Source organism: Malus domestica, chromosome 05 (genome assembly GCF_042453785.1).
Source record: "Malus domestica chromosome 05, GDT2T_hap1".
NCBI lineage: Eukaryota > Viridiplantae > Streptophyta > Magnoliopsida > Rosales > Rosaceae > Malus > Malus domestica.
In genome coordinates this window covers 45,221,956-45,491,102 of record NC_091665.1, presented here as the reverse complement: position 1 = coordinate 45,491,102, position 269,147 = coordinate 45,221,956, and the positions used below count along the sequence as shown (strand labels likewise).

Here is a 269,147-nt window from a genome sequence, read left to right as displayed (position 1 = left end):
GGGCAGTTTGGTCCACTTATTTTTGTCAAAGGGAGTGGCACCAAAAATTTTGTCCCGTGACCAAAGCCACTGTTCATCTCACCGTTGACTTTACATATAATAGATATACTCTAAATAAAGAGTAGTACACTACGTACATCATTATTATTTTATGCATCTTTCTCGTGCGAAAAAAAATTATACATGAATTAGCATCGTTACTATAACTTCTTTAGATTAAAGTCAAGGTTTTGAAAACCCTATTTACAAACTACAATTCAAATTTCAAAAAATATAACAATAAGCTGATTACACGATACAACCAAGTCTAATTACAAACAAACATTTGAAAAACAAATAACCTAATAGAAATGCTATCAGATAAAGTCTGTTGGCTAAGTAAACATGACATTGATTGTTTGCCCTCCCCATCCCATACCCTTCTCATCCCCTCCTATTTCTGTGATTACGGTTAAACCACGTCAACGTTTTATATTGATTTTTTATAAAAATAATAAGATAAAAAGTAATTGGAATATAAAATGTTGACGTAGCTTAACCATGACCATAAAAATAAGAGGGAATGAGAAAAGTATGAGATGGGAGAGGGCAGACAATTCAGACCCAAGTAAACAAACTCAAGAGTTTGTATTCGAAAAGGAAACACGACTCAGTCTTGCGTAAACATAGTCCTCCAGATCCTGGCGCAATGTGGAAACACAGACAATCTTGTACGTGCAAGAAATATTTTCAATGCATGGGAGCTGTAGAACTTCACCCCTAAGGGCCAAGAGCATTGAACAAGTAGCATGAACCTGTTATTTTGCTAACTTTAAAGCCAATCAAGTTGCAGAAAGCAAAATGCACATAGAAAGCCGCCGCAGAAAATCTTCCAGTTAGGAAGAGCCTGTTTAAATACAATCGCACTAGCTTCGTCGTGGCCAGTAGTGTATTTGAATGGGTGCAAGCCTATCTTGCGGTTGCGATTAGGAGTCTCAAACTTAGCAAGAAGAAGAAGTTGAGGTACGTGGACAGGGGCAGCACAAAAGGCAGCAGATTTAAGGCAACGTGAAATATGCAGCTGCGCAAAGAATGGGGAGTCAATGAAATTTAAGGCGGTCTTGGGAACATGCCGGAACTGACAGAGTGAGTCGACTGCCGACTGCAGCTCATAAGGATGTCGACGAGGATATTCATGGGAGGTCCATCAATGTTTTTGGCTTTGTGTTTCTCTTATTAAAACACTTCTTCTTCGTCCGCGGCACCACCGGAAACATTGCTTTGCAGCAAGAATATTATTGATCTTTTTTCAAGAGTACTAAAAAATGAATTTGTGGTAAGTGCTTAATGTAATATAATTGGATTAAAAAAAATAAACGAATACTTTGTTATATAAAAAACAATGAAATTTGATTTTGATAATTAAATAGGTAAAAGTTTTTGGATTGAATTGAAATTTTGCAAGTCTCGATTCATGGATCATCCTTGATAATTAAATAGGCAAATGATTTGGGTTCGGATCGTTGAAATTCGTTGTGCAATGCGTGCCACATATAATCCCTATTTTTTTTTGGGTTGGGCTTTTTATCGTTAGGGGTTAGGGTTGGGCTTTTTATTGTTAGGGCTAGGTTTAGGGCTATGCTAGGGTTGGGTTTTTTTTTTGTTAGGGTTAGGTCCATCAACAGTCTCTACAGTTGCAAGGGCTGGCACACTGCACAATTTCAAACAAACACAAAAACACAAGTGCTTATTTGTTTCCTAGAACAATTAAATTACAACCACCATAAATTTGAGCAATCAATTTGCAAGAAGATTAAATATCAAATTGAGCATCTAGATCCTACTATATATAATAATACGTGATGTACATTCCGTATTTCGAACACACTAATAAATCTCTTTAGAATGAGAGCATAAACCAACGATTCAATGATAGTTTTGGAGATTCTTCTTCCATGTTTGCATGTCCTATTTTTGTTGGCGGTGTGGTGACATGTAGGAATGAATGATAAAATGATGCATTTGCCCTTTAATTTGACGGTATGTTCTTTATTCTTTAATTGATTGCCCTTTAATTTTACACTTTTTAGATTTTGAGTGATTTTCACATTTGACTACGAGTTTTTAATTTTTTTTTTTCAATTTGAATTTATTACTATGAGTTTATAATTTCACATTACACCTCGAGGTCTTAAAACTGTCAATCTAGGTGTTTTCTCTAACAAATTTTTTGAATTTTTATTAAATTGATGACGTAGTGAGCGTGTAACTCATAATTAGGTTGCCATGTAAGTCATATTTGTACCAAATTGACTAAAAAAACTCATCAATTTAAAGAAGAATTAAACGTTCAAATGAACAAAAAAAATATAAATTTGATGCAACTACAACATTTTCAGTGCAATGTAAAAAAATTAAACTCTTCTATTTTTATTTTGGAACAAATAATATTATCTAAATTAAAGAGAGGGAGTAGGCTTAGCCTCAAAATGGAATAGCAATAATGTGATTCAATTTCGCATTTGACGAAAATCGAACCTAAAACCTCTTACTTACAAATAAAGAAGAATATCATTAAACCATAGTACTAAGTGATAACTTCCTTGTGTAGCTATACAATTATCAATTCATTTGAACAACGACTTCCAAGCCATTTTCCCCCCTTTAACCATTTACCCTTTGCCCTTTTTGAGAGATTAACCGATTCAAAACTACGGTTTAAAAAACGTAATGCTCGCAGCTCGAACGCTCAAGGAAAAAAAAAAAAAAAGATTCTTTCTCCACTAACAAAATATGTGCAGAAAGGATTCGAGGTGTGGCCACATTGTGACAACAAGCTCCAAAAAGTGGCTCATTGCTAACCACAACTTTTTACGTCCGTCCATCTTCATCATCTTTAAAGGTGCACACATGTGGTCCATTTGACCTTGACAATACTCCACCCACTAGGCCTAGCAAATAGATCGTGTTTGTCGTATTTGTATTTACTTATTTTCTTAACATATTGTATTATGTCAAAATCGTTATCTTAATGAATTTTTAACAAGTGAATCTATAACGACCCAATTTGTTAAAGAATCATGCCGTTCTATAATGACGTGACATGTCATGCAAGAAAATGTTGTATATAATGTATAGGTTTGACAAACGATATCGTATCAAGTTCTTAATAAGTCATCAGTTAAAAATCAATTCGTTAACAAATTCTGATCAGGTAACCCAATAATGACCTGATTCATTAATAAATTGACCTAAAATCGATTCGCATTGAAATAATAAATCGTGTAAGGAATTCTCAGGCTTATCTATTAACCAAACTGGGCAATTAGCCGTTTTGTTCTAAATATGTATACTGGCCATAAACATGGCCAGAAACAAAAACGTGCACCGGATTTTTTTCATGAGTTACTGATGATCCTGATCACGTGGACCGTCTCAGGGGCTCCACGTAGCATCTGAAATGTCCGTTGAAGACACGCAGAGAGAAAAGCGTTCAAATTCCGGACGAAACGACCGGGCCTTCCATTTTTCCGCAGCACTAAGTGAACAGGGCACATTAATTCCATTTGTAACAGTCACCTCTGATTGGTCCACGTGTTAATTTGCAAGAAAAATATTATATATGATGTGCTCGTGCTCACGGAAGCGTCCAGATACACTAGCTCACTGATCACAGCACTCGAAAATGGCCGAAGCTGAGGGAAAATCCGTCGCTCCAAACGCCGAGATTTTGGAATGGCCGAAGAAGGACAAGCGCCGATTCCTCCACGCCGTGTACCGCGTCGGCGATCTCGATCGCACCATCAAGTTCGTTACTTTTTGACATCGCCGGTCATGATAGATGATCGATTCAATTTCCACGATTTCAATTTTTTCAATTTTACTTGGTATCGATTTCAAATTTGACCTTTTGTTTTTCGGAAAATAATTGCAGGTTTTATACGGAGGCTTTGGGGATGAAGCTGTTGAGGAAGAGGGACATTCCGGAGGAGAAATACTCGAATGCGTTTCTGGGATTTGGGCCCGAAGATTCTCACTTCGTGGTTGAATTGACGTACAACTACGGAGTTTCTTCTTATGACATCGGCACTGGTTTCGGCCATTTCGCCATCGCTACTCCCGATGTAAGTGTTCGAATGGCAAAATTTAAGAAACTTATCTACTTGTATCCGTAATCCGGAATTACACTGTAGCGGTATCTCAAGCCAATCGCGCATACACCGTGCAATTTGAAAATTTGGGAATTCAGCTTCTTGTTTCTGAATGTGATGATCGTGTGGAATTTGGGATTTTGTAGGTTAAAAAACTGGTGGAAGATGTTCATGCCAAGGGTGGAAATGTGACGAGGGAGCCGGGCCCTGTGAAAGGCGGGACGAGCGTCATAGCCTTTGTGAAGGATCCTGATGGTTACACGTTTGAGATTATTCAGCGGCCCTCCACCCCTGAGCCACTTTGCCAAGTCATGCTCCGCGTTGGTGATCTCGAACGCTCTATCAAGTTCTATGAGAAGGTACAGCATAGGGATTCAAAAATTATCAGGCTTTGATATGATTCAGCTTGGAATTTCAGCACATTGGATAAATACTAAGATCCTGTTGAATTTTGAACTGGTCTTCTTGAATTATATAAGATGGTTTGGATCTTAGTACTTGTTTTCTTCAGATACATGATCATGGTTTCTTAATCTTGTCCGATGTCTTGGCTTTCCTTCTGTGCAGGCATTGGGGTTGAAGCTGTTGAGGACGATTGAGAGGCCCGAATACAAGGTAGTTAATCCTCTCTTCACCAAGCATTATTATTATCTTAGTAGTATGTTTATGAGCGAGTCCTTGACCCCATCATCTTTATATACGAGGGCTTATTGAATCTTCCCGTTTTTCGTGTTGCATCCATTTTACAGTACACCATAGCCATTTTGGGATATGCAGAAGAAGACCAGACAACAATCTTGGAGTTGACCTATAACTATGGTGTGACCGAATACACTAAAGGAAATGCGTATGCACAGGTTGACATGTTTTGCCACTTATTTCATTTTTTTTTTTTTTAAGTCAATCAATTTCTGCTATCCTGATGCATTTCTATCTTATATGTTACTAGATTGCTATCGGTACTGATGATGTCTACAAAAGTGCCGAGGCTGTCAACTTGGTTACACAAGAGCTTGGAGGAAAGATAACCAGACAGCCAGGACCAATTCCTGGACTCAACACCAAGATCACCTCTTTTCTCGATCCCGATGGCTGGAAAACTGTGAGTTTTCACCTGTTTACTTGTTGCCTAACTTTCTATTTAGGTGTTTGATCTTTTATCTATTTCATCATTGTTCTGTCGTTCCACACGCCATTAGTCCGCCTGTGTGCTTAGATCGTATCTAATACATCTAACATTTTAGAGACGATGCATCATTAGCGGTTGTGCTGATTACTACGGTGCTTGACGATGTGCTTGTAGGTCCTGGTTGACAACGAGGATTTCCTGAAGGAACTGCAGCAGTAAGCAAGAGTAGTTGCAATGAAGGGAGAGTAGTAAAGATGTGGATGGAGAGACCATATCTTATGAATAAGATAATCCAGTTTCGGTATTAGTACGGTTGCGTATGCGTGCTCGTCGGTTGTAAGAAGCACTTGTGTGTTACTTTGCTTGTAATGTTTAATGCAACTTGCGACTATAAGTCTATTTGTCTAGTTCAGTATGGTTGTCCGACTCTTATATTATGATTGTTACTTGAGCTTCACCATCTCGTCATCAATTCCGATATTTCTAGTCTTGCCGGATTTACAGAGCTTCAGAGTTTCATATTTTCTGAACGGATTTTCTACCCCGTAAACCCGAGAACGAGATTGCGGGTCGAACAACCAAGAGCCAAGCGTGCAGTGATGATGGACAGAGCAGAAAGCATCACAAACTGTCTTTAATCTTATCACACAAATATCAGTATTTTCATAAATCCTGCGGTGTTGTTTACAGATTGTACTTTGGGTGTTTGTTGTATCCAGATATCACGACAGTCCAGAAACAGTACAAACCCCCGTTCGGAGGAAATAAAGAATGATACATGGTCGAAAAGGAAAGAAAAATGTTGATGCTTTGCGAGGAATTGTGTCCTCATTGAAGTTTGATCTGTGCTTGCGGCTTCAGCGCCCACAATTTCAGATATATACAGCATTTGAAGCTTGATCTGTGTTTGCATGTCTGGAATTGAGCCCAGGAAACGACTGCCGTCTACGGAATCGTGTCCTTCTGGTAGCAACCAAGGACACGAAGAAACCTTGCAAACTCCTGCAAAACAAAGCAATACGCCCTTAAACCACCAATGCTTAGTGCCGAGGGGTCGAGAGGTTTGAGAGCAAGGCATTGTAGCTTCAAGCTTCAGTGTGTCACCGTGCGGCAAAACAAATAAAAGTTTTCGGAAGTTGCGAAATAAAGAACACGTATCTAAGTTATACGAGACTGACCTTCAGATGTTCCAACGCATATTGGGCACGGGGATCCGCCATAGAAGCTTCAAAGTCGATGTAAAAGAGGTAGTCGAAATACCTGCGAAAACAGATTGATCAATCAATTCTGTAGAACGGAATTTTTGTGGCAACCTTACCCGTATTAAGAGTCATATCATGACTATGAATCTACCGTTCTTTATTGTTGCGCGGAATCAGTATATACCGGCTCAGGTTTAGCGCGGATATGTTAAACTTATCATGTTCTACATTTGGTGCAAAAGAGTACCACTCACCTGGCACTCCCTTCATTCGAATCATCCACAATCCTTAGTGGACGTTGCTTCTGTGGGCGGCTCTCTATCTGGAAATTGCTCCAAAAGGAGAAGATTTGTCAAAGCTATAGGCATGGTGGTGAGCATGAAAGAAAACAAAAAATGAGTAACTAAGGTTACCTTTGTCAAGTTAATGCCCCTAAGAGCAAATACTGCTAAGGCTTTAAATAGTACACCAGGACCTTCTTCAAGAGTGAATACAATGCTCGTCTATGAAGAAAATTTATAAATAAATATTCAGAAGATCAAATGAAAACAAAGACACGTAAAAGCAAAAAACAAAACAAATCAAAGTAGAGATCTATACCTTATATGGCCGGTCAGTCCCAGGAATCATCGGTTCTCTTCCAAGTATCAAAAAGCGAGTGATATTATCGTCATCATCCTGGCCAGGGCAAAGTGGTAGGAAATTAAATCAAGCGGTGTCATTAGTAATCCACAGCAGCCATCGTCTTAATGAAAGAAAAGAGGTGCTTAGTGAGGTTAAAACAATCCGAACTATCCATCCACAACATCTGAGAGGGTGATGCATCTTTGCAGTATGAGTTAGCATATTGTAAAAGAAATGCAAATACTCGAAACAAGAAAATTTGACATGTGGAACTCTGCGTAATGCCTGGAAAAAATAGCTTGCAGACACCCTACCAACTAACTGTCATGCTGAGAAGAAACTTTTCAGTATGCCTACCATTGGTTGGATATTCTTTTATTAAGCTTCCAACCAATTGTGTTATTACACTTGGTGTACCGGGCTGTCTTCCCGGCACACTGAAAAATCTCTCCATGATCAGACGATAGTGAAGTTACAACTTCTGCTTTCTTAAGAAAGGAGGTCAATTCTCAATCCGTCCAGATGTTTACCATATCAATACCAAAGTAATGTTCAAACAAGCCAGCTTAATTTATACATTAAATCCAAAAAAGGAGTCTAAAAGTATAGCCTTACTTGAATTTTTTCTGCAAGAATGTCAAGCCCATAAATATTTGCAGCTCGAGCACTTGCAACAGCACCAGTATCTCGTAGGCCAGTTGAGGCCACCATCTGTATAAAATGTCCCAACCCTTAGCATATAAACACCCTCAATTCCTATCACAATCACAGAATACAGAAGACATTGATAACCTGTGCAGCCAGAGCACTGTCATCGGTATTGATTGTGATGACACCCAAACTGCTTAGCGTCATCTCACATTGAGCAAAAGCCTGCAAGCGAAATGTCCACAAAAAAACCGTTTGAAGACCTAGGTCTTTCATTTTCAAAGATTAGTTTCAATATGCATGCATGTGCAAATTTTCTGCAGTCAAACCAAATAGAAGATAGCTAAAAAGTGCTAGATCAAGACCTATGACCCATTTTGCTACAAGTTCCAGTGCCAAGAAAATAATCACAATCTGCTAGTACCGTGTGGTGGTTGTGGAGACGCTTCTAGTAGACATTATAAGACAAGCCAATTACGGAGGAGCTCCACGAAAGAGCATTTCAAAACTTGTTAGCTATTATATATAGATTTTCCTTTTCGGCTGTGCTACAAAGCAATTAAGAACGTAAGACTACCCAACTGGGAAACATTCTTATTGTTGCAAATGGGCATTTGATGACACAATGATATGAGCGTTCATGCCACATGTACTGGACAGGTCAGATAATATATCCATCAGCTGTCCGCTTATGCAAATAGAAAAAAAAAATACATGAAAGACCAACCTGATAATGGCTTAAAACACGTTTTAGTTCCTCTTTTCTTGCACCAGGCAATCCCAGGAGACAATGGTTCACTTGCAATTGTACCTCTCCAACTATGTGCAGTCTATGGTGAAGTAGTAAGTCATAATTACGGTGGATGCTTCCGCCTACAGAATTCTCAATGGGAAGAACTGCTTTATCCACCAACCAAAGTTCAACTGCCTGTTAAAGGAAAAGTTAACTTAATCAAGGTACACAAACAGGTATACATAATTTTTTTTTAAAATGAAAAATAACAAAAAATATTATTCAACCTTGAATGCAGCTTCAAACTGGTCACATGGGACGGTCTCACACTTCGGATAAGCTTTTACTGCAGCGGCCTCACTATATGCCCCTGGTAACCCCTAAAATGGGAAATATAACATACATAAGAGCTAAAACAAAAAAGAAAAAAATATATCTATGAACACCAAAAGAATGTAAGTAATTAATAAGAAGATTTACCTGATAAGCAACTCTCACTTTTGAACCATCAGGAGGAGAAAGGTAATTTGCTGTCAATGGTTCTACAATTAATTCACATTCAAGCTATGAGAAGTGAGTGACAAGAAACAATTGTAAGATAAATTGAAACGAAAAGACCACTACAATGAAGAATTATAGTAGCACACTGGACAACGAGAAATACAAAAATCACTGAAAAAGTCAAATGAACAATTCCGGAGACAACTCAATCCCATAAACTACAACTAAGCTATTCTTTTCAGTATTTGGACACATTTACAAAATCTGTTTGTTCCATTGCATTTTGAAATCAACCTGTTGGATTGCTCCAAAATATTTCAAGAGATTATATATTTAAGTGGGATTGTCAGGGCTTTGATCTCATTTTAGAACCCAGCTGACCATGGGTTCATATTTGTAATCCAAGGATGAAATTTTGTATATGACCCAATACATCCAGGATATTTCCGCTTTTTAAGCCACCAATATAAGGGGGCAGACAGAAATAACCTATATTACAGCAACGTGCCGTTTAGATATTGATGGACTTTAGCATTAGAGTGAATTGGCAAGATATCTTCAAAAGTTCTTTTGCAGTGGATATACAACCGAATCTCATTGCTAAATCTATTGGTTTCCAGAAAAGAGATACATCAAGAAATAGACAGTACTCAAATTTGTCATCTTTGAAAAGTTTTTCAAAGTTTCCATCAATAACGGTATTTCCATAAATTTGAATACCGTTATTTCCACCAACATTGAGCATCTGAAAGAGTAAGGTGCTTACTAGTGCTCACTGCCAAGCCATAATGGAAATCCTCCTACCTAGTCCTCACTGTCATGTCATAAATTTGATGTAATTTTTTGCCTCCATTTCATTTGATCCTACCCTAATCTAAATGTTTAGGCCGAATCAGTTAAATACACCGATGCTAAAGCTGTCAAACAAAATCTTCTTCATGATGAAAACCCAAGTACCAATAGCCATCACAGAAAATAAAGCTAGTAAATTTAACTTTGTTCTGCATTGTAAAGGAGCTAAACTATTCTGCATTGCCCAACAACTAATCAAAGTATAACGTTGTTCTTCAATTACTAAATTTATATCCTCCAATCCAACATACAAGTACCCGACTGACAATTAAAAGTACAGAAATTAAGCAAAACACAAAATTAAGAGCTTTTGAAGCAAACTCACTAGGAAGAAGGTTCAAATCCTTGTGAAACTCCCGGGACTTATTGTCCTCAATCCGTTCCATTGCACCTGAAGACTCGGCGGCGCAGGTAAGGCTCGGCTTCTCATCTTCCACCGGAGTGATAGCTCTCTGGGCGGAAGCAACAGCCAAACAAGAACACTCCCATTTGCGGAAATTCGAATTCAAAGCCAACTCAGAGTGGTTCAAGCTCAAATCTGAGACACCCTGATGAGAATAAGGGGTTTTAGCACAAACCCAGATGGATGCAGCCTTCGCAGCCATCAATGAATCAATCAGCTGAACTTTGCACTGAACCCAGAAATGCCAATAGCAAAAAGACCAAGTCTTTAAGGCAAATCCGGGCTCACGAGAGAGGAGGAGGTTGGTGAGGGGGTTGTTGGATGAAACACCGTATGCACATTGTCAAGGTCGATGAAAATGGTGGCTGGTGATGGACCCCACAAAATTGTGATAGAGTGAGAAACATGTAAGAAAAGAGAAATCATTTGGGGATTGAAAAATTTAGAACTTCGAGGGTTTTAGAGAGAGAAAAGGAGAGAGAGACCGACAGGGCGACGAAATTAGAGAGGAAAGGAGTTTACAGGGGTAGGTGAGCAAGAATGTTGTTAGACACGCTGCCTCTCGCAGCCTCCGGTAAAACAAAAACAAAGAAAAAAATGGAAGCTAAGAAAGTTTTCAGCATATATATTATCCAATGCTTTTTTTTATTTTTTAGTACAGCGATATATTTTATATAGAAATGAGAGAGTTTTGCTAAACTATGTAATGGACATCCCATTTTGGTATTGAATTTGTTATAGATTCGAATATAAGATCTCTCACTTATAAATAAAAAGAAATATCATCATATTGTAGTATTGAAATACAATTATTTATGAAAATGATCTGCCTTTGAGAGAGAGCTATCACTATTCACTGTGTTTGTTGTGATTTGTATCCAATCGTATAGATGTTTGGATGTACGAGTAGAACCTAACATTTCTTCTGTTGAAAGGGTAATACTTTTCAAATTTGTTTCAATTTTCTATTTTTTACGTGTTTGCTTTGATGGACTGAATAGTGGACTTCATCGAATTCTTTTAAGTTTTCCACGTTTACATTTATACAGTGTTTAAAATATTGATATAAGTGAAAATAAAGATATGCAAATATATAAAATATCAACGAATATATCGATATCGGTTATCTTCAATAAAAATTATGAAAATTAAGAATTGAGTGAGTGTATTATTATCAACTCGTTTAAATTTAGTTGAAATTAGAGAAAATGTTCTAAAAAAAATTATTCAAAAGTTCCCAACAAATTTTATGCACTGAATTGGTAAATATTATCGATATTCATTGATTTTCTTATATCTTGCTGATATAGGGTGAAGTTTGCATTTCACCTATTTACATATCGATTCTTGATTTTGTTTTCATTTTATATTTCAACAAAAATATCAACAACTTTGTGAAAATTTTAAACATTGCATTCATATGAGAGTTTAATATTTAACTTTCTTTGCGTTTAATAACACATAAATTGTCACTCAGTACTACGGTCTGATGGTATTCTTCTTCACTCGTAAACGAGAAGTGTTAGATTCAAATATCGTGGATGGCGAATTTGATACCAAATTAGGTTGTCTATTATGTAGTTTAGCCGAATTTTCCCTCCTCTTAATGTAAATTATATCGTCGTACACATCAAAGAAAATTACACATATAAATTGGATAGGTTGTGAGTTTCACTTAACAATTCATAATCCATTACTTTGAAAATCACGAATCAAATCAACTAGAAGGACCAGTTGATCAGATTCTCTTTTACTTACATTGTTTACAAGTTCCCTTCTTCTTTACTTCTTTCGCTTTTGTTAAACTAGTCACGAGTTATTCTACCATAATATAATTGTCTTAGTCTCTCATTTGACTACTTTACAAAATACTAATAGAAGTCATTATCTGCCATGTAACAGGTCAATACCTACCAATGGGGCCTTGCGTCCAGAATTGGACGTTGCTCCTAAATTTTTAAATTCAAAATGAAGGCTGTAATACGACGGTTTAATGATATTATTATGTACTTGTAAATGAGAGATATTAGGTTTGATTATCGTCAAAGACGAATTTGAGCCAGGTCATTGCTAGCTTATTGTGAGGCTGAGCTCATCTTCTCACCCCTTAGTGTAGATAATATCGTTTGTTAAAAAAAATTCTACGGTCAAATTTTTGGGGTCTTGAAGGTGCGTGGAAACATATAAGAACTTTTGAATAAAAATGGAAAAGAGATGTAACTACAGTTTCTTTAGAAATGGCAAGATCTTTAGTGCAAGAAGGAGCTGGTGAGCTTCCCGGCCTCTAAAAATATGGATTGTTATGGCGAAGTCATTAACTGATCACCTTTTAACAAAACAAAAAATATACAACAATAGTAATTTGTTGTTTTTTTTATCTATATGATAATTATTGTTTGATAAGAGAAACGTAAATACTAATGAAGGTTGAAGTATTGTACATTTTTTTGAAGTGTTCTACCATTTGAAGCTACTAAATGAGAATCAATGATCGGAAAGAGAGAACGTATGAGCTATGAGAGTTAAGACTTAAAACGTTTATATTTGACGTATGAGTAGGTATTTTACAATTAATGCTACTAAATGCATTTTGAAGTCCAAAAGAGAGAACATATGAAATTCGACAGTTAAATTTTTATATTTACAGATGACGTTTTATCGCATTGGCAAAATTTAACACATATACAAGTATCTACCATTGAAGTTACTAAATGAGAATTAACGTACTATGAAAGTTAAACCGTCCAAGGAGAGTTAAACTTGTATCATAATTATACAACCAGCGTTCTACCATTACAGACATAATTAACCTATCAAATTTGGGCTGTAGATGTCCAGTGGACCCGGTCCTGGTGATCCACTAATATAACCTGCTGTATGGCCCATTGCATCACCATATTGCAGCCCACTAAAACCTAAGATGGTTTCCTTCACTTCCAAAAAGCCCATGAAGGAGTTCAAACCTTATTAGAAGAAGCCCCAATCAATTATGAAAGATGCTACATGATGTGTAGATTGCAATTGATCATTCTTTGACAATTGTTAACATGAAATGAGTTGGACAAAAATCTAATAAAAAAAAGTAGTTGGTTTCTTACGTGTCAGAAATCATTTTTATCTTTACAGATAACTCACAGTGGAACAAGTGTATAAATTTATTTTCCTTTTATGTTTTAAAATAAAGTACTTTGATGAAGTGATCGGATCTAAATTGAAAGTAAAAAGAGTGAATGAGCCAAACAACGCTCAGTCTCATGATTATTCTTTTACACAAAGTATTATTATAAGCTAAACTAAGCTAAATTACTTGATGATAAATTCAAATTTATGTACATAAGAAGACGACGTAGCATCATACGCCGGAGAGTTTACGAGAGACAAAGATTGAAATGTACTTGCAACAAATCGGTCGTCCAAAATAAAAAGAAGTAGTTTGAGATGATCGGTCATAGCAAAATCAGGGAGGGTACTTTTACTTTATCAGGAATGAATGTATTGTATGGATATTGCATTGGTTAGAGTGAAATGAAATCCGGTTGGAATTGGATTTGGTCGAGCTCAAGGCAAACATGCTCCCTGTTTATCTCCAGTGACATGTCAAATTAGACGCTGACTAATCGGTCTTCCCCCACCAGCAAAACAATCAAGGTCCCACCAATATTGAACCCAAATTCTCTTTGGATTTCAAAAACTGAGCTTAAAGATTAAACGATTCGAACCGTTTAAATTTGATCTCATTATTAAAAATTGGAGATTCATTCTAAAAGTTATAATAATTGTAACCGTTGAAATAAATTTCAACGACCCGAATCATTTGACCCTTAAGCTTAGTTTTTGAAAATCCGGAGAGGATCTAGGTTCACTAATATCATTCTCTAATTCCTCCACTTTTTTATTTTCAATTATGTTTTTCTTTTTTTTGTCTAAACATATTTATCACTATTTTTTGAAGAATTTTAAAATATAATATATGAGAGTAAACTTATCTCTACTCATTAATAAAATCATCTTTATCAATCAAAAGATGATGAAAAGACAAATTAGTATTGAAACCTCACCTACGTGTTATTTATAAAAAAATTAAAAAATAAAAAATAAAAACCCAAAAACAAAAACATCCCACTCTCAAACGTTCTCTCTCTCTCTCTCTCCTTCTCATTTTCTAAAAATATGTGTTTATACACACAAAATGTGTAGGCAAATGTTAGTAAAAATTAAATAAACAAATTTTAATAGTTTGTATGATTATTATTATTATTATTATTTTAGATGGAAAAATCAAACGAAAAAAAAAAAGGAAAACGACAGAAATTCAAAGGACGACGAGTAAAAAACAAACAAAAGAAACGGAAGCACAGAAGAAAAAGTAGTCGGATGGAAAGAAAACGTCCCGACGACTTGACTGACACAACCCTTAGAAATCCACCCAAAGTCGTGCCGATTAATTCACATTTACGATATTACCCTCGCATCACTCCCTCTTGTTCTCCCATAACATTCTCTCCTCCTTTACTCAGCTAAAACGTCCACACTGAACACGCCCAACTCCCCCTGCGCAGGTAAACCATGGCCAAATCGTCGGCGAGCTCGACGACATCGTTCCCGCCGCTCAAGCCCGACGACTACTCCCACAGCCCCGTGCACTACGCCGTCGTTTTGTCAGATCACACCACACTCTCCCGAATCGTCGCCACACTCCCCCGACTTGCCGATCCGACTCAGATCCACACGGAGTCCGACTCCCTCTCCCAGGAACGAACCGCGGACCGGATCTCGTCCGTGCTCGACCGCCGCGACGTTCCCTACAGAGAAACCCCTCTCCACCTCGCCGTCCGACTAAACAACGCTGTCTCCGCCAAAATTTTAGCCTCCGCCGGCGCCGACGTGTCACTCCAGAACTCCGCAGGCTGGAATCCCTTACAGGAAGCATTGTGTCGCCGGAGCTCCGACGTCGCTTTAATCCTTCTCCGGCTCCACCACCGTTCCGCTTGGGCTAAGTGGCGCCGCCGCCTGCCACGTGCAATCGCCGTGCTCCGGAGAATGCGGGATTTTTACATGGAGATCTCGTTCCACTTCGAGAGCTCCGTCATTCCCTTCGTCGGAAAGATCGCTCCCTCCGACACGTACAAGATCTGGAAGCGCGACGGCAATTTGCGCGCAGACACGTCGCTGGCCGGATTCGACGGATTGAAGATCCAGCGCGCCGATCAGAGCTTCCTATTCCTCGGGGACGGCGATCAGAGCCACGACGTTCCCCCGGGATCGCTGCTCGTCTTGAACCGCGACGAACGGAAAATCTTCGACGCGTTCGAGAACGCCGGGTCGCCGATGAGCGAGTCGGACATCGCCGGGTTCTGCGCCCAGACGAGCGTGTACCGCCCGGGCATGGACGTCACCAGGGCGGAGCTGGTCGGGAGGACCAATTGGAGGAGGCAGGAGAAGACGGAGAGCGTCGGAGAGTGGAAAGCTCGAGTGTACGAAATTCACAACGTTGTGTTCAGCTTCCGCTCGAGAAAAGTCACCAATGGCGATGCTGACGTGGCGGGGAGCGAGCAGGTGCTTCCTCTTGAGCTCGACGAGGACGACGACGGGTTTTTGGTGGCGGAGAATCCGAGTTTCGGAATTCCCGACGGCCGGAGGCACAGTAGCTTCGTGAGGGAGGAGAGGGAGTTCGTGTCATTGGGGAGAAAAAGCGTCGACGTTTCGTCAATTTCCGGGCCGCCGTCGAGGAGGTGTAAAACGGCCACTATTGTGGCGGCACCAGTGCAGACGAAAGAGAAAGAGTTCGTGAGGAGCTTGAGGCCGTGCGTTTGGCTGACGGAGCAGTTTCCGTTGAAGACGGAGGAGCTGCTGCCGTTACTGGACATCCTGGCGAACAAGGTGAAGGCCGTTAGGAGGATGAGGGAGTTGCTCACCACCAAGTTCCCGCCAGGGACTTTTCCGGTTAAGGTAAGGGCATTTTGGATATTTCAGTCAGTTGGGGTCCCAATTGGGATTGGGTGGGCCCGCAAGGGTATGCGGGGTCGTCGAGTTTTTTTTTTTGTCTGTTTTATTTGCTTTGGTGTTCCCTTGTGGCAAGTGAAACTGTGCGTTTTAGTGGATCCCAAGCGAATCATACCATTAGATGATATCGTACGTTTAGAAGCTTTTTGTGGGGCCTCCGTGGTCCTGATTCGACGTGGGACGCTTAGGTTTGTCGCGTTCCTAAGTTGACTGTCGAAAAATCTTGGGTGCAACGGTCCGACCACCTCATTTGTGATTGCTCTAGTGCCTTTCGTGCGAGAGCTATAGCACATATCACGTGGACTCTTCACACTTAAGTGAAATCGGCATTTGAGGATCCTTGTGTTTACAGTTAAGTATAGTTACTTACACTCGAGTTACCGAAGCGGACTAAATCAGCTGTTAGATAGTGTGTTCGACTTGTTACACTCGAGTTACTATCTCAAGAAAAATAGAGCTTCATCGACCTTAGATTTTGCCACGTCATTGACGGTTGAATGTGGATTTCATTTAAAATTCTTGTGGTAATTGTGATTTTATGTACGACTAGCTTAGTTTAGCTTGCGGTGTTGTTTTGTGATGGACAGGTGGCAATACCGGTGGTCCCCACGGTGAGAGTGGTGATAACATTCACAAAGTTCGTTGAGCTTCCGCCAACTGAGCAATTCTTCACTCCAATGTCAAGCCCCAGACAGTTTCTTCATGAAGGGCGAGGCCAACAAGAGGAGGAACACAAATCCAAGCCACAAAAACCATCCTCCTTTTCGTCGTCGTCGTCGTGGCTGAGGCGGAGCAGCAGCCAGTCGGGGTCTTCCGTGAGCAAGCAGAACCAACACCAACACTGTGCTCCCCCGGCAGTGTCTGCAGCGCAAGACTCTTCTGACCCTTTCGCCATTCCTAGCGGTTATACGTGGACGAGCATCGATGACAAGTCTCGCAAAATGAAGAAATCCAAGTCCAGCAGGAGATCAATATCCAAGTAATTAACTTGTGTAATCTTTTGACATATTAATAGATTGATTGTACATATATTACCATATCAGTTCTTCGGTCATTTGTGTCCAATTACAACGCTTTCTCCTGCAACCTCGATTGCTTACTTCTTTCCAATCGAAGAACTCCGCGCTACTTGGCCAATCAAGAAAGTCCTCGGGGTACATTCGTCCATGGAAATCGAGAACGTCTGCTTTGTTCCCACGATCAAGTACTCCCTTGACTGGTTTTTTAGGGCAGGTTTATGTGTTTGGAGATTGGAGTGGTAGTGTTTTGTTGGAGTGTAAAAACCGTTTTCTAACAACGAATGATTGCGTGGTAGAAAGTTGTAAGTACTCATGAGTCATTGAACTTTTACGCAAAAAAGCACCCACTAGAACTAGATGCATATTCAAGAACTACTAACATGTGCTTTTTAAAGAAGCACTTGGATTTTCAATAAAATTGTCTCCAGTGTTTATAAAGGCCATTGATCTCCAGATCAGGAAAGGCTAATAATGTTTAACCAAAGTGAGATCTTTTGATCAAATGATGTTTTGAACTTGGAGCTCTAAGGGTTTACGCTTTGAACCATGCTTCATTGCTGAAACAAGAGCAACTAGTGCTGCTGAAAAAACAATCTTAAATGAATACGTACCTGAATAATTGAAATTGAAAACAATAATCAGACACTTCTTCATTTGTGATTGGATTTCAGCAATACTTGATGCTCTTCTTTCAGCAGCGAAGCATGATTCTTACGCTTTAAAGTCTACTTAAGATATTTTGAGCTTATCCATCCATAGACTTCTTTCTTTTCTCCATTGTAGGTGATGTGAAGAAATCCGTCATCATCCTAATTTTCTTCATCGACAGCAGACAATATAGCAACAATGGAAGAATTATTATAAAGTTTTATTTTATTTTATTGCTACAACGGAACAAAAAGGATTAATTGTTATTTTATTTAATTTATGCTATTAATTATGTTTAGGAATCGATGGGATAGACACAAGTTGAGTTTGTTAGAGCGAATTGACTTGGATAACAATTTCAATTTTTTGTTCGAGTTGAAAGTAGAAAGTGGATGACTCGGTGAGTTATCGTATTCATATTCAAGGTAATTTCCTTCAACAAACACAATCACACAATCCCCTCTTATGTGAACAATCACGATTAAGCTTTGTCAACGTCTTCTGTTGACTTATTTATAGAGAAAGAAAGATAAAAAAGAAAAATAAGAAAGGAGAAAAGAAGATTTGGAGGAGATAGAATACTGCTGCTGGTGCGGTGAATATAGAGTTGGGAGAGATTGTTTAGAGTTGTCCCACATCGGTGAGGGACAAAGTTTGCTATATGCTTATATGATCTTGGGCTACTCCTCGTATTGCCAATTGGTTTTATGGTGGATCCTCAATTTTATCATGGTATCAGAACAAGGTTGTCTTCGTGTGAAGCCGAATGGCCACATGTGCTCCACGTCACCCAGTTGTTGTCCACGTGTAGGCTTGAAAATCTGTCACACGTACGGGGATGTGTTGAGAGTTATCCCACATCGGTGAGGAACAAGGTTTGCTATGTGCTTATATGATATTAGACTACTTCTTATATTGACAATTGATTTTATGGTGAAACGTCAATTTCAGCTGAGATACCTTGGTTGCTAAGGAAAAGATGCTCTGATGATGATGATGATTAGAGATTGCACAAGGAAAGAAAGAGAAAATGCCAAACGATGCTTTGCTTGCTTCTCTGGATGTCATGGGTTGGCAAACTCCTTTTTCTTTTTTCTTTTTTACTTTATAAATTTGAAGAAAAAAGTAAAATAGTGACATCAAATTTATAAAAAAGAGGTGAAGGTGATGGACAGAGAGAGACAGCCCATCCTTCATCCCATGTGCTCTCTCCATATATACAACTTACAACTACGCCTCACTTGTTTTCTTTCGGTTAACTCCACCATCTTTCTAAATCTACACGCTAGCTAACCTCTCTCTCTCCTCTCCAGGTACTCTCTCTCTCATGTTCTTGGTATCTCATATTCCATGCTGTTCAGATCTCCATCTGCTACCGATTATCAAAGAAAATATGAAGAAATCTCTGCAAATTTTGAGTGCGGTACCATTGTTGAATTGATACTTTGTCAAATTATTTTGCCATGTTTTATGGAAACAGGTGGTAGTTGGATACTTCTGAGGGAAGTGATGGCTGCCGAAGCACCGGGGTGGGCCGATCAGTGGGGCGCCGGAGGCATTGGAGCACTGGAAGATGCAGAGAGCGCCAAAACGGGAGAAAACGACAGCAGCAACAAGAAGGCAGAGACCAAGTCTGGCTTAGGCAAGGCCAAGGTGGCTGCAATGGCTGGCGCTGAGAAGATCAAGAGCGGCACATCCAACGGCATCAAATGGATCAAAAATCAGTGCCAGAAGAAAAAAACAACCAAACCAGATAACTAGAAATGTTCCATATCCAGAAAGTTCAATTGTTTGTTGTCTAAGTGTTGATTTGTGATTATTTTTGCCTGTTTGGTGTGTAAGAATGTTGAAATACCAATCGTAATTTGTTTCTTGGAACAATCAATATTATCTACAGGTGAGGAGGGAGTGAGGAGGGAGGGGGTTGGGATTAGCTTTATAATGAGTTACTAATAATGTTATTCAAATTCGTTTTTAACGATAATCTAATCTAAGATTTTTCATTTACAAGTGAAAAAGAATAGTAATAATGTTATTCAAATTCGTTTTTAATGATAATCTAACCTAAGATCTTTCATTTACAAGTGAAAAAGAATATCATCACCGTAGTGAGTGGAAAAATACCAATCTCATTAAACCTTGGGAATTAATCTTACCACAACTTTTCCTCTCCCACGCTCGCTTCTACTTATTGTACCGTTGGATCGATGGAGAAGCAAGGGAAATAAATAGGTGTACGGAAATTATTCCTTGAACTTTAGATGTGTTAAGTATAGAACTAGAATATGAAGAGGAGCCTTGGAGCAACAGAAATGTTGCACTTTTGTGACATAAATGTCACAAGTTCAAATCATTGAAAACAACCACTACATACGATTGAAGTTCCCCCAAACCTCGCAACGTGGAGAGCCTTGCTGGCTTTGAGTCGCATTTTACGTATAGAACTAGAATCTGCACATCCATATCCAACTGTAACAAAATATCAACTGCCATGGCCAAAGAGCAGATCTACTTCATGCACAACTCATAAAAATTAAAACCCAATTCTGATATACGATATACGATCGTGAGATAAAACAGATAGCTGGAGTTAAAACCATTCATTAACATCCTTTGAAATTCTAATGCCAAGAATTTACATTTGCTCGGTTCTATTTACAACCATTCTTGCTCTTCAAAGGAACCGAACACATTCTCTCCGCTGAAGGTCAAGTAAAGAAATCCATCCTCGTCCTTGTTCTCGTCATAAATTGTAGACATCAGAGCAGCTGTAACAAAGGAAAAAATATTAGTACCTCAACTTTGGAAGAATATATATATATATATATATATAATGCCTAAAGCATAAATGAATTCCAACTGACCATTAGGAGGGAGTGTGTTATTGACAAAGATAAATATAGCCTTTTCTGCACCGAGCTTGATCCTCTTCCGAACAACATAAACAAATTGCCCAACATTGAGATCAGCAGGGACAAGGTATCTGTGGAGAGAAACATAACAGCACAACCATGTGAGAACCCCTTGATTTTAGCAAAGTACGAATGAACTTGGAGTTTGCCATTGTAATATGATCAAGACCATTCTTAACCACTCCTAGGATATCACTTTAGATACGGAATCGTTCTTCCCCACAAATGTTTTAATAAAGTTCAAATTTTAAATGATATAGACATGACTAGAACCCCCTCTGTGCATATAAATCGCATGTGCAAGTCAAAATGCACAACCTACACTATAAACTATTTACTATACAGAGAATATATCAGATGTATAAACAAACATAGCACAATCCTCTTGCATAGTAGTAATACATATGAACAAGAACTAAAGCGGAAGGGAATTAGCTACTAACTTCTTCTTGTCAATGTCAGGAATGTCACTCCTTGCAGCCTTCTCCACAATCACCTGCATGGAAGCTCAAATTAGCAAAGAGCGTAACCCTGAAAACATAGGAAGTACACGTATTTGATTCAGTAAAACTCTTACCGGAATTCTGTCAGGATACTTCTCCCTGATACGACTAGCTTCTGCTTGCCTCCTTTCTGAAATTAGTTAATCCAAGACCATCACCAAAACAATGTGAATGAAAAGTTTGACAAAAACTAATTCCATAGACAGCCCTTTACGGATAATTCCGAAAGAATAAAAGACAGCCTTTCACAAAGATTATGCTCCCATGACGATAATAATGATGGACATTCCACGAAACAAAATTCAACCTTTAGCCAACAAAAGGTCTACGATTTAGAATACCACTACTCAGTTCCATCAAACAAACAAGTCGGATAGAAAACTGAGACTGATTTAAAATACCAAACAGATGCTACTGACAAGATTGTACACAAAGGTTGATAATCTACAACCCCACAAATTAATTCTATCAAAAACAAATTCGATAGAAAAACTCATGTCAAAGAAAGGCCAATGATTTATAATCCCACGACTTAATTCCATTGAACAAACAAGTTTGATATCAGAACAAGTTCGATCAAAAAACTCATACTAAAATTTAAACAATACCAAGCAGAAGCAATCGATAAAAACCCAAACTTTTGTTTTATAAAATTGAAAAGACATAAACTTTTATCTGCAAATCATCCTTCAATCCAAAAGGGCCACAATCCATAATTCAGGTGTTCAAGAACAAGACATCAAAAACTACAATCAACCAATTAAAAGAAACCAAAACAGGCATATGGGCATTCCAGAAACCATACAAATAACCCAACAAAATTAAAATTAAAAGCATACCCAGAGTATGTTCAAGCTTGAACGAGCTTTTGGCCATGGCGGAATTCTCACTGCGATTGATCTCTGCAAATTTCAAACAACAAGACATAACAAAATTGAAAATTCCCTCCTACCCAAAAATGGTATAACAAGATTAAACACAAATACAGCAAGAAAACGTTGCGGGATCAAACTTACCAGACAAGGAAAGGAAACGATTGGGGTTTTCTGGGGATTGGAGAATTGATTGGAGGACTGCGAAAAGAACAGAAGAGTCAAAATCAATCAGAGACGGACGGAGAGAATTATTGAAGGCAATATATACACAAACACAAACACATACAAGTAGTATTATATAAATTAGAGAGACTTGAATTGTTAGGGTTCCTTTCCGATTCCAACACGAAATCTGTTGACTTGCAATCTTTATCTATCTCTCCCTTCGATTCGCGGTGTTTCAAGACTCTCTCCTCTCTCCTCTCCTAGGTCACGTCACCAATTTGTTGTTACGAACGACGTCGTTGCGTTTTATTTTTTATTTTTGAATTTTTAAATATTTTATTTTTATTAAAATAGTTCTGATATCTACCAAATATTTTGGAATTAGATGTGTCATGGACAAATGCATCAAAGGGAGAGAATGCTAGGAAGATTAAAAAAAAATTTTAGTACATTGATATTTTTACACTAAAAGGAGATGGAGTTCGGCTAATTCACACAATGAACAACCAAATTTGGTATCGAAGTTGTCATCCACGAGATTCGAACCTAAGACTTATCACTTCCAAATGAAGAGGAATACCACTAGATTGTAGTACTGAGTATTAAATGATGTGTCACCAATAAGAAATAAACATGTTAATCGACACTTAATCAATAATTCAATCATCTACAACCACATCATGTGGTTTAAAATATTTGGTCTCACCCACCAAAGCGGGTTTTGGATTTTTATCGAAACGTCATTTATTGTAAAGGAAAACTAACGAAAAGTTCAAAAAAAGCTTTAGTTTTAATGAAAAATGGTAAATAAAGGTGTAAATTTCTTAAGATTCATGCAAGACATTTCATTCGCCGGAAATCCATCTTGGATGAAGGAAATCATTTATCGTCCCTGTTAGACCTTATGTGTCCCATTAAGGCTTGGAGTCTTCCTTTTTACTGTTTTAACAGTACTACTAAACAGTCATCAATGAGAGTGAAGGCAACAAATATTATAATATTGCTTTGAAAGCAAAATGCAGCAAATGCTGTAGGTTTTAAAGGTTACTACTTGTTAAGAGGCATAGTGTCCATGGCAGAGAACTTACAATCTAGGTCCCCGCCATCAAAAGAATGGGGTGTTAAATATCTATCTCATCATCTCTTTAGTCTTTCCAGCTGCCGTTGGGGTTAATTTCACGAGCACTAATGCTTATGGCACCCCCAACAACAGTGGAATCATTCTATATTTTGGTATTACATACATCTATCACCAACAACGAGCCGGAAAGAAGAACAAACCACGTCTGCATGCCTTCTTCAGGCTATCCGCACATCACTCATGAGATTGGATGAACATCAGCCAGTTACTGAGAAAATCTTGCACTCCAAACAGCATTCTTGTCTTCACCACAGTGCTCGTGAATGCCCATCATCCTCTCAATAGACTTACAAATCCCGCTGCATCGCCAGTCAAATGAAGCAGCGCAGGTGTTGCCTGCCATTTTCTTCCACATACAATCTGCAGGACATATTACACCATCAACTCTACATAGAATGCGCGCAAGCAGCATTTTATCTGTTTTTCTACTGCTAGATTTCATGTTATGTAATTACATCTCATATGAGGAAAACAACTCATTCAGGGTATAACTACTAGGCAGAGAATCGATAGAATTTTCATATTACCTGGCGTGGTACCACAGCAGAGTCTTCTATCGTCCACCTGTTCTACGTCTAAACCAATAAACCAAGATCCCAACGAAACATCTTCATTGGCATATTTGTGCAGCACATCCCTTCAACAAGAGGAAAAAAAGAAGAAAGAAATAAGAATCAAACTAAAAGGTTAAAAGGCAATTTGAGAAGCAACGCTTTCCAAGCAGAGTTTTATTTAGCACCGTAAATAGAGACAAGGTGAGAACTTACTGGTTTATTGATATGTAAGTTGCCAAATCTTTTGAGATAGCATATAACTGTCCCGTAGCATGCCGAAAATACTTGTTTCCTATCTCACCAAATTTCCAAAACTCTGGCTCATGGTATTTCACTCCCCTATTACACAATAAAAATACCATGAAAACCATGTTCATGAACACCTGAGAGCATACATTCAGCTAAAAATAACAGACCACTCGCTTACTTTCGAGCAAGGACTGGACCTGACTTCATGCAGCCAATGTAGACTCGGGGTTTCAGACGGTGTCTAGATAAAATCATTCCAAGCGTTGCTGTGGTAAATGAAAGGCAAATCAACTCAACAAGATAGAAAAGGGGTTAAATCGAAATGCTGAGAAAAATAATGTTCAACAGAGCCTGAGCAACTTTGGGAAAATGAACAGATGTGGAAAAGAATCTTAAATTTATGTTACCTAAATTTACATGGACGTCATCATCAACTTTGATATAAAATTCAGCATCCCACAAGGCAACAGCTGTCGAAAAATATGTCTTTGTTTTGGCTGATAATTCCAGGTATCCTTCAACATGGTCCTGCAAATACAGTATGAATTAGAAATTGTGTAAAATGGAGTGTTACAAGGAATAATATATTTCTGATTAAAATGGACAAGAAAATCACCAGCCTCAGGAAGTCTCCATGGACGCGCTCCTCTGCTTCAACTGCTTTATCAAGAATACCACCAGCTGTCGAACTAGTAAAAATAGGAAAATCAATAAATATTCATAATTTACCAGTTCATATTCAATAGCCTGGATGTATCATTAGGAACGAGAAAAAAAAAAAGACATTGTATCTGTCTCAGTGCCGAAATGACTAGATATGTACATAACCATTAACCAGATTAACTATGAATTTAGGTTTTGACAACGCATGAAGGAAGGCATGGTAAACCTCACCTGTGACCTATAACAAACCGTATAATTATGCCCTTCTCTTCTTCGAGCTTCTTTCTATCCTCACCTGGTAAAGATTTTTACAACGAGAAACCATTAATCATAGCTAGAATAAGAAACTCAAATATCACATTAACATCGCAACTAAATTAAACCTAAATGTATAATGCACCTTGAGGCATCCAAGTTGCACGTACTGAATCTCTTCTTTTTCGGCTATTAAAAGCTGTATTGATCCCTATAAACATGAAGTACTTTTTTTTGGAAGATGATTGAACAGTCTTCAAGTTTCCTGACGTAGGATATCCATTATGTACAGATTCATGAGTTGCCCTAGCAGCGGCTAATTTCATCTCCAAATCTGAAATCGTTTTATTTAGCTGCCTGCATGCATGAATAGAAATACGCTTCATGTTTTAGTACTTCAAGACACAACAACATTTCTTGTAAGATAAAGCATCAGCAGAGCTTACTGAATCACTTGATTAGTAGCTTCCGCTGAATTGTCACTGGTCGCGTGCTTTAAAACCTTCAAAGATAGGCAAAAAGTTGAGGAAAAATTACAACAAAAGAAGCATCATTGACAAAGTTACAGCTTTATATGAAGGAAATAAGTGAAAATTACATATTACATAGACCTCTCCCAAAAGTTTTGTGAAACTACAGAATCCTCCCTCATATTTTGAGACATTACTCTGCCCTCCAGTATCACAGTGAAACTTAATTGATCAGCTAAGAAATGATGTAAAAGAATACTTCAAAGCCGATAAGTCCTTGAAGAAACAAAATCCCTTCTAACTATTTCTCATGAAACGTGTCCCGTGGTGAGACTACAAATACTTCCATTTGAAACAACAGACCAGAGTTCGTTTTCCCCTTATCGAAGAAATCTACCCTCAGTAAAAGATTTGAAGTATATCCACATGGTACGACTAATATTTGTAAGAAATTTCATAAGCTACAAAATCTCATTATTCTTTTAAGTTCGTTTGATCCGTGACCAAATTCGGGCTATAAAAAGATAGCCACATTCTCAAGAACTATTTGCCATGCAAATTCAGACTAGAAAACATCTGAAAAATACACTTACAAGCTTATGATCAAAAGCATCAGATTCGGAGAATATCTTTTCAGCTCCAATTCTCGATGGCCTTGACTCGGGCATCATCCATAACCTGTTAAAAATTTCTTGATCATTATGACATGGATATCTTAAACCACTTGTGCCAAGTTTTCTCGACATGTAACCTTAAGCAAATCAAACAATGCAATTGTAGAGAACATCAACAAATAGAAAAGCACACGCATTTGTCTTTGCTCATCTTTCGCATTGATGACACGAAACTTATTAGAAACAAACTACACATGTGCCTCAAAGAACAAAATTTTAACAAAACCAGATAAAGAAACCCAAATTTCTAAAGATATAATCAGTGAGCCCCAATTCCAAACATAGAATAATCACCCAATTAACATAAACTGGCCATCATTAACCAGTTAAACACACAGAATTTAAAATAGTTTCCTCAGATTCTTCCACAAAAGCCAACTAATCATGGGGTTTCAAGCATTTCGTCAAAAATGCATAATGTACTCATAACAAGCATAGGAATTAGTTAAAAACTGCTAATTCATAGCAAACAATAAAAACCCATCTGAGAAATTTACCTGTTGGTAAATAAAACTCCAGCACAGAAGCTGCAGAAGCAAAGCAAAAGAGCCCAGTTCCTTGATATCACATTCCTCACTATTACCTCTCCTCCCCATCCTCTGCTCTTCACAGACATTTCCTTCCGGCGATGCTAAAAACACACACACACACACAAAATCAAAAAATTGAAAAACAAACAACAAATTTCAGGGAAATTCGAAAATAATCCAAACCCAGAAAAAAAATTGAAAAAAGGAAAGTTCTTTGGAAATTTGGAAGGTGAAAGCCACCTGCTTGGACAGTGGACACACTCTCTCTTTTCCTCTGTAAGAGACGAGATGTGCAGTGAGAAAGACCCACTAACTGCCCTCTTTAATATGCTAAATTACTGAAACGTCCTCATTTATTCTCCATGTAAATAAACTGCAAACAGCTTCATGTTGTTTGACCAAAAAGTCTTTAGACTTTATTTTCAATGGAACGTCAAACCCAGAGAATAAGAAAAATGGTAATTTATTTAATAAACATGGTTGTTTATGTAACATATTTAAATTACGTTAATTATGGTTTAATTATTCATGAATCAGCCAAATGTATGTGTGCAAATTCATGTTGTCGGTTTCAGTTCATTCAGTTTCCGTTTTGTGTCATCAGATTCAAGACTGTTTCATATTTGAGTAACTTAATAACTCACGAATGAGGATCCTAGCTTGATTCTCTTTGTAAGGATCCTAGAAATCCTCAAATTTTATCCGTTCATCGTACATCGTGCGATCAGAAATCATTTTAAATATTTTTATTTAAAATTAAACATGAGCAGTACCTGACGAAAACTGGTCATACGATGTACGATAAACGTACACGATTTGAAGATTCTTGGGATCCTCATCCAGAGAGGATCCTCATTCATAACCCACATGTATGTGTTTGAGTAACTTAAGGTAACTTAGTATGTGTACCGATAGGATTTGGATTTCCTGCTCCTATTTTTAGTATTCATTTCCCACTTTTTATTTTAGTTAGTTCTTAGGAATTCAGATTCTCTTTAGATCTCGCAATCTGAAGTCAATGAATCAAGAAATTTGGACTGTTCAAGAGAGGGAGAGAGAAATCCATACCCTATGAATGGGCTAATCGGGGCCAAAGGATATGAAATGAGGGTCTGAATCTCAGGATCTATCAGCTATCCGACACAGAGACCTTGATTCCTTAATTCCTCAAATTTAAAGAGAGATTAACAATACGATCTACTAAAATTGCAATCTTTGGCTGCTTAACCCAACTTGCACCTCCAATATCATTACATAAAAAAATAGTCAACTAGCTTCCATAATATAGTGCGTTTGCTTCGTAAGCAAAAGGTCACTAGTTCAATCCTCACTCGGAGCTAGTTTCATAATTGTTCTCTATTAATTTTTAAGAGATCATGACACATTGGTGCATATTGAGGACTTGGGATCCAATCGATGCTCCTCCCTTGATCAAAAAGGCAACCCAACTCGAAAAGTTTGCAAGATTTTTGTGGGAATTTGAGTGGTTAGAAAACCTGCATGCACGAATGAAAGGTGGAAACTCAATGGTGCCATTGTTGCATTTGTATTCTAGTAGAGGAATAGCCAATCATTTGTTGGAGCTGGCTGCATATACCCAGGGATCTCTTAATCAAATTATGGTATCTTTACCACCTCAAATGGGATTCCCATAAACTTTTTATCACTTCACTGTTTAACGTAACTGTAGTGCTAACAATTTAAAATATTGCGCAAAAAACATGAAATGAAAGAGAGTTCATAAAAAATCCGACTTTGAGAGAATCATCTTAGCAGATATCATCTTTTAGAGATACCAAAATACTAGAATCAGTCCGACAGGGTGGAGCAAGGTGAATCGATTCTTGATTTTTTTTTTTTACATACTTTGGTGGCCCTGATTCGAATAAACACATCGGAATGATTTTATTTTGGGGTTTTTGAACATTAGTCCTTGCAAAAGATTAAAATTTAAAAAATAGCCTGATGCTAGATTAAATATTCAATTTAATCCCTTGAGTGTACTTTTATCAAAATTTACATTCAATTTTTCTTATTTAATGTGTATTTTTATTTAATCTCTCCATATTAAAATTTAATTTTATTAATATGCACATATTTAATTTGTTTTAATTAGAAATGAACGTAAATGAGAAAATATTAAAAAAATTGTGATACAAAAATATATAGATACATAAGTGTACAAAAATGATTGTGCCAAAATATATAAAATTGACTTTTTTGTACCAAAATATTTGTACCTACATGATTGTACCGAAATATATTATAATGAACCTAAATGTATGTACTGGAATGTATTATATTGAATTAATGTACCTAAAAGTCAATACCGAAATGTATGTACCAAAATGTACGAACCTAAATGTCAATACCGAAAATGTATGTACCTAAATAAAAAAATGTCAATACAAGTGTACCTAAATGTCAATACCGAAATGTATGTACCAAAATGTACGAACCTAAATGTAAATACCAAAAATGTATGTACCTAAATATCAATACCAAAATGTATGTACCTAAATGTATTTACCGAAATAATAATTGAATTAATGTACCTAAAAGTCAATACTCAAATGTGTGTATCAAAGTGTACGTAATGAAATGCATTATATTGATCGAAATGCATTATATTGAATCAATGTAACTACATGTTTGTACCAATAGATATACCAAAATATTCAAAGGTATTAATGTACCTAAATGAAGAACATACAAAATTGTTATCGGAATATATATTATAAAAAATTTAGTTGCCTAAATGTAGACATTAAAATATATTATGGTGAATGAAATAAAAATTAAATGTAAATGTAATTAATACATTAAAATAAAAATAAAAAGATAAAATAAAACATCAAAATACAACTAATAAATGATATGATTAAATGTGCTAGGGACTAAAATTGGATTTTAATCTTACATATGGTTATAATCTAAAACTCATCTTTTTTAGGGATTAAAATGAAGTTTTCTATTTTATTTTTAATACGCATGCAAAAGATAATACGAAAATTTGGAACATATTCTACTAAATCAATTTTAGTGTCATTTTCGTCGCACCATAGAAAAAAGGGCTGAAATTTCTTGCTAAAAACTCAATTGAAGTTAACATCGAAGAGTTTATCGGTTTCTGCTGATTTCTAACCAAATTAATGAACAATCGCATTGCTCCTAATTATTGTGAAGCTATACTTAAGAATTTTATTCAATTTTTTTACCATTTTAAAGAAGGATAACTCGTGATTTTGGCCCACAGCTATCATTCATTATTTTTCTTTTATAAAAATAAAAAAAAGTTTAAAGAATTACTCAAGGAGGTCAATAAATGCCGGTCGTACCCAGTGCACAAGGCTCCCGCTTTACGCAGGGTCTGGAAGAGGTGAATGTCGGCTAGCCTTACCCCCATTTATGGAAAGGCTGCTCCCAAAAGGAGGTCAATAAATGCAAATTTAAAATTTAAGAAGCATAAAAAATTTCTAATTCCTTGTTTACTTGACTAGTAGTGACCACCATACAAAATCTCAGAGCTGCCAAATGGTTCTTAATTCCATTTTTTCACTTGAAGCACCTCTGATTTTCTCTTAGCCACCTAGTTCCACTTCCATACAAAAAAAATGAACACTTGAAATATAGAACGACTTACCTAAGCCGGTTAACTAACATCGTGACGTTCTAAACATTGACACTATATTAATTGGACGGAAACATCACCTAGCAATGCACTTGTTCCAAATAATTACTCTAAAAAACCAGTTTTAGTCAAAATGGCATTCCTTACTTTGCTGAGGTCTCTTCCTTTGAGTGTTCTTCCAATCCCTTCGCACACAGAGAATGATGAAATCTGGCTTCTTGCAAGCTTTCTGGCAACCCATTCATGTGGAGGAACCAAGCCATCATCATCGCCACCATCATCATTATCACCACCATCACCATTACCATCACCATTGACACCATACACATCACCATCACCATCACCATTGACACCATACACATCACCATCATCATGGTGATGAACCGAAGAACCGATCTTCGCACTCTTGCCATAAATTTTTGACCAATCAGGGATTGCCACAGGAGCAGATTTTTGGACTTCATGGACAGCTGGAGGATTACTATTGGCGCTTGGGATTGTTCTTAGAGCAGTAGGGAGGCGCCATGCAGATGCAGAGGAGGACGAAGGCGAAGAAGAAAAAGAAGCAGCAGCAGCAACAGGTGAGTTCTTATTATGAGACTTCACAAAACTCCACACATCTTCTTCTTCAAAATCTTCATTACTTCTTCCCCCACCAAAACCACTGGGTTTGCTCATCATACCACTCCAATCTGTCATTGGTGGGTTGCTCTGAAAAAGATCCAAAAGTTGAAGTTAAGTGCTTTTAGAAACAACCCACCAAAGAAAGAGAGAGAGATTGAGAGAGAAATGACTGAGAGCTAAAATGAACCCCTACTTTCTGTATAAGTAAGCGCAGAATTATTTACAGTTGGTTGGCACTTGGCATTGGTAAGAGATAAAGCCTTTATTTTTATTTATTTCTTGGGATGCAAAAATCAGAAAGGTGCAAGAGAGAATAATATCAGGAATCTACGTATCAATACCAGAAATTAAAATAAGGATAATACATGTCCATCATCCTTGTAGAAATTTCATAATTATATATGTTCAATTTGTTAATTTTTATTTGAGGATAATGATTACAAAAAGTCAAAATATATAAGAGAAATAGACGTTTTATTATGAATTCTTTTGATTTATTTAATACATGTTGATGATTGAACAATTTTTAGATTTAAATTATTTTTTACTCAGATAATTTCAAGTAAAAATTAAGAAATTAAACGATTTTCTATTTTAAAAAGAAAATGCATACATTATAAAATATCAAATAGAGATAGCACCAAAAACCTAACGAGGACAAAGTAGAAGCAGTGATTGTGAAAACCCTTTTCCCCTGATGGCCTTTTTCTAACAAACCTCCAAAAGTTTACCAAAAAAACAAAAAAAAAACAAACCTCCAAAAGAAAGATTACATATTTCAAGGACCCTGGCACCCTGGCACACAGAGGAAGAAGAAAAAGACAACAAAAACAATATAATATACTAACAATATTAATAAAGAATGGCAAGGTAGTTGCTAGCTAGCTATCATTGATCAGATACTGCTACTGTGATTTCAGAAACGAAAGGAAAAATAAACAAAAAGAAAATGATGAGAATCTCAGTTCTTTTATAACTTACCTGAAAATGGTCAGTGTGGAGGTTGGTTTATCAGAAAACACCAGAAGCCCACAGAAAGGAGTGGCCAGAAGTAGATAAAAGATGGAACTTTGGGTGGATTGCAAAACGGGGGAGGTGTGTTTAGCAAACCCAGAAACCAGATCATGATAATATCAGAAGCATTTTTTACATCTATGCGAAAAAAGAGTCAGTGCTGCATGCTGAAGAGACTTTACCTCTCACACACATATATTAAATATATACAAATACATAAAATAAAATAAAAAAGTTGGATTATTAAATATGTATTTATGGTGATGGAAGGGATGAAGAAGAAGGATTGGGAACTGAATCCTTTCTAAGTTCAGGATGGGGATCCTCGTGAGTAATCTATTCGGACCGTTCAAATTTGATCAAACGGCTGTAATTATTATAATTTTATAAGGACATCTTGTTTGAAACTGTTGGATTAAAATTCAACGGTCCAGATAGACTGCTCATGAGAGGATCCAGTCACGAAGGATTGGTCTGCACCAGAAAACTTGTCATTGATTTCCTTAAAAGCCTTATCCTCTCAACTCACTCACTCACTCACTCACTCACTACAACTCAGCACATCATCCGGCGTTACAACAAAGGAAAAAGGCTGGCTCATTAGTGGCTGCGAGGGAAAGTGTGAAGCAACTTTTTTAAGGAGGTTGTCTAGTAGTTGGTGCTTTTTTAATTAACAAGTTGTTATTGATTAGGGTTAATTCCAGGACGAAATTATTTGTAAAATACTTCTTATAACAGTATAACATTCATTTTTGTATTTTAGTTTAGCCACGCTGATCCTACTTGAGAGCTGAGAGATGTTCAAGTAAAACAACCGTATAGAAAAAAATACTAAAAAATAAGAAAAATTTGGATAATATTGTTAGAATACGTTATTCGTAAGACATCTATAAGAATTGAATGATGATTATATATACTTAATGGAAAATGCCCTTATCACGTAGCCCTAACAAGAAAAATCATCTCGTAACAAGCACTAAAGCACTTGGTTGACTGTGACTTCTACTTTTCTAAGTCTCTCACTCTTCTTACTTACTTCCTTCGATGCTTCCCGGGTTTTGGGGATTATTTCAAATGCAAACAGCTAGAGAGAGAGAGAGAGAGAGAGGGAGCAAATAAAGGCACTGTAGGTGCTGCCAAGGTGAAGGGTCTTCTCAAACTCAGTAAGATCTGTTAGACAATGACCCAAGAGGAGGCCATCTGTGGCTGTGCGTTAATTAACGTTCTCATGCTTCGGTGTTTGCAGTCACATCCTTCATCCGCATGTTCACATCTGACTTTGCTCTTTTACCCTCGGTTATACTCACTTAACTAGCTAGGAGTGGTAATCTTTGGTTGCTGATGAGGAGACAACACAAACCAACAAACACAAGTTGTTTCTCTTCATGCTTTGTAGTTTTGCCAAGCTACCCCAAGTTTAAACTTGTGTGTAAAATCCAAGAAGTAACAACTTATTTTTATAAGAAAAGTTTCATGTAACAGACTTTATCTTTGCTCACACTTTGAGTTCATCTTTGCATGTAAATTCTTCTCCTTTTTGAATTTTCAAAACTCTTGTTATTTTTCATCATGTTCACAAGTTATTGCGATCTCATGTCTTCTTGGCTAATCCAAATCATTAGTTTGCTTGCAAGTTTACCAAAGAATGAATCTTTGTTTGTTTTGCCGGATTTGGATTCCATCCAGATCCAAATTGTAAGGATCATAGGGATCCTCACATCCTAACCATTTATCGTACATTATGCGGCTATAAATTATTTTGAATTTTTTATTTAAAATTAAACACAAATAGTACCTAACGAATACTGACTACACGATATATGATAAACGATCACAATGTAAGGATCATTAAGACCCCCACAAAGAGGATCCAGAGAGGATCCTCATCCTGTTTTGTCGCCCTACAAATACGAAAAGAACTTGTAAGAAATAAATATGTAAGTTGTTATTATAGCATTCCGATTTAATATTCTAACATCTTACCTAATGGTGACAGTATGCATGCAAGTCTCTCTCTTCATATACAGAATCCTTGGTTCCCATGGATACCAGCAACCATTGGATAATTTGATAATAATGAACTCAATCTGCATGTTGACGCACGTCAAAAATATGCTACAGTACTAATCAAACTCATAGCGTATATATAATATGCCTAATTCAGTAGAGAAGATTTTTTGCAGTATTGGGAACCTGATAATACGCATAACTGAATTGGTTCACTCCTGGTTCTTGTAGAAGTAGAAGCAGTTCTAGGGAATGTAACCTTATCCTCTCCTCAAACTGAAGCCTTCTAGCCTTCTAGGGGAGAGTGAATGAGAAAGTCTGCCCCGCCTTGAGTGATATGACTCACCATGTTAGTAGAAAACTGCTCGCAACATTTGTATGCGGTATGTTGTACGAGCAATGTTAAGGAATTTTTTTTAAAGATTGAACTCTTTATGGATTTTATGTAAATTTATATCTTTGGTACAATATTTTGTAGCGTTGGTATTGAAATCTACGCTGAAGCTTCTTGAGAATGATGAACTTGTTTTTGTTCAAAATTATTATTTTTAATTCCATCGTAAGATATTGGAAGTATTTAACGGTAATCAAAATGATGGAGGATGAACATGACCATTTATTTTGAGCTATGAACAATCATAAAAGTATAATTAATTAATTATGAGACGTGTCGGTTGATGAAATTATTAAATTTTCATTGGGTGATACTTGATAGTCGTCCTAATTAGTTATTCTTTAATTTAAAGTTCAAGTCTTTCTTGATTCTTTTGTACGATTATAAAGCTATTATTCCATGTTCCCAAATGATCATACATAATATATCAAAATAAGGATTAAAATATCATTAAGCTTCTTGATCTGCTGAATTGCCTAGAATAGATGAAAGTCTAATGTGTCATTAAGTTTATGTACCTAATTAACTATCTTTGATCACATGATGAATAAGTGTATAAATTCAATGACACAACAAAATCTCTCGTATAGTAAATCACGTACAACGTATGACGATATAACTAGTGGTGCACGAGCTAAAGTCATATTTTGCTTTGCCTACTAGGATTTCAATTTCAAGAGTAGAATCATATACATGGAATCCAAGTAAGAAGCATTTAGTGGAGAAAATCGACTTATCAGAGCTTTCTCTAATGATTGAAGAAAGAACTCAACTTCTACCATCCAAAGGGGATCTGCTTGATTTGAAAGTACTTATAGAATAAGCAGACTCAGATTCTTGACCTGTTTATTCTCCATCTCTGTTCCTTTTGAGGAAGAAAAATGTGAAAGTGGGTAATAAAGCAACCACTGAATATTGCATGCGTTCTAAATTCTGTCTCAATATTAGTCCATCACCAGTCCTTGTATATACGGTCAAGTCGTAAGACTTATCATTCTCACAAGGTTGGTCGCTTCAATGCTTGAAAGTCATGAAAGCAAATTTGTTGATCAATAAGAAAAAGTTTAATTGCTTTCCCAACTTGGGGCTTTTTTTTATGCACTATGAAGCAGGCCTGTCAAACAGATCATGTTTGTCGTGTTCGTATTATATCCGTTATCTTAATGTGTCATATCGTGTCGTATCTTGTCATATCCGTTCGCTTAACAGGTTTTTAACAAATGATCTGACAATGACCCGATTCGTTAACGAGTCATGTCGTTTTGTGTAGAATTAATTGGTCATTCAAGAATTGGCTTAATGTCTAGATCTGACAAACGATATCTTATTGGGTTCTTAACCAGTGATCCGATAATGATCCAACTCGTTAACGGGCGATCCGATAACGCCCAACTCATTAACAAGTTGACCTGGAACCTGTTATTTTCGTATCAAATTAAAGGGTCAAGCAAAAAATTGCCTGATCTACTATGAAGTATGAATATTAGTAAGTGCCACTCGTAATTTCTGTGAATTTTTTTTTTAAAACAAACTATATTATCTACACTAAGACCATCTCCAACCGAAGGGTTCATAGGGCCAAAAATAGCCCTAAAATCGTCTCCAATCGAGGGTCAGGCCAAATGTCTCGTGGGCCCCATTGGACAAAAAATGGCCAAACGGCCAATCGGCCGGCCCCGGGTTAGGCTCAAAAATTTGAATCTCAACGGCTAGTTGATGTCAGCTAGTGGTTTTTTTTTTTTTTTTTTTTTTGCCAAAAATTTAAAAAAAAAATAATCAAGACCCAAAAAGGTGATTGGTTCTATGTGAGGATGTTGCCCTTGTAAGCATGTTTGATTGCTCAAACCTCTTCCACAGCCGATGTGGGACAAATATAATGGATGCCACACATGCAAGCTTTTGCTTGCTCAATTCTCTCTCGATGTGAGACAAATATAATGGGTGCCCCAAATATAAGCTTCCCATTAGAGATGGTAAATATGAATTTAATTTAAGTTGTTGTAGTTTTTAAATTTAAATAATATGTTTGGCCCTATGACTCTCGGTTAGAGATGGTTTTTTGTGACAGAGCTAAAGCGAACCCTATGACCCTTTGGCATTCGGTTGGAGATGATAAGAAATATGGTCATGCACTGTTTATTAAAATATTAATTTCTTGGAGGACCAGATGACTAAAATGAGCCATCTGGCCAACCTTCAGTTGGAGATAGCCTAAGGGGGAGGAGGTGAGCTAAGCCTCCCAATGGGCTAGCAACAATGTGGTTTAAATTCACCTTTGCGTGAGAATGGAACTCAAGATCTCTCACTTACAAATGAAGAGGAATACCATTAGACCGTAGTACTAAATGACTTGCCATTAACGAGATTTGAACCTAAGGTCCTAGTCATATCTCGTTACTAATCAAGTATTTTTTTTTACTTTGGTACGTGTAATACCGATGTGAATAAAGTAAAAATCTTGAAAATTTCTTTATAAATTAGTTATATTAAAGAGGCTCGATTGATGCATCTCCTAAAAGTGTTCGAAATTCCACTTTGCTACTGGAATCATCTTTTTCCTCTCTTTTAATCTCTGAATCATATTTTATTGTCTGCGTTTACCTCACGTGGTTAGGTCCATCAAATTTGGAAATGGATCCTCGCTGAATTCCTTTCCACCTAATCCACTTAGTCCGGGATACGGTCACATTGAAAAATCTCTCCAAAGTGAGACGGAGACATGAAATCATAATTTAGGAAGAAAATTGGGTCGAAATGACTTCCAGAAGGCATAAGTGAGATTCGCGAAAACTAACGATCACATTTTTGTTGTTTTGGCCTTGATAGAATCTACATGAAGTAACTCAAACTTGTACAAAAGGTAATACCAAAATGCTATAATCCTATCGACACTATGGAACACAAAAATGGATTGACCATTTTTAGTCCCTTGCATTATTTATGCAGTTACTTAAAGCTATCGAATGAGAAAATTATCGGAGATCTAGCGCTGAATCTGTACACATCCATCTATGAGTTATCTGATGTCTTATATTCACCCCTTCCGTGCTGCGTGGTAAAGCTCCATATAGTCGAGAGCTGGCTTGTTCCAAGACCAATCTTGCTGCATCACCGTCTTGCACAGCGAGTTATACCAATCCCGACCATCATACCAAGCGGAGATTGCCCTGAAAAATGCCATTCATGAGTGGTCCAACGAGAAACAAACTGAACAAACTATATAGAGTATCAAGCTTGTCTTTGGAAAGGCTCTTAAAAGGAACACGATTTCGAAAAAAACTATAGTTCTCCAATCATCTATGAAAGAAAATGTACGCACCTATTAAGAGCATAATCAACACCAGCAGCATCAGCTCCATCAAAGCTGAAACCATTTGGCTCGACACCCTGGGCGTTTGCTCTCTCTTTATCATGGTCAACATCAAATACCGTATCATAAAGTCCTATAAAAGATACATTAAGAAATGGACAGTCAATCTTCAACCGAAGTATGTTAAGGTACTTTTGTTTACCAGAAAAAAAAAATGTCTAAGGTAGTTTGTAGAATCAGTGTAAACATGTCAAATTGCTTAGTAGTCATTGGTCAAGACAAAATATTAACACACTCCTCATCCAAAACTGCCTCATCCGAAACTGATAAGGTAGGTACACACCTCCGGTTTTTCGAACAACAGGTATTGAACCATATCTCATTGCTATGAGTTGGGTGAGACCGCACGGCTCAAAAATTGAAGGAACTAAGATGAAATCAGCACCAGCGTATATCTGTGGGAAAATCCGATAGTCTGTTATTATCACAGTGCAGATGTAAGAGGTCAATATACATAAAATAATAAAACAAAATATAAATTTCACAAGAACAGACCAAATGCGACAGTGGCTCATCGTAAGTCAAACAGAGGCGAGCACGATCAGCATGAGAAGAATGTAACTGATTTGCCAAATTTACAAAATCATTTTGGATACGAGGATCTGGAGCTGAACCAAGCAATACAACCTGCACTCAGTAGTTCCAATTTAATTCAGAATTGGCTTTGGTATAATAAGAAAGGATGGGGGATATGTAAGCTAATGTTTGGAGAAGACATCCATCAAGAACAGTGGTTATGTTAATAATTGAGCCGCGAAAGGGGGGGAGATAGATTAAAATAACCTGCCCATTGCGTTCCAAGGTACGCCAAATGGCATGCTTGATGAGATGGATTCCTTTCTGGTGAGTTAAGCGAGTAATAATACCTACTACAGGGAGATCAGCTTTTTTCAGACCAAGCCTTTGTTGCAAGGCTTCCTTGGCAGCTTGTTTGCCTTCAACAACATTTTCAGAAGTATATGATATCTGGAATGATATGCATTGTAAGTGTTAGACACAGTTGTATTGAGAGCAGGTAAGAGAATTTGGCAAACAGTTTAATACTTTTCAAGAAACATATATGAAAAGAAAAACTCAACAGAAGTTTAGAATGACTAAAGCGAGGAGCACAAAGAAATATTATTTACTTACAGGAATGAACTTATCATTGTATGGATCCCATATATCTTGGTCAATTCCATTTATTATACCATGAAACTTGTAAAGATGCGGAGCAACTGCAGGATTTCCAGATACCTCCTTAGCATAAGTGTTGGATACCTGAAGATAGAGATGGGTGAGACAGTTGGTAAGATAGAGTTGGAAATTAGAGTTGAAAGGTCTGCTACTAGTATTCACAAGGGCAAAGTATGCTTTAGGACATCGAAAACTGAAAACTTTAGTTAGTTTCAGGAATTTGTAAGTACTTACAGTCGTGGACTTGTCTGAATATGCCACAGCTTTACCAATGAAGGGCGCTCCAAACTCAAGGTTATGAATTGTGAAAACAACCCGAGCTTTACTAAGACCATAATGCATGTAATGATCTTTAAATAACCACGCAACAGGTGCACTTGACCAATCATGGCAATGAATGATATCCTGTCATCATAAAGCACCAATTTCAAATAAATATCCTTAAAATCTGTTAATGAAAATTCAAAACTTTCTGTCTGAAAAGAAAATCAAAATCTTCTGCATATACAAGTGTTTAGAGAAGATGGATAAAAATTGATTTAGCCCAACACACGCACTGATACAAACAAAATCATATACATAGCTCTATTTTTTTTGTAATTGACCTTACTCAACTTGTTTCCAGTAGGCAGTTTTCACTTATCCATATGCGTAAAAATAAACATGCATGTGTAAGAGTAAGCAGTAACATCTCTGCCACACTTCTATGAATTAATTCATTTGTACTAGGTGGCATATAACCTGCATAATCATTTTTGCTATGCTTTCTCCTTTCTTCTACCAAATATGGACTAGTAATTTGAAGACATCTGATGTGCCACTTTTTTCTGTGAAATTAATAAATTCTAAAATAAGCAATTGGATCATGAGTTGTGTACTCACAGGATGAAATCCACTTTGGAGTAGAAATTCTAGCGCAGCATGGCAAAAGAAACCAAATCTCTCTGCATCATTTTTACAACCATATATGCAACCTGCATGAAAGAATCTGCAAAGAGAAAAGAAATAGAAAGATTTGCTGTAAATAACAAATTGCTGCATCGGGCACAATGGCATTCTGTTTACAAATCACAGGAGAATCACTTGCCAGATATAAAAAGTGTAATGGATATCAACCATTAAAAAAGAAAACAAAAAGTAGTAAACTTGATAAGTACATTAGAAAAACGTGATTTTGAAGGACGTGAAAGAGGAAACTACCCATTTTGAGGCTCCAAAAAGTAGACTGAAACACCTTCCACTTTCCCAAACCAAACTTTTATTTCAGTTCCTCCCCAAGAGAAGCCTCTTTTATACTGAAACTCCTTCACCTGTATCGGAACACAGACATTTAGCAATTTAGAAACCAAATTATTATGAAGCTAATGTTGAATTAGAACTAAATGCCCTAAACAATAGAATGTTAAAAAGGTAAGAGAAGAAATCTGTGTTTTTTTAAAATAAAATAAAAATCCATTAATCAAGAACATGTACTCACAAAAACCTGAGAGGACTAAATTGTCTCCAAAATAGGCAGGCAAATGCCACATATAACACCTAGAATGAGCATTCTTTTTAACTAAATAACAAATAAATAAAGAAGGAACAAAATACCAATTCTTCATGGCGTAAAGAAAAGGACGGTAAAAGAGCATGTGAGATATATGGAATAAGGCAACAGCAGAAAAACTTACATTGCTAAGGTTCAAACAGTCATACTTTGGAAGAATGATGTCAACGTGGTGATTTAAGTCTTGTACAGCTCGTGAGAGACTCGTAACCACATCACCAAGACCTCCAACCTAGAATAGATGTTATGAATAATGTAGCAAAAAAAAGGAATAAACAATATCAGAAGGGTCTACATGTGCAAGCAAGTAAATACTGACAATGTGTATGTTCACAAGCTTGCCTTTGCAATGGGGGCCATTTCAACAGAAATATGCACAATGTTCATTGGTGACTCCTTAAGCAATCCTCCAAACACTGGAATGTGGTAATCCATGCCATTTTTGTTGTCAAAAAGTCCACCATCTTCCGTCTCAGAGAAAACAAAGTCCATCATGTATGCATCCAGCGGAACTGAAACTGTTGAGACACACAAATGTCAACCAGAAAATTTAACCCCTTATATCGTTCTTATAAAAGGTTTTATATGAACTCAAACTCACCAGTGGTTTTGACATGAGAACCATTCTCTGTAGGTAACATCTTCTGTGGTTGCAATGGACCCTTACGGTGGGTCCAACGGTTAAATGATCCTCTCAACCAAACCTCAGGCTTTCCATTCAGAACTGTGTTGGCAGGATTGTAGAAAACTGTCACCTTGTTACCAGCTTGAACATCAAGAGGCTCAGTGTATACTATATGCTTCTGAGACAGCAAAAACCTTTTGAAAGTTCTTTCCTTCATTTCTGCTTTCATACGAGCTGTTCTTTCAGCCTGCAACAAGAGTAGGAAATGGTACTGGGATCAATAAGGTCATAAGATAACCGTGAGAAGTTGAATCCCAAATTTGCCAACATAAAGATAAATGAACATATGTAGAGATAGGAAATCTCAAGTACCCATTGACACCATTTTAAGGATAATCCAGAAAATCCACACTTTGCATAAACTATAAGCACTAAAAGGACCAACCAGTCAAAACCCTAAGAAGGTCACGTCAAGCGCCTCAATCTAATTGTTTACTTTTCAGTAAGACTGACCTTGGCACGTATTGCCTCCTCCCTTAATCTCCTCTCCTCCTGGAGCTTCTTATATATCTGGTGTTCTTCCTCAACCCAATATAGTTCCTCAGGAATGGATTTTGGAACTATAGCATGGAAATCATGACGGTGATTGTTATCATATAAAACGGCATTCTGGGGTGGTCCATCAGCAAAAACCCAATCCAAGACAATAGCTTGTTCAGGTACAACAACTACAAGAAATAAAGTTGACAACAAGGATGATTTTACAACATGCTATACCATCAACAAACAGAGAATTATTTTTCTCAGATAGGTAAGGGAATGAAAACAAACGATAAGGAATAGCCATCTCCCGCAAATTGTAATATTTAATGTATGTTAAAGGAAGAAAGGACAAGAATACAAAAATGCACATACCATTGGCATACCACCAGTCACCATCCTTTCTCTCAGAGCTAACAAGCCTTTCAACAATTGACAATCCATCCTTCCAACCATTATGCCCCCCATGAATCCATAGTTCCTTAGCATTAGCAAGAGGACCTGAGCCTCGGTTATAGTATAACTTCACCAAGTCCTCACCTTTAAACTCTTTAGGCTCTATGTACCAAACGTCTTCTACAGACCTTACAGCCTTTTTTATCAACTCTTGCACCATTTGTCGTCTCTTTATGATCTCTGCCTTTGCCTGTGCTCTGTCAGCTTCACTTGCTGCCTTCTCCGCTTCAATTCGCCTCTGCTCTTCTGCCTGCCTTTCCCTCTCAGCTTGCTCCTTCGCAAGTTTCTCTTGTTCTTTACGCTTCTCCTCAAGCAAGAAATCTTCAAATGCAAAGAGGTCCATTCCACCTTCCACAGTTATGCAGAAATCTTTAGCATCATTATTGTCATAAACATTTTGCCCATTAAAGAACACAAAGTCTATTTTATATGACTCTTTAGGAACATGAAACTGGCAAGACCACCAATCCCCTTTGAGTTGTGTTTTGTTCAACCTGAAGGTAAAAGATTTCCAACGCCAGTCATTAAAGGCTCCCATTATTTGAACATCCGGCTCATTGCTTAGGGTTGATATACTTCTATTAAGGAACACTTCTATGTCTTGATCAGGTTTCACCACCTGAGGATAGAAAAATATTTTGTTCCCTCTTGAGAAGTTTTCCTCAGCAAGCCTCGCAATTTCCTCTTTACGCAATTTTTCTTCCCTCTCCAACTTTAACTTTAAAGGATCTTCATTCGTTAACTTTTTATCAGTATCAATGCCTTTATCAGTATCTGAGATGTCATCAAGGGCCTTACCTACACACCCATTTTCTATCCCTCGAATACCCCTATCAATTGCTGTCTGCTTGCCAACTGAAGGTGATTCCTCGACTTTACTACTAGTTTCATCAATTCTTTTTTCGTCAACTTTGCTCTCTTCTGAAGGTTCAACTGCCCATTCTCTTCTGGTGTCAACCCTCGATTGATGTGTTTTCTTATTTTTCCCAGCAAGCTCACTGGATGCCAAAGATGTCATACCCTTTTCGTCCCCAGTATTCCTTTGATTCGTCTTCTGGACGCTAGTTCCTGCCGGGGTTTCTGGCACTAATCCCTTTGAAGCGGGAGACACTTTTCTTTGTCTCCTCCTTGAAAACTCTACCAAGTTACAAAGTCAGATTAAGTTAACAATAACGACAAAAACTAAGGTCAAGTAATCAACTGCAAACTAGAAGAGAACAGCACGGCTAACTCACCGGCGGAACTGGCAGTAATTTGGTATGAAACCCCACTTGTCAGGTTTCCTTTGAACCATGAAGAATACTGAAATCAAATGCATTATTAAGAAAAGTTTAGATTGAGATACAACACTAATTCAAAAGTTAAATCCACCATAGTTCAGTAATTGCATTCAGAAAAACTGACTGGAAAAGCAAAACCATCACTACCCAAAAAGTAAAAGTTCTTGTACTTCAAGCCTATCTACAGTAAAATTAAACAAATAGTGAGTACCCACCAAGAAAAAGAATATGAACTTCATCGAAAAAGCTTCCACTTTTACACAATCTCCAATCAAAATCAACACCCTACCAAAAGTATTGGTGAACCAATAATCAAATGCTCAACAAAATTGTACCACAAAGATCAATGAATCCCACAATCCATCCCTCCCGAAAACACAGATTCTTACATGGGTGTGATCAAACTCAATACCAATTCACCAAAAAAAAAAAAACCAATGAGAGAAATATCAGAACAACAAAAAGAAAAATCACACATACACACATATGTATATAAATTTATATAAAAAATGACTAACCCTTCGATGGGGAAAGAACCCAGTAAAAGGTTGGAGATTTAAGATGGTCCTTCTCGGTTGGAAAAGTCCTCTGCAACTGAGCGGCCTCTGTGCTTGTACAGAAACCTCCATGGCAGAAGAATGTTTTTTCTGCTGCTTCCTTTTTGCTCCTCCGAACGCACAAATAATAATCCCTGCTGATCAACCCATCTCGAAGACTGAGCTTATCAGTTAATTAATTAATTAATTAATTAAATATCAAAGATCTTGATTTATATTAGTTAATTAAATTAATATCGGTTTAAGTTTATCATTAAAAAAACATTGGTGTTAATATGCTGTGCTTTTAGCTGATTCGAGCCACGTGTGTATTGCCAGTTTGTATTAATTAATTAATTAATAGGGGTGTTAAATCTGGACCGTTGGTTTGTGTTGGTTTTGGAGTTTCGGGTGTGAGATGGCAGCAGTTTGGGTAAGGCTTTAGAGAGGCTGTTAGCGTGTGAGTGGCTACCCCAACAGTATTGATGGAGTCCAATAGGGAGTTGCCACATCAGATGCCAACATGTCACGTGACGACAAAATGTTTAAGGAGGGTTTAGTATATGAGTATTCCTTAATAATTGTATTTATTCAACCTTAATTGCTTTTAAGGTTACGTGGAGAAGACCACTTAAGATGCTAAAACAATAGGATAAAGGAAAAAATGTGTGTGCTAAAATCAGTTGTTCAGGTACGATCAAGCAATTTTTTTATGATTAACGTACGTGAAATTTATATTTCGGTATTGATGTTAGCATAATGATTACATATGATAGTGATCCTAGGCGACTGCGTAAACTAGGAATAAACCTACCAAACATGAGAATAGAACATGATAGGATAACCACATGTACGTCCCTCGTGTGTAGCAAGAGAGACAAAGAAAGATGGCGCTTCGTTCCAGACAAAAGAGTTTCTCTTGACGTACAATAATGTGTTTTTGCAAACGCACATCAAATTAAATTTACATAAAAACAGATCAAATTCAAGTCAGAATAAATTATTTTATACATGCATTCATCAACAAAAGTGTGCAACAACAAGATGAGATTAGAGATAATAAATATTACCTTAATTAATCAGGGAGAAAATGAAATCTCTGATGAACTGGTTTTCAAGAGAAAAGAGAGCCAAAGAAAGATGGAGGGGAAGAAGGAATGGCTAAATAGGGAGTGAAACCGTACAATGGGGAAGGGACAAGTGCTTTTTCTTTGGTTGATCTTCAATTCAAAGATTACAACAAGTGGCTTTTTCCAATTGGGCTTTTCCAAAAGCTGTAATTAATCAGGTCTAAATCTCAAGTGGGACATAGTTTGCCTAATTGACTGAACCGTAAGACATATTTTGCATAAGGGTAAACTGTCGGTTTACCTCTGAACTTTCACCTCACTTTCGATTTCCCCCCTGAGCTTTTCTATTGGAAAATTAAGGACTCAAACTAATTTTTTTAGCCAATTTGCCCCCTACCGTTAGTTTTTCATATATTCCATCCATATTTCCGTTAAGTGAGACCATGTGCATAACATGTGAGGATAGTTAAGTCATTTCAATTTAAAAATGATTAAAAACTGAAAATAAATAATAATAATAATAATTTTTCCTCTATTTTTTCCCGCTAATTCCTATCCTCAATTTTAATTTTCCCTCTCATTCCTATGCATGAGAAATAACATATGGTGTTATTGTCTTCATAAGTAGCTAAGTTAATCTTTTTTTTTAAGCATGTACTACCATTTTTATTTTCTCTAACAAATTAATAATTTAACAAATGCTCATGGTGTTATTGTCTCCAAAGTAGTGCATTAATATAAGAAACATGTCCATAAAAAAGACTAGGGTTTCTTATATTAATGCACTGCTTTGGAGACAATAGCACCATTAGCATTTGTCAAATTATTAATTTGTTAGAGAAAATAAAAATGGCAGACAATAACACCATATGTCATTTCTCATGCATAGGAATGAGAGGGAAAAATAAAATCGAGGATAGGAATTAGCGGGAAAAAATAGAGGGAAAGTTTTGCTTTTTTTATTATTTTCAGTTTTTTAATCATTTTTAAGAGTGAAATAACTTAACTACCCTCACATGTTATGCACATGGTCTCACTTAACGGAAATATGGATGGAATATATGAAAAACTAACGGTAGGGGGCAAATTGGCTAAAAAAAATAGTTTGAGTCCTTAATTTTCCAATGGAAAAGTTCAGGGGGGAAATCGAAAGTGAGGTGAAAGTTCAGGGGGTAAACCGACAGTTTACTCTTTGCATAATTATTGGCTCATGTCACAAAACTTGACTTTTAACTTCATCAATCGATTTTATGAAGTTTTGGAAGGTAAAATAAATAGTGAACTAGTATATAAAGGCCATCATAAAGTCTGTTTCGTCCCATCATAAGCTTATCAAGATTCCTCAAAGAGATTCTAGAGATGTTATGACGTCCAAAGATCGTTTATAGGTAGTACTACTAATTTACTATATTCTTATTGATTTTATGTTTTTTAGCTTAAAAATTCAATAAAAATTTCGTTTGTGATGCAGTAAGTGGTAGAACTGCTTCTTTTTTTTTTTTTTTTTTTGTAAAGGTAGAACAACTTTTTGAAAAACTTAATTACATACATACAAAATTGTATAAGACCTTCAATTTGAGTTCGAACTCTCACATATGCATTTTTTGAAGCCACTAACTTTACTTTGATGTACCGTTTAACCCGAAAAAATACCAACCATTGTCATTGTGTAAGAATGTGGGATTCAATAGTTTATATGATTCATTGCACCTAGATTATGATTAATGACTAATTCGAAGCTCATTTTCCTTAATCGCTAAAAGACCGTTGCTTCATTTTACCATAAGAACAAAATAAGACCGTTGCTTCCCTCCACAAAACTCTTTAAAGGAACTGCCGCCAGGTGCAGAAACAACACACAAATCCTCCTCCACATCAAACTCTCAGTCAATCCCAAATCTCTCATATTTCTCTGAGTCTCAAACCATGAAGCAAAAGCTTGAAGGAACAACGACGACAACGACAACGACAGAGAGACGCGAAGGCTTTCAGAAGTACCTAAAACCAGGAACACTTGCCAAAGTTAGAGACTCCAAAGTCAGCCTCACATCTCAAAGACATCTTTGTGACAACCTCAAAACTGAGAGCTCTCTCTCTTACCAACTTCTTCTATCTTCGAGTTCTGTGGCCGCCTCCTCTTTCGGGTCATCTTTGCAGAATCGAACCTATGTCTAAACCAAAGTGATCATGGGGTTCCTCATTTTTCTCTCCCAACAGTAACCGTCCTTGGTGTTTGCAGCAAAAGAAATTCATCGCAGTGAAACCAGTTTTCTCGAATATTAACGAGCGCTTGTAGTCAGAGTATTATATCATGTCCGATAAGCTATCTTGGCCTCTAAAAAAAGTAACCTTTTGTTTTTGTTTTCTTCATGGTTGTAGTAGACAGAGTTCGGGATTATTTTCAAGATCGTTTATAAGTTTGATTGGAAACCAAAAGACATGGTTACCAGAGCTGGCCCCAATTTGGAAGGCCCCCGATCATGATTTTATTTTGCCTATATAGATAGTATATATATTTATTTTTGCAATGATATACCAAATTATTCTCGCGGTGTTGTTGTCTTCCGAGTCTTATTCATGGATAATGAACTGGGTTCATCTATACCTAGCAGCTTTCTTTGTGTGTTTTATTTTCATTTCTTTTGTGTTTTAAAAGCATGGGTTGTGTTTTATTTTATTGTTATTTAAAGCATGGCGTTTCTTTTGTGTTTTATTTCAATTTTTTTGGTATTTAAAGGCATGAGTTGTGTTTGATTTTAATTTTCTTTTGTTATTTAAAGTATGGTGTTTCGAACCCAAAAATATAGGAATGTAAATAGATACCTAGCCACCAGATTCTTATCTTAATTATATACAATCATAATTGAAATGTAAAAGAAAATAACAACCAAAATGTTAGACCTTCTAAGGGGTTTTTTTTTTTTGTGTATGTAAAAATAAGGAATTTTGAACCTGAAAACATAGGGATGCAAATGGATACCTAACCACAACACCAGTCTTTTTTTTTTACCTCAATTTATACATAATAATAAAAATAAAAATGTAAAAAATAAAACCATATCAACCAAAATTCTATACTTTTTAAAGGCCTTCCTTGGAGTCTCGCACATGACCTCCAAAATCTCAAGACGGCCCTGATGGTTACGATTAGGAAAGGTTCAAGGTCCGATTCACTCCAATATAACCAGAAAAAAGAACGATGCAATGGGTATGAAATCTCGATTTTTTCTAAAGCACTGGTTTTGGTTGATTTGAAAGAAAACCAAAAACAGAAGGGTATCCGCATCAAGCACCAAACAGCTAGCAAATCACAAATATATAATACAAGAACACTCGACGAAATATGAATAACGAGAATTCAGATCCTTAATTACATGATTAGCAGTGTTATTAACTATGATGGAGGAAAAATGACATACAATATATAGATATGTGTGGAATGCTCTCTTTTGTTCCAAAATAAATTGCCCTCTCATTTGTGCACACAAAGTTTATATGCAGCTGAGAATTACAACGGAAGTGTCGAATCTGCAAATTTATAACAGCGCAAGTCAATGTGCAGGAGAAAACAGCCCAACTCAATGTGGAGGAGAAACCAAGTCCCATGTTGTTCTTTTAATCGTCTAGACTAAAGCGTTGGCACCCGAAACAATCTCTAAAATCTCTCCGGTGATTTTTGCCTGGCGCTGCCGGTTGTAGGTCTGCGACAAGGTCTTCTTCAACTCCACCGCGTTATCAGTTGCATTGCTCATAGCAGTCATCCTAGCAGCAAGCTCACTGGCTAGAGACTCCTGCAATGCCCTCAAAAGCTGACTGTTGAGGTATAACGGCAGCAAAGCGTCGAGAATCTGAACCGGATCCTGCTCAAACTGCAAAACCGGCGTGAAATCCACGGTCTGTGTCTTGATGATATCTCTCTCCACTGTCAATTTCCCTTCTTTTGTTGTCAGCCTGAAGAACTCATCATCCGCGGCGTCCACACAAACGCCATTGATGTCACAAATCTCTCCTTTCGGCGAGAGTGGAAGCAGGGTGTGAATCACAGGGTCGGATTTAACCAACGACACAAATTTCGTGTACAAAAGCTCGACTTTGTCGACCTCTTCACTTACGAAAAGGGAGAAAACATCGTCCGCGATGGCCTGTGCTTCTTTGGCAGTTGGGAGGTTGGTTCCCTCGAGGAACTTATCAACCGGAATGTATGGCCGGCGGAGGAAATACGAGTTACCCTTTTTACCGACACTGATGATCGTGAATTCGAGACCAAGAGCCTTCAATTCGGCAATTCTTCTCTCGGCTTTTTTGATGATCATATTGTTGAAACCTCCGCAAAGACCGCGATCCCCGGTTATGACAACGAGAGCAACTTTCTTGACAGGCCTAACTTTGGTCAGAGGAGCATCAATATCTTCCACTTGGAGCTGCTCATTGATGTTGTAAAGAACTTCGACTAGGGTTTCCGAAAAGGGTCTGCCATTAACGACAGCCTCTTGAGCTCGGCGGACTTTGGCGGCTGCCACAAGCTTCATAGCCTCAGTGATCTTCTGCGTGTTCTTCACTGATGAAATACGCTCACGAAGCTCGCGAAGACCGCATTGAACCGGTGTCACGGAGGATGATCGCGAGGCGGGGAGAGAGTTTTGGGAAGGAAGCTGAAGAGGGGCGATGAAGGAGCGGCAGGAGAGGGCGGAGGTGTCAGAAAGTGAGGGCGTTGAGGACGCCCACATTGTCAAATTTGAGCAAGACATGGTGGTTCTAGGTTCTAACGGAGTTTTTGGAGCTCGGAAATGGAGGAACAGGGAAGAAGAAAGAGGTTCTGAAATGTGAGGCTTGGTTTGTGAAGAAGTCTTATCTTCCTGGGTGTAGGACTTCTGGTGAATGGAGGCAAAGAGTGGGGGAATGAGTGGAGGGTGAGGGGAGGGTTTGGATCAGGTTTTGGGATAAGGATTTTGACCGTTGGTGATCAATTGGGGCAGGCATTTGATTCTCATTTTATCATTAGTTCGTAGGTGGGTCCTATCCTACATGGCATGATCTGGGTGGGTGCTCGATCAATAGATTTCACACACTTGAGAAACTCCTATTATATCTTGCCATCTTGGTAATCGAAGAGTATATGCGGCTAAGTGGGCGATGATGCTACTGTGACGGTATCTTAAATCAATCATATATTATCAAGCGTTCAAAATTTTCTTAAGTGGTACTGTGTGATTACCTTGAAAAACCGCCGCAATGTCATCACTATAAAAGACAAAATATCAATCAACCCAATGATACGAGTGTCTAGTTTGTGCATACAACAAAATTTGGTGTATCAGAAAGATAACTACATACCTTGATATGAACAAATGTTGGACACCACTTGGCTTAAACGGTTTGGAGTCCAAGAAGTAAGAGATCATTTATACACTAATCAAACTAGAAACTAGGGTTAGTAAGGGTGCAGAGTCATTTGAAAATCTTTTATGTTAGCCATCACTGCCGGAGTTTTCTACAGTCATTCCTATGTTCAAACATGTACTCGATCCCGATACACGCTTCCTGGGTTTGCTCACCGTCGGATTTGATGGAGGACCCAGGCTCAGTTGGTGCGTCATGTCCACCGCTTGTTTCTGCGTTGCACCTCCCCTTGTGCTCAGTTTTGCCTTCTTACAAGACCGAGCAGGCCAAGATGACTGCAAGTCTTTGGCAGCAAAACTGCTGTCCATTGTACTTTCGTCATACTTGGACATAATGCGCAAAGGGTGATCTGGCGCGCACGAATCCAAACTTAACCATGAAGAATTACTGGCATCGTCCAAGTAAGGAATTCTGTGAATATTGTCCTGAGGACGATAAGTGGCTTTTGGCTCACACTCCTTGCCATCAAGATCTGCTGTTGCAGGTCTTTTCATTGCAAACGATGGAACATCCTATAAACAAGAAAATGGAAAGTCAGAAAAAGGAACAAATGAGGACTCCCTCACCGAACAAGAATGGCGGGTACCGGTAACAATAAGAGATGGAGGCCACTAGTAAATTACTAGCAATGGTAGCATTAGTAACTTAGGCAAGAAGTAAAAATATTTGGTTTTCCAAAGTCAATAGAATCTTAAAACTGACTGGGAAAAAAAGACAGAAAAGTCACCTTATTCTGCATCTCAAATATTTCTTCACACGCCGATCCCCCCTCTCCTTCAGAATCAGTCATCTCCTCACACTCAAACTCAACATTTTCTTCATTTTCTTCATCAGAGTCGCTCAACTCTTCCTGTTCCATCTGAATATCAGGTTGGGACTGGTCACCTGTATCATCTACTTTGTACCTGCTAATATTATTACTTGGTACAACAAGCTCGCTACCACGAGCTGAAGAACTTTCAGCCTGCCGAAGCAATGAACCATTAGGACATTGAGTTGTCTTTTCTGGAGCCATTATTCTTGATTTAACTGAATTATTAACAGTGACATCTCTCCTTTTTGAAGCTTTTTCCTTTTTAGATGTAGAACTTAGGTGGATCTCCAAGTCCAGTTCATTAGCTCTCTCATTAGTGCCCATAGCCTGTGGATCAGCATTGACCGACAACTGAGTTGAACCAGTATCACAAGGATATTGGTCTTGAGAACGGTTTCCCCCTGAACCAGCAGAAAGGGGTGCAGTTGAGCATGTTGTTACTTTGGCACTACTTACATAATCAGTTCTTTGCATCAGTGGATGGAAATCAATGGCACGAGATGTTGAGTTGGGTGACTTCAGTGATTTGTCAAAACCATCAACATGGCTTCCTTGTTGAGGATTATGAAAAAAGGCTTAAATGTAGCTGAGGCTGATTTGCTGAAAGAAAACTGAAAGGACTAGAATTGCTGTTGCTGCAGTTCAACGGGAAATAGGACAGACGTCCATCTTCTGGGGCCTGGAACAGCAGAGGATGCATCTGAAGATCAGAATCAACATCTCTTCCTTCCTTTACACATTTATCCTTGATAATTCTAGAATCTTCTGGATGCAACGTCAAAACACTGTCTTTCAGAGAACTACTTTTATTCTGTGTAGCTGTTATGGCATCAGAGGTCCCGAACCTTCCAACTTTAGATTGAGAAAAGGGATTGTGAGTTGCAGCAGCACCACTACCACCTCCAGAAGCAGAAACTGTGGAAGATGCCCCACGTAAAGAGCCTCTGAAGGCAGATTGTGAGACTACACGAACAGATGGTGGAAGATTCACAGGAGGCAATTCCGGAGTTAGCTTAACCAGTTGTGCGCCATTAGTTCTACGAGCTCGATACGGCCGATGATAGAGTTGAGAAACCGAATGATTCGCTTGTGTGGTACTGGATGCAAAATGTCTAACACCAGTGATTTGAGATTGACCATGTGGACACTGTGACACGGTCTGGGCTCGAAGAACTTCCTTACGCCCAAAAACATCTACCCATTCATGGTTAGCACCTCTGGATAGGGTACCACTATTAGGGCTTCTTTCTACACAGGAAATACCCGGTCTCCAGTCTGCTAAAAAGGCCTCATGAACATAAGTTTCACCTGCATTATTCTCGGTCAAACCATCTGCGTTGTTCTCTCCACCAGACTTTTCAGCTTGGCAGTCCTGCATCAGTACCAAACTTTAAAATAAAATCACCATCCATTTAATGGGCTTTCAATCATCTATAATCCACACTCAGCTAAACTATAGGTGTGTGCAAAGAAAAGTTCCAAATGAATCTTTTTCTACATTTCTGAAAAATAAGTAAAATTGGACTTGGCGCACATTTACCACACATCTATGCTAAATTGACAAACTTAAAAAATGTACGATGCACTTTATTGTAACTTTTAGAAACAAATCGTACCAAACGTTCTAATTCTTACATTTTGTAATTACTTTTTATCTTAAAGTTCAAAAAATTCTACATACCCTACAATTCCTAAGCCTCAATACATTCATCAATATTTAGGAAGCAAAGGATATACTTAGCAATAAGTCTAGCCACACCCTTTTCTCTAATATGAGCAGTTCGACAGCCAACACAATGTTTTATTCTTATATCCATCATAAAAGAATAACTCAAAACTACAAAATCAAAGCAAATAGAATTGCCAACACAATGTTCTAAGTTCAAGGGAAATCATACCTCTTTCTCGGGTGAATTTTGCCAACTAGACAAATCTGCATTTTTGTCCTTCTTTTTTATTCATATAATCGCCTCTTCTCCTTTTTCGATTCATCAACCTTATATGACTTCTGAGTCCCAATAGCAATACGCCATTGCCGAGGCAACAAGGATGGATATCTATGTGGGACAATGACTTTCCATATGGCAATCATATTTGTAGCAATGGTCATTCCAACATAACTCGTTTTGACAAAAAATTTTACATAGTTGACAAAAAGGATCATAATTACACACTTTGATGAGTTGAGGGACTCTAATTATATAAATGATTATTCCAACATAACATATTTTGACAAAATTTTGAAGAAATTGATGAAAAGGATTATAGCTGCACATTTTGATAAGTTGAGGGACCAATGGTAACAGATTTTTAGTTGAGGGATCATTGTTCAAATTTGATTAAAGTTCAGAGTTCATTGCTACAATTGACTCTAAAATAAAAGGGGCTTTAGGGTTGGGTGGGGATAGATAGCCTTTAGGGAACTAAGATTGTACTTTGAACTTCTTTTCCTCTTGTTCGCAAGCTCTGCAGCCGTCTCAGATTTCTCACTTATGCCCTTTCTCTTCGTAGTAAAATCCTCAGACCAGCCCCCAAAAAGGCAAACCCAAACTTGAACTCTCTGATTTCTTCCCTCACACCTCCCTTTCTCTTCGTAGTAAAATCCACAGACCAACCCCCAAAAAGGCAAACCCAAACTTGAACTCTCTGATTTCTTCGCTCATACCTTCCTTAGGTTTTATAAGGTGTTCCATTTATCAAATCCCTTAACTTTCATCCCCAACATCGTCATAAAATGGTTGACGAATATCCTTCATCTTGGATCGATTGGATTTGAAATTATATTGATTTATTTAATCAATTTCGGCTAGGTACAAATATACTCTTTTCTTCTCTTCTCTTTCTGTTTTATGAGTTGCTTTAATTTCTTTTTTTTCGAATTATAAATAATTAATTGTGTTCGTGTTCGTGCAGATGATTGCAATCTGATGTGGTTAAACCATGTAGTTTCATTTTTTTTTTTTTTGCATAAAAAAGATGAAACCTCAGCTCCATTTTCATCCATCCATCATCCAACATTCATTATGGGCAGTCCAAAACAGGCTATAGTAAAGCCCAATTGAAATAAAGCCATGTTGGCCTTCTACATCCCCTAGCTGCACGCACCAACTCTCTCCCCAGTAAAGGGAAGGACCTCTCTCCAGAAAAAAAAAACGAGATACAAAAGAGAAAGAAGAAGAAAATGAAGAGAAATCTTGGATATGGATTTTTGACGTTGAAGCAGAGGATGTGTGCTGCTTGTGCTGGGCATTTTGCATCCAGGGTCCCAACCCTAACCCTACCGCAGCTCCCAACCATACCCCAGCAACCAGGTATCAATTTTAACTTTCCTATGAACCCTAATCATTTCTGTGAAACTTTTATATTCTGAAGATTTTATATTTTTTTTTTATGTGTATTCTCTCTTCCTGCAGTTCGATGTATCACCAGTTTTTCCTGCATATTTTCGTATTCCATTGAAGCACATGTGCACACAACCTTGAGTCACACAGTCTTCAATGGAAGACTTCATGGCAAGTCAATGTCCATCTTTAAACTCTGTAACATAAAAGATATTATGCAATGGAAGTCTGACTCTGTCCACTTTATATCTGATAATTTTCTTAGCATACATTTTTCTGTTCAGAGCAGTGGGCATGAGTCTTTATTTTTTACTGAGAGGGTAGAGTGTTCTCTCAAAGACTATTTAGGTCGTTTTCCAAACAAATTCGAATTACAGAATCCAACTGTAATTATACCAGAGATACGCCATATAGTGAAGGGTGTTCTGGAGATCTTTTCGAAATACAGTTCTGATAAAAAAGATTTTAGACATATCCACTTTGAAAATTTATATTGGACTGGTAGGAAGGTTGTCGGTGTTATGTTTAGGAAGGACTCAAGTGCCAAGGACTCGAGTGATTTGGATGCTTTAAAAGCGACATTAACTGAAATGTTCGTTGGAACTCTCCCAGTTTGTCTTGAGGAACTCCTGACACAAATTGATCAAAAATCATTGTGAGTATGCATATAATTCTTATGTGATTTATGTATTTTTTTTTTTTTGTTGTTTTTGTAGGCTTTGACTACAAGCAAAATTAATATATTTAGTTTCTTTTTTTTTAGGTCGTTGAAATACCTGCTGGATAATCATTACTCTCAAATGGGATCTGAAGAAAGGATAAGCTACCGGACTTATGTTGTTCGCAACATATTGGAAGGCCCGGTAAGGTTGGCAAATAAAACCAAATTAGAGAACTATTGGAATAATGATCCAATTTGTCAGCGTGTCCAAGCTGTCCCATGGAAAACCTCATTAGGTGGAACGTATGGGGGTGGGAGTAATACTAGCCGCTGGAATAGGCAGCAGGAGGACCCAATACAATATCTTATAATGGCAAGGAATCTTGGGGAGCAAAATTCTCATTATTTGACTGCAAGTCAAATTGATAATGATGTGATTGTGCATTATTCTGGCCATGCGGATGCAATTCTTGTGTGCATCTATGCTTTGCATCCACATTTGAACTTTGTCAAGTTGTGGAAGTGCCTAAAGTGATGGAGGTAGCTGAATCTTTACCTGGGTCAAATTTTGGGGAGCAAAGTTTGATGATTTTGATGATTAGCAACGAGGAGAGATTTTGAGTTGAAGATGATCTGGCCAAGTTTGGGTGACTGAGTAGAATAGTAGAATAGATTTTTTATTATGTTTAACTTAATGAGTAGAACCGATTTTGTTATTATGATAGTTCGAAAGTCTCTGTTATTTTCAAACTCAACAGCTTATATATTATGGTTTAAAACGATTGGATGCTTTTTCACATTGTCACCTAAGTTGCGCATAGTCTCATTCTTAGTGTGGATACATATTGGAGGAAAAACAAAGATCTTGAGCGATGTACCGTAGGATTGGATGCACAGACTTTTACCTTTATCAATTAAGTAAAGGAGGCATATGTTTGATTGAATAGCAAGTAGGATTTAGTTCCCAAAGATCCATCGGTACTCAAATAACTAGTAGTTGCACAAGTGTGAAAAACCGAGAGTAAACTTGCAAAACAAGAAAAACAAACTACAATCGTAACTTTAGTGTTAAAAATAAAATATGATTTAAATTTAGAACGCGTGACAATTTTGTACTCTTTTTGTCATTAAGTAAGATGAGTAGGGTATTTTAAGAATTTTAAAAAGTAAAATAAATATATTATAAATAAACCATTTGTTGGTTGTTAATTTGTATATATTTCCCTTCTTTGTTAATTGATATGTCTTAGTTTCATTAATAAATATGTGTAGAAATTAAAGTATGGAATAATATTATAGACGAAAATCATTGTCTTACACCGATACCAAATATTTCAATGTTAATTTTGTCCAATATTTTTGTTTTGTTTTTATGTTGGGACTGCAATGATGGAAGCATGAATCCATCAATGAGCAAGATTGTTATCTGGTGTCGTAAAAGAAAATTTTGCCTCAATAATTTCTCTTAACCCTAGATGAGCATATACTTTTGGCTTTAGGATAGGACTATATGTTAGTTATCATGAATGTTCCATGCATATATATGTATCGATCGAGTGGCAAACGGATCTCAGGGCCATCATTGTTTTGGTCACCACTTACCCACGTCTGCATACGGATTTGACAAATATATATTGACATAGACCACCAGCTCAAAAAAGGATAGGGCTAGGTTGGGGGTTAAGATCATCTCCAAACAAAGATTGGCCAGATGGCTCGTTTTAGTCATCTGATTCTTCAAGAAATTAATATTTTAATGAACAATACATTACCATATTTCCTATCATCTCCAACCAAGGGGCCAGAGGGCCATAGGCCAAACATAGTCCTGTAAAAAAAGGGATCTCCAACAAAGGGACAAAGGATCATAGGTCAAACATAATTATTATTTAAATTTAAAAACTACAACAACTTAAACAAACTATAAAACAACTACAACAAATTTTGTAAAAACAAAAAAAAAAAAAAAGTGGCCCGGCCCGGGCCGGCAGGTTGGCACTTTGACCCTTTTTTATACACTGGGGCCCACGAGCCATTTGGCCTGGTTTCGTTTTCGGGCTATTTTTGGCCATTTGGCCCTATGGACCCTTCGGTTGGAGATGACCTAACTCTCTTTAGATGGTGGCCTAACAGGCTATTGAAGCTAAATACCATTATACAGTAATACTAAGTGGTTAAATGGTAGACTTTGAATTTGCATTACGTGAACTTGTGCATAGAAGATTGGTGAAGTTTTGCAATTGCTTGGCTGACTGTAAAAGGGAGTAAGATTCTCTCTCCTCCTATTATTATCTCCTTCCATCCCCTCCACTCACACTCTTCTTTTTGTCTTATTATCTATATAAAATTTTCAAAACAAGATGTAGACGTGACGTAATCATAACCGTTTAAATATGAGAGGATGGAAGGGGAGAGATTAGGAGGGGAGAGATTCATACTCCTTCATGGCTCACGTCAAATTTCTTCTTGTACAAATATTAAGCAGCTGATTTCCCTCCAAATTACAAATTTACCGTTAGCTTAGGCTTAAATGGCTTTCTTTAGTTTTTGGTTTTTATTATTTCAGATCGTCAATATCTTTGTTTACACACAGTCCTAAATTTTGATTGTATTCATTTTCAAACTGCTGTTTTTTTTACCCTTACATGTAATATTATATATGCAGTTTTAAATTATCATTATTATTATTATTTGAATTTTGATAGATGGACAACTGCCAGCAGTTGGAATTAACTTGATTGGTGAACAATTCAGCAGCCACTCCTGCTTACATCCAATCCTGTGTGGACACGTGTTCAAATTTTGATTAAAAAAATCAAAACTTGAACACGTGTCCACCCGGAATTGGGCGTAAGCAGGGGTGGCTGCTGAATTTTCAGATTAGAACACGTATTGATCTATCTGTTTATTCTCAACTCAAATTAGAACACGTATTAACTCTCATGGCTTGCATCAAATTTCGTCTTGTACAAACATTAAGCAGCTGATTTCCTTCCAAATTCCAAATTTATCGTTAGCTTAGCTTAATTGGCATTCTAAAGCTTTTGGTTTTTATTCTTTTAGATCGTCAATATCCTTGACGATCAAAATAACTGGATTCTCTCTGATCAACCCCATGTTCCTGGCAGGTTCTCACCCGGACCCGGCTTCTCTGCCCTCCCACTTTCCATACACTTCCATCCTCTCTTATTGTGTGCGGTTACGGTTAAGCCACGTCAACATTTTATATTGATTTTTTTATAGAGATAATAAGATAAAAACAATATTAATATAAAATATTGACGTGGTTTAACCGTGATCGCACAAAATAGGAGGGGATAAGAGTTTATAGAGATGTTTTCAGACCAAGCCTCTGTTGGAAGGCTTGCTTGGCAGCTTGTTTGCCTTCAAAAACATTTTCAGAAGTATATGATATCTGGAACGATATAACATCATATGAGTCCGACACAGCTGTATTGAGAGTAGTTAAGAGAATTTGGCAAACAGCTTAATACTTTTCAAGAAACATATATGAAAAAAAAAACTCAATAGAAGTTTAGAATGACTAAAGCGAGGAGCACAGAGAAATATTGTTTACTTACAGGAATGAACTTATCATTGTATGGATCTCATATATCATGGTCAATTCCATTTATTAAACCATGAAACTTGTAAAGATGTGGAGCGACTGCAGGATTTCCAGTTACCTCCTTAGCGTTAGTGTTGGATACCTGAAGATAGAGATATGGGTGAAACAGTTGATAAGATACAGTTGGTAATTACAGTTGAAAAGTCTGCTACTAGTATTCACAAAGCAAATTATGCTTTAGGAGATCGAAAACTGAAAACTTTAGTTCAGTCTCAGGAATTTGTGTACTTGTTTGAATACGCCACAGCTTTACCAATGAAGTGCGCTCCAAACTCAAGGTTGTGAATTGTGAAAAAACCCCAGCTTTACTAAGACCATAACCAGGCAACAGAGACATGGCAATGAATGACATCCTGTCATCATAAAGCACCAATTTCAAATAGATATCCTAAAAATCCGATTAATGAATTTCAAAAAACTTCAGTCTGAAACGAACAATCAAAATCTTCTGCACATACAAGTGTTTAGAGAAGACAGAGAAAAGCTGATTTGGCCCAACAAACGCACCGATGCATACGAAATAATATGCATAGCTCTATTTTTTGTGCAATTGACCTTACTCAACTTGCTTCCCGTAGGTAGTTTTCACTTACCCATGTCCGTAAAAATACACATGCATGTGTAAGAGTAGGCAGCAACATCACTGCCATACTTTTATGACTTAATTCATTTGTAGTACAAGGTGGCATATAAACTGCGTATTCATTTTTGCTATGCTTCCTCCTTTCTTCCACCGAATAAGGAGGACCACTAATTTGAAGACATCTGATGTTGTGCCACTTTTTCCTGTGAAATTAATAAATTCTAAAATAAGCAATTGTATCACGAGTACTCACAGGATGAAATCCACTTTGGAGTAGTACTTGTAGCGCAGCATGGCAAAAGAAACCAAATCTCTCTGCATCATTTTTACAGCCATATATGCAACCTGCATAAAAGAATCTGCAAAGAGAAAAAGAAATAGAAAACATTTGTTGTAAACAACAAATTGCTGCATCTGGCACAATGGCATTCTTGTTTACAAATTACAGTAGAATCAATTGCCAGATATAAAAAGTGTAAATATATATCAACCATTAAAAAGAAAACAAAAGGTAGTAAACCTGATAAGTACATTAGAAACACGTGATTTTGAAGGACGTGAAAGAGGAAATTACCCGTTTTGAGGCTCCAAAAGTAGATCGAAACACCTTCCACTTTCCCAAACCAAACTTTTATTTCCGTTCCTCCCCAAGAGAAGCTTCTGTTACAGTGAAACTCCTTCGCATATATCAGAAGAACACAGACATTTAGCAATTTAGAACCAAATTATTATGAAGCTCATGTTGAATAAGAACAACTAAATGCATGAATCATGGACAACAGAATGGAAAAAAAAAAAAAAAAACAAGAAAGAGAAAAAATCTGTGTTTTTAAAAAACATCCAGTAATCATCTCCAAAATAGGCAGGCAAATGCCAGATATAAGACCTAGAATGAGCACTCTTGCACCATTTGTCGTCTCTTTAAGATATCTGCCTCTGCATGTGCTCTGTCAGCTTCACTTGCTGCCTTCTCCGCTTCAATTCGCCTCTGCTCTTCTGCTTGCCCTTCTCTCTCAGCTTGCTCCTTCACAATTGTCTCTTGTTCTTTACGCTTCTGCTCAAGCAAGAAATCTTCAAATGCAAAGAGGTCCATTCCACCTTCCACTGTTATGCAGAAATCCTATCTACAGTAAGATTAGGGAGTACCCACTAAGAATAAGAACATGAGTTTCACCCAAAAAGCTTCCACTTTTACAAAATCTCCAACCAATGCCCCACCAAAAGTGGGTAAAGGGGTGGGGTAGTATAGGTCCTAGGTTCGATGCACGGGGTGGGCGTAGAAAAAATTTAAAAAAAAATACCCAATGAGAGAAATATTAGAACAATAAGTAGAAAATTCACACATACAGACGCATATATGTATACAAATTTATATAAGAAATGTCTAACCCTTCCATGGGGTGAGAACCAGTGGAAGGTTGGAGCTTTAAGATGCTTCTTCCCGGTTGGAAAAGTCCTCTGCAACTGAGCGGCCTCCGTGCATGAATAGAAACCTCCGTGGCAGAAGAATGTTTGTTCTGCTGCTTCCTTCTTGCTCCTTCGAGCACACGCACAAAAATTATAATCCCCACTGATCAGCAACCCATCTCGAAGACTGAGCCTATCCGTTAATTAATTAATTAAATATCAAAGATCTTGATTGATATGTTTCATAAAATAACAAGGAAAATTTTGTGGTGTATCTAGGACATGGCACCAACATTATTATTATTATTCCATTTAAAGAGCTTAGAGCATTTAGTTTTATTTTATTAATAGACCAAGATACAAGGCATATTAGCGATATAATCCGTTCTTATTATAACATGTGAAATATGACTTGTGTCGAAGTAATCATTAAAAAATGTTCGTGTTATTATGATGTGCTTTTAGCTGAATTCAATCACGTGTGTAATGCTAGTGTTGATTAATTAATTAGTACGGGTGTCAAATCTGGACTGTTGATTTGTGTTGGTTTTGGAGTTTTTCGGGTGTCAAATCTGGACTGTTGATTACACACCGATGTAAAACGAGTTTCTCAAACAACAACAAATTATTCTATTCTGAATCATGTCCAAGTCAACCACAAACACCGTTTGTCTGTTGCTAAAATTAGTAAAAATGTTATGGAATTGGAATTCTTATCAGCAGCTAGTGGTTTTGGAAGATGATTGCAAAAATGTTATGGAAATAATTTAGAAAAGAAACTTGGAAGGTATGTGGAAAATCATTCCAATCGTGGAAGAAACAAGGAGACATGCTTGCTCGTTCTCTTCTCGTCATTGGAAATGGATTCCTAGGTCAGCAAACAAAGCAGCTCAAGCAGCGACATTGCTGGCGATACAGAGGGTCGTGCTCTTCGAAATGGGACTGTGTGCCCCCTCCCTCTCTAGTCAATATCCTAAAGGCTTCTTAGGCCCAAGGTATCCCAAAGGGAATAGCCCCTTCATCTTGGTTGTTGGTAGATTTTTTGGTATCCATTTTGGCTAGATAGCTAGTTCTTACTTATTGGAACATGTCTCTTCTTGCTCCATGTAAGAGCTATCCTTATCTTCTCCTTTTCTAAGGAGTCTTCTGCAATAGCGTTCAAAGATTCATACAGCCGACCCCACTTACTGAAAAAAAACTTTGTTGTTGTTGTAGATAGTCCTAGTACATCCCTTTTTATGTTGTTCCATCGTATGTGTGTATATTATTTTCATTTTAATTAAATGAGTCTTGTAGTCCATCGTAGTACATAACATGAAACGAGTACTAATATGCATGCGAAGTTGAAATAGGAATACTTATTAAACATAGGAAACACAAAACTGCAAACATAAACATAAACATATGTATGACAAATATCCAACAATAGTCCATCGTAGTACGACGATTATCTGAATATGAGCACAACATAAGACCAAATTTAAACAAGCATAATAGTCACTGTCATGAACCACAACGCGACCAGCATAAATATAATGAGTATCAAATTTTAAGCGCATCCTATCCGGTCCAATCCAAGGCCAACTTAATCCTCAGACATTTGACTTCGTAGCCAACTAACCTTACGTGTCCCCACCTTCAGTAGCGTTGCTCTCTTCCCAGGGTTAGCTTTTAATACCCCTTTTGCATACCACCACAGATCGCCATGTTCATAACAATAGGGGTTAGCTGATACAGCCCTCATCGCTTCATCAAGGGAAGGTGCACTGCCACTACTATATACTGCTTCAACAGGGCCATCACTCTGTTCTGATGATGTCGATGCATCACCCACTCTCCCCCCTCCTAAAGCAACTACTTTGTCATTTTCGTTTGCATCAGTATTAGCTTGCACGACAAGTTGCTGATAAGTGCTCTTCCTTTTTCCCTTCCCTTTCCCAGATGAGCCCATAGGGTGGATGACGTGCCTTCCAGTGATGAAAAAAAAAAAAAAAAAAAAATCAACAAAGGCAGATCGCATTCAGAGGAAACTTCACTTGAACCATTAAAAAAAAAAAACAAAAACCTCAGCCGGCAGCCACCAGTATCGGACTGCACTCGCAATTATGCAGCAGAAGCATGCAACTGTGAAGTTATTTAGAAAATAACTACCTGTAGAGTTTTTCAAAAGTATCTAGCACGAGGTTGGGAATCTCAGATTCATCTGACGGCCTATTTAGATATAATGAGTATCAAATTTTAAGCGCATCCTATCCGGTCCAATCCAAGGCCAACTTAATCCTCGGACATGTGACTTCGTAGCCAACTAACCTCACGTGTCCCCACCTTCAGTAGCGTTGCTCTCTTCTGAGGGTTAGCTTTCAATAACCCTTTTGCATACCACCACAGATCGCTATGTTCATAACAATAGGGGTTAGCTGATACAGCCCTCATCGCTTTATCAAGTGAAGGTGCACTGCCACTACTATATACTGCTTCAACACGGCCATCTCTGTTCTGATGATGTCGATGCATCACCCGCTCTCCCCCCTCCTAAAGCAACTACTTTGTCATTTTCGTTTGCATCAGTCTTAGCTTGCACGACAAGTTGTTGATAAGTACTCTTCCTTTTGCCCTTCCCTTTCCCAGATGAGCCCATAGGGTGAGGTTTTTCAACCTGGATGACGTACCTTCCAGTGAAAAAAAAAAATCAACATAGGGAGATCACATTCAGAGGGAACTTCACTTGAACCATAAAAAAAAGAAAAGGAAAAACAAAAACCTCAGCCGGCAGCCACCAATATCAGACTGCACTCGCAATTATGCAGCAGAAGCATGCAACGGTGAAGTTATTTAGAAAAGAACTACCTGTAGAGTTTTTCACAAGTATCTAGCACGAGGCTGGGAATCTCAGATTCATCTGACCGCCTATTTAGATAGGGACTGGGAAAAATCTCATCCACCTTTTTCCCATTTTGATAGAAATGGAATGTTGGCTGCAGCAGAATGGACACATAAACACCAAAGTATTTATTAAGAAAAACAAGATGAACAATCATATTAACGAAGTAAGCATGCACATTTTTTTTAAGAAAAATAAAAAGGAGGGGGATACAATCATTTACCAGAGAGCTAACACCCATCAGTCCTGCCAGTGGGTGCCAGTTCTGCAAATAGAGTTATAAAATGTTACGACTACAACATAGAAATTCATTAATCTTAAGATCCATAACTAGAATTTGAAAAAAGACAACACTTTGTTTTCTTCTTAACCTTAAAATGGGAATATGACTTAACTAGTTATCAAAGGATCCAAGGCAACAGAAGGCCGGATTACAACACCATACCTGTATATCAGACACAAACTTATACACTGTTACATGTGGGAATTGTTCCCTCATCTTTCGAGTGGTTGGAGATCCAAAAAGAAAGCCTGAAAAAGAAGAGTCCATATATAAGTTGCAAAGGAGCAGTTTAGAACAAATAAATTGATTCATAAAATTGTTCATTAGAACTTACAACTTTGAGCATCGTGCCTAACAAAGTAGAAAACTGCTGGCAGTTGTTCATCTATCAAAATTCAAAAATTAATAATAATGATTATTTAAAACTGCATGTATAATATTACATGTAAGGGGAAAAAATACAGCAGTTTGAAAATGAATACAAGCAAAAGTTAGGACTGTGTAAACCGGAATCGGTTGAGTGAACTGTGGAGCTGGAATCTGCGTATTGCCAGTGAATTTTTAGTTTGACCTAACCAGTAGTTTTGGTGGATATTCTTCCTTTTGCTACGCAGCCGAAGCAAAAAAAGGCCTAATAAATAAGATGACGATGCAGTGGAAAAATGAGGAATACCTTTAACTTTTCGAATTGCTCTCCGATATTCGTCCTCTTCCCGCAAGATGACCATGGCCGCGGGACTTGGAAATTTAATTTCTATAAAAATAGCACAGCAGTCTCAGTGGCAACAACAACATCATCGGAAGAGAAAGAGAAAGGGGTTACCTCGGGGAGCTGGAAACGGGGACGGGGACTGGAACTGGGCCTGGGCCGGGGCCGGGGCTGAGGACAGCCGTCGTCGGTGTTGCAGAAAATGCAGGGAATCGAGAAAGACGGGTGATTTGGGAGTGGAAATAATATGAATCGAGGGGGATAGAGGCGGTGCGGTTGAGATCCAATTTAGGGCTTTTAGGGTTTGGATACAATTTGGAAAAAACTTGGGATTGTCAAGACGACCGAGACCTTGGGTTTGGAAGGAGCCATTGCCTATGCCGTTTCCACTTCCAAGCAAAGTCTGTCGCATCCAAAGGCCACTGACACTATTCCTCGCCATGTTTCTCTCTCGATCTCGATTCCTGCTGTTTTTTTTTTTCAAGGAACTTTAATAAAAAGTATTCGGTACTGTTTACTTTAACGAAAAATCACATTTTTACACTAAAAAATCAATCTTGGTATTATTCACTTTACCTTTTATTTTGTCCTTATCATTAAAACTAAAAATTTTTAAGTTCTTTTCATTAGTTTTCCATTTTTTTTTTCTTGAACTCGCCTTCTAGTAGTCTCTCAATCTCCAATTTTGGGGTGTTTTTCTTCCATACAACCCCTCAGTATCATCCGCAATAAATGTGCCCCTCTAAATTAAATTATAATCAAGCAACGTGGCATTTTTTTCTTCTAATAAATCCAAGGGACATAAACGTGCCCCTCCAAATTGAATCACGTATAATGGTATGTGCATTAAATTTGTAAACAAAATTTACAAACTAAATAATGTATCATCAATAGGAATGAGCACGTTAATTAGTGCTTAAGTAATAATTCAATTATCAATTTTCATATCATTTATTTTTTAAAATTTTATCTATAAAATTAGTCACCTTAATATTACCCAATATAATTCTATTTCTACTTTTAATTCCTTTTCTAGTTGTAATTTTAATAGCTTTTCTAGTTTTAATAGCTTTTCCTTTTCTACTTGTAATTTTAATAGCTTTTCCCTTTCGAGTTGTAATCTTATTTCTACTTGTAATAGCAAAATCTGTTCCTATGTCATAAAATTGGGATTTACGTCATTTTGATTCCCTCCAAAAAAGCAAGTTTTTCTTACCTTCCTGTATGAGTAGTGAAGAATTATAGTGAGTTGTAAATTTGTAAACAAAATTTACAAACTAAATGATGTATCATCAATAGGAATAAGCACGTTAATTAGTGCTTAAGTAATGATTCAATTATCAATTTTCATATCATTTATTTTGTAAAATTTTATCTATAAAATTAGTCACCTTAATATTACCCAATATAATTCTATTTCTACTTTTAATTCCTTTTCTAGTTGTGATTTTAATAGCTTTTCTAGTTTTAATAGTTTTTCCTTTTCTACTTGTAATTTTAATAGCTTTTCCCTTTCGAGTTGTAATTCTATTTCTACTTGTAATAGAACTAGAAACTAGGGTTAGTAAGGGTGCAGAGTCATTTGAAAATCTTTTATGTTAGCCATCACTGCCGGAGTTTTCTACAGTCAATCCTATGTTCAAACATGTACTCGATCCCGATACACGCTTCCTGGGTTTGCTCACCGTCGGATTTGATGGAGGACCCAGGCTCAGTTGGTGCGTCATGTCCACCGCTTGTTTCTGCGTTGCACCTCCCCTTGTGCTCAGTTTTGCCTTCTTACAAGAGCGAACAGGCCAAGACGACTGCGAGTCATTGGCAGCAAAACTGCTGTCCATTGTACCTTCATCATACTTGGACATAATGTGCGAAGGGTGATCTGGCGCGCATGAATCCAAACTTACCCATGAAGAATTACTGGCATCGTCCAAGTAAGGAATTCTGTGAATATTGTCCTGAGGACGATAAGTGGGTTTTGGCTCACACTCCTTGCCATCAAGATCTGCTGTTGCAGGTCTTTTCATTGCAAACGATGGAACATCCTATAAACAAGAAAATGGAAAGTCAGAAAAAGGAACAAATGAGGACTCCCTTACCGAACAAGATTGGCGGGTACCCGTAACAATAAGAGATGGAGGCCCACGAGCAAAATTACTAGAATGGTAGCATTAATAACTTAGGCCATAAGTAAAAATACGTGGTTCCCTTAAGCCAATAGAATCTTAAAACTGAATGGGAAAAAAAGACGAGAAAAGTCACCTTATTCTGCATCTCGGCAATTTCTTCACACGCCGAACCCCCCTCTCCTTCAGAATCAGTCATCTCCTCACACTCAAACTCAACATTTTCTTCATTTTCTTCATCAGAGTCGATCAACTCTTCCTGTTCCATCTGAATAGCAGGTTGGGACTGGTCACCTGTATCATCTACACTGTACCTGCTAATATTATTACTTGGTACAACAAGCTCGCTACCACTTGCTGAAGAACTTTCAGCCTGCCGAAGCAATGAACTATTAGGACATTGAGTTGTCTTTTCTGGCTCCGTTATTCTTGATTTAACTGAATTATCAACGGTGACATCTCTCCTTTTTGAAGCTTTTTCCTTTTTAGATGTAGAACTTAGGTGGATCTCCAAGTCCAGTTCATTAGCTCTCTCATTAGTGCCCATAGCCTGTGGATCAGCATTGACCGACAAATGAGTCCGACCAGTATCAGAAGGATATTGGTCTTGAGAACGGTTTCCCCCTGAACCAGCAGAAAGGGGTACAGTTGAGCATGTTCTTACTGTGGCACTACTTACATAATCAGTTCTTTGCATCAGTGGATGGAAATCAATGACACTGGCACGAGATGTTGAGTTGGGTGCCTTCAGTGATTTGTCAAAACCATCAACATGGTTTCCTTGTTGAGGATTATGAAAAAGGCTTAAATGTAGCTGAGGCTGATTTGCTGAAAGAAAACTGAAAGGACTAGAATTGCTGTTGCTGCAGTTCAACGGGAAATAGGACAGACGTCCATCTTCCGGGGCCTGGAACAGCAGAGGATGTATCTGAAGATCAGAATCAACATCTCTTCCTTCCTCTATACATTTATCCTTCATGATTCTAGAATCTTCTGGATGCAACGTCGAAACAGTGTCTTTCACAGAACTACTTTTATTCTGTGTAGCTGTTATGGCATCAGAGGTCCCGAACCTTCCAACTTTAGAAAGTTGAGAAAATGGATTGTGTGTTGCAGCAGCACCACTACCACCTCCAGAAGCAGAAACTGTGGAAGATGCCCCATGTAAAGGGCCTCTGAAGGCAGATTGTGAGACTACACGAACAGATGGTGGAAGATTCACAGGAGGCAATTCCGGTGCTAGCTTAACTAGTTGTGTGCCATTAGTTCTACGAGCTCGATACGGCCGATAATAGAGTTGAGAAACAGAATGATTCGCTTGTGTGGTATTGGATGCAAAATGTCTAACACCAGTTGTTTGAGATTGACCATGCGGACACTGTGACGCGGTCTGGGTTTGAAGAGCTTCATTACGCCCAAAAACATCTACCCATTCATTGATAGCACGTCGGGATAGGGTACCACTATTAGGGTTTCTTTCTACACAGGAAATACCTGGTCTCCAATCTGCTAAAAAGGCCTCATGAACATAAGTTTCACCTGCATTATTGTCGGTCAAACCATCTGCACTGTTCTCTCCACCAGACTTTTCAGCTTGACAGTCCTGCATCGGTACCAAACTTTAAATAAAATCACCATCCATTTAATGGGCTTTCAATCATCTATAATCCAAGCTCAGCTAAACTATAGGTGTGTGCAGAAAAGTTCCAAATGAATCTTTTATACATTTCTGAAAAATGAGTAAAATTGGACTTGGCGCACATTTACCATGCATCTATGCGAAACTGACAAACTTAAAGACTCTATGATGCACTTTATTGTAACTTTAAGAAGCAAATTGTACCAAACGTTCTAATTCTTACATTTTGTAATTACTTTTTATTCTGAAAGTTCAAAAATGTCAAAATACCCTACAATTCCTAAGCCTCAATACATTCATCAATATTTAAGAAGCAAAGGATATACTTAGCAATAACTCTAGCCATGCCCTTTTCTCTAATATGAGCAGTTCGACAGCCAACACAATGTTTCATTCTTATATCCATCATAAAAGAATTACTCAAAACTCCAAAATCAATGCAAAAAGAATTGCCAACACAATGTTCTAAGTTCAAAGGAAATCATACCTCTTTCTTGGATGAATTTTGCCAACTTGACAAATCTGCATTTTTGTCCTTCCTTCTTTTTGATTCATATAATCGCCGCTTCTCCTTTTTCGATTCATCAACCTTATATGACTTCTGAGTCCCAATAGCAATACGCCACTGCCGAGGCAACAAGGATGGATCTCTATGTGGGACAATGACTTTCCATATGGACAACCAATCATATTTATAAGCCTTAAGTCCCTGAGTATGGAGTCACATTAAACCATATAGCTAAACGAGAATCTGATAGATAAAACTGAATGCCAATTGGAACCGTATTTGAAACAAGTCAACATATGTATTTAGTATATACATATACATACACTGCACACATGAGAGTAATGCTCTCAAAGCTTTTATACACACATATATGTACGAATCAAGCATTACCTCCTGAATATATGCTATCTCCTCTGCAGTCAAAGGTGAGTTTTTCATCCTCCGCACTGCCTGCATGAAGAAATAGACAACTACATGAATTACTGACAAAAGACAGGGTCACAAGTATACAACAGCATTATGATCTAAAAGTCAACAATTAAACCCCCAAACCATAACTTCTTTTCAACCATTAAAACATGATTAGATGTTTGATCGAGCATTTGACTTGTCATGCCTACCAATTAATTGAATTCTAATAAATGACTATAGTCACAGGAAATCATTTTCTACTAATTTATCTTGTCATCTCATTCCACCAACAATACACATGTACCAAAGTAATACTAATAAATAAAAAAATTCAGCCATTAGTTTCTCCATACCTTTATGGGATTTTCTGGTGCTTTTGATGAGCAGCGATTTTTCTGCCTAACATACTCCATCATCCCCAATGCCAATAATCTGTATTGCAGTTCCAATATAAAACATATGAACCAATAAACAATAATAAACGAATACTATCGACTCATATCAATCACAATCTCCAAATTCTGACAACAAAAACAAATCAGGATAAGGCACCAACTCAATAATAAAGGAGAATGAGTGAAACTCACTCGTCTTCTGCATCAGTGGAAAGAATCCGGTTTGCAACTGCTCCTGTGGGTGGTTTATAGGGAAATAATGCTGGATTGAACAAAGGAAAAAACCTCTGGGCTAAGTTTGATATGTCCTTTGGAACTAGAGCAAGTGATTGCTTCTTGGTACTTTCAACAATGGTAGCAGCCAGTGACTTTTTGGGTGGTCGTTGACTAGATGAAGATGAAGCCACATTGGAAGATGAGGAACCAGTTTCACTTACAAATTCGCAAGTGGCCTGAGAACCTAATGGAAAGTTTGGAAAGGGAAACAAAGGCTCTTTTTCAAGGCGAGTATCGGAACTAGTTTCCACGTAACACCGTCGATTTTTCTGAACAGCTGTGAAAATAATCGCAACTCATTGGCAGATAAATAAAGAGAAAAATTATTGACACAAATATGAAAGCAAAAGCATGAAAAAAAAACTTGAGACTTTCTTCATGGTATACCTGTATTGACTTCATCCATGTAACGGCCAACTAAACTAAGTGGAGCTACATCCAAGACAGATAGCACAGGACCACTTATAGAAGGCACCCAGAAAGAACCCCCAACATTCTGGGAAATGCCCACCTGCCCATTAGGAACACATTCACATCTACCATTGGAAGGAGAAGTATTTGAGGAAACTGCCATCTGATTAGTTGAAGAACACTCTTTACGTGCATCGAATGTGAGGGATGATGCCAAGGTGCTTTGTGTCCTATAGGAATTAGGGAATTCAGTTGGTACTGATTGGAAAAAGCAAACAGTAGGATAAGGTACATTTTTCCATGTCAGTACTTCGTCGCGCTTCTGGAGCATCTCAGAGATCAATTTCTGAACCTGGGAGGCAATATGTTGCCGAGAGTAATCAAGGGCACACAGAGAAAATACTTGAATAAGTAGCTGCACATGTTCATGGATCAAGCAGTGCAACTGGCCTATCTGGTGGGCAGTGAAACCATTTATAGAACGCTCTTCTACTGTGGAAGACAAACAGCTTGAAGCTGTTCCGAGCATTAAATTTCTGCTGGCATGATTAGAGAAACAAGACAGTGGTCCCTTTTGGCATAACTGGTAGAAGGGGGCGCAACGGCCATTTTGTCTGTCCTAAATTCTTCTTCTTGCATTGGGCAGGTGCTTTTTGACACTCATTCTGCCTAGTCTTTGGTCGTCTTCCAGCTCCCCCATTCTCATCTATACTTTTGTTGTCCCTAGAATTTTCATCCCCGTCACTCTCAAGTAACTCTTCAAGTTCTATCTCAAAGTCTGCATCATTATCCTCATCTTCATCATCAGCATTTTCATTTTCTTTAGTTGACTGGTCATCACCTTCACCCTGTAAAACAGCAGTGAGGAATTTCCTGTATTCTTCTTCGTCATCAACATTTTGGAGGTCGTCCTCATCATCTGTTTCTTGAAGAAAATTCTCGAGTTCATCAAGTGTGAAACTTGCTAATGAGTAGCGGGCCCTGGTGCGTTTACAAATAGCATCCTCATCCTCATCATCTAAATCCATAGTGGGCTTTGGAATGTCTTCTGTGTTAGTCAACTCTCCTACTATAGCAACATTAACATCAGTTTCACTGCTTGAGACATGATCCTCTTCTTGAACAGCTTCACTGTTAGCATTTCCGGAAACTGTTTTTTCAAACTCATTTGCAGATGTGCCGTCAGGAGAAACATTAGTTTGCATCAAGGTTTCTTCCTCCCCATGCTCAGAATCCCCAACAGAACACTTTTGCACCTCACAAGCCACTCTCAAAGAATTAATCCTGGCAGGTTCAATAGTGGTTCTGCTGCTGTCAACAACTCCACCGTCTAAACCTTCTACATCAGAGCTCAGGCTTGAAGAAGCTTCGGGCGAAAGAGTTCCTTTTAAAAAAGGATTGAAATCAATATCTTCTTCTTCATCCTCATCTTCACCCTCATCCTCCTCAAGTCTCAATACACTCTCATGCCGCTTACTCAAGCTATCGGTAGCAGGAGAAGGCTTTTCACCAGGAGATGAAGACATTTTGGACAACTAATACCCAATGCAGCTGACCCTTCAAGTTCTATTCAAATCTAGAAGTCGTAACAGGCCTGCAAATCTCCGTGACGACAATCAAACACCTTTGCCACCATATAACCATGCCAGATAGCGGAAACTGTTCGAATTTCACACCGACCAAAAATACGAATATTAGAAATTAAATTGAAAAATCACAATGTTACATTCATTGACTCTCCAAACAGATCACTCAGCTCAATGCTACAGTCACTCATACGAATTCTTCAACATTAAAAAAAAAAAACTCAAAATTCAAAGAAAACAAGCAAACTCAAATACGATACCATGTGGACGCAAAGCAAAGCGCTCACCTTTGAAGGGAAGAAGAAACAAACAGATGGGAAGTGTTGCGGCGCCAATAATTCGATTCTGAATGCGAGAGCTACGAAGATTGTAATTGGGAAGGAGAAGAAGAAGGCGCCAGAGCCCAATGCAGCTTCGAATTTTTGGATCAAAATCTGAAATCGACTGCACTTTATTCAATTTCATTTCACTCCCTCTAAAAAACCCTAAGCCCCAAATGCCGAAAACGACGATTGATTTACCGTTTGGGCGCCAAGGAAGGTACGACGTCAATTGCCGTTTCGTGGTGCCCGCCAGAACCTGAAACGGCCAGTGCGGTGTGTTGCGCCCGGCCCCCATGGAACGTACTAAACGCGGCGTTTCGGCGCTATGCGGATTTTCCAATTTTGGGTCTGGGGAGATTGGCAAATTAGGCGGGCACTGTAGTTGTGCTGTCGAAAATACCCTTTTTTTTTACTTATCAAATTCATTAATCAATCCTAATTACACCGAAGAATATTACGGTTTATCTAATACAACACCAAATTGGACAATTTTAGACGTTCAATAATTTGTTCTTTTGAGACGAGACATAACGGTTTTATTATAAATTAAAATTGTTAAAGAAGATATTTGAGATAACATTCAAGATATTTTTTATCCAAAAAAACTTTAATATAAAGTAAAATACTAACTTGGCCAAACGAACTAACACCTAAGGTGGATTTGAGGACGAGACAAGTCCAATGATAAGTAAAGGAACACATAAGTCTTGAAATCATCTTCACAAAAACTCAAGATGATTGACATAGTATTTCAAAGCAAGAGAAACTTCATTCTTAATGAAAACATCTATGCACACAGCCTTGAATATAATGATCACGAGGACATTCTTTGACAACAAATAACGCCAACTCTGACGAGTACATATAACTTTCAAATATAAGTCATTGTAATAAAATGTGGTTGATATATTCATTACTTAGTTCACTCACGAATAATGAATAATATCTTCTTAAAAAATAAAATAGAGAATAAATAACATATTTAATACTAATAAATATGATATTTAGTGCTTGGAGTGGGAGGGTTAAAATGGGAACAACATGAAAGTTTGGGATGACGGTCTCTCAATTAAATGCCTCCTTAAACATGTCATCTTGCAATTGGAGGCTAGAGATGAACTAATTCGTGTTTCCAATTTAACCTCGAAACAAATGATATAAATGCAGGTAGAGGTAGTAAATCGACCTATTAAGTTGTTAATGAGTGCCCATTAACCACTACAATCAATTTCACATCTATATTATTGTGATATCAAATTAAACGGATCTTAATTAGTACACATTAACAACTCAATGAGTTGATTTGCCACCTCTAGATGCAGGCATGATAGGCTCAAACGTGTAATAGGAGATATGATGTATTATAATTTATAAGAGCAACTCAAAGATAATCGAAAGTACAATTTTTATGGGTAGATTTTTAACAAATGCCGTAGCGACACGTATCATGATTCTATAAGAATTTTGTGGATAGATTTTCGATATGATTTTTAACCAATCATATCAACTCGTATGCCACTATCTGTTTAGAATCGTTGCTGATTGTCACTTATCCAATTTTCTATATCTGCATTGTTAGAGAGGTTGAACGCAGAAACTTTTTTACCTCGAAGTGCTCCGTCGAAACACTATATGACTCTTAGTAAAATGCCGACATCTTACGATAAAATAAGTGGCGTTTACCATTCGATTCACTTACATTGGCCAAGAAGACTGGAAGGCAGTGAGAAACCATAATCAATTAGAAAACATCGATTAAGCTCAAAAATGGATATCAACAACAGATTAATCAATTGAAAATCAAACAAATTGATTAACACCCAGCAAGCATAACAACAAAGAATCACAGTTGTTCTGAGAAAATATGAATCAGAAACAATAACTAATCACAAAAACTGATCAAACCAAAACATGGGCTATTCAGTGAACTAAGAAATGATCCAACAAAATGACCGAATGCAGCAAAATCATAGGTGAGCTAGACCAAGAGAAAACGTAAAATCGGGTTGGTTTGATTCAGAAAGAGATTAACAGAATTCATACCTTGCCGTTGCACAAGTTGAAGGGGTAGGGTCCTCTTAGAACGAGACAGATATTATTTTTAGTTATATATTATTTTAAATTTTAGTTTCCCTTGTCAATCTTTGGTTCATATTTTCTGTTTTTATTTATATATTATTTTTAGTTATATAATTGCAATTTTGAAAAGAGGATGATGGATATTTTTGTCGAATGAGAGAGAGAGGGGGGTGGGGGATAAACGGAGAGGTCAATCAGTGATTTTGTATTTGTTGTTGTCAAAATTATTTGATTTATGCATCGTTCGTGCTCTTATATTCATGAGAACACATACATACCGTCTAGAACGACGAGAAAGAGAGCAAAGTGTAACAAGGACTCAAATGTTCACATTAGGACATTAACATAAGATTTCCACTTAGTCCGTCAAAAGTACTTTTGTAACTTTCTAATATTAAAAAATAAAATATGATTAAATTTGGAATGCGTGACAATTTTGTACTCTTTCTGTCATTAAGAAAGATGAGTAGGGTATATTATAAATAAAGGAAAACTAATGAAAAGGGCTTGAAAACTTTGAGTTTTAATGATAAGGACAAAATAAAGGGTAAAGTGAATAGTACCAGGATTGACTTTTTAGTGTAAAAATGTGGTTTTTCGTTAAAGTGAACAGTACCGGGTGCTTTTCGTTAAAGTTCCCTATAAATAAACCATTTGTTGGTTGTTAATTTGTATATATTTCCCTTCTTTTAATTTGTATATATTTCCCTTCTTTGTTAATTGATATTTCTTGGTTTCATTAAAGTATGGAACAATATTATAGATGAAAATCATGGTCTTACAAAGATACCGAATATTTCAATGTTAATTTTGTCTAATTTTGTCTTTTTATCTTTTTATATTGAGACCCCAGTGTTGGAAGCATGAATTCATCAATGAGCGAGATTGTTATCATGTGTCGTAAAAGGAAGTTTTGCCTCAATAATTTATATTAACCCTTGATTAGCGGATACTTTTAGCTTTAGGATAGGACCATATGTTAGTTATCACGAATGTTCCATACATACATACATATGTATCGTTCGAGTAGCAAACGGATCTCAGGGCATCATTGTTTTGGTCACCACTTACCCATGTCCGCATACGGATTGACACAGACCACCAGCTCAAAAGAGGATAGGGCTAGGGTTAGGGGTTTTTTTTTTTTTTTACAATAAACGATAGCATAGTATTTCATTAATCAACACCAAACAATTACAAAGTGTCATTGGGTACATAATTCCAGTGACCAATAAATTGATCTGTAATGAATTTGCACAAAAACAAACAAATAACATTAAACCCCTAGTAGACACCCACAAGCTCAACCACACAGTCGCCAAGCGCACAAATCTACCAGTACATATCTGTCACAATAAACGATAGATGCACCAGAGAGATATCAGCAGACACAACGGTTATCGTTGAATAGCGAGGCTACAAAAAGTCATTGCGAAAGTGCGAGATCACTTAAAAGTCACCGTTAGCAGACGAGACTCACAATACACAACGCACAAAGGCAAAGACCAAATTAGCCAAAAATCAGCGTCACCGCGGTGCACAAGGGCGAGAGGAACTAAACTACACCTAGAAGGATCCAATGTACAACTAAAAAACAGGGGGAACGAGGCACCCAGGCCTAGGCCTCCTCCAAAATATGGACAGTGGGACGCCGGCGTCCACGCTTAAGTCGAGCCGAGCCGTACCGAGACAAACACACCAAGCTTGTAACGCCCCTGCCCCGATATATTTGTATATTTCGGGAAAATAAGTATGGTAGGCCCAACCTAAAAACATAGCTAATTTATTTTCTTCTCTTGGATCAATTTCCATCTATATACTAATTCTCGAATATTTAAACACATTTATTTTAGGGAACTTTAACGAAAAGCACCCGGTACTGTTCACTTTAACGAAAAACCACATTTTTACACTAAAAAGTCAATCCTGGTACTATTCACTTTACCCTTTATTTTGTCTTTATCATTAAAACTCAAAGTTTTCAAGTCATTTTCATTAGTTTTCCTTTTATTTTATGGCTGCATCTAACGTCTCGTTAGACTGCCTACGTACCCTCAACAGGGATCAAGCCTTTCATAGTTCAAAACTTCAAAATTTTAACCAAACCCGAAAATATTCCTTTAATCCAACATATACCAAAAACGTAGTAATGTTCAAACCACATCAATTAAATCAAAAAAACATAATTAGAATAACAAAATTCGCATAAAACACACTTGTAGGCTCCCTGGCTGTGAGCCACCGCACCCATCGCCGCGGGTGGCGGTCGGCTGCCCCGGTTCGCCGAAAAATTTAATTATTTTTAAAAATTCTCAAAAATTACAGAAATGAAGATCTCAATGAGTAGAGAAACTTTCATACCTGCAACCAAGGCCAATTTGCCCTGGAAAGGCTCCAATTTCGTCAAAACCCGTCGGGACCCTAAGATTTGGGTGTCCTCAATTCGACTCCATAGCAACTCCGACGCCCCAACCAATGAATGGGCTTTGTTCCAGCTCTTAAGGGGAGTCTAATGGTGGTTGTAATTGAACCAAAACATTTCAGATTTTGATGGATTTCGAACAAGGAAAGTCGCGGCACCGAGTGTTCTTTCTTTAAATTTCAAGACCAAATTTTATGATTTTTGGGATGCAATAGGAAGAGGGAAGATCGTTGAGGGGTTTCCAAAGGGTGGTTTGATGCATTTCACCGGAAAAAGGGGTGAAAATCCACCGGAAAAGTGTATGATGCCGACCAGGTCGGGTCACCAAGACCCGGGTCCCGATCCCCCGTGTCTCTCTTCTCTCATTTCTCCTCATTTCTCTCCTCCCTCATTGGTCACCTCTCATCCCTTTTTTTTCTGATTGGTTCCTCTCTCCCTCATTTCTCTCCTTTATTTCCCCTCTACACCGCCCATCATTTATGTCTTTAAATCTCGGCCACACACGTGGCCTTCCAGATTTTTCTTCAAAAATCTGGAATTATCTTGAACTTAACCATTTTACTAAAATGCCCCTAACTTTAAACGTTAATAACTTCTTCGTTCTAACTCCGTTTCACGAACGGTTTGCGCCTACGCGTTCGTGAGGTCGAGCTCTATTCAAAAATATAATTTTTGACCTTAAAAGGTCTACGTATTTTAAATAATTAAGGTCCAAACTTTAAACCTCGTAACTAGTTTAATTTAAAACTAAACTTACACGAATTATTATAATTTCTTGAAAAATCATATAAAAGTTCAATAATATTCTCGATTTAATTCTTCATAATCATAAATCGATTTATTTTCGATTTTCTCCACATTTTCATATATTTAAAATTTTCAGGGTATTACAAAGCTCCCATACCAAGCCGATCCTCCAGAGCTGAGAGCACCGAAGCCGTCGAGGAGGGAGCCACCACCATGAAACCGAGTTGACGAGGGGGTCCAAGCCACCTGCAGCATATATCTAAACCCCACACAAGGAAAACAAGCGCCAAATCGAAGAGAATCTTGAAAGGGCATGGCCCAGGTCATGGTATAGGGCATAGATCCATGGAAATCTGCACCCAAAATGGTGGGAGAGAAGCAAGGAAGGGGAGAGGAGAAAGGGAAAGGTCGGGAATGATGGGTCGGCGAGGAGGTGGGAAGAAAAACGAGAATGGCGAGGGGTGGATGATGGCTGAGATGGGGAATAGGGGAAGGAGAAAGGGATGATGAGCTAGGAAAGGGAGATGAGAGGTTGCCACCGGCCCCCAGCCATAGCCAGAGGCCGGCGGCGAACGGGTTGACGTCTAGGGTTTGCTGGGAGAGAGATAGCTTTTTAGGAGAGAGACTTCAAAATAAATAGGCTATTGAAAATAAATATCATTATACTGTAGTACTAAGTAGCTAAATGGTAGATTTTGAATTTGCATTACGTGAACTTGTGCATAGATTGGAAGATTGGTGAAGTTTTGCAATTGTTTGGCTGACTGTAAAAGTCCCAAGACTATCTCCAACCTTTGGGGATAAAGTTTAAAATTTAAGCCAAAATATTTTAAATCATAACTCAGAAATTATTTTTCTCCTCCAACTCTTATGGCTTAAAATTTTAGACCAAAATTATTAAATAATAATTTTAACCTAAATTTTTTTTGGGTAACTTTTTTGAAAATAAAATTTATGTAGATTATCTTAATTTGTTTTCAATGAACATTTTAATTTAAAAAAAATATTTAAATTTTGATATGTGACATCCTGTACCGAGATTTATTGTATTTTATTCTCAGTAATAATGAAATTATCAAAATACTCCTGTGATGCCACGTAAGTCTTCTACGTGAACCTCAATTTTCCTTTCACTTTTTCAGTTTTATTTTATTATTTTCGAATGGTACTTATTTTTATAAATACGTGACAGCAGACGAAACTCATTTCCGATTTGTAACGAACTATGCATGTTTCAAAATTGAGGGCAAAAATGATAACTTTGCACCTTGAAAATTGGTGACAGCTGACTCAATTCAACTTTTGCCGTCTGATGGTCTTCGTGCAGACCAATTCCATGCATGTGTCTAGAAATTTTGAACATAAGATGGACTGTGGGCATATAGTCATTAAAATAATATTATTTGTGATTTGAAAAAGAGAGTTTTAACAAAACACTCATGATACTGTTCACTTTTAACGAAAAACCACATTTTTACTTTTAACCATCATTATTTACTATACCTTTAAAAAGAATTTTTTGTTAAAAATGAAGTTTTTATGAAATTTTCGTTAGTTTTCCTTTTAAAAAACCCCACATATTCATCTAACCTAACAGATTCATCATTTCAATCTGGTGCCGTCATTACCACTACTCTCTTCCTCTCACACGACGTCTCTCTGTAGAAAAATGGGGGGGGGGGGGGGGGTGAGGGAGGGGACCTGCCAAGAACAGGGGGTTGATCAGAGAGAATTGAGGAAGGAAATCAACAAATGATGAGGGCGAAATTAATGGTCGATTTGTAAACTTAAGGATAATTACGAAATTAATGGCCAATTTGTAAGGGGTGTGCTATCCACACACCCATTTTCACTTCTCACACACCCTTGTTAATTTCTATCCGTTAGATCTTCTTCATTTCATCTGATCCGACGGCCGAAAATTAAAAGGGTGTGTGAGAAGTAAAAATGGGTGTGTGGATATCACACCCCATTTGTAAAATTAAGGGTAAACACGAAATTAATGGATAGATTTGTCAACTTCAAATTAAAATTAAGGGCACGTACGGAGAGGGAAAGAAAAGAGAGAGAGTGTGTGTGTGTGTGTGTGTTTTGTTGGGGGAAGAGACGGAGTGCTTCTAGGGTGCGTTTGGTACGTGGGACAGGACGGGACGGAACGGGACAAGGCGTTCCGTCCCGCGTTTGGTGCGCCAAAAATGGATGGAACGGGCTGTTCCACGGGACAGATTTTGGGTGTTTTTGCGTCCCACCTCCACCCCCTGGAACGGGTTTGTTCCACGTCTGTGGAACACAATGTTTTACCATTTTAAGACAAATATACCCCATGCCTTTTTAAAAAATTACACCTTCGTTCTGTTCCGTCCCGTCCCGTCCCGTCCCGTTCCGTCCCGTCTGCGTACCAAACGCACCCTACCATTTGATACGTGGGACGCGACATAACGGAGTGCTTCTGCCTTATCTTCTGGAACGACTCATTCCACATCCGTAGAACATAAAATTATAACATCTTCATCTCCTTCTTCTTTCTCCTTGTTTCTATTCGATGATATCTTTACTCCTTTTCTGTTTCGTTTCGTCTGCATACCGAACGATATCCTAGAGAATGAGGGTGAGATAGCTGATGAGTGTCAGCTGAGGGGAGGAGTGAAAATAAACGGGCAAGAGTAGTGGTCACGTGGGACCCAAAACCAAATGATTTAAAATGTTAAGTAATTGGTATTGCTCTGGCAATAGTAGGATGTGACGTAGTTGAGAAAACCCAAATGATTTATTTTATTTTATTCTTTTCTAACAATATTATTTTATTCTAAAAAGAAATGAGTGACTTTTGTGAACTTTGAAGTATAGGTGGAGATGACGATCTCTCAATTAAATGCCTTTTTAAACGTGTTAATTTGTGTTCCCATATTGCCCTCGGAATAACGGGTAAATAGAAGGTTAAACGTGTAATTGGGTGATGTGCTGTCTTCCACTAAAGCTATATACAAAGGGCCTAGGGTTGGGTGGGGATATATAGCCTTCTGAAACTCAGATTATACAAAGGTGCTCTTGTTTGCAAGCTCTGCAGCCGTTCTTTCGCTTATGCCCTCTCTTCGTAGTTTGAAACTCTCTGATTTCTTCCCTTGCGAACCGTTTCTTTCGCTTATGCCCTCTCCTCCTAGTTAAATCCAGACCAACCCCCAAAAAGCCAAACCCAAACTTGGAACTCTCTGATTTCTTCCCTGAAACCTTCCTAATGTTTTATAAGGTGTTCCACTTATCAAATCCCTCAACTTTCATCCCCAACATCATCATAATGGTTGACGAATATCCTTCACCTTGGATCGATTGGATTCGAAATTATATTGATTTATTAAATCAATTTCGGCTAGGTACAAATATACTCTTTTCTTCTCTTGTCTTTCTGTTTTATGAGTTACTTTAATTTCTTTTTTTCGAATTATAAATAATTAATTATGTTCGTGTTCGTGCAGATGATTGCAATCTGATGCGGTTAAACCATTTAGGTTTCAATTTCTTTTTCTGGCATAAAAAAAAGATGAAACCTCAGCTCCATTTTCGTTCGGATCCATCATGGCAGTTCAAAACAGGCTATGTTGGAAATGGATTCTTGATGTTGAAGCAGAGGATGCTTGTTGCTGTTGCTTGTCCTGGCCATTTTGCATCCGGAGTCCCAACCCCAACCCTACCGCAACTCCCAGCCCTACCCCAAGGTATCAATTTTAACTTTTCTATGAACCCTAATCAATCATTTATGTGAAACTTTTATATTTTGAAAATTTTATATTTTTTATGTACATTCCCCCTGCAGTTCGGTGTATTACCAATTTTGCCTCCACCGAGCGATTTTTCTTCTCCTATTCCATTGAACAAGCACTCAACCTCGAGTCACACCGTCTTCAATGGAATGACTTCATGGCAAACCAATGTCAATCTTTAACGTCTCTAACATATTAGATGTTATCCACTGGAAGTCTGATTCTGTACATTTTCTATCTGAGAATTGTCTTAGAATCCAATTTCCTGTTCACAGTAGGGAGCATGGGTCAACTTTATTTTTTAGGGCAGAGTGTACTCTCAAATAGTATTTAGGTCGTTTTCCAATCAAATTCGAATTGCAGAATCCAACTGCAATTATACCAGAGATTCGCCATGTTTTGAAGGGGGTTCTGAATATTTTTTTGAAATACCATTCTGATAACAAATTTAGACAAATCCGCCTAGAAAATTTGTATTGGACTGGTAGGAAGATGGTTGGTGTTATGTTTAGGAAGGAGCCAAGTGCCAAGGAGAGTGATTTGGATGCTCTAAAAGCAACAGTAATTAAAATGTTCGATGGAACTCTCCCCACTTGTCTTAAGGAAGTGCTGACTCAAATTGATGAGAATTCATTGTGAGTATACATATAATTCTTATGTGATTTATCTATTTTTGTAGGCTTTGATTGATTTAGTTTCTCGTTTTTTTAGGCCGTCCCAATACCGGTGATCTCAAGAAAGTATAAGCTACCGGACCTATGTTGTTCTCAACATATTGGAAGGCTCAGTAACGTCGGTAAATATAGGCAAATTGGATAACTATTGGAAGAATAATCCAATTTGTCAGCTTGTTCAACCTGTCGCATGGAAAAACTTGTTAGGTGGAACCTATGGGAGTAATGCTAACGGTTGGAATAGGCAGTTGGAGTATCCTATCCAGTATCTTATAATGGCAGTATCTTATAATGGCGAGGAATATTGGGGAGCACAATTTTCATCAATATTACTTGCAGACAAATGATGCTCCCCAATATTCCTCGCCATTATAAGATACGGGATATGATCCTCCGACTGCCTGTTCCAACAGTTAGCATTACTCTCATAGGTTCCACCTAACAAGTTTTTCCATGCGACAGGTTGAACAAGCTGACATATTGGATCATTCTTCCAATAGTTATCCAATTTGCCTATATTTACCGACGTTACTGAGCATTCCAATATGTTGCGAACAACATAGGTCCGGTAGCTTATCCTTTCTTGAGATCTCAGGTATTGCAACGGCCTAAAAAAACGAGAAACTAAATTAGTCAAAGCCTACATAAGAATTATACGTATACTCACAATGAATTCTCATCAATTTGAGTCAACAGTTCCTTAAGACAAGTGGGGAGAGTTCCATCGAACATTTTAGTTACCGTCACTTTTAGAGCATCCAAATCACTCTCCTTGGCTCCTTCCTAAACATAATACCAACCACCTTCCTACCCGTCCAATACAAATTTTCTAGGTGGATTTGTCTAAATTTGTTATCAGAATGGTATTTCAAAAACATATCTAGAACCCTCTTCAAAACATGGCGAATCTCTGGTATAATTGCAGTTGGATTCTGCAATTCGAATATGATTATAAAACGACCTAAATACTATTTGAGAGTACACTCAACTTGACAAAATTCAACTGCGGATGCAATTCTTGTGTACATCCTCAGTTGAATTTTGTCAAGTTGAAGGGCTTAAAGTGATGGAGGTAGCTGATTTGCCACGAGGAGAGAGATTTCGAGTTGGAAGATGGTCGACCAAGCTTGGATGATTGACTAGAATAGATTTGGATGGCTGAGTAGATAGATTTATTATGTCTGATTTATGGAACAGATTTTGTTATTATGGTAGTTTGAATAGATTTGTTATATGTCTGGTTTATGGAATAGAACAGATTTTGTTATTATGGTGGTTTGAAAGTCTGATTTTCAATTCAAGCACAACAATTTATATATTATGATTTAAAACGATTGGATGCTTTTTTAATTTGTCACTTAAGTTGCGCATGGTTTCATTCTTAGTGTGGATACATATATTGGAGAAAAAAACAAAGATCTTGAGCGATGTACTGTACGATTGAATAGCAAGTAGGATTTAGTTCCCAAAGATCCATTGGTACTCAAATAACTAGTAGTTGCACAAGTGTGAAAAACCGAGAGTAAACTTGAAAAACAAACTACAATCGTATGGCATTCGAAAACTGATCATGCAAGAGCTGAACATTATTTTACGAATTCAAGACGATGTGAGCGATGCGCCTATGCCATTGTACAGGTCTTTAGCTTCCCATTCATCTGAAGATCACAATCAACATCTATTCCTTCTCCTGCACATTTATCCTTGATAATTCTAGAATCTTCTGGACCTTCCAACTTTAGAAAGTTGAGAAAATAGATCGTGTGTTGCAGCAAGCACCACTACCACCTCCGGAAGTTGAAACTGTGGATGATGTTGATGTCCCACGTAAAAAGCCTCTGGAGGCAGATTGTGAGACTACACCAACAACTGGTGGAAGTTTCATAGCAGGCAATTCCGGCGCTAGCTTAACTAGTGCACCATTAGTTCTACGGGCTCGATACGGCCGATAACAGAGTTAAGCTAGCGCACCATTAGTTATACGGGCTCGATACGGCTGATAACAGAGTTGAGAAACAGAATGATTCGCTTGTGTGGTACTGGATGCAAAATGTCTAACACCAGGTGCTTTAAGATTGACCATCGAGTAGCATCCTTAACCCCAAAAACATGTACCCATTCATGGATAGCACCACACAGGAAATACCCCGTATCCAATCTGCTAAAAAGGCCAGGCCTCATGAACATAAGTTCCACCTGCATTATTGTCGGTCAAACCACCTGCGCTCTTCTCTCGACCAGACTTTTCAGCTTGGCAGTCCTGCATCAAATACCGAACTTAAAATAAAAATCCCCATCTTTAATAATTTTGTAGTCCAGGCTCAGCTAAACCGACAAACTTAAAAGACTATGATCCACTTTGATGTAACTTTTAGAAACAAATCTTCCGAACCTCCTATTTCTTTTACAATCACAGCCCGAACCCAAAACCTTGTGTTTCTTACACTGCAATTACTTTTTATTCCAAAAGCTCAGAAAATTCCTAAGCCTCAATACATTCATCAATATTTAGGAAGCAAAGGATATAAGTAGCAATGATTTAAGTCTAGAACGGAATCTGACTTGAAGTCTAGCCACACCCTTTTCTCTAATATGAGCAGTTCGGCAGCCAACACAATGTTTTACCTGGTACATAGTCTAGAAAAAATTACCTGGTGCTTAGTTTTGCAAGGAAGAAAACGTTGTTGAATTGCCTTCGAATCTGTATTATATTCCATCATCTCCGATGCTAATAATCTGTGTTGCAGTTCCAATATAAAACACTTGAACCCAAAAACTATAATAAACGAATAATATAGATTGATATTAATCACAATTTCCAAAGTCTGACTACAAAAACAAATCAGGATAAGCCACCAACTCAAGAATGAAGGAGAAAGCGTGCAACTCACTCGTCTTCTGCATCAGTGAAAAGAATCTGGTTCGCGACTGGTCCTGTGGGTGGTCTATAAGGAAATAATGCTGGATTGAACAAATGAAAAAACCTCTGTGCTAGCTTTGATACATCCTTTGGAACTAGAGCAAGTGATTGCTTCGTGGTACTTTCAACAACAGTAGCAGCCAGTGAATTTTTGGGTGGTTGTTGACGAGATGAAGATGGAGCCACATTTTCAAGCTGAGGAACCAGTTCCACTTGCAAATTTGCAAGTAGCCCAACAACCTAATGTTTCTTATTTGTAATGGAATCCTTGCTTTTCTTGCAAAAACTTCGATTATTTCTTGCAGTTGCAGTTACACTGGTAATGATGAATCCGAAGAGCTTATGTCCGACCTTGGTGGAAAGTCTCATCATCATCTGTTAATTCTACCTTATCTGAGAATGGGTCGTCTCTTGGCCAGGATGACATCACTTGTGTGGCTGATGGAGGAGAAGAAGAACCAACGTCGACTTCAACTGCAAGATCTAGAAAAACAACAAAATGGTTCTCTATTATATACAGAGAACCATGAAGAAATGCAGCAAGGAGAAGAAGAATGGAGGACATCAGGATTGAAGCCAAGCTGCCCAACCCCAACCCATTATTGCCGCTTAATTAAGGGGATCTTATATATTTGTCCAAAAGCTTAAGCTGGATACATGTGAGGCATTTTTTGTCTAGTTTGTAAATTGATTGTATAGCTTGAAGTCTGGCGACGAGAGGTTCAAAACCAGAAACGCTTCTTTTGGAACGTAATCCTGCAGAAGAAACCAACAATATCAATCAGCTTACAGGACTCACGCATCCGACCCAGGTTTCAAACAATTTCTAAACACTCGTACTTAAAACCATAGGTCAAGACTCTGGCAACCCACAAATGAGAAAATACGAGTGCATTCTGTTTGCATCTGTTATGCCATTAAAGAGATTTAGAACTGACGGCACTAATTTAGAAAATATATAAGAAAACGGCAACACAACATATTGAAATCCACATAAAAATGTGCAATTTCGAAAATCACACACACACACACACATAATGCAAAAAGTGCTAAATTACATCCACTGAAACTCATGCTCTGTCACACTGAAACTAGATCGCCTGTATCGGAACACAGACATTTAGCAATTTAGAAACCAAATTATTATGAAGCTCATGTTGAATAAGAACAACTAAATGCATGAATCAGAAAGAATATAATGTAAAAAACAAGAAAGAGAAAAAAATCTGTGTTTCAAAAAAAAACATCCAATAATCATCTCCAAAATAGGCAGGCAAATGCCAGATATAAGACCTAGAATGAGCACACTTTTTTACTAAAATTACAGAATATAAAAAAAGAAGGAACAAAAGACCAATTCTCAATGGCATAATGAAAAAGAGGGTAAAAGAGCATATAAGATATATGGAATAAAGCAACAGCAGAAAAACTTATACTGCTAAGGTTCAAACAGTCATACTTTGGAAGAATGATGTCGACGTGGTGATTTAAGTCTTGCACGTCACGTGAGAGACTCGTAAGCACATCACCAAGACCGCCAACCTAGAATAAATGTTATGAATAATGGAGGGGGAAAAAGGAATGAACAATACCAGTAGGGTCTATACGTGCAAGCAAGTACACACTGACAATGTGTATGCTCACAAGCTTGCCCTTGCAATGGGGGCCATTTCAACAGAAATATGCACCATGTTGATTGGTGACTCCTCCAAGACAACAGCTTGATCAGGTACAATAACTACAAGAAATAAAGTTGACAATAAGGATGATTTTACAACATGCTATGCCGGCAACAAACAGAAAATTATCTCATAATTCTCAGATTGGTAAAGGAATGAAAACAAACGATAAGGAATAGCCATCTCCCGCAAATTGTAACATTTTATGCATGTTCGAGGAAGACAGGACAGGAATACAAAAATGCACATACGTACCATTGGCATACCACCAGTCACCATCCTTTCTCTCAGAGCTACGGAGCCTTTCTACAATTGACAATCCATCATTCCAACCAATACGCCGCCCATGAATCCATAGTTCCTTAGCATTAGCAAGAGGACCTGAGCTTTGGTTATAGCATAACTTCACCAAGTCCTCGCCTTTAAACTCTCCAGACTCTATGTGCCAAACGTCTTGAACAGATCTTGCAGCCTTTTTTTATCAACTCTTGCACCATTTGTCGTCTCTTTAAGATCTCTGCCTTTGCATGTGCTCTGTCAGCGTCACTTGCTGCCTTCACCGCTTCAATTCGCCTCTGCTCTTCTGCTTGCCTTTCTCTCTCAGCTTGCTCCTTCACAAGTGTCTCTTGTTCTTTACGCTTCTGCTCAAGCAAGAAATCTTCAAATGCAAAGAGGTCCATATAGAAACAGAAAACGTCCTCTGTAAGTTTTCAATTGTATTAACAGAATAATCATTTACACAAGAGTAGATATATACATATAGCCTCTGGTTTTTTGCCAGGAGATGAAGACATTTTGGACAAACAATACCCAATGCAGCTGACCCTTCAAGTTCCTGACAATCTCCGTGACGACAATCAAACACCTTTGCCACCACCATGCCAGATAGCGGAAAGTGTTCGAATTTCACACTGACCAAAAACACGAGTATTAGAAATTAAATTAAAAAAATCACAATTTTACATTCATTGACTCTCCAAACAGATCACTCAGCTCAATGCTACAGTCACTCATATGAATTCTTCAACATTTAGAAGAAGAAAAAACTCAAAATTCAAAGAAAACAAGCAAACTCAAATATGTGGATGCAAAGCAAAGTGCTCACCTTTGAAAGGAAGAAGAAACAATCAGATGGAAGTTTTTGCGGCGCCAATAATTCGATTTCTGAATGCGAAAGCTACGACGACTGTAATTGGGAAGGAGAAGAAGAAGGCGCCAGAGCCCAATGCAGCTTCGAATTTTGGGATCAAAATCTGAAATCGTCTGCAAGTTATTCAATTTCATTTCACTCCCTCTAAAAAACCCCAAGCCCCAAATTGCCGAAAACGACGATTGATTTACCGTTTGGGCGCCAAGGAAGGTACGACGTCAATCGCCGTTTCGTTCGTGCCCGCCAGAACCTGAAACGCCCAGTGAAGTGCGCTGCGCTCGGTCCCCCTGGAACGTACTAAACGCGGCGTTTCGGAGGTTTGCTGATATTCCTATTTTGGGTCTGTGGAGAATAGCAAATTAGGCTGGTACTGTAGCGGTGCTGTCGAAAATACCCTCTTTTTTTTTATTTATAACTTATTTCTACTATCTCTAGTAATTAATAAAACATTTATTATTAACCAAAATTCTATGAAACTATCAGTTTAACCCTCTAATTAAAACATAACATGAATAAGAAATATATGGTAGAAATGTAATTTTACATAACTAAAATTTGCTCTTTTTTTTCTTTTCAAAACCTCTTCTACATGTAATTCTAACATATATCTAATTATTTAAAAAAAAAAACTTGTGCCCATGCTAGTCAATTTATTAATCAATCCTAATTACACTGAAGAATATTACGGTTTATCTAATATAACACCAAATTTGACAAACTTTCACGTCCAATAATTGGTTCTTTTGAGATGAAACATAGGGGTTTTATTATAAATTTAAGAACTGTTAAAGAAGACATTCGAGAGGTCCTTTATCCAAAGAAACTTTAATATAAAATAAAATACTAACTTAACCAAATTAACTGACACCTTACGGTGGATTTGAGGACAAGACACGTCCGATGATAAGTAAAGGAACACATTCAAATCTTGAAATCATCCCCACAAAACTCAAGAGGATTGACATGGTACGCCAAAGCCAAAGAAATTTCATTCTTGATGAAAACATCTAAGCACATAGCTTTGAATATAATGATTACAAAGACATTCTTTGACAACAAGCAATACTAATTCTAACGAGTACATATTTTAAATATAAGTCATTTTAATAAAATGTAGTTGACGTGAGTTATGGATAACAATAAATTCATTACTTAGTTCGCTCACGAATAAAGAATAATATATTTTTTTTAAAAGAAAATAGAGAATGAATAACAGATTTAATACTAATAAATACGATATTTAGTGCTTGGAGTGGGAGGGTAAAAATGGAAACAAAATGAAAGTTTGGGATGATTGTCTCTCAATCAAATGCCTCATTAGATGTGTCATCTGCAATTGGAGGCCAGACACGAACTAATTCGTGTTTCCAATTTAACCTCGAAACAAATGATACGGAAGCAGATGTGGCAAATCGACTTATTAGATTGTTAATGTGTACATATTAAGATTCATTTAGTTTGATTTCACCTTACATTATTACCATCATTACCAATCTCACCTTTATATTATGGTGATTTAAAATTAAACGGATCTTAACAGGTACTCATTCACAACCCAATAGGTTGATTTGTCATCTCTAGATCCAGGCATGATAGGGTTAAACATGTAATGAGAGATATGTTGTATTATAAGAGTAACTCAAAGATAATTTTATTTTGAAGTCCTAAAAAGATTTTTAATCAATCTCATCACATCTCGTGTAAATATTCGAAAGTACAATTTTTGTGAATAAAATGTCAATTCTGGTACTGTTCACTTTAACAAAAAATCACATTTTTACATTAAAAAGTCAATCCTGGTAATCACATTTTTACATTAAAAAGTCAATCATGGTACTATTTACTTTACCCTTTATTTTGTCCTTATCGTTAAAACTTAAAATTTTCAAGCCATTTTCATTAGTTTTCCTTAAAATAAAAGGAGAGAGGCTCAGTAAAGTTCATTGAGCTGAGAGGCTCTTTAAACGATTCTATGGTACTGTTTACTTTAAAGAAAAAATATATTTTTACATGAAAAAGTCAATCATGATACTATTCATTTTACCATTTATTTTATCATTATCGTTAAAACTTAAAGCTTTCAAATATTTTTCATTATTTTTTCTTTAAATAAAATGAGAGATGGACAAACGGTATTAACTAAAATATGCGACACTTGTTGTGATGTAGGGCAATTTACATGTGATGCTTTTGACCATTTTCAGCCTTGTATTCACTGCTCTAATTAACTACCAGACTCGAACTTTAATGCTCTCATTTTGTGCTCAAATTTGTCACTTTGTAATCAGAAATTTTACAATGCACCGACAGAACTGGATGCAATGTTTTAGTGTATTTTTTTAACAAACAATAGTATGGAAACTAAGCTGATAGGAAAGTGAACAAGTCTTACAATAAGTTTGCTATAATAATATGGTTAACCTTCGCCCTTTAACGAGAATCAAATTTAAGACTTCTCGCTTACAAATGAAAAAAAATATCATTAGGCCGTATGATTAAATAACCATAGTAGGTGTTTCAAGTTATGGATAATGTTTGTGTTCCTCTTGAAGGGAACTTACTTGTTCTCTCATCTATAATTAATGCATTATTGCATGTTAGACATGTTTATTATCTTTATTATAATTTAAAAATCATATCCGCAAAAGCTATCATTCTACCAACTATAATATTAACAACATAGTTATTAATTATAAAACTAAAGATAGGTTGAAAAAAAAAGAAATTATAAAATTTGACATCCAATAATATGTTCTTTTGACATGAAACATAACGGTTTTATTATAAATTTAAGAATAGTTAAAGATGACATTTGAGATAACATTCGAAAGGTCTTTTATCCAAAGAAACTTTAAGGGACTTTAATATAAGATAAAATACTAACTTGACCAAACTAACTGACACCCTACGGTAGATTTGAGGGCGAGACAAGTCCGATGATAAGTAAAGGAATACATTCAAATCTTGAAATCATCCCCACAAAAACTCAAGAGGATTGCCATTGTCCTTAAGATGTGAAAAAAATAAACAAAAGACAAATAAAACAATCCAAAGAGAAATAATACATAACCCTTAACTAACTCTAAAAAAAAAAACGACAAAACAAAAAGAAGTGAAAACTAAATAAAAATATAATAAAACATGAACTAAACAAACTATATATGAAAAACTAAAAAAACAAAAAAGAGAACTTTAACGAAAAGCTCCCAGTATTGTTCACTTTAACGAAAAACCATATTTTTACACGAAAAAGTCAATCCTGCTATTATTCACTTCATCATTTATTTTGTCCTTATTATTAAAACTCAAAGTTTTCAAACTTTTTTCATTAGTTTTCTTAAAAAAAATATATAACTAGAGGAAATGAACACACCGGGGCTTATTTTGGAAATATCATGTGCGTGACAAGGCTTGGACCTTGGAAAAATCACATGCTGAAATGATGAGAAACCTTTTGGGCTGAACCCAATCCCCAAAATTTAGGTCCAATAGCATACCAAAATCAATGGGCTGGATTGTAGTGCAAGGCCTCTGGCAAGATTTTTATTTTAATATTGTTGCTGCTGGTTCCCATTTCGCAACCCTAATTCGTCCTCTTTCCTCCTCGAGCTCAGAGCCGAACGACTCCTTATTTCTCCATTTCAAATTAGCCTCTTCCCATATATAGTGACTAACACATGCTGCGCGACCGCTCATTTCATTTCTGATTGTTTTTAGAAACCCTAGCGTCTCTGTTCTGATCTGAGGACTTCTCCTTCAAGCCTCCAGCCACTTCTGTTTAGAACATGAGAGATGTCTCTCATCTCTCGGCGCCTTCTCTCTCTTTAATATCAGAAATTGCGCTCATTTCTCCAACCTCAAGCAGCGCTCATTCATACAAACCATCCATTTCACAGCAGCTCCGTCTAAGCCCTGCATCCTTTTCGCAGCCAAGAACCCAGCAACATACACACCTCCGTGAGTACCCAGCGGGCCAGTCGTGATGGGGAAAGCATGAAAAATTGGGATGCTGAAGGTAAAACCCTCCTAAAATCTTGTTATTTTCGTTTCAGAGTTAGTTGTTTTAGTGAAATGTAGCCAGATCTAACACATGCGTATGGTTATCTGACAAACAGCAAGAAAAACTACCACGAGCCGCCAGCTCCGAGAGCACAGAGGTCATCCAGCGCCCCCAAACTTGCAATCTTAGCCGATCTACACCTCAGGTACATAAAAATGGACCCCGCTTTCATTTAATCTTCTAATGTAGAACACGATCGGTACTATTTGACAATGCATGTATTGGACACCCCACGGATTTAAACTAAATTTAAGGCTGACGGTTTGTGTTGTAGGGGAAAAAATTCCATATTTGTGGTCTGCACAGAACAAAGGAGAAGATATCTTCTCGGAGATCACAGATCCGAGCAAACACAAGGTATAAAACCCTTATTTTGACAAGTTATGGTACTTATCTGCAAAACATAGTTGACTTTATCTTCTGTCTTCGCAGATCTCAGCATTTCTTTTTTTGTCATTTTGTGCAGGACATTCGGGTTCAGTGTATAGCCGAGAGAAGGAACGCCCTAAGCTGCTGGTCCAGAGGTCCCAAACGTACAAAAATACGCTTCAAAGTTTCGGCATCTGCAAATCAGGAAGGTAAAGCTCTTTCTTCAGCTTTTGCTTGGCTCAACATTTACAGATTCGAATACATTTCATTTATCATGTATTATCGATATGCTGTGATGGCAACCTCAAACTGATTTTATAAGAACTGGGAGATGTCGGACTAAGCATACTTGCTCCCAGAAAAAAAAGAAAAGAATTAATCCCCTGGATCAGAACTGAGAATATACATGTGGACCATGGGAACTGGAACCGTTTTGATGACATATGAAGAACCTATCCTAGACTTAAATGATGATATAATTTTCAACTCTAAATGCATGGATAAAGTTTGATTTTTTTTTTTCTGAGTTAAGCATTTTGCTACAGGAATGCATCAAATTAATATTTAAATAACTTCTTCGATAAAATTATTTTGGCTTCTTATTTTCTTTTTGGGGTTTCTTTGTTGCATAATTTTGTTTGTTAATCTTTGAATACGGTGAAGTTTTGTTTCCTTATTCTGTTCAAATTATTCAGCAAGTATTCAGACGGTCTAAAAAAAGAGAAACTAAATATATTAATTTTGCTTGCAATAAAAGCCTATAAAAATAACCAAAAATACATAAATCACATAAGAATTATATTCATACACACAATGATTACAGTTCAAGTTGTTTTAGGAGTTCCCTAATACAAATTAGGAGAGTTCCATCAAACATTTTAGTAAACGTGTTAATTTGTGTTCCGAAATTGCCCTCAGAATAACAGGAAAATGGAAGCTTAAACGTGTAATTGGGTGATGTGCATAAAAAGGAGAAAATATTTGGTTGCTAAACGTTTAAGCAGGAACCCATGCTTACACCCAATCCTGGGTGAACACGAGTTCAATTTTTGATTAAAAAAAATCAAAAATTGGACACGTGTCCACCCTAGAATTGAGTGTAAGCAAGAGCTCGTGCTGAAACTTCAGCACCCAAGCAGCTTTCGGTTGGGTGGGGATAGATAGCCTTCAGATTGTCCTTTGAACTTGTTTTCCTTTTGTTCGTGAGCGTTGCAGTCGTCTCAGATATTATGTTTTATAAGGTGTTTCATATATCAAATCCCTCAACTTCCATCCCAACATCATCATAATGATTGCAATCTGTTGCGGTTAAAACATGTAGGTTTCAAATTTTTTTTTTTGGCATATAAAAAAAGATGAAACCTTAGCTCCATTTTCATCTGGTTCCATCATCCGACATTAGTTATGGGCAGTCTTAAAACAGGCTATAATAAAGGCCAATTGAAATAAAGCCCAGTTGACCTTCTATATCCCCTAGCTGTACGCACCAACACTCTCTTCCCAGTAAAGGTAAGCACCTCTCTCCAGAAAAAATAAAAGAAGAGAGAAGGAAATGAAGATAAATGTTGGATATGGATTCTTGATGTTGAAGCACAGGATGTGTGCTACTGCTTGTGCTGGACATTTTGCATCCAAAGTCCCAACCCTAACCCTACTCCAGCAAAAAGGTATCAATTTTAACTTTCCTATAAACCTTAATCATTTCTGTGAAATTTTTATATTCTGAAGATTTTATATTTTTTTTATGTGTATTCTCTCTCCTTGCAGTTCGATGTATAATCAGCTTTATCTCCTAAGCTTATTTCTTATCCCATTGAAGCACATGTGGGATAAGAAATTAGCTTAGGATGTAAAATTGATGATACATCGAAGGGGAGAATACACATAAAAAAATATAAAATATTCAGAATATAAAAATTTCACAGAAATGATTAATGTTCATAGGAAAGTTAAAATTGATACCTGGTTGCTGTGGTAAGGTTAGGGTTGGGACTCTGGATGCAAAATGCTCAGCACAAGCAGTAGCACGCATCCTCTGCTTCAACATCAAGAATCCATATCCAACATTTCTCTTCATTTTCTTCTCTTGTCTTTTATTTTTTCTGCATAGGTCATTTGCTTAAATGGGGAGAAAGGGTTGGTGCGTGCAGTTAGGGATATAGAAGGTCATATGGGCTCTATTTCAATTGGGCTTTACTATAGCCTGTTTTGGACTGCCTATAATGAAAGTTGGATGATGGATCCATATGAAAATGGAGCTGATGTATCATCTTTTTTTATGCCAGAAAAAGAAATTGAAACCTACATAGTTTAATCGCATCAGATTGCAATTATCTACACGAACATAATTATTTGAAATTAAAGTAACTCGTAGAAAATAACATAATTATACCTAGCTGAAATTGATTTAATATATCAATATAATTTCAAATCCAAGGTGAAGGATATTTGTCAACCATTATGATGATGTTGGGATGGAAGTTGAGGGATTTGATAAATGAAACACCTTATAAAACATAATATCTGAGACGGTTGCAGAGCGCGCGAACAAGGTTTTGTGTGCACATGTGGAGATAAAACTGGTAATCCATCGAATTGCATGGAGAGAATATATAATCTTGAGAATATAAAAGTTTCATAGAAATGATTAGGGGTCATAATGATTGGATGTTCACACTTTGTCACTTGAGTTGCACATAGTTTCATTTTTAGCGTGGATGCATATTTTGGAGGAAAGACAAAGATCTTGAGCAATGTACTTTATACGATTGAATGCACAAAATTTTACCATTATCAATTAAGTAAATGATTGACTAGCACAAACAGCAGCACGCATCCTTTGCTACAACATTAAGAATCTAAATCCAATATCTCTATTCATTTTCTGGAGAGATGTCATTTCCTTTACCGGGAGGGAGTTTGTGAATGTAGGTAGGGGAGGTAGAGGTCAATTAGATTTATTTCAGTTGGGTAGCCTGCTTTGGACGTAATGAATATTGGATGATTGAAGGATAAAAATTGATTTGAGATTTCAACTATTTTTTATGCAAGAAAAAAATTTAAACCTACATGGTTTAACTATATCAGATTACAAAAATCTGCATGAACATGAACACAATTCGGATGATTGCAATCTGATGTGGTTAAACCAAGTAGGTTTCAATTTCTTTTTCTGCCATAAAAAAAGAAGTTGAAACTTCATTTCCATTTTCATCCATTCATCATTCAACATTCATTATGAGCAGTTCAAAACAGGCTACCCAGTTCAAAACAGGCTACCCAATTGAAATAAAGCTCAGTTGACCTTCTACCTCCCCTAGCTACACACACAAACTCTCTCCCTAGTAAAGGAGAAAAAGAGAAGGAATAAAATGAAGAGAAATATTGAATTTAGATTCTTGATGTTGTAGCAGATGATGTGTGCTAGTCCTCGTAGGCATTTTGCATTCAAAACCCCAAACCTACCCTAGCTCAGCAACAAGGTATTACTTTTAAGTTTCCTAGTGGACCTTATATTTTTTATCTGTATTATGTGAAACTTTTATATTCTGTAGATTTTATATTTTTTTATGAATAGCCTCTCTACATGCAGTTTGATGTATCACCAGTAAGCTATTTTACTATTCCATTGAAGCACGTGCACACAATGAGTTACACATCAATGGAAGACTTCAGGGCAAGCCAATGTCCATTTTTAGTAAACAATTTTCTATTCAGAATAGTGAGCCAGGCGCTTTATTTTTTACTGAAAATGTGGAGTGTTCGCTTAAAGATTATTTTAGGTCGATTTAATAAAAAAACTGAATTTAGGAATCCAAATACCCCATATTGTGAAGGGGGTTCTGGAGTGCTTCAGAAAATACAGATATGGTAGAGAAGGTTTTAGAAGTTTTCACTTTAAACATTTATATTGTACTGGTAGGAAGGTTGTTAATGTAATGTTTATGATACAATTGTTGATGGTGCCACAACTGCTCATAAGCAAACTTTAAATGAAATGTTTGATGGAACTCTCCCAATTTGTCTTAGGGAACTCTTGAAACAACTTGAACTGTTTTGTACGCTTTAACTGCACATGAAATTAATATATTTAGTTTCTGTTTTTTAGACCGTTTGAATACTTGCTAGATAATCATCACTCAAATGAGATATGAATCAATGATAAATTATAGGACTTATGTTGTTTGCAACATACTGGAAGACTCAGTAAGTTTGACAAATAAAACCAACTTGTCAAGAGTGTCCTAGCCATGGAAGACATTATTAGGTGGAACGTAAGGGAGTGGGAGAAAAATTACTGAGCCTTCCGGTATATTGCGAACAACATAAGTCCTATAACTTATCCTTGATTCAGATCTCATTTGAGAGTGATGATTATCCAGCAAGTATTCCAACGGTGAAGGAGAGAAACTAAATATATTAATTTTGCTTGCAGTCAAAACCTACAAAAAAAAAACATAAGAATTATATGCAGTCATAATGATTTCAGTTCAAGTTTTTAAGGATTTTACTGAGACATCAGTTCAAGTTGTTAAGGATTTTTCTGCAGTTCAAATCTGTTCAAAAATTGACCTAAAAAATCTTTGAGTGAAACACTTCAACCTCTCAGTAAACAATAAAACAGCCTGGTCACTCTTTTGATTAGAAAATTGTATGTTAAAAAAATTATCAGACATGAACTGGAGAGTCAAACTTCCACTTCTCAATCTCTTCTAGAGAGTTTAAAATTGGAATTGTAGACAGCAAGACTGCTGTGTCATCTCCACAAACAAGAAGCAATCTTCTGCCAATTGTTTGATGGACATCAACTATCATTTTGTCAGAGAAGATGTAAAGAAAGGGCTGCTGGTGATTGAACATGTTGATACCAATTCCAAGATTGCAGACCCTTTTACAAAGCCATTACTAGTTGCGGATGGGAGTTCTAGAATCATTCGATTCAGCATAGTTGTGATGACAAATATCCAACAATAGACCATCGTAGTATGACGATTATCTGAATATGAGCACAACATAAGACCAAATTTAAACAAGCATAATAGTCACTGTCATGAACCACAACGCGAACAGCATAAATATAATGAGTATCAAATTTTAAGCGCATCCTATCCGGTCCAATCCAAGGCCAACTTAATCCTCAGACATGTGACTTCGTAGCCAACTAACCTCACGTGTCCCCACCTTCAGTAGCGTTGCTCTCTTCTGAGGGTTAGCTTTCAATACCCCTTTTGCATACCACCACAGATCGCTATGTTCATAACAATAGGGGTTAGCTGATACAGCCCTCATCGCTTTATCAAGTGAAGGTGCACTGCCACTACTATATACTGCTTCAACACGGCCATCACTCTGTTCTGATGATGTCGATGCATCACCCGCTCTCCCCCCTCCTAAAGCAACTACTTTGTCATTTTCGTTTGCATCAGTCTTAGCTTGCACGACAAGTTGTTGATAAGTACTCTTCCTTTTGCCCTTCCCTTTCCCAGATGAGCCCGTAGGGTGAGGTTTTTCAACCTGGATGACGTACCTTCCAGTGAAAAAAAAAAAAATCAACATAGGGAGATCACATTCAGAGGGAACTTCACTTGAACCATAAAAAAAAGAAAAGGAAAAACAAAAACCTCAGCCGGCAGCCACCAATTTCAGACTGCACTCGCAATTATGCAGCAGAAGCATGCAACGGTGAAGTTATTTAGAAAATAACTACCTGTAGAGTTTTTCACAAGTATCCATACTAGGTTGGGAATCTCATCTGGCGTCCTATGTAGATAGCGGCTGGGAAAAATCTCACCCACCTTTTTCCCATTTTGATAGAAATGGAATGTTGGCTGCAGCAGAATGGACAAATAAACACCAAAGCATTTATTAAGAAAAACAAGATGAACAATCATATTAATGAAGTAAGCATGCACATTTTTTTTTTTAAAAATAAAAAGGAGGGGGATACAATCATTTACCAGAGAGCTAACACCCATCAGTCCTGCCAGTGGGTGCCAGTTCTGCAAATAGAGTTATAAAATGTTACGACTACAACATAGAAATTCATTAATCTTAAGATCCATAACTAGAATTTGAAAAAAGACAACACTTTGTTTTCTTCTTAACCTTAAAATGGGAATATGACTTAACTAGTTATCAAAGGATCCAAGGCAACAGAAGGCCGGATTACAACACCATACCTGTATATCAGACACAAACTTATACACTGTTACATGTGGGAATTGTTCCCTCATCTTTCGAGTGGTTGGAGATCCAAAAAGAAAGCCTGAAAAAGAAGAGTCCATATATAAGTTGCAAAGGAGCAGTTTAGAACAAATAAATTGATTCATAAAATTGTTCATTAGAACTTACAACTTTGAGCATCGTGCCTAACAAAGTAGAAAACTGCTGGCAGTTGTTCATCTATCAAAATTCAAAAATTAATAATAATGATTATTTAAAACTGCATGTATAATATTACATGTAAGGGGAAAAAATACAGCAGTTTGGAAATGAATACAAGCAAAGTTTAGGACTATGTGTGAACCGGAACCGGTTGAGTGAACTGTGGAGCTGGAATCTGCGTATTGCCAGTGAATTTTTAGTTTGACCTAACCAGTAGTTGTGGTGGATATTCTTCCTTTTGCTACGAAGCCGAAGCTAAAAAATGCCTAATAAATAAGATGACGATGCAGTGGAAAAATGAGGAATACCTTTAACTTTTCGAATTGCTCTCCGATATTCGTCCTCTTCCCGCAAGATGACCATGGCCGCGGGACTTGGAAATTTAATTTCTACTAGCCTCTCTGCACGCACTAACGTGCGTGCGAGAGGCATTTTTGCATCACGGGCGCTACGCGCCCCTAAATGTGTATTGTGTTAGTTTTTTTCCATTGTAATTGTTAATGTATATGCTTTAGAAAGTATAGTACCAAGTATGGAGGTGAAGGGTGAAATCTAGAAGATGGCTGCACATGATTGGAAGCAATAAATTTGAAGCTGTTTACGTAAAAATTTTATCACTTACCAAGTTTAACTGTTATTTTAATATTTTAATCTAGAAGATGGCTGCACATAATTGTAATTGTTTTTATATTTTTCCCTTGACTATTATAGTTGAATTGTTATTCCAAGTTTACATAAAAAATTTATCACTTACCGTTGCAGACATATTTCTTTCCTTTTTTTTTTTTTTTTTTGTTTTTTTTTGTTGGGGTACTTGTTAAAATGTTGGTCACTGTGGTAAATATATGCAATCCGAATGTTGAAATTGTTATAGACATAACAGAATTATTAAGTGGATGTTTCCATTGGTAGTACGAAAGGCAATGACAATGTAAGATAACCATTCGTTCAATCTTAATAGATGTGTCTTAATAATTTGTACAAAAATATTCATACAACGTATGAATTTACAAATATATAATTAATAGAGACAAAAAAAATAAGAAATCATAGTTACCCACCGATGTTGGTCCTATGTCATCTTGGTTTACTTCCGTTTGATTTTGTACTATATTTACTGAGTTCAATCGTGTTTGATAATTGGCAAGTCGTCGCAGTGAAATTCGAGCCCGCTGTGATGAATTCATAGATTGTCGTCTTTGCCTTTGTTGATTGCTCCTACGATACCTTTGGTTTGACTGTTGAGAATTGTGAACATTTGTTTGTCCGAAGTGAACTTCTTCATTGCCGACCTACATTGAGAAATTGCCAAAAAGAATGAATTTTATTTTATTTTTGAAAAAGAAAAAATAAATCATCTCTACATAAGAAGAATAATGCAGAAAAGGTAAGAACCTCTGACATATTGGTTCTATCATTTCCCTCCATACTTGATATGTTGAAGTCCTTTGGGAATCTTAAAAGTGAATACGTCTCCTGTCACACAAAAACTCCCTAGACTAAGAAGCAGTTCCACAGGGAAGCAGTTTAACAGTAGTCGCTGCAATACCTAAGCCAATGAAAAATACAGAAATTGCAGACTAAATGAAAAAAATTTACGTTCAGAATATAAGTAACTTAAAAACTGCACATAAACAGAATTTTATATTACAATTGAACCAACCTTTGCTAATGCTGACCCGTCAGCGGATCGAACTGCCCCTACATTAAAGCAGGAAAAAGTTCAATTTACATGGCTAAATAAACTTGAGGGTTGCATAAATCAAGTTATTATTAAATAAGGAATATAGAATGAATGATATTGACTCTAATGTACATATGAATTGTGAGAGGAAAACTTACCAATTATTCACGAAATTAATCCGGAAGAAAGAAGCAATCTTCCGATAAAACCCAAATTCCAAATTCAAAAGTAGACGGCTCCGAGAAAGGCAAGCGTGTGATACGGTTGTCCCACTTTAACTGGAAGAGAAAATACCTGGAAGGCAATGGAAAAGCAGAAGTAGGATTGCAGTGTCTTGCCAAAACTGGAAGAATTTCACAGCAGTTCTTTCTAGTAGTCCAATACATTCATAAAACAACATGAAACACATTTAACGTTGAGATCATACAAAACTGAAACCTCAGAATTTGCGCAAAAGAATTATTACTTTCTTACAGAAAAGCCTGAAAAGAATAACTCTAAATTACTTACCTCTATTACCAAAATGTTACAATAGCAGAGAAAAAGGCCCCAAAAAATGAAGAACCACAACTCCTGGAATAAAAAAGAAAACCACCCTTAACTTTACTTTCTTTCATAAAAAAACCTTACCTTAATTTTCCCACATAAGCATTGGTTCGTTGGGATATGTCATCAGCATCAAGTGATATTATAATCTATTTATATACTCGGTGTGAGAGCCATGCCTATATCTCCGTGCAACTAAAAGAAACTTTCGCTTATTGGTGAATGCTGGACGAAGAGAGGAAAAAAATCGCATGAGAATAAGAAACCATTCAACAATAAGCATCATGCAAGCTGTCAAGAACCACTAATAAAAGTATCAAATAACACAAAAGATCAACTGCATTGTATACAATAGGAGAATGAGAATTAAGAAGGCAGCAAGGAACAAAGAAAATGAAAAGAGTGAAAAATAAAAACTGGATTGATGGTGTAAAACGGAAGTATCTGAGCTAGTTGGAGACTTCCATACCTCAAATCGAAGGCGGCGTGCTGTCTAGTAGTCCAAACCTTGATCCTTGATAAATTGAACTTCCTTCTTTCATCTAACAATCGAAAAATAGATAAATAAGGCAGTATGTCATCGCAATACAACACCCCTATACGTACACACACATACCAAAACAGCCTACTTTCAGATTTGCATCATATCCTTGTTTCTAGCTCTCTGGGGAATTTTCACAAACACCTAGTAGTCCAATACAATCGTTCATTCTATCATGTTTCCTGCGAAAGATGGTAGCACCTAAACCAAATGCAGCTATATAATACCATGGCTTGAAAAATAAGGAAACATAGAAAATTTCAGAAGGTACTTAAGATTATGAAGTCACACCAAAGAGATATTTTTAGATACAAATCCCCCACATCTATTAAGAAAGCAACCATAATTTGGGAAAGGAAAACACGCAGCTATCCTAATTTTTCAAAAATAAAAGGATTAATAGGAAGATCAACCTGGAAAACACATAACCCAATGTAATTAGACAGACCCTTTTGCAAAAATCAAATCTTGGAACATCCAAAAGGTTCAAAAAACAAAACCCAATTGCAAAATTCAAATTCGCAGCAATCACAGCAAAACGACGGCGTTTGGTTGCCGGCCGAATGCCTACCTGGGATAAGGTGATGTCTCGGGTATTGTAATTGGAGTGATCGCTCCGGCGGTGGCGGCGACCTCGCAGTCGTAGTGCTCTCGGTATCTCTGTCTCTCTCTGGTTCGTACTAATTTGTGGATGGTCTCTTTACAGCAACCTTAATTCACTGGATTACTGATTAAACACACAAATAGATTACAACAACCTTAATTCACTCGACTTACACATTCAAACTATCGATTAGTCTCTGGGGAATTTTCACAAACACCTAATATGCAAGATTCCAGACACCAAATTAATCTTAAAAAGTAAAAATTACCAGGAAAAATGAGAAAGATGGATAAAAGCTATAGAGAAAAAAAAAACCTGGATTTGGAAGAGAGTTACAATGCTGGCAGCGTTATGCGGGAAACGTCTCTGAAAAATCCTCCTCTGTGGAAACACCAAAGGCTGCTAGTGTTGGGTGGGGTGCTGGTGTTGATCATTCAGGCATGTCATCTGCACGCGGGAATGCTCTTGGATGGCAATGGTTTAAGGATCCCAGATTGGATTGCCTTGGTTTCAGAGGGATCTTCCCATCGGATACAATACGCCAGTTTTTAACCCTTTGCTGCTTTTGAGCTTTGTATGTGGTTTCTGCTTCACAAACGGCGAAAGGCAGAGAGAGAAAACAGAAAGAAAAGAGTTGTCCGTGGAATCGTGGGAGGTTACAGAGTCTGTGTGAGGAAGAAGTTTCATCAGAAAATGGGGAATAGAGGAGAGACGTGGGTGGGTGGGTTGGTTTCCGCTGGTAATCAGTGAGTTTGAAATTCTCTAATTATTCTCCAGCCTTTCCCCACGTTTGAAATTCTTCCTTTTTTTTTGTCAATTTTTTTTCTGTTTTATTTACACAAATGCCCATGAAACATTTAGTTTCATAATTTACTTCAGTTTTAATTTTTTTTGTTTCAAGGGCTTTTGTGTCCAGTTTTTTTTGGTGAAGCCTTAAGACATCAAAACAGACTTCTGGCATTCTATTAGTAGAGATAAAAATAGCACAGCAGTCTCAGAGGCAAACAACAGAATCATCGGAAGAGAAAGAGAAAGGGGTTACCTCGGGGAGATAGAAACGGGGACGGGGACTGGAACTGGGCCGGGGCGGGGGCTGAGGACAGCCGTCGTCGGTGTTGCAGAAAATGCAGGGAGTCGAGAAAGACGGGTGATTTGGGAGTGGAAGTAATATGAATAGATGGGGATAAAGACGGTGCGGTTGAGATCCAATTTAGGGTTTTTAGGGTTTGGATACAGTTTAGAAAAAACTTGGGATTGTCGAGACGACCGAGACCTTGGATTTGGAAGGAGCCATTGCCTAGGCCGTTTCCACTTCCAAGCAAAGCCTGACGCATCAAAAGGCCACTGATACTATTCCTCGCCATGTTTCTCCGATCTGGATTCCTTCTGTTTTTTTCTTTTCTTTCCACCGGCCCTTCTTGAACTCGCCTTCTAGTAGTCTCTCAATCTCCAATTTTGGGGTGTTTTTCTTCCATACTAGCCCTCAGTATCATCCGCAATAAATGTGCCCCTTTAAAAGTGAAAAACAGGACCAGGAGATAGAAAACACCCAAAAGAAAGAACAAACCAAAACCAACAGAAGCCAAGAGAGAGGAGGAGAATGGCGAAGAGAAATCTGGGGTTTTTGATGCGGCAGTTGCTGGTCAGTAGCAACAACCCTGGTGCCGGTGTTGGTTTTCCCTTCCACCACCGTAGGCATTTTGTTTCCAGTTCTACCCAAACCCTAACCCTAACCCTACCCTGCTCATCGATTATTCCATCTTATTCTCTTCATACTCTCCAACACCGAAGATTCCTCTGTTCCTGGACGGATTCGGACGGCGATTGGGGTCCGTTGCCCGATGTTTTGCATCCAGCACCACCTCCTCCTCTACCTCCATTTAGGTATTGGTATTGGCCACCTGGTACACTACCTCCACCTCCATATCCACGAAACGCTGACCTATGTAGTTCCCCTATTGGTTATCACAAGGCACTAAAAGAAATTCAAGGTATTAATTTTTGAGTTTCATTCTGCACCATACCTTGAATACTGTGGTATTATTTAATATTTTTTCACTCGTAATTTCTTATATTTTGTTCTGAATAAACAAAAAAAAAACTTCTAATTCGTTTTCTTTATTGGGACAGATGAGGGCCTTTCATCGGTTCTCTTCTTCACTGAAGACCATTGCCGGACAAGTAAGTCCCAAGTCTCGTGATCCATGAATTAACTTTGGTTTTTTAACTAATTTATGAATGTACTTTCATCATCCCGAATTATCATTTTGTTCTTATTTTCTTTCAAGTAATGAATTTTCTTCTTGGGCAGTGCAGGCTCTAAAGCGATACATCCATTATTTCTGGATTTATGCAACAAGTGTAAACATATGACAGTGTATGTTCTTCCCCTGCCAAAGGTATGAATCCTCTGTTAAATTTGATCATCCTAAGCATTTTTTTTATTATTTAAGATTTATGGTCTTATTCATCATCCATCATCATGCATAGAATAGAAGAATGATGCTATATTTTCTTGTTATGCCTCGACATCATTAGACCTGACGGTTATTCCATCTTTATAGACTGGACTATTCTCAATGCATATGCTGGGTCTCAAGTCGGTAAATAACTCAATCCTTTGTATTTTGTTTGAATGCAAATGTCTATTTATTAGTTGATTTATGTTATTTCTTTTGTGTGTGTGTTGTTAAGCCATTGTTCTCCGAACTACTTAAGATTTTGATTTATGTTATTTAATTTGAAAACGGGTTTCTGCTTGGTGTCAATCTGTTGTTCATTTTGCTGCAGCCAACGTTCCAATTCTATCTCCATGGGGAAAAGGTGAAAGAGCTTTCCACTGGATCCATGGGACGCGTTTTTAAGACTTTAGAAAATGTCTACAGGTAATTATTTTCTTGGGGAAACTTGATATGGATCCAATTTTGTGAGCCACAATTGGAAATAGTCCACTTATGTGAAATAGGTCCAATGGCTAGGATTACACATCAGCATATTTACATTTTCATACCAATATACCCCTATGATTTTAAGTTATTATAAATATGTAAATGCACATAATCCCTTAATTTTAGGATTAATAGTTGAACAGCTTCCTTAATTATAGGATTTGAACTAATCCATTAATAACTTAGAACTCTCTCGTAAGAATTATAGGTTGGGTGATTTTGGGGTGATTATGAGGGATGAGAAGGGGATGTTTATTGCTTCTGCTGTTGGGCATCAAGAGGGAGTATCCTCCCCTTTTATGCTAAAGCTATTGCAGCATGGAATGCTACAGTACAGTTGCTCCAACGTGAGTTACAGGTTGTTGCGCTACGACTTTTCTGATGGAAACTCAATCATACTATTATAGTACTCGCTGCTATATCACATGAATATCAATCTACCTTGTACATTCATTATCTATATTATAGATTAATAGTATTTTATCTGCCTATATCACATGTTTTTGATAATTTATCTCAAATTAAATGTTTATCAACTTATTGTTGGTATATGGTCCAGCCCATGATCAATGTTCTAGATTATTCTAGTAAGCAAGAGATGAGGCTGGAGCTTGCTAGACAATTCTAGCATGTTATTAAGTTGATGGAAGAAGTTAGAGAGTACTAGCTTCCTTGGTTGCAAATGGAAAGATCTAGAAGCTACAAGTATGTGGCTAGTCTAGATTTTTCTATACTAGAGGTTTGAAGAAGGAACTAGAAACTAGTAGAATGCCAAGCCCTCACCTATAAATATGGGTGTGATGTAACCAATTGAGAACCAAGAGTGAGTAGCAAAGGATCAAGTCCAAAGCTAGAGTTCCACTCCAAGAGTGAGAGTGAGAGTGTTCCACTACACATTGTGTGAGTGAAGTTTAGAGTGATAGAAAGTGTGTGTTATACTTTCTTGTATCCATCAAGCCTTGTCTTTGGCTTGGTAAGACTACTCTTGTTGTATTCATTTTTTTTTTTTATATAGTGAAGATTCCTTGTTTGGTGGACGTAGGCATAAATTGCCGAACCACATAAATTCTTGGCGTCCATTTTCTACTTTACCTTGTGCATTCTCTATCTTGTAGTACCGACATTCCTAACAAGTGGTATCAGAGCCCGGTTGGCTCGTACTACGAGATGGAAGGAAGTGGCACTATGATCAAACTCACCAACTCCAATTGGGTAACATGGAAGCCAAGGATGGAGGACATTCTCTATTGCAAGGATTTGCATGAGCCAATTGAAGGAGATGCCGCTAAGCCCGAGAGCATGTCCGATGCCGAGTGGAAGAAGATGAATCGCAAGGCTATTGGCACAATTAGACAATGGGTGGATGATAGTGTTTTTCACCATGTGTCTAATGAAACCAATGCTCGCGAGTTTTGGACGAAGCTTGAGTCCTTGTTCGAGAAGAAGACCCCAGCCAAGAAAGCCTTCTTGATCAAAGAGCTCATCAATGTGAAGTACAAGGATGGTTTAAGTGTAGCAGAACACTTGAACAATTTCCAGAATATCATCAACCAGTTGGCTACTATGAAAATGACGATCGAGGACGAGCTACAAGCGCTCTTGTTACTTGGATCCTTGCCAGACAGTTGGGAGACCTTTGTGGTGAGTATAAGTAACTCTGCTTCTAATGGTGTTCTTACTCTTGATAATGTTAAAAATAGCATGCTCAATGAAGAAACAAGGAGAAAGACTTCTGGCACAGATAGCAGCCAAGTATTTGTCACAGAGAACCGCGGAAGAAGCAAGAGTAGAGGGCCTAGAGGTCATGGCAGGAGTCCTAGCCGATCCAAGTCAAAGTTCAGGGGTGCATGCCACCACTGTGGCAAAGAAGGCCATATGAAGAAAAATTGTCGAGTTTGGAAGAGAGAGCAAAAGGAAGGAAACAATCAGAAGAAAGATGATACTGGCAATACCACCGCTGTCATCTGTGGTGATGTACCAGAAATATTGTCTGTTGGTGAATGTCTGCATATGGGCAACTCTGACAGAGACATTGAATGGATCTTTGATAATGGAGCTTCCTTCCATGCTACGTCCAAACGGGAGTTCTTCAGTACATACAAAGAAGGTGACTTTGGCATAGTGAAGATGGGGAATGAAAGCTATTCCAAAATTCTTGGAATTGGTGATATCTGCTTAAGAACTAATCTCGGCTGCCAATTAATGTTGAAAGATGTGAGACATATTCCTGATATACGTCTCAATCTGATATCCATCGGTACCCTTGATCGACAAGGATATTATCACCATATTGGCGAAGGAAAATTGAAGCTTACTAAAGGCTTAATGGTGGTAGCAAAAGCACGACTTTGTTGTACGTTGTACCGGTCAAATGCACAGGTTTTGAAAGGTGAGTTGAATGCTGTGGAGGACTCATCTCTAGACTTATGGCATAAGAGGCTGGGCCACATAAGCGAGAAAGGCCTACAAGTTTTGGCAAAGAAGTCTCACATTCCCTTTACCGAAGGTACGTCGTTAAACTCTTGTGAGCATTGTTTATTCGGAAAACAAAGAAGAGTTAGTTTTTCTGTTCCATCTACAAAGAAAGGAAACTTGTTAGATCTTGTTTATTCAGATTTGTGTGGTCCCATGGAAGTCGAGTCACTTGGAAGAAATAAATATTTTGTTACTTATATTGATGATGCTTCACGAAGGGTGTGGGTGTATTTGTTGAAATCCAAAGACCAGGTGTTTCAGACATTCCAGGAGTTCCATGCCATGGTGGAGAGGGAAACTGGGAAACCTCTCAAGTGCCTTCGTAGCGACAACGGCGGCGAGTACACATCTCACCAGTTTAGAGAGTATTGTGTAAAACATGGCATACGTCATGAGAAGACAGTTCCTGGAACTCCACAACATAACGGTGTTGCTGAAAGAATGAACCGAACCATCATGGAGAAAGTCAGGTGTATGTTGAGGACTGCAAAGTTATCTAAGCAGTTTTGGGGTGAAGCTGTAAGGACAGCCTGCTATTTGATCAACCGATCTCCATCAGTACCATTAGGTCTTGATGTTCCAGAGAGAGTATGGACTGGTAATGATGTGTCTTACTCTCATCTGAAGGTGTTTGGTTGCAAAGCTTTTGTGCATGTGCCCAAAGAGCAGAGATCGAAGTTAGACTACAAAGCTACACCGTGCATCTTTCTTGGTTATGGCGGTGAAGATTTTGGTTACAGATTATGGGACCCATACCAGAAGAAGTTTATCCGAAGTAGAGACGTGGTCTTTTATGAAGAACAAACAATTGGGGATTCGGATAAAGAGGCACAACCAGATGGCGCAGTCAGAGGAGTTGATCCATTAGCTTCAGATGAAGAAAGTCACGATGACATCCCTGAAGCAACTGCCAATGAAGTGCCTGCAGAATCAGATAATGCTAATCAAGAGGAGCCTGATCAAGATGTGCCAGACCATGAGATTGCTGATCAGGGGGAGCCTAGTCAAGAAGAGCAGATTCAAGGAGAACCCAATCAGGGGGAGCCTCCAGCCCTACAAGAGAATGAAGATCAGGTCAGAAGATCCATCAGAAGTCGAAGACCGTCTACCAAGTATTCTTCATCAGAGTATATCATGTTGACTAATTATGGAGAGCCCGAAACATATGAGGAGGCCAGAGCTCATAACGACAGTGACAAATGGATGAAGGCAATGGAGTCGGAGATGGATTCCTTATCAAAGAATGATACCTATGAGCTGGTGGAGCTTCCAAAGGGCAGGAAAGCATTGAAAAACAAGTGGGTGTTCAAATTGAAAAGAGACGACAACATGACAAGGTACAAGGCTCGTTTGGTTGTCAAAGGTTTTGGTCAAAAGAAAGGAGTTGACTTTGATGAGATTTTCTCACCGGTGGTGAAGATGACTTCCATTCGAGTTATCCTTGGTATGGCAGCAAGTATGGATCTTGAGCTCGAGCAGTTAGATGTTAAAACTGCATTTCTCCACGGCAATTTAGAAGAGGAGATATACATGGAGCAACCCAAAGGCTTTGAAGTCAAAGGTAAAGAAAATTTGGTGTGCAAGCTCAAGAAAAGTTTATATGGTCTTAAGCAGGCTCCGAGACAGTGGAATAAGAAGTTCAACTCATTCATGGTGAGTAATGGGTACAAGAGAACTCATGCTGACTCTTGTGTCTATATCAAACAATTTTCTGGAGGTACATTCATCATCTTATTGCTTTATGTTGATGACATGTTGATTGTCGGACAAGATGCTTCTATGATTAAAAAGCTCAAAGAAGAGTTATCTAAGTCCTTTGACATGAAGGACTTAGGGCCAGCCAAGCAGATTTTGGGCATGGATATAATTCGTGATAGAAAATCCAAAAAGTTGTGGCTGTCACAAGAAAAGTATGTTGAACGGGTGCTTGAAAGGTTCAACATGAAAGCAGCCAAATCGGTAAACTCACCTTTAGCCAATCATATCAAGTTGAGCAAAGAGTCGTGTCCAAAAACATATGAAGAAAAGGAGAAAATGGCAGTTGTTCCCTACTCTTCAGCAGTAGGAAGTATCATGTATGCAATGGTGTGCACACGGCCAGATATTGCTCATGCAGTAGGTGTGGTGAGCAGGTTTCTCTCTAATCCAGGGAAGGACCACTGGGAAGCTGTTAAGTGGATTCTCAGATATTTGAAGGGGACTTCTAAGATGTGCTTGTGCTTTGGCGGTTCCAAACCAATCTTGGAAGGATTTACAGATGCTGACATGGGAGGTGACCTGGATGGTAGAAAATCTACGTCTGGGTACTTGTTTACTTTTGCAGGGGGAGCCGTGTCTTGGCAATCCAAGTTACAAAAGTGCATTGCTTTGTCCACAACTGAGGCTGAATACATAGCCGCTACAGAAGCATGCAAGGAGTTGTTGTGGCTGAAGCGGTTTCTCCAAGAGTTGGGTTTGAAGCAAAGTGATTATGGCGTTTATTGTAATAGTCAGAGTGCTCTGGATTTGAGCAAGAACACTACACATCATTCACGCACTAAGCACATTGATATTCGTTATCACTGGATTAGAGACGCTATCGAGAACAAGTTGCTACAGCTGAAGAAGATTCATACCGATAATAATTCTTCAGACATGTTGACAAAGGTAGTCACAAAATCAAAGTTGGAATTCTGCATTAAGGCTGCTGGGATGAACTCCAGGTAACTTGGAGTCATGATCGGAATTCCTCCCTCATGGACTGGAGGGGGAGATTGTTGGTATATGGTCCAGCCCATGATCAATGTTCTAGATTATTCTAGTAAGCAAGAGATGAGGCTGGAGCTTGCTAGACAATTCTAGCATGTTATTAAGTTGATGGAAGAAGTTAGAGAGTACTAGCTTCCTTGGTTGCAAATGGAAAGATCTAGAAGCTACAAGTATGTGGCTAGTCTAGATTTTTCTATACTAGAGGTTTGAAGAAGGAACTAGAAACTAGTAGAATGCCAAGCCCTCACCTATAAATATGGGTGTGATGTAACCAATTGAGAACCAAGAGTGAGTAGCAAAGGATCAAGTCCAAAGCTAGAGTTCCACTCCAAGAGTGAGAGTGAGAGTGTTCCACTACACATTGTGTGAGTGAAGTTTAGAGTGATAGAAAGTGTGTGTTATACTTTCTTGTATCCATCAAGCCTTGTCTTTGGCTTGGTAAGACTACTCTTGTTGTATTCATTTTTTTTTTTTTATATAGTGAAGATTCCTTGTTTGGTGGACGTAGGCATAAATTGCCGAACCACATAAATTCTTGGCGTCCATTTTCTACTTTACCTTGTGCATTCTCTATCTTGTAGTACCGACATTCCTAACACTTGTATCATAGTTTTTTGCTCATAGTTTGTAGAGAATATCTGCTTTCTCGATATAAAGTATTTCTCTTCCTATATAACAGGTATATATGGAGGTAGACAATACTTTTGTTTATCTACCTATATTATAGGTCTTCGTTTGTGCTCTACCTTACATGTTTTTCTTCTTTATAATATACCTATGTTATAGCTTACTTGTATTAATATCACAGATTTCTTACTTCCCACAGTTTTTAATTTTTGATAAACTTATCGTATTTGGTGTATATGAATTTATAAAGTTTTGATAAACTTATCGTATTTGTTGTATATGAATTTATAAAATGTTTTGATTGGAAGGTGGGTAGGTAAAGGCATTTAAAATTTAAAAATTAAAAAAATTAAATCTATTTTTTATTTTTACTCTGAGGGGTAATACAAGTACAATAACAAATTAAATAAAACTGGACTTGATCTGAAAACAGCTGAGTTTTTTGGACTTGGATCGAAATGCTTGTTACTCTAAGTTTGCCTGTATGTTTTTGTTCATGGGAGTTTTAACGAAAAGCCCACGGTACTGTTCACTTTAACGAAAAACCACATTTTTACACTAAAAAGTCAAACCTGGTACTATTCACTTTACCCTTTATTTTGTCCTTATCATTAAAATTCAAAGTTTTCAAGCTTTTTTCATTAGTTTTCCTTTTTTCATTTGTAACTGTTCCAAGTTTTCTCCAAATCTGATTTTTTTTTTTTTCTTTCTATCTTTCTGGTATATGGGGTGAAGCACATAACATGTTTCTAAACTGACTCTCTTGTTGAATTGCCCATCTGGTGTAATTGCCTCTAAATGTTTGTCAAGTCCATCTGGGATGAAGAAAAGGATAAGACGACGCAGATCTAAGGAAGCTAAGAAAGAAGAAGTTGATCCCTCCAAACTTTCTAAGGTACTTCCGAGTAGGTTTCATGCATCAGAAGTTCCTAAAGTGATGGAGGCACTTGAATCTTTACCTGAGGCAAAGCCCTTGAGCAACTTGTGGTGGTTTGCCAGAGGGCTATTTACATCGCATGAGAAGAGAGAGAGATTTTCTGGTTTGGAAGATGATCGGGCCAAGCTTGAATGGCTCAATCACGAAATGGCAGAGTAATAAACTGGATGCACTTATATTACGTTTGACTTAATGAATTTGTTATGTTGGAGTGTTATTCAAGTTACGAATTCTACTAGTATGTTGGATTCTGGTGATCATCTATGAACTATACAGATGCTTCAATTTGAAAAGCTTCGTTATTATCAAGCTTAACAACTTTTGCTGTATGTTTGATGGTCTAAAACAGCCAAGTATTGGTTTTTTCGGCTCATTCTCTCTCTAGTCTCTGTCCAAAATCAAGCTATGTAATATATAATTCAAACTCGTTGCAGAGCCTTGACAAGTTACGTTGGGGTTGGGGAATAAGCTGCTCATTACAGCTCCCCCACTCATCCTCTGTTGCTAAGTTTCGCCTTCGCACATTCCAAATTTCCGTTTGTTGATCTTTGAGTTTGGATGAGCCCAAAAAAACCAAATCTGTTGCAACTTTCGGGTTAGCAGCACACATAGATTACAACTTGATGTGTTTTACTCGGAATGAAAACCAAATCTGATGAAGCCATGGTAAGATGAGAAAGGAAGAAACTTCTACTCAATGGGGATCTTATGTTCACACTAGAATAGGGTACCAACGTGTGGGCCATCCACTTCACTGGCATGTCATTCTTATCGTCCAACTTTCAAGGGATATCGTGTAGTCACTTACTCTAACTTGTTTCAAGTTTAAACGTCACTTGACCTTAAGATGATAAAGTTAAAGTGCAACTAGGTTCCAACATTTTCTCACTTGGACTTAAAACTGATTGTCCTTGTATGAGCGACGTCTTAGCCAAAATCAATTCCTTAGTGACCGCATGAGTCAACAATGAATATTCATTTCCTCACGCATCTACTATAACTAACCCCGGACCCGGATACAACTCCAAAAAAAAAAAACTGCACAAAATGTGCAATCACTCTGGAATCACAATACCAAAGGCTATTTATGCATGATGCGTAAGACATGTCAGCCAAATGGGAGATTCACTCTATATTCCCAATGGAGAGCCCTTACCTTATCGTTGCTGCATACTTGATGAAGCATCATCAGCTGCATTGCAAGCTGAACATCCAAACTCCTGAAGTTTTTAAACAAGTGAAAAACGCAACAGGGAAATACAATGTATAAAACCCTAACAGCCAAAATCACCGGTCAATACCAACAATTCACGTTAAATCAATACATGGATTGCATAAAATAGCATAAAGTAAACGAAGAATAAATTAAACGTTACTCCCACAAGGGCCACAACTATGCTGAATCAGATTATTCTAGAACTCCCATCTGCAACTGGCAATGACTTTGTAAGTGGGTCTGCAATCATGGAATTGGTATCACATGTTCAATCACCACCAGCCCTTTCTTTACATATTCTCTTACATCACGATACTTGATGTCCATCAAATGATTGGCAGAAGATTGCTTGTTGTTTGTGGAGATGAACACAACAGTCTTGTTATCACAATAAATCACTATAGGCCTTGAGATGTTGTCTACAATTCCCATAAGAGTGACAAAATCTTTGATCCATAATGTCTTTTGTGTAGCCATACTCATGGACCTCCTACTAGTATAAAAACATGTTTGCGCGACGGAGCACATTTCGTCGCGCAAAGTATGTTTGCGCGACCCATAACACAAAACGGTGCGCAAACGGCCTTTGCGTGATGCAGTCTGGCGTCGCGCAAAACAACTTTGCGCGACACAGAAACTTCAGCGTCAAAGTTGTTTTGCGCGACGCCAGACTGCGTCGCGCAAAGTGCCGTTGTGCAAAGGCCGTTTGCACAACGTTTTATGCGTCGCGCAAGATCTTGGCGCCAAACAAACAATTTGTTGCCAACTTTGCGCGACGCAGTTGCACCTACGTCGCGCAAAGTCCCTTTTTTTTGTTTTTGGCCTTTTGTTTATGGGTACAAAATAAATTAATTAAAATCTACTTAGTAAATACATATACCATTGAATTTGATGGGAAACGCATTGTACGAAATTAGTTTCAACGTTCCAACCGTCAAAAATCGCAAAGTCCTTTTGCTTTTCTTTTGGGGTTCTTGCATTGCCTTTTTCTTTTATGGTATCCACTTGTGTAAATGTTTTAAATTGACGATCGAATTGGTCCATTGTATTCATATAGGGTTAAAGAGTGTAGCTGTAAAAAAATCATGAAAATCGGAGTTAAAATAACCGTTAAATCGTGATTTTTTGTTTATAGCAGTCGAAAAAGTTTGTCCCGTTACTTGATCTCTACATGTATGTTTTTTGCAATTTTTGGCGTATGCGATCTCGAAGTATATACAAACAAGTTTGACGGTTGGATATTTGAAACTAGTTTCGTACAATGCGTATCCCATAAAAACGTTAGATTCACTAACACTTGGAGTTTATTTATACTTTCATTAAATATAACATAAGATTTTGTGGTAGCCACTTGTGTAAATATGTTAAATTGACGATCGAATGAAGTTATTGTATTCATATAGGATCAAGGAGTGTAACTGTAAAAAATCATCAAAATCAGAGTTAAAATAACCGTTAAATCGTGCTTGGTCGTTTATAATCGTCGAAACGTTTTATTCCGTTACTTCATCTCTGCATATTTTTTTTAAAGATTTTTGGCGTATGTGATCTTGAAACATATACAAACAAGTTTGACGGTTGGATCATTGAAACTAGTTTCGTACAATGTGTATCCCATCAAAACATTATATTCACTAACACCTGGAGTTTATTTATACTTTCATCAAGTATAACATAAGATTTTATGGTATCAACTTGGGTAAATATTTTAAATTGACGATTGAATTAGTTCGTTGTATTCATATAGAGTCAAGGAGTGTTGCTATAAAAAATCATCAAAATCGAAGTTAATATAACCGTTAAATTATGATTTTTTGTTTATAACCGTCGAAAAGTTTTGTCCCGTTACTTGATCTCTGAATGTTTGTTTTTTGCTATTTTTGGCATATGCGATCTCGAAATATATACAAACAAGTTTGACGGTTTGATCATTGAAACTAATTTTGTACAATGCATTTCCCATCAAATTCAATGGTATATGTATTTACTAAGTAGATTTTAATTTATTTATTTTGTACTCGTAAGCAAAAGGGCAAAAAGAAAAAAAAAGGGACTTTGCGCGACGTAGGTACTGCTGTGTCGTGCAAAGCTGTTTTGGGGTTCTTGCATTGCATTTTTCTTTCGTGGTATCCACTATTGTAAGTGTTTTAGATTGACAATCGAATTGGTTCATTGTATTCATATATAGTTAAAGATTGTAGCTGTAAAAAATCATCAAAATCGGAGTTAAAATAACTGTTAAATCGTGATTTTTCGTTTATAGCCGTCGAAAAGGTTTGTCCCGTTACTTGATCTCTGGACGTTTGTTTTTTGCAATTTTTGGCTTATGAGATCTCGAAGCATATACAAACAAGTATGACGGTTGGATCATTGAAACTAGTTTCGTACATTGCGTATCCCATCAAAACATTAGATTCACTAACACTTGGAGTTTATTTATACTTTCATTAAGTATAACATAAGATTTTGTGGTATCCACTTGTGTAAATATTTTAAATTGATGATCGAATCAGTTCGTTGTATTCATATAGGGTCAAGGAGTGTAGTTGTAAAAAATCATCAAAATCGGAGTTAAAATAACCGTTAAATCGTGATTTTTTGTTTATAGCAGTCGAAAAGGTTTGTCCCGTTACTTGATCTCTGCATGTTTGTTTTTTGCGATTTTTGGCGTATGCGATCTCGAAGCATATACAAACAAGTTTGACGGTTGGATATTTGAAACTAGTTTCGTACAATGTGTATCCCTTAAAAACGTTAGATTCACTAACACTTGGAGTTTATTTATACTTTCATTAAATATAACATAAGATTTTGTGGTAGCCACTTGTGTAAATATTTTAAATTGACGATCGAATGAGGTTATTGTATTCATATAGGATGAAGGAGTGTAACTGTAAAAAAATCATCAAAATCAGAGTTAAAATAACCGTTAAATCGTGCTTTGTCGTTTATAATCGTCGAAACGTTTTATTCCATTACTTGATCTTTGCATGTTTTTTTTAAAGATTTTTGGCGTATGTGATCTCGAAGCATATTCAAGATTTTCTCATTAAGTATAACATAAGATTTTATGGTATCCACTTATGTAAATATTTTAAATTGATGATCGAATTAGTTCGTTGTATTCATATAGGGTCAAGGATGGTAGTTGTAAAAAATCATCAAAATCGGAGTTCAAATAACCGTTAAATTGTGATTTTTCATTTATAACCGTCGAAAAGGTTTGTCCCGTTACTTGATATTTGAATGTTTATTTTTTTGCGATTTTTGGCATATGCGATCTCGAAGTATATACAAACAAGTTTGATGGTTTGATCGTTGAAACTAATTGCGTACAAAGCATTTCCCATCAAATTCAATGGTATATGTATTTACTAAGTAGATTTTAATTTATTTATTGCGCGACGCAGTTTCACCTACGTCGTGCAAAGTCATTTTTTTTTTGGCCTTTTGCTTTTCTTTTGGGTTCTTGCATGGCCTTTTTCTTTTGTGGTATCCATTTGTGTAAAATTTTAAATTGACGATCGAATTAGTTCATTGTATTCATATAGGGTTAAGGCGTGTACCTGTACAAAATCATCAAAATCAGAGTTCAAACAATCGTTAAATCGTGATTTTTCGTTTCTAGCCGTCGAAAAGGTTTGTCCCGTTACTTGATATATGAATGTTTGTTTTTTTTTGAGATTTTTGGCGTATGTGATCTCGAAGTATATACAAACAAGTTTGACGGTTGGATCGTTGAAATTAGTTTCATACAATTCATATCCCATGAAAACGATAGATTCCCTAACACTTGAGTTTATTAATACTTTTATCGACTATAACATAAGATTTTGTGGTATCCAATTGTGTAAATATTTTAAATTGACGATCGAATTAGTTTGTTGTATTCATATAGGGTCAAGGAGGGTAGTTGTAAAAAATCATTAAAATCGAAGTTCAAATAACTGTTAAATTGTGATTTTTCGTTTATAACCGTAAAAAAGGTTTGTCCCGTTACTTGATATCTGAATGTTTGTTTTTTGCGATTTTTGGCGTATGCGATCTCGAAGTATATACAAACAAGTTTGACGGTTGGATCGTTGAAATTAGTTTCGTACAATGCCTATCCCATCAAAATGATAGATTCCCTAACACTTGGAGTTTGTTAATACTTTCATCAACTATAACATAAGATTTTGTGGTATCCACTTGTGTAAATATTTTAAATTGACAATGGAATTACTTTAATGTATTCATATAGGATCAAGGAGTGTAGCTGTAAAAAATCATCAAAATTAGAGTTAAAATAACCGTTAAATCGTGAATTTTCATTTATAGCTGTTGAGAAGTTTTGTCCCGTTACTTGATCTCTAAATTTTTGCAATTTTTGGCATATGCGATTTCGAAGCATATACAAACAAGTTTGATGGTTGGATCTTTAAAACTAGTTTTTCAATAATTTTTATAATAATTTTTGTAAAAAAAAAAAACTACCTTGCGCGACGCCTTAATAGGATCGTCGCGCAAAACGACTTTGCGTGACGTCAAATTGTATACCTACGTCGCGCTAGTTGTAATAATTTTGGCGCTGCAATAGTGAAATATAGGCGTTGTTTTTTCAAATTTTCGTAGTTTTGACCCCGAATCTTGAACCCCTCTTTCTCTTCCCTCTCGCTCACCTCTCCCTCTCTCTTTCCCGTGAACCCTAAATCTTGAACCCCAAATCTTCCCTCTCGCTCATCCTCTCCCTCTCTCTTTCCTCTTCACAATCTCAAATCCAACCACCACCGCTACTTTGTCGGTTGTCTCTCTCCCTCTCGTTCTAAACGACGAGCCGTCACGCGAATCTCCAAGCCGCAATCCAATGCTGAAACTTACACCGTTGTAGAGCTCAGGGTGGCAATTTTGTAAATTACTTGCCCCAGGATGAGGCGATGGTGGCTGGGCTCGGCGTCGACGAAGGCGGATTGAACGCCCTAGAGTTGCGGAGAGTGGTGGATTTTCTTAACAGAGAGCTCTCTGGCTTGCTGAAGTTAAACCTAAGGTTTCGGCGACAAGGTAAAATTACTGTTATGTCATTTACATCTTGACTTACAAAAGCTGGAAACTTCACACTGAATAATCAATTTCTTGATAATATTTTCACTGTTTTTGTGTTGCTGCTGCCCTATTCTTGTCAGTGGCTAGTGATAAATCGTTGCATGAATTTCTGGATAATTTTCTACATTTTAGGAGTAGGTGGTATGACTTCCCTCATCGTGGCACCAATGAATTGGTGGCGGGGACATCGTTGGGGAGTTCGAATTGAGCCACCGTGTGTTTATCACTACACCACGAACCCTCTTTAATAGGTAATAGCATTCCTTTGTAGCATTTTTTTCTTAAAAATGCTATCAAATAGTATTTTATGCCTTTAATAGCATTTTTGATAGCGTTTGCATATTTTATGCCTATAATAGTATTCTTTTATATGGTTATTAGTAGTGAGTCAGTGACGTCCCCATTTAGATTTCTGGGTATTTACTTTGATGCAGAGGGGATGAAGGCATAAAGCTTGTAACTGAAGCAATATGCTATGTAAGAATTTTCAATGACTTGGGAATTGTAAGCAATGTTGATGGTTGTCTGATAACTAATTAAGGTTTGTTGTTTCAATGGGAAAAACAGAGTATTAATTTCGTATTGATACAATTTTTTTTGTACATTTTTGTTGGCTCAGGAGACACATGGAATGCCTGAGGAACCGCTTGGTGCCCACCCCACGTACCTATGTCAGTGCAAAGGCTATAAGTTTACCAAGAAGACCGGTAAGAAACATGCTTCTTTCACTTAGCTTTCTAATCATTCAACTACAAATTGTTGCTTGTCTTGCATATCATAAACTTGGCATCATTCATCTTCTACTGTCATACATGAGAAATTTCATGCCTCCATGAGTTGGTTTGCATTGCAGCTGCTATGTGGTGTGAGCACACCTGAGCACACATATATAGATAACTAGTTTTAGTCAATTTGCATGTATAGTGAGTGAAACTGTTTTTAGAGGCATGTAATCACAAAAACCTGCTTCTTGTTCTAAATCCACACATATGTTAGCGTATCTATACAGTAGTTATAATAATGTATTAGGATTCTATGTGGTTCGTATTTTTTTGTTGGGTGACCTAGTGGCATATCTATTTTCAATCTCTGCTTCTTGTTCCAAATACCTCTTGGAATTTTGCTCTGGTTGTTTCCTTTTAATTCAGCTTCCACTTAGCGATACATGTCTGCTTATGTTGATTATATATGTGGGTTTTGAATCAACATGTTAACTAATTGGGTTGGTTTTGAATCAACATGTTAACTAATTGGGTAGGTTTTGAATCAACATGGTAGTTTTTCGTTCAAATGGTAGTTTCTCGATCAATTTACCAACACTTTCCTCTTCCAAATGATTCAACAGATTGCTTCGTTAGCAATTCAAAGTCGGAACAGTCTTCTGCTTAAAGGTTTGAGACTCTAGACTTTGGCATTTTACTCTGTAAAAAGTATGAATTCAGGAGCATGGGTTTCTCTGCATTTTACACAGTTTTTGTAAAGCTTTTTAGATGACTTGATGTAGCTCTCATACTTGAACTTCAAAGTGATAAAAGGTAAATCAGCGACAGTAAATCTTAATCTTTTACTGGCTAAAAAACAAAAACCCTTCAACCAAAAACTGCAAAAGATATTTAATTAACAAATATTTGCTAGACTAGGGAGGAAGGAAGTTTAGGTGATTGAGGAAATTCGATATTGATTAAAGTGAATCTTGTTTGCAGGTTATTTGCTTAAATCATATATTTTTTTGTTTGAGGAAATTGGACATTTGGATGTGAATTGAGCATTGGATCGTGATCTGATATTGGTAGGGACGATAAGAGTAATGAAGTCCAACATGTGTTTCTGTACATTTGGTTTTCCTATGTCTTTACTTCATGGCGCAAGAATATATTCACTTTTATCGTTTCAAAACCCTAGCTTTATAATTCCAGACCCATTTGCCCTCTTGGCATTTTTTCAAGTATGGTAAGAGTGATTGGAGATGTAAATGCTTGCAGATGGAAGGATAGTATGGTAAGAGTGATTGGCCGGCTGTAGAATATTAGGTTGTATGTTGAATAATTTGTTCATGGTTTATGTCGTTGTCTGTTGGCAATTCATGTTAGGAAAAGAAAAACACAGAGGTCTGTCATTTCACTTTCTCTTCCAAGAGTACATAAGCTTATTCTATCATTAATTCCGTGAGCGTGAGATGAAGGATTTAGCTTGCAAATAGCAAATTTAACTTGTTTTTCCTTAAAGGGTAAATGATCAAATTTAGCAAAAGCTATTACTTTATAATGCTGCAATTATTTCTTTGTAATGGCTCATGGATATGCAAAAGTAACTTTAATTTCCTCATGTTAGTTTTATTTTATTATTATTTTTATATTCATGTTATTTCTTTTTCAAGAAATGAATAGTTTCTAATGTTATATTTATATGGTTCAAAAAGTGTATAGATGTCGCAGTTGATCACTCGTCGTTGGAGTGTGACCAATGTGCCTCCCGCATTATCATCTACTGCTCCACCTGTGAGTGCTCCATTGATTTGGGAGCCTACACCCATTGCTGAGGCTACTTCTACGGCGTCTCAGGTGCCCGTCTCATCGACGTCATCAGTGTCCTTTGAGTCGCTCAGTGCACAGCGGCCTCACCGACGTCGCCGCAACCCGGAGCCTTCTGATCAGACTTCCTCGGCATCCAAAGTCGAGGGTGAGGCCTCCCAGCCACCAGGTAGTTTTTTTCTAATTCTCACTACTTTGTATTTTTTTTTCATTTTAAAACTATTACTTTTATGATGGTGAAAATTTGCTGGATTGTGAAAATGTGTTGTGGGTTGTGAATTACTATTATTTTACTGTTTTAAGGTTTTGGGAAATGCTATACTATTAGGGGAGGTTGTGTCGAATTTTTTGTACAAATTTAAGCTTAGGGTTTTCACAATTTAAGTATTTTTGGCCAGCTAAAAAAAACACCAGGGCCTAGTCGAATGCTGAAGGAGTTACAGGGCGTATGTTAGACCAATTCCAAGATCAAGATTGCGTATGACCTGCGACATTGTGGAGTGGCTACCTCACAGTAGCATAACGGCGTTGCTAGTAGCTGTGGTGCTGTTATTCGAGATAATTGTCCTTTTCAGCGAGAGGGTGCAAGAACTTGTACAAGCCATACAGATGTCCGGCCTCCAAATCTCGCTACCAGTACCTTATCTTGCTCCATATTCGACCTCAGAGCCACCTCGTCCTGCCGATACCTAGTATCTTGATGTATTAAACCTAGTTCACTTGTAGTTTTTTTTTTGTTCGGACATCTTGTATGTACATTTTCATATATTTTATAATTAAATACTTTTGCTTGGTTAATTAATTATTCTTTAGAATTTAATTACAATATTTATCAAAAATAAAAAAAAAGTATTTTTCAGAAAAATAAAAAAAAATAATATTTTTCACTAAAAAAAAAAAAAAGGGTTTGTGCGACGCACGCCCTAGGATGTGTGTTGCGCAAAGAAGCTTTGCACGACATAGGTATGCGTCGCGCAAAGTGACTTTGCACGACGTAGTCCGTGCGTCGCGCAAAATGGCTTTGCGCGACGCATGTTATTTCTTCGTCGTGCAAACCCTAGCGTCACTGCCTTGCCGCGACGGTTAGCGCGCGACGAAGGTTGTGTCGCACAAACCCTTGGGCAACGATTTTTGACTTTGCACGACGAATATACGTACATCGCGCAAAGTGTTTTTTTTACTAGTACACTCTGCAAAATCCTAGTCTGAATACCCTATAACCTCTAGTTCTTCAGACTTTCTGTACGTGAGCATGTAGGATTTTGTTCTATGTAAGTATCTCATCACCTCTTGGCAGTCACCCAATGTTGCTCTCATGTGTTTGATTGAAACCTGCCAAGCACACATGTAGAAAATGAGAAGTCTGGTCTCGTGCATATATCAAGCTTCCCACCAATAATATATAGGGTTTACTCAGCTTGCTTTGCATCTCCAACTCATTGCTAGGGCATTGAGTCTTGTTTAGCTTATCACCTTTGCTCACTGGGACTTCACCACCTGAACAACACTCCATATTGAAGATTTTTAACACCTTTTCAATGTATGACCTTTGTGAAATTCCCAACAAATTTCTGAATCTGTCCTTGATGGCCTCAATGCCGCATACAAAGAAGGCTTCCCCTAAGTCTTTCATGTCAAGGGTTCATGATAACAATAATTTGGTTTCCAGCTACAGATTTAAATCATTGCTTGCAAGGAGTATGTCATCCACATATAGAATAAAAAAATAAATTTCGAACCAACATTCTTAAAATAGATGCAGTCATCAACTTTATTCTCAATGAAACCAATGTCAGTTACCTTTTGATCAAACTTCATAAACCATTGCCTCGATGCTTGCTTCGGACCATATATTGATTTACTTAGCTTGCAAACTAAAGTCTTCTTTCCCCTCTTCCACAAAGCCTGGAGGCTGTTGCATGTATATATCCTCTTCCAGATCACCATTGAAGAAGTTTGGATGGTTAGATCTTGAAAGGAAGGTGTACTCCAGGAAAGGCGGCTCACATTTTTGTTTTCCCGCAAACGCAAATTTTTCAAGTGTGTTTAAAGAAAACAAGTGTCCTTTGACAGATTTATCTGAAGGACAGACTGATCACTTTGTTAAACCAGTTATATGAGAAGAATTCTCGTTTACTGAGGCGAACTATTCAAAAGCCTTGGACATTGTAAAGGAATTTGGTGCCACTAAGCTGGCAGTTGAAGTCAAGAGAGCTGCCAAATCTCCTTCGAAAGTAATCAATGAAGTTGCGGGCTTGCTGGTAAAGGAGAAAGAACTGCCTGCATAACTCTTAGAGCGTCCTGGAGATATAGTTGTCCTTCCGGCACAATCGTTCAAGAATCCAATATGAGACTCACTAGGGATGGAGCTTTGGCATGTTATTTCCAAATCACTTAACGCTCATCCCCTTGCACGCCAAGTAACTAATGTACACTCTTGAAGGTTGTTTAGTAGTTATTTGATTTACTCATGTTCATGAGTGGTTATTTGATCTATGCATACGACTATCATTTGCATATATTCAAGACTTGAATCTGTTGCAACAGGGTCGAGTTGCATCAACGGCTACAAGGGACAGTACTTGGAGATTCTTGTAGGAGATAATGGAGGGGTTGAGCATCGCGAAAATGGAAAACTCTTTCTTTCGATACTACTAAATGCATGTTCTCCTGGGGAAACCATTCTGAGAAGCTCCGCATGGCCTCCCTGAATTGCAGACATGAGATTGTTGTAGATTTGTTTGCTGATATTGGAAATTTTGTTCTGCCATTTCTTGTCAGGTATATCTCACTCGTGAATAGAATATACAGAGTTTGTTTCTTGATCCCCAATTTCAGATTTCTTCCAGATTTGTCAAATCTTAAAGTGTATAGGACATAGAAATAGACAGTCAATTGCTGCTGATGTTGTTTTTCGCCCTTCAAGTTGCCTTCATGGATGCTGTTTCTACGTGATAATGTTGGTTGACCAGGGCCAACGTAAAACTAGTTCATGATTGTGAATGGAATCCCCATGCTGCTGAGGCACTCCGGCAAAATGTTCAAGCCAATTCAGTTGGTGATCGATGCATTGTTCTTGAAGGAGATAACCGGATATAAATATCATTCAACTTGTGCCTTCACTTTATGTATTATACTATGCAAGTTAGGCACTTTGTCAAAGACAAGGTTCTGATGTGGTTTCCATAACATGTTTTCTCACACGGAGTGGCTGATCGGGTCGGACAAGGATTGTTTGCCCTCCCACTTCTCGTACCTCCCTGTTTGTGTGGTCACGGTTAAGACACGTCAACATTTTATATTACTATTCATTTTTGTCTTATTATCTCTATAAAAAAAGAATATAAAATGTTAACGTGACTTAACCGTGACCATTGCCTAAAATATCGATATTATCCCGATATTTCCATCGAAATTTCCGTGTTTTTGGACTATCGATATTTTCAATATTTTAGACCTTGATAGGAACTCTATGTGGTACTAAGTCACTCATGTATCTTACCATGCATTGTATAAAGTGTAAAATATTGTACTAATTCATTATATATAAATGATTATGGTGTGTTTAAACTTCTTTCATTAATTACTACATATTTTCTACACTCACAATGTTTGTCAGTTCGCTATATAATCAACTTAAATTAATTAAATCCATCATGTAATGCATTTCCTTCCAATTTTTTGTGATAAACTAATAGATAATTGACTAAATAAATATCCTGCAAAGTTTCAATAAAAATTTCTAAGTTTTTCTTACAATTTCCGTGGTTTTTATTCAATTTTTATCGATATCGATAATATCCCGATATTTCCATCGAAATTTCCGTGTTTTTGGACTACCGATATTTCCGATATTATCGATATTTTAGACCTTGACCGTGACCACATAAAATAAAAGGACACGGGAGGGCACCGAAAGTGGAAGGGCTGTCTCGGTCTCATTCCAACAAGTGAGGGTAGATGGGTCATTGCTGATAGGGCATTCACTTCAAGATCCACATTTTTGGCCTGCTAGATAATATCCGAGGAAAGAATTGGAAATAGGGAATTTTAACGAAAAGCACCCGGTACTGTTTACTTTAACCAAAAATCACATTTTTACACTAAAAAGTCAATCCTGGTACTATTTACTTTACCCTTTATTTTGTCCTTATCATTAAAATTCAAAGTTTTCAAGCTCTTTTCATTAATTTTCCTTTGGAAATAATGATCGATTTGTAAACTTAAGGGCAAATACGAAATTAATGAAAAGATTTGTCAACTTCAAATTAAAATTGAGGGCAAGTACAGAGAGGGAAAGAAAAAAAAGGAGTGTGTGTGGGGGAGAGATACATAGCTGAGTGACAGCTGAGGGGAAGATTGAAACTACACGGGGAAGAGGAGTGGTCACGTGGGTGGGTCCCACGGACCAAAGCCAAATTATTTAAAACGTAGGTCCCACTGATCAGAACTAAATGATTTAAAATATTAAAAGTTCGTTTAGATATATTTTTAAAATAATTGAAATCGTTTTTTGAAAAAATCTTTTTGGATTTCAAAAACTGTAAATACGGAAAATTCCATTTCAATGTCTACAAAAACATTTGAAGTATTTTCTGCAAGAAGCACCAGCTATGTGTTTCATCCAAAAAGCATTTTAAGTGCTTTTTCAGGTTTACTTGCAATTTTTTTAAATATTAATTTTAAAAATATTTTCATTAAAAATATTTTTAATCATTTTAAAAATATATCCAAATAAACCCTAATTAATTAGTATTGCTCTGGCAATAGTAGGATGCGACAGGTGAGGGAAAAGTGAAACTACGAACCAGAACTTTAATGATTTATTTTATTTTATTCTTTTATAACAATATTATTTTACTTTGATAAGTAATGAGTGACTTTAATTTCACAATCAAATGCCTTGTTAAACGTGTTGTCACGAGATTAATTTGTGTTCCCAATTTACCCTCGCAATGACAAGAAAATGGAAGGTTAAATGTGTAATTGGCTGATGTTCTCCCTTCCACTAAACCTTTATAAAAAGGGGCTAGGGTTGGGGAGGTAGGCATCTGAAACTTGTTTTCCTCTCGTGTTCGCGAGCTCTGACAGCCGTCCCAGCTTTCTCTTCCCTTTCACTTCGTAGTAAAATTCACAGACCAACCCCCAAAAACCCAAACTTGAACTCTCTGATTTCTTCCCTCATACATTCATTATGTCTTATAATGTGTTCAGTTGATCAAATCCCTCAACTTCCATCCCCAACAAAATCATAATGGTTGAGGAATATCCTTCACCTTGGATCGATTGTTACTTTTTCATCCCTCAACTTCCATCTCCCACTTTTCCACTCCATCTGACATCATCGTTACTTTTTCACTATTAAATCTCACACTTCTTCTCTCACGTCCCATTCCCCAATTTTATTTTATTTTTTCCCTATGTCAACCGGCTCTCCCTCCCTCACGTCCCGCTCCCTCATTTTCCCTCTTCCATTCCCTCTTTCCACTCATCTTCCTCGCATCTCTACTATCTGCCTCCGGTAAGGGAAATGACCTCTCTCCAGAAAAAGAAAATAAAAAGAGAAAGAGGAAGAAAATGAAGATAGAAAGAGAAAGAAGGAAGAAAATGTAGAGAAATCTTGGATTTGGATACTTGATGTTGAAGCAGAGGATGATACTGCTGCTTGTGCTGGGCATTTTGCATCCAAAGTCCCAAACTCTAACCCTACCCCACCAAACCCTAACCCTACCCCAGCAATCAGGTATCAATTTTAACTTTCTTATGAATCCTAATTATTTCTGTGAAACTTTTATATTCTTAATTTCTTTTATGTTAGAGAGTTTAAAAATAGACATTGGCTTGCCATGAAGTCTTATATTAAAATGTGACTTAAGATTGTGTGCACATGCTCCAATCCAAGTAGAGAGAATATCTATAAATAAATATAAAAATTTTAGAATATAAAAGTTTAATATAATACAGATAAAAAATAAAAGGAAATAATTACAGTTCACTAAGAAAGTTAAAATTAATGTCTTATTGCTGGGATTATGAATGCAAAATGTTTAAAAGAAACTAAATATATTAATTTTGCTTGCAATCAAAGCCTACAAAAAAAAAAACATAAATCACATAAGAATTATATGCATACTAACAATGATTTCTGATCAATTTGTGTCAGGAGTTCCATTAAACATTTCTGTTAATTTTAACTTTCTTATGAATCCTAATCATTTCTGTGAAATTTTTATATTATGAAGATTTTATATTTTTTATGTGTATTTTCTCCCTGCAGTTCAATGTATCACCAGTTTTACTCCACTGGGCTACTTTTCTATTTCATCGAAGCACATGTGCACATAATCTTGAATCATATAGTCTTCAATGAAAAAATTCATGGCAAAGCAATGTTTATCTTTAAACTCTCTTAACATAAAAGATATTATGCAATGGAAGTCTGACTCTGTCCACTTTATAAGTGATAATTTTCTTAACATACAATTTTCTGTTTAGAATAGTGAGTATGAGTCTTTATTTTGTAGTGAGAGGGTGAAGTGTTCTCTCAAAGACTATTTAGGTCGTTTTCCCAACAAATTCGAATGGCAGAATCCAACTGCAATTATACCAAAGATTCGTCATGTTGTTAAGGGGGTTCGGGAGATCTTTTTGAAATACAATTCTAATAAAAAAGATTTTAAACATATCCACCTCGAAAATTTATATTGAACTGGTAGGAAAATCGTGGGTATTATGTTTAGGAAGGATCCGAATATCATTGATTTAGATGCTCTACAAACCACGTTAATTGAAATGTTCGATCCAAATCAATGGCACTCAGCCCTTCCTAAACATAACACCGACGATCTTTCTACCAGTCCAATATAAATTTTTTAGGTGGATATGTCTAAAATTTTCTTTATCAGAACTGTATTTCAAAAAGATCTTTAGAATTCACAACATGACGAATCTTTGGTATAATTGCAGTTGGATTCTGTCATTCAAATTTGTTTGGAAAACGACTTAAATATTCTTTAAGAGAACACTTCACCCTCTCACTAAAAAATAAACACTCATACTCACTATTCTGAACAGAAAATTGTATGCTAAGAAAATTATCACTTCTAAAGTGGACAGAGTCAAACTTCCATTGCAAAATATCTTTTATGTTAAGAGAGTTTAAAGATAGACATTGCCTTGCCATGAAGTATTTCATTGAAGACTGTATGATTCAAGGTTGTGTGCACATGTGCTTCGATGAAATAGAAAAGTAGCTCAGTGGAGGTAAAACTGGTGATACATCGAACTGCAGGGGAGAAAATACACATAAAAAAATATAAAATCTTCATAATATAAAAGTTTCACAGAAATGATTAGGATTCATAGGAAAGTTAAAATTAACATAAATGTTCAATGGAACTCTTGATACAAATTGATCAGAAATCATTGTGAGTATGCATATAATTCTTATGTTTTTTTTTGTAGGCTTTGACTGCAAGCAAAATTAATATATTTAGTTTCTTTTAGACATTTTGCATTCATAATCCCAATTCCAGCAATAAGGTATTAATTTTAACTTTCTTAGAGAACTCTAATCATTTCCTTTTATTTTTTATCTGTATTATATTAAACTTTTATATTCTAAAAATTTTATATTTATTTATGGATATTCTCTCTACTTGGATTGGAGCATGTGCACACAATAAAGTCACATTTTAATATAAGACTTCATGTCAAGCCAATGTTTATTTTTAAACTCTCTAACATAAAAGAAATTGAAGTTCGACTCTTTTAAGTTTATATCTAATAATTTTCTTAGTATATAATTTTCTATTCAAAATAGTCAGTAAGGCGTTTTATTTTTTACTGAGAATGTGGAATGTTCGCTCAAAGATTATTTAGGTTGATTTTTGAACAAATTCGAATTGCAGAATTCAACTGCTATTTTACTAGAAATACCCTATATTGTGAAGGTAATTTTTGAGTGTTTTATGAAATACAGATCTGGTAGAGAAACTTTTAGAAGTATCCACTATGAAAATTTATATTGGATTGTTAGGAAGGTTGTTACTGTTATGTTTAGGAAGGATACGATTGTTGATGGTGCCACAAATGACTTAGATGCTCTACAAACAACGTTAACTGAAATGTTTGATTAAAATCTCTCAATTTATCTTAAGGTATTATTGAAACAACTTGAATTGTAATCATTGTGAGTATACATATAATTTTTATGTGATTTATGTATTTTTGTTTGTTTTTATAAGCTTTGACTGCAAACGAAAATAATTTATTAAGTTTTTTTTCTATTTTTTAGACCGTTATAATATCTGCTGGATAATCATCATTCTCAAATGAGATCTGGATAATCATCATTCTCAAATGAGATCTGAATCAAAGATAAGCTACATAACTTATGTTGTTCGTAAAATACTGGAAGGCTCGGTAAGGTTGACAAATAAAACCAACTTAAAGAATCATTGGAATACTCATCGAATTTGTCATAGTGTTTCAGTTGTGTTATGGAACCAATTTTTCTCCCACTCCCATACGTACCACCCAATTAATGGCACAGCTAGAACACTCTGACAAATTGGATGAGTTTTCCAATAGTCATCCAGCACCATCGCCTCCTCTACCTCTATTTAGGTATTGGTATTGGGTACACTACCTCCACCTCCATATCCACGAAACGCTGTCCTATGTGGTTCCCCTACTGGTTATCACAAGGCACTACAAGAAATTCAAGGTATTAATTTTTGAGTTTCATTCTGCACCATACCTTTACTCTGTGGTTTTATTTAATATTTTTTCACTCGTAATTTCTTATATTTTGTTCTAAATAAACAAAAAAAACTTTTAATTCGTTTTCTTTATTGGGACAGATGAGCGCCTTTCATCGGTTCTCTTCTTCACCGGAAAATATTGCCGGACTAGTAAGTCCCAAGTCTCGTGAACCATGAATTTACTTTCGTTTTTTAACTAATTTATGAATGTACATTCATCATCCTGAATCATCATTTTGTTCCTTTTTTCTTTCTTTCAAGTAATGAATTTACTTCTTGGGCAGTGCAGGCTCTAAAGGGATACATCCATTATTTCTGGATTTATGCAACAAGTGTAAACATATGACAGTGTATGTTTTTCCCCTGCCAGCAAAATGCCTAGGAGGACCAGCACAAACAGCATCTCGCATCCTCTGCTGCAACATCAAGAATCCAAGATGAATTGTTGGTTATTGACTGGTGATTTGGGCGTTTTTCACTTGTTTAAAATCCTTCAGGAGTTTGGATGTTCAGCTTGCATGGCAGCTAGTGATGCTTCATCAAGTAATCAAAGAAGTTGTGGTTAGTAGATTATAGAAGATTTTGTTACCTATCACATTTTCAATTAAAACCGAGAGACGAGGGATGCACAAGGATTTGCTGGTTAGTAGATTCATTGACCATGTATGATATTGAATGTATCCGAGTTTTGTTTTGAATTTTTCCTTTTGTTTCTGATGATTGAACCAGATAAAATTTTGTCAATGAAAAATTGAATTGCATTTGTATTTCATTGTATTTGAACTTCATCCGATGCAGAATTTTGAACATTCACCGTCCGGCCAAAAAGACACTCCCACCACCTGTTTTTGGTCTTCTCACCCCATGAATAGTGTCTTCAACCGGACGGCCGCGTGGTCCATTCTATCTACTTCTCGTCTCTAAATTTTATTTGATGGTAAAATTTATAGAACTGAACATGATCGCATGGTTGTCTGGCTCAAGACATAAAACAGTACAGCTGTTCAATAGCGTCTTAAGCCGGGTGGCCATCACAATGTCATGCGGTTCCCTCTTCTAGTTTCTGAGTACAGATTGGACATAAAATTGGAAATCCAGCTGATTTGTGTATTAAGGAAGCTCACGTATAAATGTCAAATTGTCAACGCAGGGCAACATTTTGTAGGACTCGAAACAGTCAATAAAAATATGTTTTGGAATGAGGAACTTCTGCAATGGGATTTAATTAAAAAAAAAAAAAGATGTTGTATTGTGCGACTGATTTTAACACTTTTTAGATGAATAACGTCAAAGATAGAATGTCTAATTATAAGCGTTATACTCCCGCATACATGAAACGAGTTTATTTCCAAGGTATCAAGAAAACGGATTGATAAAAAGTGTTTAATATAAATAGTTGAAAAAAATGTAAATGCGCAATCAATTATATTATTACATTTGATCAACCAGACCGTATTCATGTCACATTAAAAACTCTCTCTCAACGTGACTTGATTTGCGGATTTCGTACACGATTCATTTCTATATAATATGAAACAGGGAAATGCTAGTACTCTTTCACTTTATGACTTTCTACAGTCTCATATTTTTATCATAATACTTTATAATTTTAGTATATAAATTATGTCAGAAACATGAAACGATGAAGAATCCAAAATTCCTATTATAAAGAGTTTTCCTAGTATTTTTCTATAAAGTATGCACATGTGGTGGATAATATTTTTCTTGTCAGCGGGGGAATCTGATAATCAATGCTCCATGTGGATCTCGAGATACTTGGTCATAAAGTCATGGAACTAGGATTCTTTATCTTATTAATTAATAAACATGTGATTAATTCTCTTTAATCATCTTTAACAGCTCGAGATCCATACTTAATTAGTTTAAGAAGATAATTAATCTGTGAGACACTGTCAGTGTCATTACTCTTGGGGATCCACCTACACAACTTTAGGGTACGTATACATGAGTGCTGTTCATTGCGGGTGAGAGTGTCGGTAGCCTTGTCACTGTTAGGGACCATATTAGCTTTGCTTGAGTTAGGCGTCACGCAATTTTCATATTATTAACTGTGTTATGATGGCTTTAAAAATTATTGTCTAGATGCGTTTTGATTAACTTTTATGTCTTTAAAAATTAAGAAAATGTGACTAGACGTTTACTTAGACATAAAATAGATAAATTTTATTTTGTATTTTTTTTAATAAACTGTCGGACTTGTTAAATATTTAGATGATCGCTCATTTTATTTTGCAATTTATATATTCCAATACAATTATGTACTTTTTAAAACGTTTAGGCTTTATGCACCTACTTACTGCCTAACGCCTTTTAGAACATTACATTTATCATTAGCGTACATTATAGTGGTTCTTTTCAGGTTCAACTCACCAAAAAACTAACGAGTTTGATAATGCTAGACCAAATTGTCGTTTCTTCTGTTCAATTTTTCTCTTTCGTTTGGGTTGTGTTGAAATTGGAAGGTCACTTTCTTGTACAAGTTTTACTTCCAAGGATTACATTATCATTCTATAATCTCAAAACAATCCAAAACTAAATTGTATTATTTGTTTGGCAATGAGTAATTTGATTTGAAAGGGCTTTTTTCTTTTGAGAACTTTAACGAAAAGCTCATCGTATTGTTCACTTTAATGAAAAATCATATTTTTACACTAAAAATTCAATTATTGTACTATTCATTTTACCCTTTATTTTGTCTTTATCGTTAAAATTCAAAATTTTCAAACTATGTTCATTAGTTTTTCTTTTTCTTTTTCCAAAAGATAATGTTATACTATTTTATTTTCCTTTTCTTTTCTTCCCATGAGCCGGCATGCAATTATTATAGTTTTTGCCATTGCTTTTCCGCATTACATTCGGCTTCAGTGGCACTCAGGAACGCTTTATTCTGAATAATTTTATATTACGGCAATTTTAATTTTTATGTTTGTTAGAGCTACATTAAACTGTAGATTATGTAATATGCATCGTTTAGAGCACATGATCGGATTAAAATGAATTACTCTCTAATTATTAAAAAGAAAAGTGAATGGTTGTTTATTTGAAGGAGATCAGATGAGGATTCGCGATGAATGATCCCTTTTAATTTTACTTTTCTTAGAGAGGATTAGAATGAACAATTTTTTTTACAAGTAAGGTGATCATAATTTTATAACTTCTCCTTTGTCAACTAAGCTTTAGTTTTATAATTAATAGCTATGTCGTTAACTTATAGTATGTAGAATGATAGCTTTTGCGATATGATTTTTAAATTATAATAAAGATAAAAACAGGTTTGATTATGATGTTCAACGAAAATGTATTAATTATAAATGAGAGAACAAGTAAGTTCCCTTCAAGAGGACCACAAACATTATCCATAACTTGAAAAACCTCTCTAAGGTTACTTAATTATACGATCTAGTGATATTTCTCTTCACTTGTAAATAAGAGATATTAGATTCGATTCTCGTAAAAAAAAATGAAGATGAATCACATTATTATAGCAAACATATTATGAAACTTGTTTACTCCCCACTCTCGTAGTTTAAATACTATTGTTTGTTAAAAAAGCACTAAAATATTGCATCCAGTTCAGTCGGTGCATCGTAAAATTTCTGATTACAAAGTGACAAATTTGAGCACAAAATGAGAGCATTAAAGTTCGAGTCTGGTAGTTAATTAGAGCAGTGAATACAATGCTGAAGGTGGTCAAAAGCATCACATGTAAATTCCCCAAAATAGCTACAGTGTCGCATATTTTAATACCATTTGTCCATCTCTCCTTTTATTTAAAGAGCCTCTCAGCTCAGTGAACTTTACTGATATCACCACCAACAAAAGCAGAAGCACAAAACCATGGCTTCTTCTTCTTCTTCCAGAATTCTCTTCTTCTTCTTTGCTTTGCTTTCTCTCTCAGCAGTTTCTTGCTTTGCTGAGAGCAATGAGCAGGATCCAGGTCTTGTCACCGACTTCTACAGGGACACGTGTCCTCAGGCTGAAGAGGTGATCAGAGAACAAGTCAAGCTTCTCTACAAGCGCCACAAGAACACCGCCTTCTCTTGGCTCAGAAACATCTTTCACGACTGTGCTGTCCAGGTATATATTCATTCATACGAGTCACTTTTTTTGTAGGCAATGTTTAGATTAAAAGTGCTTATGCTAGAAGTGCTTTTATTGTAAACATGTCCTAATTTTTCTCAGAAAATCCAAGTACTTCTTGGAAAAAGCACTTGAAAGAACTTTTAGCCCTTTCTTGAGATACCGCCACAATAACTCCCGTAATTTGCTAGGTGTTTCTACTAGTGAAATTATTAACCAACTGTTATCTTTATGCAGTCATGTGATGCATCTCTGCTGCTGGACTCAACAAGGAGATCGTTGTCTGAGAAGGAGATGGACAGGAGCTTCGGTATGAGAAACTTTAGGTACATTGAAGAGATTAAAGAAGCTTTGGAGAGGGAGTGCCCTGGTGTTGTTTCCTGCTCAGATATTCTTGTCTTGTCTGCAAGAGAGGGTGTTGTTAGGGTATATTTTCTCTTTACCTAATTTATCTTCCCTTGACTTTCTGCTTTTATCCACTTTTGGTTCACAACTATGTTCTGTAAAGCAGAGATCTGAATTTGGTTAATTTTTTTTCTCAAATCTAATTTAGTAATTTTCCTTTTTAATATAAAGGTCAAAATCACGAAGAATTAGTACTCAGATCTATTTATTTTCTTTACTTTTTTATGTCGTTTTGCTAAACTGTTGAAGTAAATATTTAACTAAACCATATTTTTGACTTATTTACTGTGTTCTCAGCTAGGAGGCCCATTCATTCCTCTTAAAACTGGAAGAAGAGATGGAAGGAGAAGCAGAGCTGAGATCCTTGAGCAATACCTTCCTGACCACAATGAGAGCATGTCCGTTGTCCTTGAGAAGTTTGCTGACATGGGCATTGACACCCCCGGTGTGGTCGCCCTTCTAGGTATATATGCTCTAGAAAAGCTTTTACTAGAAGCGCTTTCAAATGTTAAAATAAAAATCTAAGTGCTTTTTGAGAAAAATCCTTCTTAAGGAAACACTTTTTAAGTGTTGTTTCAACCCGAAAGCATTTTTAGGCCTCGTTTGAGATGCTTCTTTAGAAATCGCTTGTGCTACAAGTGCTTCTATGATGCAAACGAATTTTTTTAGAGAAACATAGTTTATAGTTGTTTTTTGTTCTCTAGTATTTTTTTTATATAAAACATTATCAGAAACGTAAAATTTGGTCTTATTTATTGTAACCGTTCTCTAGTAATTTTTTTATATAAAACATTATCAGAAACGAAAATTATGGTCTTATTTATTGTAACCAATTACAGGAGCTCACAGCGTTGGAAGAACACACTGTGTGAAGCTGGTGCACCGGTTGTACCCAGAGGTTGACCCTCAGCTCAACCCTGATCATGTCCCTCACATGCTCAAGAAGTGCCCTGATGCTATCCCCGACCCCAAAGCCGTTCAGTACGTGAGAAATGACCGTGGTACCCCCATGATCTTCGATAATAACTACTACAGAAACATCTTGGACAACAAGGGTTTGATGATGGTGGACCACCAGCTAGCCACGGACAAGAGGACAAAACCCTACGTCAAGAAAATGGCCAAGAGCCAAGACTACTTCTTCAAGGAGTTTTCGAGAGCCTTCACCATTCTCTCCGAGAACAACCCTCTCACTGGAAACAAGGGCGAGATCCGACAGCAGTGCAATGTTGCCAACAAGATCCGCGACTAGAAAAAAGCAGCTTTTCCAAGAAGCACTTATCTTCTTAAGTTATGCAACTAATGGAGAAATTGTGTGCGACAAGTTGCTGGATAATAAGATGCTTTATTTTTTTCACCTAGATGTATGTTTTGTTTTTATGGAAGTTGGTCAGTGCTAGGGTTAAAGGGTATGTGGTTTGTTGTACATGTTTGCCCTTGTTCGTGATGCACTGCTTGTGATGCAGGGTTTCGTTGTATCTTTTGGCTTCTTCTCTTGGGGTGAGATGGACATGGTGGATGGATGTCGGGATGTGTGTATGTATTTATGGATGGTTTGAACTTTTAAAATGTATTATGATGTATGAATTTCAATAATTATTGATGATTCATGTTTGCAAATTAAGCATCGTTCGCACATCATGATGATGTTGTGAAACTAATTATATAATCAAAACCCATCCCGCGGCCTCGTTTATGGTTATGCTCGACTAATTTGACGTGGTGGATTGTATAAATCACATATAATTCTTTATTTATCATATTCAAACCCTCTCTTTTTAATATTGTTTAAAGTAATAGTATTGTTGTTACTCAGTAGTCAGTACTACAGTATGGTGATATTTCTCTTCGTTTATAAGTGAGAGGTCTTAGATTTGAATCTAGTAAATGGAAAATTCGATACCAAATTAGGTTACTCGTTGTATGACTTAACCAAACTTTCTCTCCTCCTAGTGTAATAATATCATTTAAATTATTGATAAGATTCTGAATCTCAAATAAAGGAGATAAGCGATAAGTGGACTAATTAAATTTCGGTTGGTGGGTCGGTAGTATAAAGAAAGGGACTTCAGAATCAATAATTAGAGGATGGTTCTACAAGCTTTGCATTATTGATTTTAAATAATTAGAAAATGCCAAGACAAGCAATGATATAAAAGGAAAGAAAGCATATGAAAAGCTCAAATGGCAACAGATGGCATTGGATCTAATCCTAATGTCTTTAGATGTGAATCCTAGAGACAGATTGTTACACATTGATAATTAGTAGAAAGAGATTTTTCAGTATGTTTGAAATACAGACACATACGTGATATGTCATTATATAAGTAAAGTGACACCTAAAGAAAAAACTTTTCACCACTTATATAATAACGGATCATGATCCTCTCCTGAGCAAAGGGTGAGAATCCTCCTGACCAAGCCCATAAGGCCGTTGAAATTTTATTCAACGGCTACAAACAGGGGGCCCCTCTAAAAGTTTTAATAATTGTAACCGTTGGATAAATTTTCAACGGCCCGATGGGCTTGGTCAAGAGGATCCTCACCCTTTGCTCAGGAGAGGACCCTGATCCTATAATAACATATGTGGTGTCGTCTCATATTTCAAGCACATTGAAAAATCTCTTGTTCTTAGATGTGAAACAACTTGGGTATATGGATCGATGTTGAGTCCATGGACCGCGTCATTTATAATCAAGCACTTTTTACAAAAGTATGAGACTCTCATGTATTTTGATCTCACTCGACTCTACGTAAGTCTCACAAGTTGTATAAGAATTATCGTAATTAAGCAATTTACCGAAATTTCTCTCTTTCACATATAATACATTATTATCTTGTGCACTATTGCTCATCCGCAATTGATATTCCTTGTCGCATATTTAGCCAATAGATACAAGGTCCATGATAATTGTATACCTAGCTAATGAAGACATTAAACTAAAGAAAAGATTGTGAAAAGGGGCACCCGTCGTGCCCTAATAAGGCCATTTTGACTTGAGTTTGAGTTTTTGTGCCAATTCGTGAATGCTCACGTCCAATAAGCCTACTCCGGATGCATGAGGAAGAATTTTGAAGAGGGAATCAAATTTGGGTATACGAGGAGGGTCACACTGTTATGGCTAACTTATTTAACCTACTTCTATATTAATGAAGATGTTGAAATGAGAAAAATGTGTCCCATTTATTCCACATCATCAGCTTTAACAAATTTGCTAGCGGACGAACGGGGAATGAAAATATGAGACATAATTCGAGTTTCGTAGAACTAAAGCAAGGGAGCTGTTGAGATGGTACGAATGGGTATGCCATCCGTGGGAACCCTATTTGAGATGGTTTCAAAGACCTTCAGGAGCGTAGCCTTTGAATCAATAATTTATCGCACACTTGGTTGCAAAGGTCTATAATGAGAGAGAGGGTGTGGGCTTCAATGAAGTATTTAACCTTAAAAGAGTTAAGTGAGACTCAATTAAATTTAAGAGATATAAATGAAGTTAAGCACCATAAAGAGAATAAGCAACACATTTCGAGCTTCAAGGGATTCACTAAGACTCAAATTGAGTTTCATGGGGCGTAGATGTATATAAGCCGAAAAAATATGTTGGTGGAAAAAATTGTCAAATGGATATGTTCACTCATCAGGCCCAATGGGCCTGATCCGAATCCTAGTCTCAGCAGCCCAAGATACCCTAAGCCCTTATATAAACCGAACCCTTTGGAATTGGGAACGACAAATGCCCCGATCAAATCGCAGTTAGGGTTTCTTCTTCGCGAGAGAGAAAATCCAGGACTTCTGCAATGGATTCGGGTCTCGGAAAATGGGCGGACGCTTGCCTGCACTGCGGCAAATGTGGACACGTCAGCCAGAATTGCAGGCTCAAGAAGCACACCGTTGGGGCCGCCAACACCATCGAAGTGATCAACGAAGCTCTGTTTTTGACCGTCGATAGCCCGCTGGAGTCGTGGATCACCACCCCCGGCGCGCCGCCTTCCAATGCTCGCCGCTCCAGGGGATCATGGAGAAGTACACCGCCGGAAACTACGGCAAGGCGTACCTGGCAAACAATGCGGCCTTGGACATTGTTGGAAGAGGTGACGTGCGTGTCAAGTTACCGAGTGGGGCTCGGTGGGTGCTGCACAATGTGATGCACGTGCCGGGTTTGAAGCGGAATTTGATTTCTGTGAGTCAGCTGACGAAGGAGGGCTACCAGGTTGCGATAGGGCCCGAGGGCTTCGTGGTTATGAAAGAACCTCTGGTGTTGTCTTATGGTTTTGAGGAGGTTCCTGATTTTGTGTGCTTTGTTTCCAAGGAGAAGATTGATCCTTCGCAGACGTACTTGGTTTGAGGCCGGAAATCGAGTTCCGTTGGGGCGGAGTTGCTGAATTGGGACTAGTTAGCTTGAAATGGTAGTATTTAGTTGGTATTAGTACAACCCTAATCAAGCTTAGCTCTGCTAGCAAAATGTTATGAATTTCGAATGTTATGTGCTGACTTTTAATGCCAATGAAGATCCCTACTTTGTCAAATTAGCTTAATTGACATGTAATTGTGTGATTAATTCATGCATATTTGGATATTTTCCAGTGATGTGTGATTTTCCAAGTAAAAGAGAACGAAATCTGGCTTTGATCAGCATTGCCCCGAAAAAGGATGGTGAAAATCTTGACGTTGCTTGGGGAATCGGATATCTTTGGTTCATTGATCGCTTAGATCTTGCTGCTTCATAAGCATGCCCTGCTAAAGATCTTGGTGCTTGGTTGTTCTGTTCTGGATGTTCTGAGTTAAAATGACGACGAGATCTGTCACAAAAACCAAAAATGAGGCTTATTTTCTTGTATTGAGGACAAGATAGAGGAATTGAACAAAACCTCTACCTTACCGCGATGCAAAAGGCGTTGCAGATGCAATGACTAAAGTGAAGTGTGCTATGTACTATCTCCACTGTGAACTTAGCAGAAGCTAAATTGAACGTCACGAATTTTGAAAATTACATAGCGGATGATGCGAAGCAGAGGACCAAAAATGCATCACTTTGCATCTGTCTTTTATTAAGAATAAGGTAGCTCAAGCTATGGTAATTTACAAGGAAGACAGATATGCTAATTCTTCTTTGGTTCAGTACTGCTTGAACTGCAATCGTAGCCACTATCAGCTTCCGCCGAGGCCACGCCATTTTTTCCTGCTGCTTCCACCATTTTAGGGATCAATGGACTGCAAGCCGGGTGGTTGTAATAGGGCTGTGGATGGACGAAGTAGTTTCCGGTAGAAGGGAAAGATTGGTACCCATATGTAGATTGATAAGGTCCCGGAGAAAATGTGTTTGGGGGAGGCCAATATACCATAGGCATAAAGGTGTTTGCTGGTTGTGGTGGAAAAATGTGATACGGGGTTTGACCAGAGTAGGAGATACTCGTACCAGCATTCGCGATTGCACTGTTTGGGATTGGTTGAGCATCTAATGGCGTCTGAGACAGGAATGTTGCCATTGCTTGAGCGTGAAGAATAGAGGTCTGATGACCTCCAAATTGTGTAGGAGGTGCAGAACTCAAAAGTGCAGTCTGTGGGAATGACGATCTCTGTATGTTAGGCTTGCTATTTGGGTGAGTTTGTTTTTTCGCCTTTGTTTTTGTTGAACCAGACTTGCCACAGAACTGCTGAGAACTGGGACTAGCCTGCTGAAAGAAAACAACATCAGTCTTCAGAAACTCGAATATATTTGTCAACGTTAAGTCGAAACTAGGAAGTGCTCAGATATATGAACCGGGAAGTTGATCTTACAGTATCACTAGTCATAGGATGTGGAAGAAATAATTCCTCCTCTTCAGCATCCTCATCCGTCCTACAAGGAAAATCACGTCGTGCTTTAGAATTCACAAATTTTCGAAGATACAAAAACTATCCGAATAGCTTTTCCATAAATATTCATTTCCTAGTAGTATCTTAGGATGAAATACCTATAATACTTCTGAAGCAAGTCTAAGTTCCGGTATTTAGTTTCTCGTTGAACCAGATCATCAGGAAAACCAGCCATGAAAAGAAGAGTGATGCCCAAGGTCTTGAAGAAGAAGCTCCCACTGCGAACATGAACGAGCATTGCCATTCGACACATTAGTGGCCCGAAAGACTTCAGCTTGTTTCTTCCCATACGCTGCCTGACATATCTGAAACATATTTATGCAGATAAAATTTTTAAGTTAAGCTGCAAAACAGAAATCCCTGCTGACTTAAAAGTTAATGACTCCAATAATGCTTACTCATTTTGGGGAAGATTTCGTGTTCTTCCGCCATACTTTATGCAGAGAAATAGCCATGATGGGCAGCTAGAATCCGATGGTCGCATAGCCTTCTCTTCTTCGAGTATTTTAACAGGACATAATGTCGGGTTCTGTTGGTTCGGGTAAAATACTTTCCTCCGAACACCGGGATTCTCATACAGAACATGCTCCTAGTATTAAATTAAGATAATAAAACATGTCACAGAAATCATTTATGTTAAATGTCGCAATGAAAGGGAATTGAAAGACTATTTGTGCAAGGACAAGAACTAGAGCAAGCATAACGCTAAATTTCCTTACCCCAGGATCTTTCGAAGACACGAATGGTTCTCCCTTCCTTAAAATGCTGAAATGATTGAAGTCTAATTCGTATATATCTTCACAGCCGTGCCTTATTCCGAGTGATGCGAAAACTATGATCTTCCTCATTGTGTGGGATTGAGCATTTTTCTGCAGCAGGGCTTCTGAATCAATTATTCTCTTCACTTCTTTCGGGCAGAATGCCACCTTCGGAGGTTTTTTCTGTTGCGATGTGCTTGTTGATCCTGCATGGAAAAACTCTGAGAAATTAAGGGTATCAGATGGCACCTTGCCACTTCCAAAATCACTAGGTTCCTTATTGTTTCCGGTGTGAAGTTGCATCTCATCACAAACTGGTCCTGTATCGGGTGGTTCATTCGTTTCTTGGTTCGCATTTGGAATCACTGGCTCGTTCCCACCTGCAAAAACTATTTCACATTGCGCATCCAATCCCTTATCAACAACTTCACATTTCGGTTCACTAACAATTCTTGAAACATCATCAGCAACTTCCCCTTCTTTACAGGCATTATTAACATAATCCTCTTCCCGGTAATCATCATCTTCGTCATCGCTATCATCAGTGACACCGCAGTCTGCTGAATCTCCGCCATCTTTAACTTTTCCTAAATGCAAAAACTGAGTTTCCTCCATGCTCATCCAGTTGACTAGACGGTCTTCCAGAATTCGATCTTTAAGGGCCAAGCATTGCTTGTGGTGCTTCTTCTGCAAAGCCATTACGGTTGGGATAACATTTCCATCTTCGATTCCATTGTTGTCGAGTTCTGTCTTCCGTCGCTTGAACTTCTTTAAGTTTCTTGTCATTGCATTGGAAGAACGGTCCTGCATCCAAATAATGGGTGTGGCATTAACATTTGCTCTACTCATTAGAAGTGTTTTTAGTTGTCAGAAAGCGCTCTTAGCCATTTCAGAAGTGTTCTCAAACACTGCTAAAGTGCACTAACAATTATTTAAAAACAAAGAAACAACCAAAAAATAAAAATGGTGGTCTTACTTGTCCGTCTGCTCGATGTGGAGGCTCCTTCTTCTCTCGTTCTTGTAATTGAGCTTCAAGAATTAGTATCCTCCCCATGAGTTCTGCATTCTTCTGCCGTTCCCTCTCGAGTTCGGCCGAAATCTCTGCAACGATATTGACGCTCTCACCTTTCATTCCTTCCTCTATAGCGCACAGTGCAGAAGAATTTACCAGAGGAGCACAAGAGTGAAGCTCCACCATTGATTAGACAAACACCAATTAAGAACTAAATCCTTAGAGAAAATGAATTCTGAAGAAAGATAACATATTTAAGCAAGATTTGAATACCCTATGAAGCAAAAAACTGCAAAAAGTGGAGGGTTTTTCTTTCGTTGCTTGGCTTTTGTTTCAGTTTGTAAATTGGAAAAGTAGAGCGGCGAGGGGGCAGACATGCAATTGCACGTGCACATCTCTCCCTCCTCTCTCATTAGACTTCAGTGTTACTCACTCTACATCAAATCTATTCATCTATCAAAGTGATTTTCACATTCTTTTTTGTTACGTTTTTATATTTATTTATGATATTTAGACTGAATAAATCAAATAAAAATAAACACAAGTATACATAAAAAAGATGAATAATGTGCAGAGATCCTTTCTCTTCACTAATTTATTTTCTCATATCAAAGTAGATAATCATAACAACTATCACGGGTTGTCTCAATGATCGGGGACGAATTTCAAGTTTGTATTTCACCCGACACGTCTTCAGTTCAATCTTTAATACTGATAAATCACATAATGGTAGCAGATGGCTGACGTACTTCTATAAGTCTTTCTGGCTTCCAATCGTAGTGAAGCCACCAACTAATCTTTTTTAAAAAGAATGAAGTTGGTAACCACAACATTTTTAAGTATACATTTTTGGAAAATGATTGATTCCAATCCAAATTTATATCATTTTTCTGGAATACTAAAATTTAATAAGAATCCAACAAGGCCTCACCATTTTTTTTATTTAATATTTTTGTAAACGAGCTTTGAGTCTCACAATTTGGTGACAACAACTCACAGTCACAGTTGTGAACTAATATAAATAAAGGAAATTGTCTTGTTATGGAAGTGGTGAAGCTGCAGGTGCCCCATCTCTCAGTAATGCAGGATTAGAGAGCATCCTATGCACTTTTCCTATTTAAATAATAGTACCTAGTTTCCTCACCAAGTAAACACATATCTAATATATCATTATATATCATTATATATCATAACCCCTCCTTCACTTTACCTCACCAAACCAGTCTGTCATCTTTTGTATGCTTCTGTTCCTTGAAGATTATGTTAATCACACTGCTAAGCTAAACCAGCTTTGCACATAATCGGAAACGAACGAGTTTCACGAGCGCACGCAAGGATGAGAATCGAGCTGCATCGTGTTGAGTTCGTGTACCGTTTCAAGTTAGTGTCGAGTACTAATTAAATCCTAACCAAAGTGTGTATGTTTCATGTTTCCGTTAGACCATATATAAAATGAGTGCAGAAAATTTGATCTTGGAAATTTGAGGTCTGTCTTGACGTGGGTAATCCCATTAACCTCTTTTCACCTGGATGTATAAAAAAGAGGAAAAGGATCCTCTTCGGATCCTTTTTGTGGGGATTTGGGGATCAATCAATCGTGTCCGTTTATCATACATCGTACGATAAGTTTTCGTTAGATACTATTTATATTCAATTTTAAATTTGAAATGATTTATGACCGCATGATGTACGATGAACGAACATAATTTATTGATCATCAAGATCCCCACAAAAAGATCCGGAGAGGATCATTTTCCTAAAAAAGATGGGGGTGCACTGCACACGTGCACAGTATATATGGTCAGTGGGTAGCATGATAGAATATTACAACCTCACGTGGGAATGCTTTGTCTCTTCAAATGCAATTTGTGTCAGGGAATATGAAGGCTAAAAAGTAAAAACTTTGGATACCATCCTTCTAATTTTAAACAAAAATCCATCTTTTGGTTTGGGCACCTTCATTTGCTCTTTCCTAACTTAGTGTTCATGTAACAAGGAGTTAGTAGCTCGGTTGATTGAGAGAGTTTATCACTGCATTAGAAGTCCTAAGTTCGGTTTTTCTCTCACAGTATCACTTGTATAAAAAACTCTAGAGTTACAGATAATCTCATGACAGTGTCGCCTTGGTGCTAAAAGAGCAAATTTTCGGAACTATGAGAGCCCTCAAATTGGATGGGATCGCATGGAGTTGTGCAGAACCAATACACCTATGTTTTTGTGAGAGACGTTTTACGAATGACGAGGTGTATGTGATTGAAATCCGTGGGCGCCCGAAATGGTAACCATTAAGAAATGTTTCTTCAGGGTTTGTATGGAAACTGTGCTGTAGAAGTCCTACAATAATTGAGTACACACCCCTTGATTCACTGGCTTTCTAATTTTCAAGACAAATAAATAGTATTCTAACAAGAGATCCTGTGATTGAAGGGTGTCAAGTGGATACCCTTCGTACGTATATTTTGTTTTTCTCTTGTGGAGTGTGCCAAAAAAATTAAAAAAGGATTAATTGAAGTTCAAGAATTGAGCCAAGTGGTTAATTACTGTCATATTCGTTGTTTGTGTGGACTTATAAATGCTGGGACTAGACTTGTTAAATTGGACATCAGTCTAACATGTTGGGTCTTACAAGTCTCATCTAGAACCAACAGGATCCTCTCCTGATCTTTTGGTGAAGATCCGTGAATCGTGTACGTTCATCATATATTATACGGTCAGTTTTTGTTAAGTACTGTTTGTGTTTAATTTAAAATGATTTTTGACCATATGATGTACGATGAACGGACACGATTCACGAATCCTTAGATCCTCACAAAGAGGATCCGGATTCCATCTGGAAGACTGAGACTCGATAGAATTTGCTTGGACCCAACTTCAATCATATCCGATCCTAGTAGCTGCACAACTGAAGCTAGAGAGATTCTATCATTCACTTCTAGTGTGTGCTCAATTCAAGGCCTGTGGGTGAGTGACCGTAGCAAGATCAGTTTAAATTAATTAAAATTGTAGTATATTCAGGAAATATTCATAACAAGATTGAACAGGAACTTCAAAAAAAAAAAAAAAAAAAAGATAACCTGTAAATCGATGCACAGAAACACAACCTGATTAATCCAACACGAAAGTCTAGCTTCACATGCTCAAACTGCCCATTTTTTTTTATCAAGATTGGTCTAGTTTACTTCATACCTCCTGGAAACAATGCTCTGATACGACCTAACGGTTAAACTCACTTCCGCTTGTAAATTCTGAAATGCCCGTTAGTGAAATTAAAAGAGCTTTGCTGGTTGTTGAGCCCCACTTCTCATCATTGCACAGAATTCCGAATAGTTGATCCTCCCATCCTATTTGGTCCAAAGTAAATCAGTATAAAACATGACTAAGAAAAAGTTCCAGATATTTGGAAGTCGTAAGTAACTTACATTATCGGCATCAACCTCAGAAATTATCTCTCTGATGGTGTTGTCATCACCCATTCCATGCTCCTTCATAGCAGCCTCTAATTCATCTCTTGTAATGTACCTGTCAGTGGAAATTGACAACTCGGTAAGGAACTTCATTAACTTTCGCCTTATGACTGAGTGATGAAAACATATATTTATAAACAGTTTGGCTCCTTGCAAATCATGATATTACAAGCTAATAAACCTTATGCCTGACATACAAGTTGGATCGATTTAAGCTTGCAAGTTCACAAGGCTAGACTAAATTTATGAATCAATATGCGCATAGTTGTTTGAGCACACATCTAGTATGATCATAACGAGAAATTTATCCAAAGTAATTTATTTCGCGCAGTAGGATCAAGTGGTTGAATTTGACTTGATCAAAAACAGAAATCCAGTAAGACATTAGTATGCAGAAAGTATCACACAATAAATTTTGTCAACCCACCCGCTGCTATCCTTGTCAAAGTACTGAAATGCTTTGTACAGGTGCTCATCTCTTTCTAATCTTTGTCTATGCATAGTAGCAGATATAAATTCAATGTAGTCAATTGATCCATTTCCATCGACATCAGCCTGAAATGTGTTACAGATAAATCACAAAATTGCCAGAAGCAACAGAATTGAGTTCCTGAGGAATCGGTAACTACTTACAGCATCCATGAGTTGCCTAACTTCGGCTTCTGACAGCCGTGACCCAATACGCGCTAAACCTGTCTTCAGTTCTTCGTAAGTTATTGTACCACTTTTGTCAGTGTCCATATTGGTGAACATTGTTTTAAGGCCTTTAATTTCTTCTTCAGATAGATTCTCTGCTATGACCTGGGGGAAATTTTCAAATGAAAAAAGATTATTACGGGAATAAGACAGTTGAAGGTAAGAAGGAATTCTCTGGAAACTTTGCCAATATTGGGTGAAGATAGGAGCTTCTGAACATAGTCCGAAAAATTACCTTCAAAGCAAGTTGCTTGAGCTTATTCATTGCCCTGAACTGCTTCATTCTAGAGAGAACTGCACTATCTATTGGCTTGTCTGATGCTACTCCGCCTACTCTGAGCCACGGGTGCTCTGACCATACAGAATATTAAACATCAGTCAAAAGCACCCACAAAACAAAAGCTGGTGGTAATATGTGGCTAAAAGTCGATTATTGTAATGCAGTATATTTATCCTTTCAGCTTCTATTTAACTGCTAAATTTGGAAGAAAAAAAAAAACTAAAACATCGGATTATCCCTTGAATGCCAGCACAAGGCCTACTTTCTATCATGTGAAAAAGATGTCATTTCAAAGAGTTTATAACAAAGAAACACTTGAGAAGAATGGCCTATAAATCAGACAGAGGAAAATTATCGATTATAAGGTCTAAAATATCGATATTATCCCGAAATTTCAATCGAAATTTCCGTGTTTTTTTACTACCGATATTTCCAATATCATCGATATTTTAGACCTTGATAGGAACTCTATGTGGTACTAAGTCTATCTTACCATGCAATGTATAAAATGTAAAATATTGTACTAATTCATTATATATAAATGATTATGATGTGTTTAAACTTCTTTCATTAATTACTACATATTTTCTACACTCACAATGTTTGCCAGCTCGCTATATAATCAACTTAAATCAATTAAATCCATCATGCAATGCATTTCCTTCTAATTTTTTGTGATAAACTAATAGATAATTGACTAAATAAACATGCTGCAAAGTTTCAATAAAAATTTCCAAGTTTTTCTTACAATTTCCGTGGTTTTTATTCAATTTTTATCGACATCGATAATATCCCGATATTTCCATCGAAATTTCCGTATTTTTGGACTACCGATATTTCCGATATCATCGATATTTTACACATGTTTTACTTCATTGTAACTTTCAATCCAGCTAAAATAATGTTTAAGAGGTAACATACCGAGAACTTCTGCAGAAGTAATTCTCTTTCTTGGGTCCTGTGTCAGCATCTTTCTAACTAAATCTTTAGCACTGTCTGATATTGATGGCCATGGTTGACTATCAAAGTCTATTACTCCTTCCAATATGGCATCGAATATACCCCTCTCAGTTTCTGCAATGTAAAGAGCGAGATATATTGATAAGACAACTAAACCTAAGAGAACAGTGAATGTTTAGCAAGAATACACTGAATTCATATTTACCAGCCCAAAATGGAGGTACACCACTGAGTAGAATATACAGAATGACTCCTGCACTCCAAATGTCTATTTCCTTTCCATAACTACGCCGCAAGACTTCAGGGGCAACATAGTAAGCACTGCCGACTATATCACGGTACACCTTTCCTGTGATGAGGACAAAGCAGGTGTCATTTTACACTAGAATTTATCCACCAGATTCAAACTTAAGATTATTATATACCTGACTGAAGCAAAGCAATCAAATGAAAACGAAAATTTTCGAAAAGCTTTACAAAGGAATAAAGTAGTTTATAACATCATAATTCGATTAGCTAGACTGCGTAAGGTAGGAAATGGCGCAGGCTGACCACTCTTACTAGCTAAACCTTGACTAAAATCTACAGACAATATCCCAGTAAACTACACAACTTTCCGTTCGGAATGTAACTTCTTGCCATTATAACATCTGCAACTAAACTAGAGGAATAACAATTCACAGAAAACTAATACTAGTAAAATTGGAGATTTTAAAACACATTTGCGTATATCAAACAAATCGAAATGCCATGGTCAAGCTCATAGCTTTCTAGTTCTAAATTCTACAACTTGTATGGACAATGAACATAGACCATTAAAATCAATGCAACTCACCTTCCTCAATGAAAACAGACAACCCGAAATCCGTTGCCTTCAGCATTGCCTTCTCATCCTTGCTAGACAACAAGAAATTCTCCGGCTTGAGATCACGGTGCAGCACGCCCATGAAGTGACAAATGTGCACAACATTCACAATGTCACGCAGAATCGCAGCGGCAGCCCTCTCCGAATACTGTCCCTGCGCTATAATTCGATCGAAAAGTTCCCCTCCGGCGCAGAGCTCCATCACCAAATGCACAGAGTACCTGTCCTCATAAGCCCCCTTGATCTCCACAATGTTTGGCTGCCCAGACAAATGCTGCATTATCTGAATCTCTCTCTTGATGTCGTCCCTGTCGTTTTTGCTCACAAGTTTGCGTTTCAGGATCGACTTGCAGGCGTAGCTGTGGCCGGTGGAGTTCTCAGTGCACAAGTATGTGATACCGAATTGGCCCCTGCCCAGTTCTTTGCCGAGTGTGTAGTACTGCTTAATGTCATCAAAGGGCTTCCCCAGAATGCTATTCGGCGGCGGCGCCGGTTTTACTGGAGGAGGGCTTGGCTGCTGGTGCTGTGCCCTTGGTTGGGGCGCTGGCTGTGCCCTCTGCTGGGGCTGTGGTCTGGGAGGTGGTGGTGGGTTATGGGGTTGTTGGGATGATATTTTCTGAGGCTGAGCAGCCGTCTGCGGCTGCTGGTAAGGCTGGGATGACCCGAGCCCCTTTGAACCGGGTTTCGGAGCATTCTCTTTGCTGCTGTAGCAACCCATTTTCCGATCAGGATTCAGGGAATTTGGTGGCGGATTTCAATCGACGAACAAAAGGCTAACGATGAAATGTGGAATCGAAGACAACCCAAAAATCTGATATTTGAGGAATTCAAGCAAAACCCAGATCAAGGTGCGACCATAGTTATCGTCTACATGGAAGAGGTTTGAATTTTGCGTGCTGACACGGAGCTGAAATTCAGTAGTCCAAACCAAGTGAAATAAATTTGGTTGCTTTTCTTTCCGGGAAACAGAAGCGGTGGGTACGGATTTGTCGGGATTTTTGACATTATGTCAAAGACGTGTTATAAGAATATTACAGCAAAAGCGATGGTTAGAAGGGGCAAAAACTAAAGCAAACTACGTTCCTTTTCTTCCATTCACTTGTTTATTTATTTAATATAACAATATAATAATGCACGAGACAAATAACAACAACAAAGCTTTATTCTACTAAGTAGCGTCGACTGTATAAATCCTAGAACGTCATTCCATTCGATTATGTGTCACGTTTTTCGTTAGATCTAAGTACTCCAAGTCTTTTCTTAGAGTCTCTTTCTAAATCTTCCTAGGTCTTCTTCTACTCCTTCGTCACTGAACTTTTGTCTGGTAATCACATCTTCTAATTTGAGCGTCTGAAGTCCTTCGGTCATATGTCCAAATCACCTTGACCGATTTTCTCTCATCTTTACTTCAATCTCGGCTACTCCTACTTTACCTCGAATATCCTCATTCCTAATACTATCATTTTTCGTGTGCCCACTCATTTACGGATAATACAGCAAAAAACAAAAATAATAAATTAATATCAAACTCACCATCCACAAAATTCAAATCTAAAATCTTTCGTTACTCATTATATATATACATGATTCCACAACAAAAGCCAATGTCAAAAATCACGTGAAAATGAATGGAATGATGTGGACTTAGGCCATCTCCAACCGAAGGGTCCAGAGGGCTAGAGGGCCGAAAATAGTCCTAAAACCGTCTCCAACCGAGGGCTAGGCCAGAGGGCTCGGGAATCTGGGAGGGCCCCACGGGATCGGAGAGGGCTGGAGGGCTGGCTATTTTTTTTTTTAATGTTTCTCGGGTTCGAGACTTGGGAGCAACCTCTCCATAAAATGGGGGTAAGGCTAGCCGACATTCACCTCTCCCAGACCCTGCGTAAAGCGGGAGTCTTGTGCACTGGGTACGACATTTTTTTCTCATTTCTGTCGGTTATAACCGACAGAAATAACAATTTGAATTTAAACTTCCAATGGCTAGCGCCACTAGCCGTTGTAAACCTTTTTTTTTTCTTATTTTTTTCTATAACTTCCTATAACTTCTATTTTACAAAATTTGTTTCAATAATCACGTGAAAATGAATGGAATGATGTGGACTTACTTGATCGAACCATACAGGTGTGTGGATTCCAGGTGGTGTATTATGTGCTGGATAATAGATGACCTAGAAGACAAATATGTGTGCGGGATAAAATAATTTCGAAACTAAATTCGTGGGAAACATAAAGATAGTGTTTCACATTTATTTTTACTTTGTACAAACTTTTATTAATTTATTTATATTAATTTTCTTCAATTCATTCGATTTGATGGTCAGATATTAAGAAAAATGCTTGAGAAGTAAAAATGTGCATGTAAATAGCACTACCCAACATAAAAAAAAAATGTAGGGTAATGGATGAACTACTTATTGGTAATCACACTCGTAGGGTCATCTAATAAAAAGTTTTTGACGTCTTCTTACATTCTAGAAATTTGGGTTTTAGATTGCGTAATCACACTCGTAAGGTCATCTAATAAAAAGTTTGCCACATTTAAAGTTCAATTAACCAAAATGTATTTGGAGCATGTCTGTGAGAGACGTTAGGGCTAGAAAAAGGATCTTGTCCTGAAAATTTTCCCCAGATGTTGCCTATAGCAAGGTTATTGTGGAATTCTAGGTAACTCCCCTGAACAACCAAATCAATGATTTCGCAAATATTTTTCCTACTTGTAAAAGTCTGCTAGACGATCATATATGAAATAGATCAGTTGATTAAGATACTAAGTTCATCCCATCCGCTACACCAAGTTTAATCTCTCTTTTTTTAGACCGCGGTAACCGGTAGTTTAGAGTATCTTATTATTATGCAAAGGAGTCTACTAGAGAAAAATGGAGACGGTATATTTAGGAAAGTAAACATGGCAACGGACTGAATGACAGATTTGGGCTTTTCGCATAACTTGGAGCAGCCTATGACCACTGTTATGTTATGTAGTTTCGTTTTGCTCTCACTATAGGCCCTACAAGATAACCCAATAGGATTTGGGCTCCAATTAGTAAGACCACTGAGCATTAGTTCTTAAAATTGATCCATACCTTTAAGAAGATCGTTGAAATTGAAAATCGATCAGTATAGTTCTTAAGATTAAGTGTCACAAATCAATTTGGTCATTCCGTCACAAATTTTTTTTAAAATTATGACACAAGGACCACATTAATTTGCGCACTTATTTTACAAAAATTATGTTGATTGATTTTTAATTTCAAGATTATTTGTGATAATACCTTAAAATAATGAGTAAGCCATATGGGCCATCAACTTTTTCAAAAAAGGGACGCAACAATGAACTCACAGCTCGCAAGAAATGAGAGCCATTGGTTTTACCTTTGTAATGGCGCCATTAAAATCACACTAGCTAATGAGTGACTCGACTTCGGAATTTGGATTCGACATCAAGTTTTCCATATCAGCGGGGCCTACCCTTTATGCTCATCATCGTCATCCTCATCGTCATCAAAATCATAGTTTTTGAGTTTCCATTTATTTTTTCATGCCATTGACACGACTTTGACAATATCTCATCTCATATATATATATATAGATAAAATGAAACCATCATATATCATTCGTCTAAAGTGAATTAATCATGTTGCTAGTAATACCTAATTCTAGTTAATTTTATCTAAAGAATAATTAAGATGTTAAGTTATAAGTTTAGTTTAAGATTAGGTTTTTGTTAAGAGTTTTAAATTTAGGTTTTGAGAGGTGTTTGTTAGCAAGTGAAGATGGTGTGAATTTTGATTATCTATGTACAAATCTTAGTGTCTTATTAAATACTCGCAAATCATAATTTTTGTTGACTCAAAGAATCAAATTTAATATAAAAAAATTCGAAGAAAAAAATAAAACATGTTTAGGTAAGAATCTTCTCATGAAAACATGTTTTGATAGAAAAAGAAATTATGAAATTACAAAAATAATCAAGACCTTTTTTTTTAATTACCCTATTTATGTGAATTGAGGTTCATAAAACAAAAATAATGTTATTTAGCTGCACAAAATTAATAGATTATTCACATTTTTTTTAATACATGTGAATTCTACATACGGCAACTGTTAAATTCACTTCCATTAGACAGTGTGCATTAGTAAGTTCGTTAATTTTAAGTTTTCAAATAGCGGTATTGAAAACAAAACTCTTCAAAGTGCACCATGAAATTACCTATCATGCTTCACTAACACAAACCGATTTCGAAAATTCAACTCATTACAATAAAAAGACCAAGAAGGGCCTAAATCCTACGTTTAGAATTCAATATCTTGGGCAAATTGAGCTCACTCCCAGCCGAGTCCGAGTTCATCTGTCTTGGCTGAATCATTGCCCAACGAAAATTTACCAATTCACAACAATAATTAAACATCTTGACGTCCCAAATCAATCATTTTTAACAATAATTAAACCTCCTTAATTTCCTAATGCTAATCACTAATCACAAATCACAAATTATCCATCAAACCCGGTCCGGCTCCACACCGCATCCCTGACCCGACTCATGTCTCGGCCCTTCAGGGTCCGCCCAACGCCTTCGAAAACCGACGTCGCGCCTCGCGTGTACTCACGCGCCAGGTATTCGTGTGGGGGAATAATCTCCGAGTTATTGCCATCCAAGCCGTCGTCCATGTCGTACAGCGAGTCCACGGAGTCGACCCGGAGAATCTTGCTCCAGTCGGGCACGTTCATGGGAGCTGACGTGGCAATGTGGTGCCCACCTGGGGAAGCCATGCTGTCGTGCCCGCGGAACTGGTGCACGATCCGAGGCGACGACACAGTTTTACCGGAATCGTCAAACGCCAATGACAGCCCGCCCACGCTGTCATCTTCCCTGGGAATTCGGTGGCCTCTCCGCACCTGAACACCCCCGTTGCTCTCGGGGACGGCGCGTGGGCTCCACTCTCCCTGCGAATTCTCGGTTTCGTGGTCCTCCCTCTCGTCGACGCTGTTGACCATCGACCAGACATCGTCCTCGCCGAGCTCCGGCGAGTCATGTGCGTGGCTGTAGCTGCCGTAGGTCCCGAGCAAGCGTTCGCTGCGGCTCTGCGTCAGTTTCCGTCCCTTCGCCATATGTCATAATCAATCGGATTCCGGCCACGGAATCGAGAATTCCCGGCGACCCAATTGAGGAAAGGTGAGAACCCACGAAATCCAATTCACAATTCCATCGATCAATTTATTATAGGCTTACGCATAAGCTGGGCATCGGAGGGGTGGACATGTATATATATATATATATGTATAAGATGTATAGCATTCCAAAAAATAATAACAATAATAATTCATTTCATTTGAATTTGAATTTGGGCGTCATTTTGTTTGCATTTCATTTGCATGGTGGTGAGTAACAAGTTCACGAAACTGTAAAAAACAGGGAGATTTCAATGGGATCATTCTTCCATTATACGCGCTCCCGCCAACACGTGTGGAGGTTTTGTTCCTTACTTTTTGGAGTTAAGTTGGTGGCTTTACAAAAGCAGTTCAATTTTCTTTTACGCCAGAAAGGGTCATGAATGCATTTTAGCCCCGTTCAGGTTAAGATTATGTGTTTCACCAGTGCTAAGAGTCGAACGAAAACGTGTTATATCTTTTTTAACAAACGATATTATTTACACTAAGGGGAGGGGGTGGGCTTAGCCTCACAATAGGCTAGCAATAATATGATTCAAATTCTCTTTTGGTAAGAATCGAATTTAAGATCTCTCACTTACAAGTGAAGATGAATATGAAAAACATAAATGATTTAAGAATCGAACCCAACATGTTTTTTTTTTTTTTGTAACATGAAATCAAGATTAGGTAGTTATATTTGGTTCCTATGTAATCCAAATCATGTGTTGCAAATTGTGGTCAAATATTATAATGAATAGAGTATTAGGTTTTTATCTATACTTTATGGGTTCGAAACTCCTATTTCACAATATTCCTGCAATAATTTCCAACTCTCCCCCTCTATCTTCCCTAAATTCTTCTAATTGTTTCGAGCCCTCCTCTAATAAGAATAAATTAAAAAGGAACGCGCTTTCTTATGCGAAACTACAAACCACCCACGTCGTAATTCCTTCTACACTAAGCGGCGGGCCCCCACCGCTATGCCCGTCTTGTTTGACTACGTCAAATGACAAATGCATATAACACAAACTGCTCACAGTCCACGTGGACACGTCCTCCTCTAAAAGCCCACCACGTGGGAGCTTCTACACCTACGGGTCCCGCCTTCGGGGTCTCCATCCATGCCACGTGGACGAACAGTTTCCAGCCAAATAATTTCACCAGTTAAAAATAAAGTAAATAAAAGGTTTAGTATGTGGTGTGGGAAGGCTAATGATTATTTTTTGGGTGTGGTATCCACACACCCTTTTTTACTTTTTATATATCTTATTAATTTATGTCCGTTGATCTTCTTCAATTCATTCGATCCGACGGCTGAAAACTAAAAATATGTGAGAGAAGTAAAAAATGGTGTGTGGATATCACACCTCTTATTTTTTGGAGGAAATTAGCTTGTGGTCTCTGTGACGAAGTTATTTTGGACAAAATTGAAAAGATTTACAGTGGTATTTCAGTTTCTTTTTTTTGTCACCATTTTCCTTTCACTAATGAAAAGACTAATGATGATGACCAGAAAATTAGCGTCAGCATAATTGATGGTTTAGGGGTTTTAATCAAGTTTATTTTTGTGGTTTAGATTAATTAAATCTCCACTTGGGGATTGAAAAAGCAAAGTCTTTGTGAAGTCCACATTAGACGGTCCAGAATACAATAGTGGGGTCCAACAACGACTTGTCGTTTTTGAAGTAAACATGTGAAGCTTTATCACCATTCATTGTCCAAAGATTTCACAATCAAAAGGCCCAAATTTGATGGAGCTTCACAAATTACATCCAATTATATAGGGGTTTTTTTTTTTGGAAAAACTAATGAAAAATGTTTGAAAATTTTGAGTTTTAACAATAATAACAAAGTAAAGAGTAAATGGTAAAGTGAATAGTACCATGATTGACTTTTTAGTGTAAAAATGTGGTTTTTCGTTAAAATAAATAGTACTGTAATCTTTTCGTTAAAATTCCTCTTTCCTTTTTCATTTTAAAAATGTGTCTTTTAAAATTTCGATTTACACTAAAATTACACTTAAAGTCCCGTTTGAAAGAAAAAAAATGTGTCCAAGTGGAATTGTACTAGCATTATCTGTTGTCGAGAGACAAAATTAATTAAGTATTTTATAAATGGTTATTAACCTTAAAAAACAGCACAACTGAACTAAGACTGTCGAGACTCAATTCGGAAGAAAACAAAGTCAATTTAAATTTACGGTGGAATCACTAATGTGATGCAATTTGAGTGAAAGAAAGTGTACATATGCTTGATATTAAAATAATAGGATTCTAGAACCAGCTGACCATATATATTCTTAAAACTCATCATAACTTGCGTGTATGGTGCACATCGCTATCAAAAATGTCCAGAATATCATCGTGACTTTGTATTGTGCATATTTTCAGTACATATCCAGCAATTCCAGCAAAGTTATCGGACAAATCTTGAAAGCCGATGAGAAAATTTTCGGTAGAGCACAGTAATAATGTATCTGATTATATCACTTTTACACATGCCTCGTGAGTTAAATGTCGTATTTACATGAGTTAGATGATACTGTAAATTATTTTATCTCAAACGATTAACAAATGAGAATTGATGGAAGTTGCGCAATGAGTACGCATCATTCAACTCTCTTGGTAAAGTACTAGGGTTATGTTAATTTTCCGGACTTGGATTGTCTGCCGTCCTTGTTGTGGTGCCCTTCCATGTTCTTCTATTTTGTGCGGTCACGGTTAAGCCACGTTAATATTTTATATTTTTATTATTTTTTTTCTTATTATCTCATTAAAAAATTAATATAAAATATTAACGTGACTTAACCGTGACCACACAAAATAGGAGGGCATGGAAGGGCACTACAACCAAGGAGGAAAAAATCGATAATATCGGCAAAATATCGCCGATATTGTCGTTTTTTTGAAGTTCCGAAATTTTTTTAACTATCCAACCTATTTTCGTCAAAATATCACGATATTATCGATAATATCGCGATATTTTCGAAATTATAGACAATATCGCGATATTTTATTAAAAAAAAACTTAAATATGTTGAGAAAACTCAACACATAGTTAACTTGATCATGGCCCAAAGGCCAAACAAGTTTTGGTTATCTCGCCAGGGGAGTGTGAGTTTTATAGGAAAAATTCATTGCTCACTTCCTTGCATGAGCGATGTGGGACTCGCCCAATGGGGGAAAAAAATCAAAATTTCGGCCGAAATTTTACACCCACTTTAAACGGCCATAACTTTGTCAAAACTCAACGAAATCAAGCAAGACAAAAACGAAAGTTGTAGCCCTCGAAGAGACGAAGAGAATGGTACCTCACACGATGTCTGAATCATAGTGGTTTGGCCGAAAAATGCCTCGAAAGTCACTGAGGTCGCTGAGGTCGTCGGAAACTGGGTAAGATTCAAATGAGTATAACTTTTTCAATACGCAACGAAATTGAGTGAAACAAAAAGAAAAGTTGTAGCCCTCGAAGAGACGAAGAGAATGGTACCTCACACGATGTCTGAATCGTAGTGGTTTGGCCGGAAAATTCCTCGAAAGTCACTGAGGTCGCTGAGGTCGTCGGAAACTGGGTAAGATTCAAATGAGTATAACTTTTTCAATACGCAACGAAATTGAGTGAAACAAAAAGGAAAGTTGTAGCCCTCGAAGAGACGAAGAGAATGGTACCTCACACGACGTCTGACTCGTTGTGGTTTGGCCAGAAATTGCCTCGAAATCTACTGAGGTCGCCGGAAACTGGGTAAGATTCAAATGAGTATAACTTTTTCAATACGCAACGAAATTGAGTGAAACAAAAAGGAAAGTTGTAGCCCTCGAAGAGACGAAGAGATTGATACCTTGCACGTCAGCCAAAATTCAATTGACACACTCCTAGCTTCCAAAATTCAATACTTTTACTTTATATCAAGTTGAAAAAACATAATCGGCATCCAAATTAAAGTTTAATCTTATTCAATGTATTGATTTTCAATCGTTAATTGATATACTATAATTTGGAACTTCAACGCCTAGACGCATGCTTATGTGTAAGAAATTTAAATTGTCAAATTCGGCACATTATTCTTCATCATTTTATTCACTTCCCTTTTTTTTTTTTAATATCCTAAATAAAACCTCCAAATATTGTACTAATTAATTATATATAAATGATTATGGTGTGTTTAAACTTCTTTCATTAATTACTACATATTTTCTACACTCACAATGTTTGCCAGCTCGCTATATAATCAACTTAAATCAGTTAAATCCATCATGCAATGCATTTCCTTCCAATTTTTTGTGATAAACTAATAGATAATTGACTAAATAAACATCCTACAAAGTTTCATTAAAAATTTCCAAGTTTTTCTTACAATTTCCGTGGTTTCCATGTAATTTTTATCGATATCGATATTATCCCGATATTTCCATCGATATTTCCGTGTTTTCGGACTACCGATATTTCCGATATTACCGATATTTTCTTCCTTGACCACAACTAGGAGGGCAGACAATCCTTATCCTAATTTTCCACATGCTCTCATTTTCACGGTCACATCAATTATTATTTTTTGTACAACAATATATTTATATTAAAAGGTGAAAATAATTTTTCAGTAGTACTTTTTCTACTCCCCCAGGCCTTCTTTTCTCTCTCCAAAAGCAAACCCTAGTTCTGCAACAAGGCTAGGGGCCGGTGATAGCCTCTCCCCCTGTCCTCCTAGCCTCTCCTCTATGTAAAGATGTATTAGATGCTTCGGATATTGATAAGTGTACATAGATTAAATTGCTAGGTAGTTAAGTTTGTTATCCGTAGTTAACTTACTTAGTGACTAAGATAGCCTTGTTTATATATATGTGTAGCTATTGTAACACATATTATTCATTTCAATACATACAAGATACAATTCATTTCTCTCTCTAAGATTGCTATTCTCTCGAATCTCTCTTTCTCTCTCAAGAACACATATGATGAACAATAACTCCTTTGTATTCTGACACTCTCTTCCTAAACCCCCTCTGCACCTCCTCGTCCCTACACGACCTGTAAACGGGTCACCCGAATCCGACCTGTTAAGTTAACGGGTCATTCAAACCCGACCCGTTAACAATTATTATAATTATTTTTTTTTTCATAGAGTTTATTTTTTGTTGTTAAGACTTTACTGAAATTACTAAAATATCCTCAACTAACGGGTGCTAACAGGTCTAACGGATTGACTCAAAATGACCCGTTATTTAACGGGTTGTTAACGAGTTCACCCATTAACAACCCGACCCGTTAAGCATCCACCCAAAATGCTAATATTAACGGGTTGGGTTAGGTCGAGTCCAAAATGCCAGGTCTACCCACACTCCTGCCTCTTCTCGTCATCCCCTTCTCCTTGATCACTCTTCTGACGACCTACCTTTTTTTTTCTTTCCATTTTCTCTTGACGAATCGTGGCGGCTTCGCCTTGCAATAGTGATAGATCTCACAGAAGCTGTAAAGTCGCCAATGGAGATGAGTTGATGGGTGGATTTCATTATTTGATTAGTTTAGATTTTGTTTGTATTGCTTTTAGCGGTTGATATCTCACTTAACAAGTGATGTGGTATCGCTTGTCAACCATGTTTTGACAAATTAACACAGAAGTTGCCATTTATGGGATTTGATAAATCACGTCATTAAATTTTTTCATAACAATAAAATTTGCATTTGTTATCCACTTGGACTATGCAAGGATAGGGGTTGATGATGTTTCATATTTATCAATGGAGGACCCCCTCCCCTTTTATGAGGTACTATTGTGTGTCTCTCCCCCTTCCAATAGGATCATCTCAGGATTCTTTTTGTGACGATTTTGGAAATTCGTGAATCGTGTCCGTTTATTATACATTGTGCAATAAATTTTTTCTAGGTACTATTTGTGTTTAATTTTAGATAAAAATATTAAAATAATTTTTGATCACATGATGTACAATGAACGAACGCGATTCACGAATTTCAAAAATTATCACAAAGAGGATCTGGATTCCTCCCCTTTTGTGTGACACTATTGTGGATCTCTCTCCCTTATGTGGGATTTTGTGGGGGCGAGGGCCCTGGGCTTTCAATGACCCGACCTTGTCTGGGACCCGCTAGCCATGGCCCGTGGAGATGGGTTCACTACTGGTGCACCCGGACCCCAAGTACCTAACTCTGCCTTGTGATAGACCATTCGTTGCAATCAAGTATCCTATGCAGCTTAGCCTCATTAGGAATTTTTTTTTTGTTGAACATACGATATTATCTACATTAAAGGAAGATGGTATGCTTAACCTCACAATGGGCTAGCAAATAACGTGATTCAAATTTGTCTGTAGCAAGAATCGAACCTAAGACCTCTTACTTACAAGTGAAAAAGAATATCACTAGACTGTAGTACTAATTGGTAGAAATTTGAAATTAATATAACGGTTAATAATTAATCACTAATTTTGGAATTTGAAATAATCATTTTGTTTTTCATATGAAATGATATTAGAGTGGGAATTTGGGCTAAACCACGTAAATTAGGCACTGAACTCGCAAGTTATAGGAGTCGCATATGAGACCTCCTATTGGACTCGACTGTATGGCTAATGGTGATAATTAAACATTTTGTTTTAGTTATTAGTTTTTATATTTTTTGTTATAAATAGAGGAAAAAAATATGTGAAAGAAATAAGAAAACGAAGAGAGTGGATGAAAACTAAATAGTTTTGAACAAACTCCAATTAAGATTTTACCATGACTAATCGTGAGTGGACGATTGCATAGTTTTCTGAAGGTTGATACATGCAAACTACACTACAAGACTTGTCTGCACTCACGGGCAAGAAACGCTCGTTCACGACTGACTCTAACATTCTCAGGTTCGATGTAGTGTATAAGCCATCAAATATGATAGGGAACCTGTCGTTTCTGTAAAATCAATGACGTTAAGAAAATTGGAATATTTGACAAGTACAAAAAAACCCTAAAACTCCTATGGCCCCCGCCACTGTTTTTCTTTTTATATCAAGCATGACAATTGACAACCCAGAATTATATCAACCATTATCATCACATCACAACCCTCCATATCACGTCATGCATTGCAACCTTTCTTCGATTGCTAAAAACAAACGACATTTGTTTTGGTGTGTGTGTGTGAGTGTGTCAATTCTGTAAGAAAATAAGAATCCGAATCCCACCCACTAATTAATCAGCCACCACCGCCCCTTTCATAAACAAGGTTAATTAAATAAAACAAATTAATAAAAACCCTAATGAGTGCTTAGCATATGATTGATTTCATGGTGTCGAGATGGAAAGAATCTTACCAATTGCTAGGTAGGCCAGATTTAGACATTATGTACAACAATTTCTTGTATAACTTGTTAATCTGACATGATACAACACGGAACGTTAATGAATCTGGTTGTTATCGGTCACATTTTAATAAGCCATTAAGGTAACGGATTTTGTACGACATGACTCGTTAAGATTACGAGTATAACATGAAAATGAGACGAATACGACAAAAATGATCCATTTGTGAAGCCTAATATTGCTAGGGATACATCTCGATGTATTTATACAGTACAATGCTCGTCATATGACTTGAAGAAGTTTATCATGTAACATGGTCACATAATGAGTGCTTTAAGCACAAAGTTATAACATAATATCTTGTACCACAACAATTTTTCTCGTCAAGCTAGTTTTGTTTAAATTCAATTTGCCAAGATATTATACCAATCTGCCATGTATATATCTGTTTCACTATCTCCATCTTACATGATAAAAGAGTGAAACGATTACACTTAAAAATTTTCTTAATCGGAATTCAAATTACTATGATATGTATTTCATATTTTAAATTAGATCCAGAGGATCAAATGGTTGAGGAATGATTGTACTAGGGGAGTAGGGATATGAATCATGGGATATTATTTTATTGTAAGGCAAGAAAAAGTCAGGCCTTAGGATTAATATAACATGGGATTCTTGTACTAACACAGAATTATATAAGGACAAGAATCAAAGGGCTTCTGTTGGAGGTTTTGTCGGTTAGTAGAGGAGGCTTTGGGTTGTCAGGTCGGCCAAGAACATGCTATTCGTGCATGAGAGATACTTGCAGAGCCAGCAAACTTTTGTTGCTCAAGTTGAAATTATCAAAGTTACCCTTTCTCTTTACTTGAGGTTGTTTGATGAAATACTTCTACTGTTATGTGTTTTAACTTTCTAACGTAATAGTGATATTTTTATGTTTACGAAAGTTCAAAAGAGAACATATTTGATCGTCCCTTTTGTTTACTTGCAGGAACAAAATTGTATCATCTCGTACACATGAAAGCTGTAAAGCTAAGAAGAAGAGCGTAATCTATGTTCCCTTTTTACAAGATGTTTGGTTTGTTTTGTTGGCTTTTAGCCTGTAAAATACCTTTTTCGTTTTCAAGTTGAACTAACACATGCTAAACCATCCCTTCATCGTTGTGACGTTTGGCCAACTTGGTGCTCCAATTTGAAACACAAGTTGCATGAAATACCAGATACTTTATATATATCCCTTAGACTCTATTTACCTAACCATTTTGTCTTATAGAAATCTCCAATCATTGGAGCAAAATTACTGTATCCACTGAGATTTTCAACTGGGTTGTAAGATTTTTTAATCAAGGTTTTGTAGTTAGTTTAGTAACAAAATCGCGACTTAATTATTAGCAAATGAAAACACATGAAGGTGAGTGCGGTTGAGATTAATATAGGTATTAGGTATGAGTTCGATTCATGTCTTGCATGTAACCCAAAAAACCAGGGAAAGTGAGCGAATCGAAGTAGTAGGAAGATTATTGCAAAGACAATTATTGAGGCAAAGTTTGGAAGATAATCCATCGAATTTTTTCTTGGATAAATCTTTCTCTTAATGGATCTCTTCTTGTTCCTCAATCTTCTATCTCTGTCAACTTTTTCAACCTGCAGAGATGGAAGGAAATATAGGTCACACTCAACTATTTTTCAAGAGGAAGCTTACCACAAAAATTCAATGCTGATAAAATTTTATTGTGAACACTATTATTGTTGATTGGCAGCAAGCTCGGTGGTAGGCTGTTTTTATCCTTCATATGCATCAAACGATAAGAGAGGACCCATCGTTTCCTGTTGTTTGAGTTGTTACAATCATGCGTGTTGATGTTGGGGTCAGCCATGTGAGTAGATTTGATTTGAGAAATAAATCCCGTACACCATTTTTTTGTTTTGCACACCGAGTTCTATATAATTATTTATGCTGGTCGATTTTCTTTTAATTTATTTGATCAAAGACCAAAAATAAATAAATGTGCACGTAGAATAAATGGTTTGCGAAAAATCATTTTCCTTTTAGTTTTTCCACGCTATCAATATCGATGATTTCAAAGTGAATACTTTTGCATATTTGGGGTATGCAGTTTGCCAGTTTTGTAACGACAGTTGAAAGAAAGTATACCTACACTTTGATGAAGTTATTAGTGGTGAACATGGTAGATCGATCGTCCCACTTGCATGACACGATCGATGCCAAAGACTTGTGGTTGTGACAATGCTGGCCAGTCAATTTCTTGATCATCATCAACTGGTGGGAATTGTTTGTACAATTATGAACTGCAGGACCACAGGTCTTGTTCGTCCAAAACGAATGATTGATCGAACGTTCGCGGGCATCGATCATAGTCTTCTTTCGATCCAGCAATGTCAAACATCAGAGGATGAACCAAACCTGCCTTGCTCATGTTGTTTATGATCATCATCTTTAATTCTTAATGTGTTTTTAGCAAGTTGTTTGACCTTAATTTTATATTAGCAGGCTGATTACATTTGTCAGGGCTGATTATATTTGTCAGGGCTTATTCTCTTAATTTAGTAACATTTTCCTCTTTAGAAAGTGGTTTACAAAATAACGGTTCTAATCCTCAAGTAATATTGGATAATATCTTTGAAAGAGAATTGATATAATATAATATTATTAGAGCAACTAAAGCAATACATGAGATGAGCAACAAAATGATAAACATAAGAGAGGAAGTTGAAGGATTAGGCGAGTCGAAACAACTCACAAGGTTTGGCTATTGGTGTTACACTCTCTAATACACCTTAGGTATTTAGAAAGAGCCAAAACCTTGAAATTTAGTCATCAACTACATTGTAGAATCTTATAAGTAAAGAAAAAGTAGAAAGTGTATTTCATCTTTATGTAATTACTCACCATCTTCAATATAAACCCTACTGTTTCAACATTTGAAATCGATTTATAACCAACTAACATATTTTTAGTCTAGAAGCATAAAGCTACGTAAAACCAAATTAAGGGAACAGTCTGAAAAAAAATTCTCGAGACAAGAAAAACAACTGAGGGACGACAAGCTGCGATCCCAGCTCGAAGAATTGATGCGTAAACAGATTGATTTTGGGACAAGGCCAGCCGGAATGCAGTCCTCCCCGATAGATATAGAAGATAGCATCTGGGCAACCTCTAAAAAAGTGCTTCGTCTTTAGTTGGACATGTTTAAATGATCATTCAACAAGCATCTGCAACGGCTATTGCAACAAGATGACGGACTGAGTGAGAGAAAATGAGGTTTTTATATGAAATTACATCCCGCCAGCGTCGGGAAGAACGGTTTGGAAAGCAAAATTGAAAGAAAACTAATCCAGAATTAGACATAAACCAACTGCCAAAAACAATTAATCAAACATTTCCAACTCCAAACATTAAAGTCCAATGCAGTGCCATTGATCTCAAAGACCAGTTTTAAGGCTTAAAAATATCAAAGTAGCTCAGATCAGATCACTGACCCAGAGCTCTTCAGTGGGTCCAGCCTCCTTTCTCTTTTCCACTGTAGGTGATGTGAACAAAACCGTCTTCGTCCCTGTTTTTCTCATCAACTGCAGGCATCAAGGTAGTATCTGTGTAACAACATTCAACTGTTAGAGTTAATTACATCCGCACCTAACTTGGGAAAAAGAAGGATGTTATTACTGCCGGACTAAAACAAAAATGTGTTGCAGCTATGCTCACCAATGGGAGGCTCGGTGTTCTTGAAGTAGACGAACATAGGCTTTTTCCATGGAGATTCATACCCAATCCTTAACCGATATTCTAAAGTCAACAAATTCTCTCAGCGGCATATCACGATGGACATTGTATCTGCAGTAAAAAACGAAGGCCAGGCGACAAAACCATGTGAGACCACCTTCATCCTAGATAAGCTACATGATATAAAAAAGCATACCTAAATAAGGGGGTCAAATCCTATTCCATTCTTGCAATACAAATCAAGATACCCAAGCGTAATCGAATTGGAAACTAACTTCTTCATGTCAATGTCAGGAATGTCACTACCTGCGTCCTTCTCCACGCTTACCTGCACGGAGGCTCAAAATAGAGCACGGTATTGCGTCCACCAAATATAGGAGGAAATACGCAAATTTAATGCAGTGAAACACTTACTGGTATATGGTCAGGTTGCTTCTCCCTCAATTTCCAAGCATCTAAACTACGTCTAGGTGGTTTGTCCGCCTCCAAACAACCACTGAGCATAAATCAAACGCATAGATGAAAAAACAGCTATGCCTGTATTGATCAGGTTCCAGGAGTCTAACAGACCAATGGGAGTTGAAAACTGGATCATTCCGATTTTCCTACAAGCACAAATGGAGGGGACGATTTTTTTATTTTTCCCATTGCAGCAAACAAATTAAGATAACTAAATCAAGGTAATTGACAACTAACTTCCTCCTCTTGAATCTGCAAGGACTTTTGTGCCTTGTGGCAGCTTTCTTCGCTGGAATTGGTACTCCTTCCTCTTCATTAGTGTATATCAAGTGAAGAAATCCATCTTCATCCTTATTTTCCTCATCCTTGTCAATTGCAGACATCAAGATCTCTGTATCAATGCAAGAATTAGAGTTATTACAACCACAACTAATTTGGGAATAAGATATTTAATTTGTTGAAAAAAAGAAATGCAGCTTTGCTCACCATTGGGAGGTTTAGCGGTGTTCTTGGAATACACAAAGACAGGATCCGTGATTCCTATAACCTCGAGACGAAGCTGAATAAGCTTGACAAAAGCTCCAAGACGAATAGCACGGTGGACATGGTATCTGCATTCAAAAGCAAAGGATAGGCGATAAAACCATGTGAGAACCCGTTCACTTGAGAGAAAGCTATGGACACAAATGAGTTCGCCTTTGTAGTAACAAGTTTGTATTCCTTTCTGTATGCTAATCTTATGTAACAATATGGAGCGTGAAAATTAGTAGCTATTGTCGCAATATGCTTGGATAAATCCTATGCCAAGAAGGGGACAAGTCCTATTCCGTTGTAGCAATACACAACCAAGAAAATAAGGGAACTAACTTGTTGTCTCTAAAGCCAGGAACGTCTCTCCTTGCATCCGTCTCCACACTCACCTGCATGGAGGCTCAAATTAGAATATGGTAATTACCTCCACCGGACTGAATACATAGGAGGGCATAAACATGTTTGATGCTGGAGAACTCTAGCTGGAATAATATGTGGATGCGCCTGCCTCAATTTCCAAGCATTTAAAGTTCACGGTTTGCGTTCCTCTACAAACTGCCTGAGCAAATAGCAAAAGCATAGATGAAAACAAAACAAAAAAATCTTTATCCCACTGAGGCATTACAAACCAAGATAATAAAATCACGAGGGGAATTGGAAACTAACCTTGTCAAATCGTACGATTCAGGATTTTCCTACCGGAATAATTTGCCCCTATCAGAATTGTCGTCAACCGCGGCCTTCTCCACAATAACATGCATGGGGAGGGGAGGGGTGTTCAAATTAGAACGAGTGTATATACAGCAGGTGTAGGATGTAAACGTATACGATTCAGCTAAATTCTTACCAACGCCCTCTTGTACGAACTATCATTCCAAGGGTCTAACACCTCAATGGACCATGTCTGCAAACCAGGATCAGGATACTCAATCATCCAATGGACTACTCCTGTCATGTCTGCAAATTTTCAAACAATGAAGCAACGCGACATAAGTATATATATACTATTTATGGCAAGAAAAGCGTCGTTCTAGGGCAAAAAAGAAACACAGAACAAGAGCAAAAGAGCAAAAGAGTCGAAAATTAGGGTTCTGGTGACTGAAGAAGTTGCAATCAATCTTCCGTATTTATATTCCTGGTCCGAACCACCGAATATTAAAAACAGACCAAAATATATAAGCATACACCCATGCTCTTTATGGTTCTAAGTTTAAATACGATGTTTTTTTTTTAGGAAAACTAATAAAAAGGGCTTGAAAACTTTGAGTTTTAATGATAAGGACAAAATAAAGAGTAAAGTGAATAGTACCATGATTGACTTTTTAGTGTAAAAATGTGGTTTTTCGTTAAAGTGAACAGTACCGGGAGCTTTTCGTTAAAGTTCCCTTTTTTTTTTGAACAAACGGTAGGCTTAGCTTCACAATGGGCTAACAATAATTTGGTTCAAATTTGCCTTTGGTGAAAATCAAACCTAAAACCTCTCACAAGTAAAGAGGAATACCACTAGACCGTAATACTAAGTGGCAGTTTAAATACGATGCTTATCTTCACATGTAAGTAAGAGGTCTTAGTTTCGGTTTTTTTCAAAGACGAATTTGAACCACATTATTATAGTCATTCCCCGACCCCCTTAGTGTAAGTCTTTATTCATAAACAATAGCGTTTAAGTTATCGGTGACCCATTAAGCTGATGCACTTATTACAGCTCAACCCACTTCTATTGAGCTTTGCCATTGTAATAAATTCGACCCACTTTATTTTCAATGTAACTGTTTGACTTGTTTTTCTTTTCTTTTGATACAAGGACTTAAAACTAAGATATAGAGGTGAATGTTCCTTAACCAACATGATGCTACACGCTCCGTGAGTGACACGAACAAGTGACAATTCGAGTCGTTAGAGGGAAGAAAGATGGGCGAACGGGAATTGGCACTCAACAATGTGGTTTTTGGTTGAGATTCTAATTCAAAGACAACAAACTAGCTTTATTTCAATTGATCTTCAAAAAGGTGTAATAAATGGTCCAAATCTCAAGTGGCCTTGAAGGTTGGTTTGTGGGTGGGTATGTTTGCAAAAAAGAAAGTTGTTACATTCTTGAGACTAAAGATTCTAAACTACGGAGAAAAAAATTCGAACCATTCAGACAATATAAATGATTGATGAGCTTGAATGCATTCTTCTCTTGAATTTTTGGCAAAAATAACATACATTCATTGTGACGAAAGGAAAACAAGTTGTGTACTTTTTTATAGCTACATACTTTCATTAGTATTTCGATCTATGGGTTCCAAAAACAGGTATGTTGGCTGCTTAAAGTTTAGAGATTCCCCCAACACTCACTCTGCTACTCAAAAGATATATGGCATGGCAGATGATGTACAGTACCTTAAAGTGGAGGAATATGCAGTGCATCAGCCACATCATAGTTCGAATGGAACTTGAACAAAATTTCGAGCACCGAACACCGAATTCACCTAATCTTCTGTTTAAGAACATGGCGCAACTGAGATTTCTGGCTTTCTATTTTTGCTTCCAAAAGCTTGGCCTTTGAACAATTCGTTTGGATGGTTCGCGGCCATTCAATGGATCCTCTCATTCCTCGAGTTATGTGTGGATTCGCTATGTCTGTTGGGATCCATTGTTCAACTCGTTGTTGAAACAAACCTCGATATGCCTTGGTTCCCTGACGTGAAGTAATCCCATTCGAAAGCCTCCTTTCACCCTCATCCAAAACTATCTTATGAAACTCACCATTGCTTGGACATGATATCTTAGATGTAGGAGATGCCTCTTGCTTTGATTGCTTCTCCGATGGTGAGCACACCTCACTGATTTCCCTATCTGGAGAATATTGACCAACATTGGTGTTATGTTCACTTCTCCTCGATACATTTTTGGCCTGGCCAACTTTGTTAACGTTGGTATTGCGTGCTACCAATGAATCACAAGAACCCTGATGATCCTCGGCATGACTCATGTTATCCAAACCCGCATCTCCATAACAACTATCATAATCACTAAAGCAATTCAACTGCATTGGAAAAGAAGTTTTGTTGAACCCATTATCCTCCGGATTCATGGGATGGACTGTGGAATTATGGCTAGATGGACTGCGACAAACGTATGGTTCAATCTCCCTATCATTTCCTTCACATTGTTGGAGATCTTTGCAATCAGAGTATATTTCATCTGAGTTTGGAGGAAGGTAAGAAAATTCCCCAGTGTCAGTAACATTCAATGACTTAACTTCCTGTAGGATCAACTCAGCTTTTCTCAACTCCGCCATATCCAGGGTTCCAAACTTTGACCTTAAGAAAGTTTCGACATCTGTTATCAGCTTGTTCAGCTGACAATATTTATCTTCAAGAGCTAGTTTTGCATCGATCAGCTTCATCTGGACCCGCTCTTCACGCCAAACTGCTGCTAGATGAAACATTTTCCTCTCTTCCTCCGCTTCTTCAAGAATTCTAATTGATTCTCTCTTCAATGCCTCGGCTTCGGCCTTGTCTTCTCCAATTTGTGCAGCTAGTTCACCAGAAACTTCTTCCATGAATTTTCTGTTTTTCTTCTCTTCCTCATATTTTTTCATGAACTGCTCTACAGACACTTTGACACCAGCTAACTGATTTATCAGATTGGTGTTAACATTTTCCATCTGCTGACGATGTTTCCTTTCCCTTCCTAATTCTTCCTTCAGGTCTTTAATAGCATGATTGTTCCAGTGAGCTCTGGTTTGCCAAGAGATTCTTTCCTCTTCAAGCTTCCTCAAAAAGTGTTTGACTTTCATCTTAAAGGACTTTCGCTTAGCTTGCAGCTCACGAATGCATAATCTAGCCTCTGCTAGTTCTGCATTCAAAGCCGATGCCATAGAACTAGTAGTAACTTGACAATCTTCGAGAAGTTTCATATGGCTGTAAAACTGATAGATGTCATCAGATTCTCCTGAGCAGCCACGATCCCACTTTGTTGCCTTCTCCGATGCACATTTGGTAGTTGCCAAAGACGATTCAATCTACAAAATCAAAAGAAAATGATACATAACTGTTAGAAGCTTAAATTTGAGGCATTGAATTTTGAAATAATTTTTATATCTAGGTAAGTTCTAGCTTAAATTGAAGGGTATATTCAAATATTTAGCTTTTGCATAATTCAGACGAGTAGCGTAAAGTTGAGAAAAGATCAATCCTACCCTACGAGAATTCAGTCTAGTACGAAAGACTATAATCAATTCAAGGCATAAACCATTGAGTGAGAAAGGACAGATAACATTTGATTCATAACTTAGTTTTTTGAACCCAATTGAGAGCTTTGTAGCTCATGCTTCGTTTCGGCACCGTGATTTTTTGTATTTTCATGACATGGTAACAAGAACTCATGAGTCCCAACTTCAAAGATCAATTCTTTAACCTATAATTTCAAAACATTATTGAATTTCTTCAAAGTGTAACCCTTAGCTAAAAAAAAAACAAAGGATTTAAGTGTAGTCATTTTCTTAAGTACCTAAAAACAAAAGCATGCAACAACAACAACAACAAAGCCTTTTCCCACTAAGTGGGGTCGGCTATATGAATCTTAGAACGCCATTGCGCTCGATTTTGTGTCATGTCCTCCGTTAGATCCAAGTGCTCTAAGTCTTTTCTTAGAGTCTCTTCCAAAGTTTTCCTAGGTCTTTCTCTACCCCTTCGGCCCTGAACCTCTGTCCCGTAGTCATGCCTAACCTAAAAATATAAACGGAAACAATCTCTAGCTAGGACTAATGCTCCACATTGTTTATATACTTTGAGTAAGGACTTACGGGTTTTTATTTTGATAAAAAGATATTCTACTGAGTATTTAGGTTAAACCACACAATACACTAAACATTAGTTATCGAACTCATAGTACAAGTAAAAATACAGACTTTTTCACTTACAAGTGGCGAGAAATAAAACTAGCTTTTAGTTAATCATCGCATTAAGGGATTTTTAATTCATTGACCTAGTCTAAACATCAGCCAAAGTTCAGAAAACAATGCTATGTACAATTAATAACCATTTCATATACAACTCTACATTACAAAATACATATAACAGTCACTACACTACCAAATACTTAAAAAATAATTTTTTGACAAAAAAAAAAAAACATGAAAATAAATCAGAATCACCTGAGGCTGAGGAGGAGAAGGATCAGAAGGGCAAGAATTGAATTTGATCTTCCGACCCCATGAGATTTCGCTAAAGCGTAATTGCCACAGCCCCGCGGCGAGCTTCCGAGCCGAGGCCTGGACGACTCCGCCGGTTGTTTTTTCGTTGTCAAACTTCCAGTGAAGAAATGGACTCTGCGGAGGTTCGTAATTCCGGCGCCGGTAAGTCAAAGCTTTCCGGCCACGACAATGGGCACCGCCTGACTGGTTCATTCGGTGCTCATATATAATAATGCCCGAGCGTATTGTTGTTTCTTGTGCTTTTTGTAGTGGAGTGGTCCAATGCTTTTTTATACTGATGATTGATGTCTACATGTCTCTGTTTACTACTGTTTACCAATTAAACAAAAATAAAAATAAAAATGTCAAATTTTCCCAAGTGTACATTTAACTTTTATCTTCATTATGTTGTGTTACAGATTTAAATTCTTTCTTATTTTCCATCTTATCTTAATTTGAATGATAATAATAATAATATATCACGAATAATTTTTGGCCTATTTGGAGTAACATCACATTTTGTATTATTATTAATTTTATTCTCATTGTATCGTGTGTGTTTGTTTTTGTTAATACACTTATAAGTGTGACATTAATTTTATGACTTATAACACCGTTATGTTTCCCGTGCACACAAAAATATTTCTTATTTCACAGTTAGAGTTTCAATTTTTTCGATCCAAGCAAAATTTTACTTTAAACAAGCAATTCGAACTTGAATTCACAGGAGAAAGCCTGTCGACTCTCAGATGCCTAAGCTTAATTTGTACCAAAGAAATACCAAGCAATTCCAATCAATAAGAATGTCATTTCTTTGTTGGGTATGAGACACTGGTATTAGGTCAAAAAACATGAAAGAAAATTCAATCTAACATTAACATTTTAGCCGCAACATTTCAGTACTATGAAAAGGAATATGAACTTGGGACTTTGCTTAATAGTTAACCAAGCTATGAAACGGAGGCAAAGTTTGAACATGTTTAGTCCAATGTTTAAACTTTTAGAATTCAAACCAATGAAGGAGGGTTTATGGCTTCGAGTGAGATATTTCAAAATATTCGAACAAAAAAAGGCAGATAACAGCGAGCTCATAGTGAGTACTAATTATTAACTATGTTTACTGATTGTTTGAAAGCAACAGGTAGACCATAAGTTCCTGCATGCATCTCTGCAGAAAATGCATGTCTGCAGCAAATCTTGAGATACATACATATATATACATACATACATATATATATATATATATATATATGAGATTTAATTATTCATCATCCGAGACAAAAGAATAAATGTGTCGTAACCCAAAAAACAATAACCATGTGCTGCATGCAGCACCGGCGATGGAAATTAAAATGCATTTCCCTAATTAAAGTTGTTTACTATTTATAGAGAGAGACAAAGAAGAAGGGTTTTAATTAGGATTTAATAACCTAAAAAAAAATAAAAAACCCTAATGCAAGGATTAGGTTAAGGGATTATCGTTGTTAGACTACTAATGCAAGGTTTTGTTAGACCGAACAAACCCTAATAAAATCAAATATTAGGGTTTTGGTCGTAGATTTAAAAGAGCATTTACTTCCCATCATCATATCTTCATGGGTAGTTAGAAGCTCCCGGAAGTTTAGAATTAAGATGATATATATATATATATATATATATATATATATATATATATATATAACTGGAAATACTGCTTGCCGTCCATGAAAAATAAATAAATTTCATTTAATTGTGTGTTGATAGATAAATACAGTTTACCGTTGCATGCTGATGATAATAGTACATGTGAATACCAAATATATATATATAACCACTTTAATGTGAAAACACCTAATAAGAGTGCTGCCATTACTATTAATCATCAAAACATAATAAAGGTGGTTATCAATCCTTGCTTTAAACTTACTGTTAGGTAATTTACATGGGTAGCTGAGGCTACTAATTTCATGTACATACTGTAAGATTTTCTTATTAAAGTGAGTTATAATAAAACCATCGTTTTGTATATGTTGTGACAACCAATTGAACTTATACAATATTAGATTTCTAAGGTGTTTTAGTTGGAATAAAACACAAAGGAGGGAGACAATAACACTTGAATATTAGAGGGAGAGTTGGTTACAAACCCTCTAATATTCAACATTAGTACTACTTGCCTAGCTACATATCTACTGGAAGGCTTCTATAATTAAAAACTTATATATAATTAGCTTTTGTTTATTGATATCTAGTCATTTTGATCCACCTTATTGTTTTGAACTTGAGTCTCTGCATTTATGCACATTACAAAGAATCTTAGATTCTGTTTGGTATTCTATTTGAATTTTTTTATCATTTCTCAAAACATTTCTAAAGAACATGTATTGAAAACAATTTTTTTTAAGACTCAAAAACTTGATTGGTTTACGATTTAAACTAGACAATGAGATCTAAAAAAAGGGGATCTGAGGAGAGGGAGAAAGAGGAGAGAAGAGAAAAGAAAGTAAGAGATTATTGAAGGAAAGAGAAAGAAGGGATAGAGAGGAAGAGGAGTGAGAGAAATAACCGAGAGAATAAAGAGAGCGGATTGGAAAATAGATGAAAAAGGTTATAAAATAAAATAAAGGAAAATAAGGAAAGAGAAAGAAGAAAAGAGAGATAGATTTGGAGTGAGAGGGGAGGATGGAGAGAAAAGAAAAGAGTGTGTAAGTTTAAAAACTCTAAAAACTTTTTTTTTATGTTTTTAGATAATAGACTATATTTTTTAGTTTAGTTTTTTAAAATAGTAATACCAAACAAGTTTTTAAGGTCTAAAACTTGAAAACTGTTTTTTGAGTTTAAAAAGTTGGATTCAAGGAGAGTACCAAACATATCCTTATTTGTGGCTTTCTTTAAGTCATTAGATTGACAAGATGGCCAAGATTCTACGAAATGCGGGTAAACACAAATTTTAAATCCAGAGACTCAGAGATCCTCAAGTAAATTCACAACATCTAAATGCAGAGAGTCAGAATGGTATTGCTTATACAACTGCATGCATGCTTAATGAGAGTTGGCTGCCACTGCAAATTTTGGTTGTTGTCAGCACATAAATTAACTTCCCGCTAGCTTTCAGCTTCAGCATTAAAACCTTTAAATGTTTCCCATTTTGTCTGAGATCGGAAATACTGGAAAAAGTTCAATCTTCATCGTGATGATCATATAAATACGAATAAGGATCTTGGGGATCCTTAAATCATGTTCGTTCATCATACATCGTGCGGTCAGAAATCATTTTAAATACTTTTTTTTAAAATTAAATATGAATAGTATTTAACAAAAATTAACCGCACGATATACAATAAACGAACACAATTTGAGGATTTACATAATCTTCATAGACCGGATATAAATACATTTGAATTCACTGAAAGTACGACAACTCGATGGCTAACTGGCGCCTTCTTATTGGTCCAAATTGTAATGTACGATCCTTCCTTTGAATTGCCCTGCGTAGGTTCAACTACCAACCACAAGACCAACAAGACCAACAAGCGGTTGGAGGTAAAATTAACTACTACATAATCTCCTACAAACACATGGCGAGCAGGAAAAGGAAGAAAAATCAGTGTAGGTTGTTTGATTAAGATTTGAGAGCAAAGATAAGTAGAGCAAGAAATTGTTGGATTTATTCTGATGTAAATCAACGGTCTACAACATATAATAGGAATGTAATATTGGAGATTAATGTAGATATTGTGATTTATTTCCTAAAGATATCAATCTTATATTAGGTGTCTTGTAATACAAGTAAGATTGATGGAGTCCTTGATTTTATGTGATTATGATACCTAACTGATAGGCTAAAAAGTGGGATTTGGGATTCCTTTATGGATGGAACCTTAATGCCTTAGCCAGCATAAATACTAAGGTCCCTGCAAACCCTAGAGACACAACAAACACTTCCCATAAAGTAGTTGTATCCGGCTAGGTGCTTTGTAGAAGACTTTGGTGTTGCCGCATCCTTCATCTTCTCCGTTTGATCTCCAATGGCTATCGCTTCATGATCAGGTTAGCTAAAATTCCTTCGTTTGTGTTTTAATTATATAACCACATAAAGTTTACATGTGGTATCAGAGCCATTGGTTATATGATTAAAACCTATTAGGGTTTAGGTTGGACTATATAATATTTTTATGAGCTGCGTTTTTAATCCATGTTATGATTGCATATACTTGGCAACACCACCATGTTGTTTCAATGGGTACAATTGATGATTGTTAATAGGTTATAGAACCATTCGGTTTTATTCAAACTGGGAAAACAACTTTTATTAAACTTTTGTTACGGGAATTGATGGGTTCTCTTAGAGCAGCCTCGGGCTTTCCGTCTTCCATATTAAAAAAAAAAAAAAAAAAAATACCCATGTCTATCTCTTCCTCTTCACGACAAGTGCTCGTGGATGATTCGTGTAATATATGCAGTTAGCTTTACCTCCGTAGTGTGAGGATTCGACAGAAAAATAATATTTTTCACTAATGTTATGGTTGCAGTCAAGGGAAATTTATTAAGAACTATGCTAATTGATACCCTGATTATTATCAACAAGACAAGTTGCCTGATTACAGCACGAATCCACAATATTGTATTGTATGCAGTGTATTACATATAACCACATAGTTTTGCTTGCCAATTGGAAATTGGACTATGCTTAGAGCTAGAGGCGTTTTTTTTTTTTTTTTTAATCAAAGCATGAATTACATTATGGAATTGAAGCATGAAATTTAAGAAAAACCGGAATCCTATAATCATATAGGAACTTAAAGAAGCATATATGTAAGGCGTGGTATTATATTATGTATTTTACGGTGGAAACCATGGCACTGAGAAGAATAACAGTTTTGTTCTATTTCAATCTTCATGCTAGTGTTTTGGTTGAATTGATTTACCATGTGCCACTGATGATCTCAATTTTTGTAAGTATGCTATATTTGTTCTGACCTTACTGAAGAGGTCTCTCCGATTAGCAAGCAGAAAGAAGTCGTCTACCAAAACAAAATGGTTTGTTTCATTTATTTTGATTTCCATAATGGTTTATGGTATTTTGGTTGATATATAATTGGGTTGATCCCTGAAAGCTTAAATTGGTAATAAGATAAATATATAATTGCATGAGTGATGTGCTAATTATTGTAGAGCATGTACATACATTGATTACCATGTATCGGTTAAGTATGTCATGAATATGGATCCAATTTTTTATATATTTTGGCAATACGTATCTAAATGGGCATATTCTTATTGAATAAGAACTAATATTATTTTCCATGAATTTTATTCTATATGAATGACTACCGGTGATACATTAACGTGACAAGAAACAATTGCATAAGTGCCATCAATTGTTTGATCAAGCAAGTATACATAATTTTCTAAAGCCAATTATGTATCTATAGTTCGCATAGCATGTATATGTATTTACATTTGTTCTAACCTTGCATTGGAGAATTTCTTAAGATCCCTCAGTCGAACAAGCCCAATAAAGAGGTTCGTATTACATCGGTATATGAAATTCTGGTATGATCTTTCCTTTTGGTCTTCATGATATGTTTCAAAGATGTGTAAGGTGACAAAATTTCTTCCATGACCGTGGAATATGATAAATTGTAACTATGCTTGAACCAAAATTTTAATATTGTTAAGCAAATGGCATGTATAGTGTTGCTTGTATGGCTAATTTGGTTCAAGCATGAGATAACATATTTTAATATTGCCATGGGTTTTGGACTATAGTGAATTGTAGTGTTGTTTTCACTAATTTTCACGAGATGTGAATGAACTTTTATGCCCACAAGAAATATGCATGACTAATCAATCAAGTTTGTCTACAATTTGCTTTCTTATCTCAAAAGTCATTTAAATTATACATGACTAGTTACTTGTGAAAAATTGACGTATAATTTGTGAATTGACTGAGAATGACAGAAAGCATCCAGTGACAATAACAAGGGTATTATACAAATGAATAAGGTTTGTAGTAGTTTTGTGACAATTCTCATTTGTATTTTTATCTATTCTTATATGAGAATTTTGGTTGGTCATGTGATTATACATATGTTTACAAAGAAGTGATGAACATATGAAGGCATGAGGTATGTAATCCATTCAAAGTATGTGGCTTAATTGATAAGCATGAATTTTCAAACATGTATTATTGTTTGTGGTTTTTTCCTATGCCTAAAGAATTTAAACAGTGCTTTGATTAGTAATTTTTATATGTCATAAGGGGAGAAGAAAATAAACTTTTCAAGGCTAATGTAGGGCATATACTGGAAATGTTTTCTATGGAAGAAAATAATTTTGGTAGTTCCTTTATATAATTGGTATTTACAAGGCTAATGCACGATTTTGATGCTAATGTTTTAGGAGCCTTATACTATGGAAAGAAATGTACAAAAGAAAAGGAACCCGTTTGACTTAAGAAAACATTTGAGCAATTTAGTTTTTAAATTAAAGGAATGTATTGTTCTTTTGCATTACATAAAGTATTTCTATTTCAAGCATTTGACTCCGTAATGATAAGTATTGACATTCTTGTGGTGGAATAAAACTTGTTCTATATGTGATTAATCTCTTTCAAGTATGCTGTCAGGTTTCTTGAGATTAATTTAATGTCAAAGGGAGTCATGAAAGAATTAGTGCCAATTTGTTGGCAGGACTCGACGCTTGAATCAGGTTATCATAATTTTGTCACTTACAGTTAATTAATCCATGTGACGTTTGTATTGTTTTAGGCTGGAGATGATCAATGTCTTGTCAACTAAGCAAGCCGTAGCGGCTTAGTTGATGCTGGGACTATGGTTTTAAGTTACTTTGATCAACGTTGCATCTTAATTAGAATAAAAGGGATAATCTTCTTGCCCGTAGGTGTGGATCATTTCCTTTGTTTAATTAAGATGGCATAGTATGGGTTTTATTTCACAGGAGTTTGTGAAAACTTCATCTTGCCCGTAGGTGTTGAAGTTTTTTATGAAGGTAACTCTTGTGACATATAATTCAGTACTAGAAACTAATTAATTTGCTTGCCCGTAGGTGTAAATTAATCTAGTTTCATGAAGTTTATTGGGGATAAAGTTCCATGCCATCAGTTACAAAATCCCACTATGAGCCCCATAATAGGTTGTGGTTTTAAGGCATGGAAATCGGTTGCATCATAACATATTTTGTGTCTATTCATGAGACTTGTTGATGCAAAGTATTGGACCCATGAAGGTTAATCAAGGATTGCTAAGGTACACATTATTTAAGTCTTATGCTTGTAAATCTTTTCAATTTGAAGTATGATGTCGTTTTAGATGATGAAATTTGACTACTAGAGTTTCCTTTGGACATCGAAATTGAAATGATATGAAATTGAATTGTTATGGATGTATAAATTCATGATAGACAACTAGTTTCCCTTGCACATGATTGTTTCTGGCAGATTGCATGTCTTGATTTAAATTGAGTGAATGATACGTCTAATGATCACCAAACGACCTGAATTTTTTACATGTTCAACATATATATGTCTATTATGTGTCTGCAAATTTTCGTAAATTTTTGCCATGTAGTATAATTATGGTGAATTTACTAGTAACCCATACCGTACAGACAGTTTTGCTGGCAGATTGTTTTTAGTTTTTGAGATGTCACTTTAGACAACTAGTTTGACCTAAAATGGCCCTATATTTTTATTTTATGAAGATTAGTATGTCTATTTTGATCTGTAAAATTTTGGTAGCAATTAAGCTTGTAAATTAATTATGATAAATTCTAAAGTAAGTGTAACTCATTGCTGAAATTCTTTTTGATAACTTTATGTTGGTTGTGATATTATGTCTAAAATATGAAGCAAATTTGTTTAGGTAAATCCTTGAAAGAATATATGAATGAGTGTTTGCCCAAGTGGGAGAATTAGTGAAAGAAAATTGGGCTTCACACTCATTAACTTATTTGCAATAAGTGTATAAACTCTAAAAGTTTAGTGGGAGTTGTTCTAAAGTTTTGAGCATTAAGTGGACTTGCATAAAGTTTTATTCTATCTTCCATGAATATGTGTTTTGGTTGATGAAATTAGAATTATGCCATGACTCGAATGACAATAATATGTTTAAGTTGCAAAATGAGTACTTGGTGTATGTGTATATTTTTACTTGCAATCATTTGGATGCCTTGATTGATTATTTGTTAATCTTTAGAAAAGAATTTTGAGGGTCGTGGGGACTTAGCACAAATATGGAATTATTAATGCAAATAGATGGTTGTGAAATGCATGGTTTTGTATAAACAACGGTGAATCTCTTAGTTTTACCTTTCATTAAGATTATGTTTTTTAAGGTGTTAAGGAAAGGTTAAAGAAAGACAATTTTGTAGTGATATGCATTCATTGACTAAGTAAGGGTGTTCCCACAAGCATATTTCAAAAGTATGTTTTAAGTAGTGTTTGCAAATTAAGTGACGATGTTGCAAATCAGTGGGAGCTTGAGTTTCATGTAATTAATGCCTTACATTTGCAGATGACCTATAAGGTATGTATGGTTGATTGAATCCATTTATTCAGTTTAATCTCCGGTTGGATTCATGTAGTCACATGTTTATGTGTTGGTCAATTATCAGATGACGATATATCTGATATCCAGTTAAGCAAATTGCATTTTAAGTCATAAAGGAATGGTTAGTCTACTTGCTCGTAAGTGTGGATTAATTCTTTTGGTTCGACTTAAAATGGCATGACATGATTTATATGTTGTATTAGTTGTAAGAGTTTTTTCATCTTGCTCATAAGTGTTGAAAAATTTTCTCACGAAAGTAACTAATATGGTATATGAACTAGTGTAAAAAAAAAAAAACATGTTAATTCATCTTGCTCGTAGGTGTTGAATTAATTGTGTTTTATGAAGTTTTTGTTTGCAACTGCAGTAGAAGTTTGCATTAAAGAGGACCTGAGATGATAAAAGTTGAGACACATTCAGGTAATTAAAGTTCATCTTTGCAATCATAATTTGACGGTGTTTCATGTGGATGAGGATTTTAGCATGTGTGATTATGAAGGTTTTTGGTTGTGTCAACCTTACAACCTTGTTAGTTCCATGTTGAAAGACTTATTTGACAGAAACTTGTATCAAGGATAGGATGTTATCACAACTACATGGCCATTAAAGTGACATTAATCTCCAATTTCAAGTATAAACATAAATACTATATGTGTAGACCAGTGGGAGAATGTTGGATTTATTCTGATGTAAATCAACCTTAAATGGTCTACAACATATAATAGGAATGTAATATTGGAGATTAATGTAGATATTGTGATTTATTTCCTAAAGATATCAATCTTATATTAGGTGTCTTGTAATACAAGTAAGATTGATGGAGTCCTTGATTTTATGTGATTATGATACCTAACTGATAGGCTAAAAAGTGGGATTTGGGATTCCTTTATGGATGGAACCTTAATGCCTTAGCCAGCATAAATACTAAGGTCCCTGCAAACCCTAGAGACACAACAAACACTTCCCATAAAGTAGTTGTATCCGGCTAGGTGCTTTGTAGAAGACTTTGGTGTTGCCGCATCCTTCATCTTCTCCGTTTGATCTCCAATGGCTATCGCTTCATGATCAGGTTAGCTAAAATTCCTTCGTTTGTGTTTTAATTATATAACCACATAAAGTTTACAGAAATTACATGACATCTAGACCAAAAGTTAACAACACCGAAAATTGACGGACAAGCTAGCATAGGATATTATGTTGTTAGATATATAGTATAGGTTAATGACACCACTGGCGAAGCTATAGAGGAGCAAGGAGGGGCGGGCACCCCTTCGGTCATCGGAAATCGCCACTAAGAGTGAGAATTTCGCCCCTCCGATCTTCTAAACCCGCTGATCTGGGTGCGTTTCGCTGCTGGGTTTTGGTTTCAAGGGAAGAAGACGACCTGGTGTTGTTTAGACGGCGTCGTTTACCTTTTATAAAACTCAATGTTCCTTTTAATGAAACGGTACAGTTCGGTGGGCTCCTTTTATTGATGTGGTTTACCTTTTATTGACGTGGTTTTCTTTCCCAACCGCACTACCAGGCTACCAGCCCACCATTTTAATTCTCTTCCCTCTCTCTCATTTGTTTAGACTATTCAAAAACAAAGGTTGACATTTGTAATTGTTCTTTTTTAATTCTTGTTATTATTTCCGGTATTTAAAATTATTTCATCTTATTTTCTTTTAATTCTTGAGAAATGATGACTTTGAGGGCTTGTTTCAAATATACAAAAAATTTGTGAGGAAAATATCATTAGTGTTCCTATTATGTGAGAGTGTTTTTTATATTACGGAGAGAGATGTACAACAGTTGTGTGATAGCTTGATTGTTTATGTTGAGAGGGATGTTTTTGTTTTTATTGACAATGAGTCTATTATGCTACATTTTATGAAATGAAATCTTGCCGACAATAGTTACAACTTGTTTGTATTGACAAATTGTGAACGACATTAAATATTGCCTACTATCTAAAATGATTTGATTGTCTACATTTTTGTGGAACCTACGCTTTTAAATTTCGCTCCTCCTTCCGAAAATTCATGACTTCACCACTGAATGACACGTAACAACTCTAAGCTCATGAGTCACGAGTCCCGTGACATAATTAACATTATACAAATACAGTGCCATGTAAAGAAAGATAGGAGGGCAGTATTGGAACAAAAGTTGGATGCCAGGTGACCACGAATTACCGGGATTCAAATACAACCATAATATAAATAATCTTACTCCGTCAATTTCAGAAGTTTGATTCCTGAATCGGGGTGAGTCCTACTGTTGTATTGATTCTTATCCAACTAAACACTTGAATTCATTAAACGGCGTGCTATTCCATTTTCACCCGTTCCGTTCCTCCCTAGCAAAAACACCATAAGTAGAACAAGATACCAAGCATTGAAAGGTAGAGATTTGAAGATATATGGTTAAACTGGTTAAGTGAGAAAAACGTGAAGTTCTGTTAGCTTAGCATATAGTTAAGAAGAAGAAAATATGAAGATATATATAATTGTTCAATTGAAGGCCGCAGGTCTAGTGTCTCTAAATTTTGTCTCCTCAATGTCTTTTCTTTAATTGCTTGACACGTGCCTTTCAACTTAACACTTTCCAAAAATCCTCTAGGCACACCCAACGCAACCCTGCCAGGAAAACATCCCCTTCCTCCAGTCTCACGGCCGGAAAAACATCCTACTCTAGTTTCACGGCCGGGAAAACATCCTCCCCCTCCAGTCTCTCTGGGCACACGAATCGACTATTTTTCAACCATCGTCCGCAGATTCCTTGGGGAAACATCCACTCGAATCCTCCGACCGTGAGCATCTGGCCTGATTAGAAACCAGAATATCCACCCCACAACAGCGGCTAGCTAGGCCACCACCAAGTCCCTCATTAGAATCCAAATAATTAGAGAAAAGACACTAAAGAGACATAAAATTTAGAGACATCAGACTTGTGCCCCAATGGAACCATCTAAATAGAATTGGTGAATTTGGACCAAAAAATATAATTGGTGAAGACGTTGTTCCAAATATACAAATTGATTTCTTTAATAAAATTCCGAAGTCAAAGATTTCCATTTGCACATCCATGTCCACACTTCATGTCCTATCCCAGATATGCCATTTCAAAGTCCAATTCACGCTCCAAAGTTGAAAATAGTTTGCAGAAGAGATCAAGTATATATGATATAATATTTTCATTCCGAACTGCCGCAGGGTTTGATTGACCATTCCAGTTAATCTAGAAATATTTCTCATTTCGTGGAAGCCATGCAAATTACGATCCAGCCAGGTCTCAGCTAGTCAGCTAGCTAGCTAGCTATTCTCACCTTGTATATTAGAGAAAGGGATAAAACATGGGAATAGTTTTTGGCACTCGTAAAATTTTGTTTTGCACTCTAAACTTTATATAATTAGAGAGAAAAATAAATTTAAGGATTGCAAAATGAGATTTTTGAAGTGCTAATAACAATTCCCTAAAATGTATACCATTTTCTTTCTTTTTACACGTTTTTTTTAATTATATTTATTGTTTTGTTTAATTTTTTTTCAATCTGATAGCAAGAACAAAGAGGAATGGATAACATGTGCTAAAATAATGTAAAGAGTGAAATTGACAAAATTAAGGTGCAATATATAATGAACAGCTTGCATCAAAATTTCACTGAAATTTTTGCGATAAAACTCAATACATATTGTAGGTAATATGCACGTAGAGCATGAGTGTAATTAATAATGAGTTGTTGGTTTGCGTATGTCTAACATCTTGACAAGTCACACTAATTGATAGCCAATTTAGAGATAAATTTTTAAGTATTGAGACAACAAACCACATGGTACACTATTCACGTATAATAATAAAAATGAACAATCTAAAGTTACTATATTTCACTTTTAGAGTTTTAGAGTATATACTAGTGAAAAACAAATCAACCTATTTGTATATAATTCTAGTTATTAGTATATAGGACTGTGTTCTAGGTAGATTAAAAATTACTTCAACTTGTAAATAGAGCTTCTAAATTAAGCCGATCGAGCCGCTGACTTTGTCCTCGTCACTACTCTCCTATCATGTTCTACACGGGGTCAGAAAAAGAGACGAACCAACTAAAAATCACCCTTGAATATAATAGTGTTCGTGCATGCAGTTTCCTCGAGGCTGCAAATGTAATATTATAACAATAATGTCACCTGACCCAATCCCATCCCTCCCACCTCTTACAACTCTGCAGCTCTGCTAGGGCTCCTATATATAACACATACTTCCCCCATCGTTAAACTCTCCCTTCTTTCAACTCACCTTCATTTGTATAGTTAGAAATAATATCTATTAGAAGTAAACTCAGAGTTACAAGTGCTTATTTCTAAAGAACCCTTAATTCTTAAGCTCCGTCGACATAATAAGCTACGTATACCAGAAATGGGAAATTGTTTGAGGTGTGATTCCGCGATGGTATGGGCCGGAGACGACAACTGGATTGACGTTTCTCAGCGTCAGCCTAATGATAAAAGTGCACACAACCCAGAAAAACATAGGCTTCTTGCTGAGTTAAGATCATATTCATCATCTGGAGCTTCAACATCTTCATTTTCTACAAGTACTAGTAGTATTGGAGGAGATCAAGTGAAGATCAAGATTAGTAAGAAAGAGCTGGAGGAGTTGGTGGTTAAAGGAGGAGGAAACATGCAGGGTCTTTCGTCTGTGGAACAGCTATTAACTTGGGTCATGATCAACGGCCGTGATGGTCATGATCTGTACTATGATGGTCGTGATGAGATGAACCGTCAACGGCCCTGGAGGCCTGTTCTCCAAAGTATTCCGGAAGTTAATTAATTAATTTGTTCATCGTCAATATCACCATGTAATGGTTTTCATGAGGAATAGCTTTAGACCATAGATTTTAGGCCAAAAAGAAATTTCTATTGTGACGACTCTTTTTAATTCTTCATTTCTTATATCTACAGATTCAAATTTGTTTATATATACAATTTCATTTGTAGTCTATGCACATATATATATATATATATATATATATATATATATGAAGATTAATATTTCTTTTATTATTTACTTCTTTTTTTTTTTTAAGTTCCTAGTGATTTAGGAAAAAAAAATGTTCAATAGGACATGATCACGTCATCATTCGAAAGGAAACTCTGACAAGCGAAGGGCTGGGCATGATGCCTAAAAGAAGAGAGAGTCTTGATTGTTTGCGAAAATACCTTACAAATGACGTGACCAAGTGACGTGTTAAAGTTTTCTCTTGATTTTAGGGTCTTTAAAATATAATTTTATAGCCGCCCAAGTATAATATCTTTGTGGGCTTGATCCTAAGTAATCCTTCACCTGATGTTGTTTGTTTTTAACAAAGGGACAAATCAAAAATGGACCGTCCAAGCAAAGCAAAAGAGCCCGAACAAGAGTTTAAGCCCAAAACCAAAAACAAATCGAAAGATGTGGGAGATCGGAATTGTGGAGGATGGACGGATAGCAATGGTTAGAAAATGGAGAAGAAGATCGGACATGAGGGCATAGTCTAGTAAGATCAACATCTATTGGAGTTGAAAAACACAGCTAGAGCCGGCGGCATTAGAAGTTGACAGACAGGGAACCACTCGCACCGTAGTAAGAAGACTTTGCACGTGGACTTTGGCTAGACTAATTTTCACCTGATGTTTGTTTGGTTGAGCTTATGACACATACAAATTCAACAAATTTCCCAAATAAAAAGACTAACATGTTTTGATTGGAGGGATATTGGAAACTTTATTCCATGAGCTTCCTATTGTCACTTGGAAGGATATTGTTCAATGGAGTCCTCTTCATAACTAGTGAAAGTTGATGCTTCACCTCTTTATATCTCAATCATGTATTGCTTATGGTTGGAGACAAGGTGTGGATTCCCTACTTCCACGGCATAATCCACATCATTAGGATTCTCCTTCACATCAATCATGCTCATCATTCTCTTTGCTTTTCAAAACAAAACAATAACGGATCATAAGCCATCATAAGAGTTAGAAATGACCCAATATCAAGCTTCAACTTTACTCTAAAAACCCAACCCACTTATTTACCATTTAAAATCAAATTACTAGTTATGCAATTCAAGAAAAAGAAAATAATGCAATATCATGTTTGTTTCAAGAAAAAGAAAACAAGGGGCACAAAGTGACCTCATTAAAATACTTTGTCAGAAATTTTAGTCCGATCAAAAGAAAAGTGGTATCGTACAAAGTGAAAAGAGAAATGTTAAGGGTATTAATTTAAAACTGAGACTTTTTATGGATTATCTGTCACCTCACATTTTAACGTTAATTCGAGTGCTAACGCTGTAAAATATTGTGCAAAAAAATTAAGATGATAGGGAGCCCATAGAAAATTATACTTTTGAGAGAATCTCTAAGCATTCCTCAAGTTAAAAAATTGAAACAATCATAACATACAATTTTACCTTTTTAAAGGTACGAGAAAATAGTTAAAAAATCGACAGTTAAATTTTGCATAAAATCTTACATAAAATCTATACCACACCAACATAATATCTTGAATTAAAAAAATTGTTAAAAAATAGTGCTCCACAGCTTCTCAATTTCATTGCCTACACAAATGGGAACCAGAAAATTTGAGAGCAATGGCCGCTTTAATGGAAAGAGATCCGAAGTTCACTAAGATTACATGATTAAGTGATCCGATCCTTAAAATTTGATCTAACAATTAAAAATAGAGGTTTTTTTTTTAAATTATAATAATTTTAACCGTTAAATTAAATTTCAAAGTTCCGGATCACTTGATTCTATGACCTTGGTATCGCTTTAATTATCCCGAACAACCACCTCGATGCATGGAACTTTCACACGTGTCAGGCGTGTGAAATAGCTGGTGTAGAAAGTGGGAGTTGCCAGTTGTGGGGTGGGGAGGGAGAAAAAGGCAATGGACTGCGTTAATGCACCAGTGCAGTTCTATCCGAGTATGCTGTTCACTGTGGGGCCTACTCACGACAGCCATTACTGCTTCTGTGGGCCCCGCCCCACTTCCAAGCTCATTCATGGCTTCTCCTCCTCCTCCTCCTCCTCCTCCTCCTCTGCTCCCCAGTCCCCTCCCTCTCTATCTACCTCTCCCCTCATCTTCCTCTTCCCACAATGTCTCCTCCTCCATTTCCTCACCTGAAGAACCCTTCTCTGAATTCCAAGTCTGAAGCTTGAAAACGCTGCAGTTCACTCTCTCTCTCTTTGGACCAGAAAGACTCTCTCTCTCTCTCTGGTTTCACTATTTGGGAGCAAGGAAATTGAAGGCAGGAAGGAAATGGTTTTTCTGAGGCTCACTGCCCACATCTTTATCCTGTTCCTAAGTGAGTTTCTAACTTTTTTTTTTCTTTCTGTTCTACCGGCTTTTGTTTAATTTTGCAAACAAATTGAGTATTGCCTTCCGGGTCATGGTTATAATTGCTTAAGTTGGATTGGTGCAACTGGGTTTTGTGAAAGATTTGTGCTTTTTTATTCGAAAAAATGTGATCTTTGGTATGATGTGCACCTCAGATTTTGTGAAACATCATTGATCTTGATTTCAGTTTGCAAAGAATATATGATGCATTTGGTTATCGGATTATTGAAGTCCTGTTCTTGTCTTGAACTTTGAATCTAGTGCTTATTGTAAGGCATAGCGCTTCTAGTAACTGTTTAGAGTGAATTATGATATCCAAGGTTGTGTTAGGGTTTTGATTGCTGTTTGAGTAAGTTAGGCATACGTTAGTGCACAACTGCGGATTTAAGATTTCACCGTAATTGATATTTTGCTACATTATTAGTTCATCGACACTACTTGTGTTCATGGAGTCACATACCTTATAACTAAAATTCATTAGTTGCCTTTAGCGCCGGACTGGTTTGTCTATGGCTTTAGAACTGCTCTAAAATTCATTAGGAAGTTATGCGTCTAAAACTTTTCTGATTGTGATTTGTGTAGTTTTTCTTTTTTATTATTACTTACCAATGCTCTTTGCTTTTCGTTTTATAGGTCTCCATATATGTTGTTGCAGCACGTTAGATTATCTTAAAGATCCAGTCTTGTCGATTAAGCAAAAAGATTCTATGTTACCAATGATCTCTCCTACAGCGACTCCTCAGCCCTTTCTTCCCCTTCTTGCTCCTTCACCATTGGCACCATATACTAATACCACTGTCCCAAAATTATCAGGTTCCGCCCTCCCTCCTTATTTGCTCCAGTTAAACTAAATTCCCCTTGGCATTCTGTGGTTTGGTTCTCAAGTTACATACTTTTCTCGTTGATCCGTGCCTGCAGGACTCTGTAGACTAAACTTCAGTGTTGCTGAGAGTTTGATGAGTGTGACCTCAATTGATTGCTGGTCCGTTTTTGCACCATTACTGGCTAATGTAATGTGTTGTCCACAGTTGGAAGCCACTCTCACAATTCTCGTTGGTCAATCCAGTAAAGAAACCAATGTTCTTGCTTTAAATGGAACGACTGCTAAACACTGTCTATCAGATATTGAACAGATTTTGGTGGGCCAGGGTGCAAATGACAGTCTTGCACAAATATGCTCGGTTCATTCATCAAATCTGACTGATGCATCTTGCCCAGTTTTTGACGTTAATGAGTTTGAGGATACAGTTGATACTTCAAAGTTGCTTGCCGCTTGTGAGAAGATTGACCCTGTGAAAGAATGTTGCGCTCAAACTTGTGAGAATGCCATATTAGAGGCTGCTACAAGGATTGCATCAAAAGCTTCTGATCTTTTGAGCACAGATGGTGCTCATGATCTCTTACCGGATCGATTAAGTAAAGTCAATGACTGCAAAAATATTGTCCTCCGGTGGCTGGCAAGTAAACTCAGTCCTTCTCGTGCCAAGGAAGTTCTAAGGGGACTATCAAATTGCAAGATTAACAAGGGTGAGTTTATAGTAAAACATGGTGCTACATAGGACCTCCATCAAATTCTGTACTTTTCTTTTATCTTTTAGTTCTTATTTTTTCTAAACAGAAAAATGGAAAATTATTGTTATTATGTTAACCAGTTAAAAATGGGATATTCATACATTTATCTAGAAGTTTCTTAGAGTTGTCTCCTAAAACTGTATCGATGAATTAGTGCCAGTGGTCAAGGAAATATATTATTACATATATCTTCTTATAGTCTGTCTCTCCTATTTTTTATGATTTTACCAGTCTCTTTCTTTCTGTATTGGAAGGAATTTTCTTGGCACTTCTATAGGTGGATTGCCACCTCTATGAATACGGATCAGTCATGTAAGAGATATCATTGGAGTTCTAGCTGTCTGCCTTCATCATATTCGGGGCTTACTCTCATCTTGTAAAAGTTGTTTATTATACGTGATTTTTATGTGAGAGAAATAGAAATCGAGCAATAGAAAGAATACTAGTTTGTGTTTCTGCTCTGCATCTTGTATTGGTTTGATTTTACTTGGAGATGCCAATCTTCGATTGGAGTATCTGATCATGTATTTCTATCTGGTGTTCACTTCAGCTTGCCCCCTGGTTTTCCCTGACATGAAGCATGTTGCAATGGGTTGTGGGAATGGGATAAGTAACCAGACTGCATGTTGTACTGCCATGGAGAGCTATGTGGCCCACTTGCAAAAGCAGAGTCTCATAACCAACTTGCAAGCTTTGGATTGTGCTGCATCACTGGGAATGAAGTTAAGAAAGTCAAATATTATTGAAGATGTGTATAGCCTATGTCGTATAAGCCTCAAGGATTTCTCTCTTCAAGGTTAGTGCTTCCTCTGTTCCTGCATTTTCTTTACCAAACGATAAACAGCCTACCATGGTGCTAATACAGATTTTGTGTGCTTTATACATGTCAAAATCATTTGGGGATGAATTTGCACAACTCAGTTGGAAATCAAGGTAATAAATTTACTTTCGTTTGTATCACCCATTATATTAGCATACTCAAAGAAAAATAAATAAAAAATTACCGTATCCAGAAGAAAAAGTTGCGTTTTTGAATTTATTGTCAGAATAACTAATGGCTGAGTTGTCAATAATTCCATACCAGTGCTTTTTGCTCGTTTCTTCTTCTAATCTTGTAAACTGGTCTTTCGTTATGCTTTTGCATCATAGTGTCTGGATGTCTTTTGCCGAGCCTGCCTTCCGATGCAACATTTGACAGTTCAGGAGTCAGCTTCCTTTGTGATTTGAATGATAACATTCCAGCTCCATGGCCCACCTCTCAAGGGGCAGCGTCCTCGTGCAGTAAAAGTATGTGCAAGCAAGCTCTTAGCGTTTATTCATTCAATGGAGTACCCTGCATTTGCAATCCCATTACATATTCAAATTGGCACTACTTTTTCATAAGGCTGTATTCTTCTTTTAGTAGTGCTCTCATGATTTCTGCCTGATTTGTCCGAATTCCAGATGTCAAGATTCCTGCACTTCCTGCAGCAGCATCTGCTGGAAATGGTGAGTAGGTTCATTCGTTAATCTTCCTTGGTGATAATTTCGTTTATTTCAGCAGTCCCCATGTGCAGTATGTAAGGCATGTTAAGTTTGTTTATCCTTATGAAAATTCTTAGGAAACTAGTCGCAGAACTCTTTGAGTATTATGTACATTGAGCTCTTTGGGCTGTGAGTTTAATCTTAAAACATATGCTCTCACGGTCTCCAGGTCTGTACCATGATAATGTGATGCTTTCTCTACTCCTTGCTTCCGGGATGGTCCTTATGATGCTTCTGTAAATAAGTTTCCCTTGAGGAAAACGCGCCAGTCCTTGGAAGGAAAATTCATGGTTGGTCCGTCGTTTATACAAGTCACCCCAAGCTAATCGATGTAAGATTGTCGTGAAAACTGGGGAGAGAAGCTATGATCTACGGCAATCTGACTTCAAGTTTGTGCTTCCAATCCTACTGATTCATGATTCTTTCTTGCTTCTGTGATAAAATTTCTGTAAAAAATTAGGAAATCGGGGGTGGTTAATTATATTGTAAACTTAGATGGCAGCCAAAGTATAATCTTTACTTCTTTTACAAGTGATGGACCAACTCGGACCATGTATTGTACTCATTTACCAACTGGTATAACTGCATTGGCCAACTGGTATAACTCACGTCTGTCATGGGAAATGTGTAATGTGAGAGTATTGCTAGTTTGCCTAGTTTAGATTAGATTGATAAATGAATCTACTGATTTTGAAAGCTTACCTCTCTCATGGCTTTCCAGTTTTCGAGTCTATTGACCAGAAAATTTGAGTTACGTTCAGATGAATTAAGATGCATGATTTTTGTCACTTAGTACTACGGTCTAGTGGTTTTCCTCTTCATTTGTAAGTAAGATGTCTTAGGTTCGATTCCCGACAAAAACGAATCTGAATCACATTATTGCTAGTCCATTATGAGAATAAGTCCACTGTCACCCTTTTAGTGTAAATGGTATCGTTTATTCAAAAAAAAAAATGCATGCTTTCTCATCAATGCTTTTGGATGATGTTATCCGCACACTGTACTTTACCGCCTTTACATTTTTCTTAATTTCTGGTCATTGAATCGAATAAATTAAAGATTATCAAACAACGAAAACTAACGGGTATATGAATAACACTACTCTATTTTTATCATCAAGTGATAAAGACCCACATGAACAATGTAATGAAATTGTTAATGACATTCCAAAATTTTTATTTTGCGCTCTAAACTTTTCATATGTAAAAGAAAAAATACAAGTCCCAGCACAGAACGTTGTCAAATTTGATTCGTTATGCTTCATTTTCTTGAATTTGCCACAATGAATTAATATGCCTCTCTGTCTTTGTATCCCTCAGATTTGATTCATCAAACAAATAAAGCAAAGACAAACTATTAGCTTGGGATCTGGATTAGGGTTGGGTTCAGTTCAAAACGGTTCGATTTTTTAATCGAATCGATTTAATTTTTTTCGGTTTTGTTTTTTTTCAGTTCGGTTTCGGTCCGGTTCGGTTTTTGGGCGGCGGAGATGGTGCGGTGGGGATTGAAGAAGCCAGGGTTTGGAAAGAATTGGTAGGAATATTGTGACGATGAAGAAGCGCTGCGCAGAACTTGCTGCGATTGCCGTGCCATGGCTATGAAAGAGAGACAGAATATCTGGTGGTGAGATTGGATGCAGCACCTGTTCAGTAATCGAAGCAGCGCGTCGACTTTTCTTCGAGCTTTCAAGGAACCGTCTGCAGCCAAGCTTTGGAGTGAAGGAAAGGAATGCTCCGCGGGTTCATGGAGGTGCAAGAAGAGGGTGAGAGCGAGTCTGATTTGGAGGAAGAGAGGAAGAAAGCAGAGCAGCATGGAGGTGCAAGAATTCGACGGTGGGAGAGAGAGGCTGAGAAGTCAGAACAAAGAGGAGATGAAATTGGGTGGTTTCTGCCTTCTGGGTTGTAGAGAGAGAGAATACGAGAGAGATGAGACAGAGAGAGAGAGAGAGATTTGTCTTTAGAAAGCACAAGTACCCATGTGCTATACAACTTTTGTCAGCACTCAGCACTGTAAGCACAGAGCACACGGTTTCTGTAAAGCAAGCACACGGTTTTCTTGTAATGTAAATTTTATCTATAAATTTAATCTCTCTGTTATTAACCTTTATTAGAATCCGTAAGTTTTCTTAATAATATTGATGGTTTTGATTCATTTTATTTTTTAGCATTTTATTTTTCCTTTTTTCTTGCGAAAAATTTGTCATGCCATATGGTATGTATAAGTAGCTTGTAGACGGCTTGACAAATCACAAGAAAGGACCTCTTGCCCTCTTGTATACATTGTCTAGAGAGAGAGAGAGACAGAGAGATTTCTTGCTAGCATGGAGTACTCAAGTGATAATGATCTCTCTGAGCCCATGTTAGTTCCCAAAACATCATTACAGCAGATAGTAAGCTCGGAACTGGAAGACACACTAAACAACACCGAGTTCTCATACTTCCAGCGTCTCCGAACGGCCACGTGGCTCGAGACGAAGACCCTGTATCGCCTGGCAGCTCCGGCGGTGGTGGTTTACTTGCTCAACAATGTTATAACCATGTCCACCCAAATCTTCTGTGGTCATCTTGGCAATCTTGAACTTGCTGCCTCATCTCTTGGCAACATTGGGATTCAAGTTTTCGCCTTTGGCCTCATGGTATACATAATAATTCAACTTACCCTGTTAACACTAATTTGATTTTCGAAGCACGAAGTTGATTGGTAAAGTTCTTTTGTCAAATATGTTTCATGGTGTGCTATTGTTAATTACCACATGCATGTTTAACCAAAAATTACATTATTAACTGGATTAATGATTCAAATTTACAGTCTGTCAACATAACATATATCATATTGTCTTCGGTCACGAATCAGATATACAAGTAACATGTGTTTTTAGTGCAGCTTGGTATGGGTAGTGCAGTGGAAACTCTATGTGGTCAAGCCTATGGAGCACATAAATATGAAATGCTGGGCATATACATGCAGAGATCAACAATCCTCCTCCTGGCAACTGGGATCCCACTTATGATAATTTACATCTTCTCCAAGCCCCTCTTGCTAGCCCTAGGTGAATCAGCCTCCATCTCAGCCGCAGCCGCGGTTTTCGTATACGGTCTGATCCCTCAAATATTTGCCTACGCTTGCAATTTCCCCATACAAAAATTCCTCCAAGCCCAGAGCATAGTGTTCCCTAGTGCCTACATCTCAGCAGGTGCACTTGTGGTGCACATAGTGTTAAGCTGGGTGGTGGTGTACAAACTGGATTGGGGTTTGCTGGGTGCGGCGTTGATGCTGAGTTTTTCATGGTGGATTATAGTGGTGGCACAGTTTGTGTACATTGTTTGGACTCCAAGGTGCAAGCATACATGGAGAGGTTTTAGCATTAGGGCATTTTCCGGTCTTTGCAGATTTTTTAAGTTGTCTGCAGCATCGGCCGTAATGTTATGCCTTGAGACTTGGTATTATCAAATTATAGTTTTGATTGCTGGGTTGCTTCAAGATGCTGAAATTGCCTTGGACGCCCTCTCTATCTGGTAAGCACCAAATTAAGAAAATTTGCCAAATTAATCACTTTTACAAATCCATAATTGTTGTAATGATCATTTTTTTAATGTCTTTAATCTAATAATTGTGTTCTGACCAACGTCAATTTTGCAGCTGTTTTTTTTTTTTTTTCCTTTTCTCTAATGGAATATTTAAATAATGCAGCATGGCCATAACTGGATGGGTGTTCATGGTTTCTGTGGGGTTCAATGCTGCTGCAAGGTGAGTTGATTTACATAATTATTTGGGGACTACTTAATTATTTACTTAAACTAACAAAACCCTAAACTATAATCCCCCTGACTTATTTATGCAGTGTGAGGGTCGGGAATGAGCTTGGGGCTGGGCATCCAAAAGCGGCTGCATTTGCAGTTGTGATGGCAACTTCAAGCTCCTTCCTCATCTCGGTGATCTGTGCCATAATTGTACTTGCATTGCGAGATGTCATAAGTTACATTTTCACTGAGGGGGAAACAGTCTCTAATGCAGTCTCAGAACTTTCTCCTTATGTTGCAACATCTATCATTCTCAACAGTATTCAACTTGTTTTGTCAGGTAAGTGAAATTTCACGTTAAATATATAGGAAATAATTTTTGCACATTCGTTTTCTTCTTCTGCACTCTTTCTTTTGTTTATACATTTTAATTACTAATTAACTTATTTAACCCAACAAAATAAAGTACAAGAATCCTTTTGCTATGTATATACATGCATTCACTTAAATAAAATAAACTAAACCATAACTTTACCTATCTAGTCAATATGTTGAAAATTTAGCCATGAAAGGAAAATTCTGCATACAGACAATTAACCCATCTGAGCCAGGTGTAAACAGTTGCATGCATTGATTAACTTGAATAAGAGATAACTGACAAATCTTCTGTCGGTAATGTTTATCACGTTTAAGCAAGACTTTCTAAACGAGTATATCTTTGTCTCCCTTTGAGACCTACTCCAATTATTGAAGTAAAATTCAAGTTTTATATTCTAAATTTACCCCAACTTGCTTTAATTCTAAGGGCAAATATAAGTTAAAACCTAAAACTCATTTCTGAGATAAATTTGGATCAGGATCCCCCCTAAGTTAGTGAGGTTAGCCCACCATATATGTGTATTTTTTTAGTTTTATATTATAAAATCATTGAATCCAACTGGTAGGATCTAATTTGATCAAATTTAACGGTAAAAAAAAAATCTAACGGTCCAAATTTAAATTCAACGGTTGAAGTAATTAAAAAATTATTTTATGTGTTTTATATTCTTTCGTAGTGTTCCACGAGTTTCATGGTGCTAGTTTAGTGATTTTTCAATATTTATTGGAATCTAAATATTTTTAGGTTAAAATGTTCAAAAAATTAAATTAAACTAGTCTACATAATTATTTTTTTAAGTTTTTAAGAAAAAAATTATTCTAAATTCATTCTTTAATAATCATGGGTTAAAAATTTAACCCATAAGGGTTGGAAGACAAAAACTATTTTTGGGTTATAACCTAAATTTTTTAGATTAAAAATTTTAAATTCTAACCCAAGGATTGGAGATGATTTGAAGGAAGGTGGTACTTGGCTATGCAAAATGACTTACAAATTAAAGAATGATGTCAAGAAGATAAAAATAATGAGAGATGACTCTACGAGACGAAAAGTCATTAGTGGCCAAATTTCTTTTACACAGACAATATAAATGGAAAATGAGTAATATCATTTTAATTTCTTACACATCCTTATTTAATTATGGTCGAGATTCAGTAAGCATCATGCTGAATAAGACTTTGTTTAATTTATTCAATTTGATGGCTATAAATAAAGAAATGTGTGAGAAATTAAAAAGAGTGAAAATCATTTCCCTAGTAGAATATTAGATAATTTATCACCTTAATGTTGTGATGTTTTACAATAAACTGTGGCTGCTTAATTACTTCAAGTAAGTGTTATCTACACATCCATTTTAATCTCTCACATACTTTTTAAAATTTTTTGTTATTAATTTTCTTTAATTCATTTGTTTTGATGGTCAAATTTTTTTTTAAATGTGCAAAAAGTGAAAATAATTGTGAATAGCACTAACCTTGATTCCTTACTTAGCCCAATGATATCGATCTTCTCTAGTTGAACATCCAAATCCTGCGTGATCGTAATTTTAGTTAATTTTTTATTCTCCTATCCTTTTCTGTTGGAACCAAAATCCGCCTTTTCTTTTTGGCCCTTTTTGATGTGATACTTCACTTATGGGTTAAACATAAAGGGGTGGCCGTTGGGTGTGGATGGCAAGCATTTGTAGCATATGTTAACGTGGGATGCTACTACATCGTTGGCATTCCATTGGGTTGCCTTCTTGGCTTCAAGTTCGACTTTGGAGCTCAGGTATCTCAACTTCTAATGTCATTTTTTTCTTTACATTTCTCCTATTGTAGTTGTTTTAATTACAATTTATATCTTCTTTTTTTTCCAGGGAATATGGGTTGGGATGATAGGAGGTACTTTTATGCAAACTGTTATCTTAATGTGGGTCACATTTCGGACTGACTGGAACAAAGAGGTTAGCTTAATTAAAAATAATTAAACATCTTTAGTTTTATTGTCAATTAAACAAACCATATTATATATATAATATATATATTTGAGTTCACAAATATATAGTTACCTCATGCATGCATGATGCATGCAGAGGGATATGTTCATGCACATATTATATAACATTCAAATTGTTTTCCAGGTTGAAAAGGTGAGGAATCGTTTGGACAATTGGGAAGACAAAGAGGAGCGTTCTCATGAGGATCTTCTGATTAATTAGAGCATCTCGAGATGTTAAATTTACATTGTCAAATTTGATTTGACACATGAGAATTTAAAACTAGAAGCTAAATTTACTTCTGTTTTTTCTTCCAAAGGACGAGTCAAATTATTTTGAGTGTTGATATTACAACACCAGTGTCTTATTTTCCTATCCAGTATTTAATAAAAATATTAATAACATATTTATCTATTTGTAAGAAGACTTTTAAACCTCTGTTTAATTAATCACTAAAATTTTTGAAAAAACAAAAAATAATAAATAATGGTGGTGGGGTGTGACATTTGGGTCGGAGCGAGGCTAGGCAAGATTTGGGCTACAATCGACATAAAGGTTGGAGGAAGGAATGACTGTGTGAGGTAGGTTTGGCAATTCTTGACACGACCCTATAACCTGACATGACACCACATGAAATTAACAGGTCTTCTGATCGACACGATATCGAATCGGGTAACCTAATAAGCACCTGTTAAGATAACAGGTTGGTTCGAGTATACACGTGGGTAACACGATACACGATAAGTAAAATATTAATTTTATAATTTTATAACCTAAAAAAATACTATAATAATTATATATATTAATTTAACAATTTTATACCCCTAAAAACTATACTAATTATATATATATATATATTAAATTAAATATTAAAAATTTGTGATCATTGGATCGGCTTAAATATACATATCATTCAATTTCTTAAGTGTTATACGTACAAAATAAATAAATTTAAATCTACTTAATAAATATATATACACACCATTGAACTTGATGGGATATAAATTCTACAAAACTAATTTCAACGATCTAAACGTCAAACTTGTTTGTATATGCTTCGAGATCGCATCAGCAAAAAATCGCAAAAAACAAACATTCAGAGATCCAATAATGGGACAAAACTTTTCAACGGTTATCAACGAAAAATCACAATTTAACGGTTATTTTAACTTCGATTTTCATGATTTTTTTACAACTACACTCATTGACTCTATATGAATACAATGAATGAACTCGATCTTCAATTTAAAATACTTACACTATTATACTTAATGAAAGTATGAATAAACTCTTAAGTGTTAGTGAATCTATTGTTTTGATGGGATATGCATTTTAGGAAACTAGTTTCAACGATTCAACCGTCAAACATGTTTGTATATACTTCGAGATCGCATACGCCAAAAATTGTAAAAAACAAACATTCAGAGATCAAGTAACGGGACAAAACTTTTTGACGGTTATGAACGAAAAATCACGATTTAACGGTTATTTTAACTCCAATTTTGATGATTTTTTACAACTACACTCATTGACCCTATATGAATACAATAAATGAATTCGATCTTCAATTTAAAATATTCACACTAGTGGATACCACAAAATCTTTTGTTATACTTAATGAAAGTATAAATAAACTCTAAGTGTTAGTGAATCTATCATTTTGATGGGATACGCATTCTACGATCCAACCATCAAACTTGTTTGTAAATGCTTCAAGATCGCATACGCCAACAATCGCAAAAAACAAACATTTAGAGATCAAGTAATGGGACAAAACTTTTCGACTGTTATCAAAGAAAAATCATGATTTAACATTTATTTTAACTTCAATTTTGATGATTTTTTACAGTTACACTCCTTGACCCTATAGGAATACAATGAATGAACTTGATCTTCAATTTAAAATATTTACACTAGTGGATATACTTAATGAAAGTATGAATAAACTCTTAAGTGTTAGTGAATCTATTGTTTTGATGAGATACGTATTCTACAAAAGTAGTTTCAACGATCAACCGTCGAACATGTTTGTATATACTTCAAAAACACATACGCCAAAAATTGCAAAACACAAACATTCAGAGATCAAGTAACAGGACAAAACTTTTCGACGGTTATAAACGAAAAATCACGATTTAACGGTTATTTTAACTCCGATTTGGATGATTTTTTACATTTACACTCCTTGACCTTATATGAATACAATGAATGAACTTGATCTTCAATTTAAAATATTTATACTAATACTTAATGAAAGTATGAATAAACTTTTAAGTATTAGTGAATCTATCGTTTTGATGGGATACGCATTCTATGAAACTAAATTCAACGATCCAACAGTCAAACTTGTTTGTATATGCTTCGAGATCGCATACGCTAAAAATCGCAAAAAACAAATATTCAGAGATCAAGTAACATGACAAAACTTTTTACGATTATCAACGAAAAATCACTATTTAACGGTTATTTTAACTCCGATTTTGATGGTCTTTACAGCTACACTCCTTGACCCTATATGAATACAATGAATGAACTCATCTTCAATTTAAAATATTTACACTAGTGGATACTACAAAATCATATGTTATACTTAATGAAAGTATAAATAAACTCTAAAGTGTTAGTAAATCTATTGTTTTGATGAGATACGCATTCTACGAAACTAGTTTCAATGATTTAACCGTCAAACATGTTTATATATACTTTAAGATCGCATATGCCAAAAATTGCAAAAAAAAAACATTAGAGATCAAGTAACGGGACAAAACTTTTTGACGGTTATGAACGAAAAGTCACGATTTTGACGGTTATTTTAACTCCGATTTTGATGATTTTTTACAGTTATACTCCTTGACCCTATATGAATACAATGAAAGAATTTGATCTTCAATTTAAAATATTTACACTAGTGGATGCCACAAAAGCTTATGTTATGCTTAATGAAAGTATAAATAAACTCCAAATGTTAATGAATCTATCGTTTTGATGGGATACGCATTCTACAAAACTAATTTCAACGATCAAACAGTCAAACTTGTTTGTATATGCTTCAAGATCTCATACGCCAAAAATTGCAAAAAACAAATATTCAGAGATCAAGTAACGAGACAAAACTTTTCGGCGGTTATCAACGAAAAATCACGATTTAACGGTTATTTTAACTTCGATTTTGATGATTTTTTACAGCTACACTGCTTGACCCTATATGAATATAGTGAATGAATTCGATCTCCAATTTAAAATATTTACACTAGTGGATACCACGAAATCTTATGTCATGATGATCGATGAAAACCGAGGATTTTGTAAAAGGAATAACATACAAACTTTGAGTTCTATTGGCAAGGTTTAAAATTTTGAGAAATACTTCACAACCTTGAAAACAAAAACTCTTTCATTTTGCATATCCTTGCACATTTAATATTTTGTAATAGACTAGTAGTGTATGGATGTTTATTTATTAGACTCTTATTTTCGAGTGTAAATGTAGTACTTAAACAACAAATGTGTTTTAATATTTTAAAGTAATATTTATGTGGCAATGTGTGGTATGTGCAAATTTAAGAAAAAAAAAAATCTTAACGGGTCATAACGGGTTGGGTCACTTTACCCGTTCCTATTAAGGATCCGTTAAAATAATGGGTGTGACACAACACGACTCGTTAAGATAACAAGTGTTACACGAAAATGACACAAACACGACAGACACGACTCGTTTGCCAGGCCTAGTGTGAGGCGAAAAACTTCAACAAATGAGAAAGAGACTTGGTGGTGAGATTTGAGACATTTTCAAAAAGGATGAAAAGTGGTTAGGAATTCGGGGGCCTTTGCAGGGAGATCTGATGATGTTCGTCCTATAATTGCCAAAAAATTTGCTAACAGCACCGCATAATAGTTTGTTAGTTTTTGTTCCAAGGTCACGCAACGAACACAGTAACACATTTTCTGATAATGTATGTTAGTTGTCGAGTTGTGCTGCTAGTTAATTCTTGAGAAGTCCATAAAGATTTGTATTATATAGGCGTAGAATTTTCCTTCAAGTGACGTTTGATGGGTGGTTGTGTAATTCATGTTAGGGAACTCTAATGAAAAGTTCCTGATACTGTTTACTTTAACGAAAAACCATATTTTTACACTAAAAAGTCAATCCTGATACTATTCACTTTACTATTTATTTTGTCCTTATCGTTAAAACTCAAAGTTTTCAAGCCATTTTCATTAGTTTTTCTTTCATGTTATAATTATATTATTTTTTGTTAAAAAAATAAAAATTTAAACAAAATATATTAAGGTTATTTTGGGAATAATCGTGGTGGAGAAATAACATTTTACTTTTTTTAAATTTTTATGGTGTGTGTGTTTATTATATGGATGGAAAAATAGGACACTAAAATAGTCTAATAGCACTCATTATTTTTTTATTATATATTGTGGGACTCGCTGTTACAAAGATTATAAAAAATAGGGCAAAAGACTGTTTACTACCCTCATGTTTGGTGGTTTTCAACATTTAGTACATCAATTTTTTTTCATCCCAAAGTCATAGACTCATACCTAAAGTGTAAATTTTGGGACAGTCTCATACATCCGTTAGTCAAATTGTTAAGTTTCCAGTTAAGTGATGACGTGGAGCCCATATGGATAATGATTGGGCGCCACATGTCATCCACATGGAAATTAAAAATAAATTATTTATAAAATAAATTTAATAAATTTAAATAATTTATAAATAAAATAAATAAATAAATAAAAAACCCCTTCTTCCCCAAATCCCACCCGTGCCCACCCTCCCTTCATCCACCCCTTCGTCTTCCCCAAATCCCACCCTCCCAGTTCCCCTTCGTCTTCCCCACCCTCTACCCCCTACCCACCGACACCCTTCCTTTCCCTGATACCCACACAGCAGAACCCATTTCATCCCCCAATTTTATCAAGACACCCACCACCCAATTTTATCAAGCTCCGCCATTTCCGACACCAATCTCACCACGCGCACCTGAACCCTCCGGTGTTTGAGTCCGACGGCGCCAACCTCTCCCTCCCTCCTCTTCCCCCGTCGTCCGCTCCCTCGACCTCCCAGCGCAACCCAGAAGAAGAACAAAAACAAAAACCCAGAAGAAGAAGAAGAAAAAAGAGGAGGAAGAAGAAGAAAAAAAAAACTGAATCTGCAACCCAAAAGAAAAAGAAGAAGGAGGAGGAGGATGAGGAGGAGGAAGAAGAAGAAAAAAATAAAAAAATAAAAAAATGAGGAACCCAGTTCGTTCCCCCGAGGAAAAAATAAATAAATAAAAATAACCGAATCTGCAACCCAGATTTGGAGGAAGAAGAAGAAGTAAAACTCAATCCCCAAAACCCAGAAGAAGAAGAAGGAGGAGGAGGAGAAGGAAGAAGAAAAAAAACAAATGAGGAACCAATTCGGCCCCCCGAGGAAGAAGAAGGAATAGAAAAAAAAAAGATTTTTTTTCAAAAGTTTTTGGCGGGAAAAAAAAAATTTAATACTACCAAAATCCCTTATCTAAAAAAAAAAAACAAAATCCATGTGGACCCACGTGGCGACCCAATTGGCGCCGAGTCATTGTCCACATAGGCGCCACGTCACAGTTAACGGGAGACTTAACAGTTTAACTAACGGATGTATGAGACTGTCCCAAAATTTACACTTTAGGTATGACTCTGGGACGAAAAAAAATTGATGTACTAAATGTTGAAAACCACGAAACATGAGGGTAGTAAACAGTCTTTTACCCTAAAAAATAATTTTGCACCTTCGTTTTCCCCTTATGCGCACCTCCTTTTGTTCATGCACTTTAATTATTATTTAACCCAACAAATTAAGTACGAAAAATCATTTCCCTATGTATATACATGCCATCACTTACATAAAATAAACTTTTACAAATTAAACCACAGCTTTACCTTCCTGGTCAACAACTCAACGTGTTGAAAATTGAATTCGAATTTTCTACTCTCTCATTTTTTTTTTCCTTCCCTTTACTCTTTCTTAATTTAAATGTTCATACTTAATCACGTTAACATTTTATATTAATTTTTTTATATAAAAATTAAAACATAAATAAATAAATAAAAGAGAAGAAAGAGGAGAGAGGAGAGAATCCTACACAGGTAAAAAAGTGTTGCATACAGACAACCCATCAGAGCAACGTTGTACAGATTTGCATATGCATGGTTGATTAATTAACTTGATTGAGAAAATCTGGACTACAACAATTGACTAATATTCTGTCGGTTTATGGTAATCAATTTAAACAAGACATTAGTTCGAGTACTTATTTATTTCTCTCTCTGAAGGAATAATGTCCATTAAGATAAAAATATTGTCCTGTGTGCGAAAAAGACCAATAAATTAAAGGTAATAATGTCAATTAAAATAAAAATAATGAGGCAAATCGATGACTCTACGAGAAAAATTGGTCACTAAGACAAACAATGCAGAATATTGTAAAATATTAGATTTATCACCTTAATTTTGTGAGATTTACAATAAACTGTGGCTGCTGGATTACTTAATTCATTTGATGATATGGATCTTCTCCTACTACTCAACATCGTATGTGATGGGCTAGTAGTTGAACATCAAAATCGTATGTGGTCGTGTTTAAATTCAATTTATATTCTCCTATCTTTTACAGTTGGAATTAAAATCTGCCTTTGTTTTTAATTTGGCCCTTTTTTATTTGATATATTTCATTCTTGGTTATAAAAAATAAAAAAAAGAAGGGTGGCCGTTGGGTGTGGATGGCAAGCATTTGTAGCATATGTTAACGTGGGATGCTACTACATCATTGGCATTCCATTGGGTTGCCTTCTTGGCAATTGAAGTTAGATGTTAAATTTTCTTTGTTTCCAAAAGAATGAGTCAAAATTATTCTTTTCATTATATATTGTAGGACTTACTGTTACAAAAATGGCAAAAATTGTGTAAATTGATTTGAGTACGGTATGTGTGATGGATTGTGAAAGGCATTTATTAAATAAACCAAATTAATGGATTTGACGTTACTGGGCTATGCGTTAAAAAAAAAGGCTTGGGAAGGCGTCAATTCCACCTTAGGTAAAACTCATCGAGCTGGAAGAAAGTTGCTGTCTTTTTATCCTATTTGACATTTTTGATATCTCTTTTGAATATAATTTTAGACCAATTTTACTTGCCATACATGGAAAATTATTGTATTTGTAATGTGTTGATTAATTAATAAGGTTCCTTACTTAGGGACAATTTTTCTTTAATTAATTACACTTTTGACATCTCATCGGTTCCAAACGCAGCAATCACATATCATACTTACTCACCAAAAGTATAAGCAAATATATGTCGTACTAGCCGAAGACCAAGAGTATACAAAATTACAAATGATGGTTGATAAATCATAAATGGTATTTTAATTATCGATAAAAAAAAAAGGGTTGGACTTGGATCCAAATTTTGAAGATTGTATAATATCCAAATAATAAAATGTGCAATTATTCAAATATTTTTAACAAAATGAAAATTAATGAAAATGATTTGAAAACTTTGAATTTTAATGATAATGGTAAAATAAATGGTAAAGTGAATAGTATCATGATTGACTTTTTAATATAAAAATATAATTTTTTGTTAAAGTAAACAGTATCGATAATTTTTCGTTAAAGTTCTCTTTAACAAACGAACCAAACAAAATATTTCAATTAAAAATTACAATTTGCTGACGCTTGCATTTGACATTTATTTTAAAAGACTCTTTGCATAATGTATTTCAACGATTATCTAATGTATCTCGTGTTTGATTTTAATGAGACAATGACAGGGCTGGGGTCTTCTGGTCGTTGCCTCATAACTGATTGCAGCTAATAACTATTTCTCATCGTGGCGGGTCCAGGATCACGACCTTAAGAAATTTGCCATCAATCTTTTCTAATAATTTGTACATGTGAACATGTGACGCTATCACATTTCAAATCTCAAACATCTTTATAACACATAGTCGTAGACAAAACAGAAGTATGTGATGATTGTAACTTATATAGGTAAAACAGCTAAATCACATTGAACATGTCAATGCAAGGACCTTTGAGCGAGGAGCGGCCGGCTCTCTTCCATTCTTGTGGTGGCCTACACCGATGTCACAACAAAGGAGTAGGATTATCTCCCATTCTATTCTCATTCTCTTCCCTCTTCTCTTCTTACATATTTTTTTTTGTCTTATTGTTTCTATAAAAAAAAATTAATATAAGATGTTGACGTGGCTAAACTGTAACAGTTCAAATAAGAGAGGAGGGAAGAGAAGAGAGATGAGAAGGGGAGAGAATCCTCATCCCACAAGAAATGCCCCTCACCATTGTTACTGACTTGTTTTATGTTGCTAACATCAACTTCATTTTTTTTTTCGTTTTCTTTTCATAATTTTTTTTATTGCTGTTTGAGCAAGTATAGGCTTGCCCTTATACAACTTTGTAGGACATACATTAGTGCACTAACTGCGGATTTAAGATTTCACCGTAATTGATATTTTGCTACATTATTAGTTCATTGAGACACTACTTGTGTTCATGGAGTCACATGCTTTATAACTAAAATTCATTAGTTGCCTTTGGCGCTGGACTGGTTTGTCCATGGCTTTAGAACTACTCTAAAATTCATTAGGAAGTTATGCATCTAAAACTTTTCTAATTGTGATTTGTGTAATTTTTCCGTTTTATTATTACTTACCAATGCTTTTTGCTTTTCGTTTTATAGGTCTCCATGTATGTTGTTACAACCAAAGAATAAAATATCGATATTATCGGCGATATTTCGCCGATAATATCGTTTTTTTTAGATGGTGATATTTTTACACTTATCCACTTAATTATCGTCAATATATCGCGATATTATCGATAATATCACTAATATCGCAATATTATGCAAATTTGAGTCTGAGCTTCCGGGTCGACCTGCTTGACACCAGGCATGTCAGCCATACCGAGAGCGGAGAGCATGTCGAGGGTCTCCTTGTCGACGGAGATCTCGTCGATCTTGATGGCGGACTCCTCGGGGACAAAGTCTATGCGGCTCTCGCGCTCCTCCTCCTGCAGCTTCAGGGAAATGCCACGAACTGTGCCCTTCTGGATCCGCTTCATGAGGTGGGTAGAGAATCCGACAATCTTGTTGCAAAGACGCTTGAAAGGCATGACGGCGACTTCCTCGAGGCAGGAACAAGATCTTGTGAATCCTTCTTCCTATTGTTATTGCTTTGGTCCAATAAATATTTTATATAAATGATTAAGATAACATTATATTATTTGTTCTGTTTTAAAACAATTTTTTTTTTGGTTTTTTGGTAAATAAATGAAGTAATTGTGACTGACATTTCTAGATCTGGCTTGTATCCTCTTCCAATTTGGATTACTCAACTAGATCACGATGTCTTTTCCAGCAAAAGATTAAACTGTCATTCTATTTTTACCCCTTAAACTATCTATCTTTTAAAACAATACTATATTATATTCTTATAATATAATATTTTATTTTATTTTTCTTTTTAAGACCAAACTATATTATACTCTTGCATTATATATGTATATCTTTTTCAAAAATAACGTATTGCTCAATGTTTATGTATCTATTATATAGTAAATTTAACTAATTTATATGATATATATAATTATTTTACTCAAATCCGCCTAGGCCGCCTAGGCGCTAGGCTCTTGCCCACCGCTTGACTAGCGCCTAGCGTTTTTTAGAACCTTGATTCATAGTCGATTTTCATGTAAAACACAAGAACTGAAAAATTAAAAGTTGAAATTTTAATTTAATTTTCATACAAAAAACAAGAAGCTTCTACCAATCAAAACAGCGAACGAAAGCGTTTCGAAGAACCAAAAATTTGATTTAAATGAACAAAAAAGCGCAAAAAGTGAGAAGAGAAACACACCTAAGAAACGCGGATCGAAATGATTAGTTCCCAGTTTTTTGAAGAAGGTTTTGGAGCTGTTGGATTAGTGTGGTCAAAAAAGCGGGTGCCGACATTTTGGGAAGGGCTTTCTCATTAATTTCCCGTTGTTTGTGTAACTCATGTATCTTACCATGCAATGTATAAGGTGTAAAATATTGTACTAAGTCATTATATATAAATGATTATGGTGTGTTTAAACTTCTTTCATTAATTACTACATATTTTCTACACTCACAATGTTTGCCAGCTCGCTATATAATCAACTTAAATCAGTTAAATCCATCATGCAATGCATTTCCTTCCAATTTTTTGTGATAAACTAATAGATAATTGACTAAATAAACATCCTGCAAAGTTTCAATAAAAATTTCCAAGTTTTTCTTACAATTTCTGTGGTTTTTATTCAATTTTTATCGATATTGATAATATCCCGATATTTCCATCGATATTTCCATGTTTTTGGACTACCGATATTTCCGATATCATCGATATTTTAAACCTTGGTTACAACATGTTAGATTATCTTAAAGATCAAGTCTTGTCGATTAAGCAAAAAGATTCTATGTTACCAATGATCTCTCCTACATCGATTCCTCAGTAGAGGTAGGCGAATGGGTCCTGGACCCGCGGGTCGGGGTGGGTACGGGGCGGGTCCAAAAATTAAAAATACAAAATGGGGCGGGGTAGGCTAGTTTTAAAAATTGGAGAAAATAGGCCTCCGGCTCGGACCGTTCATTGCCTAAATCTCTACCTTCTATCTATCACCTTCACTCTCTTATTCTTACCCTAAATCTCAGACACAATTTTCTCAAACTATCCTCTCACCCTCTCTCCTCACCCTCTTTCTCTATCATAACTCTGAGTTTCCGCGACACCATTCCGAGTCTTCTTCCTCGATCTCTCTTCCTTGAATCTCATTTCCTCTCTCGTCTCAGACCTCAATCCCAAGCCCAGGCTTCCATCTTCGTACATGGACTTTCCACACTTACTTGTCCCTCACACCCGTAGTGACTGAGTCGACCTCGACTGTGTCAACATCATAGCAGCCAACCACCGTCACCATCGTCGCATCCTCTCCTGACTCTCCATCGTGGTATCCCTAGGTAATTTATGAATTAGGGTTTCTAATTTAGGAATTTAGGGTATTTACATAAGCTTTTCGATTGATTAGGGTTTCTGATTTTGTGGGTTTCTGACTTTGTGGTTTTCTGATTTTGTAATGGCGAGGATGGGATCCATGGAAGAGGACATCTCTTGTTCGATTTGTGTGTCAGGGTCAGCAGCTCCAATCGAAGCTGCTGGTGTGGCTATGTAGACTCAACGAGGTTGTCCTAGGCTCCTACTTCTCTTCTTCTCGGCATCTAATTTCAGTTTTATTCTGAATTCGAATTTGGGGATTTAGGAATTAGGGATTCAGTTAATTTGCTTGAAAAATTCATAAAAATGTTGGGGATTTAGCTTAAATAGGGATTTAGTTTTATTTTATTTTTTTGATGAATTTGAAATTGTATTTGAAGATTTTTTATTTATTTATTAATTTGTTCTATTTGGGGATTTAGGTTGGGGTTGGGGCGTGAGAAATGCTTGAAAAATGTTTGATCCCCTACATAACCCAGATCACAAATTTTTCAGAAGATTAGAAGGGTTGCATTTATAGGGAGAGAAAAATGTTTAATCTGTGGTTTGTTGATCGATGAGATGTGGCAAGCGGACTTTGCAAATGGAAAACTGGGGGTCGCGAGCTGTTGGCAGTATACCCAAAATCAGAAAAAAAGAAAAAAAAGAAAAAAAAAAGTAGTTGGACCCGTGGACCCGTCCCGAACCGGCCCGTTTGAAACGAGCCGGGTTAGGTTTGGTTCTCAAATTCAAAATATCTCTACCCGCCCTATTACATTTTAAAACGGGTAGGGCTAGGTTTCTTCAAATTTGGGCCCGGCCCGGCCCGTGCCAACCTCTACTCCTCAACCCTTTCTTCCATTTCTTGCTCATTCACCATTGGCACCATATACTAATACCACCATCCCAAAATTATCTCCCTCCTTATTTGCTCTAGTTAAACTAAATTCCCCTTGGCATTATGTGATTTGGTTCTCAAGTTACCTACTTTTCTCGTTGATCCGTGCTTGTAGGACTATGTAGACTAAACTTCAGTGTTGCTGAGAGTTTGATGAGTGTGACCTCAATTGATTGCTGGTCCGTTTTTGCACCATTACTGGCTAACAAGGGCGGTCTTGAGTTTTTTTAGGCCTTGGGCGACATTGAAAAAATATGCCCTAACATAACTTCACATAAAATAATTATTTATCTTAGTATTCGTATGTTGTATATCGAATGTTAAAGAAAATAGACCTTTTTCACATTATGACTTTTTTGACAAATGATAGGATAATTTACACTAAACTCATTGATCTACAAGCTACTTGCACATTATGAAACCTTTGAAATGAATTTTTCATATTTAAGATCTCTAATTTCTATATGTAAGCAACAAATGAAAACAACAAATTGCTACTACCAAAGGGCACATAGTAATTCAACTATGTTTTTGTTTTTCAAACACTCATGAAAAGTTGCGGTTTATTCCAAATATATAAAATCATAAGGGAAAAATTATACAAAGAAGCGTAGGATGATATTTTTGGATTGTCAATAACAATACTTCGTTCAATAAAAAGATAATGACAACATTTTATTACTTAACCATGAAAAAATTATCAACAAATACAAAAAAACCCAAATTTATATTTAGACAAACTTGAACATGATTTTGCGAGTAAATTCAAACTGAAAACAAAACAAAATGCCATATTTAATAACCTAATTAATGTTTGTTTGTTATTTAAAGTAGACATGAAAAAAAAAAAGGCAAACTACCCCTTTATGTTGAGAAGAAAATTTTCGGGGTACTGGGTACCCCAGTTGAGTTGGTGTTCCTAGCAAATAGAAGCTTGACACGTAATTATCCAAGTTTTTAATTAAGACAATGTCATTTTTTTCTTTTACAAAATTACTAATTTACCCCAAACCCTAACAGAAATTGAGAATAATCACCATTAGCACCACCCACCCAGCGCCGCCAAGAACTCGGCCAAGACAATCACCCCCATCAATCGAAGCTGATAATTTTCACCGGAGAATCTCGAAGTTGATATTTTCATTGCAGACTGATCAACGACACTCTGACCTTCAAATTAGATGTCGCAGACCTCCGATTGAAGTGCGAGGGTGGTCGCGGGCAATTTCTAGGATCTTTCTCCGGCGTAAGGGAGGAGTAGATTGAAAAATTGGAAGAGAAGGAGATAGAAAGAGACAGGGAGAGGGAGAGAGAGAGATAGTGACGACGAGGGGATGCGGAGATGGGTGGGGGTGGGGTGAAGGTCGAAGACTCGGGACGACGATCTAGGTTCAACAGTTTTGTTTAACTTTTTATGTTTTTTTTCTTTTTTATATAATTATTTTCTGAAACAGTTTTGTTAGGGACTAACTAGGAAGATAAATTATTAAGTGCCAACGTATGCAATACAAAAAGAAGATAGCCAGGTGTCTGGTGTTCATTGGTGGGGAACACCAGCTGTCTTGAGTACCCGGTACTCAGAAAAATTTCTCTATGTTGAGATAAGGAATTGAACCTGAGTGGGCACGGAAACATAAACCAAATAAAACCACCCTGTCATCTAAAACATATTGATATTTAATATGAGCGTTTACTATATATCAAGAATAAAACAAAACCTTATACATATATGAGGCAACTTAATTTTTTTTGGTGCTCCTCTTTTTTTTGGGCCTCGAGCGGTCGCCCTACTGGCACTAGGCCAGGACCGGCCCTGCTGGCTAATGTAATGTGTTGTCCACAGTTGGAAGCCACTCTCACAATTCTCGTTGGTCAATCCAGTAAAGAAACCAATGTTCTTGCTTTAAATGGAACAACTGCTAAACACTGTCTATCAGATATTGAACAGATTTTGGTGGGCCAGGGTGCGAATGACAGTCTTGCACAAATATGCTCGGTTCATTCATCAAATCTGACTGATGCATCTTGCCCAGTTTTTTATGTTAATGAGTTTGAGGATACAGTTGATACTTCAAAGTTGCTTGCCGCTTGTGAGAAGATTGACCCTGTGAAAGAATGTTGCGCTCAAACTTGTGAGAATGCCATATTAGAGGCTGCTACAAGGATTGCATCGAAAGCTTCTGATCTTTTGAGCACAGATGGTGCGGTGCTCATGATCTCTTACCTGATCGATTAAGTAAAGTCAATGACTGCAAAAATATTGTCCTCCGGTGGCTGGGAAGTAAACTCAGTCCTTCTCGGGGACTATCTAATTGCAAGATTAACAAGGGTGAGTTTATAGTAAAATATGGTGCTACATAGGACCTCCATCAAATTCTGCACTTTCCTTTTATCTTGTAGTTCTTAGTTTTTCTAAACAGGAAAATGGAAAATTATAGTTATTATGTTAACCGGTTAAAAATGGGATATTCATAAATTTATCTAGAAGTTTCTTAGAGTTGTCTCCTAAAACTGTATCGATGAATTAGTGCCAGTGGTTAAGGAAATATATTATTACATATATATTCTTATAGACTCTCTCCTATTTTTATGATTAGTCTCTTTCTTTCTGTATTGGAAGGAATTATCTTGGCACTTCTATAGGTGGATTGCCATCTCTATGAATATGGATCAGTCATATAAGAGATATCATTGGTGTTCTAGTTGTCTGCCTTCATCATATTCGGGGCTTACTCCCGTCTTGTGAAAGTTTATTATACGTGATTTTTGTGTGAGAGAGAAATAGAAATAGAGCGAGAGAAAGCATACTAGTTTATGTTTCTGCTCTGCATCTTGTATTAGTTTGATTTTACTTGGAGATGCCAATCTTCGATTGGAGTATCTGATCGTGTATTTCTGTCTGGTGTTCACTTCAGCTTGCCCCCTGGTTTTCCCTGACATGAAGCATGTTGCAATGGGTTGTGGGAATGGGATAAGTAACCGGACTGCATGTGGCACTGCCATGGAGAGCTATGTGGCGCACTTACAAAAGCAGAGTCTCATTACCAACTTGCAAACTTGGGATTGTGCTGCATCACTGGGAATGAAGTTAAGAAAATCAAATATTATCGAAGATGTGTATAGCCTATGTCATATAAGCCTCAAGGATTTCTCTCTTCAAGGTTAGTGCTTCCTCTGTTCCTGTATTTTCTTTACCAAACGATAAACAGCCTACCTTGGTGCTAGTACTGATTGTGTACTTTATACATGTCAAAATCATTTGGGGATGGATTTGCACACTCAGTTGGAAATCAAGGTAATAAACTTACTTTCGTTTGGATCACCCATTATTTTAGCGTACTCAAAGAAAAAAAAATTACTGTATCCAAAAGAAAAGGTTGCAATTTTGAATTTATTGTCAGAATAACTAATTTTGACTTTGCCAATGCTGGTTGAGTTGTCAATAATTTCGTACCAGTGCTTTTTACTCGTTTCTTCTTCTAATCTTGTAAACTGGTCTTTCGTTATACTTTTGCATCATAGCGTCTGGATGTCTTTTGCCGAGCCTGCCTTCCGATGCAACATTTGACAGTTAAGGGGTCAGCTTCCTTTGTGATTGAATGATAACATTCCAGCTCCGTGGCCCACCTCTCAAGGTGCAGCTTCATCGTGCAATAAAAGTATGTGCAAGCAAGCTCTTAGCTTTTATTCATTGCAATGGAGTACCCTGCATTTGCAATCCGATTACATATTCAAATTGGCACTACTTTTTCATAAGGGTGTATTTTCCTTTTAGTAGTGCTCTCATGATTTCTGCCTGACTTTTCTGAATTCCAGATGTCAAGATTCCTGCACTTCCTGCGGCAGCATCTGCTGAAAGTGGTGAGTAGGTTCATTCGTTAATCTTCATAGGTGATAATTTCGTTTATTTCAGCAGTCCCCATTTGCAGTATGTAAGGCATGCTAAGTTTGTTTATCCTTATGAAAATTATTGGGTAATTAGTCGCAGAACTCTTCGAGCATTATATACATAGAAAACCACAGTTCCCCTAGAGCCTTGAATTACGAATGTTTTTTATAGACTTTTTTTTCTTTTCCTTCCTCCTCTTTAGGCTTATGAGTTTAATCTTAAAACATATGCTCTCATGGTCTCCAGGTCTGTACCATGATAATGTGATGCTTTCTCTACTCCTTGCTTCCGGGATGGTCCTTATGATGCTTCTGTAAATAAGTTTCCCTTGAGGAAAACGCGCCAGTCCTTGGAAGGAAAATTCATTATTGGTTCGTCGGTTATACAAGTCACCCCAAGCTAATCGATATAAGATTGTTGTGAAAACTGGGGAGAGAAACTATGATCTACCGCAATCTGACTTCATGTTTGTGCTTCCAATCCTACTGATTCATGATTCTTGCTTGCTTCTGTGATAAATTTTCTGTAAAAATTAGGAAATCGATGGTGGTTAATTATGTTGTAAACTTAGATGGCAGCCGAAGTATAATCTTACTTCTTTTACAAGTGATGGACCAACTCGACCATATATTGTACTCATTTACCAAATTTAATCTAGTTACAAAATTTGCATGTATTTCCTCATGTTGTAGGTTTCCAGTAAGAGAAGGGGTTTCAGTGAAAAAAAAGAAATTCCCGCCCAATTTTTTTTTCCCACAACCATGTACCTTACACTTTTTTCCCGCCAAAATTTTTTGAAAAAAAAAATCAAATTAAATAGGAAAAAACCCACAACTTTCTATTCTAAATCTGCAAATTCAATTCCAAACAAACTTTGAATTCTAAATATGCAAATTCATCATTTAAACTACCAACAAAGTTGAATTGTCAACAACTTTCAATTCACAACAAAGTTCAATATACACCCTCCAATTCACACAAAAATATTAAAAGATCACAACTTTTACAACTAATGGGTCAAGGTATTCTTCCAAAAACACTAAAGATTTGTCCAAAAAATTGTCCAAACACTGTCCAAAACACTAATGGGTCAACTTTAACAACTAATTGAACTATGTCCAAAACACTAAAGATCTATTGAAAAGTTGTTTCCAAAAAAACTAAAGGCATATTCAACTATAACCAAATGAACCCTTAAACAACCTAAAGCATTAAAGCAGTATCATGGAACATTCATCCTCCTTTTTTGACCTCTTGCAGTAGACTTTGAAGTAGTTTGAGAGGCTTGAGTTGGCTGAGATGAAGGTTGTGGAGCTTCCTAAGTGCATGGCTGAGATGACTGAGAAGGTTGTGATGCCTTAGATGTTGAGGCCTAAGTAATGAACCCATATAGCATTAGCACTAACAAATAGTATACTTCACAAATAACAAATTCACTTAAGAAATGAAAAATCAACAAAAAATATCAAAATTATACCTCATTTTCTTGCTTTTTCTTTCTTTTCTAGCAGCTGGATGAGGATGAATGGTAAGGCATCTGGCTTTTTTGTGTCTTGAGGCCTTGCAAACACTACATTTCACACTTTTTTGCCCTCTCTTGCTTAACTTGAATTCATTTTCATCACCCTCCCTATGTCTCCTATTTTTTGGTCTCCTTGGCTGCCTTTTAAAAGTTGGAGGAAGAATGCATTTGTTTTCAGATGGCTGCCAAAATTTCATGCCTTGGACGGGTTGAATCAAGTTTTCGTAAGCTTCAAAGTACTTCCCCTTCTTGTACCAAGAGGAAACAAATTCCTTAGGCTGTCTCCTTGCATAATAGATGGCCGAGCAACCATGTATGCAAGGAAAGTCTATCAAATCCCATCTTCTGCATGAGCAAGTGCACCCATTCAAATCCACCACAAATACATTGCCTCTGCCTTCATCCACTTCAAATTTTTCTCCTCCAGATCATGTAGCTATAGTGTGTGAGCTTTTCAGTTTGTACTCTTCCAACTTCTTCTGGATTTTTTGGCAGATAACTCATTTATCTTTCCTCATTGCATCTCTTCTCAACCATATCCTCTTCATCAATAAAACTCTTATAGTTTCCGGCATGGTAAAAATAGGCTTGTCCCTAGACCTTAGAATACAAGAATTGAAGCTCTCACAAAGGTTGTTTAAAAGAATGTCACACTGAGTGTGTGTCTCAAAGTGTGACCTACTCCAATGCAAGGCTGCTCTATTCTCTAACCATTTATAAGCTTTTTCATTCAGCATATTCACCTCAGCCATACTCTCCATAAAATCAGCGATGGTTGTTGCCTTGGCAGCATTCCACAAGGCATCATTTAATCATTTCCCTTTAAACTCATCTGCCTTGTAGTTGGTGTATAAGTGCCTAACACAGAACCGATGATTACAATTAGGCAGCACATTCTCAAAAGTTGGTATTAAACCCTTTTGTTTGTCAGAAATGAAAGTCCAAGCATGCTGGTTCACAATTCCCAAGTCAGCAGCTAGCAGTTCTAGAAACCAAACCCAACTGTCCTTGTTCTCGAGCTCTACTATAGCATATGCAATAACCCAAGTTTGGTTATTTGCATCCATTCCCAATGCAGACAGTAACTGGCCCTTGAACACTCCCTTCAAGTGACAACCATCCAACCCTACAAGCTGCCTACATCTATTGTTAAATCCTTTTTTGCAAGCCCCCAAACCAATATAAATCCTTTGAAATATCACATGAGCATCATCACAGGGCAGCACCTTCATCTGAACTGTACTACCCGGGTTTGTCCTCCTAAGCTCATCACAGTACTTCCATAACTTTGTGTACTGATCCAAGTTACTCCCTTCAAGGATTTTCAAACACTGTGTTCTCACTCTGTAGGTTGTTTTGATGTGGATCTCAACTATTCTTTCCTCTTTCACTGTCTCCATAAATGTAGTGATGGACATGCTTGGCTTGAGTCTGAACTTGTCCACATACCTCTTCACAGGCCATGCCACTTTGCAGTTAGGGTTTTCCCTCCAAATCCTCGAACATTCATGTTTCCCAACATAGGTTTTCACTTGCATTGAATCTTCATTGCACATCCTGGAAGCATATAATCTTCATGGATAGTGTTTGTACCATACTTGACCAATCCCGAAACTACCGAGCACCGGCCAACGCTATACTGTCAAGGACCCAGAAGAGTTCCCCTCCGACCAGGAGGCCAATCACTACTCGACACGTGTCAAGATTAGAAGCCAATCAGAGCGCAGCACGTGTCGACATCAAGAACCAATCATAACATGACACATGTCAATGTGACAAAGCTACAAGTTTTTCTATAAATAGGGGTCATTCCCCCACAATATTGCCTAATGCCATTTGTGTTAAATCATTCACAAGAACTCACTAAATTGAGAGCTTGATCCTTTGTACTTGTGTAAGCCCTTCACTACTAATAAGAACTCCTCTACTCCGTGGACGTAGCCAATCTGGGTGAACCACGTACATCCTGTGTTTGCTTCTCTGTCTCTATTCATTTACGTACTTATCCTCACTAGTGACCGAAGCAACCAAGCGAAGGTCACAAAACCTGACACTTTCTGTTGTACCAAAGTCTTCGCTGATTTTGTGCATCAACATTTGGCGCCGTCTGTGGGAAACGACACTTATTCCTACTCTCTTCAGCTGTGTCAAGCTGGTTTCTATCATTCGTACACTTTCTTTTGATCAGGCATCCCTCTCCAGCATGGGAAGCGAAGGAAGCCACAACACACAGAATGACACCCCCCTTGCACATAGTGCGAAACAACGAAAGAAGGAAGGAAAACGAGTTCTTCTTCAAGCTAAAGTCGATGAGTTGGAAGCTCAGAACAACAAGATAGCAATGAGGAATGAGGTCCTCCAGGAGCAATATGAGAAGCTCTTCGAGACACTTCACGAAGCTAGGCAAGCTCAGACACGCGAGCTTGTTGCCCCCGTGGAAGTCAACCATCAACTGGGTGCCCTCCAACATGGAGGGTCACATGCATTCGACATAGATATCCCTGATAGGGAACAAATTACCCCTCGATTTGATAATCAACATGAGGCTTCTCTTAACCCAGTTGCTTCGACCCGAACCATGAGAAGCGGAGGGAGACACCTCTTTGCTGAAGGGGCAGAAGGATCGAAAGCCGTCTTTCGCGATTGTCGGGATTTTCTGAAGCAACGTCGAGAGAATTCCATCCATATAAGCTCAAAGATCAATGACCCAAGGATTTCTGAGAGACTCGGTCCCCTGCCACGGCCCGAGCCGGCCACCAACTTGGGGAAGGGGCAACAAGTCCTAGAGAGACATGAGGGTACAGGGGACTCAGAGGTGTTCCGACAGACATACCCTGGAAGCCAGTACAGCGAGTCCAGGGAAAAATCACATGCCCTTGATCAAACCTTCCTAATTCCAAGAGGAGATGGAGATTTACGAAAGAAAGCTCCAGTGGCACATAACTCCGCTCAGGACCCCCTTGTCCTACAACTTCTTGAGGAAGTAAACAAGTTGAAGGCTGAACGTCAGGCTGAAATACCTGACTGGAACCAACCCAGGCCTGGCCCTCTTACAAGGAGGATCCTCAACACCCCCCTTCAAGCAAAGACAAAGGAGAAGCTTGGCTTGCAACTTTATACTGGGAAAGAGGACCCGATTGAGCACCTTAACCTCTTTGAGTCCACCATGGCATACCGGATGCACACCGACGAAGAGCGATGTCTTCTCTTCCCCTCCACCCTCTCTGGCGGAGCTCTAAATTGATGACCTGTACACTATCCGCCAGAAGCCAGACGAGTCATTACGTATGTATGCTGGCCGCTTCAGCCATGAATACTCCCGGTGTGCCGAGGCAGACGACAAGACTGCCCTCAAAGCCTTCACGGCAGGCCTACGTGATTGTTTCTTTAAATACATGATCAATGCCAATACTTGGAAGACTTACTCTGAGGTGATGGCGCAGGCTTATAACCATGCCTCCGCCGAAGCAAAGACATATCAGGAGAAACCCCCTACAACCATCCTTTATCAACAAGTGGGAGGTGGAAGCCAGACTCACCTAAATGAGAAGACCTCGACTTTCCAAACAGCTTCATCCAAAAAGCTTCACCCGAAAAGCTTCACCTCCAAAACTTCACACAAAAAGCTTCATCCAAAAAGTTTCACCCAAAAAGCTTCACCTAAAAAAGCTTCACCCAAAAAAAAAAAAAAAAAACTTCACCTCCAAAAAGCTTCACCCAAACAGCTTCACCTAAAAAAGCTTCACCCACAAAGCTTCACCTAAAAAGCTTCACCCACAAAGCTTCACCCAAAAAACTTCACCCGAAAAGCTTCACTTAAAAAAGCTTCACCTACACAGCTTCACCTAAAAAAGCTTCACCTAGAAAGCTCCCTCTACATACTTTCACCATCAAAGCTTCACCATCAAAGCTTCACCTAGAAAGCTTCATCTACAAAGCTTCATCTACAAAGCTTCACCATCAAAGCTTCATCCAAAAAGTTTCACCCAAAAAGCTTCACCTAAAAAAGCTTCACCCAAAAAAAAAAAACTTCACCTCCAAAAAGCTTCACCCAAACAGCTTCACCTAAAAAAGCTTCACCCACAAAGCTTCACCTAAAAAGCTTCACCCACAAAGCTTCACCCAAAAAGCTTCACCTAGAAAGCTTCAACACCAAAGCTTCACCTACAAAGCTTCAACACAAAACCTTGCTCCAAATAAACAAATTTTGTTCACAAAACCCAAGATGCCCTTGAACTTGTACAAAAACACTTGGGTAAACATAAACATTTTTTGTTTTACACCCACAAGGGCCCAAAATTTTCCTTCTTATTTATTCACTTATATATGTTCCCAAACATATTATAATAGATCCAACAACAAGCCAAAGTCCCAAGTTTCATAATGGACAAAAGTACAAGCAATTCATCAATAATGAAGGTGCTACAAAAATTGGAATCTGCCCCAAAATAGAAATCCAACCCAAGAGACTTTTTCTCTCTCTCCCTCTTCCGCCTCCTTTCATCTATCAAATTTCTGCAACCTCTGCTCTTCTCCAATGGAGCTGAATTTTGGACACCCTATAGTTCTTGAGCATATGAACAACTTTCAAGAAGGAACCATTTCTGTTTGAGCGACGGAAATTAAAGTGTTGAAGCTCCAAACATGACAGTCGGATTCTTGCAGATTTCGAAGCTGCTGTGATGTTTCGAAGATCTGGAAATATTTAACCATTAGTTCATTCTGAATTTTTGATATGTTATGAAAGAGACGATGAGGAACAACTTCAATGAAGAAAGCATACCGATCTGAACAAGAGAAAATAGAGTTTCAAAGCTCACAACAAATCTGACGGGTTGACAGAAAAATAATAACCAGTCATTCATCATACCTGGATTTCTGGAGTTATACTGCTCCGAGGGATCTCAAATTTGGATATGTTGTAGTTCACAAGCTGAGGAACAACTTCAATGAGGAAAGCATGCTGATCTGAGCAAGAGAAAATAGAGTTTCAAAGCTCACAACAAATCTGACGGGTTGACAGAAAAATAATAACCAGTCATTCATCATACCTGGATTTCTGGAGTTATACTGCTCCGAGGGATCTCAAATTTGGATATGTTGTAGTTCACAAGCTGAGGAACAACTTCAATGAAAAAAGCATGCTGATCTGAGCAAGAGAAAATAGAGTTTCAAAGCTCACAACAAATCTGACGGGTTGACAGACAAATGATAAACAGTCACTCATCATACCTGGATTTCTGGAGTTATACTGCTCCGAGGGACCTCAAATTTGGATATGTTGTAGTTCACAAGTTAAGGAACAACTTCGATGAAGAAAGTATGTTGATCTGAGCAAGAGAAAATGGAGTTTTTGAAGCTCACAACAAGTCTGACGCGTTGATATACAAATGACGAACAATCACTCATCATACCTGAATTTCTGGAGTTGTACTGCTCCGATGGATCTCCAATTCGGATATGTTGTAGTTCACGAGCTAAGGAACAACTTTCATGAAGATGGTTTTGCGATCTGAGCCACAGAAAATGGTGTTATATTGAAGAAAAGCTAAAGGAAGACTAAAGGAAAGCAAAAATGGTAAAGCAAAGTAAAAAAAAAAAAGCTAAAGGAAGACAAAATCATGGCACATGATAATGAGTCATACCCTACCCCTCATTGGATTCGAATACACCCATCCTCCAAAATCATGACAAAGGCCACATTATAGATATCTGTATAAACATTCCAAAGAAAAAGGGAGGGAGTAAAAAAAAAAAAAAAAAAAAAAAAAAAAAAAAAAAGGGCCTAGGCCTCCACTTCTTTGGGCCTAACACATCTTCATAACAAAAAACAATATATGAAGAAAGAGCCCTGGGTTACCACTTCGAAAAGAAACAAGTGAAGTTTTCCTACTCATGACATTGACTACTAGCTAGACACCTCATTCGGCAACTCTCTTCGCCTGAAGACTTGGGGGACTCCCACCATATGCTACTGCACCTTGATACTCGGCAGTCTCACAACCACTCAGTGACTTGGATTTTTCAAGTCTCCAACCGAGAAGTTTTCCTTACTCGGGAAATTAAGGGAACACTACCTCAAACTACATGCTTCACTCACAAAGCTTCAACAATACAGGTTTCAACAAAAGCAAAAATTCAAAGAACTTTATGAAGAAGGCTTTGGTGTATTTAACACAATATGTTGAAATGAAGCAAAGCTTATTTATTAATATTTTCGATAAGCCACAAATATGTACATATACATGAGTCAAAATAAACAAACAAAAGGGAGCCTTCACAAAGGTTGCTTAGGGGAAGTCTCAGCAGTCGGTAGAGCCCCAGAAAGAGAAAGCACCGGAGGGTGGTTATCCGGAGCCTCAGTACTTGACAAAACCCCAGAAGGAGGAGGCATTGGAGGTTCATCATTTGAAGCTTCATTACCAGGTACAGCCCCAGAGGACGAAGGCAATAAATGCCTTTGGAACAAACCCACAAACCGCTGATGATCAAGTAAAACCTTACCATCAGATTCCTTCATCTGGTCAAGCTTCCTCTTCATGTTTGTAGCATAGTCATGGGCGAGCCGGTGCAACTGCTTATTCTCATGCTTGAGCCCTCTAATCTCCTGTTTGAGACTCATCACTTCAGCAGCCAATGATTCAACTTGGCGGGTTCTAGCAAATAGGCGTTGGGCCATATTAGACACAGAACCTGCACACTGAACACTAAGAGCCAGAGAGTCCTTAACAGCCAACTCATCAGACCGTTTGGAAAGTAGTCTGTTATCTTTGGGAGTGAGAAGGTTCCTGGCCACCACTGCAGCGGTCATATCATTCTTCATCACAGAATCCCCAACGGTAAGAGGACCAGTAGGGGATATGAAGGATGGGCGCCATATGTTGTCTGGAGAAGGCGTGGCTGTCTCTTCTCCAAGGTTCAAGTCAAAACGACGGTCGGAGGGTCCAGACATTTTCAAATGTGTTGAAGAGGGAAGAGGTCAGACAAATCAAGATCTTAGAAGTGCAAGAAATGAGCTTCTACTGGTAGAGATTCAAGTGTGCTGTGGAACTTAATGCCAGCCTCTATAAAAATCTGCACTCGACGGAGCTTCAGAAATCGAAGAGGCGTTTGTTTTCTCAAAAGCTGGGCTGCTCAGAGACCACGAGGGCCGATCTCAGAAATCGAAGAAGCACCTGCTTTTTCAGCCTCGTCAGCACCTGTCACATGCACACTCAGCTTTGCGGAAATTACGGGCAATCTGTCGAAGATTTCTGGTGAAGTAAAAAGCACGTGAATCTTACTGTTCAATCACCGCTCTCCATATGCACCATCAACTCCTCGGGTACCACATATAACTTTATCAAAGATCTCTGACAAAGTTTAGGCACGAGAATTTCGAAGTTCCAGCTACCCTACTATTACCCATAAGGGTAAAGGAACAGCACCACTGCTTGACAACTGGAAAGTCCCTATGTGTGTTGACCTCCGTGTTTTGCGGCAAGACAGGTTGGCAAGAACGTCCAACCTTTTGTAACACCCGCCCCCACTTATAAAATTATATGTGTGTAATATTCCCTAAATATTCTGAATCTATCAATTTTACCCTTTTTGGACTACCCTATCAGGATCTAAACATTGGATCCTTCCTTCTTTTCAAACTGCCACGTGGCAGCTCCCTAGCAATTTCCCTTTCTTCTCTCTCTGTCCCCCCCCCCGTGACTTCTCCTTTCTTTCTTCTTCTTTTTCTGTTTTCTTTTCTTTCTTTTCTTTTGTTCTGTCTCTCTGTCCCTCCCGACTCTATCTCTCTCTCTCTCGTCTCTCTCATAGCTCCCTCATTTCTCTTCTCTGCAGCAACCCGCACGCACGCACCCGCCTCCCCGCGCGAAGAAGACCCATCTCCTTCTTCTCTCTCCCTCTGTCCCGTGTTGCGAGCCCAGAAACCGGAGAGGAACTCCGACGAAACCCTTATATTTTCCCGGTTGGGTAAGCTCCAAACCTTCACTTTTTCGTCCTAAAATCTGGTGAATAAGTGTTAATGGAGGTTATTGTGTGATTTTTGAGGTTTTTAGGACGAATCGAAGCCGGGTGTAAGCACACCCAACTCCGGCGATCCCGAGGGTGTCGGGGCTTTTTCCGGCCATCTCCAGTCATTCCACGACGAAAGGAAGGTATAAAAACACTCCCTTCGTCTTGCTCTTCGTTTTGGTACCTAGATCGGGGTCTAGGTTTGTGTATGGTAGTCGGCCGGAGTTGTGAAGCTCCGGTGATGGTGCTCCGGTGAGGCCAGGCCTCCCAGGCCGGTTTCGAATAGCAAGCGGGCCTTAGGCCCGTGTGGTGAGACCAAAGGCCCTTGGGCCGTTTTTATTTAGGGCCGAAGCCCATTAGCCCAACCCAAAACCTTTTAAGGTTTTAAATAAATTCTGTTATAAGAAAAGGCCTTGGGCCATTTCCTATTTAGGGCATTAGGCCCGTGTGTGTGTGTGTTAGCCCAAGCAGAAAAGGCCTTGGGCCATTCTGAGTTGGGTTTGCAACCCAAAACCCTTTAAGGCCTTTCGGCCCAACCCAAATTCAAAGCCCAGTGGACTTTGACCTCTGACCAGTTGACTTGGTCAACGGTCAACGTTGACTCGGTCAACTGTCAGAGTTGACTTTGACTTTGACTTTGACCGGTCAACGGTCAACGTTGACTTTTTGAGTTGACTTTTCGGGGTTTCGTTCAGGACCTCTCCTAGGCTAATTTCGACGTCCTGGACCCGTTTTTGAAGTCCGTTTTCTCAAATTCAATCGTTTGAATAGAGTTTGACCAAAGGTACTCATTTGTGTGAATAGGTGCAATTATTAACGGTGATTCTGTTATACCTTCTTGGTATAGCTTTGCACCGTCGGTGTACGGTGAGTGGACCCCTTCAAAAGCATGTTTTAACAATAGAAATGCATACATGAAAAGCATGATTTAATACTTATGTTTTATGAAATACTTTATGAGATAGTATGCTTACTGAGGCTAGATTAAAGTATTACTATTTTTCCTATAACCCATGTTCTTATAGAATATCCGATGGATGACGATATGATATTAGAACATGTTTAGAACACCTCTTTGTAGTATAGATGATGGATGACTTTATACTACGAAGTTGTTTTTCAATATGTTTATGCTCAATGGTTTTGTACTTACCTAGTGGTCCTTTCCGCTACGGGACGTAGGGATAGATTCCGGTCCGTCCCGAGCGACGGTTTGGTGTTGGCATAGGGCCTGGAGTGTGTTTCCTCTGGCTATTTAGCACAGAGACGGGGAGCCGGCATGGGGCCTGTAGTGTATTTTCCTCTGACTGTCTGCTCAGAGACGGGGAGCTGGCATGGGGCCTGTAGAGTATCGGACAATTCACTAGTGTTTATTACTTATACAAGTTATGAATTTGAGATATTGCACGGCATGCTAGGTTTCGGAAAATATATTTTGATCATGATATATATGTTTTCATAAACCTGGGGGTTAGTATGTTGATAACTGTTTTATTATATTTATATCAAATTGGTCCACTCATGTTTGTTTTGCGCCCCCTTCAGGACCTACGAACGAGGATTACGATATAAGCTACGAGGCTTTTCCCTACCAGTGATCCAGTGCTATACTTCTTCTGCTTCGATATCTTTTGTAATATAGCACATCTCTATCTTAAATTCTGTTTGTACTCTGTAATAGACGTATGCTCTGACATTATGCGTGGATCCTAATGTTATTAATTAGAAGTTGATTTTGTAGTATTTTTGTGGCTAGTCTTGCTGCCTGTTTTAGCTTATTTTTGAGTGTTTACTTAAAGTAATGGCTTTCGTCACCCTTTGGGTGTCGGCCAGCACGTGATCATCCCGATGTCACGAGGACATCGGGATCGGGGCGTGTCACCTTTACTCACATTCGAGAAAAGACTCCCAACATAATTACTTTCTCAAAAACCGGAGTAGCACCGCTTTCCGAATCTCGAGAGTCAGATCCTCGACGGGATTGCTTGTTCGAAAACCGAAGAGGCACAACTCTCAGAACTTCGAGAGCCAGATTTCCTTAGATAAAGCTTGTCTGTAATCTTCACACGTAACATCAGCTTTCCAGATACCACATACCACTTTTTCAAAGTGCTCTGACAAAATTAAAACACGTGAAGCTGGCAGCTCCCACTACATTGCTGTGACCAAGAAGGGTAAAGGAATAGCATTACTACTTGTTATTGGGAAATCCCTATATACATTGACCTCCCTCCTCAACGGACAGGCAAACCTGCAAAAATGCTCAACCCTTTCTCGCATTCGAAAAGGCACCCTCAACATAACCTCTCGAAATACTCAGCTTTATTTCCCCCCGATAATACCTCAGCAAATAAGCCACACCAAGAACAAGAGTATCTCATATCATCAGGGTCGAAAGTAAGAGTATCCCATATCATGCTTTCTCCCTATCTTTGTCTTTGTCCTTGTCCACACCTGCAGGACAAGGAGAAAGAGAGCAGTCAGTCGGAACCTGAAATCAAACCTCCAATTTGGAACTGACTGCCTGGAGCCTTTGCCTGGTTGCTTACTTAGCATTGCTCTCGAGTACTCATCCTCAACTGCTGTCAAGGTCACGAATTCCATCGGCAAATACCTCATGACAATTGATCAGATATTGGCTCTTTACACTGAAGCTGCCAAGCGTGGATGAGTCACTATGAAGGAATGTTCTGAAGGACCATTAAAATGCAAAGGTTGCACACCACTTCTGCCATGCAAAAGATTGAAGCAGAAGGTTCAACGGTGAGCTGAAACAGATCACTACAGCACGACACATTTCCATACCACATTCATTATTCCGTCAACAGCAAAAGTATCCCATATCATCAAGGTCGAACGTACTCTAGATTTGATGGACTTGTTTTGACCCTCAAATTTTTGAGTCGGCCTTATACTCTGAAGGGCACCAGAAAACCCTCCAGCACAGTTCAAGAATAAGCTTGTGGAAAGTTACTTCTTCAAAAGCAAAAGTATCTCATATCATCTCTTATCCATTTGCTTCTCCTTATCATGGCAGTTGAATGAGAGACAAGGAGAAGGAGAACAATCAACCGGAAGCCGAAGTCAAACCTCTGATCCTGGGTTGCTTACTTGGAAGTTTGACTGCTTACCTTGTCTGTCACCTCTTTCGGCAGATCTCCTAGCTCGGCGACTTGGGGGACTCCTACTATAGGGTTTGTATCACACTTGACTAAGCCCGAAACTACAACTAAGCTTTAAGTGAAATTGATACATTACCTTGTGCGTCAACATCAGCTAAGTACACCATTCCCGGATGGAGGAAAGGTACTTCCAGAGAAGGGCAGATGAAGATCAGACCACACTTCGGTACTTAGAAGTTTCGTGATTACTCAAGGGATTGGATCTTGCAAGTCCCCAACCGAGGAGTTTCCCTCACTCGGGAACTTAGGGGAGCACTGTTTGTACCATACTTGACCAATCCCGAAACTACCGAGCACCGGCCAACGCTATACTGTCAAGGACCCAGAAGAGTTCCCCTCCGACCAGGAGGCCAATCACTACTCGACACGTGTCAAGATTAGAAGCCAATCAGAGCGCAGCACGTGTCGACATCAAGAACCAATCATAACATGACACATGTCAATGTGACAAAGCTACAAGTTTTTCTATAAATAGGGGTCATTCCCCCACAATATTGCCTAATGCCATTTGTGTTAAATCATTCACAAGAACTCACTAAATTGAGAGCTTGATCCTTTGTACTTGTGTAAGCCCTTCACTACTAATAAGAACTCCTCTACTCCGTGGACGTAGCCAATCTGGGTGAACCACGTACATCCTGTGTTTGCTTCTCTGTCTCTATTCATTTACGTACTTATCCTCACTAGTGACCGAAGCAACCAAGCGAAGGTCACAAAACCTGACACTTTCTGTTGTACCAAAGTCTTCGCTGATTTTGTGCATCAACAGATAGTTTTTCTCACACATTGCACTAATCTTCCATTTCTCATTCCTTTTTAGCTCAATAGAAGGTGCACCATACTTAATGGAGTGAGACCACACTGCCTTTCTCAACTGTGCATCATCTCTGAACTTTAATCCCCTTTCAAACTTTGGATCATCCATGTCGACTTCTTCATTAAACTCAGGGTAGATGACATTATCATCACATTCTGAACCTGAATCGTCAACATTGTGCAGGCTATCTGAGTCTTGTCTCTCATCATCAAGGGGAACATCTTCTACATCTTTTGCATCAATAACGTCTTCTGGATGTTGGTTCCCAACCCTTTTACCCTTTTCAGCATCTCCAACGACATTTTCTACAGCCGTATCATTTACTGCACGACGATCATCATCTTCCAAACTGTATTCATTGTCCACAAACTCATTATCTATAATGTCATCCTCTGCATTTACTGCCACAAACAATGCATATTTGTTAAAAACATAAACTTTGCAAAAATAATTGAATACTAAAATTAAAATTGTAAAAATAAATGTTTCAAAAATTTTACCTTCATTAGCTTCTACTTCGGTCCCTTCATTAACTTCTTCAACTTCGTGACCTTCTGCAGTTTCATCACCTTCATCATCAGCATTAAGATAACCATCTTTAGCCTCAGCTCCACTTCCTTGTCCTCCCTTAATTGCTTCAGCCTCATGTTCATCATCACCATTGTAGGCTATGTCATTCAAAAGACATAGCCGTTTTTCTAAGTCATCCGCACCCCTTTTTGCTCTACCCTTCTTCAGTTTTGATCCACTTCCCTTGGTAATCGAAATTGCCACCCTCGATTCCTCAATATCTTCTATAATGACACCTTTTTTTAATATGACACTCCCATCTAGATTCATCAAAAGCTTATGTTTCAAGGCAGCTTGCTTCAGACTTAGATGTTCTAGGTATATTTCTATTTCCCTAACTCCTGGAACATACTTGCACATTTCACCCACATCTTGGTCCCGTTCAATAAGCCTTAATCCCTCACAATAAGGCATCCCAGGAATCCTATAATGATACAACATAAACCCATCATATCCTAACTCCTTAACCATTTCATCAATCTCGAAAAAAGACATGAAGTCTTTGTCTACGTAATCAAACCAAGCCTCAAACCCTCCCGTATATGCACTTTCAGACCACTTCCCACCGTGGTTAATTTTAAGGCTAAATAATTCGGGCATGCATGCAAAGTCAAGGAGAAAGGTGAAAACAACATAAAATCCTGGAGGCACATGGGTAAAAAGGTGAAAACACTAGTAGGACCATGAGGAAAAAAAGTGAAAACAAAACCATGGGGACCATGAATACAGTTCCACCTTTTTTCCTAAAACCATGAAAAAAAGGTGAAAACAAGACCAATGGGGGCCACGATTGAAGACAAAACTACATGCATAACCCACTACAAAACACAATTCCAGAAACTATAGAAAGAAAAAAAAGGGATTGGAACTCACAGATCCCTAATCCCTAAAATTCAAAATTGAAAAATCGGAAAGCCTAAACCCATATTATATGCACTTCAAAAAAGGTAGGTTACTTACGATAAAGTGGTGTTTCACCCACTTCGATCCTCTTTTTTTCCCACCCCATCGCTAGCAATGGCTTCACGACAATCTTTCCTAGAAACGTGTGCGCAACGTACGATGGCGTGCGAGGTGGAGCAACGGCGAGGTCGAGTGACGGCCCGTGGGTAAGGTTTCGAACGAAGGTGGGGGGTCATGATTTTCTGGGGGAGTGAAAAGTGGTTTCACTTTTCACTTTTTCACTTTTTCTGGGTGAGATGAGAGGTCGCGAATTTTGAATTTTGAATTTTTTTTTTCCATTGAAACCCCTTCTCTAAAAAAAAAACCACTTGGACTCATGTGGCGCCCAGTCATTGTCCACATGGGCGCCACGTCACAGTTAACGGAAGACTTAACAGTTTGACTAACGGATGTATGAGACTGTCCCAAAATTTACACTTTAGGTATGACTCTGAAACGAAAAAAACTTGATGTACTAAATGTTGAAAACTACGAAATATGAGGGTAGTAAATAGTCTTTTACCATTTTTCTTAATTTCTGGTCATTGAATTGAATGGATTGAAGACTATCAAACAACAAAAACTAACACAGGTATATGAATAACACCACGCTTTCTTTATCATCAAGTGATAAAGACCCACGTGAACAATGTAATGAAATTGTTATTGACATTCCAAAATTTTCATTTTGCACTCTAAACTTTTCATATGTAAAAGAAAAAATACAAGTCCCAGCGCAGAACGTTGTCAAATTTGATTCGTTAAGCTTCATTTTCTTGAATTTGCCCCAATGAATTGATATGCCTCTCTGTCTTTGCATTCCTCGGATTTGATTCATCAAACAAATAAAGCAAAGACAAACTATTAGCTTGTTTGTTTCTTTCGTGGATCTGGATTCCTTTCACAGCTAGGAAAGCAAGAGAGCCGCATGTTAAAAAGGGTGATTAATAAAAAAACCATTTAACTTTAATTTATGATGTTGTAGAGAGTTTATAAAAAATGACACTTTGAGAAAGTTTGGCTATCGTTTTTGTTAAATTAAAATAGACTAGCATACTGGCACACATAGTGTGTGTGAGAAAAAATTTTATTTTTGTTTTTGAAATAGAATGAGAGAGGAAGAGAGCCATGGAGAATGTGGAAGTGGGAAATTTTTTTAATTTTTTAATTTTTAATTTTTTAATTAGAGATATGTTAGGATTACATGTAGATGAGGCTTTGAAAAAAAAAACAGCAAAATTTGGTTGTGTGAAATTACATTGCTGCCCCATATTTCTTATTCATGTTCTGTTTTAATTAGAGGGTTAAACTGGTAATTTCATAAGATTTTGGTTGACGTGTTTTATTAATTAGTAGAGATAAGTTACTATGTGTTGAACGACGGAATGAAAAAATTGCAGCCAACATGAAAGTCAAAGATTGATTGCTCAAGAAAAAAAAATATCAATTTCAATCCTCTGCGAATTGTATGATTAAAAGGAAGTAGTATTCTTCATTGCAAAATGAACAATCATGGCTTACTCCACCAAACAATCTCCAACAACATTCCTCTCTGCTTGGGAGATATTCTCACCGTCTGTGTGAGTAGTTTTCTTTTCCATCCATTTTCGGAGTTGCCAACTGTGGATGCAAATTTCTTCCTCCTTGATCTTGGACAATTTTGCACCTACAAAACAATTAACATCTTAGGTTAAGGCTAAGAGCCTCACGCGCCCACGATGAATGGGGGGGGCCTTGGCCGAAGAACCTCCGATGTCAAAGTTAGAATTTAGAGAGAAAAAGTGTTTAGAGAATTTTGGGATTTTTGCCAAAGTGTTGGAAATTGGCCTTTTGGTGAGAAATGAGAGTATATTTATAGGGATAGGAGGTGGCTAGGGTTTTTTGGGTTTGATTTAGGTTTAATTAGCCAATTTATTTGGCTATTAAACATAAAATGAATGTTTTGGTGGTTTTTTGTATAATTGGCTAATCAATGTCACAAAAAAGGAAAATTATGGTGAAAAAAGAAGGAAATGGCCGGCTCCCTTTGGAGAAGGGATAACCGGCCTTTAGGGTGATTTTTGGACTTAATTTGGTGATGTAATTAGCCTTTAATATATTGATTATACTAATTGGTTGAGGATGTTATGGAATGTTTGAAATAAATGGCTAATTGAATAAGGAAAAAATGAGGTAAAAACATATATGGAATGAAATAGGTTTTGAATTGTTACCCATTTTGGGTACTCCTGACTTGGTTGATGGATGATTCTCCACTGCTCGCGTGTAGGAAACCCGGTATGCCTCGAGGGTATTTTTGTCCTCTTTTGTCCAAAAGTCCACGTGTCGCCTAGTGAATATTTTTGGCTCCACAAATGCCCCTACACCTGTTGGGCTGCTCGCAGAAAAGGGCAGCAGGTGTAGAGATCTTCTTGCTTTAGGAAACTTAAGACTGCTTTCTATTTTGATGTTGATTCTCTCTTTAATAGGAAATTAGATCCTTCTAGGAAAATGAAATAAATTTCTCTCAAAGCCTATTTAAGTCCACTTTAAGTGGGTTATTAAATCAACTTTGGAGAGCGATTTATTCTACCCTACAAGAGAGAGATAGCTTAGAGGATATTTGTTCCCCCTCCTTTAGCAATCTTCTACATTTTGCCCGTGCAAATGACCGTCTTTCATTGCTTTCTTCGTCTTCTTCGTGCCGCACCAATGTAAGAAAAATTTAATTTTTCTTGCCTTATTCTTGGATAGTGCTATTGCGGGGTAGCCGTCGGGGTGGTGCGGCACGTCGGCTGGCAGAGGCCAGTAGCTGGCTCGGCATGGGTTGAGGAGATGTCATGGCAGGGACCACTGCTTGGGTAGATTGGCTTGGCTTGAGCCAAGGGCAGCTTGTGCAGTTGGGGTCGAGGATTGTGGCGTTGGGGCGCAGTGCTAGGCGAGCCGCATGGCTCATGTCCTTTGGGCTCTTGGACTTGACTCGTGCCAGGCTGGCGATTGAGAGAAATAAGGAGATTGCGGGTCTCATGGGCTGCTGAAATGTTGGGCATGCAGGTTTCCTGCCTGCTGGAATGCTGGGTTGAGCTCCCCTGCTGAGTACCATGAATGTCGTTGGCTGCTTAGTCCTTTTTGCTAAAAGAAAGGTGGGCTGCTCTAGAAAGAGGAGGTAAAGAGGATCAAGGCGGATGCATTGGCTCGTCTGATCGCTGTCGTGGAGCTTACTATGAATGAAGATGGAAAGAAGAGATCTTCCCCGCCTGCTCATGAGATGCCAGTTAAGAAAAAACTAAAGACTTTTTCTGCTGCTCATGAGGGTCCGCTTGCTACCGAGAGGTATATGATTGACATGACTTCTTCCAATGGGAAGAAAAATAAGGCTGCTAGATCTGAGCATGTGGCGTCTTCCATGTTAAGAATGGCAAGTACAATTATGGATAAGATTGCTCAGCGTAAAGGTTTTATCATGCCCCCAGTGCCGAAGTCTGTACCAGGACGTTCTTTGGGAGCCAAGTCCGGTTCACCTTTGTAGAGGCTTGCTATTATGAAGAGTGGTAAGGTGGACTCTGCTGCTAAAGTGGCACCAAAGCCTGCTCCCTTTGCTGCTGAGATTGACTCGCCTCAGATTCAAGATCTTAAACTTGCAATTTCTGAGCTTCGTTTTGCTGCTTATGCTAAGAAGGGAGTGGATGAGCTTCTCTATTTATCCAGAAGACTTGCTTGCTTTTATTTTTAAGGCTTCCATTGGTGAAGTAGTTGGAGAAGTTAGTGCCCAGGCTAGGGCAGCCAGGGGTGAAGCACCGGATGATGTCGCTGCTAAGAGCGTTACGACTGTTGAAGGTGTGGCGACCGAGTAGTCGTGGGATGTCCAAGCTGCTGTAGTGTAGTATTTTAGGTAGCCTTTAGGATTTTCTTTGTTTTTCCTTGTAGCTCTTGTTTTGCTTGAACTCCTTCGGCCTTTGCTAGTTGTTTATAAACATGTTTTCCTTCGTTTTTCTTCATCTTCACTTCTTTTGTTCATGCCCTAACCTTTATACTTGATAGACCAGTGGCAGGCATGCTACTTTTTTATAAGCAGACAAGCTCGTGTAGCCTATGCAGCCGTAGGTGTTGGTGTAGAACTTTGCAAAGTTTTTAGCCATAGGGTTGGCAGCCGGATGCCTTACTTACAGAAGCAGACAAGTCCGCGTAACCACTAGGTTGTTAACCTTGACTTTCTTCAATTCCGTAGGTTGCGTAGCAAGTATCACAACACTTTAGGACTTGGTGTAGGTTGTTCCGCGCTTGGCAGAGGTGAAGCTTATCGACTACGTAACATGTCGGCAGTGGATAAAACTTCGTATATGTGCGCTAGCTTGTTTAACCTTTCATAAGAATGTGCGGTTGCATAAGTCTAGCGCGGCTTTACTGCTCGAAGGGCAAGCCGTAGACAGTCTTCCGGAATCCGTAGGCTACCTTAGTGCACTCGGTAGCAGCTTTAGGATTCCAGGGCAGCCGTCCATATGTACTGCGTAATGTGCCCTCTCAATCTCTAGGGCCCGGTTCCCCACGGATTAGGCCAAGAGACCCAAAATCCTTCAGTTAGCTAAGCCTTGAAAAAGACCATTGCGGTTACTTCTAGGATTCCCGGCGCAAGCCATCGTGCATCTAGTTATACTAGGGCAGCCAGGCTCATCCACGTCTGGATATTCGGAGTGTAAAGTTTATCCTCCCGTCTTGGAGAGCTGACCCATATGGGTGTCGGGGAATTGGTTTACCCTCTCGCACTGGAGAGCAATTAGTTTACCCTCTCGCACTGGAGAGCATGGTTGGTCCCTCGGGGGGCGTAATTCCTGCGATGGGTCCCTAAGAAGGGCGCAGTCTTCTTTTGAAGTGCCGGAGTGATCAGTTGTTATAAGCATGCAGCCGAGCCAAGTTGTGATTACTTCTGAATTCCTCATTGAAAAACGAGTGAAACGAACGAGAATTTAGCTGTAAGGTAGGAACTGCATAACAACTGGATAGTCTTTGACATGTGAGGTGGTGCCCGTCGAGCTTTTTGAGTCTTCGGGCTTTGATGTAGTGGGAGGTCACACATGGTACTTCTTCAGATTGTAGGCGCTCCACTACTTTTCGATCTTTTTATCGTTTCCTGGTAGCGGGGGTATAATTACTCATGCCGCCTATTCTGCTGAGCTTGTACAGACCTTCCCATATGAGATCCATCTTTTTGGATGTTTCGGCCTGCCTATTGCCTTGAGGATATCTCGGCATGGACATATGCTGCTTGATGCCATATTTTTTGAAGAACTTCGCCAAATGTTTACCCACGAATTGCAGGCCGTTATTGGTGACGATGGATTAAGGGATGCCAAATCGGTAAATGATGTTCCTCCATATGAAGCGCTCTATGTCCGTCTGAATCGTGGTCGTCATGGGCTCTGCTTCCATCTATTTGGTGAAGTAGTCGGTTGCCACGAACCACGGCTGCTCGCGAGCCTTTGTAGTTGGATGCGCCGTTGACATGCGAATGCCAGAAATCTCCATTGAGGGAATATGTGCGGCTAAAGTGTGATCGACTGCCTTCGGGGCATCGTTGGGCCGAGTTGTTACGTTTGTCAGAAAACTTTGCATCTGCCAGGGTCTACGCCTTTATCGTCGCCGGTTTGGATTCGGAGGAATAGTGCGTCATGATGATGACTGCAGGTAACTGTAGAATACAGGTAGTCGGGCCCCCAGCTCTTCTCGCATGATGGTAGAGCTTATTGCTACTTTAGATACCGTCAAACATGCGAATAAGTCCTCCGCTGCTTCTAGGGAGGTGATGTAGGGTACTTCTTCAAGTCCTTGAATATGCATTGGCGAGCCTCATCCCAAAGTGCATGCTTCTCTGCTAAAGCAAAAGAGTATGCCAGAGTTAGATCTTCTTTCATGATCAATTTTTCGAATAGCAGGTGGTCTGCTGGAAGTCCTTTTTGGAAGGTTGCTCTAGCTATCGAGTCGTTGCATCCGACTATTTTTGCCTTCTCTACTTTGAACCTCCTCACATAGTCACGAAGTGACTCCTTTGGGTTCTTCTTGACGTCGCACAAATGGTCAGACTTTTTTTTGATCGAGCGATAGGATGAATATTCTTTGGTGAAAACCAAAGAAAGTTCGTAGAAATTCTGGATGGATTGTGGCGGCAGGGTGTAGAACCAATCTTGCACCTCGCCTTGTAAAGTGGTGGCGAATATCTTGTACATGAGATCATCGTTGTTTCGATAAAGGATCATTGCACTTTGGTAACGTTTTAAGTGTCTCTCCAGGTCTTCATCCCCTTTGAAAGATGTGAAATGTGGCATGCTGAACTCGCGTGGAGGCTCTGCCTGCTCGATCTCCTCCGTGAAGGGTGACATGCTTATCTTGGTTATGTTCTGTCGTAGTGCCTCGTCAGTGACCTCGTTGCGTTAGAAATCATGTAATCGCTTGGTCAAGAGTCTCTCTACTTCTTCCTGAATTTGCCTTTGTTGGGGTAGCGGAGCTCTGGGCTGCCCCCAGTCATGACTTGCTGGTCTAGGCTGCTCTTCCATGTGTTTGGCTCGTCTATGCCGCGGATACAGTGCATGTGGTGCGTTCCCAGTAGGCGATCGAGTTCTTCGCAGGCTGCTGGTTGAACTTGAGCTGGATTGAGTGACTGCTTCTTTCCGTCCGTCGTGCTGCCTACTCTGATGTGAGGTGGAGGACGCTCCTTGTGGGCTTAGCTGCGAATAGACACTTTGCCCGGAAGGTTGTTCATGTTGACTATCGGAGTATGACCCTAACCGTGAATGTATGCTCATCCGTGGGCCTAGTCGAAAGTGAATGCTCCTTCGCGCTCTAAGACGGGAATGTACACTGCCCAAACGTTCGGCTCGTGGTTGGTCGAGTGGCTGCTTACCGGGACGTTGCTGGAAATATCCGTCTGCCCTTATCCTACTTCGGGATACCTCGTCTGGGGCACGTTGGATCCCGATGCGTTGCAAAAGTTAATTCACCAAGGTTGTCTGTTGTGCAAGGGCGCTCGTCAACTCTATGACTTGTCGAGACAAGTGTTGTTCGCCATTTGGATTGGAAGAGCTTGGAAGGAATGCGCCTCCTTGGGCAGTGGAAGGGTGGTAGACTCTGGGCGCGAGATTTGAGTTGGGAAATGTCAAATCCGTGAAAAAATGTGGTGAGAATGCTCCCGGCTCGATGGTAGGTCCAAATGGTTGAGATAGTCTTGGGCCGACTTGGGCTGCTTGGAAAGCCACGGGAGCAGTATGGGCCTTGAGAGTGGGCTGCTCGTCGGGAGCAGGCTGGGTCACGAGAGCAGGCTGCTTGGCAGGAGCAGGTTGGGCCGTGAGAGTGGGCTGGACCACAGGAGTGGGCTGCTCGTCGGGAGCAGGCTGGGCCACGAGAGCAGGCTGCTTGGCAGGAGCAGGCTGGGCCACGGGAGTGGGCTGTTCGACTGAAGCAGGCTGGGCCACGGGAGTGGGCTGCTTGATGGAAGCAGGCTGGGCTACGGAAGTGGGCTGCTCGACGGAAGCAGGCTGGACCACGGGAGTGGGCTGCTTGATGGAAGCAGGCTGGGCTACGGAAGTGGGCTGCTCGACGGAAGCAGGCTGGACCACGGGAGTGGGCTGCTCATCGAGAGCAGGCTGGGCCACGAGAGCAGGTTGCTTGGCGGGAGCAGGCTGGGCCACGGGAGAGGGCTGCTTGTCGGGAGCAGGCTGCTTGGCAGGAGCAGGCTGGGCCGTGAGAGCAGGTTGCTTGGCGGGAGCAGACTGCTTAGAATGTGATGCAAGCGAATGCGAGGCTTGGGCCCGGGCCCGTGCAAACTTGGATGGCACGACTTGGGCCGTGGCCTTGGTGTCGTGAGCCTTGGATGGCACGACTCGAGCCGTGGTGAAAGCACCATGGACCTCACCACGGGTGGCTATCGAGGTAGCCACCGTGGTGGTTCCCATGGTGGAAACTCGTGGTGGTGGTGCTGCTCCACTTATTGTCGCATTTAGCCTCACGGATCTCCGCAATCCCATTTCTTGAACATTAGAATTTTCACTCGTGGAATTTTCTAAATTTCTAACCATTATATTTTGCTTATACGTTTTATCAAAGAACCTTTGCAAGTAAAAAATTCTAATAATAAGAACGTATGAAAAATATACAAATGGACTAGAAAATAAAGAAAAAACCTTTTTGTGCGAGAGTCTTCTACGAGTATGGATTTCAACTCTCAATGAAAGCACCAATTTGTGGATGCAAATTTATTCCTCATTGATCTTGGACAATTTTGCACCTACAAAACAATTAACACCTTAGGTTAAGGTCAAGAGCCTCACGCGCTCACGATGAATGGGGGAGGCTTTGGCCGAAGAACCTCCAATGCCAAAGTTAGAATTTAGAGAGAAAGAGTGTTTAGAGAATTTTGGAATTTTTGCCAAAGTGTTGGAAATTGGCCTTTTGGTGAGAAATGAGAGTATATTTATAGGGATAGGAGGTGGCTAGGGTTTTTTGGGTTTGATTTAGGTTTAATTAGCCAATTTATTTGGCTATTAAACATAAAATGAATGTTTTGGTGGTTTTTTGTATAATTGGCTAATCAATGTCACAAAAAAAGGAAAATTATGGTGAAAAAAAGAAGGAAATGGCTGGCTCCCTTTGGAGAATGGATAACCGGCCTTTAGGGTGATTTTTGGGCTTAATTTGGTGATGTAATTAGCCTTTAATATATTGATTATATTAATTGGTTGAGGATGTTATGAAATGTTTGAAATAAATGGCTAATTGAATAAGGAAAAAATGAGGTAAAAACATATATGGAATGAAATAGGTTTTGAATTGTTACCCATTTTGGGTACTCCTGACTTGGTTGATGGATGATTCTCCACTGCTCGCGTGTAGGAAATCCGGTATGCCTCGAGGGTATTTTTGTCCTCTTTTGTCCAAAAGTCCACGTGTCGCCTAGTGAATATTTTTGGCTCCACACCAACCCTCGCCGTGGCTGGGGTCGATGGCAGTTTCCCTTTTTTTTCTAGCTGCTTTCTCCTTTCTGTCTCTCTGTTGCTTTTTTCCCATTTCTCTCAATCCCGATCTTGTCTGTTTTTCATGGTCCATCGGTGTCCCTCTTCCTAGACCATCTTCATTTCGATCCGTAGCCACTACTAATCGTGATTGTTTGAGTTGGTGTGTAGAGTTCTGATTTTCTCACCGGTACTAGTGTTCACAACACCACCACCTTCTATGCTGTTTGTTTGTACATTTGTGTTGTTAATAAAGCTTTCATCCGGGCTTGTGGCCTAGATCTTGGTTGTTTACCAAAAAAATAAATGAACAATCATCATTTGACTGTAAAGATGGTAATTGTATCAAATACATGTAAGTCTACGCAAATCCGTAAAATTCTCTCCTATTACCAAGTCAATTGGGTTTTTGTTCTCTAAAATTTCTAGGTTTAAAGGGCTTTTATTTAGGATAATGTTAGGAAGACTAAACTTGAAGACAAAATTTGCAAACTAAATGATGTGCCTCCCTAGGGATGAACACGTTTCTCAACGTTTAAGTAATAAACCAATCATAAACTTTTATGTCTTTTAGTTTCCAAAATTTTGTCTACAATTCAGTCTTCCTATAGCATTAGCCATTTATTTATAGTGTATTTTACCAAAGGGTAATGCAACCAAAGAGTAATGCAAATTTTGTCTATAAATTTAATCTTCCTAGTATTATCCTTTATCAAAACCCGTAAGTTTTCTTGATAATATTGATTGTTTTGATTCATTTTATTTTTTAGCATTTTATTTTTCCTTTTTTCTTGCGAAAAATTTGTCATGCCATATGGTATGTATAAGTAGCTTGTAGACGGCTGATAAATCACAAGAAAGGACCTCTTGCCTCTTGTCTATCGTCTAGAGAGAGAAAGAGAGAGAGAGAGAGAGAGAGAGAGAGAGAGTGAGAGATTTCTTGCTAGCATGGAGTACTCAAGTGATAGTGATCTCTCTGAGCCCATGTTAGTTCCCAAAACATCTTCATTACAGCAGATAGTAAGCTCGGAACTGGAAGACACACTAAACAACACTGACCTCTCAAACTTTCAGCGTCTCCGAACGGCCACGTGGCTCGAGACAAAGACCCTGTATCGCCTGGCAGCTCCGGCGGTGGTGGTTTACTTGCTCAACAATGTTATATCCATGTCCACCCAAATCTTATGTGGTCATCTTGGCAATCTTGAACTTGCTGCCTCATCTCTTGGCAACACTGGGATTCAAGTTTTCGCCTACGGCCTTATGGTATACATAATAATTCAACCTACCCTGTTAACACTAATTTGTTTTTCGAAGCACGAAGTGGATTGGTAAAGTTTTTTTGTCAGATATGTTTCATGGTGTGTTATTTTTAATTACCACATACATGTTTAACCAATTAATTCATTAACTGGATTAATGATTTAAATTTACAGTCTGTCAATATAACATATATCATATTATCTTCGGTCATGAATCAGATATACAAGTAACATGTGTTTTTAGTGCAGCTTGGTATGGGTAGTGCAGTGGAAACTCTATGTGGTCAAGCCTATGGAGCACATAAATATGAAATGCTGGGCATATACATGCAGAGATCAACAATCCTCCTCGTGGCAACTGGGATCCCACTTACGATAGTTTACATCTTCTCCAAGCCCCTCTTGCTAGCCCTAGGTGAATCAGCCTCCATCTCAGCCGCAGCCGCGGTTTTCGTATACGGTCTGATCCCTCAAATATTTGCCTACGCTTGCAATTTCCCCATACAAAAATTCCTCCAAGCCCAGAGCATAGTGTTCCCTAGTGCCTACATCTCAGCAGGTGCACTTGTGGTGCACATAGTGTTAAGCTGGGTGGTGGTGTACAAACTGGATTGGGGTTTGCTGGGTGCGGCGTTGATGCTGAGTTTTTCATGGTGGATTATAGTGGTGGCACAGTTTGTGTACATCGTTTGGACTCCAAGGTGCAAGCGTACATGGAGAGGTTTTAGCATTAGGGCATTTTCCGGTCTTTGGAGATTTTTGAAGTTGTCTGCAGCATCGGCCGTAATGTTATGCCTTGAGACTTGGTATTATCAAATTATAGTCTTGATTGCTGGGTTGCTTGAAGATGCTGAAATTGCCTTGGACGCCCTCTCTATCTGGTAAGCACCAAATTAAGAAAATTGGCCAAATTAAGCACTTTTACAAATCCATAATTGTTGATGATCAATTTTTTAATGTCTTTAATCTAATAATTATGCCATCATATTTTTATCGCTATGTTGTTGATATTTAATTAATACTTATCATTTTCTGTGTGACCAAAATTAGCAGATTAATAGCGAATTAAGCTAAAACAAAGAAAATAATTAGTAGAATTTAAGAACGATGTGCCATATAAACAAAAAGCCAAAACAAAGAAATCAATCAGTAATGGTCTGGTCCTACCACTAGAAGGGTTCACCATCGTTCGGTCGTTCCTACTCTGCATAATTAGAACCACCCAAAAGAGCAAATTAAATCCTATAATATTTGCGTACATGTACATATGCATGCCTGTGGACCTTAGGCTGGTAGCTGCAACAACCAGTCAATTTGTGTTCTGACCAAAGTCAATTTTGCAGCTGTTTTTTTTTTTAATTTTTTTAATTTTTAATTTTTATCCTTTCCTGTAATGGAATATTTAAATAATGCAGCATTACCATAACTGGATGGGTGTTCATGGTTTCTGTGGGGTTCAATGCTGCTGCAAGGTGAGTTAATTCACATAATTATTTTGGGGACTACTTAATTATTTACTGAAACTAACAAAACCCAAAACTATAATCCCCCTGACTTATGCAGTGTGAGGGTCGGGAATGAGCTTGGGGTTGGGCATCCAAAAGCGGCTGCATTTGCAGTTGTAATGGTAACTACAAGCTCCTTCCTAATCTCGGTGGTCTGTGCCATAATTGTACTTGCATTGCGAGATGTCATAAGTTACATTTTCACTGAGGGGGAAACAGTCTCTAATGCAGTCTCAGAACTTTCTCCTTATGTTGCAATATCTATCATTCTCAACGGTATTCAACCTGTTTTGTCAGGTAAGTGAAATTTCACGTTAAATATATAGGAAATAATTTTTGCACCTTCGTTTTCTTCTTTTGCACTCCTCCTTTTGTTTATACATTTTAATTACTAATTAACTTATTTAACCTAACAAAATAAAGTACTAGAATCCTTTTGCTATGTATATACATACATTCACTTAAATAAAATAAACTTTACAAATTAAACCATAACTTTACCTACCTAGTCAATATGTTGAAAATTTAGCCATGAAAGCAAGATAACCCATCTGAGTCAGGTGTAAACAGTGGCATGCATGGTTGATTAACTTGAATGAGAGATAACTGACAAATATTCTGTCGGTAATGTTTATCAGTTTAAGCAAGACTTTTTAAATGAGTATATCTTGGTCTCCCTCTTAGACGTACTTTAATTCTTGAAATAAAACTCAAATTTTAGATTCTAAATTTACCCCAACTTGCTTCATTCCTGAAGGTAAATATGAGTTAAAACTTAAAACTCATTTTTGGGACAAATTTAGATCATGATTCCCCCTGAGTTAATGAGACTGGCCCACTATATATGTGTATTTTTTTAGTTTTATATTATAAAATCATTGAATCCAACTGATAAGATCTAATTTGATCAAATCTAACGGTTAAAAAAAAACATCTAACGGTCCAAATTTAAATCCAATGGCTAAAGTAATTAAAAAATTATTTTTTGTGTTACATATTCTTTCGTAGTGTTCCACGAGTTTCATGGTGCTAGTTTAGTGATTTTTCAATATTTATTGGAATCTAAATATTTTTATATTAAAAATGTCACATCCCGGCCCGGGCCCTCACCATATCCCTGGCTTGACTCCACCGTAGCACGATTCTTTCGTAGTGTTCCACGAGTTTCATGGTGGTATTTTAGTGAATTTTCAATATTTATTGAAATCTAAATATTTTTATATTAAAAATGTCACATCTCGTGCTTGACTTTACTGTAGCACGATATTGTCCGCTTTGGGCCTCGACCACGCCCTCACAGTTTTGTTTTTGGGAACTCACACGAGAACTTCCCAGTGGGTCACCTATCATGAGATTGCTCTCACTACGAACTCGCTTAACTTCTAAGTTCCGATGGAACCCGAAGCCAGTGAGCTCCCAAAAGGCCTCGTGCTAGGTAGAGATAAGAATATACATATAAGGCTTACATGATCTACTCCCCTAGGCGATATGGAATGTTAGAAATCCACTCCCCTTAGGGGCCCGACGTCCTTGTTGGCACACATCCGGCCAGGGATTGGCTCTGATACCAAATTGTCACATTCTGGCCCAGGCCCCCACCACATCATTGACTCGACTCCACCGTAGCACGATATTGTCCGTTTTGGGCCCGACCACGCCCTCATGGTTTTATTTCTGGGAACTCACACGAGAACTTCCCAGTGGGTCACCCATCATGGGATTGCTCTCGCTGCGAACTCGCTTAATTTTGGAGTTCCGATGTAACCCAAAACCAGTGAGCTCCCAAAAAGCCTCGTGTTAGGTAGAGATGAGAATATACATATAAGGCTTACATGATCCACTCCTCTGGGTGATGTGGGATGTTACAATAAATGTTCAAAAAATTAAATTAAAATAGTCTACATAATTTTTATTTTTTTAAGTTTCTTTAAGAAAAAATTTATCCTAAATTCATTCTTTAATAATCGCGGGTTAAAAATTTAACCCAAAAAGATTGGAGGAGAAAAACTATTCTAAGTTAAAACTTAAATTTTCTGGATTAAAATTTTTAAATTTTAACTCAAAGGTTAGAGATGATTTGAAGGAAGGTGGTCCTTGACGATGCAAAATGACTTATAAATTAAAGAATAATGTCAAGAAGATAAAAATAATGAGAGATGACTCTACAAGACAAAAAGTCATTAGTGGCTAGATTCCTTGTACAGACAATATAAATGGAAAATGAATAATATCATTTTAATTTCTTACACACTTTTATTTAATTATGGTTGAGGTTCAGTAAGCATCATGCTGGCTCAGATTTTGTTTAACTTATTCAATTTGATGGCTAGAAACAAAGAGGTGTGTGAAAAATTAAAAAGAGTGAAAATCATTTCCCTAGTAGAATATTAGATTCATCACCTTAATGTTGTGATGTTTTACAATAAACTGTGTGGCTGCTTAATTACTTAAAGTACTATCTACTCGCACATTTTAATCTCTCACACACTCTTTTAAATTTTTTGTTATTAATCTGCTTCAATTTATTTATTTTGATGGTAAAAATTTAAAAAAAAATGTGCGAAAAGTAAAAATAAATGTGAATAGCACTAATCTTGATTTCTTACTTAACCCGGTGATATCGATCTTCTCTTACTACTCAACATCGTTAGCGATGGACTAGTAGTTGAACATCCAAATCATACGTGGTCCTAATTTTAGTTAATTTTTTTAATTCTCCTATCATTTTCTGTTGGGACCAAAATCCGCATTTTCTTTTTGGCCCTTTTGGATGTGATACTTCATTTGTGGGTAAACATAAAGGGGTGGCTGTTGGGTGTGGATGGCAAGCATTTGTAGCATACGTTAACGTGGGATGCTACTACATCGTTGGCATTCCATTGGGTTGCCTTCTTGGCTTCAAGTTCGACTTTGGAGTTCAGGTATTTCAACTTTTAATGTCATTTTTTTCTTTACATTTCTCCTATTGTAGTTGTTTTAATTATAATTTATATCTTCTTTTTTCAGGGAATATGGGGTGGGATGATAGGAGGTACTTTTATTCAGACTGTTATCTTAATGTGGGTCACATTTCGTACTGACTGGAACAAAGAGGTTAGCTTTTAAAAAATAATTAAACATCTTTATAAGTTTTATTGTCAATTAAACAACCATATTATATATATATATATATATATGTATGTGGTGAATTTATGAGCAGAACGGAGTCCCGCTCCTAAAGGGCTTCCTATATATATTTGAGTTCACAAATATATAGTTACCTCATGCATGCATGCAGAGGGATATGTTCATGCACATAATATATAACATTCAAATTGTTTTCCAGGTTGAAAAGGTAAGGAATCGTTTGGACAATTGGGAAGACAAAAAGGAGCGTTCTCATGAGGATCTTCTGATTAATTAGAGCAGCTCAATCACATTGAACATGTCAATGCATGGACCTTTGAGCGAGGAGCGGCCGGTTCTCTTCCATTCTTGCGGTGGCCTACACCGATGTCACAACAAATGCCCCTCACCATTGGTATTGACTTGTTTTATGTTGCTAACATCAACTTCATATTTTGTTTTCGTTTTCTTTTCATAATTTTTTTGCATAAGGTCGATTTTACCATTTTCCTTTTCTTTTTTATAATTAAAATCGGAGGTAGAAGGGAAACTGATCGGAATAGATTTATCACCTTAATTTTGTGAGATTTACAATAAACTATGTGGCTGCTTGATTACTTATTGATTTGATGATATGAATCTTCTCCTACCACTCAACATCGTATGCGATGGGCTAGTAGTTGAACATCGAAATCGTACGTGGTTGTGATTAAATTCTATTTTTGTTCTCCTATCTTTTACTATTGAAACCAAAATCTGCCTTTTGCTTTAATTTGGCCCTTTTTGATTTGATATATTTTATTTTTGGGTAAAAAAGGGGTAGCCGTTGGGTGTGGATGGCAAGCATTTGTAGCATATGTTAACGTGGGATGCTACTACATCATTGGCATTCCATTGGGTTGCCTTCTTGGCAATTTGAAGTTAGATGTTAAATTTTCTTTGTTTCCAAAGAATGAGTCAAAATTATTTCTTCATTATATATTGTAGGACTTACTGTTACAAAAACTGTAAAAAAATGTGTAAATTGGTTTGAGTGCGGTATGTGATTGATGGATTGTGGAAGGGATTTATTAAATAAATCAAATTAATGGACGTTACTAGGCTATGCTTTAAAAAAAGGTCCGGGAAGGCGTCAATTCCACCTTAGGTAAAACTCATATGTTGAATAAACTTGCCGTCTTTTTATCCTATTTGGCACTTTTGACATCTCATTTGAATATAGTCTTAGACCAATTTTACTTGCTATGCATGGAAAATTATTGTATTTGTAATGTGTTGATTAATTAATAAGGTTCCTTACTTGGGGACAATTTTTCATTAATTAATTTCACTGGGTGGATTGAGTAACATCCAAACGCAACAATCAAATGTCATACTTACTCACCAAAAATATAAGCAAATATATGTCCGACTAGCCCAAGACCAAGAGTCGTACACAAAATTACAAATGATGGTTGATAAATCATAGATGGTATTTTAATTATCAATGAAAAAAGAGTGGATCCAAATTTTGAAGATTGTATATCCTAAAAATAAAATGTTGAGCAATCATTCAAATACTAGCCTTTATGCACGTGCGTATTTTAATTATCGATGAAAAAAGAGTTGGACCTGGATCAAAATTTTGAAGATTGTGTATCCTAAAAATAAAATGTTGAGCAATTATTCAAATACTAGCCTTTATGCACGCGCGTGCAGAAGGTATTTTTTGAATAACGGCGTGCTACGCACGACTTACACGTTTTAAATGTATTTATATTCATCATCGTTAAACTCTCCCATCTTTCAACTCTCCCACCTTTCACAACTCTGCAGCTCTGCTAGGGCTCCTATACATGACACATACTTCCCCCATCGTTAAACTCTCCCATTTTCAACTCACTTTCAATTGTATAGTTAGAAATAATACCTATTTGAAGTAAACACAGAGTTACAAGGGCTTATTTCTCAAGAACCCTTAATTCTTAAGCTATGTCGACATAATAAGCTACGTATAGCAAGAATGGGAAACTGTTTGAGGCGCAATTCCGCGATGGTATGGGCTGAAGACGACAACTGGATTGACGTTTCTCAGCTTCAGCCTGATGATAAAAGTGCACACAACCCAAAAAAGCATAGGCTTCTTGGTGAGATAAGATCATATTTATCATCTGGAGCTTCAACATCTTCATTTTCTACTAGTACTAGTAGTATTGGAGGAGATCAAGTGAAGATCAAGATTGGAAAGAAAGAGCTGGAGGAGTTGGTTAAAGGAGGAGGAAACATGCAGGGTCTTTCATCTGTGGAACGGCTATTAACTTGGGTCATGATCAACGGCCGTGATGGTCATGATCAATACTATGATGGTCGTGATGAGATGGACAATCAACGGCCCTGGAGGCCTGTTCTCCAAAGTATTCCGGAAGTTAATTAATAGTGCATCATCAATATCACCATGCAATGGTTTTCATGAGGAATAACTTTAGACCATAGATTTTAGGCCAGAAATGAAATTTCTAATGTGATGACTCTTTTTTAATTCTTCCCTTCTTATATCTACAGATTCAAATTTGTTTATATGTACAATTTCATTTGTAGTCTATGTACATATATGTATATATATATATATATATATATATATGAAGATAAATAATTTTTTTATTATTTACTTCTTTTTTTTCATTTTTTAAGTTCCTAATGATTTAGAAAAAAAAAATTCTTCAATAGGACATGATCACATCATCATTCGAAAGGAAACTCTCACAAGCGAAAGGCTGGTTATGATGCCTAAATGCACCGCAGTGAGAAGACTTTGCACATGGACTTTAGCTAGACTGATTTTCACCTGATATTTGTTTGGTTGAGCTTATGACCCATACAAATTCAGCAAATTTTCCAAATATAAAAACTAATATGTTTTGATTGGAGGGATATTGGAAACTTTATTCCATGAGCTTCCTATTGTCACTTGGAAGGATATTGTTCAATGGAGTCCTCTTCATAACTAGTGAAAGTTGATGCTTCACCTTTTTTATATATCTCAATCATGTACGGCTTATGGTTGAAGACAAGGTGTGGATTCCCTACTTCCACGGCATAATCCGCATCATTAGGATTCTCCTTCACATTAATCATGCTAATCATTCTCTTTGCTTTTCAAAACAAAAAACATAACGGATCATAAGCCATCATAAAAGTTAGAAATGACCCAATATCAAGCTTCAACTTTACTCTAAAAATCCAACTCACTTATTTACCATTTAAAATCAAAATACTAGTTATGCAATATCATGTTTGTTTCAAGAAAAATAAAATCAGGGGCACAATGTGACCTTATTAAAATTCGTTGTCAGAAATTTCAGTTTGATCAAAATAAAAGTAGTATCGTACAAAGTGAAAAGAGAATTGTTAAGGGTATTCTCTTAAAAACGATATTTTTTATGGACTCTCTGTCACCTCACAGTTTAACGTTAATTCGCATGCCAACATTGTAAAATATTGTGCTAAAAAGTTAAGGTGACAGGGAGTCTATAGAAAATCATACAATTTTACTATTTTTTCAAGGTACAAGAAAATAGTTTAAAAAATCGACGATTAAATTTTGCATAAAATCTATACCACACCAACATGATATCTTTAATTAAAAAAATTGCTAAAAAATAGTGTTCCACAACTTCTCAATTTCATAGCCTACACAAATGAGCACCAGAAAATTTGAGAGCAATGGCCGCTTTAATGGAAAGAGATCCTTTCGGGATCTCTTTCATCAAGGGTCACCGAATTAAGTAATTCGGACTCTTGAAATTTGATTTAATAGTTAAAAACATATGCTCTCTTTAAAGGTTATAATAACATCAAATTTTTTTATTTCAGATTATTTGATATGGTGATGCTAGTGAAAGAGATCCGGAAATGATGTTTCCGGCTTTAAAATTTTCACGAACGACCACCACGACGCTAGGAACTTTCACACGTGTTAGGCGTGCGAAATAGCTGGTGTAGAAAGTAGGAGTCGCCAGATGTGGGTGGGGAGGGCGAAAAAGGCAATGGATGGCGTTAATGCACTAGTGCTCTTCTATCCGAGTATTCTGTTCACTGTGGGGCCTACTCACGACAACCATTACTGCTTCTGTGGGCCCCACCCCACTTCCAAGCTCATTCATGGCTCCTCCTCCTCTGCTCCCCAGTCCCCTCCCTCTCTATCTATCTCTCCCCCCATCTTCCTCTTCCCACAATGTCTCCTCCTCCATTTCCTCACCTGCTGAACCCTTTTCTGAATTCCAAGTCTAAAGCTTGAAAACGCTGCAGTTCACTCTCTCTCTCTTTCTGGTTTCACTATTTGGGAGCAAGGAAATTGAAGGCTGGAAGGAAATGGTTCTTCTGAGGCTCACTGCCCACATCTTTATCCTGTTCCTAAGTGAGTTTCTAACCTTTTTTTTTCTTTCTGTTCTACTGGGTTCTGTTTAATTTTGCAAACAAATTGAGTATTGCCTTCCGGGTCATGGTTATAATTGCTTAAGTTGGATTGGTGCAACTGGGTTTTGTGAAAGATTTGTGCTTTTTTATTCGAAAAAATGTGATCTTTGGTATGATGTGCACCTCAGATTTTGTGAAACATTATTGATCTTGATTTCAGTTTGCAAAGAATATATGATGCATTTGGTTATCGGATTATTGAAGTCCTGTTCTTGTCCTGAACTTTGAATCTAGTGCTTATTGTAAGGCATAGCGCCGATTCTAGTAACTGTTTAGAGTGAATTATGATATCCCAGGTTGTGTTAGGGTTTTGATTGCTGTTTGAGCAAGTATAGGCTTGCCCTTATACAACTTTGTAGGACATACATTAGTGCACAACTGCGGATTTAAGATTTCACCGTAATTGATATTTTGCTACATTGTTAGTTCATTGAGACATTACTTGTGTTCATGGAGTCACATGCTTTATAACTAAAATTCATTAGTTGCCTTTGGCGCCGGACTGGTTTGTCTATGGCTTTAGAACTGCTCTAAAATTCATTAGGAAGTTATGCGTCTTAAACTTTTCTGATTGTGATTTGTGTAGTTTTGCTGTTTTGTTATTACTTACCAATGCTCTTCGTTTTATAGGCCTCCATGTATGTTGTTGCAGCACGTTAGATTATCTTAAAGATCCAGTCTTGTCGATTAAGCAAAAAGATTCTATGTTACCAATGATCTCTCCTACAGCGACTCCTCAGCCCTTTCTTCCCCTTCTTGCTCCTTCACCATTGGCACCATATACTAATACCACCGTCCCAAAATTATCAGGTTCCGCCCTCCCTCCCTATTCGCTCCAGTTAAACTAAATTCCCCTTGGCATTTTGTGGTTTTGTTCTCAAGTTACATACTTTTCTCGTTGATCCATGCCTGCAGGACTCTGTAGACTAAACTTCAGTGTTGCTGAGAGTTTGATGAGTGTGACCTCAATTGATTGCTGGTCCGTTTTTGCACCATTACTGGCTAATGTAATGTGTTGTCCACAGTTGGAAGCCACTCTCACAATTCTCGTTGGTCAATCCGGTAAAGAAACCAATGTTCTTGCTTTAAATGGAACAACTGCTAAACACGGTCTATCAGATATTGAACAGATTTTGGTGGGCCAGGGTGCAAATGACAGTCTTGCTCAAATATGCTCGGTTCATTCATCAAATCTGACTGATGCATCTTGCCCAGTCTTTGATGTTAATGAGTTTGAGGATACAGTTGATACTTCAAAGTTGCTTGCCGCTTGTGAGAAGATTGACCTTGCGCTCAAACTTGTGAGAATGCCATATTAGAGGCTGCTACAAGGATTGCATTGAAAGCTTCTGATCTTTTGAGCACAGATGGTGCTCATTATCTGATACCGGATCGATTAAGTAAAGTCAACAACAACAACAAAGCCTTTTCCCACTAAGTGGGGTCGGCTATATGAATCCTAGAACACCATTGCGTTCGGTTCTGTGTCATGTCCTCCGTTAGATCCAAGTACTCTAAGTCTTTTCTTAGGGTCTCTTCCAAAGTTTTCCTAGGTCTTCCTCTACCCCTTCGACCCTGAACCTCTGTCCCGTAGTCACATCTTCGAACCTGAGCGTCAGTAGGCCTTCTTTGCACATGTCCAAACCACCGTAACCGATTTTCTCTCATCTTTCCTTCAATTTCGGCTACTCCTACTTTACCTAGGATATCCTCATTCCTAATCTTATCATTTCTCGTGTGCCCACACATCCAACGAAGCATCCTCATCTCCGTTACACCCATTTTATATACGATTAAGTAAAGTCAATGACTGCAAAAATATGGTCCTCCGGTGGCTGGCAAGTAAACTCAGTCCTTCTCGTGCCAAGGAAGCTCTAAGGGGACTATCTAATTGCAAGATTAACATGGGTGAGTTTATAGTAAAACATGGTGCTACATAGGACCTCCATCAAATTCTGTAGTTTTCTTTTATCTTTTAGTTCTTATTTTTTCTAAACAGAAAAATGGAAAATTATAGTTATTATGTTAACCGGTTGAAAATGGGATATTCATACATTTATCTAGAAGTTTCTTAGAGTTGTCTCCTAAAACTGTATCAATGAATTAGTGCCAGTGGTCAAGGAAATATTATTGCATATATCTTCTTATAGACTGTCTCTCCTATTTTTATGATTTTACCAGGCTCTTTCTTTCTGTATTGGAAGGAATTTTCTTGGCACTTCTATAGGTGGATTGCCATCTCTATGAATATGGATCAGTCATATAAGAGATATCATTGGAGTTCTAGCTGTCTGCCTTCATCATATTCGGGGCTTACTCCCATCTTGTGAATGTTGATTATTATACGTGATTTTTGTGTGAGAGAGAAATAGAAATAGAGCAAGAAAAAGAATACTAGTTTATGTTTCTGCTCTGCATCTTGTATTTTACTTGGAGATGCCAATCTTCGATTGGAGTATCTGATCATGTATTTCTGTCTGGTGTTCACTTCAGCTTGCCCCTGGTTTTCCCTGACATGAAGCATGTTGCAGTGGGTTGTGGGAATGGGATAAGTAACCGGACTGCATGTTGTACTGCCATGGAGAGCTATGTGGCCCACTTGCAAAAGCAGAGTCTCATAACCAACGTGCAAGCTTTGGATTGTGCTGCATCACTGGGAATAAAGTTAAGAAAATCAAATATTATCGAAGATGTGTATAGCCTATGTCATATAAGCCTCAAGGATTTCTCTCTTCAAGGTTAGTGCTTCCTCTGTTCCTGTATTTTCTTTAACAAATGATAAACAGCCTACCATGGTGCTAATACAGATTGTGTGCTTTATACATGTCAAAATCATTTGGGGATGGATTTGCACACTCAGTTGGAAATCAAGGTAATAAACTTACTTTCGTTTGTATCACCCATTATTTTAGCGTTCTCAAAGAAAAAAAAAATTACTGTATCCGAAAGAAAAAGTTGCATTTTTTAATTTATTGTCAGAATAACTAATTTTGACTTTGCCAATGATTGTTGAGTTGTCAATAATTTCATACCAGTGCTTTTTCCTCATTTCTTGCTAATCTTGTAAACTGGTCTTTCGTTCTACTTTTGCATCATAGTGTCTGGATGTCTTTTGCCGAGCCTGCCTTCCGATGCAACATTTGACAGTTGAGGAGTCAGCTTCCTTTGTGATTTGAATGATAACATTCCAGCTCCATGGCCCACCTTTCAAGGCGCAGCTTCATCGTGCAATAAAAGTACGTGCAAGCAAGCTCTTAGCGTTTATTCATTGCAGTGGAGTACCCTGCATTTGCAATCCCATTACATATTCAAATTGACACTACTTTTTCGTAAGGCTGTATTTTCCTTTTAGTAGTGCGCTCATGATTTCTGCCTGACTTGTCTGAATTCCAGATGTCAAGATTCCTGCACTTCCTGCGGCAACATCTGCTGAAAGTAGTGAGTAGGTTCATTCGTTAATCTTCATAGGTGATAATTTCGTTTATTTCAGCAGTCCCCATGTGCAGTATGTAAGGCATGCTAAGTTTGTTTATCCTTATGAAAATTATTTGGTAACTAGTCACAGAACTCTTCGAGCATTATATACATAGAAAACCACAGTTCCCCTAGAGCCTTGAATTACGAATGTTTTTTATAGACCTTTTTTTTCTTTTTCTTCCTCCTCTTTAGGCTTATGAGTTTAATCTTAAAACATGTGCTCTCATGGTCTCCAGGTCTGTACCATGATAATGTGATGCTTTCTCTACTCCTTGCTTCCGGGATGGTCCTTGTGATGCTTCTGTAAATAAGTTTCCCTTGAGGAAAACGCGCCAGTCCTTGGAAGGAAAACTCATGGTTGGTTCGTCGTTTATACAAGTCACCCCAAGCTAATCGATATAAGATTGTCGTGAAAACTGGGGAGAGAAGCTATGATCTACGGCAATCTGACTTCAAGTTTGTGCTTCCAATCCTACTGATTCATGATTCTTTCTTGCTTCTGTGATAAAATTTCTGTAAAAAATTAGGAAATCGGGGGTGGTTAATTATATTGTAAACTTAGATGGCAGACAAAGTATAATCTTTACTTCTTTTACAAGTGATGGACCAACTCGACCATGTATTGTACTCATTTACCATGTATTGTAGGTTTCCAGTAATACAGTAATTTATTTGTTGCTGTACTTTTCAGTAGTATGGACACCGAAGGCACAGGTGTTTGCCTTCGTTGATTCTGAACGATTCGGTTCAAATTCGGGTGAATAGGTCTACATCGGCCAACTGGTATAACTCACATCTGTCATACTGAAATGTGTAATACTGAAATGTGTAATGTGGTAGTATTGCTAGTTTGCCTAGTTTAGATAAGATTGATAAATGAATCTACTGATTTTGAAAGCTTACCTCTCTCATGGCTTTCCAGTTTTTCCAGTCTATTGACCAGAAAATTTTAGTTACATTCAGATGAATTAAGTTGCATGCTTTCTGCCACTTAGTATTATAGTCTAGTGTTTTTCCTCTTTACTTGTAAGTGAGATGTCTTAGGTTCGATTCCCGTCAAAAGCGAATATGAACCACATTATTGCTAGTCCATTATGAGACTAAGCCCATCATCCTCCCTTTAGTGTAGATAATATCATTTGTTCAAAAAAAAAAAAAAAAGATGCATGCTTTCTCATTAATGTTTTTGGGTGATGTTATCTACACACTGTATTTTACCTCCTCTACATTTTTCTTAATTTCTGGTCATTAAATCGAATGAATTAAAGATTATTAGACAACAAAAACTAACACAGGAATATGAATAACACCACCCTTTCTTTATCATCAAAAGATAAAAACCCACGTGAACAATATAATGAAATTGTTATTGACACTCTATGCGCTCTTTAAAATAAAAAATACAAGTCCCAGCGCAGAACGTTGTCAAAGTGATTCGTTATGCTTCATTTTCTTGAATTTGCCGCAATGAATTAATTTGCCTCTGTGTCTTTGTATCCGTCTGATTTGATTCATCAAACAAATAAAGCAAAGACAAACTCTTAGCTTGTTTGTTTCTTTCGTGGATCTGGATTCCCTTCACAGCTAGGAAAGCAGAGAGCTGCATGTTAAAAGGATGATTTATAAAAAATAAGGAAAACTAATGAAAAAAATTTAAAAATTTTGAGTTTTAATAATAAGGACAAAATAAAGGGTAAAGTAAATAGTACTATAATTGATTTTTTAGTGTAAAAATATGATTTTTTGTTAAATTGAACAGTACCAGCAACGTTAAAGTTCCCTAAAAAATAACCATTTAACGTTAATTTATGATGCGGTAGAGAGTTTATAAAAAGTAAGGAATGAAAAATTGCAGTCTGACTTGATAGTAGGAGATTGATTGCTCAAGAAAAAAAACATATCAATTTCAATCCTCTACAAATTGTATGATTTAAAGGAAGTAGTATTCTTCATTGAAAAATGAACAATCATGGCTTACTCCACCAAACAATCTCCAACAACATTCTTCTCTGCTTAGGAGATATTCTCAATGACTGTGTGAGTAGTTTTCTTTTTCATCCATTTTCGGAGTCGTCGACCCTAGTCATTGCTGGAGTCGGCGGCTGTTTCTTTCTTTTTCTGGCTGCTTTCTCATTTCTATCTCTTTGTTGCTTTTGTCCCTTCCTCTCAATCTCGATCCTGTCTGTTTTTCATGATCCATAGGTGTCTCTCTTCCTGGACCATCTTCACTTCGATCCGTAGCCACTGCTAATCGTGATTCGTTGCGATTCTTTGAGTAGGTGTGTAGAGTTCCGGTGTTCACAACACCACCACCACCTTCTCTCTATCTGCCCTTATTGGCAATTTTGCTTGTGGACTTCCACGAGGCTTCATGGTTGGTTTTTTCCAATTTGTGAATGCGATCGAATAGCTGTTCTTGGCTGGAAGTTGCGATTGGCAAGGAGATACGTTGATGTGAAGGCTGTTGCAGCAATAGTTGATATCTCGGGTTTCTCTTCGTTTTTGTTTAGTCTGGGCTCAACTCTTGTTTGGGCCTCTGTTGTTAGTTTGATAGGTCCAATTTTGTTTGTAAATTTATGTCTTTGGTGTATTTTACCAAAGCCGAAGGGTAATGCAAATTTTGCCTATAAATTTAATAGTTTAACCTTTATCAGGACCGTAAGTTTTCTTGATAATATTTATTGTTTTGATTCATTTTATTTTTTAGCACTTATTTCTCCTTTTTTCTTGCGAAAAATTTGTCATGCCATATGGTATGCATAAGTAGCTTGTAGACGGCTGACAAATCACAAGAAAGGACCTCTTGCCTCTTGTTCGTTGTCTAGCTCTAGAGAGAGAGAGATGGAGTACTCAAGTGATAGTGATCTCTCTGAGCCCATGTTAGTTCCCAAAACATCTTCATTACAGCAGATAGTAAGCTCGGAACTGGAAGACACACTGAACAACACTGACCTCTCAAACTTCCAGCGTCTCCGAACGGCCACGTGGCTCGAGACGAAGATCCTGTATCGCCTGGCAGCTCCGGCGGTGGTGGTTTACTTGCTCAACAATGTTATATCCATGTCCACCCAAATCTTCTGTGGTCATCTTGGCAATCTTGAACTTGCTGCCTCATCTCTTGGCAACACCGGGATTCAAGTTTTCGCCTATGGCCTCATGGTACAAAATAATTTAACTTACCCTGTTAACACTAATTTGATTTTCGGAGCACGAAGTTGATTGGTAAAGTTCTGTTGTCAGATATGTTTCATGGTGTGTTATTGTTAATTACCTCATGCATGTTTAAAATTAATTCATTAACTGGATTAATGATTCAGATTTACAATCTGTCAACATAACATATATCATATTGTCTTCGGTCATGAATCAGATATACAAGTAACATGTGTTTTTAGTGCAGCTTGGTATGGGTAGTGCAGTGGAAACTCTATGTGGTCAAGCCTATGGAGCACATAAATATGAAATGCTGGGCATATACATGCAGAGATCAACAATCCTCCTCGTGGCAACTGGGATCCCACTTATGATAGTTTACATATTCTCCAAGCCCCTCTTGCTAGCCCTAGGTGAATCAGCCTCCATCTCAGCCGCAGCTGCGGTTTTCGTATACGGTCTGATCCCTCAAATATTTGCCTACGCTTGCAATTTCCCCATACAAAAATTCCTCCAAGCCCAGAGCATAGTGTTCCCTAGTGCCTACATCTCAGCAGGTGCACTCGTGGTGCACATAGTGTTAAGCTGGGTGGTGGTGTACAAACTGGATTGGGGTTTGCTGGGTGCGGCGTTGATGCTGAGTTTTTCATGGTGGATTATAGTGGTGGCACAGTTTGTGTACATTGTTTGGACTCCAAGGTGCAAGCGTACATGGAGAGGTTTTAGCATTAGGGCATTTTCCGGTCTTTGGAGATTTTTGAAATTGTCTGCAGCATCGGCCGTAATGTTATGCCTTGAGACTTGGTATTATCAAATTATAGTTTTGATTGCTGGGTTGCTTCAAGATGCTGAAATTGCCTTGGACTCCCTCTCTATCTGGTAAGCACCAAATTAAGAAAATTGGCCAAATTAATCACTTTTACAAATCCATAATTGTTGTAATGATCAATTTTTTAATGTCTTTAATCTAATAATTATGCCATCATATTTTTATCACTATGTTATTGATATTTAATTACTAATCATTTTCTGTGTGACCAAAATTAGCATATTAATAGCGAATTAAGCTAAAACAAAGAAAATAATTAGTAGAATCTGGTTTGGTATTGCTGTTGCTTTGAAAAAAAAACTATTTTTGCTGTGCTGTGAGAATAAGCTCATTTTTTGCTGCTTCACATTTTCAGCTTTTTTCACCCCCAAAACTGTGAAAATAAGTTGTTTTTAAGTGTTTACCATACATCTTTTTTAGTTCAACTTTTTTTTATATCTATTTTTATAAAAGTAACTAAGTACCAAACCTGTAATTAAATAATAACGATTTGCCATATAAACAAAAAGTCAAAACAAAGAAGTCAATCAGTAGTGGTCTGGTCCTACCACTGGAAAGGTTCACCATCGTTCGCTCGTTCCAACTCTGCATAATTAGAACCACCCAAAAAACCTAAAACAAAAAAACAAATTAAATCCTATAATATTTGCGTACATGTACATATGCATGCATGCCATGTGGACCTTAGGCTGGTAGTTGCGACAACCAGTCAATTTGTGTTCTGACCAATGTCAATTTTGCAGCTGTTTTTTTTCTTTTTTTTCCTTTTCTTTCAATGGAATTGTTTAAATAATGCAGCATGACCATAACTGGATGGGTGTTCATGGTTTCTGTGGGGTTCAATGCTGCTGCAAGGTGAGTTAACTTACATAATTATTTGGCGACTGCTTAATTATTTACTTAAACTAACACAACCCTAAACTATAATCCCCCTGACTTATTTTTGCAGTGTGAGGGTCGGGAATGAGCTTGGGGCTGGGCATCCAAAAGCGGCTGCATTTGCAGTTGTGATGGTAACTTCAAGCTCCTTCCTCATCTCGGTGGTCTGTGCCATAATTGTACTTGCATTGCGAGATGTCATAAGTTACATTTTCACTGAGGGGGAAACAGTCTCTAATGCAGTCTCAGAACTTTCTCCTTATCTTGCAATATCTATCATTCTTAATGGTATTCAACCTGTTTTGTCAGGTAAGTGAAATTTTACGTTAAATATATTGGAAATAATTTTTGTACCTTCGTTTTCTTCTTCTACACTTCTCCCTTTGTTTATACATTTTAATTACTAATTAACTTATTTAACCAAACAAAATAAAGTACAAGAATCCTTTTGTCTCCCCCTGAGACCTACTCCAATTCTTGAAGTAAAACTCAAATTTTATATTCTAAACTTACCCCAACTTGCTTCAATCCTGAGGGTAAATATGAGTTAAAACCTAAAACTCATTTTTGAGACAAATTTAGATCAGGATTCTTCCCGAGTTAGTGAGGCTGGCCTATTTTTTTAGTTATATATTACAAAATCATTGAATCCAACTGGTAACATCTAATTTGATCAAATCTAATGGTAAAAAAAAAATCGATCAAATCTAATGGTAAAAAAAAAATCTAACGGTTCAAATTTAAATCCAACAGTTGAAGGAATTAAAAAAATTATTTTATGTGTTTTGTAGTGTTCCACGAGTTTCATGGTGTTAGTTTAATGATTTTTTAATATATATTAGAATCTAAATATTTTTAGGTTAAAATGTTTTAAAAAATTAAATTAAAATAGTCTACATAATTTTTTTTAAAGTTTTTAAGAAAAAAAATTATCCAAAATTCATTCTTTAATAACCGTGGGCTAAAAATTTAACCCAGAAAAGTTGGAGGAGAAAAATTATTTTTGAGTTAAAATTTAAATTTTCTAAATTAAAAATTTTAAATTTTAATTCAAGGATTGAAGATGATTTGGAGGAAGGTGGTAAGACTTATAAATTAAAGAATGATGTCAAGAAGATAAAAATAATGAGAGATGACTCTACGAGACAAAAAGTCATTAGTGGGCAGATTCCTTGTACACAGACAATATGAATGGAAAATGAATAATATTATTTTAATTTCTTACACACCTTTATTTAATCATGGTCGAAGTTCAATAAGCATCATGCTGAATCATATTTTGTTTAACTTATTCAATCTGATGACTAGGAACAAAGAGATGTGAGAAATTAAAAAGAGTGAAAATCATTTCCCCAGTAGAATATTAGATTTATCACCTTAATGTTGTGATGTTTTACAATAAACTGTGTGGCTGCTTAATTACTTAAATTAACTGCTATCTACACACTCATTTTAATCTCTCACATACTCTTTTAATTTTTTTGTTATTGATCTTCTTCAATTCATTTGTTTTTATAGTCAAAACATTGAAAAAAATGTGTGAAAAATGAAAATAAGTGTGAATAGCACTAACCTTGATTCCTAATTTTAATTAATTTTTTTATACGTGGTCCTAATTTTAGTTACTTTTTTTTATTCTCCTATCATACGTGGTCCTAATTTTAGTTAATTATTTTATTCTCCTATCATTTTTCGTTGGAACCAAAATCCGCCTTTTCTTTTTGGCCCTTTTTGATGTGATACTTCATTTATGGGTAAACATAAAGGGGTGGCTGTTGGGTGTGGATGGCAAGCATTTGTAGCATATGTTAACGTGGGATGCTACTACATCGTTGGCATTCCATTGGGTTGCCTTCTTGGCTTCAAGTTCGACTTTGGAGCTCAGGTATTTCAACTTTTAATGTCATTTTTTTCTTTACATTTCTCTCCTATTGTAGTTGTTGTAATTGCAATTTATTTCTTTTTTTTCAGGGAATATGGGGTGGGATGATAGGAGGTACTTTTATACAGACTGTTATCTTAATTTGGGTCACAGTTCGGACTGATTGGAACAAAGAGGTTAGCTTAATTAAAAATAATTAAACATCCTTAGTTTTATTGTCAATTAAACAAACCATATTATATATACTTCATGCATGCATGCAGAGGGATTTGTTCATGCACATATTATATAACAGTCAAATTGTTTTCCAGGTTGAAAAGGTAAGGAATCGTTTGGACAATTGGGAAGACACAAAGGAGCGTTCTCATGAGGATCTTCCGATTAATTAGAGCATTTCGAGCCAACATGATCCTCTCCGGATCCTTTTGGTGAGGATCTTGATAATTTGTAAATCGTGTATATTCATCGTATATTGTCTAGATAATTTTTGTCAAATACTGTTTGTGTTTAATTTTAAATAAAAAATATTTAAAATAATTTTTTATCACACGATATACGATGAACATACAAGATTGACGGATCCCCAAGATCCTCACAAAGAAGATCTAGATTCCATCTCGAGATGTTAAATTTACATTGTCAAATTTGATTTGATGGTTGGCAATTGGCATGACAATTTGAAACTAGAAGTTAAATTTTCTTCTTTTCTTCTTCCAAAGGACGAGTCAAGTTATTTTGAGTGCAGATATTACAACACTGGTGTCTTATTTTCCTATCCATTATTTAATAAAAATATTAATAACGAAGACTTTTAAACCCCTATTTAATTAATCACTAAAATTTAAAAAAAAACTAATAAATATTGGTGGTGGGTGTGGAGCCAAAAATAATCACAAGGCGACACGTGGATTTTTGACAAAAAAAACAAAACTACCCTTGAGGTATACCGGGATTCTTACGAGCAAGCAGCATGCAATTATCCCTCAACCAAGTCAAAAGTGCCCAAAATAGGTATCAACTTAAAACCTAATTTATTCATATATTTCCCATTTCATTATTTAGCTAATCAATTAGCTAAATAATATACTTATTCCTTTCATATTTCCTAAAATCATAATAATTGACTAATTAAGGGATTAATTACCTAATCAATCCCTTAATTATCAATTGAAACACCCATCCAAACCTAAAACTACTAAAATGGCCGGCCAATCCCATCAAGAAAAGTAAACCATCTTATTCTCCACATTTTCCACTATTTTCCCTTTTTAATTACCCTAATTAACTAGCCAATTAATTCCAAAAACCACCAAAACATTCATTTTATGTTTAATAGCCAAATAAATTGGCTAATTAAACCTAAATCAAACACAAAAACCCTAGCCACCTCCTATCCCTATAAATATACTCTCATTCTCACCAAAAAAGCCAATTCCAACACTTTGGCAAAAATCCCAAAATTCTCTAAACACTATTTCTCTCTAAATTCTAACTTTGGCATCGGAGGTTCTTCGGCCAAAGCCCCCCCCCCCCCAATTCATCGTGGGCGCGTGAGACTCTTGGCCTTAACCTAAGGTGTTAATTGTTTTGTAGGTGCAAAATTGTCCAAGATCAAGGGGGAAGAAATTTGCATCCACAAATTGGTGCTTTCATTGAGAGTTGAAATCCATACTCGTAGAAGACTCTTGCACAAAAAGGTTTTTTCTTTATTTTCTAGTCCATTTGAATATTTTCATAAGTTCTTATTATTAGAATTTTTTACTTGCAAAGGTTCTTTGATAAAACGTATAAGCAAAATATAATGGCTAGAAATTTAGAAAATTCCACGAGTGAAAATTCTAATGTTCAAGAAATGGGATTGCGGAGATCCGTGAGGCTAAATGCGACAATAAGTGGAGCACCACCACCACCACGAGTTTTCACCATGGGAACCACCACGGTGGTTACCTCGGTAGCCACCCGTGACGAGGTCCATGGTGCCTTCACCACGGCTCGAGCCGTGCCATCCAAGGCTCATGATACCAAGGCCACAACCCAAGTCGTGCCATCCAAGTTTGCACGGGCCCGGGCCCAAGCCTCGCATTCGCTTGCATCACATTCTAAGCAGTCTGCTCCCGCCAAGCAACCTGCTCTCGCGGCCCACCCTGCTCCCGCCAAGCAACCTGCTCTTGCGGCCCAACCTGCTCTTGCCAAACAGCCTACTCTCATGACCCAGCCTGCTCCCGACGAGCAGCCCACTCCCGCGGCCCAGCCTGCTCCTGCCAAGCAGCCTGCTCTCGTGACCCAGCCTGCTCTCGTGACCCAGCCTGCTCCCGACGAGCAGCCCACTCCCGTGGCCCAGCCTGCTTCCGTCGAGCAGCCTACTCCCGTGGCCCAACCTGCTCCTCCCAAGCAGCCTGTTCTCGTGACCCAGCCTGCTCCCGACGAGCAGCCCACTCCCGTGGCCCAGCCAGCTCCAGTCGAGCAGCCCACTCTCACGGCCCAGCCTGCTCTCGTGGCTTTCCAAGCAGCCCAAGTCGACCCAAGACTATCTCAACCATCCGGACCTACCATCGAGCCGGGGGCATTCTCACCATATTTTTTCGCAGATTTGACATTTCTTAACTCAAATCTCGCGCCTGGAGTCTACCACCCTTCCACTGCCCAATGAGGTGCATTCCTTCCAAGTTCTTCCAATCCAAATGGCGAGCAACACTTGTCTCAACAAGTCATAGAGTTGATGAGCGCCCTTGCACAACAGACAACCTTGGTGAATCAACTTTTGAAACCCATCGGGATCCAATGTGCCCCGGACGAGGTATCCCGAAGTAGGACAAGGGCAGACAGACCTTTCCAGCAGTGTCCCGGCAAGCAGCCACTCGACCAGCCACGAGCCGAACGTTTGGCAGTGTACATTCCCGTCTTAGCGCGCGAAGGAGCATACACTCTCGACTAGGGCCACAGATGAGCATACATTCACGGTTGGGGTCATACTCCGATAGTCAACATGAGCAACCTTCCGGGCAAAGTGTCCATTCGCGGCTAAGCCCACAAGAAGCATCATGCACCTCACATCAGAGTAGGCAGCACGACGGACGGAGAGAAGCAGTCACTCAATCCCGCTCAAGTTCAACCAGCAGCCTGCGAAGAACTCGCTCGCCTGCTAGGAACGCACCACATGTACTGCATCCGCGACATAGACGAGCCAAACACATGGAAGAGTAGCCTAGACCAGCAAGTCATGGCTGGGGGCAGCCGAGAGCTCCGCTACCCCAACAAAGGCAAATTCAGGAAGAAGTAGAGAGACTATTGACCAAGCGATTGCATGATTTCCAACGCAACGAGGTCACCGACGAGGCACTACGATGGAACATGACCAACATAAGCAGGTCACCCTTCACGGACAAGATCGAGCAGGCAGAGCCTCCACGCGAGTTCAGCATGCCACATTTCACATATTTCAAAGGGGTTGAAGACCCGGAGATACACTTAAAGCGCTACCGAACCGCAATGATCCTTTATCGAAACAACGATGATCTCATGTGCAAGATATTCGCCACCACTCTACAAGGCGAGGCGCAAGATTGGTTCTACACCCTGCCGCCACAATCCATCCAGAATTTTTACCAACTTTCTTTGGTTTTCACCAAAGAATATTCATCTTATCGCTCGATCAAAAAGAAGTCTGACCATTTGTTCGACGTCAAGAAAAACCTAAAGGAATCGTTTCGCGACTATGTGAGGAGGTTCAAAGTAGAGAAGGCAAAAATAGTCGGATGCAACGACTCGATAGCTAGAGTAACCTTCCAAAAAGGACTTCCAGCAGACCACCCGCTATTCGAAAAATTGATCATGAAAGAAGATCTAACTCTGGCAGACTCTTTTACTTTGTCAGAGAAGCATGCACTTTGGGATGAGGCTCGCCAATGCACATTCAAGGACTTGAAGAAGTACCCGACATCACCTCCCTAGAAGCAGCGGAGGACTTATTCGCATGTTTGACGGTATCTAAAGTAGCAATAAGCTCTCCCATCATGTGAGAAGAGATAGGGGCCCGACTACTTGTATTCTACAGTTCAAAAGCTCTCATCGATGCTATTAAAAATTCAAAAGCTAACTTTGGCGATAATTGTTGTAACCCAAAAGCTTAAGTTTTACCTTTAAACGCAAGCAGTCATCATCATGACGCACTATTCTACCGAATCCAAACCGGCGACAATAAAGGCGTAGAACCTGGCAGATGCAAAGTTTTCTGACGAACGCAACAACTCGGCCCAACGACGTCCCGAAGGCAGCCGAGCACACTTTAGCCACACCTGCTCCCTCAGTGGAGATTTCTGGCGTTTGCATGTCGACGACGCATCCAACTACGAAGGCTTGTGAGTAGTCGTGATTCTTGCCACCCTAGACGTTTCAATGCTCAAGCAGGCGATCACTCTAAGCTTTAAAGCATCTAACAACGAAGCAGAGTACGAAGTCCCACTAGCAGGCCTTCGAATGACAAAAGACTTGGTGGTGAAAAAGCTTTCAATTCATTCCGAGTCCTAGCTAATCACCAGCCAGACTACTAGGGGCAAATGCATGATGATCGTGGCAACCGACTACTTCACCAATAAGAAAATAAAATGGCCAGACGAACTCCAAGGATGTCTATGGGCATATCGCACAACCAAAAGACGAGCAATCAAAAGGAGATGGCCATAAGCTTAGATCTGGCAGAAGAGAGGCACGAACAAACTATCATTGGCATCGCAGCCTACCAGCATCAGCTCCTCTCCAGCTACAACAAAAGGGCCAAGATCTGACAGTTCCAGCCTGGAGATCTGGTCATAAGAAAAACCTTCATCACTGCCAGCAGAAAAGGCTCCAAAAATATGGATCCCATTTGGGAAAGTCCGTACAAGATCAGCAGAGTAGGTGGCAAGAACAATTACACCCTCGCCATCATAAAACGACAAAAATATCGAAAAACAGTGGAACGCCTACAATATGAGAAAGTACCATGTGTGACCTCTCGCTACATCAAAGCCCGAAGACTCAAGCAGCTCGACGGGCACTACCTCACTAGTCGAGGATTATCCAGTTGTTATGCAGTTCTTACCTTACATCTAAGTTCTCGTTCGTTTAACTCGTTTTTCAATGAGGAATTCAGAAGTAATCACGACTTGGCTTGGCTGCATGCTTACAACAACTGATCACTCATGCACTTCAAAAGAAGACTGCGCCCTTCTTAGGGACTTACCGCAGGAATTGCGCCCCCCCCCCGAGGGACCAACCATGCTCTCCAGTGCGAGAGGGTAAACTAATTGCTCTCTAACGCGAGAGGGTAAACCAATTTCCCGACACCCACATTGGTCAGCTCTCCAAGAACGGGAGGATAAACTCTACACTCCGAATATCCAGACGTGGATGAGCCGGGCTGCCCTAGTATAACTAGATGCACGATGGCTTACGTCGGGATTCCTAGAAGTAGCCGCAATGGTCTTTTTCAAGGCTTAGCTAACTGAAGGATTTTGGGTCTCTTGGCCTAATCCGTGGGGAACCGGGCCCTAGAGACGGAGAGGGCACATTACGCAGTACATCCGATAGACGGCTGCCCTGGAATCCTAAAGCTGCTACCGAGTGCACTAAGGTAGCCTACGGATTCCAGAATACTACTTACGGCTTGCCCTTCGAGCAGTAAAGTCGCACTAGACTTATACAACCGCACATTCTTGTGAAAGGTTAAACAAGCTAGCACGCATATACGAAGTTTTATCCACTGCCGACATGCTACATAGTCAATAAGCTTCACCTCTGCCAAGCGCGGAACAACCTACACCAAGTCCTAAAGTGTTGTGATACTTGCTGCGTAACCTACAGAATTGGAGAAAGTCAAGGTTAACAGCCTTGTGGTTACGCAGTCTTGTCTGCTTCTGTAAGTAAGGCATCCGGCTGCCAACCCAATGGCTAACAACTTTGTAAAGTTCTACACCAACACCTATGGCTACATAGGCTACGCGGGCTTGTCTGCTTATAAAAAAGTAGCATGCCTACCACTGGTCTATCAAGTCTAAAGGTTAGGGCATGAACAAAAGAAGCGAAGATGAAGAAAAGCGAAGGAAAACATGTTTATAAACAACTAGCAAAGGCCGAAGGAGTTCAAGCAAAACAAGAGCTACAAGGAAAAACAAAGAAAATCTTAAAGGCTACCTAGATGACTACACTTTAGCAGCCTGGACATCCCACGACTATTCCGTCGCCACACCTTCAGCAGCCGCGAAGCTCTTAGCAGCGGCATCACCCCCGACTGCTCCAGCCTGGGCACCAACTTCTCCAACTACTTCACCAATACCAACATGGACGCGCTGCAGCTCATCCACTTCTTTCTTCAAATTTTCGTTGATCTTCAGTACACCTTGAAGTTCCAACACTTGGGGTTCAAGCCTATCGACGATTCTCTTGAAGTGGATCACTTGATTATAAGCAGCAATCAACTTTTCATCATTTGCATAAGCAGCGAAATAAGTCTTTGGTTTTTTCTCAGCCGGCATCTCTTGAGCAGGCAGGAAATATCCCTTTTCCCACCTTCACTTGCAGCAGGATCCACAACAGTGATTGGACGAACCAATGCATCCGCCTTGATCCTATTCACCTCTTATTTTGGGAGCAGCCCACGTTTCTCTTGATGAAGAGAGTTAAAGTAGCTAACACCATTCGTGGTACCCAGTAGGGGAGTTCAACCCAACATTCCAGCAGCCCATGAGACCCACAATCTCCTCATTTCTCTCAATCGCTAGCCTGGTCCGAGTCAGGTCCAAGAGCCCAAAGGACATGAGCCATGCGGCTCGCCTAGAATTGCGCCTCAACGCCACAATCCGCGACCCCAGCCGCACAAGCTGCCCTTGGCTCAAGCCAAGCCAAGCTGCCCAAGCAGTGGTCCCTGCCACGACATCTCCTCGGCCCATGCCGAGCCAACTTCTGGCCCCTGCCAGCCGACGTGCCGGACCACCCCGACGGTTGCCCTGCAATATCACTATCCAAGAAGAAGGCAAGAAAAATTAAATTTTTCTTACATCAGTGCGGCACAGAGAAGACGAAGAAATCAACGAAAGACGGTCCTTTGCACGGGCAAGATGTAGAAGATTGCTAGAGGAGGGGGAACAAATATCCTCTAACTTTCTCTCTCTTGTTGGGTAGAATAAATCGCTCTCCAAAGTTGATTTAATAACCCACTTAAGGTGGACTTAAATAGGCTTTGAGAGAAATTTATTTCCCTTTCCTAGAAGGATCTAATTTCCATTTAAAGAGAGAATCAACATCAAAATAGGAAGCAGTCTTAAGTTTCCTAAAGCAAGAAAATCTCTACACCTGTTGCCCTTTCCTACAAGCAACCCAACAGGTGTGGGGGCATTTGTTGAGCCAAAAATAATCACAAGGCGACACGTGGATTTTTGACAAAAAAAGAAAAAACTACCCTTGAGGTATACCGGGATTCCTACGCGCAAGCAGCAAACAATTATCCCTCAACCAAGTCAAAAGTGCCCAAAATAGGTATCAACTTAAAACCTAATTTATTCATATATTTCCCATTTCATTATTTAGCTAATCAATTAGCTAAATAATATACTTATTCCTTTCATATTTCCTAAAATCATAATAATTGACTAATTAAGGGATTAATTACCTAATCAATCCCTTAATTATCAATTGAAACACCCATCCAAACCTAAAACTACTAAAATGGCCGGCCAATCCCATCAAGAAAAGTAAACCACCTTATTCTCCACCTTTTCCACTATTTTCCCTTTTTAATTACCCTAATTAACTAGCCAATTAATTCCAAAAACCACCAAAACATTCATTTTATGTTTAATAGCCAAATAAATTGGCTAATTAAACCTAAATCAAACACAAAAACCCTAGCCACCTCCTATCCCTATAAATATACTCTCATTCTCACCAAAAAAAGCCAATTCCAATACTTTGGCAAAAATCCCAAAATTCTCTAAACACTCTTTCTCTCTAAATTCTAACTTTGGCATCGGAGGTTCTTCGGCCAAAGCCCCCCCCATTCATCGTGGCCGTGTGAGGCTCTTGGCCTTAACCTAAGGTGTTAATTGTTTTGTAGGTGCAAAATTGTCCAAGATCAAGGGGGAAGAAATTTGCATCCACAGTGGGGTGTGTGACATTTGGGTCGGAGAGAGGCTGGGAAAGATTTGGGCTACAATCGACATAAAGGTTGGAGGAAGGAATTGGTGTGTAAGGCGAGAAACTTCAACATATGAGAAAGATACTGGGTGGTGAAATCTGAGACTTTTACAGAAAGGATGAAAAGTGGTTAGGAATTCAGGGTCTTTGAAGGGAGTTCTGATGATGTTCGTCCTATAATTGCCAAAAAATTCGCTGACAACACTGTAGAATAATTTGTTAATTTTTGTTTCAAGGTCATGCGGAGAACACACTAACACATTTTCTGATAATGTATGTTAGTTGTGGAATTGTGCTGCTATTTATTTCTTGAGAAGTCTGTAAACATTTGTATTATATAGGCGTATAATTTTCCTTCAAGTGACATTTGCGATGGGTGGTTGTGTAATTCATGTTATAATCATATTCTTTTTTGTTTAAAAAAATAAAAATTTAAACAAAATATATTAAGGTTATTTTGAAAATAATGGTGGTAGAGAAATAACATTTTACTTTTTTAATTTTTTATGGTGGGTATGATTATCATGTGAATGGAAAAATATAACACTAAGATAATATAATAGCACTCATTATTTTCTTTATTATATATTGTGGGATTTTCTGTTACAAAAATTATGAAAAATAATTTTGCACATTCGTTTTCTCCTTACATACCTCCTTTTGTTCATGCACTTTAATTATTTAACCCAACAAATTAAGTTACGAAAAATCATTTCCCTATGAACATACATGCAAACACTTGTATAAAATAAACTTTTACAAATTAAACCACAGCTTTACCTATCCGGTCAACAACTCAACATGTTAAAAATTGAATTCGAATTTTCTACTCTCTCATTTTTTTTTCTTCCCTTTACTCTTCTCCAATTTAAATGTTCATTATTAAATCACGTCAATATTTTGTATTGATTTTTTTATATAAAGAAAAAGACAAAAAAAAAAAAATTTAAAGAAAAGCTCCTGGTGTTGTTCACTTTAACGAAAAATCATATTTTTACATTAAAAAGTCAATCATGATACTATTCACTTTACCCTTTATTTTGTTATTTTCATTAAAAATCAAAATTTTCAAACATTTTTCATTAGTTTTCTTAAAAAAAAAAATAAAAGAAAAGAGAAAAGAGAATCCTACATGTAAAAAAGTGTTGAAAACCCATCAGAGCCACGTTGTACTGATTTGCATATGAATTGTTGATTAATGAACTTGATTGAGAGAATCTGGACTACAACAATTGACTAATATTCTGTCGGTTTATGGTAATCAATTTACATTAGTTCGGGTACTTATTTATTTCTCTCTCTGAAGGAATAATGTCAATTAAGATAAAAATCTTGTCCTGTGTGCGAAAAAGACAAATAAATAAAGGTAATAATGTCAATTAAGATTAAAATAATGAGGCAGATCGATGGCTCTACGATAAAATTTGGTCAAAATGACAGATAATGCAAAAGATTGTAAAATATTATATTTATCACCTAAATTTTGTGAGATTTACAATAAACTGTGGCTGCTTAATTACTTAATTGATTTGATGATATGGATCTTTTCCTACTACTCAACACCGTATGCGATAGGTTAGTAGTTGATGAACATCAAAATCGTACGTGATCGTGATTAAATTCAATTTTTGTTCTCCTATCTTTTACCGTTGGAACCAAAATCTGTCTTTTGCTTTAATTTGTCCCTTTTTGATTTGATATATTCATTTTTGGTTTGAAAAAGAGAATTTTAACAAAAAACTTCATGTACTGTTCATTTTAACAAAAAACTATATTTTTGCACTAAATAATCAATCATGGTACTATTCACTTTACCCTTTATTTTGTTTTTATCGTTAAAACTCAAAGTTTTAAAGCCTTTTTTCATTAGTTTTCTTTTAAAAAAAAGGGGTGGCCTGATGAACATCAAAATCGTACGGCTATGCTGTAAAAAAGAAAAAAAAGGTCTGGGAAGGCGTCAATTCCACCTTAGGTAAAACTCATTTATTGAAGAAATTTGTTGTCTTTTTATCCTATTTGACACTTTTGACATTTTACTTGAATATAGTCTTAGACCAGTTTTACTTGCTATGCATGGAAAATTATTGTATTTGTAATGTGTTGATTGATTAATAAGTTTCCTTACATGGGGACAATTTTTCATTAATTAATTTCACTGGGTGGATTGAGTAACATCCAAACGCAACAATCACATATCATAGTTACTCACCAAAAATATAAGCAAATATGTGTCGTACTAGCCCAAGACCAAGAGTCGGACAGATGATCCTTGCCAGATCCTCTTTGTGAGGATTTCGGATATCCTTAAATCATATTCATTCATTATACATTGTACGGTCAGAAATCATTGCAAATTTTTTAAAATTGAATATAAACAATACTTGATGAAAACTAATCGTATGATTTATGATGAACGGATATGATTAGAGGATCCCTAGGATCCTCACTCCAAGAGTCATATACAAAATTACAAATGATGGTTGATAAATCATAAATGGTATTTTAATTATCCATGAAAAAAGGGTTGGACCTGGATCCAAATTTTGAAGATTGTATATCCGAAAAATAAAATGTTGAGCAATTATTCAAATATGATTTGCATGCGTTTAACAAAAGGCCCAAACAGTATAAAGATTTCAATTTAGAATTATTGTCACGCCCCCGGACCCGGGATCAAAGGAACCTCACGTCGGGCCAGCAAGTAAAAGTATAATAAAACTAAAAACGTAAAATAAGAACTTCTCTTATACAAGTAAACTACTACAAAATCCTTACAAAGTGGACATGGGAAAGAAGTAGGGGGAAAAGAAAAGAATAGTATTAATATAATGATGATGATGTTGAAAAGATAAAAGGATCATGGTGATGTTCGTAGAAAATTAAGAAAGAAGGCCGGCTGAAAATGGGGAAAAGGGTGGGGAGGTGTGATGATGATGGGTAATAAAATAATGAAATATAGGATGATTGATTTGTTTAGTGTGGTAGGAATTGGATCCTCTCTCATGAGCAAGAGATCAGGATCCTACTGATCTAATAACACGGAATATTAGATTTTGATTTAACAGCTACAAATATGAGGTCATTCTAAAAGTTATAATAATTACAGTCGTTGGATTTTGATCCAAAGGCCGGTGTTAGTGGGTCAGCAGGATTCTGATCTCCTGCTCAGGAAATGATCCAATTCCAATGTGGTAGGCACTGGTTCTTAAAGTTGAAATGGATCCAGCTTTCATAATTTGAAAAATACGGGTTCTCACAATTACGATCTGGTGACACATGTTTTTTACACTTATTTTATAAGGCTCATTTCATAGGAGGCAGATTGTCTGCCCTCCTGTTATGGTGTCCTTCCCATCCCCTCCTATTTGTGCGGTCACGGTTAAGTCACGTCAACATTTTATATTGATTTTTTTATAGAGATAATAAGACAAAAAACAATAGGAATATACAATGTTGACGTGGCTTAACTGTGATCGCACAAATAGGAATGGATGAGAAGGGCACATGGCAGACAATCTGCCTTCCATTTCATAATGTATTTAACCGATGACCTAATATATCTTGTGTTTGATCCTCTAATACAATAAAAGAAAAACTTGTGTGGGGCTCAACGTGCCACTAGACAATGCCTAATGGCACTACAACTCAATAAAATTTGACGCGTGGTTAAATTTAACTACAATTTCCTATTTACATAATAAAAAAATTATTTCCAACATTAAAACAAATAAAACAAAAACACTCACCCAGACTTCCTGCACCGGAAAAACCTGGGAGATAAAGTTTCAGTTTCTTAAGTAAGGGGTGCTTGTTGCATTCACCATGGTCCTCCAATTTATGTGTTAAATCTCCCTTGTTTTTAAAGAACTGAAATACCACCACTTTATATTTTCTCTCAATGGTTTAATTGGAATATATTTTATAGACTTTGGTCATGTAAAATGATTACATATAGTTGAATCCAAATTCGACTTATTTTGTTTTTTTTTTTTCAATGATGAACCATTTTTGCAAATACAAAATGTTTCTCCTTTATTGTTCAAAGAATTTAGCTAACCATGATAGGAAAATCTAAGAGAATGGAAAATATAAAGCTTATTCCTTGGAAGTTTAGTAAAACGATACCGACACGTACGGTTGAATTCTCGGATGATGGAGGAGTGCTCCGGTTGGGTGATTGGAGTCTACTTTTAATTTTACTAATCTTTATAATATGTTTTCAGTTTTTATGTAATTATGAAATATTTAAAAGGTAACATAACTTTGAAGTCATAATTAAAATTCTTACCACATGTTAAATGTTTATTAAGTTTAATGACATGTTGAGTCCGCACAAAATTTTCTTATATAATAGGCTTCTTTTAAAGAAATTAGAAATGGAACTTTAACGAAAAGCACCCGGTACTGTTCATTTTAACGAAAAACCACATTTTTACACTAAAAAGTCAATCCTGGTACTATTCACTTTACCCTTTATTTTGTCTTTATCATTAAAACTCAAAATTTTCAAATCATTTTCATTAGTTTTCCTAATTTGAAAGGGAATTGAGCTCGATTAAAGTGCTTATCATATCAGGCTTTTGATACAAATCGAATTTAATGACAATGACAGGGCTGGGGTCTTTTGGTTGTTGCCTGTCATGACTGATTCTTCCTTATCAACGAATCATGTAATAAGTGAAATAAATTTACTTAATTATGAGCGAAATATATCTCTAATTGCAATTACTATTACGCTCTGAATAATTGTAATGGGTTCAACCCACAAATTGCGTACTCTTTTTCTTGTCGTGACGGCTCCAGGACCACGACCCTTAAGAAATTTACCATCAATCTTTTCTACTATTTGTACGACGTGTGACGCTATCACATTTCAAATCTCAAACTTTTTTATAAAACTTGGTTGTAGACAAAGTCTCACTTCCTGTGCCCTCCTGTTGTTTTGTGTGATCACGGTTAAGCCATATTAATATTTTATATTTTTTTTTTTATAAAGATAATAAGACAAAAAAAAATAGTAATATAAAATATTGACGTGGCTTAACCATAATCACACAAACAGGAGGTCAAGAGAAGTGGGAGGGTAGAGAATGTCTCTGTAGACAAAAGAAACGTATGTGCTTGCCAAAAAAAAAAGAAACGTATGTGATGATTGCAATTTATTTAGGTAAAATAGCTAAATCACATTGAGCATGTCCATGCTAGTGGTGTCCTGCACC

At 37.5% G+C, this 269,147-nt stretch overlaps 30 protein-coding genes, 8 long non-coding RNA genes, 2 other non-coding genes and 1 pseudogene across 83 annotated transcripts; 19 read left to right on the top strand and 22 right to left on the bottom strand.

Annotated features, from left to right (window-relative positions):
• Positions 1 to 3,265: 3,265 nt before the first annotated feature.
• LOC103434492 (lactoylglutathione lyase GLX1) lies at positions 3,266 to 5,716 on the top strand. The gene is made up of 7 exons (XM_008372858.4): positions 3,266 to 3,786; positions 3,914 to 4,103; positions 4,277 to 4,489; positions 4,698 to 4,745; positions 4,880 to 4,987; positions 5,080 to 5,232; positions 5,434 to 5,716. The coding sequence occupies exons 1-7, from the start codon at positions 3,665 to 3,667 to the stop codon at positions 5,476 to 5,478; spliced, it is 879 nt and encodes a 292-aa protein (XP_008371080.2). The 5' UTR covers positions 3,266 to 3,664; the 3' UTR covers positions 5,479 to 5,716.
• A 176-nt stretch (positions 5,717 to 5,892) lies between these two features.
• LOC103434493 (arogenate dehydratase/prephenate dehydratase 1, chloroplastic-like) lies at positions 5,893 to 10,821 on the bottom strand. The gene is made up of 11 exons (XM_008372859.4): positions 10,145 to 10,821; positions 8,947 to 9,008; positions 8,754 to 8,846; positions 8,461 to 8,661; positions 7,878 to 7,958; positions 7,701 to 7,796; positions 7,062 to 7,139; positions 6,875 to 6,964; positions 6,716 to 6,783; positions 6,438 to 6,519; positions 5,893 to 6,261 (listed from the first exon to the last, which is right to left on the bottom strand). The coding sequence occupies exons 1-11, from the start codon at positions 10,422 to 10,424 to the stop codon at positions 6,205 to 6,207; spliced, it is 1,188 nt and encodes a 395-aa protein (XP_008371081.2). The 5' UTR covers positions 10,425 to 10,821; the 3' UTR covers positions 5,893 to 6,204.
• A 3,769-nt stretch (positions 10,822 to 14,590) lies between these two features.
• On the top strand, positions 14,591 to 17,279 carry LOC103434491 (uncharacterized). Its single transcript, XM_008372857.4, has 2 exons — positions 14,591 to 16,171; positions 16,813 to 17,279. The coding sequence occupies exons 1-2, from the start codon at positions 14,789 to 14,791 to the stop codon at positions 17,206 to 17,208; spliced, it is 1,779 nt and encodes a 592-aa protein (XP_008371079.3). The 5' UTR covers positions 14,591 to 14,788; the 3' UTR covers positions 17,209 to 17,279.
• A 1,573-nt stretch (positions 17,280 to 18,852) lies between these two features.
• On the top strand, positions 18,853 to 19,777 carry LOC103434490 (uncharacterized). The gene is made up of 2 exons (XR_001790157.3): positions 18,853 to 19,205; positions 19,373 to 19,777. It is a non-coding gene; the product is annotated as an uncharacterized protein (transcript).
• Positions 19,778 to 20,419: 642 nt separating this feature from the next.
• Positions 20,420 to 22,635, bottom strand: LOC103408768 (autophagy-related protein 8C-like). Of its 2 annotated transcripts, XM_008347597.4 has the most exons (7): positions 22,469 to 22,635; positions 22,324 to 22,380; positions 22,147 to 22,209; positions 21,382 to 21,437; positions 21,248 to 21,300; positions 20,757 to 20,875; positions 20,420 to 20,660 (listed from the first exon to the last, which is right to left on the bottom strand). In XM_008347597.4, the coding sequence occupies exons 3-7, from the start codon at positions 22,181 to 22,183 to the stop codon at positions 20,548 to 20,550; spliced, it is 378 nt and encodes a 125-aa protein (XP_008345819.2). In that variant the 5' UTR covers positions 22,184 to 22,209; positions 22,324 to 22,380; positions 22,469 to 22,635; the 3' UTR covers positions 20,420 to 20,547. The 2 variants fall into 2 exon arrangements, with proteins under 2 accessions (XP_008345819.2, XP_070677679.1); XM_070821578.1 differs by lacking the exon at positions 22,469 to 22,635 and having other exon boundaries at positions 22,324 to 22,462.
• Positions 22,636 to 23,318: 683 nt separating this feature from the next.
• LOC103419637 (probable beta-1,3-galactosyltransferase 3) lies at positions 23,319 to 27,270 on the bottom strand. 2 transcript variants are annotated; one of them, XM_029103329.2, is made up of 12 exons: positions 27,124 to 27,270; positions 26,851 to 26,984; positions 26,273 to 26,357; positions 25,656 to 25,711; positions 25,355 to 25,566; positions 25,186 to 25,249; positions 24,908 to 24,980; positions 24,699 to 24,819; positions 24,470 to 24,557; positions 24,256 to 24,381; positions 24,016 to 24,125; positions 23,319 to 23,848 (listed from the first exon to the last, which is right to left on the bottom strand). In XM_029103329.2, exons 2-12 carry the CDS (start codon positions 26,967 to 26,969, stop codon positions 23,694 to 23,696), a joined length of 1,209 nt encoding a protein of 402 aa, XP_028959162.1. In that variant the 5' UTR covers positions 26,970 to 26,984; positions 27,124 to 27,270; the 3' UTR covers positions 23,319 to 23,693. The 2 variants fall into 2 exon arrangements, with proteins under 2 accessions (XP_028959162.1, XP_028959163.1); XM_029103330.2 differs by lacking the exon at positions 27,124 to 27,270 and having other exon boundaries at positions 26,851 to 27,117.
• Positions 27,271 to 30,356: 3,086 nt separating this feature from the next.
• Positions 30,357 to 32,246, bottom strand: LOC103434595 (protein S40-6-like). The gene is made up of 2 exons (XM_008372952.4): positions 32,120 to 32,246; positions 30,357 to 31,225 (listed from the first exon to the last, which is right to left on the bottom strand). Exon 2 carries the CDS (start codon positions 31,211 to 31,213, stop codon positions 30,620 to 30,622), a length of 594 nt encoding a protein of 197 aa, XP_008371174.2. The 5' UTR covers positions 31,214 to 31,225; positions 32,120 to 32,246; the 3' UTR covers positions 30,357 to 30,619.
• Positions 32,247 to 37,333: 5,087 nt separating this feature from the next.
• LOC103434594 (starch synthase 3, chloroplastic/amyloplastic) lies at positions 37,334 to 44,287 on the bottom strand. The gene is made up of 16 exons (XM_029103312.2): positions 44,068 to 44,287; positions 43,505 to 43,571; positions 42,189 to 43,406; positions 41,787 to 42,001; positions 41,250 to 41,520; positions 40,991 to 41,166; positions 40,773 to 40,880; positions 40,300 to 40,409; positions 39,982 to 40,087; positions 39,334 to 39,504; positions 39,055 to 39,183; positions 38,707 to 38,889; positions 38,419 to 38,550; positions 38,207 to 38,318; positions 37,873 to 37,996; positions 37,334 to 37,720 (listed from the first exon to the last, which is right to left on the bottom strand). The coding sequence occupies exons 1-16, from the start codon at positions 44,176 to 44,178 to the stop codon at positions 37,588 to 37,590; spliced, it is 3,366 nt and encodes a 1,121-aa protein (XP_028959145.1). The 5' UTR covers positions 44,179 to 44,287; the 3' UTR covers positions 37,334 to 37,587.
• Positions 44,288 to 48,456: 4,169 nt separating this feature from the next.
• Positions 48,457 to 51,721, bottom strand: LOC108173451 (ATP synthase gamma chain, chloroplastic). The gene is made up of 2 exons (XM_017332371.3): positions 51,283 to 51,721; positions 48,457 to 51,067 (listed from the first exon to the last, which is right to left on the bottom strand). Exon 2 carries the CDS (start codon positions 49,901 to 49,903, stop codon positions 48,779 to 48,781), a length of 1,125 nt encoding a protein of 374 aa, XP_017187860.3. The 5' UTR covers positions 49,904 to 51,067; positions 51,283 to 51,721; the 3' UTR covers positions 48,457 to 48,778.
• LOC139187557 (uncharacterized) lies at positions 50,624 to 52,575 on the bottom strand. The gene is made up of 4 exons (XM_070821986.1): positions 52,568 to 52,575; positions 52,033 to 52,466; positions 51,283 to 51,920; positions 50,624 to 51,067 (listed from the first exon to the last, which is right to left on the bottom strand). The coding sequence occupies exons 1-4, from the start codon at positions 52,573 to 52,575 to the stop codon at positions 50,624 to 50,626; spliced, it is 1,524 nt and encodes a 507-aa protein (XP_070678087.1).
• A 1,193-nt stretch (positions 52,576 to 53,768) lies between these two features.
• Positions 53,769 to 56,153, top strand: LOC103434496 (uncharacterized). Its single transcript, XM_008372861.4, has 4 exons — positions 53,769 to 54,179; positions 54,283 to 54,680; positions 54,783 to 55,365; positions 55,474 to 56,153. The coding sequence occupies exons 2-4, from the start codon at positions 54,551 to 54,553 to the stop codon at positions 55,904 to 55,906; spliced, it is 1,146 nt and encodes a 381-aa protein (XP_008371083.2). The 5' UTR covers positions 53,769 to 54,179; positions 54,283 to 54,550; the 3' UTR covers positions 55,907 to 56,153.
• Positions 56,154 to 59,218: 3,065 nt separating this feature from the next.
• LOC114825046 (uncharacterized) lies at positions 59,219 to 60,680 on the bottom strand. The gene is made up of 4 exons (XR_003773805.2): positions 60,469 to 60,680; positions 60,157 to 60,259; positions 59,836 to 59,941; positions 59,219 to 59,352 (listed from the first exon to the last, which is right to left on the bottom strand). It is a non-coding gene; the product is annotated as an uncharacterized lncRNA (long non-coding RNA).
• A 1,682-nt stretch (positions 60,681 to 62,362) lies between these two features.
• LOC103419611 (uncharacterized) lies at positions 62,363 to 65,357 on the bottom strand. Of its 4 annotated transcripts, XR_003773789.2 has the most exons (8): positions 64,977 to 65,356; positions 64,827 to 64,907; positions 64,488 to 64,538; positions 64,316 to 64,401; positions 64,094 to 64,135; positions 63,837 to 63,964; positions 63,141 to 63,658; positions 62,363 to 62,956 (listed from the first exon to the last, which is right to left on the bottom strand). XR_003773789.2 is itself a non-coding variant. In XM_029103321.2 (7 exons), the coding sequence occupies exons 1-7, from the start codon at positions 65,302 to 65,304 to the stop codon at positions 63,466 to 63,468; spliced, it is 909 nt and encodes a 302-aa protein (XP_028959154.1). In that variant the 5' UTR covers positions 65,305 to 65,356; the 3' UTR covers positions 62,363 to 63,465. The 4 variants fall into 4 exon arrangements, 2 of the variants coding, with proteins under 2 accessions (XP_028959154.1, XP_070677674.1); XR_011580895.1 differs by having other exon boundaries at positions 62,363 to 63,658; positions 63,751 to 63,964; positions 64,977 to 65,357; XM_029103321.2 differs by having other exon boundaries at positions 62,363 to 63,658.
• A 1,083-nt stretch (positions 65,358 to 66,440) lies between these two features.
• On the bottom strand, positions 66,441 to 71,154 carry LOC103434499 (uncharacterized). The gene is made up of 7 exons (XM_029103313.2): positions 70,602 to 71,154; positions 70,131 to 70,491; positions 69,897 to 69,975; positions 69,523 to 69,582; positions 69,112 to 69,333; positions 67,122 to 68,588; positions 66,441 to 66,904 (listed from the first exon to the last, which is right to left on the bottom strand). Exons 1-7 carry the CDS (start codon positions 71,152 to 71,154, stop codon positions 66,461 to 66,463), a joined length of 3,186 nt encoding a protein of 1,061 aa, XP_028959146.1. The 3' UTR covers positions 66,441 to 66,460.
• A 19-nt stretch (positions 71,155 to 71,173) lies between these two features.
• Positions 71,174 to 72,151, bottom strand: LOC103427809 (uncharacterized). The gene has a single exon (XM_029103326.2). The coding sequence runs from the start codon at positions 72,149 to 72,151 to the stop codon at positions 71,174 to 71,176; it is 978 nt and encodes a 325-aa protein (XP_028959159.1).
• Positions 72,152 to 84,337: 12,186 nt separating this feature from the next.
• LOC139195844 (uncharacterized) lies at positions 84,338 to 85,244 on the bottom strand. Its single transcript, XR_011580901.1, has 3 exons — positions 85,106 to 85,244; positions 84,866 to 84,950; positions 84,338 to 84,474 (listed from the first exon to the last, which is right to left on the bottom strand). It is a non-coding gene; the product is annotated as an uncharacterized lncRNA (long non-coding RNA).
• Positions 85,245 to 85,682: 438 nt separating this feature from the next.
• On the bottom strand, positions 85,683 to 88,258 carry LOC139195843 (uncharacterized). Of its 2 annotated transcripts, none has more exons than XM_070821576.1 (6): positions 87,919 to 88,258; positions 87,571 to 87,724; positions 87,069 to 87,454; positions 86,764 to 86,872; positions 86,594 to 86,676; positions 85,683 to 85,890 (listed from the first exon to the last, which is right to left on the bottom strand). In XM_070821576.1, the coding sequence occupies exons 1-3, from the start codon at positions 88,095 to 88,097 to the stop codon at positions 87,236 to 87,238; spliced, it is 552 nt and encodes a 183-aa protein (XP_070677677.1). In that variant the 5' UTR covers positions 88,098 to 88,258; the 3' UTR covers positions 85,683 to 85,890; positions 86,594 to 86,676; positions 86,764 to 86,872; positions 87,069 to 87,235. The 2 variants fall into 2 exon arrangements, with proteins under 2 accessions (XP_070677677.1, XP_070677678.1); XM_070821577.1 differs by having other exon boundaries at positions 87,069 to 87,471; positions 87,624 to 87,724.
• Positions 88,259 to 91,700: 3,442 nt separating this feature from the next.
• LOC103434501 (uncharacterized) lies at positions 91,701 to 96,113 on the top strand. The gene is made up of 5 exons (XR_529282.4): positions 91,701 to 91,978; positions 92,079 to 92,168; positions 92,298 to 92,380; positions 92,490 to 92,601; positions 95,985 to 96,113. It is a non-coding gene; the product is annotated as an uncharacterized lncRNA (long non-coding RNA).
• A 1,125-nt stretch (positions 96,114 to 97,238) lies between these two features.
• On the bottom strand, positions 97,239 to 103,515 carry LOC139187526 (thioredoxin O1, mitochondrial-like). 2 transcript variants are annotated; one of them, XM_070821574.1, is made up of 7 exons: positions 103,194 to 103,515; positions 99,085 to 99,165; positions 98,744 to 98,794; positions 98,572 to 98,657; positions 98,350 to 98,391; positions 98,100 to 98,220; positions 97,239 to 97,919 (listed from the first exon to the last, which is right to left on the bottom strand). In XM_070821574.1, the coding sequence occupies exons 1-7, from the start codon at positions 103,513 to 103,515 to the stop codon at positions 97,792 to 97,794; spliced, it is 831 nt and encodes a 276-aa protein (XP_070677675.1). In that variant the 3' UTR covers positions 97,239 to 97,791. The 2 variants fall into 2 exon arrangements, with proteins under 2 accessions (XP_070677675.1, XP_070677676.1); XM_070821575.1 differs by having other exon boundaries at positions 97,803 to 97,919; positions 98,014 to 98,220.
• On the bottom strand, positions 99,701 to 102,905 carry LOC103408775 (uncharacterized). 2 transcript variants are annotated; one of them, XR_011580896.1, is made up of 8 exons: positions 102,467 to 102,905; positions 102,119 to 102,274; positions 101,476 to 101,548; positions 101,091 to 101,231; positions 100,619 to 100,754; positions 100,440 to 100,477; positions 100,172 to 100,252; positions 99,701 to 100,068 (listed from the first exon to the last, which is right to left on the bottom strand). It is a non-coding gene; the product is annotated as an uncharacterized lncRNA (long non-coding RNA). The 2 variants fall into 2 exon arrangements; XR_011580898.1 differs by lacking the exon at positions 101,091 to 101,231.
• Positions 103,516 to 103,751: 236 nt separating the features above from the next.
• On the top strand, positions 103,752 to 112,195 carry LOC103434503 (uncharacterized). Of its 5 annotated transcripts, XR_011580893.1 has the most exons (8): positions 103,752 to 104,142; positions 104,282 to 104,332; positions 104,468 to 104,550; positions 104,716 to 104,754; positions 104,942 to 105,036; positions 105,308 to 105,645; positions 110,933 to 111,386; positions 111,595 to 112,195. XR_011580893.1 is itself a non-coding variant. In XM_029103323.2 (7 exons), exons 1-7 carry the CDS (start codon positions 103,752 to 103,754, stop codon positions 112,043 to 112,045), a joined length of 1,095 nt encoding a protein of 364 aa, XP_028959156.1. In that variant the 3' UTR covers positions 112,046 to 112,195. The 5 variants fall into 5 exon arrangements, 4 of the variants coding, with proteins under 4 accessions (XP_028959156.1, XP_028959157.1, XP_028959158.1 ...); XM_029103323.2 differs by lacking the exon at positions 110,933 to 111,386 and having other exon boundaries at positions 105,308 to 105,457; positions 111,760 to 112,195; XM_029103324.2 differs by lacking the exons at positions 104,716 to 104,754; positions 110,933 to 111,386 and having other exon boundaries at positions 105,308 to 105,457; positions 111,760 to 112,195.
• Positions 112,196 to 125,751: 13,556 nt separating this feature from the next.
• Positions 125,752 to 130,247, top strand: LOC103434498 (uncharacterized). Of its 2 annotated transcripts, none has more exons than XR_011580899.1 (4): positions 125,752 to 126,458; positions 129,012 to 129,443; positions 129,580 to 129,630; positions 129,770 to 130,247. It is a non-coding gene; the product is annotated as an uncharacterized lncRNA (long non-coding RNA). The 2 variants fall into 2 exon arrangements; XR_011580900.1 differs by having other exon boundaries at positions 125,765 to 126,458; positions 128,180 to 129,443.
• Positions 129,174 to 129,305, top strand: MIR7127A (microRNA MIR7127a). Its single transcript, NR_129525.1, is given in 1 exon segment — positions 129,174 to 129,305. It is a non-coding gene; the product is annotated as a microRNA MIR7127a (primary transcript).
• A 2,601-nt stretch (positions 130,248 to 132,848) lies between the features above and the next one.
• On the top strand, positions 132,849 to 135,606 carry LOC103408778 (peroxidase 42-like). The gene is made up of 4 exons (XM_008347603.4): positions 132,849 to 133,578; positions 133,819 to 134,007; positions 134,284 to 134,449; positions 134,826 to 135,606. The coding sequence occupies exons 1-4, from the start codon at positions 133,339 to 133,341 to the stop codon at positions 135,236 to 135,238; spliced, it is 1,008 nt and encodes a 335-aa protein (XP_008345825.3). The 5' UTR covers positions 132,849 to 133,338; the 3' UTR covers positions 135,239 to 135,606.
• Positions 135,607 to 139,000: 3,394 nt separating this feature from the next.
• Positions 139,001 to 142,044, bottom strand: LOC103408777 (uncharacterized). Of its 2 annotated transcripts, none has more exons than XM_017325099.3 (6): positions 141,578 to 142,044; positions 140,563 to 141,405; positions 140,242 to 140,432; positions 139,942 to 140,148; positions 139,766 to 139,826; positions 139,001 to 139,659 (listed from the first exon to the last, which is right to left on the bottom strand). In XM_017325099.3, exons 1-6 carry the CDS (start codon positions 141,797 to 141,799, stop codon positions 139,087 to 139,089), a joined length of 2,097 nt encoding a protein of 698 aa, XP_017180588.3. In that variant the 5' UTR covers positions 141,800 to 142,044; the 3' UTR covers positions 139,001 to 139,086. The 2 variants fall into 2 exon arrangements, with proteins under 2 accessions (XP_017180588.3, XP_008345824.3); XM_008347602.4 differs by having other exon boundaries at positions 139,001 to 139,662; positions 141,578 to 141,938.
• A 2,535-nt stretch (positions 142,045 to 144,579) lies between these two features.
• On the bottom strand, positions 144,580 to 148,962 carry LOC103434507 (calcium-dependent protein kinase 2-like). 2 transcript variants are annotated; one of them, XM_070820956.1, is made up of 9 exons: positions 147,849 to 148,962; positions 147,219 to 147,362; positions 146,975 to 147,127; positions 146,009 to 146,124; positions 145,711 to 145,878; positions 145,505 to 145,632; positions 145,033 to 145,132; positions 144,868 to 144,954; positions 144,580 to 144,783 (listed from the first exon to the last, which is right to left on the bottom strand). In XM_070820956.1, the coding sequence occupies exons 1-8, from the start codon at positions 148,594 to 148,596 to the stop codon at positions 144,880 to 144,882; spliced, it is 1,632 nt and encodes a 543-aa protein (XP_070677057.1). In that variant the 5' UTR covers positions 148,597 to 148,962; the 3' UTR covers positions 144,580 to 144,783; positions 144,868 to 144,879.
• Positions 148,963 to 152,072: 3,110 nt separating this feature from the next.
• On the bottom strand, positions 152,073 to 153,285 carry LOC103434506 (protein S40-5-like). The gene has a single exon (XM_008372870.4). The coding sequence runs from the start codon at positions 152,986 to 152,988 to the stop codon at positions 152,371 to 152,373; it is 618 nt and encodes a 205-aa protein (XP_008371092.2). The 5' UTR covers positions 152,989 to 153,285; the 3' UTR covers positions 152,073 to 152,370.
• A 9,902-nt stretch (positions 153,286 to 163,187) lies between these two features.
• On the bottom strand, positions 163,188 to 166,143 carry LOC103434504 (autophagy-related protein 8C-like). Of its 18 annotated transcripts, XM_070822901.1 has the most exons (9): positions 165,909 to 166,143; positions 165,728 to 165,801; positions 165,486 to 165,620; positions 165,017 to 165,141; positions 164,768 to 164,921; positions 164,609 to 164,676; positions 164,347 to 164,567; positions 164,054 to 164,182; positions 163,599 to 163,941 (listed from the first exon to the last, which is right to left on the bottom strand). In XM_070822901.1, the coding sequence occupies exons 3-7, from the start codon at positions 165,503 to 165,505 to the stop codon at positions 164,527 to 164,529; spliced, it is 408 nt and encodes a 135-aa protein (XP_070679002.1). In that variant the 5' UTR covers positions 165,506 to 165,620; positions 165,728 to 165,801; positions 165,909 to 166,143; the 3' UTR covers positions 163,599 to 163,941; positions 164,054 to 164,182; positions 164,347 to 164,526. The 18 variants fall into 18 exon arrangements, with proteins under 18 accessions (XP_070678986.1, XP_070678991.1, XP_070678988.1 ...); XM_070822897.1 differs by having other exon boundaries at positions 164,268 to 164,676; XM_070822899.1 differs by having other exon boundaries at positions 164,268 to 164,676; positions 165,486 to 165,616.
• Positions 166,144 to 167,221: 1,078 nt separating this feature from the next.
• Positions 167,222 to 170,529, bottom strand: LOC139187410 (uncharacterized). The gene is made up of 2 exons (XM_008372954.4): positions 170,208 to 170,529; positions 167,222 to 169,073 (listed from the first exon to the last, which is right to left on the bottom strand). Exons 1-2 carry the CDS (start codon positions 170,457 to 170,459, stop codon positions 167,532 to 167,534), a joined length of 1,794 nt encoding a protein of 597 aa, XP_008371176.1. The 5' UTR covers positions 170,460 to 170,529; the 3' UTR covers positions 167,222 to 167,531.
• Positions 170,530 to 183,229: 12,700 nt separating this feature from the next.
• On the top strand, positions 183,230 to 183,613 carry LOC103419642 (uncharacterized). Its single transcript, XM_008357741.2, has one exon. The coding sequence runs from the start codon at positions 183,230 to 183,232 to the stop codon at positions 183,611 to 183,613; it is 384 nt and encodes a 127-aa protein (XP_008355963.2).
• A 2,120-nt stretch (positions 183,614 to 185,733) lies between these two features.
• Positions 185,734 to 189,955, top strand: LOC103434509 (uncharacterized GPI-anchored protein At1g61900-like). 3 transcript variants are annotated; one of them, XM_070821569.1, is made up of 8 exons: positions 185,734 to 186,131; positions 186,797 to 186,976; positions 187,082 to 187,690; positions 188,286 to 188,531; positions 188,657 to 188,668; positions 188,885 to 189,022; positions 189,179 to 189,223; positions 189,429 to 189,955. In XM_070821569.1, the coding sequence occupies exons 1-8, from the start codon at positions 186,086 to 186,088 to the stop codon at positions 189,497 to 189,499; spliced, it is 1,347 nt and encodes a 448-aa protein (XP_070677670.1). In that variant the 5' UTR covers positions 185,734 to 186,085; the 3' UTR covers positions 189,500 to 189,955. The 3 variants fall into 3 exon arrangements, 2 of the variants coding, with proteins under 2 accessions (XP_070677670.1, XP_070677671.1); XR_011580888.1 differs by lacking the exon at positions 188,657 to 188,668 and having other exon boundaries at positions 188,286 to 188,535; XM_070821570.1 differs by lacking the exon at positions 188,657 to 188,668.
• Positions 189,956 to 191,363: 1,408 nt separating this feature from the next.
• Positions 191,364 to 195,723, top strand: LOC103428479 (protein DETOXIFICATION 40-like). The gene is made up of 7 exons (XM_029103308.2): positions 191,364 to 191,894; positions 192,143 to 192,774; positions 192,950 to 193,006; positions 193,101 to 193,339; positions 195,030 to 195,148; positions 195,237 to 195,323; positions 195,501 to 195,723. The coding sequence occupies exons 1-7, from the start codon at positions 191,580 to 191,582 to the stop codon at positions 195,576 to 195,578; spliced, it is 1,527 nt and encodes a 508-aa protein (XP_028959141.2). The 5' UTR covers positions 191,364 to 191,579; the 3' UTR covers positions 195,579 to 195,723.
• Positions 195,724 to 209,034: 13,311 nt separating this feature from the next.
• Positions 209,035 to 211,641, top strand: LOC139196295 (uncharacterized GPI-anchored protein At1g61900-like; annotated as a pseudogene).
• A 1,887-nt stretch (positions 211,642 to 213,528) lies between these two features.
• Positions 213,529 to 214,272, bottom strand: LOC139196294 (uncharacterized). The gene has a single exon (XM_070821985.1). The coding sequence runs from the start codon at positions 214,270 to 214,272 to the stop codon at positions 213,529 to 213,531; it is 744 nt and encodes a 247-aa protein (XP_070678086.1).
• A 2,734-nt stretch (positions 214,273 to 217,006) lies between these two features.
• On the bottom strand, positions 217,007 to 218,321 carry LOC139196598 (uncharacterized). Of its 6 annotated transcripts, none has more exons than XR_011581680.1 (5): positions 218,131 to 218,321; positions 217,949 to 218,046; positions 217,768 to 217,865; positions 217,587 to 217,684; positions 217,007 to 217,503 (listed from the first exon to the last, which is right to left on the bottom strand). It is a non-coding gene; the product is annotated as an uncharacterized lncRNA (long non-coding RNA). The 6 variants fall into 6 exon arrangements; XR_011581679.1 differs by having other exon boundaries at positions 217,007 to 217,411; positions 217,768 to 217,841; positions 218,131 to 218,316; XR_011581677.1 differs by having other exon boundaries at positions 217,007 to 217,411; positions 218,131 to 218,315.
• Positions 218,322 to 220,519: 2,198 nt separating this feature from the next.
• Positions 220,520 to 222,466, top strand: LOC139195992 (uncharacterized). Its single transcript, XR_011581086.1, has 3 exons — positions 220,520 to 220,681; positions 220,768 to 220,866; positions 222,269 to 222,466. It is a non-coding gene; the product is annotated as an uncharacterized lncRNA (long non-coding RNA).
• Positions 222,467 to 236,066: 13,600 nt separating this feature from the next.
• On the top strand, positions 236,067 to 241,741 carry LOC139195839 (protein DETOXIFICATION 40-like). 2 transcript variants are annotated; one of them, XM_070821566.1, is made up of 7 exons: positions 236,067 to 236,478; positions 236,719 to 237,355; positions 237,890 to 237,946; positions 238,038 to 238,276; positions 240,782 to 240,900; positions 240,986 to 241,072; positions 241,305 to 241,741. In XM_070821566.1, exons 2-7 carry the CDS (start codon positions 236,730 to 236,732, stop codon positions 241,380 to 241,382), a joined length of 1,206 nt encoding a protein of 401 aa, XP_070677667.1. In that variant the 5' UTR covers positions 236,067 to 236,478; positions 236,719 to 236,729; the 3' UTR covers positions 241,383 to 241,741. The 2 variants fall into 2 exon arrangements, with proteins under 2 accessions (XP_070677667.1, XP_070677666.1); XM_070821565.1 differs by having other exon boundaries at positions 236,071 to 236,478; positions 236,724 to 237,355.
• Positions 241,742 to 243,116: 1,375 nt separating this feature from the next.
• Positions 243,117 to 243,497, top strand: LOC139196293 (uncharacterized). Its single transcript, XM_070821984.1, has one exon. The coding sequence runs from the start codon at positions 243,117 to 243,119 to the stop codon at positions 243,495 to 243,497; it is 381 nt and encodes a 126-aa protein (XP_070678085.1).
• A 1,614-nt stretch (positions 243,498 to 245,111) lies between these two features.
• On the top strand, positions 245,112 to 249,699 carry LOC103428480 (uncharacterized GPI-anchored protein At1g61900-like). 3 transcript variants are annotated; one of them, XR_011580889.1, is made up of 7 exons: positions 245,112 to 245,480; positions 246,170 to 246,349; positions 246,455 to 247,447; positions 248,033 to 248,281; positions 248,638 to 248,775; positions 248,933 to 248,977; positions 249,253 to 249,699. XR_011580889.1 is itself a non-coding variant. In XM_070821571.1 (4 exons), exons 1-4 carry the CDS (start codon positions 245,435 to 245,437, stop codon positions 247,554 to 247,556), a joined length of 630 nt encoding a protein of 209 aa, XP_070677672.1. In that variant the 5' UTR covers positions 245,249 to 245,434; the 3' UTR covers positions 247,557 to 247,686. The 3 variants fall into 3 exon arrangements, 1 of the variants encoding a protein (XP_070677672.1); XR_011580890.1 differs by lacking the exons at positions 248,638 to 248,775; positions 248,933 to 248,977; positions 249,253 to 249,699 and adding an exon at positions 248,400 to 248,415 and having other exon boundaries at positions 245,215 to 245,480; positions 248,033 to 248,277; XM_070821571.1 differs by lacking the exons at positions 248,033 to 248,281; positions 248,638 to 248,775; positions 248,933 to 248,977; positions 249,253 to 249,699 and adding an exon at positions 247,539 to 247,686 and having other exon boundaries at positions 245,249 to 245,480; positions 246,455 to 246,840.
• A 1,216-nt stretch (positions 249,700 to 250,915) lies between these two features.
• On the top strand, positions 250,916 to 251,307 carry LOC139195841 (uncharacterized). Its single transcript, XR_011580891.1, has 2 exons — positions 250,916 to 251,053; positions 251,219 to 251,307. It is a non-coding gene; the product is annotated as an uncharacterized lncRNA (long non-coding RNA).
• Positions 251,308 to 251,780: 473 nt separating this feature from the next.
• On the top strand, positions 251,781 to 256,513 carry LOC103410126 (protein DETOXIFICATION 40-like). Of its 2 annotated transcripts, XM_070821567.1 has the most exons (7): positions 251,782 to 252,175; positions 252,417 to 253,048; positions 253,797 to 253,853; positions 253,948 to 254,186; positions 255,644 to 255,762; positions 255,849 to 255,935; positions 256,071 to 256,513. In XM_070821567.1, the coding sequence occupies exons 1-7, from the start codon at positions 251,858 to 251,860 to the stop codon at positions 256,146 to 256,148; spliced, it is 1,530 nt and encodes a 509-aa protein (XP_070677668.1). In that variant the 5' UTR covers positions 251,782 to 251,857; the 3' UTR covers positions 256,149 to 256,513. The 2 variants fall into 2 exon arrangements, with proteins under 2 accessions (XP_070677669.1, XP_070677668.1); XM_070821568.1 differs by lacking the exon at positions 255,849 to 255,935 and having other exon boundaries at positions 251,781 to 252,175; positions 256,071 to 256,296.
• Positions 256,514 to 269,147: the final 12,634 nt, after the last annotated feature.

Coding starts and splice junctions, on each gene's coding strand:
- LOC139187410 (XM_008372954.4), bottom strand. CDS start 170,459: ATGAACCAGTCAGGCGGTGCCCATTGTCGTGGCCGGAAAGCTTTGACT. Junction 169,074..170,207: donor CTTCTCCTCCTCAGCCTCAG/GTGATTCTGATT, acceptor TTGATTTTGTAG/ATTGAATCGTCTTTGGCAAC.
- LOC103434506 (XM_008372870.4), bottom strand. CDS start 152,988: ATGGCGAAGGGACGGAAACTGACGCAGAGCCGCAGCGAACGCTTGCTC.
- LOC103419611 (XM_029103321.2), bottom strand. CDS start 65,304: ATGGCGAGGAATAGTGTCAGTGGCCTTTGGATGCGACAGACTTTGCTT. Junction 64,908..64,976: donor CCCGTTTCCAGCTCCCCGAG/GTAACCCCTTTC, acceptor CTATTTTTATAG/AAATTAAATTTCCAAGTCCC. Junction 64,539..64,826: donor AGCAATTCGAAAAGTTAAAG/GTATTCCTCATT, acceptor GAATTTTGATAG/ATGAACAACTGCCAGCAGTT.
- LOC103419637 (XM_029103329.2), bottom strand. CDS start 26,969: ATGTCTGTGAAGAGCAGAGGATGGGGAGGAGAGGTAATAGTGAGGAAT. Junction 26,358..26,850: donor GGAGTTTTATTTACCAACAG/GTAAATTTCTCA, acceptor AATTTTTAACAG/GTTATGGATGATGCCCGAGT. Junction 24,981..25,185: donor CGGTTTGTTATAGGTCACAG/GTGAGGTTTACC, acceptor TATTTTTACTAG/TTCGACAGCTGGTGGTATTC.
- LOC108173451 (XM_017332371.3), bottom strand. CDS start 49,903: ATGTCTTGCTCAAATTTGACAATGTGGGCGTCCTCAACGCCCTCACTT.
- LOC103434496 (XM_008372861.4), top strand. CDS start 54,551: ATGAAGAGAAATCTTGGATATGGATTTTTGACGTTGAAGCAGAGGATG. Junction 54,681..54,782: donor AACCATACCCCAGCAACCAG/GTATCAATTTTA, acceptor CTCTTCCTGCAG/TTCGATGTATCACCAGTTTT. Junction 55,366..55,473: donor CAAATTGATCAAAAATCATT/GTGAGTATGCAT, acceptor CTTTTTTTTTAG/GTCGTTGAAATACCTGCTGG.
- LOC103428479 (XM_029103308.2), top strand. CDS start 191,580: ATGGAGTACTCAAGTGATAATGATCTCTCTGAGCCCATGTTAGTTCCC. Junction 193,340..195,029: donor TATTCAACTTGTTTTGTCAG/GTAAGTGAAATT, acceptor TTAAACATAAAG/GGGTGGCCGTTGGGTGTGGA. Junction 195,149..195,236: donor AGTTCGACTTTGGAGCTCAG/GTATCTCAACTT, acceptor TTTTTTTTCCAG/GGAATATGGGTTGGGATGAT.
- LOC103434493 (XM_008372859.4), bottom strand. CDS start 10,424: ATGGCTGCGAAGGCTGCATCCATCTGGGTTTGTGCTAAAACCCCTTAT. Junction 7,959..8,460: donor GTGTTTTAAGCCATTATCAG/GTTGGTCTTTCA, acceptor TTTCGCTTGCAG/GCTTTTGCTCAATGTGAGAT. Junction 6,262..6,437: donor ATGCGTTGGAACATCTGAAG/GTCAGTCTCGTA, acceptor TTTGTTTTGCAG/GAGTTTGCAAGGTTTCTTCG.
- LOC103434491 (XM_008372857.4), top strand. CDS start 14,789: ATGGCCAAATCGTCGGCGAGCTCGACGACATCGTTCCCGCCGCTCAAG. Junction 16,172..16,812: donor CAGGGACTTTTCCGGTTAAG/GTAAGGGCATTT, acceptor TGTGATGGACAG/GTGGCAATACCGGTGGTCCC.
- LOC103408778 (XM_008347603.4), top strand. CDS start 133,339: ATGGCTTCTTCTTCTTCTTCCAGAATTCTCTTCTTCTTCTTTGCTTTG. Junction 133,579..133,818: donor TTCACGACTGTGCTGTCCAG/GTATATATTCAT, acceptor ATCTTTATGCAG/TCATGTGATGCATCTCTGCT. Junction 134,450..134,825: donor CGGTGTGGTCGCCCTTCTAG/GTATATATGCTC, acceptor AACCAATTACAG/GAGCTCACAGCGTTGGAAGA.
- LOC103434499 (XM_029103313.2), bottom strand. CDS start 71,154: ATGCTCGGAACAGCTTCAAGCTGTTTGTCTTCCACAGTAGAAGAGCGT. Junction 69,976..70,130: donor TCCACTGATGCAGAAGACGA/GTGAGTTTCACT, acceptor ACTGCAATACAG/ATTATTGGCATTGGGGATGA. Junction 66,905..67,121: donor TTGCCGAGATGCAGAATAAG/GTGACTTTTCTC, acceptor TCTTGTTTATAG/GATGTTCCATCGTTTGCAAT.
- LOC103434595 (XM_008372952.4), bottom strand. CDS start 31,213: ATGACAGATTGGAGTGGTATGATGAGCAAACCCAGTGGTTTTGGTGGG.
- LOC103434492 (XM_008372858.4), top strand. CDS start 3,665: ATGGCCGAAGCTGAGGGAAAATCCGTCGCTCCAAACGCCGAGATTTTG. Junction 4,746..4,879: donor TTGAGAGGCCCGAATACAAG/GTAGTTAATCCT, acceptor TCCATTTTACAG/TACACCATAGCCATTTTGGG. Junction 5,233..5,433: donor ATCCCGATGGCTGGAAAACT/GTGAGTTTTCAC, acceptor ATGTGCTTGTAG/GTCCTGGTTGACAACGAGGA.
- LOC139195839 (XM_070821565.1), top strand. CDS start 236,161: ATGGAGTACTCAAGTGATAGTGATCTCTCTGAGCCCATGTTAGTTCCC. Junction 236,479..236,723: donor TTTTCGCCTACGGCCTTATG/GTATACATAATA, acceptor TTTTTAGTGCAG/CTTGGTATGGGTAGTGCAGT. Junction 237,356..237,889: donor TTGGACGCCCTCTCTATCTG/GTAAGCACCAAA, acceptor TAAATAATGCAG/CATTACCATAACTGGATGGG.
- LOC103434594 (XM_029103312.2), bottom strand. CDS start 44,178: ATGGAGGTTTCTGTACAAGCACAGAGGCCGCTCAGTTGCAGAGGACTT. Junction 41,521..41,786: donor AGGAGGCAATACGTGCCAAG/GTCAGTCTTACT, acceptor CTCTTGTTGCAG/GCTGAAAGAACAGCTCGTAT. Junction 39,505..39,981: donor TCCAAAGTGGATTTCATCCT/GTGAGTACACAA, acceptor TTATGATGACAG/GATATCATTCATTGCCATGA.
- LOC139196293 (XM_070821984.1), top strand. CDS start 243,117: ATGGTATGGGCTGAAGACGACAACTGGATTGACGTTTCTCAGCTTCAG.
- LOC103434504 (XM_070822885.1), bottom strand. CDS start 165,456: ATGCAGGTGAGTGTGGAGACGGATGCAAGGAGAGACGTTCCTGGCTTT. Junction 164,922..165,016: donor CACCGCTAAACCTCCCAATG/GTGAGCAAAGCT, acceptor GCATTGATACAG/AGATCTTGATGTCTGCAATT. Junction 164,677..164,767: donor TGCAGATTCAAGAGGAGGAA/GTTAGTTGTCAA, acceptor TTGTGCTTGTAG/GAAAATCGGAATGATCCAGT.
- LOC139195843 (XM_070821576.1), bottom strand. CDS start 88,097: ATGAAATTGAATAACTTGCAGACGATTTCAGATTTTGATCCCAAAATT. Junction 87,725..87,918: donor GTTTCTTCTTCCTTTCAAAG/GTGAGCACTTTG, acceptor GTTTTTGGTCAG/TGTGAAATTCGAACACTTTC. Junction 87,455..87,570: donor CAAAAAACCAGAGGCTATAT/GTATATATCTAC, acceptor TTGCTTGAGCAG/AAGCGTAAAGAACAAGAGAC.
- LOC103428480 (XM_070821571.1), top strand. CDS start 245,435: ATGGTTCTTCTGAGGCTCACTGCCCACATCTTTATCCTGTTCCTAA. Junction 245,481..246,169: donor CATCTTTATCCTGTTCCTAA/GTGAGTTTCTAA, acceptor TTCGTTTTATAG/GCCTCCATGTATGTTGTTGC. Junction 246,350..246,454: donor CACCGTCCCAAAATTATCAG/GTTCCGCCCTCC, acceptor CCATGCCTGCAG/GACTCTGTAGACTAAACTTC.
- LOC103410126 (XM_070821567.1), top strand. CDS start 251,858: ATGGAGTACTCAAGTGATAGTGATCTCTCTGAGCCCATGTTAGTTCCC. Junction 253,049..253,796: donor TTGGACTCCCTCTCTATCTG/GTAAGCACCAAA, acceptor TAAATAATGCAG/CATGACCATAACTGGATGGG. Junction 255,763..255,848: donor AGTTCGACTTTGGAGCTCAG/GTATTTCAACTT, acceptor CTTTTTTTTCAG/GGAATATGGGGTGGGATGAT.
- LOC139187557 (XM_070821986.1), bottom strand. Junction 51,921..52,032: donor CCAGGCCCCAGAAGATGGAC/GTCTGTCCTATT, acceptor ATCCTCAACAAG/GAAGCCATGTTGATGGTTTT. Junction 51,068..51,282: donor TATTTGAGATGCAGAATAAG/GTGACTTTTCTG, acceptor TCTTGTTTATAG/GATGTTCCATCGTTTGCAAT.
- LOC103434503 (XM_029103323.2), top strand. CDS start 103,752: ATGGCGAAGAGAAATCTGGGGTTTTTGATGCGGCAGTTGCTGGTCAGT. Junction 104,755..104,941: donor ATATGCTGGGTCTCAAGTCG/GTAAATAACTCA, acceptor ATTTTGCTGCAG/CCAACGTTCCAATTCTATCT. Junction 105,037..105,307: donor ACTTTAGAAAATGTCTACAG/GTAATTATTTTC, acceptor TAAGAATTATAG/GTTGGGTGATTTTGGGGTGA.
- LOC103419642 (XM_008357741.2), top strand. CDS start 183,230: ATGGTATGGGCCGGAGACGACAACTGGATTGACGTTTCTCAGCGTCAG.
- LOC103427809 (XM_029103326.2), bottom strand. CDS start 72,151: ATGTCTTCATCTCCTGGTGAAAAGCCTTCTCCTGCTACCGATAGCTTG.
- LOC139187526 (XM_070821574.1), bottom strand. CDS start 103,515: ATGGCGAGGAATAGTATCAGTGGCCTTTTGATGCGTCAGGCTTTGCTT. Junction 98,392..98,571: donor AGTTTGTGTCTGATATACAG/GTATGGTGTTGT, acceptor CTCTATTTGCAG/AACTGGCACCCACTGGCAGG. Junction 98,221..98,349: donor TGATGGGTGTTAGCTCTCTG/GTAAATGATTGT, acceptor ATTCTGCTGCAG/CCAACATTCCATTTCTATCA.
- LOC139196294 (XM_070821985.1), bottom strand. CDS start 214,272: ATGTGCAATGAAGATTCAATGCAAGTGAAAACCTATGTTGGGAAACAT.
- LOC103434507 (XM_070820956.1), bottom strand. CDS start 148,596: ATGGGTTGCTACAGCAGCAAAGAGAATGCTCCGAAACCCGGTTCAAAG. Junction 145,133..145,504: donor TTTGACAAGGATAGCAGCGG/GTGGGTTGACAA, acceptor TTCCACTGACAG/GTACATTACAAGAGATGAAT. Junction 144,955..145,032: donor CTGAGGTTGATGCCGATAAT/GTAAGTTACTTA, acceptor TGGACCAAATAG/GATGGGAGGATCAACTATTC.
- LOC103408777 (XM_008347602.4), bottom strand. CDS start 141,799: ATGGTGGAGCTTCACTCTTGTGCTCCTCTGGTAAATTCTTCTGCACTG. Junction 140,149..140,241: donor CGAAATCTTCCCCAAAATGA/GTAAGCATTATT, acceptor AATATGTTTCAG/ATATGTCAGGCAGCGTATGG. Junction 139,663..139,765: donor ATCCTATGACTAGTGATACT/GTAAGATCAACT, acceptor GTTTTCTTTCAG/CAGGCTAGTCCCAGTTCTCA.
- LOC103408768 (XM_008347597.4), bottom strand. CDS start 22,183: ATGGCCAAAAGCTCGTTCAAGCTTGAACATACTCTGG. Junction 21,438..22,146: donor CAAGCTTGAACATACTCTGG/GTATGCTTTTAA, acceptor AACTAATTTCAG/AAAGGAGGCAAGCAGAAGCT. Junction 20,661..20,756: donor TAACACACTCCCTCCTAATG/GTCAGTTGGAAT, acceptor CCTTTGTTACAG/CTGCTCTGATGTCTACAATT.
- LOC103434509 (XM_070821569.1), top strand. CDS start 186,086: ATGGTTTTTCTGAGGCTCACTGCCCACATCTTTATCCTGTTCCTAA. Junction 186,977..187,081: donor CACTGTCCCAAAATTATCAG/GTTCCGCCCTCC, acceptor CCGTGCCTGCAG/GACTCTGTAGACTAAACTTC. Junction 189,224..189,428: donor AGCAGCATCTGCTGGAAATG/GTGAGTAGGTTC, acceptor CACGGTCTCCAG/GTCTGTACCATGATAATGTG.